Raw genomic sequence first — 229,794 nt, 5'->3', positions numbered from 1 at the left:
ACGGAATCCCTGTAGGATTTCTTCTTTGTGAATATAATTGTGAATTTTTATAATTACCACTCTAGGTTTAGCTCCATTTAGGTGTGGTTTCCCCAGCCTATGTGCTCTTTCAATACATAGTGGACCTCTGCTGTCCGAGATAGCAAATTCTTTAGAAATCCAATTTTCAAGCAGCGTGCCCAGATTTTTATCAGGAATTGTTTCAGGCAGACCCACCAGCCTAAGATTACATCGTCTGGCTCTGTTTTCTAGTTCATCCAACTTCTCCTCTTGGGCGGCCAGACGTTTTTTTAGGTTGGAAAGTTCTGGCTCATGTTGTTGCCAAGTGTCTTCGATTTCAGAGACTCTCCTTTCCACCTCCGCGGTTCTGCTATTGATTTCTCCCAATCGGTTGTCCAGTTTCTCCAGCTTCCCCTCTAGTGTGAGGAATCGGGGCTCTAGCGCTGTGCCCACCGCCGCTACTAGTTGTGAGAGCTGTCTGGCGGTAAACTCAGCCTCGCCTCGCGGCGACGCGGCCGCCATCTTGGATTCGCCGCTCATTACCAAGGTCTTTTCTTTTTCGTGCTTCCAAGCGGCATGGGTACAAGAAATGGGTCCATGCACCTTCCACCACACTTTAACGGGACGAAATTAGTATTTTTTGAGGTCAGTCAGTTTGTAGATCGCCGGGAGCGAGCGGGGTCCGCGGAGCAGCACCAAAACGTTGCTATCGCTCCAACTGCATCACGTGACCTCCTCTGAGTGTAATTTTTATGTTATTCTTTTTATGAGCAGGGGATCCTGGATATTGGATTTCGATATTGATGTAGGGAGTGGGAGAGAGAAAAAGAAGGGCTCTCAGGGATGGAGAAAGGAATGGTAGGAGAAGGAAGAGTGTTTAAAAGCTTATCGTTGAACAAAAATAATGTCAGCAGGTCAAAGGAATGAGAACATTATATGAGGGTTAGATGAAAAGTAATGCCCCCCACCTCTATAATTCAACAACACATGGCAGCACTGGCATAGTAATACAATAGAGGAAGAAAGCGACAAAATAGTAATTTCCACACCAAACTCTTTCTATAGCACAGCTTGAAAAACTTATAAATTGACTTTTCCTGGGGACAGTGCTAAAACAGAAATGGTATGATTTATGGGTGAGGAAAACCTTCAGCCCCTAATTCAGGAGAGGGAGAGGGAAAGAGGAAAAAGGTGTGGAGGTGCAGAAGTAGAAACAGTGAAAGATTCGGGATTGTTGGATGGAAGGATAGCTTTGGAAGTACAGATATGCAAGAAACTACTTTTGGAAAATAAAAAGGATTACAAAACACACACCCTTTTTGAAGTGGGAATATTTTAGGGACTATTGGAATAGTCTTTATATGGAGCTTCTGGGAAGTTGCTGGTGGTACAGAACATGACCACTAGAGTCCTTGCTGAGTGTGGGAAGAGAGAGAGAATGCTAGCTAGACTGGTGGTAGAAGCACTCCATTAGCTCCCTCTTAAGTGCTGGTGGTGGTGTTTCAGGCAGTCAGAGAAGATGGTTCAAATTATCTGTCAAATTAAGACGGTAGCAAATCAGTAATAGCTCAGAGGTCACCACAGGGAGAATTTTTGCAGGTTCCTGCTGGGGGGGGGGGGGGGGAGGAGTGAGCAAGAGCATTCTCCTTCTAAATTCCAATTTTATGGAATAGCTTGCCCTTGCCTGTGAGGGCATAGTGAGCCACCAGGCCCAGCTTTAGTCTGGCACTGGACAGCACGTGGCAGAAGGCTAAAATGTGTGCAGTGTGTTTTTTTCAAGGCCATGTGCACACTGCAAGGCTGTTCTGGATGGGCAACGATACATCAGAACATGGCTATAGAAATTATATGTAGTTGTAGTAATAGTAGTCTCCACTACTTTTTCTTTTTGTGTGGTGGCAGTAGTTAAGATAGAGGAAGGGAAAGAGAAGTGAGAGATGTTAGACCAAGAGGACAGGACAGGAACTTGCTGGAATATGATAGGAAGAGATGAGAAGCTGCAGTGAGGAGGATGAGAAGACTGAAGAGTCAGAGATGTTGGACAAGAGAGATGGAGGGGAAGGGTAGATACTAGAATTTTGGGGGCAGAGAGAAAAAAAGGGAGAGATGGTGGGCTAAGAGGATGACAGGAAGATGCTGCTCCATGGGGTGGAGGGACATAGAAGGCAAAGGAGGGAGATGCTGAACTGCAGGAAGACAAAGAGGGGAGGTGCTGGGGATAGTGGGAGAAGCCATGGGGGAGGGATAGCAAGATGGTTGTGAGGAAGATGACATGTACAGAAGGTGGAATTTGATAATGGGGAATGATTCTGGTGTGGGAGGTAATGGTGCTGGGGCCGCTAGATAACAGTGATCATAATATGATCGGATTTGATATTAGCTTTGGAGTAAGTATACATAGGAAATCAAATATGTTAGTGTTTAACTTTAAAAAAGGAGACTATGATAAAATGAGAATAGTGAAAAAAAAAAAAACTTAAAAGGAATGGCTGCGAGGGTCAAAAATTTACATCAGGCATGAATGCTGTTCAAAAACACCACCTTGGAAGCCCAGGCCAAATATATTCCACGTATTAAAAAAGGAGGATAGAAGACCAAACAATAGCCAGCATGGTTAAAAAGTGAGGTGAAGGAAGCTATTAGAGCTAAAAGAAAATCCTTCAGAAAATGGAAGAAGGAACTGACTGAAAATAATAAGAAACAGCATAAGGAATGTCAAGTCAAATGCAAAGCGCTGGTAGGAAGGCTAAGAGGGACTTCGAAAAAAAGATTGCGTTGGAGGCAAAAACACATAGTAATTTTTTTTTAGGTATATTAAAAGCAGGAAGCCAGCAAAAGAATTGGTTGGATCGCTAGATGACCGAGTAAAAGGGGCGATCAGGGAAGACAAAGCTGTAGTGGAGAGATTAAATGAATTCTTTGCTTCAGTCTTCACCGAAGAAGATTTGGGTGGGATACTGGTACCAGAAATGGTATTCGAAGTTGATGAGTTGGAGAAACTTAATGAATTCTCTGTAAACTTGGAAGATGTAATGAGTCAGTTCTACAAACTGAAGAGTAGCAAATCTCCTGGACCAGATGGTATTCATCCCAGAGAACTGATAGAACTGAAAAATGAACTTGCGGAGCTATTGTTAGTAATATGTAATTTATCCTTAAAATCGAACATGGTACCAGAAGATTGGAGGGTGGTCAATGTTAAAGCCGATGTTTAAAAAAGGTTCCAGAGGAGATTCGGGAAATTATAGACAGGTGAGTCTGACGTCAGTGCCGGGCAAAATGGTAGAGTATTATAAAGAACAAAATTACAGCACATATTCAAAAGCATGGATTAATGAGACAAAGTCAACATGGATATAGTAAGGGGAAATCTTGCCTCACCAATCTACTACATTTCTTTAAAGGGGTGAACAAACATGTCGATAAAGGTGAGCCAGTTGATATTGTGTATCTGGATTTTCAGAAGGCATTTGACAAAGTACCTCATGAAAGACTCCAGAGGAAATTGGAGAGTCATGGGATAGGAGGTACTGTTCTATTGTGGATTAAAAATTGGTTAAAAGATAGAAAACAGAGAGTAGGGTTAAACGGTCAGTATGCTCAATGGAGAAGGATAGTTAGTGGGGTTCCCTAGGGGTCTGTGCTGGGACCGCTGCTTTTTAACATATTTATAAATGACCTAGAGATGGTAGTAACTAGTGAGGTAATTAAATTTGCTGATGACACAAAGTTATTAAAAATCGTTAAATCGCGGGAGGATTGTGAAAAATTACAAGAGGACCTTACGAGACTGGGCATCTAAATGGCAGATGACGTTTACTGTGAGCAAGTGCAAAGTGATGCATGTGGGAAAGAGGAACCCAAATTATAGCTACGTCATGCAAGATTCCACGTTAGGAGTCACAGACCAAGAAAGGAATCTAGGTGTAGTCGTCGATGATACATTAAAACCTGCTCAGTGTGATGCCACGGCTAAGAAAGCAAATAGAATGTTAGGTATTATTAGGAAAGGAATGGAAAACAAAAATGAGGATGTTATAATGCCTTTGTATCGCCTTTGTATCGCTCCATGGTGCGACCACACCTTGAATATTGTGTTCAATTCTGATATAGTGGAATTAGAAAAGGTACAGAGAAGGACAACAAAAATGATAAAAGGGATGGGACGAGTTCCCTATGAGGAAAGGCTAAAGCGGCTAGGGTTCTTCAGCTTGGAGAAAAGGCAGCTGAGAGGAGATATAATAGAGGTCTATAAAATAATGAGTAGAGTTGAACATGTAGATGTGACGCATCTGTTTATGCTTTCCAAAAATACTAGGACTAGGGGGCATGCGATGAAACTACAATGTAGTAAATTTAAAACGAATCTGAGAAAATTTTTCTTCACTCAACGTGTAATTAAACTCTGGAATTCATTGTCAGAGAATGTGGTAAAGGCGGTTAGCTCAGCAGAGTTTTTAAAAGGTTTGGACAGCTTCCTAAAGGAAAAGTCCACAGACCTTTATTAAATGGACTTGGGGAAAAATCCACTATTTCTGGGATAAGCAGTATAGAATGTTTTGTACTTTTGGGGGGATCTTGCCAGGTAGTTGTGACCTAGTTTGGCCACTGTTGTTAACACAATGCTGGGCTTGATGGACCTTTGGTCTTTCCCAGTATGGCAATACTTATGACAGAAAGGAATAAGGGTCCAGCGAAGGAGTGAGACGGGGGGAATGGGATTGCTAGGGGAAATGGGCTAGACAGAAAGTGAGAAAAGAAATAAAGCTGATAGTTACCTTAAAACTAAAAAGGAGGAGGTTACGGACCGACATACTGAGCCTGACAATCCCACCACTACCACAAAAAAGGACAAAGGTCTGTCACGAAACACCTAGCCACTCGCCTAGGGCTAACCCTGCGGCCAGAGGGTCTAACCCCAGCACAGCTCAGGTCCGCATGCACCTGGGCATGTGCTCTACAACAGCACCCTTCTCCCACCTACTGGCTCCCAACTGCCTCTGGGCAAGTCTCCTGCTCTCAAGGTATTTCCCAGTGATTTCTAGGACACTGGGGCCATACTCCCAGTGGTCCCATAGTTTCTAGAAAGAACCCACAGACCCCAAACACAAACCACCAGGATTCTTAGTCAGTCCACACAAGCAGAGGCAATAAACTACAGAAAGTTTGTCATAAAAAATATTTAACTGTGAACTATAAAAAGATTGAAAAATAATAGTCAAATAACAGATAACTGAACAAGGATCAATTATAAAACTATCTAAACATTTTATCACTACCTGGATAGTACCAGGGAACTACAGGAAATATAACTGCTTACAGGGTCTCAGTAAAGGTCTCTATCTCTCTACTTCCAAACCGAGACTGGAGAAAAATCCACTATTTCCAGACTGAATGAGCTCCTGGGCCGATCAGAGCCCAGAACATTTTTTTTTAAGTAGCTGGCCACATCACTGTAGATTACTTTCTCTTTGTGTTAAACTAAAGGAGGAACAGTCATTTCTCTGTAACAGCTTTAAACATAAAACATGCACCACCTATAGAAACACACTTCAAGAATACAGTTTACAGGCTTACAACCCCAACCAACCAATAATAAATAAGGGAAAGGGAATGCAACAGGAAATAGTAATAAATGAAGTTCAAATCCAGCTAAGGGTCCAGTGCCTAAAGCAGCACCCAGAGCCTGCAAAAATATATAGAAATAAAGTAGAGATAGATTTATGATGACATTTTGAACATAAGAAAATACTTATCTTACAGACTTGATAATGAATAGCAAGTCTTATTCTGTTTCTTTAAAATTGTTAATTACATATCCTGGGATTTTAAAGTGCCAGAGGAAGCAATATGGAGTAATCTCGAGTTACAATTTTTTTTATTTGTGCCTTGAAACAGTCTCCTTAACTATATCAGGGATAGTACTAAATCTTCATGTAGAAATAGAAACAATATAGGAGCCTATGTGCCTTTATAAAATAGCCCCAGAACCAATAATGTGCAAATGCCCTTGAAGAAATGTACACCTACATATACCGACATTTTATAAAATATTCATTGTACTCTGCAACTCTCTCTGCTCCATCCACAATGCACAGCTATTGTCTACATGCAGATCACATAAAATGAAGACTCACTGAGTAAGCATCATGCCAATTTTATAAAAGTTATTTTCTGCCTGTAAAACTGGCTGTACATGCCAAAAGGGCTTTAAAATTATCCCCACAGTGCAATTCAAACATTCATCAAGTGGGATTACAAGCACCTTAAAACACATGCCACTCACAGCTGAAGGACAAAGCAACAGAAGTTACAATCTTCACAGAGAACACACAAGTCAATAAAAAAAAACAGCAGAAAACGACAATGGAAAATACACAATCAGTGTTGGTGCTGTAAAATCTTTTATTGAAATATGACATGACAACATCCTGTCTTTGCTAACATACAGTCATATGGGAAATAAAATAAAGTGGCGCCTTAAAGGAGAGAGCATGGCAATATCTGAAAAAAATATATTCAATGATAAGTGGAATCTATACACAGAAAATAAAATATAAAGAGATCACGCAGCAAACAAATAATGTGGTGTTAATGCGTAGACTAAACATGAGCCCTAGTACTCAAAATCTATGATTTATGTTAGTACAGAAATGTAATAATTACAGTAAATGGGAACTCTCCACATATTCTTTAGTGGCTAGATCAGCACTGTGAACTGCTCATAGATGTTAAATTTAACAGTGACAATCTTTTCCGTGGTCATCTTCACTGTTCTTTTATTGAAATTCACAGCTGAAGACCTCCTTTAAGAACCCCACCAAACATTTCACACACTTCCTCACATATTTTCTTCCTACTAAAGCTGTCACTGTGCTCCGATGGGCGCATAAACCATGACGTCGATAAATATAGGCAGAGATGATAACCACCATTAGCCCTTTCCCACACATCCCACACCTTCCCTTACTATAATCCCCTGCTCCAACTGTCCTACCCCAGCCCCAAGCTATAACCCTGAAGTGCTACACTTAACGTAGACAAAGTGAAAGGAGGGGGGATGGGGACACAGATTACTGAGTACCATTCCTTAATGCTATATCTGGTCTATGTGGATGGTTTTTTATTTTTACTAAACTACTAAATTTCTATTCCACTGCTAAAGATAACTTATGCTAGGAAAAGGTGCTATCAAACCACGGAGACATGAACTCCTATTTTTGCCAATTTACTACATCATATTTAAGTACTTTTTTTTTCATCTAAAAACTAATATTTAATCACATTTATACAGGATTTTATGGGTCATTTGTACTTACCATTTTCAAATGTCAAACAGTTAAAAACCAGAACATTGAAAAGCACCTTCTTGGTGCACTGCTGGAGGTGCTTATACTAGGTCTAATTCTAGTTCAATACTATAGGATTATACCACTTTTTGATTAATTTTAGGGGCAATAATTTGGCCATATTCTCTCCAACCAAACGGCCCATCTGCTTTGCTGCTGCGTAAGCCATGCAAGATCTACTTGTTCCAGTGCATTTTTCTTTTTTTTTTGGGGGGGGGGGGGGGGAGTGTGTGTGTGTGTAAAAGTGCCCTATACCTAGGATGATCACCAATGCTATATTCAGAAAAGCCACAACAAAGGCCATTCTTTCCTCTCAAGTCACAGCAGTGTGGGAAGGATGGTAGCATGCACTTCCAATTGAAGCTAAAGATGTTCCCTTCTCTAATACACTACCCTATAAAGGTTTGGATCACTCCAAAATCCATCCCTCTGCAATCCTCAGACAACTAAGATGATATCACCACACACACACTACAGTGATCACGTGTGCAAAAGGGTGCTTTTTATCTTTCCTGTATGGAAGCATGCACTGTAAATACAATAAGAAAATCCTCCCAAATTTTTTTTAAAATCACAGCTTAGTTTACTATTCAAGCCTTCACCGTTCCCCCATGGTGTCCAGCATTTCTCCCCTTATCTTCTTCTCCCAGGTTGGCTGACACTGAAACCAAAAGCATCATAATAGGTTGGTGCAGGGCTTTGCACATCTGTACATGCTCAAGGCCTGCCAGCTACCACCCCTTAGGTAAAGGGAGAAATGCTGGATATCATAGGGGAGGGAGGTAAGGATATATACTCAAGTATAAACCCTTACTTTATTCCTCTAAGAAAGAGTGGAGGAACTGTTATCTCAGTTTATATTCCGATGGGTTTATATTTAAGTATATATGGTTGTACAGCTCCTTATTCACATTACAAATTAGCCCTTGGGTTACCTCAGTACACAACTGTTTATTATCTTTGAACTCACATTCAGCCTAAAAAATTGATCAAAATGCATATAAGCCACAGGTGAGCAAGCTTTATTTTGTTTTAAATAAAGAGCCACATTAGAGGCTCCTGCCTGTACCAGGGACCCCCTTCAGAGTTCTCAGGAACACTCTCCCCTACTGAAGGAGAGAGATGGGTTCCAGCCTAGTCCTCTACTCTTCTGATGTCAGAGCAATTCCCTATTCTCAAGGGGCCTCCAACTGAGTAGTTGTTCACATGGATTTCACTGATCTACACCACCTTGCAGTGCCACCTTCGCACTAGCCCCTTGATTAGTTCCCCCCCCCCCCCCCTGTGAACAAGGAAAAATTCTTACCTGATAATTTTCTTTCCTTTAGTCCTATACCAGACCAATGTGTTGTGTCCATCAACCAGCAGATGTAGACAGAGAAAAATTAGTTCCAAGTGATTCGCCCCTAAGTGTTTTGTGCTGCCATAGGATCTTCAGCATTTTGATTAGCCGAGCTCATTCATACTGTCAGATATTTGTGGCAGAACCAATGCCAAACTCAGCCAACATCAATTCCAATCATGCAGGCATAACCTCTATTGAAATGCAGCAAGACCATAGAGTCAGGATATCCAAGCCAAAGAATACAAGAGAATCTTGAAAACAGAAACATCATTGATATCTTCAAGAAGGGCAACAAAGACATTGCCTATCACACAAGAATAAACAGGGGTTCTGTCTGGTACAGAATTAAAGGAAAGAAAATGATCAGGTAAGTCAATTTTCCTTCCTTCCTTTTCGTCCATACCAAACCAGTCCAGAACACTGGGATGTAGCAAAGCAGTGCCTAATGAGGGAGGGACTCAACATTTAAGCCAAAAAATATACTATACCAAAAACTAAAAAGGCTACTGTAGAGAAATGAAGGTGACCTTTAGCGGAAGTAACAGAGCTAAACTAGCCATCTGGAGACAGGATCTGAATGCACCAAGTTAAGATGAAAGGAGAAGAATCCAAGTCTGGAAGGGAATTATGACTCAAATTGAGCATGGAGAGGAGCTAAGGCACTCAGCCTGAAGAAAGAAGCCAAGGCACTCTGCTAGAGTCAAGGGAGTGGCAACATTCCACCTGAGCAGAAAACTGATACACCAAGCTACATAAGACGACTTAAGCATTCAGCCTGAGAAATATACTAATATATTCACACTGAGAAGTCAGCTGATCTACTGTATTGGAGAGGAGATCTGAATTATCCAGGGAGACAAGAACTAAGCTCGCCAGTAAGAAAGGGGAGGTGAGCCGCTCAACTCAAAAGGAGAGCTGGCTAACCTACTCAGCCTGAAGGTGGAACTGAGTCAATCAGGTTCAGAAGAAAGTGATTTAGGGTGTTAAGCTACTAAGCCTACTAAGACAGGTGAACTAGCTCATTTCACAGGTTGTGTGAGTCAGTCAGCATGAGAAGACCACCACACCATTCAGTCTGAGAAGACATGAAAGACAGGCAACTACCCAGGTAGAAGGCACAGGTAACAAAGTCATCTAGAAAAATACAGACACCACTAGTATCTGAAGACTGCTAAGCAGAATTATACCTATCAATATAGGTGAATTTTTTGTGTTTGTTTAAACTGGATAAAGAGCTGCCCATTCAAGAAAGGCACCCAGAGGATGGAGACATTCAGATAAAATAGCTGATAGCAGCAGTAATGAAAAGATAGCAGCCCAAATTATCACTGGCCAAAGCACTGCTAAAGATGCTGATGAAGTAGTAGTATTGAGAGGAGGAAGTGACGTCAGTGGAGCGAATGGCCACTTAAGTGTGGCGCTCCAACACGCCCGCGATAAAAAGGCTGTTTACCCCCACCTTACAGCACTGAAGTTGGGCAAAAATCGACTCGGAACGTTTGTGTAACAAGAGGAGTCGATCAGAAGCGATGCAGGCGATCGGCAGTACAATAAACCTGTCCCAATTCACGTATGAGAGCAACGCGAGAAGTGAGAAGCGCAGCTGCCCAGCACACAGGAGACTGATAAGGAGCTGTTTCCCTCCCAGGATCAGACGGATCGGGTAGGAGAGAATTTCCCAGAGCTGCGCGAATGGCTGCAGGAGATCCGCTCCGATCTGAAAGCGGTCCGCGCTGAACTCGCTACATTAGGAGCCAATTTACGAGGTGAAATTGCGGAAGTGGGCCATAGAGTGGACGAGGTGGAGAATCAGGTGGAAGATCAAACGGAAGCCATACAATCTTTGGATGTGAAGGTTTCAGATATCAGGCTTGGCCAACAGCAAATAAACGATAAACTGGAGGACTTGGAAAATAGGAGCAGGCGCTGCAACCTGCGCTTCTGGGGCCTACTGGAGACACCGGCCTACCAGGACGCTGAGTTAGTGGTGCTAAAACTAGTCAGTGAACTACTCTCGGCGGATAGAGCTCATCGAGCATTGGGTCCGGTGCGCAATAACCTGCCTAAGGACATTATCGCCTGCTTTGGAGAATATAAGATGAAGGAGAGGGTCCTGAAATCTGCTCGCCAACTAACTGACTTCAAATGGGATTCATACCACATGGAGGTATACCAAGACCTGGCAGCAGCAACACTAAAGAGAAGAGCGGAATTAAAGCCAGTGACAGCCAAGCTGCGCGAGATGGGAATACGCTAACGATGGAGGTATATTTGCACTGGTGTTTTATAAAGGCAAAATGCATCAGATACGATCGGTGGCAGAGGCTCGTGAGATCCTCCCGGAGGGTGAGTTAATGGCGACACCGGCTGCAGAAGAAAAGCGCGGGCCAGGGGGAGCGCAGGCCACCCATCCAAAATGGCAACGAGTTGGACACAAGAGACTGCAGCGCCAGCAATTGGCTGGCAGGCTGACCTGAGACCTATGGCAGTAGTGGCGTACAAGGCAGTAAGCAGTTTGACTGGCAAGAGGCCTAGAAACTTGTAAATGAGAAACACAAACTGAGGGGGAAAATGTTGGTTGATCTGTTGGTGAGAGCAAGGGGGATCATTGTTTGGAGCTGGAAATAAGAGGGTAAATATACCCCCCCCCCCCCCCCCGTGGAGTTGTTAAGGCATGGGGGCTGAGAGAAGTGTATAGTTGAATAGATAGGGGTGCGTTTGGAGGTCACTTCCTACCAGACTAGCACCTGCTGATTATGGTTAGAGTGCTCAAAATGTATAAGGGGGTGTGATAAGGGTTCAGGGAGGGAATGTGAATGTTCAAGATGCAATGGGGTGGCTTGGTAAGAGGACTATATGTAACCAGTTCTGATGGCTCTTAAATGTAATCAGCTGTTTAGAGAAATGATACGAATGCAGGCAGATGTAATATTTATCCAGGAGATGCACTTGAAGCGAGGACATGAACGGTTGGTGGGCCACAAGAGATATCGCACCATATACTATGCTTCAAATAGAGCTGACAAAAAAAATAAAGGTGTCCTTATAGCGCTCTCAAGTGCATGCCCGTGGATTATTCATGAAACGATACAGGATGCAGAAGGTAGATATCTGATGCTGGTGGCAACTTTGAATACAGTACAATATACGTTGATATGTGTATATGCGCCCAATGAAGGCTACTACTACTACTACTACTATTTAGCATTTCTATAGCGCTACAAGGCATACGCAGCGCTGCACAAACATAGAAGAAAGACAGTCCCTGCTCAAAGAGCTTACAATCTAATACACAAAAAAATAAAGTAAGCAAATCAAATCAATTATTGTGTACAGGAAGGAGGGTAGGTGGAGGCAGGTGGTTACAAGTCAAAAGCAATGTTAAAGAGGTGGGCTTTCAGTCTAGATTTAAAGGTGGCCAAGGAAGGGGCAAGACGTAGGGGCTCAGGAAGTTTATTCCAGGCGTAGGGTGCAGCGAGACAGAAGGCGCGAAGTCTGGAGTTGGCAGTAGTGGAGAAGGGAACAGATAAGAAGGATTTATCCATGGAGCAGAGTGCACGGGAAGGAGTGTAGGGAAGGACGAATGTGGAGAGATACTGGGGAGCAGCAGAGTGAGTACATTTATAGGTTAGTAGAAGAAGTTTGAACAGGATGCGAAAACGGATAGGGAGCCAGTGAAGCGACTTGAGGAGAGGGGTAGTATGAGTAAAGCGACCCTGGCGGAAGACGAGACGGGCAGCAGAGTTTTCAACCGACTGACGAGGGGAGAGGTGACTAAGTGGGAGGCCAGCAAGAAGCAGATTGCAGTAGTCTAAACGAGAGGTGACAAGGGTGTGGATGAGGGTTTTGGTAGAGTGCTCGGAAAGAAAGGGGCGGATTTTACGGATGTTGTAAAGGAAGAAAAGACAGGTCTTGGCAGTCTGCTGGATGTGAGCAGAGAAGGAGCGAGAAGAGTCAAAGATGACCCCAAGGTTTCGAGCCGAGGAGACAGGGAGAATGAGAGAGCCATCAACAGAAATAGAAAACGGGGGGAGTGGGGAGGTGGGTTTGGGGGGAAAAATGAGAAGTTAGGTTTTGGTCATGTTTAATTTCAGGTGGCGTTGAGACATCCAGATAGCAATGTCAGACAAGAACGCTGAAACTTTGGTTTGGATGCAAGGTGAGATATCAGGGGTAGAAAGGTAGATTTGGGAGTCATCAGCATAGAGATGGTAGGAAAAGCCATGGGATGAGATTAATGAACCAAGGGAAGAAGTGTAGATAGAAAAGAAGAGGGGACCAAGAACAGAACCCTGAGGTACGCCGACAGGCAGAGGGATAGAAGTAGAAGAGGATCCACCAGAGTGAACACTAAAGGTGCAGAGGGAGAGGTAGGAAGAGAACCAGGAAAGGACAGAGCCCTGGAATCCAAGTGAGGACAGGATATCAAGGAGTATGCTGTGATCGACAGTGTCAAAAGCAGCGGAAAGATCAAGAAGAATGAGGATGGAATAGAGACCTCTGGATTTAGCCAGTAATAGGTCATTGGAGACTTTAGTAAGAGCAGTTTCAGTTGAGTGGAGAGGGCGAAAACCAGATTGTAGTGGGTCAAGAATAGCATGTGAGGAGAGAAAATCAAGGCAGCGGCGGTGAACAGCACACTCAAGTAATTTGGAGAGAAAAGGGAGGAGGGAGATGGGTCAGTAATTAGAGGGACAAGTAGGGTCGAGTGAAGGCTTCTTAAGGAGAGATGTGACCACAGCATGTTTAAAGGCAGTAGGGACAGTTGCAGTGGAAAGTGAGAGGTTGAGAATGTGACAGATAAAAGGAATAAGAGCAGGTGAGATGGCATTAAGAAGGTGGGTGGGAATGGGATCAGAGGAACAGGTGGTACATTTTGAGGAAGAAAGGAGAAGTGTAGTTTCCACTATAGTAACTTCAGGAAAGGCCAACGGGAATTTATTAAAGGGCTAGAAAAGCTAATACAGAATAAAGCTAAAGGGCATCTCCTGATAGGTGGTGACTTCAATATTACTTTAGACCCGCAAATAGATAATTTGGGGGGGGGGGGGGGGGTTCAGCGGGCTATGCCCAGAAAGATAGACTAGCAATGCAAAGTTGGATGGCACGAGAAGGCTTAGTGGATATATGGAGAGAGCTGCATGGGTCCGAGAGAGACTATACTTACTATTCACCCAAGTATAAAACTTATTCGAGAATTGACTACTGGCTGGGAGATGGAGCTATACGGGGAAAAGTACTCTAGACTAGGATTGAGCTCTGTACTTGGGCCGATCACTGTATGGTTACACTGGAACTAGGGGGAGAGCGGAAAGGCCGCAGAAATTGGCGCATGAATGAAGCTGTATTGCTGAACCCCCAAAGTGCACGAGAGACTGAAAAATGCATAGAAGAATATATTAAAATTAATGATACGGGGGAGGTCCAGCCAATTAGTGTATGGGAGGGAATGAAAGCTGTGGTCAGGGGCCAGCTTATTGCTCTGCAGTCACATTTAAATAAGGAAAAAAAAAAGATAAGGAAGCTAAATTGAGAGGACAATTGTCAACGCTAGAAGGGGAGCATAAGGCGAACCCCATTGACAGTAAGAAAGAGGGAGATACAGCAGATAAGAGGGCAAGAGATAGCAATCCAGTTGCAATCAGTGCAACAAGAACACTTTGAATTTGGCAATGCCAGCAGACTCCTGGCCCATAAACTCAAAAAACGAGAGCAGCGTAATTTTACAGCCGCAGTCAAGAATGCGGGGGAGAGGGGACCTACTCACCAAAACTGAAAAGATACAGGAAGCCTTCTGGGAGTTTTATAGTCAACTATATACAGGGGAGCAGGCGGCGTCCCGGGAGGAAATGGAGAGCTACTTAGGGGGGGATGGAGCTTTCAAGGACGTCAGAAGATGAAAGGGAAAAAATTTCAGCCTCAATAACATTAGAAGAGATAATGGAAGCAATAGCTGATCTCCCTAATAACAAAGCCCCGGGACCAGATGGTTTTCCGGTGAGATTTTATAAGATGTTTGGGAAGTGGCTGGCCCCTCTGTTATTGAAGGTGATCTCCTCCTTTGATGCAGCAAGTGAGTTGCCGTATTCATGGAGACTAGCGGAAATAGTGTTAATAGTGAAGCCAGGAAAGGACCCACAGCAGTGTGGCTCTTATAGGCCTGTATCACTCTTACTGATTACAAGATCTTTACAAAAATTTTGGCGCACAGATTGAGAGGGGTGATGTCACGACTAATACACAATGACCAAACTGGTTTTATAGAGGGCCGTCAAGGATGCAACAATATTAGATGCCTGATGCATATGATCCAGCAGGTGGGAGATGAAGCGGACCCGGTGCTTCTGCTCTCAGTAGACGCAGAGGCCTTTGACTGGGTGGACTGGTCCTTCTTGTTTCTACTTTTGGAACGGGTGGGAATGGGGGATAGATTCTTAAAATGGATCCATTTGCTATACAATAAACCCCTGGCCACCCTCAAAAGTAATGGCTTGCAGTCCAGACCGGTGGGGCTATCTAGGGGCACGAGACAGGGCTGTGCTCTCTCCCATTTGCTATTTGCACTTACAATAGAGCCTTTAGCCAGAACCATCAGAGAACATGAGGGTATTAGAGGGGTGGTTAGGGGTAAACGAGAGCATAAGATCATGCTCTTTGCCGACAATATATTGCTGACTCTTTCCCGCCCAAACCAATCCTTGCAAAGAGTGAAGGAGGTGATCTTACAGTATGGGTGCATGTCAGGATTTAAAATTAACCTAGCAAAATCAGAAATCCTCAATTTGACAGTCCCCCCGACAGAGGTTAAGGAGATAAAGGAGAGGTATCCATCTGTATGGGCTCCAGACTCTATAAGATATTTGGGGGTACAGATTACTCCTAAAGTGGAGAAGCTGTTTCAAGCTAACTACCCAATAAGGTTAAAGAGCTTTTTATAGAATTAGGTGGGAGGGACTGACGGTATCATGGACAGGGAGAATGCAATAAAAATGGTATTACTGCCTAAATTGTATCTTTTTGCAGCTTTCCCGGTGCCAATTCCACGATCCTTTTTTCAGCACCTTCACTGGCGAGTATTTGCATATAGTTGGAGGAAGAGGCCACCGAGGGTCCGTAGGGGGGTTATGCACCAAGCACCAGTGATGGGAGGCATGGGGGTCCCGAATTTCTACCTGTACTACCAAACGGCCCAGCTAAAAGTATTGGCCGCCTGGACGCCGAGAGGCATCAAGAAATGGCTCCACTGGGAGAGGGCATGGATGGGAACCCGTTTTTTAGGGAATATATTGTGGAGACTGAAAGCAGTGATTCTGGCTAGAATACGGAGGCTACCGATAGGGATGAGCCATTTGCTTAACACTTGGCTTCGAATCAGACAAAAGGTTTTCCCCGAGTGACAATACTTTTTGCAAATGGCCACTGATGGAGCGCTGGGGTTCCCACTGGGAGAAGGGGAAAAATTTACCAGAATTGGGCCAATAAGGGGTTATATATGCTGGGCCAACTGTGGGATGATGGGGCGGTAAAGGGTTTTGAGATATTGAAGGAGGAGTATGATCTGGAAAACAGAGACCTTGTCTACTATCACTGTGTCAGAAATTACATACAGAGGAGGGCATGGGAAGAACTGGAATTGACAGAAACAGGTCTCAAGAGAGCAATGGGGGGGGGGGGGGGGGGAAGGGGTGTATTACAAGATTATATAAGGCTTTGTTGTGCCTGTCCTCCCCACAAGAGTACTATATAGATAGATGGGGAAAAGCACTACATAAAAACTACTCGTCAAATTGGTGGGCTAACACCTATACATGTTTTTACTGAAGTCCTTGATCGCCCAGCCATTGGTTGAAAACAGATATAACACCTATATTGGTGGTACTATACGCCAGAAAGGCACCACAAAATTTACCAAAGGGTCTCAATAGATTGTTGGAGTGGAAAACAAGGAGCATTTATGCATGTATGGTGGGGGTGCCCTAAGGTGCAAAAATATTGGGAACAGGTTGTGAATGTGGTTAATGCGTTAGAAAAGGGAGGCTACTCCAGACAGGTGGAATATTGCTTACTACATGGGCGACCTCAGGGGTGTAAGATACAGGAACACAAACTAGCGATTCAAATTTTTGCTGCGGCCAAAATGCTGCTGGCCCGAGCATGGAAACAATTGGAGATGCCCTCTATGCAAAGAGTGGGATATAAGGTGGAATATATCTATCAGATGACTAAACTGACAGCGGTGAGGAAGGGCCTGGTTCATGTGTTCCAGAAAATCTGGGAACCATACAAACAGAAGAGACTTACTATGGCTGCCACCAGGGAACAAGGGGAAGGGGGGTAATGAGAATGGGGTGGGGTGAATAGAGGAAATGGGGGAATGTTAATGTGAAATGGATATAGGGTAACTAACAGATGTAATGATATTGTGTTTGAAGGGGAATAGCTTACGTGTATTGAGATGTTTAACATTGTTATAAAAACTAATAAAGAGATTAAAAAAAAAAAAGTAGTAGCAGCATTGGTGATTTTGGCCTTCCACTGCCTCAGGTACAAACTTAGATTATGAGCCCTCCAGGGAAATACCCAGTGTACCTGAATGTAACTCACCTTGAGCTACTACTGAAAAGGTGTGAGCAAAATCCAAATAAATAAATAAAACTAGTCTGTCAGAACTGGCAAGTTGTGAGTTCATCAAGAGATGTTCCTGTCATGCTAATAGAGATCAATTATGAGTTGACTTGAGTAGCAGCACTGTAACATAGGAGTGTGAAAGATGGCAGGCACACTACTTGATCCATGACATTAAGCTATCCAACTTTAATGTCATGGATCAAACAAACCATTAACATTGGGGTAAGTGGAGAACCTTTCCCACTCAGTAATATAGTGGATCCCTTCAGCTAAGAAAGGCGCAACCTATATATCCATAACAGGATAAATTAGAAACAAGGACAGACTAGAGAACCCTTAAGCAGTGGTAAACGACATAGCTCAACAAGACAGCTGAACCTACCACCCAGGAAATAAGGTGTGTTCCAGTCTGAAATATAACCAACAGTTTATAAGCTATCCAAAACCATATGCTATGAAAGGCAGCTCACCACAGCAGGACGGAGGACGTACAGATTCCTTCATCTTGACAAAACAGTCAAACCTTTCAAAAGGAGACTGAACATTGCTACTGTGATGTCAACTATACTAGAACAATCACCGATACACAAAAGGGTATGCTCTGATAAATCTTCTAAGTGTCTTGGTCCTGTTAAGGACAGAGCCTGCATATCACTTTACATCAATGCTCCATCCAGCTCTAGGAGTTCCAAATATAGAATCACAGCACTGCTTCATGTAGTTGAGAAGTATACTATGCCATACTTTGTATTATTTGAATATTTTTACTGCTGTAATTGTCTATTGCTCATGTTTGATTTATTCTTACTGTATACCACCTTAAGTGAATTCCTTCAAAAAGGTGGTAAATAAATCCTAATAAGTGTAGCAGCACCAAAGAGCAAAATAATGCAGATGAGAACAAGTGGCCAGGACTCTTCTGAGTTCCAGTTGAATAGCATAACTGGGCAATACAACTGCCAGCATACTCATGAGTCAACTGCAACTGTGGTGAGTCAGCAGCCAGTGTAGCTGCCATCTGCTGTTGAGGACCACTGTGCAATACAGCTGACAGGGAACTCATGAGTCAACGAACTGTGTTATACCATCTGAGGATAACAGACATTGCAACTACAAGTGCATTCGACTAGAATTAACTATAATAATGCTAATAAAGTTGCTCTGGTTGGTTAAGAAAAAGTGTGGCATAGACCTGTTCTATCGGCTGAAGCCACTGAACAGATTGTCATTTTTCAAAGAACTTGTGTGAAGTTAGAACCTATGACCTCTGTTCCGTGCTCCAGTTCAAAGCTGAGTGCTCTAAACTTAGGCTGTAGCTTGGAAGATTGTACAGGAATGTAGAGCGGGCTGGTACTGGCCTCTGAGATATCCAGTTAACTACCACTGAAAAACTATGGTAAGACGGAATGCTGACAATGCTACTGCAGTGCTATGCAATGAGCTGCTGCAGCAGCTGCGTCAAACTCTGTAGTCAGAGGCATGCCATACAGTTCGCTGATGCAGCTGTGTAAGACAGGCAGTGAAGCCTTTGTGTAATACTGTTTATTGCTGCAGCAATTCTGTACAGGAAAAATCATATATTGTCAACTAAGGGGAAAAACCAATTAAGAGAACTGGCACTGTATTTGTGCAGTACTATTAGGTATGAGAACATATAGCTGGTTGCTATAGTAGTATATATAAGCATATCACTAAGGAAATATAGAATGATGTATCTGTGAAATGGATTGTTAGGAACATCTATAGGTGAAAGCAGAAGACTACAAGAGCAATGCAAACACTGTCCAGAATAGGAATACCTCTGAAACAATCCTATGTGACTGGGGAAAAAAAATCCTATTCAACACCATTACCACCAAGGTACTTGGAAAGAATTATAGTTGTATGACTCAGGTTTGAAAAAAAAAAAAAAAAGAGGAGAAGGGACAAAATTTGCTATACCACCTTAACTAGCGGATCTAGGCGGTTTACACTCTACTAGCATAGATGAGAGAGGACAATAGATCAGATATGCAAACGCAAAGCCTGCTTCCAGAAAAACAAAAATACTAATTGCCTTCAGTCTAGAGAAGTGTTTTAAAAACAACCTGAATAAAACCCTGAGATAACGGGCTGAAATTTGAGCCCAGAAGCAACAACCCTTGGGCGGTTGAAAACCTTCAGGCTAACTTCAGTTGGCAATATAATTAAGTAACAAGGCTTAAAGTTAAAAATAGAGCAGAGACATGTTGGCAAAAAAGAGCAGCTTAATTAGAGCAGAGATAAAAGTAGTGTGCCGGTTCCCTGCAACTGGACTCTCAGGCCAGTGCTCAAAACATGACGCTGGCACTAGAGGTGATTAGCGCTGGTGTGAGCGCAGAATGCTCAGAGGGCTCTAGTGTGGGAAACTATGTGCATGCTAAAGATTAGAGCAAATAGCATACAAAATGTAAACAGATGCTAATGAGATAATTTCTTATTCCCTCCCAATGCTCAAGGAACAGCATACAAAATGTAAACAGATGCTAATGAGATAATTTCTTATTCCCTCCCAATGCTCAAGGAACAGCATACAAAACAATGCCGCCCTTACCGCTGAAAACATAATGCCAGCTCAAGAGCAGGCATTAGGGTGTTTGAAGATATAGCCTCACTATTCTCTCTTTAAAATCTGCCAGTTTTTTTATTTCTTTTGGAAGTGGAAGAAAGTCTGTGCAAGCCTGTAAGGGCTGGTACTAAGAAATAAATGTGTGAGTCCAAGCAAACCAGAAAGTAAAAGCACACATTGGTGCCCGTTTCCTGCGCTTGAATAAAAGTCTTGCAAGAAAAAGAAAACCTTATATTTGAAAGGTACAGAAAACAGGTGCTAATGTGTGCTTTTACTTTCAGGTTTGCCTGGCACATGCACACAAGAGCTGAGTTTATCATGAAACTCTTCTGCACATGCCAAGCACGTCCCCCCTTGCTTTCACTTTTACAGTGCGCACATAATTTGAATACCACTTCCTTTAAGCATTAGCGAGGTAGTTTTCTGTACTGTTTTGGCAGTATGGGTTCTGCGCTGCTGGCTTTACCGCGGGAATTCTCAGCATCGGCCCGTCAGCGACTTACCAAACATCAGTCTATTAGCTCCATTCAGATAAAAACTAGGGTATAGTTTAAGTTAAGTGAACTTAAAGCTGGAAAAAAAAAGTCTGCAACCAGCCAAGAATAAGGTGGGGGGGAGGGAAAGCAGAGGCACTGAAAAGCACAAAAGGAGTAAATAGCTAAAAACAGGCCGAGGAAAAATGTGAATAAAAAGTTGTGACACCGCCAGCAGCTAAAGGAATCAAAAATGTCTCTTCAGCATTTAGGAATATTAAGTCCTCAGAAGGAGCTTATGAAAACAAATGAATTATGAGAGATGTGCAGAGCAGGACGTTTCCGCCCTCAGTGTGAATTCAAAATGAAGTACAAAAACAAGACAGAATGGCTGAGAAATTAAAAAATTAAAAGTAAAATACTTACCCAGTTAAGAATACAAAAATATTGTCTTACCAGAGTATAATATCCTTTCAGCTTGTAGCCTTGCCATTATTACTCCTTAGAATGGGAGGGGAGGGACCTGGAGCCATCAAGTGTCACCCAAGCTCCAGCCAAATCTTTAAAAAGAAGCAAACTATCCATGAGGACACCTTCTGCTCAACTGACACACAGATAGTACTAGGTCAGGAGCTGGCTCTACTGACATCCAGATAACTGTCAGGAGCTGGCTGAGAAGCACCAAGAGCTGCATAGTCCATCAACCATTTCCTTGGAGACGGAGAGAATACTGAATATCCTATGGCTGCACAATACCCTTTGGGGCGAATCACTTGGAATTACTTCTTCTCTCCTTCTACAACTGCTGGTCGATAGATACAACCTATTGGTCTGGATTGGTCTGATATGGACAAAGAGGAATGGAACTTACCTTTTTCTTTTTAACACACCATGGGACAGACTTTCCAGTTCATCACTATTCTATAAACAGATAGATGGCTGTGAATCCAGAAGTTGAGCTCATGATAACCAAATAAATATAACAGCAATGCCCAAGAAAAGTTATATGCAGAGCAGCAAGGAGGTGGCATGAAGAGACAGGGGGCAAGGATGTGTACAATGGCATGTGATTAGCCACCTGAGCAGCAATAGAGGAAACTGCACCAGGGCTCTCAGAACTACTGCTATCATGTCATGGGCTAGAAAAAAAGGCACCCATTGATAGATTATGACCTGTTGACCATAGTGTGTCCATCCCTGGTATGAGCCCACTGGGTTTCACACAAATCCTTCCCACTTCAGTACCATTTACTTATAGATTCTTATTCACATGTTTCAGCTTTTGCCTTTGGGCCACCGCAAAATACAACCCATTGCAATCATCAAGGAATTCTAAAGATGGTTGGAACACACATTCAGAAAAACAATGTTATGCAGTAGTCCCTAATTTTTCATCTCTACCCTCTCATTCTTGTATCATTTAATTGCAGCTCTTAATCACAAACTGGAGATACAAGGTAAGAAAAGTTCTGTCAGGTGACCTCCAAACATTTTTTAAAAATCTCTAATCCTTGAGCATTTCTAAATTATTATTCATACTGTTTAATATAGAAATGATTTGCACACAAAGCTCCATTGTTTGATTTATTACATGTGCACAGGAGAAATAACTACTGGTAAAATCTCAAAAGATATACAGATTTTTTTTACAAGGTGGTTAAAATTATTGGACTATCATGTAACACATCCAATGTAAGTAATGTTTGCCAATTACAAAATCATAATGAATGTTAATATCTTAATGGCATAAAAAGCCAACCAGCTGCAGGCAAAAGAGGAATTTTAGACCACAGTGCTTCTTCAGTGTATACAAAGACTGAGGTAACTGAGTAGTTACAGTTGAAAGGGGGCAGGAGACACTAACTTTAGATTTAAAGAAACCACAAAGAAAGACAATGACACAAAGCAAATCTAATTGTTTGCAGGTCCATCCCTCAGGAAAACCTACTGGAAAGTCTTAAATTACAACCTGACTTTGTGTACACTGAAAGAATGAACAAATGCAGGTGCCTGTCCAAAGAAACCAAGCCTTAAGGCAGGACAAACCAGATCATTGCTGCTGTTATGTCTGAAGTGAAACTGGTCACACAGCTACTATTGCTCTGCACCAAAGATGCTGTAAGATCCTAGAGATTAAAGGTACTAAGCATCTTCCTCCATACAGATGGGAGACACACCCCTTGGCACACCCAACCAAAAGGATTTTAGGGAAAACTGTTCATTGTTCAGAATATCTAGCATTCCCTGTTAGTCATCCAGGATTTTTAATGCTACATCTGTAATTTGAGAATAGTAGAGAGGGGGCACATGATATGCACTATTCTATTTGTACATATCAACTGAGGTGTATACAAAAGAAAGGAAAAAGGGTTAAAAAAAACAAAAAAAAAAACAGTGGTATAAATCTTACAGCATTTTGGTAGCAAAAAATACATGCTGAAATTACAAGAAGCAATATTGTACGACAAATTAATGCACCAGTTAATTGTAGTTTATTTTTAATAGTTTGTATTCTACATAAATTACTACTGAAGGCTAATGTTTAGAAAGCAAATGCAAATTTGTCAGTTGACGGTCAAAGAAAACCTGTTTACCATAACTGTTCAAAGTGGTATTTGTTTCAAGATCACAAATGCAGAAGGAAGGGGAAAAAAGGTTTGATGCATGCAACACCTTTCGAGTGAAAAATCCTCGATTCCCACAGTTCGAGTTAAACTACTGCACTTCACTCTGACTTAAACTGCATCAATTTATAACAAGACAAAATGCCAAGAATCAAAATGAAACAAAAGCAAGAAATTTAAAGAATTGAGAGCTGTTATCAAAAATAAATTACATTTTCTTCCGGGTTCACAAACATTGCTATGATGGCTGAGAGCCCAGTAGCCTCTCAATGGCTGCATTGATGTCTCCTCCAGTTGCTATTAAGGCTTGTAAATTTGCTTCACGATTCAAGAAACCCATGGCACTGAGCTGCTCCAGTTGCTGTTGAAATCTTACTTCTGGATTCTAAATAAGTGATAGTGGAAAAGAGAATGCTAATTTAAGTTTCCTTGTGTCACGTATGGGGAGGGAGGGGGAAATCTAAGCACTGCTGCTCTCTGACAGGTTGAAGGAAGTTCCTTGGCCCACATCAAAAATTTTTTTTTTGCCTCTAAACTACAAAAATACTTTTCTGCAAATGCCTTCCCAAAATTAGTCAATAACGTTTTCTAAGTTTATCCTAAGATCTATATCTGTTCAGCTGTCCAAATGAAGTCGAGGCCTGCCCAAAGGAAGAAAGTACATGGTGACCCCCTCCCCCCTTCAAAAATTTAATTTAGAATTTTTGTTTTCTCTAGAAGAAAGCAATGACAGGCATTTCTCCACGTAATACAGTAATACTTATCCCTAAGGCAGAACAAATATGGAAGTCATTTACCCTTATACACTCCCTGAAAGCATATATAATTTCATCTTACCTGTGGGTTTGCTGCAGCAAGTGCCTGCAACATCTGCTGAACAAACTGTTGGTGTCCAGGTTCAGAAATTCCTGAGAGCGTACTTGTGTTTTCACTAGGCACAGAGCTGGGTACAGTTGTCCCTGTTGAGCCTCCAGTGCTGCCTAACCCTCCAAAAACAGGACTAACCCTATGAGCCAAACACAGTAAGATAGGATTATACACTCACAACTGTTCTTACCCTTTGGGCTCTCAACTCCTCCATGGGTAGTAGGCAAGCACTTTAAAAACATTCTACAAAACACTGCCCTTGATAGTCTGCCTGGTAGTACTCTACAAATGGTTATAATAATGCTCCAGCCCCAAGGAGGACTGCAAAAGACTGATAATTCATTAAATGTGAAAATATCTGTAGCTCTGCAGAGATTGTGGCTTAACATAATTCTCTATAAAAGAGCAACATTCTCCTCAGCAAAGATGCTGACATTACCTGGGTGCAGTAACCCCCCCCCCCCCCCCTCTTTTCCCTGGGAAGGAAAGCTATATGCCTCTTATTTTGCAACACCATATTTCTATATTTCTGTTCTCTCTAAACACAATATATAGCAAGGGGTTGGAAATGAAAGCAGCTTTACAGCTAGGGATGTATTCGTTTTCTCTCTCTCGCTCATGTGGAAATGAATTTCTTTCAGGCTGCATACTCTTTCCTAATAGATGTGGACGCATGAACCCTCAAATGCACATTCTACCAGGAAAGAAAACACATTATGTGCACTCTCTCATCAGCTGATAGCATTCATTTCAAGCCACAGCACATCCCTAGGTACAGCCCATAACAAATCAGTGATATGACTTGTACGCTCGCTAGAAGGCATGAGGTAATCTGCGAATTCTGGTAGTTACAGTCTATATTAGCAAGAAAAGTACCCAGGTAACCTGCATGAAGCAGCTGTTACAGTCCTAAAGGGCAATAGTATTACTGTGAAAAGTTAGATGAGGGATATGAGAAACAGGGTGGGGACTGGGTTCCACAGGGGAATATTTATGTACATAGCCACTCAAGTAGACAAATAATGATGGACAGACTGAATAGGTCATTTTGGTCTTCATCTGCAGGTGAGTGCCTTGGTGGGGGGAGGGTGGGCACAGCAAAGTGAGTGTGCCAAGGGGAGGGTGGGAGTATGAGGACAACACTTTCCCCTACTTTGTTGAGAGAAGGTATTTAGATTAATCTCATGAGCCACTACTCAGAGAGACCAGCTCTATCTAGGGCCTCAGGCTGTGATCTGAGCCTTGGGGTGGGTGACTCCTCATCCTGCTACACCAATCCAGACTTTGACCATTTGCTGGAGGCAGAAAATACTGTTAGATAACTAAAATCAATCCTTATACTAGCAATTAAGTATCCAAAGTTGGTGTTCTCTGCCTCCATCTGCTCGTTGGGGAGCACAACCCACTAGTCTAGATTGATTTAACAGGAAGTGCAAATTAAATAACATAAGAGACCCAGAGTAAAGCACAGGACTTTCCTTGCAAGCACAGAACTAGATACGTTTAATATTAAACAGGTACAGTAAGTAAAACATGACATTTCAGTTAACCATTTAATATTTTCTGTTCTACCATGAGCAACAGGGATCAGCATGCTTCAAGCTGGCCTTTGGATAGCTTCCAGGTCTCCCTTTCCTAACACTATGGGAAAAGTTGTACTGTTCAGCCCAGGGAGCAAATGGACATGGGGGCAAGGAGATGATGATCAGATACATCATCATGGGCCCTGCTGGAGATCAGAGATTCATCATCATTTATATATTAAGATGGGAAAAATCCACTGCTTATTTCTAGGATAAGCAACATAAAATGTATTGTACTGTTTTGGGATCTTGCTAGGTACTTGTAACCTGGATTGGTCACTGTTGGTAACAGGATGCTGGGCTTGATGGACCTTCAGTCTGTACCAGAATGGCAACGCTGATGTTCTTACCATGTAAGCTGCAGTCATTTTAAATAGTTAACTAAATAGTATTGGTGATGCGAGAATCGGCTCAGGTGTATGTTGATTTATTTGTATCAATCTGCCCATTCCCAGATCATGTATTCAAAGTTGGATTCCCATGCAGGTGAGGGGGTGCGGCATCCAAGTGTGCCAGGGGACGTCCCCCAGTGCAGGTGACAGGTCAGTGTCCTTGGCTGGTTTCAGTATAGCGATAGGTTGTTTGTTTTGGGGTGGGATTCCACATCCTCTATTAACCACAGGGTCACTCAGTCCACGCCGGGAAACTGGCTGTGTTGTGTGCTGTTCAGTATGTGTCCTTTGAGGTGCTGCGGATGGGATGGTGGAAGGGTTCAGATGCCCTCCTTGCCAAGGTGGGCATCAGGTCGGCTTTCCACTTGTTCCCCTTTCATCCAGACTCATTCCCGCTTCTCTTGAAGGCATGTTTGAGGGACTATGTTATGTTGACACCGGTCTGCTGATAGGTCGCACCACTTCCTGCACTTACTTTCACTGTTTATTTCTTTTGTGCATTGCGTCACAGCGCATGGGACAGGCTTGGGCAGCATGGTGCATCTCCAGACAGTGTTCTCATTGTTGTCCATGCGTAGTGGGGGGGACTGTACACCTTGTTAGGTGTTTTTTTCGTTGAAGTGGCTGGATCTTTAGGAGCTCCGCTGGACGCTGAGGAGACAGATGGTCTTTTAGCGGTGATCCCCACAGCGAATTGATCTGGGTCATCGGATGGATGGTCACTAGTTTACCCGCAGGGGATGCGGGTCACTTGGAGTGAGTGACTGAAGGGGAAGTTGGCAGTGCAGAAACTCAGAGCATGTGGTTCAGTCTTTATAGGGATATCTGCATTTTGCTTATAGGGTCCTCCTCATGGGGAGGGCTTCTTCTGGCGACTGGGTGTGGCCATCTCGTGCATTGTAGGGCCACATCATTTATTCGACTCTTGGCAGGGATCCGAAGGGATTCGAGGGCTGGATGCACCCTTGAACGTCTTTCTTGGCTGGTTGGCCACATGGTGTGTAGATGTCAATATAGCCTTCGGGTTAATTTTGTATAAGGCTGGTGGATGTGGCTCTGGTGCTTACTGGCAGGGGGGTCCAGGATTTGGCTTTTTAGCCACAGGTTTGTTGGAAAGCATGGCTTTCCTGAGCTTTCCCCTTTTGGGTGGTTTGTATGTTCTATGCAGAAGTGGTGGGAAGCGGACATGCTATTCTGGTGTGGCAATACAGGGGTTGTGGAGGTGGTTCTTCGTTGGCTCTAGATTGAGTTTGTCTTTTCTGCCAGTTGTGGGGTCTTCCGAAGTGGTGGCGGCAGCGGGCTTTTCTATGTTCCGCAAGATGGTAGGTTAAGGGGACTCTGCCGTGGGCATTTTAGTTCTTGGACTATGTTTTGGGTGGGTGGGAGTACAGCCGGCTGTCCAGGTTGCTTGCCACCCATTACCTATGTGTTCTGTTTCCTTGCTTGATGCTTTGCTGGGTGCAGTTTATATGGCAGCTGGGGCTCCCTATTTCATGTGGCGCTCATGTGGGCTTTTGGTGCTTTAGGGGTGGGGTGAATTGGTTGCACAGTGTGTGTGTGCTTGTGGAGGTGAGGATTCTAGTTTGAGAATGTGTTGCTGCATGATGAATCGCAGTGGGGTGCTTACCATTGGATCCCTATTGGACTGGAGCAAACAGGATACAGTAGGGATCCTGAGGCGATTCGCTAGGGCACTCGCTATCCGGTATTGCTGGCGCCTTACTATTTGGGGACACTGCTGGTAGGGGGGCGCCTATGCCTGGTGCATTTGGATGGACTTATTGTACCTGGCTGACATTTCTCTGTATTGTGCACAAACTTTGCTGGCTTTATTTGTGGGAGCTTGTGTAGTAGTCGTGGAAAAGAGAGGAAATCTACATGGAGGGCTGATCTCTGCACCATTCCCCATATGCTGTCATGGTAAGGGTCTCAGTCTGACATTGGTTTGTATTGCTGGGCCATGGGAGGGTTTCAGGGGTATGGCATTAAGTGGTGTGCGTTGGTCCTATCGGGGAGTTCCTTTCAGTGTCTTTCTGATAGGACTTCCCTCTCCCGCCTCGTTGTGCCTGGTATCTAGGATTTAAACAGTTGGTGGGCATGTTTGTGCTAGAACTCCTTCCTGGTCCTGAGGGATGGAAATGGTCTTCTGCTGGGTGGATTCTGTTTATGCAGATGCTGATTGCCATTCCAACCCAATGTGGCTGATTCAGGCATGTCTTTGTAGATTGGGCCACCCATAGGGCGAGGTGTTGCACTGGAGGGATTCCCATTAGCCTGACTCACAGGGCAGTGCTTATTTTCTGGATGTGTGGGACAGGCTTGCGGTGGTGTCAGTGATTCTGCTTCTTTATATACTTTGTGTTCAAGGCCTCGCCATCTGGACGTTCTTTGTCCACCTGCGTGGGACTGATGTGGATGTCTGGCCTGGTGGAGGGATGCTTGTCTTAGTCGAATGACCTGCTTCAAGAGCCACTCTTGACAGTGTATCCATGGACACAGGTGGTCTGGTTGGTTTTATGCTCAGGCCCTGCTATATGGGATTAGGGATTGGCCTGGGGACTGGAGGGAATCATCGCCAGTTGGGTTGCCATGGAGGGGGTCTGGCGGTTATTGCCCTGTTAGGCAGTTCCCAGATGCATGAGACTCTGTGGCAGGATGTGGTTCTTATGTCTGATGTTGTATTGGCTTATTTTGGCTGTCTTCCAGGAAGCCACTGCACGTTGTGAGTGGGTGTGGGTTTTTAACAGGCTACAGCTTCCAGTGGTTTGGGGGGAGCCAGCAGAGCGAGTTTGCTGGCCCCTGAGGCAGTAACCCCAGCTACAGGGTCTTTGGCTCATAGGGGATGATCTGGATTTTAATTAAGGGGTCATGTACCCGTTTAAATTAGGCATGGAGGTCCACGCTGGCATCACAGGCCCTTGCTTGGCTGAGGTGAGGCTAATTTGAGACCACGAGTGGTTAGGGAGTGCAGATGTTAATTCTAGGGCATTGTTTATGAAGCTCGGGGTTAAGTGGTTTATGTCATGTGGTTTACATTTAAATTGTTGCCAATAAAGAAGCTGCGACCTATGTTAAACCAAACAAACGTATATAGTCTTGTCATTTAGATAATTGGGCAAAAGGAGAAAGAGGATTGTTGGGGGGAGGGGTTGCAAGGGAAGGAGGGATCCCCATCTCTGAAGTTTTAAATAGACTGAGACCCTGTCTGGAGGGCACCCATTAACTGAAGGATGGGGCCCTCCATATCAGCAATGTCAGTGGGTGTGTAATATTTGAAAGTGGTGAAGCCACAGGCGGGTGGAAAAAGCTAGGTATAAGAAAAACAGGTTCCTGATGGCTTGGCTTACCACTGGACAATTTAAAGGTAAGGCCAATGATTCCAGGAAGGGGAGGGAAGCTTGGCAAGGTTAAGGGAGCACGGCTCCAAGGTGCAGTTTTTCCTGCTTCTCGGAAGCAGCTTTCCCCACCCTTCCTCCCTGGAAACAAGAGGGACTATGGGCATGGGAACGGATGGTGGTGTGAGGCTTTTGTTGCAGCGGGCAGTAACCCGAGCTATGGAGTCTTAGGCTCATAGGAGATGAGCCAGAATTTAACTAAGGGGTCAGGTGACCTGGTTTAAATTAAGCATGGAGGTCCATGCTGGCATCATGGGGCCTTGCTTGGCTGAGGTGGAGCTAGGCTAATTTCAGACCACTTTGCTGAGAGGGTGAGTGGCTGGGGGGGGGGGGGGGGGGGGGGGGGGTGTGTGCAAATGTTGATTCTTGGCCATTGTTTATGTAGCTCAGAGTTAAGCTGTTTATATCATGTGGTTTATATTTAAATAGTTGCCAGTAAAGAAGCTGGGGCCTATGTTACACCATACAAACAGTCTCGTCATTTGAGTAATAATTGGGCAAAAAGGCGAAAGAGGATTGTTTGGGGGAGGGGGTTGCAAGGGAAGGAGGGATCCCCATCTCTGAAGTTATTTGATTGACTGCACTGTGTTATGAAAGCTCACAATCATCTTTTGGACACATCTTGCATAAAACTGTGTTTGGGACTGATGGCTGAACTTTGAGCCTATACAAGTTAGCTATTGTGCTGACTAAAAACTGATTTATCTGATGGTCTCTTGAAATTGTTTTTTCAGGTGAACATTCCATTTTGGAGACTCTTTCTAATATGTCTTCCTAGCAGTTTTAGCACTACATTTTGTGATGTTTTGCCCGATTCCTGTATGACAAACTGAATAACCACAGAGGTAACCATGTCAGTTTGTAAGAGCAAAAACAGATGCTGGAGGAACTTTTCAGACAAACTCATCTGAGGCCACAAGCTTTGAGAACAAGTGTACGTGTTTTTTTTTGTTTTTTTAGTAACTTACCAGCAGGATAACTTTCTCTACTCCCCAATGACAGGATGGGGCTCACCTCTCATGACTTATGGAAACACTCCCTCTTCCTCATCAGCATAAGACTAAAACCTGTATCTAAATACCAATCATTACATATTCTAAACGTACCAAAAGCCATTTAAATCCAAACTATTGCTTAAAGTGCTACTGGCATATCTGTTGCTTTAGATTATATGGTTCCCAGTATAATTTTATCAAAAGGTGGTCTAATGGCCTGAAACAGATACGGATCTACATGCAACCTTTTGAATTGTATATCATGTTTGAAGGTCAGATGATGCAGAATTGTCTTACCCTGGCATAAGTGTTGGCGCCTCAGTGGCCAATGTCTGCAAACCTTGCTGGATCTGTAACAAAGCTTGCATCGCTCTAGGGTTTGACATAGCAGACAATGTGTCAGGGTTCTGCATCTAAACACAGGAACATCATTAAGATAACTTCAGAATCTGCTATCAACAACCAGTACAAAGAACTGAAGTTAAAGGTTACAGGATTTAGTTTATACTTTCAAATAGCAGAGTTACAGCCACCCCAGACTTTGCCACAAACTTTTGCTGGGGAGCAAAAGGTCAAGGACCAACACCGCTAGACAGATGTACTCTAGAAGCAGCTCCATTTCATAACTTCTGCGAGAACATTATTTCCTTCTGTGGCAGGTCACATGCGCATCATGCAGACAATCTATGTTGCTGCTGGGGCAGAGAGGGTGAGTTCTAGAGGTATTTTGGACTCCTACGCTCAAAAGATGGCCACATTGTTAATCTCATTAAGCTGTTTCATGTGTTTCCTTACCAGATCAAATTGAAACGTGTACACATTGCTTAACATGTTCTGAGCTAGTTTTTCTGGAAACAGCAAATTTGTCTGCTTTTTTTTTTTCCTGAGAACACTGAATTTCTTGGCACTTTCAACATAAGAGTGGCATCAGCATAAAAGGACTAAGTTTACTGTCAGAATGTAATAATAATGTAAGAAAACAGATAAAAAGGGTGAGAAATTTAATGTAAAAGAATCAAAGGCACTATGGCACCATGAAGTAAAATGGGGCTGTGATATATAACAACTTGAAATTTACAGGCCAGTATCCAACATCCAGTTTCTAGGGGAACTCATAGAACAAACAGTCTGCGTTCAACTTAATGATTGGCTAGATCCATGTCGATCTGGATTCAGACCCGGTTTTGGAACAGAAATGGTCCTTGCATCCCTACTAGATCTTCACAGAAACCGAGACAAGGGATTCGCCTCGATGTTAGTACTGCTTGACTTCTTAGAAGCTTTTGACACTGTGGATCATGATATGCTAGCACGACTGAAACAGGTATCAATGGAACAACAGTACTTGCCTGGTTCAGATCCTATCTACCAGACAGGCAACAATCCATAATGTCTGGCAACAACTCATCACCACCATGGACACTGACCTGCGGGGTACCACAAGGAACGATACTGTCACCTATTCTGTTCAATATCTACCTCAAGCCACTAGCTGAGCTGATTCAGTCAATGAACACTCAGTTCTACATCCATGAAGATGATGTGCAGCTACTCATACCCATTCAACCTGACTTACCTACAGCCTTGAATAAACTGATTACCTAACATCAATTCAAGAATGGGCTAAACACAACAAACTTTGCCTGAACCCAAGTAAAACAGAGCTTCTCTGGGTCGCTAACACAAGTGGATACATACCTGACATCAAAATCCCTTTTGGGAAGTATGAACTCCCCCTCAAATCATGTCAGAAACCTTGGAATACAATTAGATTCAATACTTACTCTGATTCCCCAAATCCAAGCAACCTTCAAGAGCTGCTTCTACTATTTGCAAAAGCTACGCTGCCTCTCTCCTTGCATCAAGAAGGTAAATCTTATCCCAGTTGTGCATGCCATGACAACATCAAGACTGGATTACTGCAATGCACTATACAATGGTCTGACTACAAAGGGTCTGCACCAGCTCCAGTTGTTTCAGAATGCAGCAAGACTCATAGAAGGTTACAAGCGACTTGACCAAATCACACCATTTTTGCAAAAACTTCACTGGCTACCAGTACAATACAGGGCTAAATTTAAAACTATGTCTGATCTTTAAGGCTCTGAAAGGAAATGGCTGGCGCTCAGCACCTGAAAAATAGGATGATCCTCCACACACCGCCAAGGACACCAAGCTCCTCCCAAGAACTTTCACTAACCACACCCTCTCCAAAAGACATGACACAATGTCATACCTGCAAGTGAGCCTTCTCTGGAGTAGCCCCCACATTCTGGAATGCACTACCCGAAAGCCTCCGCTTAACACAAGATTATCTCTACTTCAGAAAGCAGGTGAAAGCTTAGCTCTTCAACCAGGCCTTTAATGGAAGAAGTAACTAACTTGTCAGTCTCACTCACACAAGGAGTGACTCGGGCTGCATATACTGCAGCAGGACACGTTTATCCACTCCTACCCTAGATGAGATAATATTTAACCATTTGTCTGACCTCATGTGCAACTTTCTTTAAATCAATCACCTTACTTTCTAACTCTTCCTACTTTCTTACCTACTTATATGTTACTTCTTTGCTTTATCCTTCACTATTATAATGCTCTATTACGTATTGTGTTGACATTGTAAGTAGTATACCATGCCATACTTTGTATTGTTTTTGAATATTTTTACTGCTGTAATTGCCCTTTGCTCGTGTGATCTATTCTTACTGTACACTGCCTTGAGTGAATTCCTTCAAAATGGCAGTAAATAAATCCTAATAAATAATAAATAAAATAATGGACAGTTAAAACATGCTGTAAATATAGAGAACAAGCAAAAAGGAAGGAGAAGCAAAAAGTAGTTATGACAATGACAGCTATCTGAGCACAGGGCCCTTATTCCTGGGGAAATTCTGTGCAAAAAAAAAAAAAAAAAAAAAATTCTGCATATTTGTAACTTTCTTCTGCAGAACTCGCCCACTACAAGAATTCCCTACCAGGCATGACATACCCCCACCAACACAGCTGTTTCCCTCCACAGGTTTCACGTTCTCCATATCTCTTCCTCTCCCTCTGGTAAGTTCAACCCCCAGCTTTCTCTGCACCTTCTCCGGTGCGTACAGCTCCTATTTTTATTTATAAAACTTATACCTTGCCTGTACACTAAGTGGCTTAACACTCACAAAGTTAAAGTAAGTACAATCATCAAACAAACAAAAAAAAAAAAAACTAAACAGCTGCCTGTAATACTCAAGCTATAAACCCATCACATTTTAAAAGCCTAAGTGAACAAATAAGTCTTTAGATCTTTGTTAAACTTCTTCAAAGAGGTACAGTACCTAACAAACCTGGAAGAGTATTCTACCATAATGGACTAGCAACAGAGAATGCGCATTTTGTTGCCTCTACATAATGAATGTGCCTCTAATCTGGAACTTTTGCTTTCTTACTATTATAAGTTCTCACTAACCTATCTGATGTTTGAAACTGTGCTACCTTGGAAATATAAGCAGCAGCACCACAAAACCCTTGAAACATAAGGTAAAATTATGTATCATACCTGATCATTTTCTTTCCATTAATCATAGCTGATCAATCCATAGACTGGTGGGTTGTGTCCATCTACCAGCAGGTGGAGATAGAGAGCAAAGCTTTTGCCTCCCTATATGTGTTCATGTGCTGCAGGAAACTCCTCAGTATGTCGATATCAAAGCTCCATCCGCAGGACTCAGCACTTAGAGAATTACACCCACAAAGGGACACTCTGCCCAGCTCACCACCGCCGAAACAGGGGAGGGGAATTAACCCAGCTCATCCCCACACAAGTGGGGGAGGGGAATCCGTCCAGCTCATCCCCGCGGAGCGGGGGAGGGACACCACCCCGCCGATGCGGGGGGATCTGGCTTATCCTGCAACCGCAACCGCGGGAGGAGCTGACTGACCCTAACACCGCCGAAGCGGGAGGGGTACAAAGCTGCCCTACAGCCGCACGAAGCGGGAGGGAGCGCCGGCAGAATTTATGTCTCAATCCAGCCCCGTAAAACGGAGGGGAGAGGAATGCTGCAGCTCACTGTAACACAAACGTGTCTCAACTCTTGAAGAATCCAATTGAAAAAACTTGAACACGAAGTCCTCCTGAACAGGAACTGAAGACTAAACTGGAACCTGAAATGCAACCAGAATATAAACAGTACAGATATCTGGGAGGGGCTATGGATTGATCAGCTATGATTAATGGAAAGAAAATTATCAGGTATGATACATAATTTTACCTTCCATATCATCATGCTGATCAATCCATAGACTGGTGGGATGTACCGAAGCAGTACTCACCCAGGGCGGGACATAGAAATCCCTGACCGCAACACTGAAGCTCCAAACCGGGCCTCCGCCCGAGCCGCCACAGTCAAGCGGTAATGCCTGGAGAAGGTATGGGCCGATGCCCAAGTTGCCACCTTGCATATCTCTTCCAAGGAGACGGACCCGGCCTCTGCCATCGAGGCCGCCTGAGCTCTAGTGGAGTGAGCCTTCAGCTGAATAGGCGGCACCTTCCCCGCGGCCCTATAAGCCGCTGCAATGGTTTCCTTGACCCATCTTGCCACTGTAGGCTTAGCAGCCTGCAGACCCTTACGAGGACCTGCAAACAGGACAAACAGATGATCCGATTTCCGGAAATCATTGGTCACTTCCAAGTATCTGATGATGACTCGTCTCACATCCAGATATCTGAGAGCATTCCTCTGGGTAGTCCTCCCTACGAAAGGAAGGGAGACAGAGCTGCTGATTCACATGGAAGCGAGAAACAATCTTGGGCAGGAAGGAAGGCACTGTGCGAATAGTCACTCCTGCCTCAGTGAACTGCAGAAAAGGCTCTCGACATGAGAGTGCCTGGAGCTCGGAAACTCTTCTGGCTGAAGTGATAGCCACCAAAAAGACTGCTTTCAACGTCAGGTCTTTCAGAGATGCCCTCGACAAGGGTTTCAAAAGGCGGCTTCTGCAAGGCTCTTAGCACCAGGTTGAGATTCCACGCAGGCACCACTGAGTGAAGAGGAGGGCGCAGGTGATTAACTCCCTTGAGAAAACGTACCACATCTGGCTGCGAAGCCAGGGAAGCACCCTTCAGGCGGCCCCTGAAGCAAGCCAGAGCCGCTACCTGGACTTTAAGGGAACTGATCGACAGGCCTTTCTCCAGACCTTCTTGCAGGAACGCCAGCACTGAAGAAATTGGAGCAGTGAAGGGAGAAAGTGAGCCTGCTTCACACCACGCTGCACAGGTACGCCAAACCCTGGCGTAAGCAGTAGAAGTAGAGCGCTTCCTCGCTCTCAGCATAGTGGCGATTACCTTGTCTGAGAAGCCCTTCTTCCTCAGACACTGCCGCTCAATAGCCAGGCCGTAAGACCAAAGGGGGAGGGATCCTCCATCACCACGAGACCCTGATGCAACAGGCCCTGCTCCACTGGCAGCCGCAGAGGGTCGTCCACTGATAGCCTTATCAAGTCCGCATAGCAAGGACGTCTGGGCCAGTCGGGACCCACCAGGATTATTCGGCCCGGATGCTTTGCCACCCGGTCTAGTACCCTGCCCAACATGGGCCAGGGCGGGAACACAGAGAAGCTCCTGCGTCGGCCACTGTTGGAGAAGAGCATCTACTCCCAGAGATCGAGGGTCCCATCCTCTGCTGAAAAAGCACGGCAATTGGCCAATGACGCCATCAGATCTAGGCTCGGCTGGCCCCAGCGCTTCGTGATGTCCAAGAACGCCTGAGCCGATAACTGCCACTCTCCGGGATCCAAGGTATGGCGACTGAGAAATTCCGCCTTGACATTCATGACTCCGGCAATGTGGGCCGCTGACAGCTGTTCCAGGTTCGCTTCCGCCCACTGGCATAGATTCATGGCTTCCTTGGCTAGAGGGGCGCTCTTGGTACCTCCCTGGCGGTTGACATAGGCCACAGCCGTGGCATTGTCCGACAGGACCCGTACTGGCTTCAACGCCAGTACCGGAATGAACTCCAAAAGCGCCAACCGAATGGCTCTGAGTTCCAGGAGGTTGATAGACCACTTTGCCTCTGCAGGAGACCAGAGCCCCTGCGCTGTCCTTCCCAAGCAGTGGGCTCCCCAGCCCGTCAAAGAGGCGTCCGTCGTGACGACAATCCACTCTGGGGTCACAAGAGGCATCCCTGCAGACAACTTGTCTGTCTTCAGCCACCAGCTCAGCGCCTTGCGCACTGCTGGGTCCAAGGGAAGGCGCACAGCATAATCCTCCGACACCGGAGTCCAGCGCTGCAGCAAAGAGTGTTGTAGTGGTCTCATATGAGCCCTGGCCCAGGGCACTACTTCCATCGTGGCCGTCATAGAGCCCAACAGCTGCACATAGTCCCAAGCCCGAAGCGGAGAGGCTACTAGGAACTGGTCCACCTGAGCCTGAAGTTTGACAATCCGATTGTCCGGCAGGAACACACTGCCCACTTGGGTGTTGAATCGAACTCCCAGATACTCCAGGGACTGAGTCGGGCGCAGCTGGCTTTTCTCCCAGTTGATGATCCACCCCAGGGAGCTCAAAAGAGCAATCACCCGGTCCACAGCTTTGCCGCACTCTGCATAAGAGGGGGCTCGGATCAACCAGTTGTCCAGATAAGGATGGACTTGTACTCCTTCCTTTTGCAGGAAGGTCGCGATGACCACCATTACTTTGGAGAAGGTCCGCGGAGCAGTAGCCAACCCGAACGGGAGGGCTCTGAACTGGAAGTGTCGGCCCAGGACTGCAAAAAGCAGAAAGCGTTGATGAGGAGGCCAGATGGGAATATGCAAGTACGCTTCCTTGATGTCCAAGGATGCCAGGAACTCCCCTACCTTCACTGCCGCTATAACAGAGTGGAGAGTCTCCATGCGAAAGTGCCGAACTTTCAAGGCCCGATTGACCCCTTTGAGGTCGAGGATAGGCCGTACAGAACCTCCTTTCTTTGGTACCACAAAGTAAATGGAGTAACGTCCCTTGCCAAGCTGATTTTCTGGCACCGGAACGACCGCACCCAGGCGGATCAGATTGTCCAAGGTCTGCTGCACTGCCACAGCTTTGACCGGAGACTTGCAGGGAGAGAGTACAAACCAGTCTCTTAAGGGTCGGCAGAACTCTAGCTTGTAGCCGTCTCTGATGACTTCCAGCACCCAAGCGTCTGAAGTTACCCTGGTCCACTCGCCCCAAAACGAGGACAGGCGTCCTCCAATCTGCACTGGGCCATGGACCAGGACCCTGTCATTGGGTACGAGACCCTGGGGGAGGACCGGAGGGCGCACCTCCGGGACGGCGGTCTCTGCGAAAGGAATGCTGCTTGGGGGAGAAGTTCCTCTTGAAGGAAGAGGGGGCAGAGGAGCCCGACTTGCCCGGGCGGTACCGATGGGCTTCTTGAAACCGTCCTATGGAGATACCGGGGCGAGCACTGGCCCGAGCCCTGACCTCTGGTAACCTCTTGCCCTTAGATGTGCCGAGATCGGTCACAATTTTGTCCAGCTCGACCCCAAAGAGCAGCTTGCCTTTAAAAGGCAACTTAGCCAGGCGGGACTTAGAGGCGTGGTCCGCAGAACAATGTTTCAGCCAAAGCCACCGCCGCGCAGAGACTGTCTGAGCCATACCTTTAGCCGAGGCTCTCAAGACATCATACAGTAAGTCTGCCAAATAAGCCAAGCCCGATTCCAGGGCCGGCCAATCAGCCCTCAAGGAAGGATTCGAGGGGGAAGCCCGCTGAACAATCGTCAGGCACGCCCTGGCCACATAGGAACCGCAAACTGAGGCCTGCAAACTTAAGGCAGCCGCCTCGAAGGACGACCTTAAGGCCGCCTCCAATCTTCTGTCTTGGGCGTCCTTTAGGGCCGTGCCACCTTCCACCGGCAATGCCGTTTTCTTAGTCACCGCAGTGATTAAAGAATCCACGGTAGGCCAAAGAAAGGCCTCCCGTTCACTTTCAGGCAAAGGATAGAGGCGGGACATAGTCCTAGCCACTTTGAGGCTCGCTTCCGGGACATCCCATTGAGCCGAAATTAAGGTGTGTATGGCATCATGCACGTGGAAGGTTCTAGGCGGGCGCTTCGTCCCCAGCATAATGGCGGAGCCAACAGGGGCTGAGGGAGAGACGTCCTCCGGAGAGGAAATCTTCAAAATGCTCATGGCCTGCACTAACAGGTTGGGCAAATCCTCTGAGCGAAAGATCCGCGCTGCAGAGGGGTCATCCGCTCCATCCGAGCGGGAATCAGTCTCCTCCAAGGAATCCCCAAAGGACCGTTGGGAGAACTCAGATACGCTGCCCTCATCTACATCAGAGGAAACAGAGTCCTCTAAGGCCTGGGAATCCACCCGAGGGCGTTTACTTCCGGGGGCCTCAACCCCTTTATCAGACAAGGGAAAAGGGGCAGCGTTTTGCGTAAGGAAAGCTTGATGCAGCAGCAAAATAAACTCGGGGGAGAAACCCCCCCAGACTGTGCACTTCAGCAGCCTGGGCCACAGCCCTAGACGCACCCTCAACCGGCGCTCGCAAGAGCGGGGGAGAAACATGCTGTGCATCCAAAATGGCGTCCGGCGCGACACTCCGCAAAGGAGCCGCGCGGGAAGAACGGCGCTTAACTTTAGCCGCTTTTTTGCCGTCGCCCAAATCAAGGGCGGCCATGGCATTAACTTCTCCAAGCTCAAGGGCGGCCCAAGAAGAAGCCATCCGAGCAGAGTGGCCGGCCAAGATGGCGGAGGCGAGCAGTGGGGGATGGGCGTTTATGGCGGGAAAAACCGCCGCACCGGAGGAAGACCCGGGACACTGACCGGCCTCCAAACTGACACCCAACAAGGGCGAATCAGACTTTAAGACCCCCGCATCCCCGCTAGAAGCGCACACGCAGTCCGGGGAGCGATTCTTCGCGCCCTCGCCCTCCGACGCCATAGGCCACGTGGAGAGAACCCCCTGCCCGCTATAAAAAGGTAAAAAAATTACCTGCTTCTCGCTCCGAGCTGTAACGACCTGGTGTCCCAGTGAGTAGCTGCAATAAACGTTTAAATAAACGTCGAAATAAACGCCCTTAAGGACGTTCAAAAATGTTTTTGGTTTTTTTTAACGGAGCCAGCGGGAGGGGGGAGAAAAGGAGGGACCTGGCGCCACCAGGTTTGCACTTGCTCAAGAAGAGCCCTCAACCCCAGGTACTCAACAAAACCTAAAAATTAGGCTTGGAGACCTAGCCAGAGCTGCTGCTGTGTGTGACCACCACCTGCTGAGATAGAGAACATACTGAGGAGTTTCCGGCAGCACATGACCACATATAGGGAGGCAAAAGCTTTGCTCTCTATCTCCACCTGCTGGTAGATGGACACAACCCACCAGTCTATGGATTGATCAGCATGATGATATGGAAGCAATACTTTAAATTGTATTCTGTATCTTACAGGTAACCAATGTAATACTTGTAACACTGGAGACGCAGGGTCAAATTTCTCAATGTGCCCAATCGTATGAGCTGCTGCATTTTGATGTGTTGCAAATGATACAAGTTTACTTTGCGAAATACCTAAATAAAAGCCATTGCAGAAGTCTAGACAAAACTAAAGACCTCAAAATAACCCTAAAATCATACAGGTGCAACAAGCAAAGACCTCAAAATAACCCTAAAATCATACAGGTGCAACAAGCAAAGACCTCAATTTTGCAACGATGCACAAATAGTAAAAACACATCTGTACAGTTTTCATTACTTGATTCTGAAAGGAAAACCTTGCTGCTACTACAACACAGACAACACTGATGGTACTTCCAATTGCCTAATAACCAATATTACCTCAGTTTTCATTAGATTATTAGTTTCACCCATGAACTCCTATCATACGACGAGCGAGTTCACCAGATGTCATCTAATGATACAGAGAAAAGAACTGCACATCATCAGCATACAACCTATCGCTGACTTTTAAATCTTCAAAGACTTCCCCTATTGCTGCCATATACATATTAAAAAATAAGGCTTGGTCACCTGTTCTCTACCCTCTAGCTGTTCTCTTCCTTTTCCAGTTCTCACCCCATCCCTCAGCATTCACTGCCCTCCTTGTTCTCTCTCCCTAATGCCTAACAAAACCCCAGGTTCTGCCTGTTCAAAGTCTCTCCCTCCTCCTTCAGGCACAAAACCCCCACCTTGCCTTTCTCTGCCCCAATCTCCACAGCCTCCCCCCACCAAAAAAAAAATCTACTTTTCCGTAGCTCTCTTTTCACACCCATATTTTCAGAGTTCTCCTCATGCTAACTTACCCTGAGGCCAATGTGTTCTATTTGCTCTATCCTGAAACCCTCTTCCCTTAGAACTCTCCTCATTGCCCTTGTTGTTATATCCAGGTTGGATTACTATAATTCAGTGGTTCTCAACTAGTGTTCTGCACTGGGAGCAGTGGGGGTTCCCCCCTTTTCCTTTTGTAAAAGGTTGCAGGGTCCCTTTCTTGCCCTCTTGCTGCAGATCCAGCCCCCCCTCCCCCAACAACTATAAGGAACTGTCTGAGCCAAACCTAGAGCCTTTCCTCTGCCACATTCTGCCCTCTAATGTAACATCCAGTTTACATGAGGGCATGATGCAGCAGAAGAAAGGCTCCAGGTCATCTCAGGCATTTTATTATGACTTCCACTACTGACGAAGAATAGAACAGGGGAGGGGGAGGGCTGGCATAGGACAAGGGCACGGTGTTGGACTCACTGGGGGCTAACAGAAAAAAAGAGGGAGAAGTGCTGGACCTGCAGGGATAAAGGTGAGGTACTGGACTACAGAGAAGAGGAGATGCCAGACCATGAAGGGAGGGAGTAAGCAGGAGGGAGCCTGGATTGTGGCGGATGAAGAGAAGTGAAAGAGGTGCTTGTTGTGGGGAGAAGTGAAAGAGGTGCTTGTTGTGGGAAGAAGGACAGATGCTGGACCCACAGAAAGTGCAGCTACACAAACCCTGATGCCATACTCCTTCCCAGGTTATGTAGTGGTAAAACCACATTTAGCAGGCTTCATGTCCAGTATGCAGCATTGGGGTTTTTGTAACTGCGTCACCTGGTGCCAGGCTAGGTTTCCGGCAGTCACTGCCCTGCTGAACATTGAAGCTACACTTGGGTTTTTTTTTTTTTTTTGGGGGGGGGGGGGGGGGGGGAGGGAAGGAGGAGATAGAGGGAGAGGGTACAGAGAGATGCTAGCCTACAAGGGTGTGAGAAAGGGGAGGGAGGAGGAATGCTTGACATGGTAGAACCATGTGGGAGTGACCATGGGGGTTCTGAAGGAGATTAGCGAGAGGATGTGAGTACAGAATGTAGAAGTAATAGGTGAAAGAAGGGAATAGGAGACTAAGGAAGGAGTGAGAGAGGAGAGCTAGTGGATGAGAGGAGAAGGAAAGTTGACACCTAAGTGAAATGAAGATGGAGGACTGAAGAGAGAGAGGATGAAATTTGAGTCAGCAGAGATGAAGTATATCAGAGGTAGATGAAGCGAGAGAACGAAGAAGGACAAATGGACAACCCCCATTGGAAAGAGAGCAGAAGACAGGAAAGCAGAAAGAACCTGATCCTGTTTACATTTAATTAATAAAAACTGCCATACTGTAGGGTCATGTATGCAGTGTAACATATATGCTAACATTGTCAGTCAGGTGCATCCTGACTGAAAAAAGGTTGAGAACCACTGCTACAACTCTTTATACCACAGCCTATAGACTATGCAGCTCAGAAGACGCCAACTTGTAGAAAACACAGCCATCAGACACTTCACCTTAAGAAAATTAGATTGAGTCTCCCTTCTTTTCCTCTCTGAGCACCGGTTTCCTATGACCTACAGGTGCCCCTTCAAGATCACCGTTCTTTATGCAGGTTCTCTAATCATAGAACACCCTATTCCCTATGCTCCTCAGAGGACATTCCGCTCATCACATCTCTCGACAATTCCTTCTCACCTCCAGGTCTGACTCGACTTCAGTAGACACTCTAATGTGGATTGCTCTGATCCTTTAGAATAAGCTTTTCCTATATAACAGAACTGAGTCCTCCACCGATAAATTCAGTCCCTTCTCAAAACTCTTTTCTCCTCCTAAACCTTCCCTCAGGCATGCTGATGGTCTATCGTTTTCTAGGCCCATCTAATCACACTACTGGCTGTAGTTATGATTCCAGTGTCTTTTCTCCACCTTGGTCCCATGCAAATGTAGTCAAAGACAGGGAAAACACAAAGACCACAATGGGATAAACAAGAAAAGGGAAGATTACAATATTTTACACTGTATACGGAAAAATGTCTTGTCCGATAATTTCTTTTCCTTTAGTCCTACCAGATTAGTCCAGTTAAATCGGTTAAGTTCCATCCACCAGCGGAAGGAGACAGAGAACAAAAATAGTTTCAAGTGACACCCCCCCCCCTTCAAGGGAGATCCAAGATGGCGACGGTTTAGGTAGCGTCAACGGACGCGCCTGAGACTCGGCCCAACCGAACGCTACTGAGAGCGCCTTACCTACCTTGCAGATGGGTAAGACTCGGGAGGTTCCCTCCGTCCCGAGGGGAGTGCCCCAGCTTCAGCAGACGCTGGACCGATTCACGGTGGTGCCCGGTCCCATGTCGGCGTCTACTCCTTCTGCTGGTGCCGACACTTCGGTGCAGAACAGCAGCGTAGACGGGGCTTCCCTCAGCCCCGTCGAGCGTACGGCGCCCCCACAACCCAGAAGGGAGAACTTCCCAGCAAGCCCTGCTGCCTTGGCCCACGAAGGAGATTGAGAGGAGCGGGGAGGGAGTTTGCGGGAGAGGAGAACTGGAGCTGGAAGCTTGGAAGAACCCGAGTTAACAGCTGCTCCTGTTGTCTCATCGAAGACTGAGTATCCTGGAACAAGCTTCTAAAGCCCCCCTACCGGCTTGTATTATGGGAGAGATAGAAAAACCTGCCGTAGTGACTTTGGAGTCACTTTGGGACTTGACTTCAAAGACCCAATCTGCACTACAAAATCTAATGCTGAGAAATATGGAGACAATAAAGGCCTTGTCAGAGACTGCGCTGATTCAGTTAAAATCTTGTGAAAGCCAAGCATCTGAAGTTAGAAAACTGAACTTATGGATCAAATTTTGATAAGACAAGAATTTTACCTTGAGGCGCTTGGAATACCTGGAGAACCAAAGAGATTGACATTGCGATTTATTAATTTTCCGAGGTCCCCACTGGTTCCTCCAACGCAGATGGTTAAAAAATATCTACTGGAAGTCCTAGGCATGCCTGAGAATTCATTGCCCCCCTTAACTACAGCTTATTATTTACAGACTGATGTTAGAACATCAGTGGATTTACAAGGGCAAGGTGCAATGAACCTCACCGCATTCCTGGAGTCATCTCTTGAGGTTGTAACACAGAAAACTACACTGTTAGCAACCTTTGCGTTGGAAATGGATAGAGATGCAGTCCTTAGACTCTCGCTAAGACACTTAGATTCGTTTTTTTTTTATTTATAACTTTTGAAAATAATACATTCATATAACTATAAATGCAAAGTTTAAGATTAAGTTATACAGAAATATAATATGAAAAGGAAATTAAGTCATAAACATATTGACCACCATAGTTGGGAAAACAAGATATCAGCAATAAAATTAGGAAATAAATTCAATCAATCAAGGTGGAGAGCGTTATCCACACAATAGAAGGCACTAACAGTATCTTTTCCTATGTAGTCATTCAGGGTTGAACCTTCCCCTCCTTCCTTAGCTTTTATGAATACAGCCATTTTTTGAGGGTCTAGAAAAACATAACTAACACTTTCAAGTGTAACCAAGCATCTACAGGGATACTTCAGGATATACAATCCGCCTAGGGCAATAACCCTTGGTTTTAAGATTAAAAACTCACGACGTCTTGTCTGGGTGTCGCTGTTGAGGTCTGGATAAATTTGAATTTTGTCCCCCATAAATTTGGCTTGCATATGCTTAAAATACAAACGAAAAATGTTATTTCTATCCAATTCGAAAGCAAAAGAAACTATAAGAGAGTCTTTGTGTCACAGTCTCTAAAGAATTCTCCAAAAAAGCGGATATATTTAAATCAGGTGGAGATTCTGGTAAAACAGATTTAACTCCAAAAATATACTGCGCCTTGACGACCGGTGGTAAAGCATCCTTAGGAATATTTAAGACTTCTTCCAAATATCTCTTAAACATGTCAACTGGAGGAATTAAAGGTATTTTAGGAAAATTAAGACTTGGTTGTCTAAGTATTCCACTTTTTTTAACCAGTATCTCCTTGTCCTTGAGCATTATGCTTGTTAAATTATGGAGAGATTTAATTTCAACGTTCATTGTCCCAATTTGTTCTTCATTTTTCTGAGCTTGGGAAGCGGTAAGAGTCTGGGAAGTTTTAAGAGAAATTATGTCCTCTTTCATAACGTCAGTTACCTGGAGTAGGTTGTTGTTCATGCCTTGGATGGCATCCCATAGGCTCTCGAGAGTGATCACTGCGGGTTTTACAGGTCCACGAATACCCCCCGGAGGCACCTCCCGATTCACTGGTGAAGAGAGGGTTTCCTACCCCTTCTTTCCAGGTAGTAGTCATAACTGGGGTTGCCGTTGTAGAAGGCCTCCGCTCACAGCCTGTCGGCTTGACTCTTCGGGCAGCTCAACAGGCTGGAGTCCCCCTGCAAGCAAACTGCTTCCGGGTCGTGGAGGAGCAATGACTAGAGGCGGGTTTAACGAAGCCCCCTCGATACTGCAGTCCGGCGATCCAACGTCGGAACTGGCCTTCGTGTGTGTTTGCGGCTCAAGTCTCTGTACTCCACAGCTCTCAAGCCACGCGCAGGGCCCAAGAGACAGGCAGAGCTCCAGAGTCTCAATGCGTGGATGAGACGATGGTGCAGGGAGGAGGGCTTTAGATTTGTTAGGAACTGGGCAACATTCTGGGGAAGGGGGAGCCTATTCCGAAAGGATGGGCTCCATCTTAACCAGAGTGGGACCAGGCTGCTGGCATCGGCGTTTAAGAAGGAGATAGAGCAGCTTTTAAACTAGAAATGGGGGGAAGGCCGACAGTCGCTCAAAAGAGCATGGTTCGGGATAAGGTATCTTTCAAAGATATCACCATAACAGGGAAGATAGAGTATCCTGATAGTGAGGTTGCAAAAGAGATTGTAGTAGATCGGGTATCCTTAAATAACAATAAAAATCAGACAAAAGATTGCCAATTAATACTGTCAAGTACTAAGCATGATGTACTTAGGAACAACAAACATAGTTTGAAATGTCTATATGCGAATGCCAGGAGCCTAAGAAATAAGATGGGGGAGTTAGAATATATTGCACTAAATGAAAAATTAGATATAATAGGCATCTCTGAGACCTGGTGGAAGGAGGATAACCAGTGGGACACTGTCATACCGGGGTACAAATTATATCGTAGTGATAGGGTGAATCGGATTGGTGGAGGGGTAGCATTGTATATTAACGAGAGCCTTGAATCAAATAGATTGAAAATTCTGCAGGAAACAAAACACTCCTTGGAATCACTGTGGATTGAAATTCCATGTGCAAAGGGGAAAAGGATAGTGATAGGAGTGTACTACCGTCCGCCTGGCCAGGACGAACAGACGGATGCGGAAATGTTAAAGGAAATCAGGGACGCAAACAAACTGGGCAACACAATAATAATGGGGGATTTCAATTACCCGCATATAGACTGGGTTAATGTAACATCTGTACACGCAAGGGACATAAGATTTCTTGATGAAATCAAGGACAGCTTCATGGAACAGCTAGTTCAGGAGCCGACAAGAGAAGGAAAAATACTAGACTTAGTCCTTAGTGCTGCTCATGATCTAGTGCAGGGGGTAACGGTACGAGGGCCGCTTGATAACAGTGATCATAATATGATCGGTTTTGATATTGGCATTGAAGGAAGTGAAACTAGGAAATCAAGTACGCTAGCGTTTAACTATAGAAAAGGTGATTACGACAAAATGAGAAAAATGGTGAAAAAAAAGACTGAAAGGAGCAGCTCGCAGAGTAAAAAACTTGCGTCAGGCGTGGATGCTGTTTAAAAACACCATCCTGGAGGTTCAGGACAAATATATTCCACGTATTAGAAAAAAGGGAAAAAAGACTAAACGTCAGCCGGCGTGGCTAAACAGTAAGATAAAGGAAGTCATTAGAGCCAAAAAACAATCCTTCAGAAAGTGGAGAAGAGAACCAACTGAAAGTAACAGGATAGATCATAAGGAATGCCAAGCCAAATGCAAAGCGGAGATAAGGAGGGCAAAAAAGGACTTTGAGAAGAAATTAGCGTTGGAAGCAAAAATACATAGTAAAAATTTTTTTAGATACATTAAAAGCAGGAAACCGGCCAAAGAGTCGGTTGGGCCGCTGGACGAAAATGGTGTTAAAGGGGCGATCAGGGAGGACAAAGCCGTAGCGGAGAAATTAAATGAATTCTTTGCTTCGGTCTTCACCGAGGAGGATTTGGGGGGGACACCGGTGCCGGAAAGAATATTTGAAGCGGGGGAGTCGGAGAAACTAAACGAATTCTCTGTAACCTTGGAGGATGTAATGGGTCAGTTCAGCAAGCTGAAGAGTAGTAAATCACCGGGACCTGATGGTATTCATCCCAGAGTATTAATAGAACTAAAAAATGAACTTGCGGAGCTACTGTTAGAAATATGCAATCTGTCCCTAAAATCGAGTGTAGTACCGGAAGACTGGAGGGTAGCCAATGTTACTCCGATTTTTAAGAAGGGTTCCAGAGGAGATCCGGGAAATTATAGACCGGTGAGTCTGACGTCGGTGCCGGGCAAGATGGTGGAGGCTATTATTAAGAATAAAATTGCAGAGCATATACAAAAACATGGACTGATGAGACAAAGTCAGCACGGATTTAGTGAAGGGAAGTCTTGCCTCACCAATCTAATGCATTTTTTTGAGGGGGTAAGCAAACATGGGGACAATGGGGAGCCGGTTGATATTGTATATCTGGATTTTCAGAAGGCATTTGACAAAGTGCCGCACGAAAGACTCCTGAAGAAATTGCAGAGACATGGAATCGGAGGTAGGGTATTATTATGGATTAAGAACTGGTTGAAAGATAGGAAGCAGAGAGTAGGATTGCATGGCCAGTATTCTCAGTGGAGGAGGGTAGTTAGTGGGGTCCCGCAGGGGTCTGTGCTGGGTCCGTTGCTTTTTAATGTATTTATAAATGACCTAGAGATGGGAATAACTAGTGAGGTAATTAAATTCGCCGATGACACAAAATTATTCAGGGTCGTCAAGTCGCAGGAGGAATGTGAACGATTACAGGAGGACCTTGCGAGACTGGGAGATTGGGCGTGCAAGTGGCAGATGAAGTTCAATGTTGACAAGTGCAAAGTGATGCATGTGGGTAAGAGGAACCCGAATTATAGCTACGTCTTGCAAGGTTCGGCGTTAGGAGTTACGGATCAAGAAAGGGATCTGGGTGTCGTCGTCGATGATACGCTGAAACCTTCTGCTCAGTGTGCTGCTGCGGCTAGGAAAGCGAATAGAATGTTGGGTGTTATTAGGAAGGGTATGGAGTCCAGGTGTGCGGATGTTATAATGCCGTTGTATCGCTCCATGGTGCGACCGCACCTGGAGTATTGTGTTCAGTACTGGTCTCCGTATCTCAAAAAAGATATAGTAGAATTGGAAAAGGTACAGCGAAGGGCGACGAAAATGATAGTGGGAATGGGACGACTTTCCTATGAAGAGAGGCTGAGAAGGCTAGGGCTTTTTAGCTTGGAGAAGAGACGGCTGAGTGGAGATATGATAGAAGTGTATAAAATAATGAGTGGAATGGATCGGGTGGATGTGAAGCGACTGTTCACGCTATCCAAAAATACTAGGACTAGAGGGCATGAGTTGAAGCTACAGTGTGGTAAATTTAAAACGAATCGGAGAAAATTTTTCTTCACCCAACGTGTAATTAGACTCTGGAATTCGTTGCCGGAGAACGTGGTACGGGCGGTTAGCTTGACGGAGTTTAAAAAGGGTTAGATAGATTCCTAAAGGACAAGTCCATAGACCGCTATTAAATGGACTTGGAAAAATTCCGCATTTTTAGGTATAACTTGTCTGGAATGTTTTTACGTTTGGGGAGCGTGCCAGGTGCCCTTGACCTGGATTGGCCACTGTCGGTGACAGGATGCTGGGCTAGATGGACCTTTGGTCTTTCCCAGTATGGCACTACTTATGTACTTATGTCAGCTGCCGGGGAGTAGAGCTTACAGGAGCTGAGGAGGTTTGCATCGCCGTCTTCCCCTTCCTCTTCCCCATGATGTCCGTCGGGTAAGGGTATCTCGACCTAGGGCTTAGCGAGAGTCAGGAGCTCAGAGACCAACATCCTCCTTGGACGCCATCTTGTTTTCGTCTTCCTCTAGATTCGTTATTTATGGGATCAAAAGTGAGAGTTTTCCCGGATTTGTCCAGGGAAACTCAAAAAAGACGCAAAATGTTTCTGTTGTTGCGCCCAAGAGCTTTGGCAATTGGGGCAAATTTCCTTTTGAGATTTCCCTGTATTTGTAGATTAATTTTGCAGTCTAAACAATATCAGTTTTTTGATCCAAAACAATTGGAAGATTTCCTTAAAAGCAGAGAAGAGGTCAATGTACAAGTCTAGTCACTTATGCAACGCTGTATAGTAGGCTTTGAGTAACTCACCTGGGAACGTAACTACCTATTTGATTTAAACTTTGTGAAATGTTTATTTAAGCAAAGGCATTTTCTAAATCTTTCTTGGATCATATCTATGATTATTGTGGTCGTTACTAAGGAATATCTATATAATGAATATTGTTTTTCTGCATTGTATGCTTTATTATTTCTTTCTTGTGTATTATCACTCATAAAAATTATGTTTGGTAAAAGCTTAAATAAAGAATTGAGCCAAGCTTTTGAAAAAAAAAAAAAAAAAAAAGTGACACACCCCTTAAGGATACCGTAGAGCCCTAGAATATTCAGTATTTTGACTAGCCAAGCAGTGGTGCTCATAATAAAGTTAAGATAACCCTTTCCATTCAGCCACGCCATATTCTGTCAATTTCCAGGATACAGATTTCCCTGGAAAACCAGGATTGCACTGAGTCAGCATAAGTAAGAAACAGCCTGAAGATAAAGTCCAAGCAATCTATGAAGAAGACGACGACGACGAAAGAAAACAAGTAGAGGGATTCTAGACTGGTCTGGTAGGACTAAAGTAAAGAAATTTATCAGGTAAGGCATGATTTTTCCTTCATGTCCATAACAGACAGTCCAGACAAATGGGGTGTGGCAAAGCAGTGCCCCAAAAAAAGGGTTGGACACAAAAAGCCTTCAGAGAAAGGCCAACACTAGACAAACTATGAAGCTGAAAGCAACTTGAAGACAAAATTAAAAGGTAAGGTCCTTTGAAAAAATACAGAATAGAACCAGATAAGACCATGCCAAAAGGAAGAAAAGTAAAAGTGGTCACCTCCCTCATATACAAGGTCAGCAGTCAATCAACCTAAGAACTATATACATTCTAGCTGTGAAGGAGCAGCCTGAAACAGAAAAAAAATGGGGGTGGAGTTGGATTCTAGACACTGAACAAATTCTACAGAACTGTCTGATTGAATCAGCTGTCACGTTGCGTATCCTGCTCAAGGCAGTAATGAGATGTGAATGTGTGGACAGAAGACCATATTACAGCTTTGTAGATCTCTTGTATGGAAGATGACCAGAAGTGGGCTACCAACATTGACATGACTGACATTATGAGCCTTGACATGGCACCTCTAGGGTCAGTCTAGCCTGGGCATAAGTAAAGGACTTGCAATCTGAATGCTAATCAGATGGGTAGCCATCAGTAAACATAAAATTTCTGATTAGGACAAAAGAAACAAAAAGCTGGGTGGACTATCCATGAGCTTTAGTCTGCTCTAGGTAGAAAGTTAAGGTTCGCTTATTATCTAAAGTATGCAGTACACTTTCACCAGGATGGGCATGTGGTTTCAGGAAAAATGTTGACAGAACGATTGACTGATTAAGATGGAATGTCAACACTACCTTAGGAAGAGACTTAGGGTGTGTGCGGAGAGCTACTCTATTGTGATGAAACTTAATGTAGGACCTAAAGCTCACCAACTCTGCGAGCTGAAGTGACTGCCACCAAACACACAACTTACTAGGTCAAATACTTCAGATGACAGGAATCAAAAGGCTCAAAAGGAGATTTCATCAGCTGGGTGAGAACGTTGAGATCCCATGACACGGTGGGAGGTTTGATTGGGGGGGGGGGGGGGGGGGGCTTTGACAACTAGAGGCTGTACAGTGATGGTCTTACCTCCTACACCTTGATAAGCACCGATTGCTCTGAGATGAACCCTTATAGAGCTTTTTTTTTTTTTAAACCAGACTCAAGAGAGGTGCAGGAAGTAATCAAGCAGTTTTGTGTAGGTCAAGTGAGAGGATCTAAACTCCAGACAGCAAACCTTAAAAGGGTAACACCTCTTTTTCTAGAAGCCAGCAAGATGCAAGACACACCCTCAAACTTAAGGACCTGAATTCTACGCTCTCAACATCCAAGCCATGAAGGATTGGAGTTTGGGATGCAAGAGGGTTCCTTTGTTCTGAATGATGTGGGTTGTCCTATCTCCATGGATCTTCGGAGGGTAACTCCAGATGAGGGAACCCGATCTGCCTCGGCCAATAAGGAGTGATTAGGATCATAATTCCCTGGTCTTGTCTGAGTTTCAGCAAGTCTTCTCTATGAGAGGTAGAGGATACGCATACAGAAGTTTCTCCCCACAATGTAGGAGAAAAGCATCCACCAAGGGAGTGCCCCAATCTTGGAAGATCTTGTGGGCTATGCCCATCTTAAGAGACCACTCGTGCTATTGCAAAACCCTGCTTAGTCTGTCCACCAGGTACATGGCTCAAAAGGACCATTCTGTGAAGGAAGGCCCAATAACTATATCCCCTCTGCCTCCCAACACAAGGAGTAAGATCCCACACCCCCCTCCCCTCCACACAACTTGTTCACAAAGAACAATGCAACCTGGTTGTCCATTAGAATAAATTGGTTTTGTAGCCATCTGAAGATCCCATACCGCCCATCAGGCTGAAGGACAGGGTAACATCAGAAGGGCAACCAGGCTGCAGCTAGCTAGCAGGAAGAGAGAGAGAGAGAGAGAGAGAGAGAGAGAGAGACAGCTCTGCCCATCAGGCTGAAGGACAGGGTAACATCAGAAGGCAACCAGGCTGCAGCTAGCATGATAGGGCCCAAAAGTAGCTGTGGCTCTTAGTATGGCACCATGGGCACGACGTAACAGGTACTGTGGTTGTAAGAAACAGGCCACTGCAAGATGCTCTGGCTGCCATTGCGTCCAAACATGAAATCAGGAGCCGAAGATGAGTAAAGTCCACCTTGTGCCCTTGAGAAATGGCAATAGTTGACAAACACAGCAGCTCATAAGAAAATTAGACTGTGAATGAAATGATTAAAAACATGACATTGCCGCTGAGCAAATCCAGGTAGTGTGTCGCCAAGAACAGTAGGGAGCTTCCACTGCTGACAGCCACCATCCACCCATGCAGATGAGCAATATAAGTTACCACAGCAACTCAGATAAGTGGACTAAGCACAGCCGCAACATCCTCACTGTTGTAGCAGTTGCAATGTGCAGGCTGATAAGGAAGAAACACCACGGCTTCAGTTGCCAGCACAGACAGATGTACTGGATTACTGCCACTGCGACCCATTCTCCACCGATACAGGAGTGAACTGCCAACCAGAATTAGAGAGAACAAGATAAGTTGCGAAGGGCAGAATACGGATGAAACAAAGATTGCCGGTACATTATTAGAGAGACCACAGGTCAAAATGGAAAACACTGACCCAGCTGCCTCCAAAGATGAGCTAAGCAAATGCCTAAAAACTGGTAACAAATCCGCATAAGAAAGGTGGTTGTGAGAGCTTTGAGAAACAGTGTAGAATGCATTGACAGAAAGGTGGCTGAGGCTAGGATGACCTGCTGCAGCTGGAAGAAAGCTGCTGCCACCGCTTAAGACCAGCTGCCACTGTAGTTATACCAGCTGGTAGAAGTCCCTGGAAAACTGTCAGGCTGTTGCTACAACTTGGCTGCTACAAATATACCTTAAGGTCATTGTGTTAAGTCGGACGGACATCTGTCATCACAGGCTGGAAGGGAAGGCTGCTGGTCCGGCTTGGTCCAAAACCACAGCTATACCAGAAGGCTGCAGTCAAGGCCATACTAGAAGGCTGCCACTGCTACAACAGGGATGTTGTAGCCGAGGCCATACCGGAAGGCTACCACTTCAGCCATCCCATAAAGCTGCTGCTGTAGCTAAACTAGACACCACAGCCATACCGTAAGGCTGGTACTCCTGGCGGAATAAACTGCAGTTGAATATATAAAGCAGCCTATACTTCAAGGCCAGAATTAGACGTAGCAGCAAAACCCTCAGACAGCCAATAACGAAAACAGTGGGGAGCTGTAGAGATAAATAAGAATTATAAGCTACTCCAGGAGTCACTACCAACAAGCTGAAGGCAACCATAGAATAAGGTACATCGCCAGAACCCACCTGCCTTTTAGGCAGGGAGCCAAGTTAACCCCCCCCCCCCCCCCCTTTTTTTTTTTTTTTTTTTAAATGGAAAACTACCCAGTTCAGGGAACTCCTGAACAGAAGGAAGGTTAGCTGCTCCCAAGTGGAACAAAATGGCTGCTGCTCCCACGTTTCTGGAGCAAAAGACGGGACAGCCCTAAGTTTCCAAGAGGAGAATTAAAAATGAAGCAGAAACTGTTCAGATCTGATGAAATGTTGTCAAGTAGTGCAAAATTCTCACAAGCAAACAACAGCTATCTAAACTGTAGAGCACTGAAAGTGGCTAGACTGGACTCTGTAACCTAAAAGGCAAATCGGGGAGTAAACAAGAATCTGTAGCAATCCCATTCGAAAGGGAAACAAGCACTTAGCAGGGCTAAGAAAAGCAAATGCATTCCCACTCTGAAAACAAAGAGAACATTAAGCACAATCCCTAGCCAGAGCCCACAAAACAGGAATGCAGGAAAGGCTAATACCCGACACAGCTGTTGTACTTCCCAAAGCTGTAAACTTCAGAGACACTCACCCACTGGAGCAGGAGCGTACTGTAAAACCAGGGGCTAGCTTCAAATCGGCAGAAAACCTCCCCAAATGTCATCACTTCTGGGAAGGTCCCTAAATGCCTCCATCAGCAGAGGATTGATGGCTTTTGAAATCAGCCCTTCGCTCTCACAACCATGCTTACTGCTGCCTCAGATGCACTGCAACCAACAAAAACCATTGGAGCTGCTAAGGTTACTGAGAGAAACCGGCAAAACAGTCCACCCCCTGACAGCTGACACTAACGAAAGAGGCAGAGCATGAAGACTTCAGCTGAAACCTGCTTAGCTGAAAGAAAAACAGTTATCCCACCAAAGGAATAGTGCAGGGAAAAGCTCCCATCATGTGAATGAAGAAGGGAGAGAGCTGCGTGAAGGATATGATGAGAAAATACACTCTTATGTGCAGGAAAATTCAAACAAGTAAGGCACATTACAAAAACAAGTAGGTTTAGAGCCTCCACATACTGCCACTACAAACATGCAAAGGAGAGGCAGAGGGAAGGGACACGACACCACCAGGTGTTGCCTAGCTCCAGCCAAACAGAAAAAAGGAGCTAAAATCCTCCAAAAAGAAACCCCTAATCAACTGAACTAGGTCAGGAGCTGTCTGAGAAGCACCCAGTAGGAGCTGCACGTTCCATCTACCATCTGCTAGGGGATAGAGACTATAAAGAACATTCCAGGGCTGCACGATACCCTTAAGGGGTAGATCACTTGAAACTAATTTGGTCTCCTTCCGCTGGCGGATGGACATAACCCATTTGTCTGGAATGGTATGGACATGAAGAAAGTTTTAAGCCCAGATGCATCAACCAAACGTAAAAATCTAAAACGTAAAAGTCCTTAACGAATTTGAAAAAAAACGAAGAATGCACCAAAAAAACAAATCGCACATGTTTGGTGCGGTATTGTAAAGTTCAATGCATTAAAGATTCGTTAAACTGGTGTAATCCCCGTCGGTAATCGGCCCCTAAAGCATGCGCAGAGCAGCCAAGCGTTATGCTGGCTGTTCTGCGCATGCCACAAACGTCAAAACAACAACAAAAAAACCAACACAAACACGTGGCTCCCTGCTTCCCCCTGCATTAAATAGAAAATCAAAACAAAAATCAAAAAAGGATCGTGAGGGGGCAAAGGCACTCGTCAGGAGCATCCTGTATGGACGGCCTTGCCCCCCCCCCCCCCGCATGAAAAATCAAAATTTTAGCAGCCCCGACCCCCCTCCCTTCCTCTCTCTTTCTCCTACCATCCTCCGCCCCGTGCCAAGCCCCCGAGGTCGTTGCCGCCGTTCCCCCCTCCGCCTTACCGGGCCCGCGCAGCGCCTCTCACCTCTGTGTGAAGGCGCTGCATGGGCAAGAACATCTGATCGCCGCCGAGTCTTCAGGACGCCTCTCCTTCCCTGACCTGGGCCCGCCCTCGTCTGACGTAAGTAACCGTTACTTACGTCAGACGAGGGCGGGCCCAGGTCAGGAAAGGAGAGATGTCCTGAAGACTCGGCGACGATCAGATGTTCTTCTTGCCTGTGCAGCGCCTTCACACAGAGGTGAGAGGTGCTGTGCGGGCCTGGGGGCGGAGGATGGCGGGATGCGGAGCTGCAGGAGAAAGAGTAGAGAGACAGGAAGGAAGGAAGGGAGGGGGGTCGGGGCTGCTAAAATTTTGATTTTTCATGCAGGGGAAGCGGGAAGCGGAGGATGGCGGGAGGCAGAGCTGTGGGAGAAAAAGGCAGAGAGGAAGGGAGGGGGGCCAGGGCTGCTGAAGTTTGGATTTTTATGCTGCAGCTGTCATGTCATCCCCGTTCACTCAAAACAAGCAAGCAAGCAAGCCTATGAAGTACTGCATCCACCTTGTCGTTCTTTATTGGTAGCATTTTTATTTAATCTCACATATTTTCAAACATGCCAGCTTGGATTTTTATGCTGCAGGGGGAAGCGGGGAGCAGCTCAGGCCTTAACGACAGCTCTGACCTCACGTTAAATTTATCGCGGTAAATGATTCGGTGCAATCGTCGATATGGTTAGTGAATCTTGAATTGTCCACATTACAATGGTAGTTACTCGTTTGCATTCTGTTTTCGTCAGCTGCTAGCATTGTCGGAAAATGGCCTTTAATGCATGCTACGGTTAAAAATTTCTTCGTTAAAGGGTCGTTAAAGTTTAGTGCATCTGGGCCTTAATAATTTGTTTTATTGGTGGTTTATCAAATAAACTTGAACCCATGGGTGTGCATACAGGGGAGTAAGAAGAGGCTTCAGAGTGAGCTGTGGGTTGTGTACTTTGAGTGGGGTGGGGGGGATTGGGAGTCTTGCTGGAGACAGGGAAGAAAAAAATCTGTGGTGTCCTCACCCTAGAGATGGGACAGAGAAAGTTAGAGATTAAACCTGCTTGGGACAGGACAGGATTTTAAGTCTAAGGAGGGTTTCAGGCAAATTGGAGAATGAGACTTCATGGTGGAAGGGGAGATATATGGTCAATCCTGGGCAGGGAGAAACCTGATAGGTATCAGGCCTGGGGCAGGAAGGAATTAGGCCTTTATGAGGGAGGAATTATAAATAAAAAATGCAAATAAGGATGAATGTTTAAAAAAATTGACAGAATTCTCCATGGAGTAGCACACACAAACTAAAGATTTTGGCCTTCAACAAAAATGCCTACAAAACTTATTTAAAATAGTAAAGTTAGTACTCACTTGCTGAAGAAAAATGGGGAGCTGTTGCCTCATTTGATCTTGGAGCTGAGGATTTCCAGCAAATAGTGGGTTATTTAGCATCATCTGTTGGTCAAAAATATTAGCACCCCGATTTAATACTATTCCTTTGTGACATGTACAGCTAATATTAAGCCCATGTTTTTATCAGCAGAATACAAATATAATTTGCCTACTACCTTCTATCTAGATGCCACAAACTAGTAAGTACGTCTCAATATACAAGCTTACCCCTCAATGCTCATGATTGTTTGCTAAGACAAATCAAGTCAAACATTCACAGTCTGATTTGATTAATTTTAATGTTGTTAAATTTTAATCTGATCAATAAATGCCAGCCTTTAGCCAACTGGGCAGTTCTTGTTTAGTAGATATTGGGACCTTCCAATATCAGGCATCACACCCCAACTAGCTGCTAGAATTTTGTTGGACTGCTGTTAAATATACTGGAGGTGGCTTATATACTAGTTTCAGCACCAAATTCTGGTGTCAGGAAAACACCAGGTACTTTAATTCAACTCCCAGCATCACCTCTGAATTTACATTCTCATTTGCAGAGGTCCACAAGTGCACAGGCATAAACAAGGAAATAACCTGCTACCCTAAACAGATCTCTCCAGAATAAGGCTGACATGCATGGTGGACAGCCCCTCCTACTGTATGGCCTGGACACAGGTCACTTTCATAACAGGCCTGTCACTGCCGATGCTGTAACTTGCTCTGTAGATAAAAATATTTCCAGTTCCAGTGCTCAGTTTGGCAGTAACAACTTTTAAAGGCGATGAGGTCAATATTCAACAATATGACCACCATTCAAATTCTAAAAACACTGGCCTTCCAAAACTATATATAGATTTTAAAAGTGGCAGTTTGAAAAACACACACAATTTTGGAAGGCCAGGTATGCAATTACTTCATCATAATAGTCAAAGATATTAGCACTCACATTAGAAAGTAGACCTGATATTTAGCTGTTGACACATGATTAATGGCTAAATTTCACTGCTAAAAAGATAACTTGTTCTGCCCCAAATCACAGCTCTCTTCTGAGCAGAAAAGTTTGACTGTTCTACATAAAAAAAAAAAAGCAAAAAATGTATGCATAAAATAGGAAATTTAAAGCAGCAGCACTTGTGGTTAGGTACTGCCATCAGCTGTATAAATGCTTTTGAATATTATCCTCTAAAGATTGCAACCTAGATTCCAAGCTTGTTTCTAACTATCGACCCATACCTAACCTGCCCTTCATTTCTAAAATGGCCGAAAAACTTGTATTTTCAGTTAAATCATTTTCTTGAGGATAACCTCCTTTTCCTCGGAGCAAACTTCATTTACCACTTACCCTCTGTCCTTCCACGTAACCAGTTTTTAACCCAGTCACTCGGTATGGGCACTAAAATAACTGACTAGGTTAAAAATTGGTTAAGTGGAACGGTGGCGTAGCTAGGTGGGGCGCAGGTGGAGCGGTCGCTCCCCTAAACAGCTGTTTAGAAACAAATGGCGCCTATGAGCCTCAACCCAATAAATATAATACTAGGGCCCAGCTAAGGAACAAGTTATTTTGAGTTAGTCTTCACTTGACCAAACTTGCTTTCCTTGTGCCATCACTATCCAGCAGGATAGGCAGTGTCTTGAAACGTGGAGGATAAAGGATTTTTTTTTTACATTTATATCACACATTATCCCAAGCAAAGTCGGATTCAGTGTGGCTTACATATAACACATGCTAGAGTGTCCCTATAACCAGCCCCTCCAAATGACACACTGATTACAATTTATAACAAACTAGTAAAAAAGGCCCATTTCTGAAACAAATGAAACGGGCGCTAGCAAGGTATTTGCTTTCTGCCACGAATGTGTTGTAAGTTTTTTCTTTTTTTATAGTTGTGCTGGTAATGAGTAATTGAAATTTTTGTTTTATGATTAAGGGGGGGGGGGGGGGGAATTGTGTGAGTGTGAGAGAGAGATACTGTCTCTCCATGGCAGAGTGTGTGTATGTTGTTGTGTGTTTTTTTTTTAGGAGGGGGGGAGTTTGCTTGTGTGTGTGAGTGAGAGATGTAGATTCCCCAGGGTAGAGCTTGTGTATGTATTTTGTGTGGGGGCAGGGGGAGTGTGTGCGTGTGAGAGACAGAGATCTAGATTCACTGTGGCAGTGTTTGTGTTTGTTTTTTTCTTGGGGGGGGGGGGGGTTGGGGGTGTTGTGTTTGTGTGTCTGAGTGAGTGGGAGAGATGTTGGTTTTCCGTTTTAGAGTTTGTGTATTCAGGGGGGTGGTAGGGGAGTGTGTGTGAGCGAGAGAGAGAGATACTGTTTCTCCATAGCACTGTTTTTGTATGATGTTTGGGGGAAGGGGGGGAGGGTTGAAGGAATTTGTGTCTGTGTGTGTGTGATACAGAAACATGCTGTTTTTCCTTTGGAGAGTTTTTATATGATGTGTGTGGGTGATGGTGGTAGGGGTGGGGGGTGTGTGGAGGTTGACAGATTTTGTGTATGATGCTTTGGGGAACGGGGGGGGGGGGGGTTGAAGGAATTTATGTCTGTGTGTGTCAGACAAACATGCTTTTTTTCCTTTGGAGAGTTTTTGTATGATGTGAGTGGATGGTGGTGGTAGAGGGTGGTGTGTGTGGAGGTTGACAGGGGTTGTTTGTTTTTTTTTTGTTTTTGGGGGGGGGGGGAAGAGTGTACCGGCATATGTGGGGCAGAGTCTGGGCACTCACCTTGAAAATCTTTGTCTGCTGGAAGAATTCTTTCCGTTTTTCTGCACCACACCGTTCTTCCCTCTTTCTGTTAGTAATGGTTGGCTATTGGCTCTCAGCTGGTGCTGTTTGCGAGCGGTGAGACACAGCGTCCGTAGTTGTTGCACAGGCGCGCTGGGTGTGTGCACGCGACTCGTTTTGCGTGAGATTCAGTGACAGCGAGAGGCTGGTTATTTGCTTCGCAGGTGCGGTTGGCGTGGTCACGCGAGTCGATTTTTTTTTTTAAGCGATTCTTTCATCCCGATTTATCTGCCCTCGACGTCATTACGTTTTTGATGCGAGGGCGGAGCTTACCGAGATGGAGCCTGATCTTCAGAAGCTTCAAACCCTTCACTGAAGCCACGGAGTCAGCTTCAGAACGTTGAGGGTGCTTTTTATTATATAGGATTACTACTCTTCCTATGAAGTTACTCGGTTATTATACTTCTGTGTACATCCGTATACTGCACAAATCGACATGTTTGAAAATATATGTGAGATTAAATACAAATGCTACCAATAATAAAGAGTGACAACGTGGATAAAGCAATTCATAAGTTTGCTTTCTTTCCTTTGAGAGTACGGCAATGACAGCTGCGCAGGGAAGGGGAAACAAACTGGCCTAATTGGTTTTAACATTTTGACATCACTTGGTCTCCTGCTTATTAAAACCTCCTTGGAGCTGCCAGAGGATGGACCGTGGGAGCAGGCCAGGGAGATATGTGGCCCTAAGGAGGATGGGGAGTGCTGAAAGAGACAGGGAAGAAGGTTAACATGGGGAGAGAGAAGGATATAGTAAATGCTGGACAAGGAGGGAGAAGGACACAGATCCAATGCTGGAAAGGGAGAGGGTAGGGACATTGGAACTCAAAAAGGCAATGCTAGAAAAAGAAGAAATGGGGACACAGGGCACTATGGAAAAGGGGAGAGATAGGGGCTCTACTGAAATGGAGGGGAATAGGGACACAAAGAGGGCACTACTGGAAAGGGGAGGAGGAGATAGGGACACAAAGCGTCTGTTCACACTTTCCAAAAATACTAGGACTAGGGGGCATGCGATGAAACTACAGTGTAGCAAATTTAAAACAAAATTGGAGAAAGTTTTTTTTCACCTAACACATAATTAAACTCTGGAATTCGTTGCCGGAGAACGTGGTGAAGGCGGTTAGCTTGGCAGAGTTTAAAAAGGGGTCAGATGGTTTCCTAAAGGACAAGTCCATAAACCACTACTAAATGGAGTTGGGAAAAATCCACAATTCCAGGAACAACATGTATAGAATGTTTGTACGTTTGGGAAGCTTGCCAGGTGCCCTTGGCCTGGATTGGCCGCTGTCATGGACAGGATGCTGGGCTCGATGGACCCTTGGTCTTTTCCCAGTGTGGCATTACTTATGTACTTACGCACTATTTTTTAATGGAATTTGATATATAATCTCTGTTGAGAAGCCAAACAAAACAGTTTATAATAAGGTTCAGACCAGTATCTATTACAAAATTTAATGTAAAACAGTTGAGCAATGCTCACAGTAATATATGATAGAAATAAAAATCAAACACACAGAAACATGATAAAACACAAAAATAGAGATAATAGCTATCCAAAGTAAAACATTATGATCCAGGAAAAGCAAAAGTAAAGAAGCAAGTCTTCAAACCTTTCTTATTTTATAAGTTTGATTCCAGGCAGAGATGTGATGGGAGAGTGTTTCACAACACTGGGACAAAATAAAAGAAAGTAGCGGCACAGGTAGCATCTAGTCATGCCCATGTGAGGAGCAGTGGAAAGATCAGAGATTCTGGTTTTCGGGTATTAGTATTTGCAGTGGACAGTTAGGCACAAGTACAATCACATATCAAGGCTGATCTAAATGAAAAGCTTTGTAGGCTAAATGAACACACTCTTAACATTAATTCCCCCCCCCCCCCCCCCCCCCAAAAAAAAAAAAAACTGAATAAGAAAATGAAACGTTTCTGGGTGCCTATCCCTAGTATATCACATTTGGGCTATTGCAATTCCCTTTACCAAGGCCCAACTTCAAGTAATTCAGAATACTTCTGTTAAACTCCTCTATGGCGCAAAAACGTATTTATTTATTTCAGTAAATTTAGACCCCACCTTTTGCCACAGTGAAGAGTGTTGCACAAAAACCTCCAACTGTACCAGATTTTCCCTTAATTGTAAATGCCTCCGCGCCCTCTCCTTTTTCCATCTAGCCCCATTTCACGAAATACCCTCTCACCACTGCTTTAAGGGCATCCCACAAAATACTATCCAAGACCATCCCATTGTCATTATCCTTAATATAATTTTGTATAACCATTTTTATATCATCACATACCATGAAGTTCCCAATTGTTCATTAAGCCTCCAAAAACTATTAGGACAAGAACATCCCTCCAAACAACTCCACCCACACGGCAGAGTGATCCAACACATGCATCAGTTCAATCATAGCATCCCGTACCTAGTCGCAGAGCCCCCAGTGACAAAAATCAAATCAATCCTAGTACAAGTCCCAGCTGAGTGACAGTAAAGCAAAGATACTTGTAGCACATATTCTCTGAGGACAGCAGGCTTCATACTCTCACAAGTGGGTAACACCAATCCACATCACCCGGTCCAGCCTTTGCCATAGTAAGAGTTTTGTGGAGCACAAGCAGTGCTCCACCTCGCATGCGCGAGTGCCTTCCCGCCTGTCGTGCAAACGCGGTCTCCTCAGTTTAATACTAAAGCAAAAAAATAACCAAGGAGACAACTCCAAGGAGAGGTGGGAGGGACTGTGAGAATACTTCTGACAATAACTGCTACAGGTAAGCATCTTCGCTTTCTCCGAGGACAAGCAGGCTTCTATCTTCTCACAAGTGAGGAACCCTAGCATCCAGGCTCACCGAATATAACAAACATTGGTCAATTGGGCCTCGCAATGGCGAAATTACACAGATTAACCTGAAAATATATACAATCTGAATGAGAGTGCAGCCCAGAACAGAATAAAATGGGCCTAAGAGGGTGGAGTTGGATTCTAGACCCCAAAAAGATTCTGAAACACTGACTGCCCAAACCGACTATTGCGCCTGGTACCCTGCTCAAGGCACTAGTGAGATGTGAATGTGTGGACTGAAGACCACGTCGCAGCCTTGCAAATTTCTTCAATGGAGGCGGACCTCAAGTGGGCTACCGGCATGGCCAAGGCTCCGACTGAGCCGAGACATAACCCTCCAAGGCCAGCCCAGCCTGGGCATAAGTGAAGGAAAAGCAATATGCCAGTCAAATTGAGATAAGTGCATCCCCCATCCTGTTGGGATCAAAAGAAACAAAAAGCTGGGCTGTCTGTGGGGGCTTCTCCGCTCCATATAGTAGGCCAATGCTCTCTTGCAATCCAAATTGTGCAAGCTGCTTTTACAAGGATGGGCATGAGATCGGGGAAAGAATGTTGGCAAGACAATTGACTGGTTCAGATGGAACTCAGACACCACCTTCAGTAGGAACTTGGGGTGCAGAGGACTACTCTGTTGTGATGAAACTTAGTATAAGGTGTGTCCATTACTATGGCCTGAAGCTCACTGACCCTACAAGCTGAAGTAACAGCCACCAAGAAAACAACCTTCCAGGTCAAGTACTTCAGATTGTAGGAATTCAGTGGCTCAAAAGGAGCTTTCATCAGCTGAGTGAGAACGATGTTGAGATCCCATGACACTGGTAGAAGGTTTGACAGGGGGCTTTGACAGAAGCAAACCTCTCATGAACTGAACAACTAGAGGTTGTCCAGAGATGGGCTTACCTGCTACAAGCTGAAAAGCACTAATTGCACTAAGGTGAACCCTTACAGAGTTGGTCTTCAGACGAGACTCAAGATAGACGTAGAAGATATTCAAGCAGGATCTGTGTATGGCAAGCAAGGACATCTAAGGCTTTGCTCTCACACCAGACAGCAAACCTCCTCCATTTAAAAAGAGTAACACCTCTTAGTGGAAGCTCTCCTGGAAGCCAGCAAGACTCAGGAGACACCCTCCAAAAGATCCAAGGAAGTGCATTCTAGGCTCTCAACATCCACGCTGTGAGAGCCAGAGATTGGAGGTTGGTATGCAGAACTGACCCCTCGTTCTATGCGCTAAGGGTCAGAAAACACTCCAATATTCATGGTTCTTCGGAGGATAACTCCAGAAGAGGGAACCATATCTGCTGTGGCCAGTACTGCACAATCAGAATTATGGTTCCATGGCCTGCTTCAGATTCAAAGTTTTTCCCACTACAGCTACTGGATAATACGTATACAGAAGACTTGTCCCCCAATTGAGGAGGAAGGCATCCGACGCTAGCCTGTTGTGGGCCTGAAGCCTGGAACAGAACAGTGATAAAAAGATCCACCAAGGGGTTGCCCCACGCTAAGATCTTGTGGGCTATACCCACATTGAGAGAACACTTTTGCGGTTGCATTATCCTGCTCAGTCTGTCAGCCAAGGTATTGTCTGCACTGCAAGATAAGTGGCTCAAAGGAACATGCCATGTTGGCAAGCCCAATGCCACATCCAGACGGCCTCCTGACACACAGGGCGTGATCTGGTGCCCCCCCTGCTTGTTGGTGTAATACATTGCAAACTGATTATCTGTCTGGATGAGAACAATTTGGTGAGATAGCTGATCTCTGAAAGCCTTTAGAGCATTCCAGATCGCAGGAAGCTCCAGGAGGTTGACCTGAAGATTCATTTCAGAGACAGACCAAGCACCTGGTGTGTGAAGCCCATCTACATAAACTTCCCATATCAGGAGAGAAAGTCAGCACTTTCTGTGGCTGAGGAACTTAGATTGGAAGTCCCAAAATCAAATTGGATTGTATTGTCCACCAGTGAAGACAGCGTACAAGCTCTGGAGACACTTGGATGACATCTTCTAGACTCCCCGTTGCTTGATACAACTGTCAGGTTCCATTGAGCTGATCCCATTTGAAGACGTGTCATAGGTGTAACGTACACTGTGAAAGACATATGGACAAACAATCTCAACAACTGCTGAGATAGGACCTGCTGAGAGGCATGAACCTTGGACGCCAGCGAGACAAGATTGTCTGCTATTGTATCCGGGAGGTAGACTTGAACCCTCTGGTGTTCATAGGAGCCCTGGTCGATACACAACCACTGGACAGGGTGGAGATGGGACTTGAGGTAGTTTAAAATGAACCCAGTAGCAAGAGCATCCAAATAATCATCTACATGGACTTCCGAGCACTGTCCTCTGAGTGCTCTTCAACAGCCAATCGTTGAGATACAAGAACATATGGACTCCCAGTCAGCGTAGCGATGCTGCAACTACCACTAGACATTTGGCGAAGACCCTGGGAGCTGAGGCAAGGCCAAAAGGCAAAACTCGATACTAAAAGTGATATGTTCCCAGCCGAAATCGGGATGCGAGTATATGCATCTTTTAAGTCCAGAGAACATAGCCAATCGTTTTCCTGAATCCTTGGGAGAAAGGTGCCCAGGGAAACCATCTTGGAACTTTTCTTGGACTAGAAATTTGTTCAGGGACCTTAGGTCTAGGATGGGACGCATCCCCCTGTCTTCTTCTGCACAAGGAAGTACCTAGAACAGAATCCTTGGTAGAATGGGTTTGACCACATGGGCCTTCAGAAGGGCATTACTCTGCAAGTACCTGCCTGTGCTGAGAGCTGAATGAATGAGCTCTCGGTGGGCAATTTAGAGGTCTTTAATACCAATTGAGGGCATATCAGAGACGGACTATTTTAAGAACCTACCGATCGGAGGTTATAAGAGGCCACGTTTGGTGAAAAGATTTTAGCCTCTCCCAACCGGCAAGTCATCTGGGACGGATGCTTTTACTGCAGCTATGCACTGCTGGAGCCAGTCAAAAGCTCATCCCTTGCTTTGCCTGGGGAGCAGCAGGAGCCTTAGGGGCATGCTGTTGATGTGAACAAGTGAGCTGGGGCTGAGCCTGAGAAGGCTGGTGAGCCGAAGGAGTGTACCTATAGCTAACAGTGGATGACTCTTCATGGGGCCCCATGCTCCGATGTACTTTGTCCGGCTTAATCGAAAAGGGATCTGTGGTATCTCCACCCTGATCATTTGGTTGTAACAAAAATCTACATATAGCTATGATTGTCTGTTCGCAGTCCTGATATTTGTCCACTTCCGGGATGCCCCAAAACCGAAGACTGCTTCTTCTGGACCTATGTTGCAAAATCTTTGATCAGGTCCAATAGCTCCCCTCTCACCTGTTGGATCCGAGTATCTGCTTTCTCAAGGACTACAAGTTACCTCTCAACTCAGTTTTCTCACAACATTATCCACCGGAGCACATCTCTGAAGCTCTGTCAGAGCCTTTTGCAGCTCTCCTCTCATTCCTTGCATTTTGGCTTTTAAAATCTTTAAACTAGCTCACCACTTTTTGTTTTATCATCTCTTCCTTCACACTCCCAGAAATACTTGCCTTACTATCCGTCAAGTATTTGAATTTCTCAAGGCCTTACCGAGTATGCATAGCTAATAGCTCTCCATCAATAATAGCTCCAATATACCAATGATGTGTCAGAAGAAGGGAAAAAAAATTGGCTTAATATGCACCGCTCCACCGGAGCTCTCGATTTATGCTGCCATGCTCTAGCAGCAATGTCACTTCACCTGTCATTGCAAAATTTTATTCCAGTCGACATTCAGAATGAGTTAACTAGCTGGGAATGGCCGCCTAATGGTTAACTTGCTTATCAGTGGCTATCCTGTTGCTGCAAATGTCAGGTTAGCACCAAAATGCAAGCCAGCTATGTCAGGGGCATTCTGGGGGTGGAGTCTTGTTAACTCCCGATTTTCAGAGCTAACCGGCATATAAGATTGTGAGCCCTCTAGCGACAGAAAAAAATACCTGCATATAACATGTACAGCGCTGAGTACATCTAGTAGTTCTACAGAAATGATTAGTAGTAGTAGTAGTAAATAAGACTGCATATATAGCTTTCCTACCTTTATGCGCAACGCACAATGTTAGCTCTGAATATAGAGTTAACTGAGCATACGCTAGCCAGCTTATAAAAAGGATATTCAATGTTGGTGACCGGATATGGCCTGGCATTGAATGTCCAGGCTCAACACCGGCAGCAGACATTAACAGTGCTGCCTGCCACCAGCTGAATATCGGGGGGGGGGGGGGGGGGGGGGGTGGAGGGGAGGGGAGGGGAGGGAATTGTTTCTGACTTTTGTGCAAAACCCTGTTAAGTCCACAAGAACTAGTCTCACAGGAAAAGAAATAATTAAAAAAATCTAATTTCTTAATATATTAATAATTTTGTATGTACAATATATTTGTATCTGCTAACTACTGCTATAAGAATTTAAGCAAATTCAATAAATCTGTAGTAATAGTTTTGCATAGTAATATGCGTTTGGGCCCATGTTTTATTAAGCATGCACGCGCTAGCCTAGCCGATCACTCAGCACTGCAACACAAAACAATCCTTTATGTTTTCAAGCACAGCGTTAAGCGAAATCATCAAATTATCCCGCCAAAATACTAGAAACTGAAAGAAAGGACAGCAACAGTAAACGAACTGTAAAAAAACAAACATGTGAAGGGAGAGGAATTTGCAGCGGTCTACTGGCCCTGACTGTGGTTGCAAACTCCGCCACAATAAGCAAGAAATCCTTTCAACAAAATTGGAAATCATACCGTCCAGATTCTCCGTGAAGAACAGTGACAAAATTAGATGTGAGGATGTGAAAAGGCTTCAACTTTGAAATGAAAATGGGAAACCAAGAAGCTACAGCTGTCTAAGGTGAGTGGACTTAACAGATTCTTGAACAAATGAATTGTGTTAAGTTCTACTTTTGTGATATGCAATAAACATGACAAGACTATGCAATTTTTAACATTTTATACAGTGTGATAAACCACTACAATTTCTAGAGCACACAATAAAGCTTAACCTACAAAGTCTCATATGTACTTGGCCAAATTCAAATAGTTATCCAATCTCCCTGGGCTGGTCAGGCCATTTTTTTTTTTTTAATAACCAAAAAAAAAAAAAAGTAGTAATCTTTTTATATCAAATTCTATGTAGCTATGTTCAGTGCTTTTTTTGTAGGAAAAAAGGTACCGTAATCATTATGGATAACCATAGGGGCAGGGGTCACTGATTCCACCCCTTCAGTAGCCACATGCCTGTTTGTACGCACCAAGGCTAGTAAAAGGGATCACTGAAAATATTACACCAGTATAGGAGAAGAAAAATAACTTGTCATTTTTCCATTATAAATAATTTCTGTAAGTTGATACAGCTCCATCCAGTATACCCAAAATGACAAACCAAATTAGCACACAAACCAGAAATTAGAACAGTTTTGCCAAATCTGAAACACAGTTTGTTATCAAAATCTCAGAGCCTAACAGATCCCCATTCAGACATTTAGCCTTGCAGTCACATATGCAGAACAGAGATATCCCCTCTTCAAAACACAGGCAAAAATTAACCTGAAAGCTAACTTTGCATGCAGCAAGCACAACAACAAGAAAATAGAAAGAAACATGGTTCCTCCTATACAATGCAAAATATGACAGATGTAAAAATTCTCAAATTGGACATATTCCAAACAACAAAAATAAAATTATTTTTTATACCTTTGTTTGGTGACTTTCTGATCATGTTAGTCCCAGTCTCTGATTCTGCAGTTCTCTTAACTCCGTTTTCCAGGGCTTCCTGTCCATTTCTTTACTTTCCTCCTTTCTTCTTCATTTCTTGCCCTACATCCATAAGTAAAAGCTGGGTCCTCCGCAAACTTGACTGAAAGAGGTATACAGTGGATCCAGCCTTTGCCTATTTTCTCCATCCATGTCCAGCAATTCCTCCTCTCTCCCCTGCCCTCCCCCCTTCCAGCCATCCCTAGCAATTATTCTCTCTCTCCCCTCCCTTCCAACTATCTCTAGCAATTATTCTCTCTCCCCTGCCCTCCCCCCTTCCTTCCTTCCATGTCCAGCAATTTTCCTCTCTCCCCTGCTCTCCTCTCCATCCATGTCCAGGTGAAGATGTGATTCCATGTGCACCAATGAATGAAGAGTTTAATTTTACTTCCAACACTTATAACACCAGGCTTCCCAAGGCAGATTACAACAGTTAAGATGAACCCATCAAGAAACAGGATATGCTCACTGTATTGGCTATCTGTATTGTATAGAACAGTGTAGAAAAATGAAAACAAAATACAGAGTTTATAACTGCGGTTTCTCTACCAGGTACAATAATAAACTGTTTTAGTGATATTCAGTTATTTCATGATATTTTTATCTACATATGGGAAGTTTTCAAATAAATTAAAAAGCTGTCCAATAAGTTAAAAAATAAAATAAAGAAATAATTAATCTTTTCTCTTCCACCTCTGAAGGCACTGCCTATCCAACTGGAACAGCTTTAAACTTTTTACAGATGGACCAGGCATAGGCAGTCCCTTATTTTAATCTTTTTTCCTATTGTTTTCAATAGCATTTGCTATTGTTTTGGGTGAAGCAGTGTGATAGGTTCACCCTGTCTCCCGTTTTTTCTAACTTCCTATCATTATCTGCCTCCTTTCTCTGTCTTTCTATGGCTGCTGGCTCTGCCCTGGGACAGGAAGGTGATGTTGGAGAGGGCAGAACCAGCGTGTATACAGTCTGCTGCACTGCAAGAGCGATGGATGCTGTTTTGCTGATGATCGTTTGGAGAAACAGCAGCAGTAGAAGGGAGGGAGATAAGGAAATGCTGCCTTTGCTGTGCGGCAGTCTGAAAAAAGGTGCGCGACTGCACAGCTTAGAGGGAACAGTCTTGTATATATCCCATGTGTATGTATTTTTCTTTTTGCCTTCCTCCCCTCATATTGTATCTTAGTATAATATGTGCTCATAAGTATACTATAACCTAGGCTTCCTTTTGTTTCCTGTCCAGCCCTCTATCTTATTTTATATTTTGTAAACCACTTAAATACATATTTTTCATAATCTGGTATATCAAATAAATTAAAACATAATAAACCTTAAAATTAGTTTTCTTTAACAACTGGGGCACAAAATATCCATTTCTTTTTACCTGTGCAGCAAGATCAGGGTTTTGGCTTAGGGACTGCATCATACTCCTCATGTAGGGTGCAGACAACATGTTCTGCATAAGTTGTGGGTTTTCCGTGATTTGCTGCAGTAAGCTCTGCATACCCGGAGTGTTAAACATGCCAGCTTTAAGCAAACAGAAAAACAACACGTTAGAGAAGGGGAGGTCAAAGCCTACAATTCTTAAGAATTCCTCTCTGGTTTGTCATTAAAATAGAAATCCAAAACGGAAAAAAGTGAAAGCGAGGCTCTTATACTACCACCTTTTCATTTCAGACACACTAATCTAGGAAGAGGTTCTACATCTGGCAAGTTGAACAAACTGGCAGGCTGTGGTAGGAGCAGAATGCTGAACACAGAACAGCACTGCTTTCTGCAACACAATTTTTGTATCCCTCAAACTGACAATTTAGATTACTTAAATTATTTTATTTTTTTTACTTCAAGCCATCAATAACTGGAAGTGAAGAGGGTGGAATTTATGTTACCTCAATCTTCAAAGACTAGCATTTAAAGTTACAGAAATACATTTATGCTCACTGGGGAAAACCTATTTTTTCTTTCATCTTCACAAATATAATCCTTGGGGTACAATTTTCAAAAGGGAAAGGGAAATGGGACTTGATATTCTGAGGTTTTTGCAACTACATTCAAAGCGGTTTACATATATTCAGGTACTTATTTTGTACCAGGGGCAATGGAGGGTTAAGTGACTTGCCCAGAGTCACAAGGAGATGCAGTGGGAATTGAACTCAGTTCCCCAGGATCAAAGTCTACTGCAGTAACCAATAGGCTACTCCTCCAGACTTACCTGGATAACTTCTAAAGTCAGATGGATTCCCCACTATCTTCATTTGTCTTCCCAAACTCAAAGGATACACCAGTGGTTCACAAACCTGGTCCTGGAGGCCCCCCAGCCAGTCAGGTTTTTCCGGATATTCACAATAAATATTCATGACAAATTTGCATGCACTGCCTTCACTGCATGCACATCTCTCTCATGCATATTCATTGTGGATATCTTGAAAACCTGACTGGCAGGGATGCCTCCAGGAATAGGTTTAGAAACACTGCCTAGGACTGGCAGAACCTTTCCACAAAGTTAGAATGCTACAGGACCAGAAGCAGTTAAAAAAAAAAAAGGCCTATCCTCTATCAGAGCTAGGCAGAAAAGGAAAGAGGGTATGATTTTGTTGTTGTTTTTGTCTTTTTGGGAGGGGGGACAGGGTTAGAAGACAGAGAAGTACACCACAATACAGATTCACAGGACAAACTAATTAAGCAATTAAATTCAAGAGCATAGATATATCAGGTAGCTAAGCCTATAGCCAAAAAGTTGAGAAATTTGTGGGGTTATGTAACAAATAATTTTCCAACCATTCACTTCTTGCACAAACCATCTGATATCTCTCTCACATTTGTCAATATAACCAGGTAGTGGCAGTATGTCTCCTAATATGGGCAGCAAAATGACAAACTTCCTAATTAAGAACAAAAAGGAGAGATTGCCCACAGGTGGTCAAGACTGCATGGATGGCATCTGGGATATAGCCTTAGCTACAGTAAGATAAGCAAGTACAACCAGTCAGACTGGGTGGTCCAAAGTGTTCATATCTATTGGCATCTAACATCCTGATTAAGATATGAAATCTGAGGCTCTCTGTAACAAGCCGAGAATGATAATGAACATACCGCCCACTCCAGGTCCCAGGTTCGGCATGGTGGGGTTTGGCTCTGTTGTAGTGCTGTTGCTAGTAGCAGTACTACTACTAGTGGTATTTCCATTACTGCTAGTAGTTGACGACGTCTGTGTACCAGGCTGAGGAGCCCATGGATTTGGTAAAGGGTCTCTATTTTCTGTACGTGATGGTTGGTTGCCCAAGTTTGATGTGTTATTCACCAAAGAAGCAAATGGATTACCTCCAAACTGTAAACAAGAGGAGAAAAAACAACCCCTGAACTCCATAAAAATGTTCTCTGCAGTTTTGTGCTAGTCTGTTCATTAAAGCAAATCATTTCAGGCCTCTTAGGATGAATCTCTTACCTGCTCCTGTGCTGCATTAAGCATGGGCTCTTGAATGTCAGTATACATCCTTCGCAGAGCATTGTAGCCACCAGGAATACTTTCAAGGTTGCTAAGGGCTCTGTCTTGGTTCCTCATCATTTCCTGCATCATGGCTGGGTTTCTGGCAAGTTCAAGAGTCTGAGAAAAATCACAAAAGCATCAGTGTTATCAAGTACATTTCCAAAATTCAGATATTGCATGGAAAGGTATCAGCATACAGTGTGCTTTCTCTTTAAGGGGAAAATTTATAATTGCAGATAATGTCTGAAAGTATTCTTTTATGCAAGCTGAAGTAAATTTTCAAACTGAGATGTGCATACTTTTGGTTGTGAAAGTTTCTCCTAAGGAATTTAAGTACTTACATTTACACCTGCTCTTTATCATATTTTTTGAGGGGTTACTTTATGCACATATGATCAGATTTTCAAAAGCATGTGTGTAAATACAAACTCCTCCAATCTTGACCCTGGGAGACCACCTATTCAGTTCACTACATGCAATTGTGTGGATAATCAGGCAAATATATAAAAACCTATTTCTGCAAAATATTGCTTTACCAGTGAAATCTTTTTGGAAAAGTACCCTTATATTGCTTAAAACAATCAGTAACTTGAATGTAAGTGAAACAGACTAGTGCTGAAACACATAAAGAGGCATAAAGCTATTACATATAACCAAGTACAGCACTCTTATCAGTTAGTTGTGTGACAAAGCACAAGAAGGCAGGAAACACCAAGATGATCAGGCTTTTCATTGACATGGGAAAAAATCATCAAGATCAGGCTTTGCATTGCCACATACTCAGTTGAACCTTTCAACTGTAACAGAAAAGGCCAAACTGGCCCAAATAGACACACAGTTTCAACAGACCCCAAAGTAAAGTTACTTACTTGTAACTAAGGCTCTCCACATATTGACAGGATAAAATCACATACTAGGGATGGACAGTTTACCAATAATAGTGCATGCTATTTGCACAGTGTGCGCTGTTCCCAATGGTTTGCACGTGTGTGTAATATCTGGAAAGACTGCATACTAAGTGCAAACAGTGTGTACTGTAACAAAAGTATGCACTATGTGTGCACAGTGCATGCTTAAAAGCATTCGCTTCCAAACACCCCCCCCCCCCCCCCAAAAAAAAAAACAAGATATTTTTGGGTGCCCATCTCTATCGCGTTCACATGTTGAGGATTTTCATGTGATGGGGCCAAACATGAAATGCTTTCTCGGGGTTTAGTAAAACTGGAAAAAAGGACTTCCCTGCATGTGCCACCTCGACAATCTCTTCAGCTTATTACAGAGCTTAGGAGTAAACTACCTGTAAAGTAGATGCTGTACATCTATTTAGTTTATCCTGTCTATATAGAACCCCCATTACATATGAGCAATTTTGCTTTCTCTACCAACAAGCAAGATGAATCACCCTCAGAAGTCGGGAAACCTCATAGCTGACAGGTTGCCCTATACATGCTGAAAATTAAACTTTGAAGCAATTTGAATGGATAATTTGGAGACACAATGAATTAAAATGGCCTTGTAGAATTGCAACTATTTCTTCAATTATCAGTGAGTGGAGATAAGCCATTGATAATGCCATGTCTACTACCTGTCTTTTCAGTGTTCTCATTTACTTTGCTACTGATCTGATAAAAGTTCTTTTCATTACAGAAACTTAGTTCTGTCCTATTCTCTTCCAATTAAATTTGCATGACCTAGAGGCATATTTTCAAAGCACTTTGGGAGGCTAAGTTCCATAGGTTTCTATGGAACTTTGGGAGGCTAAGTGCTTTGAAAATGAGCCCCTAGCTAGTGAATTGTTTCCCAGATACAAGGATGGAAATTATGTCTTACCTCAATTTTCTTTTCTTTAGTCACAGCAGACAAATACAGAGACTTGTGGGTTATGACCATCTACTACTACTTAATATTTCTAGAGCGCTACTAGGGTTACGCAGCGCTGTACAAATTAACAAAGAAGAACGATCCCTGCTCAAAGGAGCTTACAATCTAAAGGACGAAATGTCAAGTTGGGGTAGTCTAGATTTCCTGAGTAGAGGTGTAGTGGTTAGGTGCCAAAGGCGACATTGAAGAGGTGGGCTTTGAGCAATGATTTGAAAATGGGTAGGGAGGGGGCCTGGCGTATGGGCTCATGGCGTTTGTTCCAAGCATGGGGTGAAGCGAAGCAGAAAGGGCGGAGCCTGGAGTTGGCGGTGGTGGAGAAGGGTACTGAAAGGAGGGATTTGTCTTGAGAGCGGAGGTTACGGGTAGGGACGTAAAGGGAGATGAGGGTAGAGAGGTAAGGAAGGGCTGCAGATCGAGTGCATTTGTAGGTTAGTAGTAGAAGCTTGAACTGTATGTGGTGTCTGATCGGAAGCCAGTGAACTGACTTAAGGAGAGGGGTGATATGAGTATATCGGTTTAGGCGGAAGATAAGACGTGCAGCAGAGTTCTGAACGGACTGAAGGGGGGATAGATGGCTAAGTGGGAGGCCGGTGAGGAGCAGATTGCAATAGTCAAGGCAAGAGGTAATGAGAGAGTGGATGAGAGTTCGGGTGGTGTGTTCAGAGAGGAAGGGGCGAATTTTGCTAATGTTATAGAGGAAGAAGTGACAGGTCTTGGCTATCTGCTGGATATAAGCAGAGAAGGAGAGGGAGGAGTCGAAGATGACACCGAGGTTGCGGGCAGATGAGACAGGGACAATGAGGGTTGTTATCAACTGAAATAGAGAGTGAAGGGAGAGGAGAAGTGGGCTTGGGTGGGAAGACAATAAGTTCGGTCTTGGCCATGTTCAGTTTCAGGTGGTGGTTGGCCATCCAGGCAGCGATGTCGGATAAGCAGGCCGATACTTTGGCCTGGGTTTCCGCAGTGATGTCTGGTGTGGAGAGATAAAGCTGGGTGTAGTCAGCATAAAGATGATAGTGGAAACCATGAGATGAGATCAGGGAGCCCAGGGAGAGGTGACACATAGGACAGTATGCTTCTTGTCAGTCAGAATTAATAATAAGATATATTTCTCCGTCCTCAAAGCAATGAGGCATAACTTGTCAACTAGCAGAACTATGCACAGGCAACCACACCAAGAAACCTAAGCAGAGAAACAGACTGAACTGACAGCGTTGACCCTGTGAAAGGGTGGGACTCTGGATTCATCTGCTGTGACTTAAGGAAAGAAAGTTATCAAGTAAGACTTTTTCCCATTCTTGTCATGAGCAGCAAATTAATCCAGAGACTTGTGGGATGTAGCAAAGCAGTCCTTAAGTAGGGTGGGAACCAGACACAGCCACGAAAAGAACAGACAACCCAAAGAATGCCTTAGACCTAGCTGAAACCATCAACCAAAGCATGGAAAACATGCATCACAAGGACCACAAAGGGGACTGGAGAAGACACGCCCAGAGGATATATACCCAAGCAATAGGCACATGACTCCAGTGAGTTATCGACAGAACACACACACAAATGGAGAAATGTTTACAGAAATTAGGAAAGCTGGCAAACTGGGCAATATTACAATGAGTGAGTGATTTCAATTACCACACTTCCAAGGAATATGTAGAACACTAATCACACATCAAAAAACAACTCAATCCTACATGTATCATCTGTTTCAGAAGGAACACACAAATATTTAAAAGTGGAGAAAAAAAAAAAAAAAAGACCTCAGTGAACAAAAGCCTTCAAATTATAGGTGGCTCCCAATAATCAGTCTTTTAAAAAATACTCCAATTTATCTGGACAAAAACAGTCCTTGTATGGCACTTGCTCTTAAGTATGTTAATGTGGGATACCACTGAGTTTATGGATGTTCATACTGATAAACTATATCCTTTACATGTTTTATTTATTACATTTGTACCCCGCGCTTTCCCACACATGGCAGGCTCAATGCGGCTTACATAGTAATATAAATAATTACAAAGTCGTAAGAAGAATATACAGTTTGTGGTAAACGCAAAACTAATGGGGTTAACGGAAAGTAAGTTAAACATAGGAGGAATTGGGTTCAAAAGGAAAAGAGTGTTGGGAGGAAGGCATAGAAAGATGGAAAGGAATGGATATGGGGTAGCAGAAAGGATAATGGGGAACATGGTCAGAATATAACTATTGTCAATAATAATCCACTTGCTCCTCTTGCAATGTAATTTAAGTGCCCGTGTAGTTTATACTATGTGGGTCAAACCTCTAGAGAATTGAAAACACGCTTAATTGAGCATAGACACTGCATCCAATAAAGAAAAATAACAGACCTTTGGTAATGCATTTTTTGGAAAAGGATCATGTGTTTGCAGACATTAGATGTGTGGTGCTCAAACAATTGCATTTGTCAGAGCAGAGAGGTGATATTAGACACTTGCTTAGGCAGCATGAACAGAGTTGGATATTTGCTTTGCAATCTGTGGTCCCTAGAGGGCTGAATACTGCGCTGGAATGGAAAGCGTTTTTGTAATTTTTTGATGTGGTTACGTCAATACGTTGGAGCATGCTGATGGGGGACGCTGGTTTTTTAATCCGGGCATCCTCGCAGTTTCCTACCACCATTTTGTGAGTGCCTGTGTTGTATTTGTTATTAGTTGCAATCACTTTTTTCATTATCTTGGACTGTTTAAGTCTTTTTTTCCCCTGAAGCAGCTTGGATTGAAAAACAGATAACCCCTGTCAGGATTGAAGGGACATATTGGTGGATTGTACCAAGGTAAGTACTGTGGAATATATGTACATTTGCAACTGAGAATGATGAACTGTTTTCAAATCACATTCTGTATCAGTAAGAGCAATTGTCAAAAAAGGACTGTTTTTGTCCAAATAGATTAGTGGAGTTTTTTTTTTTTTTTTTTTAATGACTGATTATTGTGAGCCATCTACATTTTGAAGGCTTGCCTTACAGATAGGTGTGTCTCCTTTTGTTCACTGAGGCCTTTTTTCTCCACTTTTAAATATGTGGGTGTTCCTTCTGATACAGATGATACATGTAGAATTGAGTATTTTTTTAAATGTGATTTCAATTACCCCAATATTGACTGGATAAATGTTAGATCAGGGAGTGCTAGAGAGGTAATAGATGACTGCTTCTTGTAGCAACTGATCCAAGAACAGACAAGGAGGAGAGAGGTATTTTAGATCTAGTCCTTAGTGGAATGCAGGGCATGGTACAAGAGGTAACTGTGTTCGATCCACTGGGAAAATAGTGATTATAACATGATCAAATTTGAGCTATGAGAGAAGTCACTAAGGAAATCTACTGTAGCAGCATTTAATTTTAGAAAGGGCAACTACAACAAAATAAGAAAAAAAAAGTTAAAAAGAAGCTAAAAGGATCGGCCGCAAAGGGTAGGACTTTAAATCCAGCATCAACGTTACTTAAAAAATACCATTGTGGAAGCCTAGACCAGATGTATTCCATGTATTAAAGGTGGAAAGAAGAGCAAATGACGACCACATGGTTAAAAGGTGAAGTGAAAGAGGCTATTAGAGACAAAAGAACATCCTTCAAAGAATGGAAAAAAGATCCGAATGAAGAAAAGTAGAAGATAAGAACTGTCAAGCTAGATGCAAAGCACTGAAAAAAAGATGGTTAAAACAATATGAAGAGAAACTTGACACAAAGACAAAAACTCAGTAACAATTTTTTCAGGTACATCAGAAGCAGAAAACCTGTGAGGAAATCCATGCGACTGTTATATTATAACATGACTTCTTACTTACCATATACCTTAAGAGTTCAGGGCAGGTTATACAAAGAAAACCAGAAAAAAAAAAATCATTCTGGGAGTTACAATAAAACATTCAAGCATTATATTAAATAGCCATTAAATGTGACAAGACTCCAGATGCGGAAACAGAAATGTTTTCAAATTTTTTCTGAACAAGATCGAAAGACTAAGGGAAGTGAGTTCCATAATTAAGCCATCTGGTAATGGAGTGACGCAGAAAAGTGTCTCATTGACTTTAAAGCAGTTGCACTGGGAAACTCTAAAAAGGAATTGATTACATGCCCGAGATCTAAATCCAACATATACAGAGGAGCTGCTCCCGACAGGACCTTAAAGATCATTATACACACTTTGAAACAGATAAACTCTTGGATTAGGTAGCCAATGTAGTTTCAAATAATATTCCTTCAGAGTCATAGTGTTTTAAGCCATGGATTAACCTGCCATGTTCTGTATAACTTGCAGTTAGTCTAATAATTTCATGGAACAAATAAGAAGGCCAACTGTCTAGCACACTGTTTTTGAGAGAACTTTCTTACCAGAGATATTTCCTTGCATGTCACAGGTTCAAAAACACTCCAGTATTGCTCTATAAGGACACCCTTAACCAAATCCCCTTTAGTTTATAAAGTTTTAGAAAGAATTGCTGTATAACCAATTCCTCTTGTGAACTTCAGAAGAGAAGAATTTTACCAATGATTGGGCGTTGGGCTCTTCTGCAAGAGTAGCAGAACTTAGTTCTGGTGGAAATAGTAATTTATTAACGTTTTGGAAAAGCAGTATAGATGGCAGTGGAGTTTAAGATCTCCTTTGCTTGATAACTTGCAGATTTGGGATTAACTGGTACAGTTCATAACTGGTTTAGGGATTTTTCTGATACAGTTCATAACTGGTTTAGGGATTTTTCTGACTAATCGGCATTATTCCAGACCCCTAGATACCGGAATGCGGTCTACCTCAGGGCTCGCCCTTACTGCCCATCTTATTTAATACCATTAAGAGTACACTGAGTAAGATATCTCTGGTTCCAGGGGCTTACTTATTTTTCATATGCAGATGACATCTTTGTCTGGCTTCCAACACTAAGTACTCTTGAACATACTAGCCAGGCTACTGCTACATGCATTTCTTGAATGAGATCATGGGCAACTGCAAACATGTTAAAACTAAATGCTGACAAAACAAAGATCTTATGGTTCAGCAATACTCTGGATGGTGTTCCTGCATCAATCCCTGTTAAACCTTTACTGCTTTTCATGGGACATGCCATCTATCCCTGTAGATCCACTTCAATCCTTCCCTGTGATAACATCGTAGGTTTTGGGAATTATTTTCAATACTACCTTGTCCTTTGCATCCCAAATTAATAATGTAGTGAAGAGAATATTTTTCTAATTAAGATCAATACATTCCTACTTTTATACGAAATATTTTGCTTTGTTGGTACAGGTGTATGTACTGTCACAATTGGATTACTGCAATTCTGTTTATGTAGAGTTGCCTCAGAAGCAACTGCTTCCATTACAATTCCTACAAAGCACTGCTGCCAAATTGATTTTTAGACATCAAAAAATATGATAGACTAACACCACTGTTGATCGACCTGCATTGGTTGCCAGTCAGTGCCAGGTTATTTATAAGCTAATATCTCTGATCTTTAAGTCTCTTAATGGTTTGGGTTGTGTTCACTTATGATATGTCAAATCGTTCCACTTTCTCTCGGACACCCAGAATTAAGGATAGCAACCTTCTTATATATCCAACTGTTAGACATAACTTCAAAAACTTATCCATGAACTTTCCTACTCATACCTGGTTATAAACCACTGGAACTCTGCCATTAGATCTTAAGACAAAAAAATCACTTATGGTTTATTCCACAAAAATCTGAAAACATTTTTATTTCAGGAATATCTAGTAGTAAATGTATAGATGAATTGGTTATTTTATATTGATCTGTGCAAATTGTATTTATGATTATTAACCGTAAACTTGAGCAACATTATTGTACTCAGCTTCTGACCAATTTGAGGAATTTAAATGCAAGATTAGATTAGATATTTAAAATACATGAACATCGACTTGGGAACCTAAACATGCCAGGCTTGTCGAGAAGTCTTTGTAGTCCTGTCTGAAGAAACGCCAGGATGAGGCAAACGACAAAAGAAAATGCAGTCTATGCATAGCATGGCCAAGAGTCAACACAGTCCTGCATATTCTATACAGGTAGATAACTTCCTAGTTTGAAGCAATGTGGCAAAAGACCTCCTGTTAGTAATCAAAGTACCTAAAGAACAACCACTAAAGAGCGAATCCATAAGAGAATGGAATTGGATTCTCCATGACAACCAGACCCTAAAACTGAAGTTCCTTTGTTCAATTTGGAACTTTGCAGCTGTTGACAGAACTTGAAACGAGTTAGACAAAAGCAATAGAACTACTGGGCGGAGTGAAAGATTTGTGTGGATTACCTACCCTAGCTTCTGAAGAGGCAGGATATTCATAGGTGCATCCTTTGGAGACCAAGGCTGTAAAAACACAGCCATAACTTTGGATTTGCTCTTAGATCAAGAACAGCATGGCAAACCCAGGGGTTGGTATTTGTCATGAGATTTTGAAACATATGACCCCAAGATAAAGATATGAGTGGCAAGGCTGCAGGACCCATTCCACTGCATCAAGTGCATGTCTATGACAGTGGTTCTCAAAGCTGATTCTGTAGGTACCCCAGCCAGTCAGGTTTTCAGGATATCTACAATGAATATTCACAAGAGATTTGCATGAACTGCCTCCACTACATGCAAATCTATCTCATGAATAAGCATTGTGAATATCCTGAAAACCTGACTGGCTGGGGTACCTACAGAATCAGCTTTGGGAACCACTGGTCTAAGAAAAAGTATGCTTGAACATTTTACACTCTATTTATAGGCGCTGCTGACTGTGATAGAAGAGTATCTCAGTCAAAGCAGCAGAATGTGCACCTTCCTGGCCACTGCAGTATTGTTGTGTTTTCTTGCCTGTTGATAGAAGCAAATACAGTTGTTATGGCAGCAAACACCCTACTGGTCTTCCAAGAAGATGAGATCTAAAGCATAAAGAGCTAGATGAACTTAAGTTGTACTATCAATGTCTCTCATCCAAACACTAGTCCTGGCAGATACTGCTTAACTACACACGCACAGTTCAGAGGTATTCCCCTTAGTTTAAGACAATTGATGGGCCAGAATTACTCAGCCCAAGAACATGTTTCTTGTGCCAACTGAACTGAAGAACTAGCACCTCAACCAGATAGGTTTACCTTTGATGAAATGCCATCCAAATGGCACCCCTTGAACAGATTGGACTGAAAGCAACTATTCCATATAGACTCATGTTTGCAACAGCCATAGTAGATACTACCACCTGTGGGAATACGACAACTAGGGAAAGAACCTGCAGTTAGTCATATGCCCGAGGCTCCTCCTGGTGCAAAGAAACCAGATTTTGGTTGAATATGAATAACCTCTTCTACCAAAGATCATTTTTGGCTTGATAATGAACCTCATCCTCAAATACTCTAGAGAACTAACCCCCTGCTCAACTGAAGCTCAGTTCTCCATCTGATTCGGGAGCTGCCTCGGTAGTCAATCCAGAAGTTGCATGAGAGAGAACTACTGCTACTTGTAAATAATGGACCTATCTAGGCCCTTCCAAAAACAGGTCAAGAGTCCTGAAGCTGACAGCCAAACCTAAAAATCATACCCTCTGTGTGACCCAGAGGCTCATGAGATCTTGCTGACAGGCTTGCAGCAAGAGGACATGAAGCAATTTTCCATGGAAGGTGTTTACTGAAGAATGTGGTTAGGGGCTTTTTGCAGTTTACATGTCTGGAAACATAGATAAATGGTTGCTGGCGAAATGGAACCTGATGTAGCAAGTGGAACATGCTAATCAGTATGATGTTGCTTTAGACCTTTCTAATAATCTTGATCAGTGGTCGAAACTTAATGTTTAGCAACACTGTGAAGGCTAACAAGCTGTTTGAGCTATATGATGATAGAAAAGTATAAAACATGATAGTCAGCTGGACTTATTTGGAGAAGTACTACTACTACTTATTCTCAGAGAGCACAAGTGTGCAGCTCTTCTGTAATTCTCCCATGAGAAAAGCATTGTAGTCTGTTATTCTAGCTTGGTAAGTAAATAAAGAAATACTATTTTCTCATCATTGCGTAGCCTTCACTTCTCTGCCTAACTGTATGAGTGTGGGTTGGGAAGGGCAGAGAAATTAACATACTACTACTCATTTCTATAGCGCTCCTACACATACACAGCGCTGTACACATTATATGCAGGTACTCTCTCAGATTGTGAGCCTTCTAGAAACGTTTTTTTTTTATACCTTGGGCAATTGAGGACTAAGTGACTGCCCAAGTTTACAAGGAGCTGCAGTGGGAATCAAATCCAGATTGCCAGGATCAAAGCCTGCTGCACTAACCATTAGGCCACTCCTCCTCTCCAGCTACTACCGTGTTTCCCCGAAAATAAGACCTACCGGGGTTTTCCTGCAAATTTAAAATATAAGACATCCCCCCAAAAGTAAGACCTACCAAACTTTTTTTTTAAGCAGGGCCGCCGAGAGCCACCCGAGGTCACGCCCCCCCCCCCCCCCCCCCCCACCGTCGCTCCCGGAACTAACCTGAAGCTCCTTTCACCTTCGCAAGTTCGGATTGGAGCAGCAGCATGGCAGACCTCTCCTTCCTTCCGTGTCCCGCCCTCGCCTGACATAACATAATGTCAGGCGAGGGCGGGGCACGGAAGGAAGGAGAGGTCTGCCCTGCTGTTGCTTGCTGCTCCGAATCCGAACTTGCGAAGGTGAAAGGAGCTTCAGGTTAGTTCAGGGAGCAACGGGGGCGGGGCCAGGCGACCTCGGGTGGGGGTGGGGGGGACCGATGTTTCCAAGAAAATAAGACATCCCCCCGAAACTAAGACCTAGCGCGTTTTGGGGAGGAAAAATAAATATAAGACAGTGTCTTATTTTCAGGGAAACACGGTACAATACTAGGAATACCATAGTTACAACTGCCCAACAGTTTAGTTCAATGTGGCATAAGAAGCTAGTACAATACTAGGAATAACATTTAAGAACTTAATTTTCTGAAACCTCTGAAATAAGTAGGTCTTCAATTATTCAACCCCTTTCACTGAAGGAACAGGTATTTATATGTGCGAGAGGTTATATCTGGGGGAGATTGTAACAATTCTGTCAAATATGCAGGAGCCAAACCATATGAGATTCTAAAAACAAGTGCAAATATTTTGTACAAAAGGCAATTCTTTATATGTAACTAAAGTATCTAGTTCAGAAATGGATATTTTTTGGCTTTGAAGACCAACAGGGGAATTTTCAAAAGAGAAGGGCGTCCATCTTCCGACACAAATCGGGAGATGGGCATCTTTCTCTCAGGGTCGCCCAAATCGGCATAATCGAAAGCCGATTTTGGGCACCCTCTTCTGCTTTCTGTCGCAGGGACGACCAAAGTTCACGGGGGCGTGTCGGCACTGTACCGAAGGAGGGACTGGGGCGTGATTAAGAGATGGGTGTCCTCGGCCAATAATGGAAAAAAGAAGGGCGTCCCTGACGAGCATTTAGCCGACTTTACTTGGTCCATTTTATTTTCACGAGCAAGCCTCGAAAAGGTGCCTGAACTGACCAGATGACCACCACAGGGAATCGGGGATGACCTCCCCTTACTCCCCCAGTGGTCACCAGCCCCCTCCCACCCAAAAAAAAAAAATTTTTTTTTTTAAACATTTTTTGCCAGCCTCAAATGTCATACCCAGCTCCATCACAGCAGCATGCAGGTCCCTGGAGCAGTTTTTAGTGGGTGCAGTGCACTTCAGGCAGGCAGACCCAGGCCCATCCCCCCCTACCTGTTACACTTGTGGTGGTAAATGTGAGCCCTTCAAAACCCACCACAAACCCACTGTACCCACATGTAGGTGCCCTCCTTCATCCCTAAGGGCTATGGTAGTGGTGTACAGTTGTGGGGAGTGGGTTTTAGGGGGCTCAGCACACAAGGTAGGGAGCTATGTACCTGGGAGCAATTTATGAAGTCCACTGCAGTGCCCCCTAGGGTGCCCGGTTGGTGTCCTGGCACGTCAGGGGGATCAGTGTACTACGAATGCTGGCTCCTCCCACGACCAAATGACTTGGATTTGGTCGTTTTTGAGATGGGCATCCTCAGTTTCCATTATCGCCGAAAACTGGGGACGACCATCTCCAAGGTCAGCGATCTCAACATTTAGGTCGACCTAAAAAAAAAAAAAAAAAAAACAGAAAACCAACAACTTCTGTTAAGGATGGATAGGAGAAATTATCACACCCTATCTGCTGGGACATCATTTAAAGGGGATGTCTCCACTTCTAGTTCATTAATAAGGGAACATAATGGCTCAATAGAGGACCTTGACCTTAATATAGCTATTTTATTTTCAAATTATTTAGATACTTCCTCCATCGATGGTAAAATATCCTGTATTTTATTATTAGTTGTAAGATCTTTCAATTGGCTGTCATTATTCAGATTTTTAAACAATTTTTCAAATCCATTGGTTTGTGACCTATCTACAAAGAGTAAAAAGTCCATCCTAACCAGTGTCCTCCTTGCTCAGTTGTCCAGTTTGTAAGGATAGCAAGATCTATGCAGGGTCTTTATAGCATCATACATCATATCACAGTGAATGTCAGCAGATAAAGACCTCCACAGTCCATCCAGTCTGCCCAACGAAGTGGCCAGAGTTGAATCTGGCACTCTGCACAGGTTCCACTTCATGATTAAACACTGGTATACTGAATCTGTGTCTCCCTGCCAATTTTGGCGCACAGACCTTAGAAGCCTGCCTGGGCCAGTCCTACTTCCCAACTACAGACTTTGCCGAAGCCCACTCCAGCCTTGATCCTGATCTGTTTTTTTTTGCAATTTATAGGACCAAGGCCATAGAAGTTTGCCCAGCATTGGTCATACTTTTCAACCTCTAAAGCTGTCGTCAAAGCTCACTCCAGTTATGAGGTCATTTAAGTTTTGCTTTAATTGGATTCCACCCTTTTTCTATATAGTGATCCTATGTTTACCACATGCATTTTTGAATTCTGTCAGGTTTTGTCTTCACCACCTCTCACAGGATGGCATTTTCAGGCATCCATTACCTTTCGGAGAAAAAGTATTTGACATTGCTCCTAAGTCTCCCAGCTTCCTCTGAGGGAGAGTCGAGGAATTCACAATTCTTAAATATCCAACTAGGCTCTGTGACTTTTCACAACTTTGTCCCAAAGTACTGCTAGCTTCTTGGTGCTCAAATTTTGGTCTTCAGTTTTCTCTGTATTTCAAAGCAAACAGGAATCATTACATGTCTCACCAATAAAGTCTGAAGAGCCACAAAACTATCTTACCCAACACCCACCACACATACAAAATCTCTTTCCCAATTATAATACCATCTTTCCAAAAATTAAATACAGGTGAAGCCAATTGATAAACACAAGGGGGTGAACACTTTCTCAACAAAGCTATTCCAGCTATAGAATTTTTTTTTTCACTTCTAAAGATTTCTGGAACATATTTTTCACTTGGCTTTTAGAGTAGGTTGTATGGCTACAGACCACCACTGGCACTTCTCAAATTTTTATCCAATACTACCCCACTCTACCACCAGAAAATTCACATGACCCCACATAATAGAAATAAAACAGCAGGTCTCCATCCTGCTTCCCCTCCCTCATCCAAAGCATAAAGGTGGCAGCAGCAGTAGCAGCTGTCAAAACAGAGCCAACAGCCAGCACAAAGCATGTAAACTAGTGTTCACTCACAGACTCCTGCACTCTGCATGGGTTTCCAATCTAACAGAAAACTTGCTCAAGAGGCGTAGAGGCCTCACAGGCCACATAACGACTGCCCCTACTGGACATATGTAATAGCGAAGGTTCAGAGGGGAGGGGAGTGGTCCTGTTTCTGTGACTCCATTTGGGATCTCAAGCCACACTTTGGGAACTACTGCGCATACCGTTTTGTTTTGGTGTTTTTTTTAATAATCAAATTTTTACTGAAAGTCAAACAAGCAATAAGACAACAATAACTGAGATTTTACATTTCTACCAAATATTTATCATCCGAACACCCCACACCCACCTTTCCCCTTCCCATGGGAAAAAACCCAAGACTTCTAGCCTTAGTGGACTCTTATCCGAGCCCCAAAAGTATGTAAAAGAACCAGAGGGTCACATACATAGTCCTAAAATTAACAATTCAAAATTCAACTATGTGCCCTATGTGGAATCACTGTCCACAACGGTTCCCATATTTGTTGGAATTTCCACCAGTGAACAGGATGACTCCAGCTGGCCTTATAACATTCCATGACCATTACAGCATACAGCAAATTTAACCAATGGGTCCGATTAGGTGCAGTATCACTTAACCACTGTACCAGGATGGTTCTCCTTGCCACCAAAACCATGGAGTGCAATAGAGTACATTTGATCTTATTTGATTTAGGCATGACGGTATCATAGCAAAACATGAAGACAGAAGCTATGAGTGGAAGAGGGAGACTAAAAATCTGTTGAACTTTGAGACTTCACCCTAAAAGTGCTCCAATGCTGGGAATGACCAAAAACATATGGCCTAGATTCGCTTCATTTTAAGCGCTAAATACTTTGTGCCACCCCATGAAAAAAAAGTTTAGTAGTTTGTTCCTGTTCTTCTGCTTTTTTATTCCTAGACAGACTTTCAGGGGCCTGCACAGCCTACTTATACAGTAAAAGACCTCCCTGTCTTCCTGCCGTGCCACTGCCAGAAACAGAAGAACCACTAGTGTAGCAACAAAGGACCTAAGTAGCTCTGGTGCATAAGAGTGGTTCCTGACCAATTCAATTGTTTCACGCTTAAATTTTACTGCCTTCTCTTTGTTTTCCATAAAAGCAACAGGTGAGAAAAAAAGCTGTGCAATAACCAACTAATCTGCAACCACCAGTCGCTGCCCCAAATACACTCCCTTGACATATCAATGCCCAGGGTGGGCTCTGTGCCAGTCTAGAGGGGCTAAGGGAAAGCAAAATTAACAGGTGAGATCTAATTTCACCTTCCCCAGCATCCCTCTAGACTAGCACAGATGAAAGTACCAAAGCAGTAACAATGACCTGGGCCGACTAACCTCACTTCCTCAACTGCACCCGTTCAAGAGCCAGGCTGTAAAAAAGAACCGATCTGGGTCTTCAATGAACACTGGCCCTTGAACCAGAAGAGTGGTCAACAACAGAAAATGAAGTAGACCATCCACCATCAGATGACCAAGTCCCTGAACCAGGGGTGTCGAGGCCAATCCGGTGCCACCAGAACCATCTGTCCCGGATGACACTATCTGCTAAAGAACCCTGCCCATAAGAGGCCATGGAAGAAACATGTAAAGGAGCCCAACTGAAGACCACAGCTGGACCAGAGCATCCAGCCCCTCCACCTGACTGTCCCAGCATCTGCTGAAACAGTGAGGCACATAAGCACTGTCCAACATCACCATCAGATCCATCACCAGAGAGCCCCATTTGCGACCTATGAGCACAAACACCTAGGAATTGAGATTCCACTGCCCGGGATCCAGAAGATGCCTGATGAGAAAGTCAGCCTCCACACCGTCTACCCCTGCAACATGAGCAGCTGACAGAGCAACAAGATGGCCTTCTGCCCATGCAAAGAGAAGAGATGTTTCCTTCACCACTAGTTGACTTTACGTACCTCCCCAATTGAGGTACACCACTGGTCTCCACTGATGGACAAGACTGCTCCTCAGCAGTCCAAGGACCCTGAGCTACGTGCCCTGCACAGTGGGCTCCCTAACCAGACAGGCTGGCATATGTGGTGACCACCATCCACAAGGGGACCTCTAGGCTGAACCCTTGCGACAGATAAGAACGCACCAGTCACCAACGCAAATTGGCCCTTCCCAGGGTCTGAAGAGGTAACCAGATCTCTAAAGTCCTGAGACTGCAAGGACCACAGTGACAAAAGCGCTGCCTGCAAAGGATGCATGTGCACCCTGGCCCACTGAATAATTTTCAAGGACAACGACATGGACCCCAACACCTGAAGATACTCCTGACCCTGTGGAGCCTACGACTGAAGGAGGGAGAAAATCTGTCCCTGCAGCTTTAGAATGCGCTGCTCTGGCAGAAACACCTTATCCTGAGCAGTGTAGAAATCCCAGATACTCCAAGCTCTGTGATGGCTGTAAGTGACTCTTGGCCAAGCTGACTACCCAGCCCAGTTTCTCCAGCAACTGCATGACATGGGCCATCAAGCTGACACTGTCCTGAAAGGACATGGCCAGGATGAGCCAATCACAGAGGTAAGATGCACCAGAATGTAATCATTCCGCAAGGCCATCACAACCACCACCAACTTGGAAAATGTGCAGGATGCCATGGCTAGCCCAAAAGGAAGTGCACAAAACCAGGCAAAGTTTAGAGCACAGCACAGACATCACATGACCACAGGAACAGGAACAGGACCACCCCCCCCCCCCCCCCCCCCGACATCAAAATGGAGAAGTAGTACGAGCACCCTTCTGGGACCAAACCAGCCAGCTGCAGAGGTCCGGTGGCCTGCTTAAAAGGACAGCACCTGGACTTTCGCTAGTGGGAAAAACCAGAGTTCTCACTCTCTTTCACCCTTCCGAATACCAAGGCCTCTGTTTTAAGTGCTTTGATTTTGCCAAACACCAAGGGGAGAAGCTACAGACACACCCCTCACTCCAGACCATCCTGGTGGCCCTAGACAGCCAAGAACCATCAAGTCCACAGGTAAGGTAGTACACCTATCATGAGGGGGAAGGGGAGGAGGGATTGAGCCGCCCGAGTGTAACACCCCCAGGGTTTCAGAGACCCCCAAATGCCTAAACCCCATACCACCAGGAAGGAAAGAAGCAGCTTTTTTTTTTTTTTTTATGAATCACATGGAATGGATTTTATTCAAGTAATTTTCTTGCAACTGTTGCCCTCTGTGGTCTCTGCCTGCCCTGATCACAGAAAAAACAAAAACAATCACTGACCAATAGTTCTAAGAAAAAAATTGGGACTGTACAGACTTACCACTGCTATCTGCTGAGACTGAGAATGAGAAAATTAGGTTCTTACCTTGGTAATTTTCTTTCCTTTAGTCATAGCAGATGAATCCATTACGAGTGGGTTGAGTCCATCAACCAGCAGGGGGAGATAGAGAGCACTGAAAAACCATAGTGCCTCTTGGCCAGCTAGCTCCATCTGCCTCTTCAGTGTTTGAAGCTTCCAAAGCAGTGTTACACCGCAAAGCATAGTAACATGAACTTTCCTCACAGCGGATGAACGCCCCAAAACTGGCGCTATAAGTCAAAGGACGGAATGGACTCATCCTCCTGGAGGGCATGAACTCATCCTCCTGTAACTGAACAGAAATCCTGAAGACTGTTTTCCAACTTCTCCCAATGAGGGAACATACCTACAGGAACAACTGAATAAAAGTAACAAATCACATAATGAACCACTGAGGGAGGGCTCATGAATTCATCTGCTATGACTAAAGAAAAGAAAATTACCAAGGTAAGAACCTCATTTTCCCTTCCTTGTCATCAAGCAGATGAATCCATTACGAGTGGGATGTATCAAAGCAATCCCTAGATAGGGCGGGAACAAGTCACACCACGCGCCAGCACCTGTGCTCCAAAATGTACGTCTCTCCTGGCAGCCACATCCAGCCTGTAATATCGGGCAAACGAGAGCTTAGAAGCCCAAGTAGCTGCACTACATATCTCTTGAAGAGAGAGTGCTCTAGTTTCAGCCCGAAGAGGAAATCGCTCTTGTGGAATGTGCCTTAAAGGGTTCAGGCGGAGGCCGGCCAGATAGATATGCTGAAAAGATGGCTTCTTTGAGCCAACGGGCTATAGTGGCCTTAGACGCTGGAGACCCTCTGCGTGGACCTGACAAAAGAACAAAAAGATGGTCAGAGGTCCTGAAAGCATTTGACATGCGCAGATATTGCAACTGAGCCCTTCGCACATCCACAAGGTGCAACTGCCCATAGGCTTCTGGAAACTCCTCTTTAGAAAAGGAGGGCAGGAAAATAGGCTGGTTTAGGTGAAACGCTGAAACCACCTTAGGCATGAAGGAAGGCACCGTACATATCATTACTCCGGACTCTGAGAATTGCAGAAATGGGTCTCGATAGGACAGCGCCTGGAGCTCAGATACCCATCTCGCCGATGTCACGGCCACCAAAAAGACCGTCTTTAAGGTCACATCCTTCTCCGAAGCTCGCCTGAGTGGCTCGAAGGGCGAACACTGAAGGGCCTTTAAAACTAACCCCAGGCTCCAGGCCGGACACGGAGCCCGCACGGGAGGATGGAGCCGAAGCACCCCTCTAAGAAACCGTGTCACATCCGGGCAAGCAGCCAGAGAGAGGCCAGCGACCTTTCCTTGAAAACATGCTAAGGCTGCCACTTGAACACGCAGGGAATTATAGGCCAAGCCTTCCTGTAAACCATCCTGCAAAAAGTATCGGCGAGACAGAAGCCCGCATGGGTGTAATCACTTTAGAAGCACACCAAGCCTCAAATTGGCGCCAAATCCTGGCATAAGCCACGAAAGTGGAACGCTTGCGGGCCTGTAGGAGAATGGAAATGACTTTACTGGAATATCCCTTGTCTCTCAATTGTGCCCTCTCAATAGCCATGCTGTAAGCCCAAAGCAGCAGGCGTCCTCCATGGTCACCGGGCCCTGTGACAACAGGTTCAGTACCAGAGGTAACGGCAGGGGATCCTCTACCAGCATCCGCCGGAGGTCCGCATACCACGGCCTCCTGGGCCAATGAGAACCACCTCTCCTTGGTGGAGCTGAATCCGCAGGAATACTCGCCCTATCAAGGGCCACGGACGGAACACATACAGGAGGCCCTGAGGCCAGGGTTGAGCCAAGGCATCCAACCCTGCCGAGCGAGGATCTCTCCATCTGCTGTAAAAGCACGGGATTTTGGCATTTGTGCTTGACGCCATAAGATCCATTACGGGCTTTCCCCATTTGGCACATATTTGCAGGAATACTTCGTCTGCAAGTTCCCACTCCGCTGGGTCGATCTGATTTCTGCTCAGATAATCGGCTTGCACGTTGCTCTGACCTGCAATATGAGCTGCTGACAGAAACTGCAGATGAAGCTCAGCCCAGTGGCAAATCTGCGCGGCCTGCGCTGCTAGTGCTATGCACTGAGTGCCTCCTTGGCGATTTATGTAGGCCACTGCTGTTGTGTTGTCCGACAGAACTCTGACAGCCAATCCTTCCAGGGTCAACTGAAAGGCCAGAAGCGCCTGGAAAATCACTTTCAACTCCAAGCAATTAATGGACCACTTCGACTCCTCGGGTGTCCAAAGACCCTGGGCATGCCTTCCCCGGCAATGTGCACCCCAGCCATTCAGGCTGGCATCTGTTACCACCAGGCACCAATCGGGGAGCGCTAGCGGCATTCCTCGCCGTAGCATGCTGTCTGAAAGCCACCACTCCATACTGAGCCGGGCTGCAGGGAGCCACGTGAGTCTGCATTGATAATCCTGAGATATTGGAGACCATCGTTGAAGCAGGGAACACTGCAGAGGTCTCAGGTGCGCTCTCGCCCATGGCACCACTTCCAAAGTGGCCGTCATTGACCCCAACAGCTGGACTATGTCCCAAGCTCGCGGGCGAGGCATCCTCAGGAGCAGACGGACCTGGTTCTGAAGCTTGCACCGCCTTTGCTCGGGTAGGAAGACCATCCCCGAGGCTGCGTCGAACCGGACCCCCAAATATTCTAGAGATTGAGAGGGTGTCAGGTGACTTTTGGCTATATTGACGACCCAGCCCAGAGATTGCAGTAGTGAGACCACTCTGACTGTAACCTGATGACTCTCTTCTGCAGAGTCTGCTCTGATGAGCCAGTCGTCTAGGTACGGGTGAACCCGGATACCCTCTCGCCTGAGAAAAGCAGCTACTACCACCATTACCTTGGAAAAGGTTCAGGGAGCTGTGGCGAGATCAAAAGGCAAGGCCCGAAACTGGAAATGTTTTCCCATCACCGCAAAACGCAGAAACCTCTGGTGCGGGAGCCAAATTGGTATGTGCAAGTAAGCTTCTTTCAGGTCCAGACATGTGAGAAACTCTCCTGGCTGTACCGCCACTATGACACAGCGCAGGGTTTCCGTGTGAAAATGCCGCACGTTCAGAGACTTGCTGACTTGTTTTAAGTCTAGGATAGGCCGAAAAGACCCTCCTTTTCGCGGCACCACGAAGTAAATGGAGTAATGGCCAGAGCCACATTCGGTGGGAGGCAAGGGGTAAACTGGCCCAATGTGAATCAAGCCTTGCAAGGTCTCCTCTACCGCCGCCCGTTTGGCGGCAGAATCGCATAGGGACTCCACAAACACGTCTCTTATTGGGGCATTGAATTCTATTCTGTAGCCTTCTCTGATCAGGTCCAAGACCTACTGATCTGAGGTAATCTTGGCCCACTCCTCGAGAGAGAGGGAAAGTTGTCCTCCTATCACAGGAATTGAGGAGGGGGCCGGTGCACCATCATTGAGAGGGTCGCCCTTGAATTCCAGGTCTTGAGCCTGCTGCTGCAGAACGTTTGTCCGAGCGAAAGGAGTTCCTCTGCTGAAAACGGCACGCAAAGTGAACCCAGCAGAACGCCCCAGGCGGTACCTTCTAGCTTCATGGAAGCGAGGTCTGTAAGAGGAGGGAACCGCCTGACCTGTGGAAGAAGGATGCGGCCTATCCTCAGGTAAGCGTCCCCCAGGCCTTTCACAATTTTCTCCAACTCCTCACCAAACAGAAGGCCTTGAAAGGGCAACTTCACCAACCTTTGCTTAGAGGTCATGTCAGCTGCCCAATGCCGTAGGCACAGAAGACGGCGAGCCACCACCGCTACAGCCATCTGTTTAGCTGAAGTTCTGACCAGATCATAAAGGGCATCAGCCAAAAATGTCAAGGCTGACTCCATCCGCGGTGCCACCTCCACAAGGTGCTCCGCTCCATCTCCGGGCTGTTCTACTGCCTGTTGTAACCAAGCGAGGCAGGCTCGGGCAGCGTAGCAGCTGCATGCAGACGCCCATAAGGATAGGCCTGAAATTTCAAAGGACCGTTTCATAGCTGCCTCCAGGCAACGGTCCTGCATGTCCTTCAGGGCAACTCCTCCTTCCACTGGGAGGGTAGTTTTCTTTGTCACAGCCATGACTAGGGCACCCACTTTAGGCACTGCTAGGCGCGCAAAATGCTCCTCACCTCCTCATAATTGCCCCATAGCCCTGGCGACTTTCAAAGGCCCCTCGGGGTAAGCCCATTGAGCCGTGATAAGCTCTTGGATGGAGTCAAGCAAAGGAAAGGCTCGAGCAGGCTTCTTAGTACTTGCCATCCTCGGATTACCGTAGGAGGTCTCAGTACTCCCAGGGTCTTTTATAGAGAGGACCTGCAAGGCATCAGTAATAAGCGCTGGCAGCTCATCGCGGTGGAAAATCCTCACTGCGGAAGGATCATCTGGATCCGGTGGCAATCCTGCACCATCTTTCTGGCTCTCCAGACCACGAAGGCCTACCAGACCCCTCAGAGTCCTCACATCCTGACCACAGGGGGGGGGGGGGGGGGCGCCACTCTCTGAAGGGGAATCCACCCTTCTGCACTTGTCTTGCAACCATCTTTCAGGGGAAAACACGCTCGACGGTAATCCAAGGCCAGATTCCACTGAAAGGGAAAACAGAAAGCAGGGCCGCAGAGGACCCCTGCGGAAAGCTCTTTTTAACATGTATGCATTATATGCAGCAATAAAACAAGTTCAGGGGAAAATGGCTCACCCTGGCCTCCCTGTTCCAGTCCGGGGGAAACAGCTCTTTTATTAGCCTCTACATGAGGTGTCCCTCCAGGCTCAAACCCCTCCGCCTCAGCGGGGGTCACGCCATACTGTTCCAAAATGGCGCCCGCTGCCAGCTCCATGGAGCGGGAAAGAACATTGCTCGCCATGCTCGGGCCGGCTCTACCGTCTGAAAAGCACGCCTTACAGAGCCCTGCTGCAGATTTGCGCTTGCCACAAACGGAACAGCGCTTTACTTTCTCAGCAGCCATCGCTGAAAGCGGCAGAAATTCAAAATGGCGGATTCACGCCCAAATCATCCCGAATGCAGGCCCTCCCTGGAGGAGCTACAAAATGCTCTTACCTCACCAGACCGAGTCTCCGAGCTCCGGTCACGCTGCACAATCAGAAGAAAACCTCTTTTCTGGGATTGCAGCGCCAAAGCGCGATGCAACTTTTTTTTTTTTTTTAACGCTGTGAGGAAAGTTTGAGGCAACAACAAACAAGGCAAATTTCCAACTCCGGAGGATCAGTAGCGTGGGAAAGGCAGGGAAAGGGCGAACCTATGTGCCTGCATCCACTGCGTGGGCAAATACAGGGACAGGGCTAACCTATCTGCCTTTAAAGTGGGCACCATCAGCCACAACACCCCTGCTACAACTGGCAAAAGCACAGGAGCCACCCCAGACAGATTTTCTGAAGGAGCTTGAACAAGCTGCAACCACCCTGCTGGGGAGATAGAGAATACTGAAGAGGCAGATGGAGCTAGCTGGCCAAGAGGCATATGGTTTTTCAGTGCTATCTCACCCTGCTGGTTGATGGACACAACCCACTCGTAATGTATTCATCTGGTTCATGACAAGGAAAGACCAACTTTCAAGGGACTGCACAGCAGAGTTATACGGCTATTTAAGTTTTGTGTGTTCTCAGTCTCCATCTGCTGGTAAAGAATGCATAACCCATATGTGCCACTCTAGAGGGATGATGGGGAATCTGCATATATCACTGCACAGATGCTGACTTATTTACAAAGAAATTTATAATCTTCAACTATATGGTGCTTCCTAACAGTCATAGCAAACTTGTTACTAGAGGAAAGTTTGGGTTTGAAATATTATGGTAAACATAGAAACTCCTTTGATTTAGAACACTGCATTCCAAAAACACAGTGTTGGAATGCACTATGAACCAGCGATACAATTCAACCAAAATGCTTTATGAATGAAAAAACACACTTCCACTGAGGGGTTCCTAACTTGGTGCAGTCTACTCCCTCTGTATTTATGTCTATCATACAGGGTTTATAAGTATCTTGATAAAATAAGTTATGAATTGCAACAAAATATGTCAGACACTAGCTTTTAAAAATCTAATTCACAGCACAACTATAGACTATAATAATTTATGACTTCTGATTTGTGATCCAGATGTGACAGAGAGCCACAGCTACTGTACTGCAATGAGAACAAATTATCTTCACCTAAGCCCCATTCAGGACCAATATGCTCTGAAATTACCCAATTTTTAGGATTTACATTTGATACAGCATATCATTTGGGAAATTTGGAGAATGTAGAGCAAGCCACCAATTCTCAACAACAACTCTGAAGTCAATACTCAATGCCAGTACTCACCCATCATTAAACGTAATGTCAGTGCCAATCACTTAGCAAGCAGTACCTGGGAACAAAAGCTTGCAGAATCCAGCTGCTGGTATAGTTGATTAAGGCCACCTTCCCCATCCCAATAAACTAGCTTTCCAACGAATTTTTATCCATTATTATTTTTTTAAACAGTGATGCACTCATTGCAGTTAGCATTATCAAATCATTGCTCTTCCCTAATTAGAAATTCTTGCCTTCACTTCAACACAGCCAACAGCATTACCATTCTTGGCTTTCATTGATTTGTCTGCACAAATGCCATTTGCCCAAGTTTCACACAAGAGTTTCTGAACAGCACTGTTGATGCTTTTACTTCCTTTTATCATACTGTAAGCATTGTTTTCATTTTTAGTGTACAAGTTACCATATAAAGCTACTCAGTCTGATACAAACAGATCTGTACACATACTTGTCTCATTATATCTGGATTATTAAGCATGTGACTAATCTCTGGATTTCGCTGGATCAATTGCTGCATCTGTGGATTGGCCATGATTAGCTGCCTCATGAGATCTGGATTGGACAGCATGCTCTGAACAAAAGGGTTCTCCATGATCTGAACCATCATCTCAGGGTTGGACATTAACTGTCGTTGCATCTGGCTCTGCAGCTCGGAGAAGTTTGATGTGTTCATGCCCAGGCTGCTCAGACTTGCCAGTCCTCCAAGACCACCTTAAAATCACAAAACAAAATATTAATGGCTTCAGTATTTTGAATCCTCCTGAACTTTCCCAGTCAAGATATTTTTCAGTGGCTGACTATATATGCCTTTGAAAACAAAAGCACATTAATATTTGCAAAACAAAAGTTTGGCAACATTTGTAGGGCATTACACACTACTGAGGGTTGTCAGAAAGGAGAAAGCAAGCAAATACTTATGAGAGACAAAGAAGGAAATCAAGAAAAAAAAAAAAAAAAAAAGGGCACAAGGAGAGAAAAAGTGCAAACTTCATTTTGAAGGATGAATAAGAAAGCAAAGTTGCTTATGTGTCATCAAGCACACAAGTGGGAGATGTCATCCAACAGCTCTGAAACACACTGATCTCAGACAGTGTAAAGTTTTGAGCATTTGCGGTCCCTTGCGTGTAGCAGTCTCCACAATACCCTAAAACCCTCTGAGCCACAGATCAAGAAATATAGCTGTCAGGGAGGTGAAAGTGATTGTGCTCTTCAGTTTGGAAAAGAGACAGCTGAGGGGGGATATGATTGAGGGTTACAAAATTCTAAGTGGTGTAGAACAGATAAAAATGAATTGATTTTTCACATTTTCAAAAAAAAAAAGTACAAAGACCAGGGGACACACACACACAAAAAAAGTTATAGAAATATTTATAAAACAAATAGTGGAAAAAGCGAAGATACTTACCTGTAGCAGGTATTCTCAGAGGACAGCAGGCTTCATATTCTCACAAGTGGGTAAACGCCGATTTGCATCACCCGGTCTGGCATTTATGCCAAAGCAAAAAAAAAAAAAAGCAAAGCTTTCTGAAGTGCAAGCCGCATTCCACTGCACGTGCACGAGTGCCTTCCCACCCGCAGTGAGAATGTGGTTCCCTCAGTTTAATTTTAAAGCAAAAACACATACAAATAAAATAATGAAAGAAACTACTCCAAGGGGAGGTGGGCAGGATTGTGAGAATATGAAGCTGCTGTCCTTGGAGAATACCTGCTACAGGTAAATATCTTCGCTTTCTTCGAGGAAAGCAAGCTTGCATATTCTCACAAGTGGAGAATCCCTAGCATCCAGGCCCACCAAAAAAAAACCCAAAAAAACCCCATTGGTCAATTGGGCCTCACAACGGCAAAGACATTACACAGATTAACCTGAAACTATATACAATCTAAATGAGAGTACAGCCTGGAACACAATAAAACGGACCTAGGAGGGTGGAGTTTGATTTTAGACCCCAGATTCTGCAACACTGACTGCCCAAATAGACTGTCGCATCGGGTATCCTGTTCAAGGCAGTAGTGAGATGTGAATATGTGGACTGACGACCATGCCACAACCTTGCAAATTTCTTCAATGGAGGCTGACCTTAAGTGGGCTACCAATGCAGCCATGGCTCTGACATTATGAGCCTTGACATGAACCTCCAAGGCCAACCCAGCCTGGGCATAAGTGAAGGAAATGCAATCTGCCAGCCAAATTGAGATAAGTGCGACCCCCATCCTGTTGGGATCAAAAGAAACAAAGCTGGGCAGACTGTCTGTGGGGCCTTGTCCACTTCATGTAGTAGGCCAATGCTCTTGTAATCCAAGGTGTGTAAGCTGCTTTCACCAGGATGGGCATCAAGTCGTGGAAAGAATGTTGGCAAGACAATCGACTGGTTCAGATGGCAGGAACTTAGGGTGCATGCGGAGGACTAGTCTATTGTGATGAAACTTAGTATAAGGTGCATCCAATACACCTGAAGCTCACTGACCATACAAGCTAAAGTAACAGCCACCAAGAAAACGACCTTCCAAAGTACTTCAGATAGCAGGAATTACAGTGGCTCAAAAGGAGCTTTCATCAGCTGGGTTATAACGTTGAGATCCCATGACACTGGTGGAGGTTTAGCAGGGGGCTTTCACAAAAGCAAACCTGTCATGAAGCAAACTAGACGCTGTCCAGAGATGAGCTTACCTTCTACACGTTGATAAGCATTAATTGCACTAAGGTGAACTCTTACGGAGTTGGTCTTGAGACCAGACTCTGACAAGAAGGTACTCAAGCAGGATCTGTGTAGGACAAGTAAGAGGGCCCTGCTCTCACACCAGACAGCAAACCTCCTCCATTTAAAAGAATAACATCTCTTAGTGGAATCTTTCCTGGAAGCCAGCAAGACTCAGGAAACACCTTCCAAAAGACACAAGGAAGGGCATTCTAGGCTCTCAACATCCAAGCTCTGAGAGGCCAAGACTGAAGGATGGGATGCAGAAGCAACCCCTTGTTCTGTGTGATGAGGGTCGGAAAATACTCCAATCGCCAAGGATTTTCGAAGGATAACAACAGAAGAGGGAACCATATCTGCCACGGCAAGTACAGCAACAATCAGAATCATGGTTCCATGGTCTCGCTTGAGTATCAGCCAAGTCTTTCCTACTAGAGGTATCTAAGAATAAGCATATAGGAGACCTGTCCCCCAACTGGGAAGGAAGGCATCTGACGCTAGCCTGTCATGGGCCTGAAGGCTGGAACAGAACTGAGGGACCTTGTGGTTAATCTGAGCGGCAAAAAGATCCACCAAGGGGGTGCCCCACCCCCATAAGATCTTGTGGGCTAGGACCATGTAAAGAGACCGCTCGTGTGGTTGCATTATCTGGCTCAGTCTATCAGATAGTGAGTTTGCGCCCGCCAGATTAGTGGCTTGAAGGAACATGCCATGCTGCCGAGGCCAATGTCACATCCGGACAGCCTCCCGACACAGAGGGCGTGATCCAGTGCCCCCCCCCCCCCCCCCCCCCGCTTGTTGATGTAATACATTGCAATCTGATTGTCTGTTTGAACGAGAATAATTTGATGGGACAATTGATCTCTGAAAGCCTTGAGAGTGTTCCAGACCACTCGAAGCTCCAGGAGGTTGGCAAGCCTTTAAAAAAAAAAAATATATACTAAATAGCTTTATTTGCCTGAAAAGAGGAATAAACTTAACCAAGAACCCAACTGATAATTCTTTCCCCCCCCCCCCCCCAAGTTCCTGAGAGTTGCAGGGGAGCATGGGAAAGGAGCATCCAAATAGGGTGTACGGGATATGAGGGGCAGGTGGATGGGAACCCATGCCCCTCCAGCAGGGTCCCACAGGACTGAGCCACACGCCTCACCCAATGGCTGATAAGGAGTGCAACTGGGGACAGCAGAGCAAAGATCTGTGCTCAACCAGGTCAGATCCAGAGATTAGGTAACCTGGGAGCCAGGCCAGGCCCAGGAGCACCAGGCTGAACAACCTATCATCTACTAGAGATAAAGAAAAATAATGGAATTTTCCCAGAGCACCAGCAGGTTTATATTACAAGTTCACTGGAAAAGCCTAGCTTTTTCTCTACTTCCATCTGCAGGTAGGAAGGGATAATACCCACATGTTCAGAACAGTGCAGCCTCAGTCAAGGAAAGCCATTTAAATTGCCAGGAGAGGCTCCTGGCTGTTTAAATGGCTTGTCTGCAGCTATCCGGAGATATTCAGAAGCACTTAACCGGTTAGTGCCACTGAATATGCGCACTAAACAGCAGTCACCTAACTGGCTAGGTTTGGGGCAGGTCATGGATGGAGCACAAACTTAGCCAATTAGTGGCAATTTTCAGCCCACTAACCAACTACATAAAGTTAGGACAGCAAAAAGGCTGTTCTAACTTTATGCAGTGAATTTTACCGGGTACCAGTCTGAACATTGGCCAGTGTCCAGTTAACTTCTGGGTGATAGCAGAGACCTGAATATTCAATGCCAGGAGCTGTGCATGCCCTAGCACTGAACCTACGGAGTCAGGTGGACTATTTCTGTGGCTTTGTAAGCCACAGTAGCCACATCTAACTCTGATATATGTAACTAGGATGCAATACATTTACTCTCTCTAACCTTTTCACCAAACCAATTATTTCCAAAACAGAATATCTGCCAAATTAGTTTGCAGATCTTCTCTGAGCCCCCAAGCTTAGAGCTTGACTGCAATCAATGATGTTAAAATTCTTGAAGTATCAGACATTAAGCTGAACAAATTGCTTCATATCTGCTCTAGATATAATTCTGGTATGTCCAGTTTGACTATGAGCAGGGAGAAACAGGAATGATCTAGCAATTTCTGAAGTTATGCATATAAATACACCACTTATAGATGGCGAAAAGCAATTCTTGTAAGAATCACAGTTCCTTATAAAGACCTTCTTCCCAAAGTGGTCCAGGAGAATGGCATGCTTAAAGTATTTTATGTTTTTGTAGGCAGAAGTAAGTGAAGCTGTGTTTTGTCAAGACCAGAAGTGGGTTATACTATGTATTTAAGTTCTAACTTCTCAGAGAGCTCTTGAAAAGTCACAGATGTTTTCCACATATGCATTTCATGGCAAACTATAGACTGCACTGATTCAGCTGATTCTGGAGCTATTAAATCCAAGTACATCAGCTCTAGGTTTTGTCTCCTGTTGAAGTGCAAAAGAGACTTTCTATAACATTTGTTATGCAATCCTTGAGCAACAAAGATCTTCATTTCAAAAACAAATACTGCTGCTCTGCTAAGGGTAGAGAGTCTCGAAGATGACTCATTTGCTACTATTACCAAAACTGGAATTAAAGTTAATGATTTTTTGACCAAAAGGTGATGACAAAAAAATAGATGATATTACATCAACTGCGCACTTATTAAGTATAGGGGTGCCACAGGGGTCAGACTATTTAATAACATCTGTCTCCTTTGTGCTGCTTGTTGTGGTCTATGGATGTTTCATATAGTGTACGCTGATAATCAATCTCCCCCCCCCCCCCCAAATAGCTTCTGCCCCCGATGTGGCACAGAAGGTAGAAAGTCCGCGTTCAGAACACCAGCTCTCGAACGTCCTCCACACCCTCGCATACGCAACTGATGTAGAGCGTTTCTGAGCCTCCCTTACAATCTAATTAGGACAGACAAACAGGACAAACAAGAGATAAGGGAATATTAAAGTGAGGATGATAAAATAAGTGTTCTGAACAAGTGAATAAGGGTTAGGAATTAAAAGCAGCATCAAAAAGGTGGGCTTTTAGCTTAAGATTTGAAGACAGCCAGAGATGGAGCCTGACGTACCAGCTCAGGAAGTCTATTCCAGGCATATGGTGCAGCAAGATAAAAGGAACAGAGTCTGGAGTTAGCAGTGGAAGAGAAGGGTGCAGATAAGAGATTTACCCAGTGAACGGAGTTCCCAGGGAGGAATGTAGGGAGAGGTACTGAGGAGCTGCAGAGTGAATGCACTTATAGATCAATAAGAGGAGTCTGAACTGTATGTGGAAACGGATAGGAAGCCAGTGAAGTGACTTGAGGAGAGGGCTAATATGAGCATAACGACATTGGCGGAATATTAGTCATGCAGCAGAACTTTGAACAGATTGAAGAGGAGAGAGATGGCTAAGTGGGAGACCTGTGAGAAGCAAGTTGCAATAGTCTAAGCGAGAGGTGATAAAGAATGTGGATGAGGGTTCTGGTAGTGTGTTCAGAAAGGAAAGGGCAAATTTTGCTGATATTATAGAGAAAGAAACGACAGGTTGTAGCAGTCTGCTGAATATGTGCAGAGAAGGAGAGGGAAGAGTCGAAGAGCCCAAGGTTACGAGCTGATGAGACAGGAAGGATGAGAGTTATCCACAGAAATAGAGAATGGGGGGAGGAGGAGAGGTTGGTTTAGGGGGAAAGATAAGAAGCTCAGTCTTGGTCATGTTTAGTTTCAGATGGCGCTGAGACATCCAGGCAGCAATGTCAGACAGGCAGGCTGATATTTCGGCTGAGATTTCTAGAGTGAAGAGGTAGATCTGGGAGTCATCAGTGTAAAGATGATACTGAAAACCATGGGATGAGATCAGAGTACCAAGGGAAGAAGTATAGATGGAGAAAAGAAGAGGTCCCAGGACAGGTCCCTGAGGTACACCAACTGACAGTGGGATAGAAGTAGAGGAGGATCCACTAGAGTATACATTAAAGGTACGCTGGGAGAGATAAGAAGAAAACCAGGAAAGAACAGAGCCCTGAAATCCAAGTGAGAACAGCGTATCAAGGAGTTGTCTTGCATAGCTATGTATTGGCTCTGTGCACGTTCAGCGGATGGCAAGGCATGCGCGGTGGGAATACTGTCACAAACTCTTAAGAATATATTACACTGGATAGCGTTCCACATGGTGATGATGTCACCCACATGGTCCTCTGAGAATACCTGCTACAGGTAAATATCTTCACTATACTGAGAAGCTTAAAAGCTGTCCTAAATTCACACAGTTATGTGGGCCCCAGCACTGAATATTGGCTGGGACCTGCAGAACTATGTTTAAAGGCTCTATGGAGCCCTAGAAGCCCTCTCTATCTTCCCCTCCTGGGCCTATTCTTTATCCCTGGTGGTCCAGCGGGGTTAATGGGGCAGGAGCAAAACACACTTGCTCCTGACCTTGGCAGCTGCTTGAGAAAAATGGCTGCTGTGATCTCTCGCGGCAGCCTCTCATGGTACCATACCATGAGCTGCTGCGAAAGGTTGCAGCAGTCCTTTTCCTCAGGCAGCAGCAAGGGGCAGGAGAAAGTGGGCTTTGCTCCTGTTCCCACTGACCCTGCTGGACCACCAGGGATAAAGAAGTAGGCCCGGGGGTGGGGGGGGGGGGGGGGGGGGGGGGGGGGGAGAGCTGGTTTTGCATGGTGGCTGAATGAAAGGAGGGGGCTTTGCCAGGGGTCGGGAAGGAGCTTCTAGGGCTCCATAAAACCTTTAGTCATGTGGGTCCTGGCCAATATTCAGCCAGGACCCACATAACTGTCTTATGCAGGCCCCAGATAAATATTGGCCGGGAATGCATAAGCCCTGGTGGCCAGCATAGAACACATTTTAGTTCCGGATATTCAGTGCTGGGGCCCAAACATGGCCTGGCATTGAATATCTGGGGCTAATTTAGCCAGCCATAGTATAAAAAAAAAAAAGCCAATGAACATCCAGTTGAGCCATGAGGACGGGCAGACACTGATTAATGCTGCTCCCTGCCCATGGATTTTTGTCCAGCTTTGGACTGCTACTTACTGGGACCACCATTTTGGCATGTTTTTAGTAGGAACGTTTCTTCATCTCTATGGCTGCAGAGACCTTACACAAGGGTCAGGACAAGGGCCGCCATGCGAAGAATAAGATGGCACTGAATGCAAACCCGCCAAGCCCTTCGGTCAGTTTAAAGTGGACTGCAGAAATTTCTGAAGTGAAGGGAGCTGTTGAGGTCACAACTGTTAAGAAATTGCAACAGTTTTTTGATAAAAATCAATAATGCCAATGAGCTTATAGACAGTATAGGCCTGGAGGTGGATGAGGTGTAGTGGCGGACTCCTTGCACATCTTTTTTCTGCCTCGAAACTAGCTACCTGTTCCTCTGATCCTATTCCCACCCATCTACTTAACACTCTCTCTCCTACTGTCATCCCTTTTATCTGTCATATCCTCAATCTTTCACTGTCCACTGCGACTGTTCCTGATGCCTTCAAACATGCCGTAGTCACACCACTCCTTAAAAAACCTTCATTGGACCCTACCTGTCCTTCCCTTCCAACTATCGCCCCATCTCCCTCCTCCCTTTCATATCCAAGATACTTGAACATGCTGTTCACCGCTGTTGCCTTGACTTTCTTTCATCTCAAGCTATTCTTGATCCACTTCAATCTGGCTTTCCCTTCATTCAACTGAAACAGCGCTTGCTAAAGTCTCCAATGATCTGTTTCTGACCAGATCCAAAGGTCTCTATTCTATCCTCATCCTTCTCGATCTATCTGCTGCTTTTGACACTAGGACCATAGGAATTCGCAAAGGCGAGGTCAAACTGTTCATTGATCTGTAATTATATAAAAACTGTGCGAGCGCAGCCTGGAATAAAATAAAATGGGCCTAGGAGGGTGGAATTGGATTCTAGACCCCAAACAAATTCTGTAGGACTATCTGTCCAAACCGACTGTCGTGTCGGGTGTCTTGTTCAAAGCAACAGTGGGATATTTGTACACTGCTATAACCACAAACTTCTAAGCAGTTCACAATATTAATTAAGAAGCCAGGACAATCTCCAAGGAATTACATCATAAATATCAAATCAAGAACTCTAGTTATTTAGACAAAACAAACTTCTGGAAAAGGTAGGTTAAAAGGTAAGTTTTAAGATTTCTCCTAAATAAAGCAGAGTCATCAGATTGAGAAAAGCATATTGAGAATTCTTGCCAAAATTTAGGGGCTTGATATGCCAACAATAACTCACAAATTTTCAATCTCTTACAATCTTTAGCAGAAAAAACTAGGAGAATTATTAATTGTTCTCCAAGACCTGGACAAAGATGTGCTGAAAATTATCCAACATATAATTCATAACAGCTCCATCTAAAATTTTAAATAAAAAAAGCAAGCAAACAAAGCCCTGGCCTCTATCAGCAGCCAGTGTATTTACAAAGTACCTCAAGATCTGATCTTCTTAGAGAAAATTAGATGCATCACAGTGTTCTGTATTTTGTAACTCTTTCTTAGCTCGTGCTTCCCAAGAAAATCAAATTACAATAATCTAACTTTGACAATATCAATGATTGAACTGGGTGTCTAAATTATCATTTTCAAAAAAGGCATCTCAAGTCATCTCAACTTTCTCAGTAGGAAAAATGAGCCTTTGACTAAAACATTAATATGAGAATCAAAAGAAAGTACTATCCACATAAACCCCTAGAATTCTAATTACAGAAGAAAGAGTATATTTTGTTTGCTTAACCTGAATATAATCCAATAAAGCATCAGGGATGTGAACTGAAGACCACATTGCAGCAGGCTGATCTCAAGAGGGCTACCAACACCGCCCACGCTCTGAAATTATGTGCCTTGACATGACCCTCAAGTCAGACAAGCTTGGGCATAAGTGAAAGAAATGCAAACTGCCAGCCAATTGGAGATTGTGTGTTACCCGATTGCAACCCCCATCCAGTTGGGATCAAAAAGACACAAAATGCTGGGTGGATTGTATGTAGGGCCGAGTCTTGCTTAAGTAAAAGGCCAAATGCCTGCTTGCAGTCCAAGGTGTGCAGTTTGCTTTCGCTGAGATGGGCTTAAGGTTTGGGAAAGAACGTTGGACGAACGATAGACTGATTATGATGGAACTCAGACATTACCTTAGGCAGGAACGTAGGGTGTGTGTGAAGAACTACTCTGTTACAATGAAATGGGACTGTGACCCTGCGAGCTGAAATGACTGCCAACAAAAACAAAACCTTCCAGGCCCATTAATTCAGTGAACAGGAATAGAGTTGCTGAAAAGAAGCTTTTATCAGATGGGTGAGAACAATGATTAGGTCCCATGACACAGGTGGAGGCCTGACAGGGGGCTTTGTCAAAAGCAAGCAACTAGAGGCTGTCCAGAGATGGGCTTACCTTCCACACACACAGTGACTAAACACTAACTGCACCGAGGTGAACCCTTAAGAGCTGGTCAGACTCGGAGGTGCAAAGGTATTCACAAGCAGGTTCTGTGAAGGGCGAACCTCCTCCATTTGAAATAAAAACTTTAGTGGAATCTTTCCTGGAAGCCAGCAAGAATTTTGAGACACCCTCTGCTAGATTCAAGGAAGCAAATTCTAAGCTCTCAACATCCAAGCTGCAAGGGCCAGAGACTAGAGATTGGGATGTAGAAGACGTATCTTTTTCTGCATTATTAGTACAAAAGTATTGCCATAGAGAAAGACCAAAGGTCCATCAAGCCCAGCATCCTGTTTCCAACAGTGGCCAATCCAGGTCACAAATACCTAGCAAGATCCCAAAAAAGTACAAAACATTTTATACTGCTTATCCCAGAAATAGTGGATTTCCCCCAAGTCCATTTAATAATGGTCTATGGACTTTTCCTTCAGGAAGCCATCCAAACCTTTTTTAAACTCCGTTAAGCTAACCACCTTTACCACTTTCTCTGGCAACGAATTCCAGAGTTTAATTACACATTGAGTGAAGAACTATTTTCTCAGATTCGTTTTAAATTTACTACATTGTAGATTCATCGCATGCCCCCTAGTCCTAGTATTTTTGGAAAGCATAAACAGATGCTTCACATCTACCCATTCAACTCTACTCATTTTATAGACCTCTATCATATCTCCCCATCATCCCCCTCCCCAGTACCTGGAATAGAATCCCTTTTCCTTCTTTCCCTGGTGGAACGGGTTCAACTGCATGGAACTTTAGAAGGGTGGAGAGCTCCTCTACTAGTACCTCCTTGTGAGGAGAGCTGAAGTAAAATGCTCTCGGAGGGCAATTTAGTGGTCTTTGATGCCAACGCATAGTGTAACCGAGAAACAATTTGAAGAACCCACCAGTTGGAGGTTACAAGGGACCACCTTTCTTGGGGGGGGGGGGGGGGACTCAGCCTCCCCCCACCACCAGTAGGTTGTCCAGGATGGTTACTTGTATGGCAGCTACGATCCGTTGAGCCAATCAAAAACTCACCCCTTGTTTTCACTGGGCAGCCAGTTGGGCCTTAGGCACACGCTGTTGATATGAACAAGTGCACTGGGGCTGAGCAAAGAGGGGTGTAACTATGCCTCGGTAAGTAATAGGGACCCCTCTTCAACATGCCCAAAATTCTGAATAAAGAGGATGCAGAAGGCGCTCGCCTGGAGATTGTATTGATGGTATCTGTGGGGGGTTTTTTTTTTTTTTTTAATGAGATCCATGATCTCCTCAATCTTATCTACATAAAGATTTTCTCCATGGTATGTGATGTCTGCCAACTTCTGCTGGACCACTGGGTCCAAGTCAGAGACACACAGCCATGAGAGTCTGCTGATTGCTCTGCTTTGAGAAGAAATCCTGGACACATCAAAAGTATTGTAAGCGCCCCTGGCCAGTAATTTACAACACACCTCCTGCTGTTTGGCCAGCTGGCAAAGAGATTCAGCCTGCTCCAGTGGGACAGCGAGTCCACCAAATCAGCCATACTGGGCACCAAGTTCTGCAAGTACAGGCTCATGTAGAGCTAACACGACTGTATACGAGTATGGAAGCCTGATATATTTTCCGCCCAAAGGAATCCAGAGTTTGACCTTTTCTGCCTGGGGCATTGAAGCAAAGTCTCCGGAACTTCTGGCCCATTTGAGCACAGATTCCACCAGGAGGAAATGAGGCAGCTGTGGCTTATCAAATCAAGGTGAACTTTGGAAAAGATACATGGTGTCTATCTTTTGGGGAGATCAGGGACAGACAAGAGGGGATCTCCCAGCTCTTCACCTGAAAAAAAAAAAAAAAAAACCCAAAGATCTCGTGAAGTGGGATGGTTACAACCTCTTTAGGTGGAGTTGTAGTCCAGGACCTCAAACATCTCAGCCCTGGGCTAGTCCTCAGTCTCCAACTGAATTGAGATTGCAGCGACCATCTCCTTCACAAAAGCGGGAAAAGAGACTCTAGTGGAGACTTCCAGCCTCTCCTTTGGTGGGGAGGGGTTGACTGTATACCATAGGGCTCCTTGTCTGAGAAGTACCTTGAATCTTCATCAGACGCCCATGAGTGGTCTGTATTGGTGTCAGCAAAAAGCTCCTCATGGGAGGTCTGAGACCGAGCCTGCCTTGGATAGGAGGAACTAGGTCCTTTCCTGGAAGGGCATCAAGATGAAAGGCTTCATCCTTGACTCCGGTGAAGCGTCCTCCGTTGACATCGAGGGGTATCCGCATGGGCGGCGATACCGCACATGGCACCAGTGACCTCACTGTGGGCTGAGGGTCCTGCGAGATAGCAGGTAGAAGTATGGCTGGCACAAGCAGCCCTGTCAATGCCCTCTGCTGGACAGCCCTTGCCAATTGCTTCCGGAGCATGGCCCGAACCACTCAGAGGGCCGACATCAGGAAAGGCTGGGGCACTGCATCAGAGACAGCCTGCTGAACTGCCAGTGTCAACTAGGGTACCTGATGAATGGAGACCCCCATGCCAGCACCATCTTGATTGAGGGGGAAGTGCTCCTCTTGGTGCCAACACTTTTTGGGTACCAGATCTCTTGGTGCCCCAGTGCTCCCGGCACCACGTGTCAAGGAGGATTTGCTTGTGCTTCTTGAGTTTTATCTGGTGCCGACAAGGACGACGTTGAATCCTCACACTGCCTTGGTGCCTGGTCCAATGCTGATCAGTCCCAAGGGCCCTGCATAGTGGTCGCCCGAGGCAGGTGTGGGACATGAGTCTAAACAGCCATAAGGACCAATGCACCCAATGCAAGCGTAAACATTGATGGCTCGGACCGGGCTCCAAAAATTTTCTCCGTTTGAGTCTCTCTGGATTTCTATGTTCTTTGTTGCATTTGCAAACAAAGAATACAGTTGGTAGAATTATGGTCGGGCCCCAAACACTGGATACACCAGGAATGTGTGTCAGCCCCAGAGATGGTCTGATTGCATTGAGCACAGCACTTGAAGCCAATTGGAACCTTCAATGACATGGAAGGGAAAAGGGCTGTGGCCAAATCAAATGACACTTATGGTGATACTAAAGGGGCAAAATAACAAAAAATAAAGGGGAAAACTGGCTAATGCGCAGGGCTGAGAGGGCCTTGTGAACCAGAAAAAAATAAAAATAACTAAAATATGGGCAAAAGAAACTAAAAACTGTAAAGGGAAGGAAGGAAAAGTATCCTGAAGAGGGGGAAAAAAATAATTTAGGTAAAAAAAAAAAAAAAAAAACCTGTGAGGGAAGGCATAAGCGCTTTCAAAAAATAAAGCGCACACATGCTGTGAGGAGCTGCGACAAACATGTTCACTCCAGGAAGACACTTGCGTTTGAACGGTGGGAGCACCGTCACAAGATCTTAAAGATATACTATGCTAGATAGCGTTCCATGATAGGCACCGTGGATGACGTCACCCACATGTAAGAATCAAGTAGCCTGCTTGTCCCTCAGAGGAAAAAAAAAAAAAAAAAAAAAAGTTTTGAGTTGTCCTAAATTCACCCGCTTAACTATGTGGGTCCTGGCACTGAATACTGCCAATATTGCCAGCACCAACGGCCCCCTCCCCCCAAACTATCTTTGACCTTCCCACTTTTTCTTGGGCCCATCAGAGCCAATATTTAGCAGCACTGCCCAATTAAGTGCCACTGAATAAGAACATAAGAATAGCCATACTGGGTCAGACCAATGTTCCATCTAGCTCAGTATCCGTCTTCCCAGCAGTGGCCAATTCAGGTCACAAGTATCTGACAAAATCCCAAATAGCAAGATTCATGCTACTGATCCCAGGGACAAGTAGTGGCTTTTCCCCATGTCTCTCTCAATAGCAGACTATGGACTTTGTCTCCAGGAATGTGTCCAAACCTTTTTTAAACCCTGATACACTAACCACGATAAGTTCCAGAGCTTAACTATTCGTTGAGTAAAAAAATATTTCCTCCTGTTCATTTTAAAAGTAGCATCATGTAACTTCCTTGAGTATCCCGTAGTTTTTGAAAGAGTAAAAAATCTATTCACTTTTACCATGACACAGGTGGGACTAATACCAACAAGTAAGCAGCGTCAGGCGATTCAAGGGGGCAGGAGCCTCTCCTGCCCACTTAAATCACTTTTAACATTGGCCACTTTATATTTGAGGAATATCTACTTCCTTTTGAGCATTGTTGCTTTTCAAACTTACAGTACAAATATCAAAGATACAGGCACTCTAACAAGTGGTGGTAAAATACTACCAACAGTTTTGCTTCCCACATCCCCAAATCCTCCTAAACTGTGTCCTAATAAAGCTTAGGATAGTTTATACAGCAATATCTACTTGTTAAGTACCTCCATATGAGCAACCACCTGGTTTTGTGTTGTTTTAAGAACAGAGCACATAAAACCCAATATTCTGTTAATATGATTAACTGGCCATTTGTGCAACCATTCATTAAACATTGCTATAAACACTCAAGGGAATTAGATTTTTGTGTCCTGTAAAATTATCTCTTTCATTCTCAACACAGATTATAAAAGGCAGATTCCCTGTAGTATGTATTGTACCTGATTTCACTGTTCTACAACCCTCTCCTGGGGGCATACCTAGCCAGAATTACTACAATGGATATACCTTAGATTTGCATATTCTGGAAAACTGCTGCATGCAAAGCTCTTATGCATAGTGGTAATGCTGAAAACCCGAGCAAATACATGACATCAGAAGTGGTTGAGAAGAATTGCCTTATCTGACAGAAGGTCATGCGACAATGATTCAGCGATTTAGAATCTTACCTAAACCAAACAGGCTGCTGTTCGTTGATGCCGGTGTGGTAGTGCTACTGGATTGTGCTGATGTGCTGTCAGGACTGCCAGGGCTAGCTGACTGCGGAGCTGGAGGATTCTGGGATCTGTGTTACCAAAAACAAAATAGATTACAAGATAAGTAAAAACACATTTTAGAAAACGTCTGAACAAGGCATCGCAAAAGCATTTAAATTAAAACAAGGGTAATCTGCCCATATGGTGCTCCAATGAATACTATACTGTATATACTCGAATACAGGAGTGGAGGAGTAGCCTAGTGGTTAGTGCAGTGGACTTTGATCCTGGGGAACTGAGTTTGATTCCCACTGCAGCTCCTCCTTGTGACTCTGGGCAAGTCAACCCTCCATTGCCCCTGGTACAAAATAAGTACCTGAATATATGTAAACCGCTTTGAATGTAGTTCCAAAAACCTCAGAAAGGCGGTATATCAAGTCCCATTTTCCTTCCCTAAACAGAGATTTTTGATCCCCCAAAAAAGGGCCTCTCTGTTTATATTTGAATCTCTCCTCTCTGACCGCCACCCAACGATCGGCTTTTCTTCCTGTATCCCCCCTCTCCCTCCAATAACCAACACTTCATGTCGAATGAGAACCCCCATACTCCAACACCTGAGAGGGCAGGCACCAAGTGACTCTTGGGGCAATTCACAACCCAGTCCAAGGACTCCAGAATAGAAATCGCCTAACAGACTCCACCTCCGAACTGGCCTGAATCAGCCAGATGTCCAGGTACAGGTGAAAATGCCCTCCCTGGCATCTCAGGTGCGAAGCCACCACCACCATCATAACCTTGGAAAATGTGTGTGGTGCCATAGCCAGGCCAAAAGGCGGAGCTCAGAACTGAAAATGTTGTCCCTGCATACAGAAGTGCAAATATTTCCTGTAGAAATCCACAATGGGGATATGTAGATAGGCTTCTGCAAGATCCAGGGAAATTAAAAACTCCCCCAGCCAAACCAATGACAGACCATAAAAAGTATCAGGAACTGGATAGGCAAACTCCAAGGTGTATCCCCTCTCTATCACCTTCATTGATCCAAGGTGATGCGGGCCCACTCGACCTGGAACAGAGACAACCTGCCCCCCACCAGGACCACAGAGAGGCCTGGCACACCCTCATTAAACAGCCTGGGTAGCTGCCGGCAGCATCGGACTTGCGAGGACCACAAAAGGATCCCTGACTAAAGGGTCTGTTCTTACTCCCCCTCCCCACCTGTGGCAGGGAAGCATCTCACAAACTGAAAATAACCCGCCTCTTTGGAATGCTTAGGAGACATAGCACACTGCACACCCTTGTGACAGAGTAGGGAGTCTGAGAGGACATGCCTTCCCATATCTTATGCCAACTTCCAAGGTTCTCACTGAAGAGCAAGCACCCCTTATAGGGTAACTGGCTGAAGAACTTCTTGCAGGCCTCATCCACCTCCCAGTGGCGGAGCCATAGCCACTGGCACCCCCACTACTGAAGTGGCCACTGAACAGGAAGCAAGGTGGACCAAATCATAAAGAATGTCCACCAAGAAAGCAGCACAAGACTTCAAGCAAGCCACTCCTGGTAACTCTGGGAGCTGCTGCACACAACATAGCTCCTGCAGATAGCTACCTGGAGACTGGAGGCCCCTACTGGAAAAGCAAAGCAAAGTTGCTGCTGTTTCTTCTTATCACGGTACTCTGAGGTCAGAACCCCCAAGAACCAGGACCAAGGTCACCTTTGTGACTGCCACCATCGGGCGTCCACTGGGGAACGACCAATACTTTGCCACCTCCTCTGGAGCAAAGGTATAAAGGTGGTCCAACACTCTGGAGTCTCGAAGAGGGCCATTCGGAGCTTCCCACTCCACCATTATCATGCAGACGAGAACATGCTTGGGAAGACCAGCAAGCCCTTGCAGCAAGGGATCTCCTTCCATGTGATCTGCATTTGCAGTCCACACCAGGGCTAGAAAAGTGAGACAACAAAAGAGCAGGATAATGTGTGACTGTTCCTCATCCAGCTCCGGAGGCAGGGAGTCCGAAGGGGGTCTCTGAACCCCCAGATGTGCTCCTGAAGGAACTGGAGCTTCCAGAAACACACCTCCCACCCTGTGCCATTTGGCTCCCAGAATGGCCCCCCCTGTATGCCACAAAACGTTCCAAAAAGTGGGAGAGCGACCAAGGCTACCAGAAACTGGAAGATGTTCTTTAATTAAAAGTTTATTGAAAGTTAGAAGACTCGACACAACGTCGTGTTTCGGCCGTCAGGCCTGCATCAGGAGTCTATAAAAACATACATTTATATGTAAATAAAAAAAACAAACAATAGACACAATAGAGTTAAAACGTTATATGTATATATAAAAAAACTAAAAGATTTGAATGATAATTCTGAAAACAGAAAGTATAAGGAATGTGTAAAACACATGCGTATGTGAACTTATGGCAAAGGTATGTGTGAATGGGAAAATTAGGTTCTTACCTTGGTAATTTTCTTTCCTTTAGTCATAGCAGATGAAGCCATTACGTATGGGTTATGTCCATCAACCAGCAGGGGAGATAGAGAGCACTCAAACTTTCACAGTGCCCTCTTGGCCAGCTAGCTCCACTGCCTCTTCAGTATTTGAAGCTTCCAAAGCAGTATGGCAAACCGCAATGGGAATCACAAGAGCTTTCCTCACAGCGAACGATGGCCCATCACAAGGGCATGAACTCATAAAGGAGGGAATGCACATCCTCCTGGAGGGAATAAACTCATCCTCTTTATTGTATAAGTGGAGGGGAACACGCGCGCCTCCTGGAGGGAATCACACATCCTCCAACACACTGGAGGGAATGAACTCATCCTCCTATTTATAGAACTGGAGGGGAACACACACGCCTCCTGGAGGGAATGAACACATCCTCCTAAATTTAAACTGAACATGAATCCTGAAGATTGTTTTCCAACTTTCTCCCAAGGAAGGAACTTCAGGAAATTAGAACAGAACCTGAAAAACAGATACACAGCATACAGACAATCATACAGGGAGGGCTCATGGCTTCATCTGCTATGACTAAAGGAAAGAAAATTACCAAGGTAAGAACCTAATTTTCCCTTCCTTGTCATCAAGCAGATGAAGCCATTACGTATGGGATGTAACAAAGCAATCCCTAGATAGGGTGGGAACAAGCCACACCACGCGCTAGCACTTGTGCACCAAAACGCGCATCCCTCCTGGCAGCCACATCCAGCCTGTAATGTCAGGCAAAGGAGAGCTTAGAAGCCCATGTTGCTGCACTGCATATCTCTTGAAGAGAGAGTGCTCCAGTTTCAGCCCAAGAGGAAGAAATCGCTCTAGTAGAATGTGCCTTAAAGGCTACAGGCGGAACCCTGCCGGCCAGCAGATAAGCTGAAAAGATAGTTTCTTTGAGCCAGCGGGCAATAGTGGCTTTAGACGCTGGAGACCCTCTGCGAGAACCAGATAGCAAAACAAACAGATGATCAGAAGTCCTGAAAGAGTTAGTAACTCGCAGATACTGCAGCAGAGTCCTGCGCACATCCAAAAGGTGCAGCTGCCCAAAAGATTCTGGAAACTCTTCCTCTGAAAAAGAGGGCAAGAAAATAGGCTGGTTTAAGTGAAAGGCTGAAACCACCTTAGGCATAAAGGAAGGCACAGTCCGAACCGTGACTCCGGACTCTGAAAATTGCAGAAATGGGTCTCTACAGGACAGCGCCTGGAGCTCTGACACCCGTCTCGTCGAGGTAATGGCCACCAGAAAAACGGCCTTCAGTGTCAAGTCTTTCTCTGATGCTCGCCGAAGCGGCTCAAAAGGAGATGCCTGCAGGGTTTTCAAAACTAGCCCCAGGTTCCAAGCTGGACAGGGTGCTCGCACTGGAGGTCGGAGCCGAAGCACCCCTCTAAGAAACCGTGCCACATCTGGGTGAGCAGCCAAAGACACGCCTTCCACCTTACCACGAAGGGAGGCCAACGCTGCCACCTGCACCCGCAGGGAATTATAGGCCAAGCCTTTTTGTACACATAAGTACATAAGTACATAAGTAGTGCCATACTGGGAAAGACCAAAGGTCCATCTAGCCCAGCATCCTGTCACCGACAGTGGCCAATCCAGGTCAAGGGCACCTGGCACGCTCCCCAAACGTAAAAACATTCCAGACAAGTTATACCTAAAAATGAGGAATTTTTCTAGTCCATTTAATAGCGGTCTATGGACTTGTCCTTTAGGAATCTATCTAACCCCTTTTTAAACTCAATCAAGCTAACCGCCCGTACCACGTTCTCCGGCAATGAATTCCAGAGTCTAATTACACGTTGGGTGAAGAAAAATTTTCTCCGATTCGTTTTAAATTTACCACACTGTAGCTTCAACTCATGCCCTCTAGTCCTAGTATTTTTGGATAGCGTGAACAGTCGCTTCACATCCACCCGATCCATTCCACTCATTATTTTATACACTTCTATCATATCTCCCCTCAGCCGTCTCTTCTCCAAGCTGAAAAGCCCTAGCCTTCTCAGCCTCTCTTCATAGGAAAGTCGTCCCATCCCCACTATCATTTTCGTCGCCCTTCGCTGTACCTTTTCCAATTCTACTATATCTTTTTTGAGATACGGAGACCAGTACTGAACACAATACTCCAGGTGCGGTCGCACCATGGAGCGATACAACGGCATTATAACATCCGCACACCTGGACTCCATACCCTTCCTAATAACACCCAACATTCTATTCGCTTTCCTAGCCGCAGCAGCACACTGAGCAGAAGGTTTCAGCGTATCATCGACGACGACACCCAGATCCCTTTCTTGATCCGTAACTCCTAACGCGGAACCTTGCAAGACGTAGCTATAATTCGGGTTCCTCTTACCCACATGCATCACTTTGCACTTGTCAACATTGAACTTCATCTGCCACTTGCACGCCCATTCTCCCAGTCTCGCAAGGTCCTCCTGTAATCGTTCACATTCCTCCTGCGACTTGACGACCCTGAATAATTTTGTGTCATCGGCGAATTTAATTACCTCACTAGTTATTCCCATCTCTAGGTCATTTATAAATACATTAAAAAGCAACGGACCCAGCACAGACCCCTGCGGGACCCCACTAACTACCCTCCTCCACTGAGAATACTGGCCACGCAATCCTACTCTCTGCTTCCTATCTTTCAACCAGTTCTTAATCCATAATAATACCCTACCTCCGATTCCATGACTCTGCAATTTCTTCAGGAGTCTTTCGTGCGGCACTTTGTCAAACGCCTTCTGAAAATCCAGATATACAATATCAACCGGCTCCCCATTGTCCACATGTTTGCTTACCCCCTCAAAAAAATGCATTAGATTGGTGAGGCAAGACTTCCCTTCACTAAATCCGTGCTGACTTTGTCTCATCAGTCCATGTTTTTGTATATGCTCTGCAATTTTATTCTTAATAATAGCCTCCACCATCTTGCCCGGCACCGACGTCAGACTCACCGGTCTATAATTCCCCGGATCTCCTCTGGAACCTTTCTTAAAAATCGGAGTAACATTGGCTACCCTCCAGTCTTCCGGTATTACACTCGATTTTAGGGACAGATTGCATATTTCTAACAGTAGCTCCGCAAGTTCATTTTTTAGTTCTATTAATACTCTGGGATGAATACCATCAGGTCCCGGTGATTTACTACTCTTCAGCTTGCTGAACTGACCCATTACATCCTCCAAGGTTACAGAGAATTTGTTTAGTTTCTCCGACTCCCCCGCTTCAAATATTCTTTCCGGCACCGGTGTCCCCCCCAAATCCTCCTCGGTGAAGACCGAAGCAAAGAATTCATTTAATTTCTCCGCTACGGCTTTGTCCTCCTTGATCGCCCCTTTAACACCATTTTCGTCCAGCGGCCCAACCGACTCTTTGGCCGGTTTCCTGCTTTTAATGTATCTAAAAAAGTTTTTACTATGTATTTTTGCTTCCAACGCTAATTTCTTCTCAAAGTCCTTTTTTGCCCTCCTTATCTCCGCTTTGCATTTGGCTTGGCATTCCTTATGATCTATCCTGTTACTTTCAGTGGTTCTCTTCTCCACTTTCTGAAGGATTGTTTTTTGGCTCTAATGATTTCCTTTATCTTACTGTTTAGCCACGCCGGCTGACGTTTAGTCTTTTTTCCCTTTTTTCTAATACGTGGAATATATTTGTCCTGAACCTCCAGGATGGTGTTTTTAAACAGCATCCACGCCTGATGCAAGTTTTTTACTCTGCGAGCTGCTCCTTTCAGTCTTTTTTTCACCATTTTTCTCATTTTGTCGTAATCACCTTTTCTATAGTTAAACGCTAGCGTACTTGATTTCCTAGTTTCACTTCCTTCCTGCAAAAAGTCCAGAATCGGCGAGACAGGAGCCCGCATTGGAACAATGGCTCTGGAAGCACACCAAGACTCAAACAGGCACCAAATCCTGGCATAAGCCACGGAAGTGGACCGCTTGCGGGCTTGCAGGAGAGTGGAAATAACTTTATTGGAATAACCTTTATCCCTCAATTGCGCCCTCTCAAAAGCCATGCGGTAAGACCAAAGCGGCCGGCGTCCTCCATGGCTACCGGTCCCTGAGTCAACAGGTTCGGTACCAGAGGTAACGGCAGAGGAGCCTCCAGGAGCATCTGTCGGAGGTCTGCATACCAAGGTCTCCTTGGCCAATCCGGGGCGATGAGGACCACTTCTGGGTGCAGCCGAATCCGCAAGAGCAGGCGCCCTATCAAGGGCCATGGGGGAAACACAAAGTAGACCCGGAGGCCAGGGTTGAGCCAAGGCATCCAACCCCGCCGAGCAAGGATCTCTCCGTCTGCTGAAGAAGCACGGGACTTTGGTATTGGCACTTGTCGCCATTAGATCCATCACGGGCTTGCCCCATTTGGCACAGATCTGCAGGAATACTTCGTCTGCCAGATTCCATTCTGCTGGATCGATCTGATGCCTGCTCAGATAATCGGCCTGCACATTGCTCTGACCTGCAATATGAGCTGCCGACAGACACGGAAGATGCAGCTCGGCCCAGTGGCAAATCAGTTCGGCCTGCGCGGCTAGTGCTCTGCACCTTGTTCCGCCTTGTCGATTTATATAGGCCACCGTTGTCGTGTTGTCCGACATCACTCTGACAGCCAATCCTTCCAGGGTCACTTGAAAGGCCAGAAGCGCCTGAAACACCGCTTTCAACTCTAGGCGGTTGATGGACCACTCAGACTCCTCGGGTGTCCATAGACCCTGGGCATGCTTCCCCTTGCAGTGTGCGCCCCAGCCCTTCAGGCTGGCATCTGTTACCACTAGGCACCAAACTGGGAGCGTCAGCGGCATTCCTCGCCGCAGCATGCTGTCCGAGAGCCACCACTCCATGCTGAGACGGGCCGCAGGGAGCCAAGTTAAGTCTGCATTGGTAATTCTGAGAAATAGGAGACCATCTCCAGAGTAGGGAATACTGTAGAGGTCTCAGGTGCGCTCTCGCCCTGGGTACCACTTCCATCGTGGCTGTCATCGATCCCAGCAGCTGGACAATGTCCCAAGCTCGTGGGCGGGGCATCCTCAGGAGCAGACGGACCTGATTCTGAAGCTTGCACCGCCTTAGCTCGGAACACATAGCCCGAGACTGTGTCGAACCTGGCCCCCAAAAACTCTAGAAATTGTGAAGGGGACAGGTGACTTTGGCCATATTGACGACCCAGCCTAGAGATTGCAGTACTGAGACCACTCTGGCTGTAGCTTGTAAGCTCTCTGTTGCAGAGTCTGCTCTGATGAGCCAGTCGTCTAGGTACGGGTGAACCCTGATACCTTCTCGCCTGAGAAAAGCAGCTACTACCACCATTACCTTCGAAAAGGTTCGGGGAGCTGTGGCGAGGCCAAAAGGCAAGGCCCTGAACTGGAAATGTTTTCCCAACACCGCAAACCTCAGAAACTTCTGGTGCGGGGGCCAAATGGAATGTGCAAGTAAGCTTCTTTCAGGTCTAGAGACGTGAGAAACTCTCCTGGCTGAACCGCCGCAATGACGGAGCGCAGGGATTCCATGTGGAAATGCCGCACTCTCAGGGACTTGTTCACTTCTTTTAAGTCCAGAATAGGGCGAAAGGACCCACCTTTTCACGGCACCACAAAGTAGATGGAGTATCGGCCGCAGCCTTGCTCGGCGGGAGGCACCGGGGTCACGGCCCCTAACTGAATCAGACCTTGTAAAGTCTCCTCCACCGCCGCCCGTTTGACGGCAGAACCGCATTGGGACTCCACAAACACGTCTCTTACTGGGGCGTTGAATTCTATTCTGTATCCATCTCTGATCAGGTCCAGAACCCACTGATCTGAGGAAATCTTGGCCCACTCCTCGACAAAGAGGGAAAGCCGTCCTCCGATGACAGGCATCGAGGAGAGAGCCGGCGCACCATCATTGAGAGGGTCGCCCCTGAACTCCTGGTCTTGAGCCACTGGCTGCGGAACGCTTGCCCGAGCGAAAGGAGTTCCTCTGCTGACCACGGGCACGAGAAGTGAACCCAGCAGAACGCCCCGGGCGGTACCTTCTAGCTTCAGGGAAGCGAGGTCTGTACGAGGAGTGGACCGCCTGGCCCTTAGAGGAAGGCCTCTGCCTATCTTCAGGCAAGCGCTGGGGTTTTGGATCACCCAGGCCTTTCACAATTTTCTCTAACTCCTCACCAAATAGGAGAAGTCCTTGAAAAGGCAACTTCACCAACCTTTGCTTAGAGGCCATGTCCACTGCCCAGTGTCGTAGCCACAGACGACGGCGAGCCGCCACTGCTACTGCCATTTGTTTAGCCGAAGCTCTGACAAGGTCATAAAGGGCATCAGCCAGAAAGGACATGGCCACCTCCATCCGCGGAGCCACATCCAAGAAGGGCTCCGCTCCATCTCCGGGCTGAGCCACTGCCTGTTGCAGCCAAGCTAGGCAGGCTCTCACAGCATAACAGCTGCATGCAGACGCCCGAACAGTGAGACCTGCAATTTCAAAGGACCGTTTCAACGCTGTTTCCAGCCTACGGTCTTGAACATCCTTCAGGGCAACACCTCCTTCAACAGGGAGGGTAGTTCTCTTTGTCACCGCAGTGACTAGGGCATCCACTGTAGGCATTTGAAAATGAGCCATATGTCCCTCACGCAGAGGGTATAACTGCCCCATAGCCCTGGAAACTCTCAAAGGTCCCTCGGGGTCAGCCCACTGAGCCGAAACAAGCTCTAGGATGGAGTCATGCAAAGGGAAGGCCCGAGCAGCTTTCTTGGTACTAGCCATCCTGGGATTACCCGAGGAGGCCATGCCACTGTCAGGATCTTCAATCCAGAGGGCCTGCAGGGTATCTGAAATAAGCGCTGGCAGCTCATCACGGTGGAAAATCCTCACCGCGGAGGGATCATCCAGATCCTGTGGTAAATCCGCACCTGACTCTGGTTCCTCAGACCAAGAACGTCTGTCAGAGTTCTCCGAATCCTCACAACCCGACCACAGGGGGGGGGGGGAAGGTGCACCACAATCTGAAGGGGAATTAACCCTTCTACGCTTATCTTTAGGCCAAGCATCCGGGAAAAAAGCCTCACTGGGCAGTCCCAGGCCAGAATCCATCGGGGGGGCAATCAGAGGAGCCTCAGGTGACCCTTGAGGGAGGGCTCTTTTCATCATGTATGCTTTATGCAGCAAAAGCACAAAATCCGGGGAGAAAATCTCACCCTGGGCACCCAAATCCTGTCCGGTGCTAGCCACTCCTGAAATAACCTCATCTCGAGGTGCCCCACCCGGCTCAGGTCTCTCTGTGTCCACGGAGGCCGCGCCATGCGGTGTAAGCAAAATGGCGCCCGCTGCCAGCTCAGAGCAAGAAGAAACATCGCTCGCCATGCTCGGGCCGGCTCCTACGCCAATACAGCACGATTTACAGAGCCCTGCTGCTGATTTGCGCTTGCCACAAGTGGAACAGCGCTTTACATTGTCCGCAGCCATCGCCGAAAAACGGCGGTAAAATCCAAAATGGCGGTTTCGCCCCAAAATCGCCCAGATCGCGGGCCCACCCCGGAGGAGTTGGAAAACACTCTTACCTCAAAGGATCTAGTGTACAACTACGATCCTGCTGAAAATCAGGTCATAAACCTCTGTTCCAGCGTCTCTGCGTTTAAAAACGCGACTCAACTTTTTTTTTTTTTTAAGCTGTGAGGAAAGCAGAGGTATTGAAGACTTGAGGCTCGGATGAGTGGGAAAGGCAGGGAAAGGGCGAACCTATATGCCTGCATCCACTGTTGGTGGGTAAGGACAGGGAAAACAAGGCAATATGTCCACATCCACAGAGGTATGGGTAAGGCAGGGAAAGGGCTAACTTATGTGCCTTTAAAGTGAAGCTGCTATAGCCTCCAACACCCCGGTTAACAACTGGCAAGCCAGGAACCACCTCCTGGCAGATTTTTCTGGAGCTCGAACAAGCTGCAGCCACCCTGCTAAGGGAGATAGAGAATACTGAAGAGGCAGTGGAGCTAGCTGGCCAAGAGGGCACTGTGAAAGTTTGAGTGCTCTCTATCTCCCCTGCTGGTTGATGGACATAACCCATACTGTAAGGAGTATGGTAAGGAGTCTGGAAAAAGAAAGGGGATGGGGAGGAACCCCATCTACCAAAAAGGGAAAGAAGGCACGGTGGGGGTTCCGATCCTGCCCAAAAGGGACATAAGAGTAGAACACTACAAGTCCCAGAAAGCCATAGGAGAGCACCTGGTAAAGGGGAGAAATAGGGTGCACCTCCCAGAGGCTCCAAAAGGGGGCCAACCAAAAAGGGAGAAAGCTGAAGCCCTACCCTGGTGGAAAAGGTGGTGGTGGAAAAAAGGGGCGGAGAAAGAGCAACCCCAGAACCCGGTTAATGAGGGAAAAGGGAATCAGCTGGAGGAGGGGAGGGGAGAGGAGAAAATGGACTGGGCTCCAGAGGAGAGAGGAGGAGAGGAGCCAGAGGCAATGGAACAAGGAGAGCCAGAGGGGGTCCCTGAGGAACCGATGGAGCTGTTGGCTCTGACTCAGTCAGAGCAGGAGGTATAGGGGGCTGTCCGGGTCAAGCGGGAGGAGGTCAGGAGAAAAGGGCTGACCAAGAGGGTGGGACCCGGAGGCTTTGAGCCCGCGCAAAGCCTTGCTACTTTTTGAGACTGTGGTTGAAAAGCCAGGCTACCTTTAGGGCTGTGTTTGGAAAAGCCCTGCTGCAAGTGGAACTGTGTTTAAAGGCCTTGCTACTTTGGGAGACTGTGTTTGAAAGGCCGGGCTACATTTAGGGCTGTGTTTGGAAAAGCCCTGCTGCAAGTGGAACTGTGTTTAAAAGCCTTGCTACTTTGGGAGACTGTGTTTGAAAAGCCAGGCTACATTTAGGGCTGTGTTTGGGGAAAAGCCCTGCTGCAAGTGGAACTGTGTTTAAAAGCCTTGCTACTTTGGGAGACTGTGTTTGAAAAGCCAGGCTACATTTAGGGCTGTGTTTGGGGAAAAGCCCTGCTGCAAGTGGAACTGTGTTTAAAAGCCTTGCTACTTTGGGAGACTGTGTTTGAAAAGCCAGGCTACATTTAGGGCTGTGTTTGGGGAAAAGCCCTGCTGCAAGTGGAACTGTGTTTAAAAGCCTTGCTACTTTGGGAGACTGTGTTTGAAAAGCCAGGCTACATTTAGGGCTGTGTTTGGGGAAAAGCCCTGCTGCAAGTGGAACTGTGTTTAAAAGCCTTGCTACTTTGGGAGACTGTGTTTGAAAAGCCAGGCTACATTTAGGGCTGTGTTTGGGGAAAAGCCCTGCTGCAAGTGGAACTGTGTTTAAAAGCCTTGCTACTTTGGGAGACTGTGTTTGAAAAGCCAGGCTACATTTAGGGCTGTGTTTGGGGAAAGCCCTGCTGCAAGTGGAACTGTGTTTAAAAGCCTTGCTACTTTGGGAGACTGTGTTTGAAAAGCCAGGCTACATTTAGGGCTGTGTTTGGGGAAAAGCCCTGCTGCAAGTGGAACTGTGTTTAAAAGCCTTGCTACTTTGGGAGACTGTGTTTGAAAAGCCAGGCTACATTTAGGGCTGTGTTTGGGGAAAAGCCCTGCTGCAAGTGGAACTGTGTTTAAAAGCCTTGCTACTTTGGGAGACTGTGTTTGAAAAGCCAGGCTACATTTAGGGCTGTGTTTGGAAAAGCCCTGCTGCAAGTGGAACTGTGTTTAAAGGCCTTGCTACCTTGGGAGACTGTGTTTGAAAAGCCAGGCTACCTTTAGGGCTGTGTTTGGAAAAGCCCTGCTGCAAGTGGAACTGTGTTTAAAGGCCTTGCTACTTTGTAAGACTGTGTTTGAAAGGCCGGGCTACATTTAGGGCTGTGTTTGGAAAAGCCCTGCTGCAATTGAAACTGGGTGTAAAAGCCTGGCTGTAAATTGAAAGGGGCTGGAAACCGCCTGTCTCCCCAGAGAGCCGGGGTTTTGAGTGGAAAGACCCCTAAGGAATTGGGACAACTGAGAAACAGGGATCAGAGCTGAGTGCCAGCCGGATCCTTTCTACAATACGTAATGGCTTCATCTGCTTGATGACAAGGAAATATATGGTTTACTGGAAGGCAAAACACATTTCTATATGACTAAAAACAAATGATAAACATACATTTCTACAAGAATCCAATAAAAATATATGAATTAAAAATTAGACTACAATTTTAATCAAATAATAAAACAAGAAATTATATGATGCAAAAAAACAATGAACCATTTAAAATGCGATTTGCTGATGAACAAATTCTCACATTTCCCACTTGTATGCCACCAGGGCCTGCTTGACCATCTGAGCCAAAAACCACCGGGGGCCTCCCTGGCAGATGGGCCCAAGGGGGGTGGGGGTGGGGGGAACAGGTCCTGCTGCATCAAAAGAGATACAGACACCTGCAGTTCCCACCAGGGAGAAGCACAGCCCTAGCAAAAATCACCCCCCCCCCCCCCCAGGCCACTTCCAGTCAGAAACAGGTCATCACAATTTAGGCACACCGAACTGGCAGTTGTACTCAGGAGCCAGAGCTTGCAGGACCCGCAGCACCTGCCTGCCAGCATTTTCAACCTAATAACTAAATAAAACCCATTAGAAGACAACAAAGAAGGTTCCTTAAAACGCTACCTGGACTGGGTTTTGATGACGAGGTGAACAGTGAGTCCATCATGTATTCCATGCTGGCTCAGCGTATCTTGATCTTTCAAAATTTTGCCGGCAAATATGAGTACAAGTTGGTCAGTGTGAGATTTAAAGCGCTTGGAGATTTCTTCTTTAAACTAAAATAAGAGAGAAAAAGAACAAGTATTATGACTAAATTAATTTACTGGGTGGGGGAGGGAGCACACAATTCATTCTACATTTTTGGCAGAGCTTTCAATTTCCTGAAAAGCAACAGATTTAACGGGTCTATTCAGAAGAGATGCTGGGTTCCAAAAAAACTCACAGCTTTAAAAGACATTTCTCACAAGGAAGAACATACATGCATTAATTCCTCTGCTTCACCAACAGGTGAATTTTCGAAAGAGAAGGACGCCCATCTTGGCAAAATGGAAAGCCAATTTTGGGCATCCTCAACTGCTTTCCGTCACGGGGATGACCAAAATTCATGGGGGTGTGTCGGCACCATACCAAATGCAGGACTGGGGCGTGATTTAGAGATGGGCATCCTCGGCCAATAATGGAAAAAAGAAGGGCGTCCCTGCTGAAAATTTGGCAGACTTTACTTGGTCCATTTTTTTTTCACGACCAAGCCTAGAAAAGCTGCCCGAACTGACCAGATGACTACCAGAGGGAATCGGGGATAACCTCCCCTTACTCCACCAGTGGTCACCAACCCCCTCCCACCCAAACAAAAAAAAATTTAACACATTTTTTGCCAGCCTCTATGCCAGCCTCAAATGTCATACCCACCTCCATCATAGCAGTATGCAGGTCTCTGGAGGAGTTTTTAGTGGGTGCAGTGCACATCAGGCAGGTGGACCCAGGCCCACCCCCCCCCCCCACCTGTTACACTTGTGGTGGTAAATGTTGAGCCCTCCAAAATGTTGAGCCCTCCAAACCCCCCCCCAAAAAACAAACAAACCACTGTACCCACATGTAGGTGCCCCCTTTCACCCCTTAGGGCTATGGTAGTGGTGTATAGTTGGGGGGGGGGGGGGTTGGGGGGCTCAGCACCAAAGGTAAGGGAGCTATGCATCTGGGAGCAATTTGTAAAGTCCACTGCAGTGCCCCCTAGGGTGCCTGGTTGGTGTCCTGGCATGTCAGGGGGACCAGTGCACTATGAATGCTGGCTCCTCCCATGACCAAATAGCTTGGATTTGGCCATTTTTGAGATGGGCATCCTCAGTTTCCATTATCGCCGAAAACTGGGGCCAAACATCTCAAAAACGACCTGGGGACGACCATCTCTAAGGTCGACCTAAATTTCATGATTTGGGCGTCCCCGACCATATTATCGAAACAAAGGATGGCCGTCCATCTTGTTTTGATAATATGGATTGCCGCCCCCCCCCCCCCCCGTCCTGCGAGGACGCCCTCATGACAACTTGGGCACCCCGTTAGATTATGCCCCTCCAAATGAACAGGGAATTATTCACCCATACATTTACACCCATTTCTACCTGTGTATTAGAGCTCTCCAACCCAAAGCATTTACCCTTTCCCAAAGATAAAAAGATGCGTTAGAAGTTCCTTTTTCACACATCTGCACAGTTCATTAAGTAACTCACCTTGAGCTACTACTGAAAAGGTGTGAGCTAAATCCCAATAAATATAGTCTATGGGCACAATTTTGTTATTCTCCTGGCAAAAAGGCAAACCTACATGAAACAAACCATGCTAACTTACCATCACATGCTATAAAATGGAAGGAAGACAATGCCTTTGTTCTCTGAAAAGCCACTAGCTACATCTCTTTATGGCAAAAAGAAAAAAAATAGTCATGTCCATTAAATGTCTTTCCTTTAACCCCACTGCACCCATCCTGTATGATTGGGTTGTATCTCTTATTACCATGTACCAGCAGGAAGTACACAAACTGACTTTTCCCAGTGACATCACCAATATTCCTCTGCTAAAGTAGCAGAAGATCCCCAATACTACACCAGAGGGCTGAAAACCTTGACTGGCTGGGTTTGCCCTGAGGACCGGGTTGAAAAGCTCTGTACGACACCCATGTCCCATCAAACCATTGCAGCCATAATTAAATGTCATTAATTTATTTTTTGAATGACCACCACTAAAGAGGAGCAGAGACCTCAATGAGACCCTTGAGGTGAACTCTTGCAGGGGAGGGTTGCAGGATTATGCAATCAAGGCTAAAGGAAAATTAATTAACAGGATGCACTACACCATCCTGTAGAACTGGGATGTAACCAAGCAGAAACTCACTGGGTGGGGGAAGATTACGCCCCTTGAATGATGGCTCTGCCAAAATTTGACAGACTCTGGCCAGCACATCTAGTCTATAATGCTTCAGAAAGGAATGGAGTGGTGACCAGGTCACCATGCAGATCTCCCGATTCACATGAAAAGGAAATAAATACAAATAAAACCAAAAAAAAAAAGGACATATTTTTATTGGACTAACAATACATTTTTTGATTAGCTTTCGAAGGTAACCCCTCCCCCCTTCTTCAGATCAGAAATAAGCAAATGTTGATAAAAGTGAAACATCAAAGCATTCCAATTACAATTTTACAGGAAGAGGGTGGAATTGGTAAGGTGAGAAACAGGGAGCTGGGTGGATGAGAGACAGGGAGAGATGGTGGATAAAAGTGTGACAAAGCAGTAGAAGTTTATGGTTCAATGGATACAAGTAGTTGTATATCATCAGCATAAATGTAGAATTGTGTCCATTGACCAAAGCAGCTCAGCGAGAGGCTTGAGGTAGATATTAAATAGTAAATACTGTGCCACTGATACCTGTTTCTGCCAGTCTTGTAAGCATAATATTATCCACAGTGTCAAAGGCTATCGAGAAATCGAGCAACACTAGTATCGAGGCAGATCCCGTCACAGTTTCTGTGCAGATCAAGAAGGGGACACAAGAGCTGTCTCTGTTCCGTACCCAGGTCTGAAGCCAGATTGACATGGGTCTAGCCAATTCCTTTTAAAATTAGCCAGTTGTTGAGTGCAGACTGTCCGTTCTATAAGTTTTGCCAGGAAAAGAATGTTAAGAGATTAGTCAGTAGTTTGAGCTTCTCCTGGTCCTGTGTTCTTTTTTTCAATAGAGGGCACACCACAGCTTTTTTTTAGCATTGTTTGCAGCTGCCCTTCCATAACAGAGGAGTTCATTTTAATGGCCCCTTCAATGAGGCCTGTGCTTGCTCACTGTACAATCCTTGCTGGGCAGAGATCAAGAGGGCCGTCTGAAGGCCTTAGACCTTGCAGGATATTTTCTATAGTTTCCTCTGAGACCTGATTGAATGAGTCCCAAGTGGCTGTGCATGGTGGGGAAGAGGGGTGTGTTCTCTTTATTAGCTGGTAGGAGCTTTGATGGGACTGTCTGTAGGTCCTGATGGAGACCTTTAATTTTGTTGGCAAAGTAAGTGGCAAAGTCATTGCTGTTATTTGTGACTGGGAAGGCCGGTTCGGTTGTGGGATTTGCAGTAGGCTGTTTACTATTTTAAATAGCTGCTTGGTTGAATTTGCAGCTTGTTCTATGTGTTGAGAAAAATATTGTCTTTTGGCTGCAGTAATAGCCTGGCGGTACATTGCCATGTGTTTCTTACAGTTGAGCCTATCTTCATCTAGGTGAAATTTTTTCCATTTTCTTTCAAGTTGATGCCCTTGACTCTTAAGTAGCCTAGTGGTTAATGCAGCAGACTGATCCTGGGGAACTGGGTTTGATTCCCACTGCAGCAACTTGTGACTCTGGGCATGTCACTTAACCCTCCATTGCCCCATGAACAAATAAGTACCTGCATATACTATGTAAACTGCTTTGAACATAGTTCCCCAAAGATCCGTAGATCTGGGAAGAACAGGGAACATTTGTTTGTGGAGCAAAGGACCTTCTTTAGAGGGGCTGTTTTTTCCTAATGCCATTACTAAGCATGCACTCCAGATATCAACCTGTTCCCACACAGTCATCTTTTCATCTACATGGGGGTAGGACAAGGCCTGTAGGAAGTTTTCAGCAGTCAGATTTCTCATGTCTCAGATCTCTTTCCAAACTGATTAGGTCCATCTGTTTTATGAATTCCTTAATAGAAAATCTGATTAGGAAATGATCAGTCCATGATAGGGATGTTATCTCTATGCCACCAGCCTTGTGTTCCAAGATGTCGACCCCTTTGCAGAACACCAAGTCTGGCCCTTTTAATGGGTTGGAGACTGTTGATGTACCTGACAGCAGTTAACTTATCAGTCATCACTCAAGACTACTCTCCCCCAGAGCAGGAAGAGAATTCCACTAGAGCCAAGCAGACCGCTCAGATCTCCAGGTTGTTGATGAACCATGAGGCCTTCAGATGGACCTACACCCCAGCGCCACTGTACCCAAACAATGATCCCTCCCAACTAAGAACATTTGCATTTGTTGTCACTACCACCCAGTTGGGCAGGTCCAGCAGACCTGCCCCTCTCTAGGACAGCCCAGGCTCTCTAGAGTTCAGCAGACTTAAGACCGTGGCAGCTCCTAGAGGTTCCTTTTGGCTATTCTCATCTGCATTGTTTGCATGTATAAGTCTTGTCTGTTATGCAGTAGGACTCCTGAGGAAGGCTTTATAGCCAAAAAACACAGCCCGTGTTAGGTCTGCAGTCTGAAGTTTTAACCTCTGTTCCAGCTCTAAACTTTAGTGTCTTCTATAAAGGACTTCCTGCTGTCATCCTGGTCCATTTATGTGGTCATTCCCACTGGTTTTTGTCCTTCCAAAGACACAAAGTAATTTTACAGAAAACAAAAGGAAGAATGTTTTACTTATGTTTTATAATCAATCAAGCCCACATCAAAGGGAGATTATTTTACTTTTAAACGTGTTTGTCCCTTGTTTATTTTGTTTTGTGATAAAACAGAAAAATTAAGGCTGAGGAACCAAGATAGCACCATAGGCAAAAATGCTGGCACGGCTCATCTTACAGTGCCATTGGGAATTTTTCCCTGACATTATGGGGGGGAAAGATGGGCAAAAACTTCATGACTGCCTTGCTCCAGCCAACGCTGGAAGCATGTAGAGTTGCTCCTGAGAGATCTTTCTTCTTTGGCATCTCCAGGACTATCAGAGAGGGTTTCTCTGAGCCCTGAGGAATGTGTAACCCCACCTCAACCTCATAGCTTCTCCTTCCTGCCGCAGGCCATGCAAGTGAAGGTGCAGAAAACCTATTCAAAGCCACTGTCATCAAGGGAGACCCAGCAATGTTTTCCACCCCCTCCAACTTGGGAGCAGCTGGAAGAACCAGTAGGGGAGGAGATGGAGGTGCTTCAGCTGGAACTGGATCAGCTTTTTTTGGCTACAAGTACCCTTGCTGTGTTAAGGGATGCCAATGGGGCATTGGAACGGTGTTGTGTTTTTCTGCTAAGATATCTGAAGATTTGGGCAAAGTCGATGTTTTGTTTCAGGAGTACATGGTAATCCAAATTCAGCAAGCTTCTCGAGTTAATAATCTGGGAGACTAACTTTAAAGATTTTCAATCTGTGGTTAAAGTCCATACTAATGTACAAACTGGATTAGTTAAGTTTGAATATTTGAAGAATCATAGTAGAGTCTTGAATTTTCATTTATTCTTAAGTCTCCAGGCATAAGCCCAGTGGCTAAGTTACAGAAATATTTATTGGAGGTTTTGGAGTTTCCAAGTAATCTACCTCCTATAACTAAGGCCTATTATCTCTGTCATCAAGAGATAGAAATCTGGAAAACCAGACTCCAAGGACTATGTAAGTGACAGCTTTTTTTTTTTCTTTCAGAAAGAACTTTGCCACACTTGCTCTCGAGCATGATAGAACTTAATATTACGTTCATACTTCAGAAAAAGATGTTTTTCTATGTGTGTTTTTTTTTTTTTTTTTTTTTTAAGGTAAAGGTCTTCCCAGATTTAAGTAGAGAGACAAAGAAGAGGTGGAAGAACTTTTTGACCTTTAGGCCTTGAGTCTTGGCTCTTGGGGCAATATCGTCTTTAAAAGCATCTACATGGGAGTTGTAATTGTGGTTCAGTTAATGTCTTATTCTTTGAACCTAAACAATTATCTTGAGTTTTTGGTTTCTAGGGAAGGTTCGAACCTCTGTTTTGTCATCTGCCTCCACCGACTAGTTTGAACTCTTACATACTGCAGTACTTACATCTTTTTGATGTAATGATGCCTTTCCTTCTTTTTTGCTATTACCTTGGATCTCCAAGGTTGTGGACTATTTTTGACATAACTTTTCTCTATGTAATGGTTTTCTATTTTCCTTGCTCATATGTATTTTGTATTGAATATTTGAAATCTCAATCCTATATAATAATTCTCACCTCCAACATTCTGAGGCTGCCTGGAACCATGGATCATGTTGGAGTAGATAATAGTGATGTCACACAACCCACACCAGATTGGCCAGTAGAATGGAGAGGGGCGGAGCCACAATACAGGGAGCAGCAAATCAGCACAACACGGGGAATGCACAGCAGCAGGAACAGAAGCCTCACACAGTCACTCTCTCAAACATACACACTCAGAGGAAAACCTTGCTAGCGCCCGTTTCCTTTCAAACAGAAATGGGCCTTTTTTACTAGTAAATGAATAATTGTTTTTAAATGAAGGCAGATAAAACCCATATGGCCTATCCAGTCTTTCCATCCATACAATCTACTCTCCCCATCGCTCCCTTTGAGATCCTACGTACTTGTCCCAACTTTCTTGAATTCAGATAGCTTTCATCTCCACCACCTCCAAACAGGCAGCTGTTCCACAAATTCTCCACTCTTTCTGTGAAGTATTTCCTCAGGTTACTTCTGAGTCCATCCCCTTTCACCTTTATCCTATGCGCCCTCATTGCAGAGCTTCCTTTCAATTGATTCCTGTCATTAATGCCATGTATGTATTTAAAAGTCTATCATATCTCTCCTCTCTTGCCTTTCTTCCAAAATATACATGTTGAGATCTTTAAGTTTGTCCCCATATGCTTTATTACAAAGATCACTGACCATTTTAGTAACCACCCTCTGGACTGACTCGATCCTGTTTATATCTTCTTGAAGGTGCAATCTCCAAAATTGTACACAGTATTCTAAATAAGACCTCACCAGTCTTAATTATTACTTCCTTTTTCCCACTGGCCATTCCTCTCCCTATGCATCCAAGCACCCTTCTAGCATTTGTTGTTGCCTTTTCTACTATTTGGCCACCTTAAGATCATCAAGTATGATCACACCAAGTCCCGCTCTTTCGTGCAAAAAAAAAAAAGTTCTTCCCCTAAACTGTACTGGTCCCTCAAGATTTTGCAGCCCAAATGTATGAATGTGCATTTTTTTTAGCATTAAATTTTAGCTATCAAATTCTGGACCATTCAAGCTTCCCTAGGATCTTCCTCATGTTATCCACACCATCAGGGGTGTCTACTCTATTGCAGATTTTGGTATCATCCACAAAGAGGCAAACCTTACCAGAAAGCCCTTCAGCAATGTTGCTTACAAAAGTGTTAAAACCAAGAATCAAACCTTGATGTACACCACTGGTAACATCCTTTTCCTCAGAGTGAGCTCCATTTACCACTACCATCTCTCACCTTCAATTCAACTAGTTTCTAACTCAGTCACTCACTTTGGGGCCCGTACTGAAGGTGCTCAGTTTATTAGTTGCCTAAGTATTACTTTAAAAGATTACGTACGTAATGTATTACCAAAGTGTTATACATAGGACATCACAGGAAGACACTGAAGCATAGAGCTCCCACAACGAATTTTATAAACACAACTTGCCTTTGATATGTGCAACTTTCTTTAAATAAGTCATCTTACTTTAACTTTTCTTACTCTCTTGCCTATCTATATGTTACATTGTTTATACCCAACACTGTCAACTAAAATGTTCTATTACATATTGTGTTGACATTGCAAATAGTATACAATGCCATACTTTGTACTGTTTGAATATTGTTACTGCTGTCTATTGCTCATGTTTGATATCTTACTGTACACTACCTTGAGTGAATTCCTTCAAAAAGGCAATAACTAAATCCTAACATACATAATAGCGTTAAAGACACCAGTGACAGGACTTTTGCTAAGCTATGGCTTCAAAAATCCAGTGGAAAGATCCAGAGAAGCAATGTCTTGGGGAAACTAAGATGGTGGAACAGAACTCCTCTCCCAATCCAACCATCTGCTCCACTTGGATGGCAGAAATCGCAGCAGATGTGACGGCCACAGTTGAAGCAGCTTTAGATAAAATACAACATCTGTTCGACAAGCTACAAGCAGCACACATTGGCCTGGGTCTGGAATGGGACACCCACCAGCATCAAACTGACATGCTTGAAGAGAAGGTGCAGGCTGCAGACCAACTGCACAACAGATTCTCTCAACAACTCAAGACTTTAGAAGAGAAAGTTGATGAGCTTGAAAAAACAGATCCACCATTAATTTACAACTGGTTGATTTACAGGAGTCACTGGAAGACAGAACAAGGGATCTTGGAGATTTGCATGCCACAAAACTGTGAATATCTTGTGTCATTCTATATAGAGAGGTCCCAGAGACTAAGCCCAAAGCAGAAGAACTCACCCTTGAACTGTTCCACTGAGTGCATAATTTCATTCATAAAACAATTCTGCATCTGTGGGATGCTATGGAATAAAACATTATCCAAAAGGGAAATAATAAACCTTATTAACTGAAGGAAAAAGTAGTATCTCCCATCCCAAACCTTGTACCAAAAAGTTCTTCCATGTAACCACTGGAGTTTGTTCATACCTTCCCGGACTTTAAATTTTTTGATCCATCCACTGTTCTCAGGATTCCCATCAAATTTTACTGACCTTCCCCTTGCAACTCAAGTAACTATGTAGAAGTCCATTATTCGTTTCTCACTTAAGCCAGTTGTCCTATTTCATAAAACTGTAGCCCCTAAACCTTGGTACCAAGGTGATTTATAGCTAATGAATTGGGAACTATGCTGAGCCAAAAGGACATGGCACATGAAGACTTCGCTCCCCTACAGATCTCAAATTAACACCAGTTTCTCCATACCTACCATGCTCAAAATCTGTTTGCCATTAATACTACACTTCAGCTTCAGATAATGCCAAAACATTAATTCCAGGTATTCGCACATTTCTTCTCTTGGCTCTTGATGGTCTATCCCCACATCACAGTCTGCAACTCATTTCACTATTTTCTTTGACTGTAAAAAGAACAAAATGCTTTGGCCACACTTCCTCCCTCACCTCCTATGGTTAAGCCTCCCAATTCCCCAACTCATCCTTCTTGCTAGCAATTCAGTCTAACTGCTCTAACCCAAAGTTTACACCTAGCTTAGGAAAACTCTACCTGTCCACTGGATATTGTACCTTCTTCTTGGATTGGAAACCTCAGCACATACTTCTGCCTCTGCTTCTTAGTATGATCCACACTAGCATCTCAGCAGTGTTGTCCCTATTCACTGGAAAACTGCAGTTCACCCAGTCCTCAAGAAAAAAAAAAAAAAAAAAAAAACACCCCACAGACATCAACCTTGCAAATTTAGACATAAAAGCGTTATTAGAAAAAGGTCTAAAACTTGTTGAAAAGTTTGTTTTCTCTCAATTCACTCAACATGTTGAAACATCCATCACAATCTAGTTTGTCATGGCCATTCTACTGAAACTATTATCACCCCTCTTAAATTACATCCATACTGCTTTTGACCATGAAGATGCTATACTGCTCATCTCTCTGAAGCTGACCACCATGTTTGACTTGTTCAGTCATTTCCTGCTTCTTAAACATTTAGTCTCTTTGGACATCTCTGGCTCAGTCTTCTCCTGGTTCTCTTCTTTCCTTGCAAGTCTGCACTCCTATAACTTCAGAGCTCTGCTCTGTGACCTGTAGTGTCCCTGAAGGCTCAATACTATCCCCTCTTCTTTAACATCTTCCTCCCCCCCCCCCCCCCTTCCCCCAGCTAGCTTAATCCAGGCTACAGGAACTCGGTTCTATATGTATGCAGACAATATTCTCTTGGTTTCCATCCAAAATCCCTAGAGACCCGATTGCTCCACCCTGCAAATCTGTCTTGATTCTATTGACCTTTGATCACTTCTACTCATACGGTTCTTAACCCTTCCAAATCAGGTCAGGTGCCCTCTAGATAACTGGTCAAGAAACTCGCCCCCTTACGGCCCCCTCAATTCATAATATTCCACTTTGTTTAGTAGAGTCCTTTAAATACCTCTGGTTCTTTTCGATTCTCAGCTTTCATTTTCAACACAGATTGCTGCTGTTCTACGCTCCTGTTTCATGTCTCTGCGCACCATATGCTCTATTCTTCATTTCCTAGATACAGATGTTTGTGCAACACTTCTCCACGCTCTAGTCATATCTAGCTTGACTAGTGCAACATTTTCTACAACGGTCTTCCTGCCTTTCTTCTCAAAAAGCTTCAGACAGTGCAAAATGCCACCATTCATGTTCTTCAAGCGACGCCGCTTCGATCACATCTCACCCCTATTAAAGAACTACCATTGGCTCCCAGTTTCTTTTCGAATACAATATAAAGATTCTGACAACCCATAAAGTCCTTCATACTGGTATTCCCTCTTACCTATCAACTCTGATCATTCCATACAGACCCACACGCTCCCTACGCTCTTCCACTGGAAAATCATTTAGCTACCCCTCCCCTGTTTGAGACTTGAGTTCATTCATTTTCTTTTTCACCAGTCCCTTTATCTGGAATGCTCTTCCCTCCTGACCTCCAAGCTGAACTATTATATTCTCAATTTAAAGTTTCTCTTAAAACCCACCTTTTCTCCAAAGCTTTTGATGGTGTTTCATTGCTTGACTGGCGGACAGGCAGAGCAGCAGACATCCAGGCACTCTGCTCCCTTTATACCTTAAAATTTCCTTCTCTTCAGTTTTCCTATACATTATTGTAATTCTTTTCTATTATTTCAGCTAACTACTTTGATTCACGATTTGAAAGGTGGTATACCAAGTGCAAATAAACTGAACTATACTAGCTGCCAGTCTGTGCACAAGAACAAGAACAGCTACTTGCCCAACCCATCCAAACCTGCAGCCTGCCTGAGAGAAGCCTCAATGAAACTAGGCACCCCAAAACCACAGCACTCTCTGCAGCAATACTTGCTGAATACAGCCCAGTCCATGTTCCCACTTGTTTCGAGCTGCCAGATCACTACTTTCACTCAGCACTGCTGCTGGAAAGTTCTCACGTTACTGCTGGCCCTAGGAGCTACCAAGAGCACAGCCCCCTTGCAGCATTGCTGAATATGGCTCAACCTTCATACCATGGAAGAAGCCTTCCCCACAGACTGCTGAACGGCAGGCTGACGACAGTCTCCCCCTAATCACTAGGCTTGAAACAGCAATTCTGCTCAGCTTCCCTTTAAAGGCCACAGTTCTTCCTCCTATTCTCTTCTGAAGCCTCAACAGCAATGTCCTTCCAGGACTTTTTTCTGCTGCCAGATGATGGTTGCCTCTTCACCAATCCCCTGGGTGCCTTTTTCTTTTTGTGTTTTTCTCCCTAAAAACAGGATAAACTTCTTTCAGCATTAAAAGGGAGCAAGGCTGTGGTGCCATGGAGCAGACAGGAAGCTAAAACGCTCCGTTCATGAACTGTACTGGAATAGTCTGCAAATTTACCCGTTCTTTCTTTACTTCCAATAAGTATCATGGAGCTATAAAGCTGGTAGCTGTTCTTACCTCTTCACCCATTTGATTTTGGAGGTCTAATGGCAGCTAAGCCACTGTGTAAAGACAAAGATAAGGACTGCTCCCGCACCATTAACAGCAGCCTGTGACAAACCTATCACAGGACAGCAGCAGTGGAGTATACATTCAACAAAAAAAACTACAGCAGATTCTAGACAAGCTAGAATTGATAGAAAATAGAATACATGGCATTACAATGGAATTATAAACCATGCAGTAATGTGTGGTGGCAGTGGAGGATTTCTGCCATGTACCTGCGACCTGGTTTGGCCAAACAGGATACTGGGCTAGAGGGACCATTGGTCTGACCGAGAATGGCTACTCTTATGTTCTTATGATTCGGTGCAGCACAGAAAGCGCGGGTACCTGTATGAAGGAGAAGATACTGTAACTGGAAGAAAAAAAATAGATGAACTGGAGAATCACTCAAAGAGAAAACCTGCTTCCGGCGAGATTACCTGAATGTCTTTTGGATGCAGACTAACATGGCTTCCTAGAATATTGGCTGCAAACCTCACTGCAATTGCAGAAGAGCGGGCCAGTACACACTGAGCTTGCACATTATATGGGCACTAAGCAAGACAACAATGCTCACCTGAAGGTGGTGATTCTCAAATTAAACTATACTCAAAACAAGTCATACTGCAGGCTATAAGAAAAGAGAAGAATCTAGAATACTATGGGTGCAAAATTATTTGCTTCCTGGACTATTCAAATAAGGTGTCTAGTATGCAGAGAGCCTTCACGCCAATATGCACTTGGCTGATAAATTCAGATTCGCTTTACAACAATGTATCCAGCACAATTAATTATATATCAAGGCAAAAAATCTTTGATAAGTTTAATGAGGCTTGCTTGTGAACCGAATGGGAGGGGCAAACCCAGATAGCAGTAGTGCCCCTTAAGTTTCAATTATCATTGGCATAGTGCCATAAAAAGGGATTTGCAGCTGGAATCCTCTTATAAATCAATCTGGAGATCCTTACTGACTAATACAACTCGATGGAGAGGTTGGTTGTAAAGTCATGGTCATATAGATTGGTTTAATTGTTTGAAATATGGAACATTCCAGATATGGACATTTTCCTTGAACATGTCACCCTATATATTTTTTTAACTCTCTCTCTCAGAGCTATCGGATGGTATGGACTTTTTTAAGATAACTTTGGAAGAGATAATGACGTGTGTTGTTACAGCCCAGTAGTGACATAAGGGTCATTCCATGCCAAGTGGTCTAAATCTTCCCACCATCATGTCTCCAATTTTGTTCAAATTTTATCTGTTGCGCTAGTCTTCCCAAAATTTGAGGACTAACTGCAATAGCTGCACATCTGGGCCAAGTGGTCTAAATCTTCCCACCATCATGTCTCCAATTTTGTTCAAATTTTATCTGTTGCGCTAGTCTTCCCAAAATTTGAGGACTAACTGCAATAGCTGCACATCTAGACCCCCTTTTCTGAAAGGTTGTCAGTCCATGAGCGTGCAACATTTACCAAAATGCCATTTTTGGGGGTCTAATAAAATCCAAACACATAAGTGGCTAAAAAATTCAAATCCTGTACAGTTTTTGATGCTAATTCCGATGAAATACATTTTAACATTATGGATGCAAAATCCAGTCAAACAAGTTGACTCAAAGTGTGCATCAAAATTGGTCGCGACTCATCGGAACATATTTGGACCAATATTCAGACCGCAACAACTTCCATGCAAACAGATACGGACCTGAAATTTTGAAAAAGCATTATGCTTGTGCTGGACATAATACTGCCAGATTTGCAACTAACCAGCATCTATAACTGCCCTGCAGGATCTCTTCAAAGTTGGCACTGTCAGCGCAGATGGTAAAATGCACCAAAGTTCAAAGCCAATTATTAAAAAAGAAAGAGTCTGCCTGAATCAGCTTGTGAACAGTATCATCTGAAAGAGAAAATAGATGCTGGTTAGTTGCAAATCTGGCAGTATTATGTCCAGCACAAGCATAAAGTCCATATCTTTGTTTGCATGGAAGTTGTTGCGGTCTGAATATTGGTCCAAATATGTTCCGATGAGTCGCGACCAATTTTGATGCACACTTTGAGTCAACTTGTTTGACTGGATTTTGCATCCATAATGTTAAAATGTATTTCATCGGAATTAGCATCAAAAACTGTACAGGATTTGAATTTTTTAGCCACTTATGTGTTTGGATTTTATTAGACCCCCCAAAATGGCATTTTGGTAAATGTTGCGCGCTCATGGACTGACCTTTCAGAAAAGGGGGTCTAGATGTGCAACTATTGCAGTTAGAGACCTCAAATTTGGGGAAACTTTAACACCTGACTCGCGCAACAGATAACATTTGAACAAAATTGAGAACATGATGGTGGGAACTTTTTTAAATTTTAGACCACTTGGCATGGAATGACCCATAAAAGACATAAGCCAAAAGCTGTTTGCATCTCTCAAACTGGGACTAGTATAATAACCTTTAGCAGGCTTGATAACATTACGTACAGTCAACACAGTACCTTATGATATCTTCCAAAAATGCCATTGCTCATCTTAACTGAGCTTGCAGGATCATCTTCTTGTGATGCTATTCGACTCTCTTTGTAAATCTTCAACTAAGGCCATTGCCTATCCCAATACTTCTGCGAGAGACCTCTATAATCGCTCGCTGTATCTACTGATTTGTTTAACCCCATTCAACAATTCTTAACTCCACTACCTTGTAACTTCCCCCCCCCCCCCCCCCCCGATTGTTCCATGGGAGCCACATTGAACCTACCAATAGGTGGGAAAATGCAGGATACAAATGCAATAAGTCCTATATATTTGTTTCTACGATTGTTTTTAAATGGTTTTATACTATAGAAAAGTGGGTGGGGGAGGGAAGGTGTAAAGTAAAGAGGAGAAGAGAGACAAGAGGAAGTGGGAATGAGAGGGTTTGGAAAGGGGGAGAATCTATATACACATACATTTCTTTCTCACTAGACTTAGCAAGTAGGCAGAGCTAAAGGACTGGGGAGTGGGTAGGATTAAAGATGACTAATATTGTCTATTCAGACTGCATTCTTTGTGGGCTGCTTAGTAGATTTTGATAAGTTAACAAGGGTAAGATTTGATATACCTACTTTGAAACAAGGGTAAGATTTGATATACCTACTTTGGGCCGAAACACGGCCGTGTTGGGTCATTTTTTATGTGAATAAACATTTTCCTTGGTATCCTCACTCATTCTCCTCACTTTTTTGTCTTATATCTCAGTTCCGTGAGGGATTTCACCTCCTTTTTGTTTTTCCTTAGAATACATCATTACATGATACCGGGGGGGGGGGGGGGGGGGGGGAGATATGAGGGCAGGAAGTCAGGACACAATTCAGTGACATACTATTATATCAAATGCCAATAAACCAAAAAACCAGTACTCACAACAGGAGTAGGGTACTAATTTTGGGGTAATTAGAACAGGGTAGAAGTGGGAATGGAGGGGGAGGGGACTGTTAAGGGGAGAAATTGATAAGGATGATTGCAAGGTCTGTGCAGATGGTGCATTTTGACTTGTTATTCATGATTTGGCAAATCATAGAAGAGGTGTGGAAGCAAGTATGGCTGCAGAGTCAGGTGGGGGCTGGGACTGCTCTCCGTTTTGCTACATAGGTTCATATTCTAACAAGACCTGTTGACAATTGGAGTGACTTAGTTGTTGATGAAAATTGTCTCTTAGAATATGGGGGGGTATATCCTCACCAATTAAAAGCCAGAAAATACAAGCTCATTTCTCTTCAGTTGAACATTACAAATTAAAAAGATGGGGAGGGGGAAATTCTACCCTACACGGGGGGGGGGGGGGGGGGGGGGGGGGGGAACAGAGGCGAGGACGAGATACAGAACTGGGAAACTAGTGAAGGAATGGGGAAAGAAGTAAAAGTCCCCTCTTAATTCCTGCCAAGCACTGCCTCAAACAGCCAAGTCCCAGAGGATAAGGCCTGAGGCCCCAGAACCACTTCTGGTAACAGATTCTCTGGATCAGCGCCTCACCAAGCAAAAGGCTTGGGACTCCTGAGAACTCTCCCTGCATTTTCAAGTCCAGGGTCTGAGAGCTCTTTCGGGCAAGGACTTAGGCTATGGCCTGTGATCCCATGGTTGGGCTCTAGGGCAAGTCTCATCCCAATGCTTGGAATATACTCAGCCAATCAAGTTTTCAGGATATCCACAATTAATATGCTGAAGAGATTTGCATGCCCTGCCTCCTTGGTATGCAAATCTATTTCATACATATTCATTGTAGATATCCTGAAAAACTGACTGGCTGGGTGTGCCCCAAGGACTGCAGTGAGAAGCACTGCTCTAGGTCAGGCCCGATTAATAAAAGGAAAAAAAAATCCTGCTACACCAGACCATCTACAACACTTCCTGGAAGCAGAAAACTCGTGGCAGGTTTCAGGGTTGCACTGCACCTTATACTGGTGAGTTGCCAGTGTTATTTCCCTATACCACCTGCTGGAGGCAAAGAACTTGTCTAGATGGATCTAGCAGAACAAGGAACTAGATTAATGCTTACCAGATTCCTATAGAAAAAATAGGCATCCTTACACTGTACTATATAAAACTGAAATTTCATTAGGAAGGAATACATTTTCCCAAGTCCCAACTTTCTCCATTACCATTATGCTTGCATACTAAGGCAAGGAACTCACTGGGTGCAGGAAGATACAGATGGGAACACAATTGGTTAACAGTGGCATATGCACTGGCAGAATCTCTTGCCCTTTGACATGGAGTCAGGGTATGTCTTTCTCAAACTCTGACAGCAAATCTAATTTCAACGTTAAGAACCCAACAATCCTAAATAACACGCTACAGAGTTGCACAAAAGCATCAAATCAATTTAATCATACTTTTTGGATTACACCAAAGAGTAACAGGTTACTGATCAAAATGGATACATGATGCATATATAGAAAAACAGAGAAAAATAAAGGCAGTTTGACCATATGGCCTATCCAGTCTGCCCATCCATGCCATATACTATTCCTTCCTCCCCCTAGAGATCCTATATACTTGTCCCAAGCTTTCTTGAAATATAGATGTGGGAGATGTTATTCATAATGGTTGAAGTTGCTTGATAGACTTTCACATCTTAAATTCCTGTCTCACAAAATTACAAATGGCTACAACTGATGAATCCAGGACATTCACACAGAGATTGAAGAGAACTCCAGCTTTACCAATCTGTGTAAATATATGTCCAAAGGCCATGAGGCATCTCTATTTTACATCAAACTTTATAGCTGAAATAAGTTTACTGGAATCACCAGGCTGCACTGAATATGGGAAGGAGAGTTGGGTATTACCTTAAGACAACCCAATGGTCCTTCTGGAGGAAAACTATCCTGGCTTCCAGTCAACCACCACATCTCAATCGCTTTACTTTGTAGTACACAGGGTGCTATGGACACTGATGAAGTCCCATAGAGGAGTTAACAAAACAATGTCATGCAAGACCAATATTTTGGCAAAACTGTATACTGCAACACTTATTCTTCCTCTTTGGTATGTACAAACATACTAGCAACAATATGGCAGAAGATGCATATATACATGAAGTACCTTCTGCCTGACATATAAAAATGATTTTACAATCTTTATTAATTTCAGATAAGCTGAAAGAGGACAATTCAAGCTCTTATGTTCCAGGAAAAATAACTAGCTCATCTGGGGCACACTAGCCACAACATTCTGCAAAATCCAAAACCTGATCTCAATAACCCGACTTGTCTTAAATTGGTATATGCATCCTAAACTACAAAGGTACGTAACGCAGAGACAAGATGGAATTTAGGTCAACCTTGCCAAGGGTCACTTAAAACTAAACACAAGTTTGTGCATCTTTTTTTTTTACCACTGACTACCAGTTTATTGTATCTTATCCAACCTACAACTGGCAAAACAAACCAAAAAAAAAGGGCAGGAAACTGAGCATACTGTATAGGACTTTTGGTCCTAATCCACCATATGTTATCATAAACTGAAACCCAACTAGCTGCAAGTGAATCAGCAGAAGTTTGGTAAACCCTAGCTTAACTAACCTCTTATTTATTTGTTGCATTTGTATCCCACATTTTCCCACCTATTTGCAGGTTCCTCCTAGTTCTTCATAAGTGTACTGACAAAGAAACAGCACATTATTACAGATTCAAGAATTGAGTTTACTTTACCAAGACATTTTACCATAGTACTAACTTTCAGCATATGCCCCTGGATCTTCATTGCTTCAAGCATAACCATTTACCACTTTTAGATTAGCATTCACTTTCATTCTGCACCTTGTTTTTGTTTCCCCAAACACATGACTCACTCCAAGAATTTATAGAACATCCTTATGAACAAAAGCCAGAATATTTAGTGAAGTCACGGCATTTGTGTGTATATACATTAATTTAATGCCATATAAGCCACTGTGTACCCAAACTAGATTTATGAAATGGATCTTAAAGAGATTACGGGCAAACAATTCGCTTTTTCAGCTCATCTGTAAGAAAACCAAAATGAGGACAAAATGGACCTTTTGATAAGCTCTATGCAAACAAATATTTTGGGTCCCCACCTTATTTTTAAACCCCTTAATTCCCCTGGTATAGTCACATCACTTCCTCATTCCCATGCCCCCTGGAATAGCCACATCATCCCTACCTGATCCCCTTCATCAATCAGCAAGCACTTCTTACCTGTTGCTGCTGCCTTATCCTCAGCTGGATCTGTGTGGAACTAGTAGGTCTCACAAAACTACGGTGGCCCTTACTGACAGTAGAGGAAATCAGCAGGTAATAGGCATCACTGATTGGCTTAACGACTGGAGGTCAACACACGTTGGGGGGGGGGGGGGGTAATGGACAAGGGTTCTGCGGATAGACAGCAGCTCAAGCCCACCCCTGCAGGGCGGCAGCTGACCAACCGGGCCAAACAAAATATGATGCTACATCCATCGATAACTACCGATCACACGTTTAGTGCATGGGCACATGCCTAGTTTGCCTTAATCCTGCCCTGATAGGAATGGTAGAATTCGCCAGAAAACATGACAGCCGTCGCAACTAAAGTTTTCAGCACCACCCAGCAATTTCAAACGTGGCCTGATAAGGCTTGCGATGGGATTAAAAACCGTTAAAGGACTGAGAGCAGGTTATTTTTACGTCGCGAGATAACAGTATATAACTTTTGAAATTACGAAATACCATGTTCTATATCCGTTACAGAAACCTGAAATTGTAACCAGCCAAGGTGCAAGTTTAACAATTCCTGCGCAGCAACCCCAAAAGTACCTGGAAAGCCACCAAATTACTCAGGCGTGCCGCGGGATCCAACTTTTACCCGAACCTGTCAGGAGTTCTTCCCGGAAGCCTTGGACAACCCCCCCACAACGTACAGCAGCGTAATGGAGCGTGGAAGCCACCAGGGTCCCTAACTCGGCCTACACGTATGAAAACCAAGGCGGCAAAACAGCGCGTGTCTTCAGGCCGGGCCCGGCGCCTCTTCCTCGCTACCACTGAAACAGCTGTAAGTCGCCAGGAAGAAGGTCTCCGGTCAGCCATCATCCACCCAGACTGACCCCGGAGGACAGCCGGACGCGACCTTCCAAGTGAAAAGCGTCGACAGTGGCGGAGGGGAGAAGGAACAAGGTCCGGGGGGGCTGGGGGGAGGGATCTCTCACCCTTCGCTCTCACCTGCCGCACGGTGCTGTTCTCCGCCACCGCGAACTCCTCCTTCTCCTTAGGGGTCTTCACGGTGACTTTGATTATTCTAATGTCTGTATCCGGGCTGCCGTTACTGTTGTTGCTGCTGCTACCATCACCGCCGGGGGGTATCTCGGCGCTCTCGGCCATGGCGCTGGCTTAGGTGTCTGCACGCGCGTCTCTCCGGGACGCCTGCAGGCGCTGGGGATCCGGTCAGGCCACGGCGGGAGCGCGCACGCACTCACATGCCCAACCCCTTTTAGTATAAGCCAAGGAGGTTTAATGGCAGGAGTGCGCATCAAGCGGGTTGGGTGAACGCAGGAGACGGGGTGAACCCATCTAGGCCATTATATTGGCTGAAGCCAGTAGGCGGAGCTTGCCGGCGTTTTAGTTTACCCAAAACAATAGCAAAAGATTATTAGAAATAACGGACTACTGTCTATTGCGTGGTCCATCTGTAAAAAAAAAGTTTAACCTGTTCCGGTTGGATAGGCAGTGCCTTAAAAGGTGGCGGACAAAAGATGTGTTTCTGTTTTCACTTGTTTGACAGCATCCCATCCGTAGATATAAATATTATTAAATAAAAATTGAACATCACTGAAACAGCTTAGAAGATTATTGTAGCAAATAGAAACAGTTATAAACTCTGTCTTTTGTGCTCATTTTTCTGTACTGTTCTATACAATACAGGTGGCCAAATGAAAGGAGGATGTTCTGTTTCCTTATGGGTTCATCTTAACTGGTCGATAATAAAAGGAGATCATTGTGAACACCATCCACCCTGTGCATTAGGAATTGTGATATTGAATAGATAAGTATTTATTGCATCCAAAGGTTATATAATCCTTTCAAGAAAGCCTTAATCGTTTAACGTATTGGTGGAACATAATCACAAAGGTATGGTCACATTTTCAATAAGATAATACCAGGGCCCAGCTAAGGGCCTAGCAGTAAGGTCGCACATGGTAACTGGGTGGTAATGGTCCACGCGTGGAAAATGCCAATTACTGCCCGATTACCACCTGCGTGCCAGAAAATAAAAATATTTTCCGGCACACTTAGTGAACGCATGTCAAAAATTAAATTACCGCAAGGGCCATGCGGAAGCCGGGTGGTAATTCAAAATTGACGCATGCTGAGCATGTGTAGGCGCTTACGCGGCTTGTAAAAGGTCCCCCAAATAAATAAAAACATACATAAAATCACCTTTAGGTTTCGCCTTTGGGTGTACAAAGCAATACCATGTGCATGTAAGGTCTGGATAAACAAATTAAGATCGTAACAAAGTAGATGATGGCAGATAAAGACAGTGCATGCAGTCAAAGTTTTAGGCAAATACTCAAAACCTATAATATTTAGTAGCAATAATGAAACAGTGATGGATTATTCACATAGCAGGCAGCCAACAGATTTATTTTCCATTGAAAATGTATCTTTGTGTGGACTTGGCGGCTAATAGTGTGCTCTTTGCTATTTTGTAGTTTAGGAACTTTTGGGCCACCATGTTTCTAAATATAACTGACTGTGGCCAGAACATTTGCAAATATACCTCAAGAAGGGGGCCCTGTTGTAAGCGTGGACAAGGGAGAGTCCACTTTTCTGGGACAAGAGATATCTCTGTCCCTTCCGGATTCCAGTGTTCCGCCGTGTCCAGCAGCTTTGCGGTCTCTTCCGGTGAGTGGTTTGGGAGCGGAAGACACTGGACAGACCTCTCACAGTGTGGGGGGAAGGACTGAAGGTGTATAGCTGCTGAGTTTGAACAACTTGGAACTACTGATGACGTATTGTTTACTGCAGCGGTGACTCTGCAGGTCATTTGGCAAGCTCTAAGGAAGCTGGACGATACAGTTTTAAAAGTTTCTGGTGAAGTTTAAGGTTTAACCGTTTTTATTTAGGATCAAAATAACTATACGTCAAGCAACTGAACAAGTCCAAGCAATGACAGCAATTTGTGACATAAGAATAGGCAGACGAAAAAAATACAAAATAGATTAACATGCCTTACAAAATAGAAAAAAAAAGTTAAGATCCTGAGTTTATGAACACCCAGGCAGAGAACAAAACAGTTGGAGAATTTTAATAGAAGGCTGAACTTGCGAGTACTGCATTTCCCAAAAATTGTTGGTTTGAGTCCTGCTGAATCCTTTACAAAATTTATTATGTAAAATTTGAAGTTTCCTCTTAATGCTATACCTCTATTGAATAAGGTGTATTACCTACCAGTTTCCTCTAAAGTAACAGCAGCTCCGGGCTTAGGGGTCAAATGCAAGTAAATGAGCATAATTAAATCAAAGATCTTTCTGCAGTGTTGGAAGATTCGCTATCACATGTCCAGAATAGAGTAACTTAGTTGGTGTAATTTGTTTTTGAACCGGATTTGAATGATGTGTTACAAATGTTCTTTAAATATTAATAAAACTCTCTCTGTTGCTTAAGTTTCAGACGAACATCTCTTAATTCCAATAGTAAGAACGCATGTAGCTTGTTACGCCATTGCCAGTACGTAGGAGCCTCTTGTTTTACCCAGTTAATTAAGATGCATTTTTTACCTATTAGAAGCACTTTATATAGCAGCGCGTTATAATGGACAGCACCAGCCCCTCTCAGCGCCCCCACTCCCAACAGAACGTTTTCAGACCCCAGTGACATAGGGACCTTCATTATATGCCCCATAAAGTTACAAATTTTTGCCCAAAAAGCCTTTAAGCGACAGAGAGAGTTTTACTTAACCTGGCAATGCTACATACATGCCCTTGCACCATGAGCCCGTAGTGCCATTCTTAATCAATTGGGTGACCCCCTTCTGCATGTACGAGAGAAGCGCTTACCAAATGCAGGTGACGGTTGACTCCCTTTGTTGAGGAGATGGGATTCTTATGGTGGGGAAGGGGGGGAGGTTTAGGATTCGGGGGGTGAGGTTGGAGAGGGTTTGGGGAAAGAGGCTGGGGGGGGAATTATAAAAACGCTTGATGGCACGTAGTAACTGTATAAATGTATGTAAGATATCGCATTTATTGTCCTGTATATTATGGGTACTATGTATTGTGAAATGTTCCATCAATAAAATTGTTTGAAATATAAATATTAATAAATTACTTTTTATGTGCAAAAATTGTGGATATACCCAAAGGTTACAAAGATAACTCAGAGCAGAAGGAAAGAATTTCTGTCCATGTGAGCAGAGACCAAGAGTTTGGGTGCTACCTTCCCGTTGGCTTACCCATGCAAGTGCTTGGTTTGCTATTTGGGGAATAAGTGTACTTTTTTTGTTCCAGCACAATTGAGAGCTTTTTTGGATCTTAAGAAGATCTCCAGATGTTATAAGTTAACAAGTGATTTGACTGGATATAATATGTTGTAATGGGGAATTTAGGTTTTGTGCTACTGCCTTTTTTCCTTTGCTTGTTTAATTATTTCCTTTGCTCCTTTTTACTTCTGGACTGCTCTCCTCCTTTTGGAGTCTAAGAAAGACTGGGAGGTCCTTTAACTAAGGTGCACAGAAAAATGTCCTGCGCTGGTGTAGATTTTACAGTGCACCTGCAAAAAAGGCCTTTTTTTTGGCCGAAAATGGACGTGCAGCAAAATGAACATTGGCACGCGCCCATTTTGGGCCTGAGACCTAACTGCCACCCATTGACTTAGTAGTATGGTCTCACACGTTAACCAGGCAGTAATGTTGAGCGTGTGTACAATGCTGATTACTGCCTGGTTAGCACTGTGCGCCGGATAATTTTCTGGCACACAAAGCGGATGCGCATAAAAAAGGAAATTACTGCCCAGGCCACGCGGTAGCCAGGTGGTAGTTCAAAATTGATGCGCATAGGATGCACATACATGCCTATGCAACTTAGTAAAAGGGCCCCTGGGTTTCTTTATATTCTTTGTAGAATTTTCCTTTTGTTGTTATGGGTTACCTTCAAAACCTAATCAAAAAATGTATTTAGTTCAATAAAAAAAGTATCTTATTTTCTCTGTTTTGTTTTATTTCTATTTATTACCTTTAAAAGTGGACTAACACGGTGACCACATCACTTTACTGAAGATGAGCTCAATCGCCTACACCATATATATATATATATATATATATATATATATATATATACATACTTTTTCCTTATAATGTTCTGTCTCTCTTAGTATCTGAGGATCTGAAGGCGACGAAACAGTGTGACAAGGTGGTGGCCAAAGCCAGAAGGTTACTAGGCTGTATAGAGAGAGGTGTGACCAGCAGAAGAAAGGAGGTGTTGATGCCCCAGTGGCGTAGGAAGGGAGGGGCGGTCCGCCCTGGGTGCACGCACTCGACGCAGCTCCGAATGACGTGCACTCGGGGCGAATCGGCCCTCCCGCAGGTAAGAATGCGGTCCGGGGGGGTTCACTCCAGAGGGGGGTGCGCCGCAGAGAGGGGGGTCGCGCCGTGCTGCACCCGGGGGGGGGGGTGCACAGCGGTGACCCGCCCCGGGTGTCATTAGCCCTCGCTACGGCACTGTAATGCCCCTGTACAAATTGTTGGTGAGGCCCCACCTAAAGTATTGTGTTCAGTTTTGGAGGCCGTATCTTGCTAAGGATGTAAAAAGAATTGAAGCAGTGCAAAGAAAAGCTACAAAAATGGTATGGGATTTGCGTTACAAGACGTATGAGGAGAGACTTGCTGACCTGAACATGTGTACCCTGGAGGAAAGGAGAGACGGGTGATATGATACAGATGTTCAAATATTTGAAAGGTATTAATCAACAAACTAACCTGTTCCAGAGACGGGAAGGCGGTAGAACTAGAGGACATGAAATGAGGTTGAAGGGGGGCAAACTCAAGAAAAATGTCAGGAAGTATTTTTTCACAGAGAGAGTGGTGGATACTGGAATGCCCTCCCGCGGGAGGTGGTGGAGATGAAAACGGTAACGGAATTCAAAAATGCTGTATTTTTTCTTATGATTACATAAAGATACTTCTATATAAAAACAAAAAAATACAGGCATATAGCGCAGCACTGAAATCCACAGTACAGCACTGCAAATAACAAAGCAAGTCTGGAGCACTGACAAATACATTTTGAATACAGCCGTTCCCCCTTCACAGAACCCTCAAAAACTCCCACAACTCCCCATACATCTCCCCCATCCCTTCCTAATAGAATGCAAAACCAAGGAGGTTTAATAAAACAATATGAACCTCACAAGTTTGCTATTGTAGCAGTATTGTAGAAGTAGCCTAATGGTTAAAGCACCAGTCTTGACATCCAGAGGTGGCCAGTTCAAATCCTATTGCTGCTTGTGATTTTGGGCAAGTCACTTAACCCTTCATTGCCTCAGGTACAAAATTAGATTGTGAGCCCTCCTGGAACAGAGTACCTGAATGTAACCCACCTTGAGCTACTACTGAAAAAGGTATGAGCAAAAATCCAAATAGCAATGACTATTATTTTGTTCTGACCAACATCACGGCAAGCTCCACCACTGCCTTCAGCCCAGATATGATCATGCTGTCTCCTGACATTAAATCTCCTTGGCATAAACCAAGGAGGTTAGATCGAAAACAGGAGACAGTGCGAGGCACTAACAAAGGCTATATGTTGTGCAAATTTTTCTACACTGTTCTATACAATACAGTAATACATGGTAAAATTTCAGTGAGGAAATCCTGTTTACTGATGGGTTCATCTTAAATGTTGTAATCTGCTTTGGGAAGCCTGGTGTTATAAAGATTGGAAGTAAAATTAAACTCTCCTTTCATTGGGGCACATGGAATCAAATCTTCACCTCATCTTTCTATTACTATGTAAGCCGCATTGAGCCTGCATTGTGTGGGAAAGCGTGGGGTACAAATGTAATAATAATAATCTCTTGTAAATGGATTATTCTATTTAAGCATGTTTCAGGGACAAGTGATTTTCATAAGTCAAAATAATAAAAATAAATATTTTCTTTCATGCAGATCTCTCATTTGTTTAAACATAACTAATAATGTATATATTGTCCTTGTGATGACTTATACTGTGCCAAAACTGGAAATAGAGTGAGACAGAATAATAGAATTCAGTAACATCCAAAATGGGTTTTTTTTATCATCTTTATTCAAAGCACAACATGTTGGTTGATAAGCTTCATACAGAACAAGAAAAAAAAACATTAAACTGTCAAAATCGCACAATAAACACTTTTACTGAACTCATGCTGGAGTAATTTCCTTTCCACCAGATTTGTTCCTGTCATTCATAGAAACATGACGGCAGACAAAGGCCATGTGACCCATCCAGTCTGCCCATCCTCTGTAACCCCCAGTGGCGATCCTAGGTCGGCTGCCAACCGGGATGGATCGCCGCTACGCATCCCCCCCCCTGGATGCAGCAGCGTCCGTCCCCCCAGGGTGCAGCATGACCCCCCCCCCCCCCGGGGTGCATTCTTAGCTGCTGGGAGCAGCTGCACGGCTGTCAGCTCCACTGGCTCCCTCTGCCCCGGAACAGGAAGTAATCTGTTCCAGGGCAGAGGAAGTAGGGAACCAGCGGAGCCGACAGCAGCATGCACCCGGGACGGACCGCCTCCACCGCCCCGCCCTTAGTACGCCACTGGTAACCCCTAATTCTTACTGTTCCTAAGCGATCCCATATGCTTATCCCATGCCTTTTTAGATTCTGGAACAGTCCTCGACTCCACCACCTCCACTGGGAGGCCATTCCATGCCTCCACCACCCTTTCTGTGAAATAATACTTCCTTGGGTTACTCTTAAGCCTATTCCCTCTTATCTTTGTCATATGCCCCCTCATTCCAGAGCTCTCCTTCATTTGAAAAAGGCTCTCTTCCTGTACATAAATGCCCTTGAGATATTTAAACGTCTCTATCATGTCTCCTCTCTTCCAGCGTATACATGCTGAGGTTCATAAGCCTGTCCCTATTATTTTTGTATTCAAGACCGCTTACTAATTTTGTAGCCACCCTCTGGACCGACTCAGTCCTGTTTATATGTTTCCGTAGGTGCGGTCTCCAGAAGTGCACGCAGTACTCCAAATGAGGCTTCACCAGAGACTTATACAATGGCACTATCACCTCCTTTTTCCTGCTGATCATGCCTCTCTTTATGCACCCAAGCATCCTTCTGGCTTTGGCCATCGCTTTTTCTACCTGTTTGAAAGCTTTAAGGTTGTCTGACACAATCACTCCTAAGTCCCGCTCTTCCTTCGCATACTGAAGCACTACACCCCCTATAATGTACTGTTCCCTTGGATTTTTGCGACCCAAGTGCATGACCCTGCATTTTTTGGGATTAAACCTTAGTTGACAAATATCGGTCCATTCCTCTAGCTTCGCTAGGTCCTTCCTCATGTCATTCAAACCCTCCAGGGTGTCCACCCTGTTGCAGAGTTTAGTATCATCCGCAAAGAGACAAACCTTACCAGACAGCCCTTCCACAATATCGTTCACAAAAACGTTAAAAAGAGCCGGCCCCAGGACCGATCCCTGCGGTACTCCACTGACGACATCCTTTTCTTCAGAGAAAGCTCCATTTACCACCACCCTCTGTCTCCTACCATTCAACCAATTTTTTATCCAATCAGTTACTCTAGGTCCCACACCGAGAGTACTCAATTTATTTATCAGTCGCCTGTGCAGAACCGTGTCAAAGGCTTTGCTGAAATCCAAGTATACCATATCAAGCGTCCCTCCCACATCCAACTGTTCAGTCACCCAGTTGAAGAAGACAGTCAAATTCGTCTGACACGACCTGCTGCTAGTGAAGCCATGCTGCCTCGGGTCCCGCATTCCATGTAGTTCAAGAAATGTCACAATCCTTTTCTTTAGAAGCGTGTCCATTAGCTTACCACCGAGGTCAGACTGACAGGTCTGTAATTCCCTACCTCCTCCTTACTTCCACTCTTGTGCAAAGGAACCACATCCGCCCTTCTCCAGTCCACCGGGACCACTCCAGTTTCTAAGGAAGCACTGAAGAGGTCCGTCAGCGTAGCCGAGAGAACTTCTCCGAGTTCCTTAAGCACCCTCGGGTGTTTCCCATCAGGCCCCATCGCTCAGTCTACTTTTAGTTTGGCAAGCCCCTCACTAACACCTGTCCTCCGTAAACGGGTCTTGGTCTACCATACCTCCATCCCCTTTAGCCTTTGCTTTCTGCAGCCCTACCCCCGTTTTTTCATTCGTGAACACAGAGCTAAAATAATTGTTAAGCAGTTCAGCTTTATCCTTATCATCTTCCACATATTTCTCTCCCTCAGCTTTGAGCCTCACAAATTTTACTGCTGCTTTCCCTTAACCATCATTATTCCCAGGACGCATCTCTATACATTTTTATTTATTTATAGCATTTGTATCCCATATTTTCCCACCAATTTGCAGGCTCATTGTGGCTTACATTTGCCATAATGGCGGTTGCCATTTCCGGGTAATAGAATTACAAATGTTGTTGCGTTAAGGTGCATACATACATGGTGACATAGATATACATAGTAACAGAGTAACATAGTAGATGACGGCAGAAAAAGACCTGCATGGTCCATCCAGTCTGCCCAAGACAAACTCATATGTGTATACCTTACCTTGAATTTGTACCTGTCCTTTTCAGGGCACAGACCATATAAGTCTGCCCAGCAGTATTTCCCGCCTCCCAACCACCAGTCCCGCCTCCCATCACCAGCTCTGGTACAGACCGTATAAGTCTGCCCTCCCCTATCCTCGCCTCCCAACCACCACCCCCTCATCTCCCCACCTGCTCCGCCACCCAATTTCAGCTAAGCTTCTGAGGATCCATTCCTTCTGCACAGGATTCCTCTATGCATATCCCACGCATGTTTGAACTCCGTTACCGTTTTCATCTCCACCACCTCCCGCGGGAGGGCATTCCAAGCGTCCACCACCCTCTCCGTGAAAAAATACTTCCTGACATCTTTCCTGAGTCTGCCCCCCTTCAATCTCATTTCATGTCCTCTCGTTCTACCGCCTTCCCATCTCCGGAAAAGATGGAACATAACATACATGGAACAGTTCGTGGTATATATATATACCATGTGCATACATACATGGTAGAGAAGAATACATCATGGTATTGCATGAAGGTTCCTGAGTTAATCAACTGGTATCCAGGCCAAAGTATCAGCCTGCCTGTCTGACATTGCTGCCTGGGTGTCTCAGTGCCATCTGAATCTAAACATGACCAAGACTGAGCTTCTTATATTTTCCCCTAAACCAACCTCCCCCCCCCCCCCCCCCCATTCTCTATTTCTGTGGATAACACTCTCATCCTTCCTGTCTCATCAGCTCGTAACCTTGGGGTCATCTTCGACTCCTCCCTCTCCTTCTCTGCGCATATTCAGCAGACTGCTAAAACCTGTCGTTTCTTTCTCTATAATATCACCAAAATTCGCCCTTTCCTTTCTGAGCACACTACCAGAAACCTCATCCACACTCTTATCACCTCTCGCTTAGACTATTGCAACTTGCTTCTCACAGGTCTCCCACTTAGCCATCTCTTTCCTCTTCAATCTGTTCAAAATTCTGCTGCACGACTAATATTCCGCCAGTGTCGTTATGCTCATATTAGCCCTCTCCTCAAGTCACTTCACTGGCTTCCTATTCGTTTCCGCATACCGTTCAAACTCCTCTTATTGACCTATAAGTGCATTCACTCTGCAGCTCCTCAGTACCTCTCCACTCTCATCTCTCCCTACATTCCTCCCAGGGAACTCCGTTCACTGGGTAAATCTCTCTTATCCTCACCCTTCTCCTCCACTGTTAACTCCAGACTCCGTTCCTTTTATCTTGCTGCACCATATGCCTGGAATAGCCTTCCCGAGCCGGTACGTCAAGCTCCATCTCTGGCTGTCTTCAAATCTAAGCTAAAAGCCCACCTTTTTGATGCTGCTTTTAACTCCTAACCCTTATTCACTTGTTCAGAACCCTTATTTTATCATCCTCACTTTAATATTCCCTTATCTCTTGTTTGTCCTGTTTGTCTGTCCTAATTAGATTGTAAGCTCTGTCGAGCAGGGACTGTCTCTTCATGTTAAAGTGTACAGTGCTGCGTACGTCTAGTAGCGCTTTAGAAATGATTAGTAGTAGTAACATACAGTGTGTCATCGACTATGGAGAGACCATGTTCGATATAAGGATAGAAGTGATAGTGCTTGTTCACTAATAGCAAAGAGGTTAATCAGTCACGTGATAAGATTTCGGTTATTCAATATCTTTCTTATAAATAGTAGTAATAAACAATATTGAGTGCATTTTTTATAATATACCACTGCATTCCACAAAACAAAAGGAGCAAGTTCCCACAAACCATCTTTCTTTTTTGTTTTGAAAATCATCTTTATAGAACATAATAATACAAACCATATAGAGATGATTAATAACAGTTACTAACAATTTATGTATGCATATGGAACAATAGCTTAACCATCTTTCTCTTTTGATCTAGGCACTGGGGGGGGGGGGGGGCGGATTTGAAATGCTCCCAGGTTTCAACCTAATTCATGTTTGATGTGGGATATAAAACAAGTAAATAAATACATAGATAGAAATTGTAAATGTTCAGCATCTGATTTTCATAACATGATAACTGTTTTAGTGGTGCTTTACTAGGAGAAAAAAAAAATGTCTGCACGAATACAACGTGCTACAAAGTCCGTAAAACCAGCCCCTACAAATGACAAACTGATTACGATTAATAACAAATTACTACTCTACCTATGTTATTATACTTCCTCTGTGTACATCTGTATTCTGCACATGCTGGCATGTTTGAAAATATAAGTGAGATTAAATAATTAAAAAAGAAGCTACCAACAATAAAGAACAACAACGTGGATGCAGCAGCTCATAAGTTTGTTTGCTTTGTTTTGAGTGTACGCGGAATGATAGCTGGGAAACAGAGATTACACACTAAGTGGCTTCAAAAGCTTGACGTCATGCCTGCTCCTTAAAAACAGTAACTCCGTCTACTACGTCGATTTCCCTTTCGTCCACTCCTAGGGCATGCTGGGAAGTGGGCGCGCACGCACCACCCGGTAGCGTAATTGAATAGTGAGTTGAGTACTAGGGCGGGGAAAGAGCAAGATTTTTTTTTTTGTTTGTTTTATTTGCTTGGAAATAGTTTCTGATATATTTTGTTGTCTTCTTTTATGACAGTTGCTTGGGGATGGCTATGAACAAAAGTAACGACTGATTTCAGGTTTCTTTATTTTACCTTGTTTTCATTTAGTTTGGGAAGTTGGTCGTATGTTAGAGGCTAGGGAAAATACTAGAAGGGGCAACTGATTCGCTCTTGTTCCGGGTGACACGCTACGCAGGCGCAGTAGTGGCCTTAGGTTTTCAGAAGGTGATTGGATGTAAACTGGAGCCGGGATGACGTCAAGAAGTTGAATCTAATTGTTAGTCTGTTTTTCCTTCTTCGCGCAGCCGGCATCTCAGTACACTCAAAACGCAAACAGCTGCTGTATCCATGTTCTTTATTATTGGTAGCATGTATATATTTAATCTCCCCCAAATAACGGACTGCTTATGCATGGTCCATATGTAAAAAGTTTAAAACTGTTACAGTTGTATAAGCAGTGCCTTAAAAGGAGGAGGATAATTTTTTTTTTACTTATTTGACAGCTTTTTATTTATTTACTTGAAAGCTTCCCTTATCTAGATATAGAGCATTAAATAAAACTGAATATCACTAACAGCTTAAAAATGATTGTAGCTGGTAGAAACAGCAGTTATAAACTCTGTATTTTGTGGTAAAGTTTTTACACAATTCTATAGAATACAGTGAATTTAAGGGAAGATATCCTGTTTCCTGGTTTATCTTAACTGTTATAATCTGTCTTGGGACATGCCTAGTGTTATAAAAATGGAATATATTGTAATTAAATGTAAGTACAATTCTTTCATTCGGGTACATGGAATCACATCTGCACCTCATCGTTTTGTTTTGTTTTTTTGTAGAAGTTTACATTTTGGATACACAAATGGATTTTTCTGTTTTTCAGCATGTTTCAGGGGTTTATAAGTCAAAATAATAAAAATAAATATGTTGTTTCATGCAGCAAATGGGCTATAAGCCCCTAATATAGTTCATTGGTTTTCTTATGTTTTGTTCTTGTGATGACTTATACTGTGCCAAAATGGAAAACATTTTTCTCTTCTATCTGGTCGATAATAAAAGGAGCTTATTGTGAACACGATCCACCCTAAAAGGTGGTTTTGTGGATGTACATGAGGAATTATGATATTGGATAAATAAGTATATGTTTTTGTTCCTAGTCATGCAGCCAGAGGTTATATAGATTGTACATCTAAGTGCTTTGAAAATACAAAGTTACATAATAACCCATGGAACTTTTTAAATCTAGGGGGTCCCGTTTACAGAGCAGTGGTAAGCCCAGCGCAGGCTTACTGCTCACTATTCCAGGACTACTGCCAGCCCAACGCAGCCACCAGCGGTAGTTCAAGGTCGAGTGCACGCCATTTGGGGGGGGGGGGGACCCCGGATATGGTTAGTGCGGTGGTAGTGCAGCGGTAATTGGGCATCACCGGGTTACTGTGGAAGCCCTTACCACCACCTCAGTGGGTGGTGGTAAGGGCTCCCCGCAGTATGGCCACACAGTAAGAGTTTTCTTAGCACATGGCCATTTTGTTTTTGGGGCTTTTTACCTGCTGCGGTAACAGGGCCCTTGCATGCAGGAAGAACAGCCCCTGCTGCTACCGCAGGGCCCTTTCTTCCCTGCAGTTTGGTAAAAGGACCCCTAAGTGCTTTGAAAGTGAGCCCCATAATACTTTCAAGAAAGCCAGTTAATCATTTAACTTATTAGTGAAACATAACCACAAAGGCATGGTATGGTCATATTTCAATATGGTAATACTAGAGCCCAGCTGAGGAACAGGTTTGAGTTAGTCTGCACTGGACCAAACTTGCTTTCCTTGTGCCATCACCATCCATCTGGATATGCAGTTCTTATTTTTTTGTTTTTAATTTTTAAAATAATAATACAAGATTACTCTTGCACAAGCAAAACAGAAAAGAAACATTGTTCAAGAGGAAATCCAAACATACTATACAAAAACATTCTCAAATCTTTCAGACCACTAAAAGTGGAGGAGTGGACTTAAGATCAGGAGAAAAGAAAAAAAAGGAAATGTTTTTTTTTTAAAGATCTGAAATAACAGATCACAAAAGGCACCACACTGTGAAAAAGAGCCCCCCTTAAATTATCATAATGTCATATCAGAAAAATGCTCAGTCTTCTTCCGATTCAGAAAAGCTGTCAATTGCTCCAGGGTAGAGAGGATGTATTTTGTCCCTCCAAGTTTAACCACACATTTACATGGGTATGCTAACAAAATGTTGCACCCAAATCTTTAGTCTCTTTCCTGATTGCTAAAAACAACTTTCTTTTTTCTTGTGTAGTTTTTGTGACATTGAGATAAATCCAGATCTTTTTCTCATTAAATAACTCAGATGCATGATGAAAATACAATTTAAAAATTGCATTAAGATCTTGCTCAATTGGAGAAATATAGAAACATGATGGCAGATAAGAGCCCATCCAGTCTGCCCTTCCTCAGTAACCACTAACAACTCCTTTTCCTAAGGGATCCCACATCCCTGTCCCACACTTCCTTAAATTCTGACACAGTCTTCATCTTCACTACCTCCACCGTAAGGCCATTCCACGCATCTACCACCCTTTCTGTGAAGGAGTATTTTCTTAGATTCCTCCTAAGCCTCTCAACTTCTTCCTAAGCCCTCTCATTCCAGGGTTTTCCTTAACTTGAAAAAGGCTCACCTGTACATTGATACCACTGAGGTATTTATGTTTCAACAATTTTTATTGATGATCCAGCATGTTAAACACAGCCAACAAGCTCAATATACAACAAATTGATTATCAAACCTTACTTAAAACGAATAAGGTAATAAATTCCATCATTAAAGTTTTAACAATTTTCTCCCATCCCCACCCAGACCTTTTGCCCCCCCCCCCCCCCAGGTGTTTATGTTCATATCTGTTTATGTTTCAACACTTTTATTGAAGGCAACAACAAGATAACAAAGCCCAAATTAGTATATTAGCAACATGTCCCTCCATGTACTGAGTATAGCCAATACATGGGCCTTCTGAGCCTTCATTTAACCTTTAAATAACCCCCCCTCCCCTCAGTCCACCATCCCACATCCAATCCTATTATCTCTACTTCCCCCATCCCCTCTCTCCCATCCTACCCCCCTGTTGTATAGACTTCCACCCTGGGCGGCCCCTAAAGGCACCCAGGCTGATTTCACAAGAAGCATTCCTTCCCCTCCCTCTCTATCCCAAAGTTCCTTAGGATAAGGTATTACTTTCATCTTTCACATGGTGTTGATAAGGAGGCTATGCCCTCAAGGACTGCCACTGAGGTATTTAAATGTCTTTTTCATATTCCCTCTCTTCCAGCGGATACATGTTGAGGTTCATAAGCTTGTCCCCATATGTTTTATTACAGAGACCGTTTGCCAATTTTGTAGCCACCCTCTGGACCGACTCCATCCAGTTTATATCTTTCCGTAGGTGTGGTCTCCAGAATTGCACGCAGTACTATGGGGCCTTACCAGAGACTTATACAGAGGCACAATCGCCTCTTTTTTTCCCGCTGGTCATCCCTCTCCTTATGCACCCAAGCATCCTTCTGGCTTTGACTGTCACCTTTTTTACCTGTTTGGCCACCTTAAAGTCATTAGATGCAATCACCCCCAAGTCCCATTCTTCTTTTGTACACAGAAGCACTTCACCCCCAATATTATACCGTGTCCTTGGATTTTGTAACCCAAGTGCATGACCTTGCATTTCTTAGCATTACATTTTAGTTGCCAATTATCAGACCATTCTTCAAGTTTTGCCATATCTTTCCTCATGTCATCCACACCCTCCGGTATTATCCGCAAAGAGACAAACCTTACCAGACTCCTTCTGCAATATTACTCAAAAAGATGTTAAAAAGAGCTGGCCCAAGGACTGATCCCTGGAATACACCAGTGATATCATCCCTATCCTCAGAGCAAGTTCCATTTACCACTACCCTCTGCTTCCATTTAACCAGTTTCTAACCCAGTTTGTCACTTTAGGTCCTATACCAAGGACACTCAGTTTATTAATCAGTTGCCTGTGTGAAACCGTGTCAAAGACTTTGCTAAAATCCAAGTACACCATATTTAGCACCCCTCCCATTTCTAACTGTTTGGTCACCCATGCTGCCTCGGGTCCTGCAGGCCATTTGATTCAAGAAACCTCACGATCCTCTGCTTTAGAAGCATTTCCATTAATTTACTCACTAATGGAGTGAACCAGGCGGTAACTCAAAATTGATGCAGGTTGGGTGCACGTAGGTGCCTACACAGCTTAGTAAAAAGTTCCCCCAAATCAATAAAAACATAAATAAAATCACTGAGGTCAGACTGACAGGTCTGTAATTCCCAGCCTCCTCCTTATATCCGCTCTTGTGCAGAGGGACCACATCTGCCTTTCTCCAGTCTTCTGGGACCACACCAGACTCTAGGGATGCATTGAAGAGGGCAGAGACAGAGGGTAGTCTTGCTTTGAACCTGTGCATTTTTAAACCTGCTGATTCCGAGATCGGATTATTTACCTGTGTACTGCTTTTCTAACTGTTAAGCCTCTTGATAATTGAGGGACCGTTTTACAAAGGTGCAAAAGGGCTTACGTGCACTCAGTGCTTGCCAGATCAGCATTACTGCCCGGTTACCTCATACCCTTTGGGGTAATTCTGAATTTGGTGCGTGCTGAAAACATGCAGTAGAAAATGTTGTCTATTTTCTACTGTGTGGTGCTTACCCGGCATTAAACAGCAGTGGGCGTGCACTGCATGCCTAACTTTGGGTAGTATGTGAGACCTCATCGCTAAGTCAATGGGTGGCGGTAAAGTCTCAGGCTAAAAATGGAAACGCGTTGGTTATTTTGCTGCACGTCCATTTTCTGGCCCCTTTAAAAAAGCCCTTTTTTCCAGGATGTGGTAAAAACTGGCCTGGTGCACTCCCAAAAGATGCGCTCGCATTGCTGGCCACTTTTTGTCCCAACTTAGTAAAAGGGCCCCTAAGGGATTTTGAAAATGCTTCAGAAATTTGAATGTTGTGACTAGTAAAAATTCTGGAGAGATAAATGCTCTGGGGTGGAAGATGGAAGATTTGTCTAAAGCAGTAGAACAGGTCAAACATGATTTTCTTTTTACTAATTGTAAACCACTTTGAATCCTTTGGAATAATAGCGGTATAGAAAACTCCGATAGTATAGTATTTAGATGTCAGGTATTTGTCCATTTGTGGTAGGTACCCAAAGAATCTCTGTTTTGCTTGGGTTCAGGCAAAGTTTGTTGTTGTTTGCCCATTCCTGAGTTGCGGTTAGACAGGCAGTTTACTTAAGGCTGTGGGTAGATTTAGTTCAATGGGTATGAGTAGTTGCACGTCATCAGCATAGATATAGAATTTTTTTGTCCATTGACCGAAGCAGGTCAGCCAGAGGATGGAGGTAGATATTAAATAAAATGGGAGACAGTATGGATCCCTGTGGCACCACAAGTTTAGTGCCCAAGGTAATGATGTGCTGTTGCTGAACAGAACTGATTGTTGTCTGACAAATAGGATTTGAACCATGTAAATACTGTGCCACTGATACCTGTTTCTGCCAGCCTTAGAATGTTGAAGGCTGCTGAAGAATCCAGCAACAATAGTATCAAGTCCGATCCTCTGTCACGGATTCTGTGCAGATCATTAAGAAGGGACACAAGAACTGTCTCTGTTCCGTACCCAGGTCTGAAGCCAGATTTACGTGGGTCTAGTCAATTATTTTCAATTAGCCAGTCATTGAGTTTAATGAAGACTATTGTATAAGTTATGCCAAAAAAGGAATGTTAGAGACTGGTCGGTAGTTTTTGAGCTTGTCCTGCTCAAGGGAGCTCTTTTTTTGATAGGGGGCGCACCACAGCTTTTTTCAGTATTGTAGATCTTTCAGGATTTTGTTAAGAGTTTGCTCTGTGAACTGGTTGAATGAGTCCTAGATGGCTGTCCATGGTGGGGGAGAGGGAGTGTTCTCCTCATTAGCTGGTGGGAGCTTTGATTAGACTCTCTGTAGGTCCTAATGGAGACCTTTAATTTTGTTGGTAAAGTATGTGGCAAAATCGTTGCTGGTTAGTTGTGACTGGGAAGGCAGATTATTTTGTGGGGTTTGCAGTAGGCCATTTACCATTTTAAATAGTTGCTTGGTTGAATTTACAGTTTGTTCAATGTGTTGCGAGAAATATTGTTTTTGTGGCTGATGTTGAGGCCTGGCATGTGTTCTTATTGAAAATGACTTACTTCTTGACCTACCTTCCCCCTGGATAAGGGAACCAAGTTTGGGCCTCCTTCCATTTCTTATGATCATCAACCATAGTTTGCTTCACTGACCACGCACTGATATATGAAGGAGGAACTTGCTAGAACAATTCTGAAGAAACCTAGCTTAGACATCTCTACACCCTCCAGTTAATTTATATATTCTCATTATTATTTCCTTCTCATCCTGCTAGACTAGTCCAGACCAGTGGATTATGTCCCCTAACCAGCAGATAGAGGCAAAGAATCTGAACTTTCCAGTGACATCATCAATATAAGGAGTGGCACAACCTGGAACACCTCAATATTTCTCTGCCTGCATCAGATGGTGCAGATTAGACTGGTTCTGCTGTATTGTGTTGTATTCATGCAGAGATTTTTTTCTCCTGGTAAAGGGCCACTAAAACAGGCATCATGTTATGAGAATCAGGTGCTCAACATCCAGAGTTTCTATCTATTTATTTACTTATTTGAAGTTATGACATTTATAATCCACATTATACATGAATTAGGTTGAAACTTGGGAGCATTTAAAATCTTTTTTTTCCCTGTGCCTGGATCAAAAGAGAAAGATGCCTAGCATGCCCGTGTTGGGGGGGGGGAGGGGAGAGTGATGAATGTGTTGCCCCCCCCCCAAAAAAAAAAAATTGTATGGCTGTCTATGCCTGGAAAGAGAGCCTGTTAAAAAAAATTTCCAGCACACCACTGAGCCCAGCTAAGCAAGCCAGCCAGCAAGTAAGAAAGACCAGCCAGCTATTTATCATCATTTTTAAATCAATGATTTACTGTTTCTTCATGGGTTAAAAAGTTGAACTATATTATTACTATTCGTGTTTCATTATCACTATTAAATATTGTTATTTGTCTTTTAAGTTATAGGCAATTGCATAAAATCTTCCTTTCAGCTTTGAGCAGGGAGACATGGGAATAAAATTAAGACTGTGGAGATGGTGAGGGAATGGAGTTTACAAAGTCTGCTTGACTGCATGGATGGGGTGGGGATGGGAAAGATTTTTTGGTTGCAGGGAGGTAATGGTCCTGAAACAGGTGGGAAATCAGGAGCCGAAAGGCAAACTTTGGTTCCAAACAAGGCAACTTTATTGCTAGCAAGTGAACAGCACCGAGTAGTCTCGGGACACTGTGTGTCATAAATCATCTGACACTTACATTTATACTTCCCTACTGGGCCTGCGCATTTGGCCCCTTACACATCACAACTGGCATGCGCAGTAAACATTTGTAGTTCTTACAGTACAAAATTGTAGTCCCAGTACATACTCACGTCATAACACTGAAATGATACTGGCAAGAAAAATGAAACTTAGCAGCTTATTCTTCACACACACACAATGCTCCTTTCTAGCACAGGAGATAAGGTTCGGCTCAGGAATGCAGGGGGTGTCAGCACCCTCCAAGGTCGCGTTGCTACATGCAAGCTGGTCTTGTATAGGCCTTGCAAACTACTGTTACAAGCTATATGTCTAATAGTCCTGCATTCTGTCCTTACATTAGTAAACAGCAACCTTCTTTCGTTAGTAAACAGTAAAACTGGATAAGGCACAAATGTCCAGTGCAGTAATAAGGTGTGGCTAACCAGCCAAAAGCAGAGGTAGAGTGCATAAGTATACGTCCATCAGTAGGCACAAAAACATGAGGTTGTCCTGTTGTTCAGCAGTATTCGGGTAGTATTCGGCGTTCCACTCCTTCATTCCCCCCTTTTGATACTTGAACATCCATTCTGGTGGAGAGTATCACCTCCATGAACCCTGAAAAGGAAAGAAAGGACAAGGATAGTCAGCGAGGGAGGCAACAAGCGAGCCCTAAGCCCTTGCGCAGCCGTTGGTTGCTTCGCCGGGGTTGAGACGGAGGGTCCCTAGAGGAATCCCCCCCCCTTTGTAGCCGGTCTTTTGCTGGCACAAGGGTAATGGCCCATGAAGTGACTCAGGGGGTTCAAAGTGCACATCAGCCACAAGGTGCTTCATCGTAAGCTTCATCAGACTGGGGAATGGGGGAGTACATCTGGAGAGCCATGAGCTGGGCAGCAGCCCGGCGGTCAGCGATGCTCTCCATGGTGGAGCGGAGACACCTGAAAACAAAGGGAAGAGATAAAGGAATTAGTAAACAGGACAACAAAAACAGGCCACCCATGACAAGGAGGCCTTGCAGGCTCCCGGAGGTGGGCAACCAGCTGGTTAGGGAGGAAGTCCAGTCCCACGCGCTGTTCCAGGTCTGGACGGGGACGTGGGCTAGTTTGACCATTCGGTCGGTTATCTCTTTGATGACATGGCTCTGGTCATCAATCTGTAAGCAGCAATTACTGAGGTTAAACTTGCCACACACCCCGCCCTCCTGAGCTAGGAGGTAGTCAAGAGCCAAGCGATTTTGGTAAACTGCGGTAATGAGCTTAGTGTTTTGTCGGGCTAGGATATTAAGGGCAAAGGCCGAATCGTTAGTAAGAATTTCGAGCACGGCCTGTAGGCGAATAATGCGATTCAGCATATAGATAGGGGTTCGGTACCCGTATGTACCATCTTCAGCCCATGTGGCCGGTCCATAGTAATGAATGATGCGTTCTGGCGGCCACTCGTTGTCTTTCCAGTCTCCAATTTGGACTTTGGGCTTAGTGTTTAGAAAGGACCGTTTACGTCGGGCAGGGTTATCTAGCCCCTTTTCCACGTATAGGGGGATACCCAAAGTTTCGCCAACTCGCAGGGGCAGAAGGAAAAAGCTAGGTCGAACAGTGCCCAAGAGACAGGTACCGTACCAGCGGGCCGGGAGCTGTTCGTAGGCCCGGCGCCCGCAGATATAGTAGTAGCCCTCCGGGGCTACCCACTTGAGGGAGGCGTTTCCTCCGTATGTCCATGTCGTGTTCAAGGTGGGTTCTGTCCAAATAGGCTCCGGGGCGGGCAGGTCATCCGTTTGCCACCAGGTCGTCCGGCTTCCATTATACTGAAGGACCCCCGTGCAAGCAGAATCCCCCACTGGTACAGAATACCGCTTCGATGGCGCTCGACTAGCGCAGAGGGTACCTATGATATTTGTTCTTAGGGCCCATTCGTACGGCTTCGGCCGTTGGGGAAAGGTAATGTTAGTGGTGTTGAGTACATCCCATGTTTGCTGTCGGATCTCTCTCGCTTCCCAGGGCCATTGTTCACCCATTTCGGTGCCTCCACAGACGAAACAGTTGGCAATTCCCAGGGAGAGGGCAATGTTTTCGTCCAAGTTGAGGAACATATTCCGGGCTTCTGGGGAAATGGGGAATTTAGTCTCGGTCTGTTCAGCACGAGCGATCTCATCGAATACCTCTTGGTAGCCGACGACAGTAGTCTGGTAGTGCGTAGGAGGCTTTGTTTCGAGGCTCTGATATATGGTAATATATGTCAATGGATCCATTCCTCCTCCGTCAATGCCAAGGCCCCACGTCCCTCTCCATGGCATATCGTGTCCTCGAATGGGCCAGTCTAGGGACACATAGTTACCAGAACCTCGACGAAACTCGCCCAGGCCGGTGCATCCGGCATATCCTCCACCCGTATAAGCACATACTCGGTCCCAGCCCGAGGCTCGAGTGTCACCGGCACATGGGAGCCAAACCCACGGAGAGCAACATCGCACGTCTGGACTGAAGGGGCAGACATACTTGTGGTCGTTCACATATGCCTTACGCCAACTCTGGCTGCCACATTTGCGAGACCAAGGGTGTTTGTCCATGGCGACACAAACGTCGAAGGTTAGGGTTGCTACCGTTTGGATGCCACCGACAAGGATGCGAGTGGAATTTATGTAATACAGAATGCCATCTCCCTCGACTCCCGGAGGCCCGGCCACATACGCAGGGAGTCCTACACTGAGGGTGACATTGTAGTATCTTGGCTTGGTAGGGCTATGGCAGATAGTGAGATTGCCTTGGAGGCATCTGTGGAACTGTTGGAGGCCATTCGGGGTTATGAGGGCACAAGTCGGGAGAAGCCGGCAATCGCCTTCCGGGGGCTGCGTCTGGTGAATGAGGGTGGTAACCAGGTGATATCCTCCCTCTATACGATGGCGCACCAGGCGCAAACATTCAGTGCAGTTCAGGCTCAGGGTGGCAGGATAGCTCGGGACTGCGCACAGGAGAAGGAAGATGCTCAGCATTATAGATTTGGTGGGAGGTATCCGAGCTTTTGCAGCAAGAAGATAATGAGGCCCACAATGAAGGCTGCGATAAACAGGGAGCCAAAAACGCAGTGGGTCCAGAAGCTGAGTTCCTGTTGCTGGGCAGGCATGAATCTGGTGGTTCACGTCTTTCTTAAGGTCAGCCGTAATGGAGCGTCTGGATGGTGATGAGCAGTCCAACGCTTCGGGGTGCTGTTAGTGGGAGCGGCAGGTTTCAGTCGGGTCCAATGTATCCACACCGAGCTTCCTGCAATTTTAACAGCGGTTGGGGTCGTTAGGAGAACAAGGGAGGGCCCCTTCCATTTGGGCTTTAGACAGTCAGATTCATCCCACTCTTTTACCCAGACCTCATCTCCTACCCTGAACCGATGTGTGGGATTGGTGAGAACCAAGGGGGCTACTCTTTCAGTGTATTGCTGGATGTCTTGCACTACCTCGTGTAATGCTTTCATCTGTCTCACTAAGGAACTCTCGCCCTGTATCTGCAAGGAGTCGGGAAAAGAGGGTAGTGGTGGTGGCCTAGCATACATCATCTCGTAAGGAGTAAGGCCGGTAGCCTTGGGGGTACACCTAAGATGTAGCAAGGCCAGTGGAAGCAGATCGGGCCATTTGGCTTTGGCTTCTTGGCATAGCTTGGCTAGCTGGTTCTTCAGGGAACGGTTAGCTCTCTCCACTATTCCACTGCTTTGGGGTCTCCAGGCACAATGTAACTTCCAATCGAGGCCCAGTCTCGTACTGAGCTGTTGAGTTACTTCACTGGCAAAGGCAGGACCGTTGTCGGAGTTTATCTGCTTGGGGAGACCGTATCTGGGTAAGATTTGATGAAGCAGTAGGGAGGTGACTTCTTTAGCCATTTCTGTTCTAGTGGGCTGGGCTTCAATCCATCCGGTGTAGGTACACACGGCGACGAGGATAGCTTTGTAGCCCCGGGCCGGGGGCATGTGTGTAAAGTCAATCTGGCAGACTTGGAAAGGGCTAGTGCCTCGGAGAACATGTCCTGGCATAGGACCGGGCCCCGTTCGAGGGTTGTTCCGGGCACAAGTTGCGCATCGACTGGAAGCACTTTTGGTCCACAGGGACAGTTTGTTGATGTAGTAAGTTTTCTCGAGTAGGCGCCCCAGAGCGTCCCTGCCCAGGTGGGTGCGATCGTGAGCCTCCTTGGCCACCGTCCAGGCCAAGGCTTCGGGTATCCATATGCGCCCATCCTGTAGTACCCACCAGCCATTGCGTGACTCCAGGCCTTCTTGTCGGGCCCATTCCGTTTCTTGGGAGGTGTAGATGGGGATTTCTGTAGGGAGATGGACGACGAGTACAGGATCAGAAGAGTGAGTAGAGCAAGGGAGCAGACTTGCCCTTTTTGCGGCATCATCCGCTCGTTGGTTACCGCGGGCAATAGGGTCCGTCCGGCCGGTGTGGGCCCTACAATGCATTACAGCTACTTTCTTTGGCTTCCACACCGACTCGAGCAGTTGGCAAATCTGAGTGGCATTTGCAAGTCCTTTTCCCTCAGCTGTCAGAAATCCCCTTTCCTTGTACAAGGCTCCATGCACCTGGAGGGTGAGGAAGGCGTATTTGGAGTCAGTGTAAATGTTAACAACTTTTCCTTCAGCCCACAGGAGGGCTTTGGTGAGGGCGATCAGCTCCGCTTTCTGGGCTGACGTTCCGGGCGGCAGGGCCATAGCCTCGATCACGTGGTCCTCAGATACAACAGCATAGCCAGCTCTTCGACTTCCCTCTATTACTTGGCTACTTCCATCGGTGAACAGGGTGATGCCCCCTTGCCAGGGTTGGTCCTTGAGGTCAGGTCTGCTAGAATGCACTGTGGCCATTACCTCCTCACAGTCGTGTAATGGCGGTTCAGGGGCCGGGAGGAGGGTGGCAGGATTGAGGTTGGTCGTGTCCAGGATCCGCACCTCCGGATTTTCGCACAGGAGGGCTTGGTATTTAACCAATCGGGAGTTGGTCATCCATCTAGGTCCGTGGCTCTCGAGTAGGCCGCGGATGGTGTGGGGTGTGGTCACAAAAAGTGTTTGGCCAAACGTGAGTTTATTGGCCTCGTGTATCAGCAGACAGGCCGCCGCAATGCTTCGGAGACAGCCCGGCCATCCTCGTGCCACGTTGTCCATGCTCTTGGAGAGGTATGCTACAGGGCGTTGCCAGGTGCCGATCAGTTGGGTGAGGACTCCAAGTGCCAGTCCCTTCTTTTCGTCGACGAACAAGTGGAACGGCTTAGTCACATCTGGCAGTCCGAGCGCTGGTGGGGCCACAAGGGCCTCCTTGAGGTCCTGAAGGGCTTTCAGTTCGTTTTTCTCCCACCGGAGGTTTTGGCCCTCGAGTTCAGGTCCTTTTAGCTTGGCGTACAGATCATGGGTCAGAACAGCGAAGTTGATGATCCATATCCGGCAGTATCCAGTAGCTCCGAGGAGTGCTCGCAATTCCTTCTTACTCACAGGGGTGGGTTGATTGCGGATAGCTTGGGTTCGGGGGGTACCGAGCCTTCGGGTTCCTTCTCGGAGGCGAAACCCCAGATACTCGACTTCGATCTCGCATATCTGGGCCTTTTTGCGGCTGGCCCGGTACCCCTGGGCTTCCAGGGTTTTCAAGAGGTAAAGGGTAGCTTCTGCACAGTCCGTGTACGTTTCACGGGCCACCAACAGGTCATCCACGTACTGGACGACCGGCCCGTATTCGTCTTGGTACGTTTTCAGGTCCTGGGCAAGCTGGTCACCAAAGAGGGTGGGGGAGTTCTTGAACCCCTGAGGAAGCCGGGTCCATGTATATTGCTGCTTGGTTCCCGTCTGTAAGTCTTCCCACGTGAAGGCAAACAACTTCTGGCTGTCGGCAGCAAGGGGGATGGAGAAGAAGGCGTCCTTCAGATCAATGACACTATACCACTTGGTCTGGGATGGCACTTGGGCTAAAATGGAGTAGGGGTTTGGTACGAGAGCAACTATGTCGGCCACCTGGTTGTTGACTTTCCTCAAGTCCTGGACGGGTCTGTATTCGGATGTTCCTGGCTTCTTAACGGGCAACAATGGGGTATTCCACGCGGATCTGATCGGTTTAAGGACCCCTTGTTGGAGGAGTTTCTGTAGATGAATTTGCATACTATGCCGGGCTGCATAGGGGATGTGGTATTGTCCTTGGTTGACAACTTGAGCATTTGGTTTGAGTTCAATCCAGATGGGGATAGCGTTAACGGCCAGTCCTCCGGGGTTCACTTCTGCCCATACATCAGGCACTTCATCCATTATGGCTCGCCTCTGCTGGGCAAAAGGGGTATTCTGGTCGTAACGGCAGCTGCCAAGCCCTACGGTTGGGGGAGCGTGTAGTCTCCATTCTTCCCTTACCGGGCAGATAAGTGTCACTGGCCGATCTTCAAAGCGAGCTTCCACTTCACCCGTGGTCTTGAACTTCAAGGTGGCCTGGAGCTTACAGAGTAGGTCTCGACCAATCAAGGGGACAGGGCATCCAGGGATGTGTATGAACTGATGAGACACCATTGTCCCTCCGATCTGGACTTGGCGTTCCTTGAGGAGGGGGGCTGCAAGGGATTTCCCGGAGGCTCCCACAATTGGTATAGTTTCTTTCGTGGCTGGGGCTATGGCGGTGGTGATAACAGATCGTTGGGCCCCCGTGTCTAGTAAGGCCTTCATAGACTCTGTCCCCACCCGAATTTCCACCAGAGGGTCAGTGGGGACTCTGCCCTCCCGGTCTCTTCATGCGGTACTGTCTCGGGTAGCCTCCATAGCCATCTGCCATTCCCTCCGGTCATCCCGTCCTCTATCTCTTCGGCCCCTTCCCCGGCCTCGTCTGGGGGCCCCTGTACGGTCGCCCGTCTCCTCCTCTCTCTGCCGGTCCCATGGTTCATCTTCTCTCGGGCTGTCCCGTATCTCCTCTGGACAATCAGCCCACCAGTGTCCTTCTTGTCGACAATTTGCACACTGGTTACGTCCTATGGGGGACCGCGTTCCTCTTGTTCTTCTGCCCCTCCCCTTTGGTCTAGACCTCATCCGTTCTTCCAGCACCGTGGCCAACACATCTGCCTTCTCCCGCATCCGCCTAGTCGATTCCTTTCGGGCCTCCGTCTTCTCTTCCTGGTCGCGATATCCGAATACGCGATCCGCTATAGCTTTCAGTTGGCTGAGGCTCATCCCTTCGAACCCCTCCGTTCTCTGTAGCTTTCTTCGTATATCCGGTGCTGACTGGCTAACAAAACTCATAACTACGGTTGGGAGGTTCCTGGGGTCTTCGGGGTTTATCGGGCTGTGCCTTCTAAATGCCTCCATAAGCCGTTCCAGAAAATCCCCCGGACTCTCGTCCTTTTGTTGGACTACACTGTGAATTTTCCCCATATTGGTAACCTTCTGTTTCCCCTTCTTTAAGGCGGCCAGGTACGCCTGCTGGTATCGGCGGATAAGGGTTTGGCCTTCAGCGGTTCGGTAGTCCCACGCAGGAGCAGCGAGGGGTGCCTCCGTCTCTATTAGATTCTGTAAGTTGGCATGGGTGGGGTTCGCATCCCGGACAGCTTGCTCCATATTTTGTTGTAACAGGCGGCGTTCTTCAGTGGTCAGGATGTGGGCGCTCAACTGCCTAAGGTCTCCCCAAGTCGGATTATAACTGTATATAATGCCTTCCACCAGCTCCACCAACTGCTCGGGTTTCTGGTCGTAGGACGGCCCATGCAATTTCCAGTTATACAGGTCGGCACTTGAGAAGGGAACGTGGCTATAAACTGTTGATTCAATGGGCTGGCCCCCCCCCCTTCCGCCGGGTTAGGGGTATAGGTGGTAGATTGTCGAACTGGGAATAGGTTCGTGGCTCCCTCTTTCCTGCTCGAAGGGAGGGCATTGCGCGGACTCGATTGGGGGAACCGAGTAATGTTCTTCACAACCCGTTTACTCTTCCGTATGGTTGCGGGGCCCGGTGACTCAGGTGAGTCTGGACGGGACGTCTCTCCGGCCTCCGACTCTGACCCGGAAGCATCAGCGTTGTCCGGGCCCTCCTCCAGGCTCGCGATGTCGGGGTATATCGGGGCATACGGCGGTGGCGCGATGTCGTCTTCGTATGCTTCCGCCGTAGCAAGTATCGGGGCCTTCGGAGGCTTCTTTTTGGGCAAACCCTGAACTTTCCCTAGGGTTTCCTTTGGGGGTTTCATTCTAGAAAGTGTGTTGGTCGTACTGGGCGTAGCTCCTACCTTACCAATGGTAGCAGGGGGCGTGGTCTCAGTGGCTTCAGCGCTAGGGGCGGTAGGCCGTATGGGGGCGGGCCCTGCGGCCTTCTGAACGGCAGCGGTTGCCGAGCTTTGGAGAGCGAAGGCATGGGTCGGCAGGGCCTTAAGTTTAGTTTTCCGGCCCTTTCTCTGCTTTACCACCATGAGGGCGGCCTTTTCTACCTTCCGTTGGGCCCAAGCCGGCGGGTCCCGGACTACATCCAACCACGCTTCTATGTATGGGATGTCCTCGGGACAGCCTGGGTTTCCCTCAACTATAACAATATTCATGACCGCCGCCACTTTTTCATACTCGAATGACCCTCCCGGGGGCCATCTGGCAATCCCTAGCCCTGGCCACATAAATTGACATCTCTGTATCATCCCGGCCCTGCTACATTTATCTTGGTCGAACACTTCGCTAAAGTGTTCCGTCATTAAGTCTAACGGTGAAGACCCACCCCCGCCCATCCTAACCTGAGTGCCAAAGGACAGGTGACGGACAAAGGGGGAAGGGGCGGTGGAGGAGTAAGGGGTCTCGTTCCACCAGACACAAAAGGGTCAACACTCGGCCTGACCAGGACGCGGTCGCCCGGCCTGGAACTGCAAGCCCATTTACACACTTTCATACGCCACAAGAAACCCTCCCGTTCGCCGCTCGGTTTCGTCGCCGGAGCCTAGTGAGTTTCGGGACCTAGTCATATACCAATAGTCCGTATTAGTCACTGGCTAAAAGAGGGTGATCACGCCTCTTCTTCGGTCCTTACTGGGCCGGTCACTACGTAGAGTATACTCGCCTGTCCGCCGGGGTCGCAGGCTGCGCCGTCGTACGCTTCTTTCTGAAATAGAAAAGGTGCCTTGCCGGAACCACACAGCCCCCTCTACAGTCAGGCGGAGCTGATCGACCCTCCTCCGGGAGATGGACGCTGAAATCAGCGGTGGCCACTCACCACCTTCTCGGGTGGGGATCGACAACCTGACCCGACCGCAGTGGGGGAGGGGAAGAATATAATCCGATTCCCCTTTCTACTTCCGTCCCATCTGGGTCGCCAATGAAACAGGTGGGAAATCAGGAGCCGAAAGGCAAACTTTGGTTCCAAACAAGGCAACTTTATTGCTAGCAAGTGAACAGCACCGAGTAGTCTCGGGACACTGTGTGTCATAAATCATCTGACACTTACATTTATACTTCCCTACTGGGCCTGCGCATTTGGCCCCTTACACATCACAACTGGCATGCGCAGTAAACATTTGTAGTTCTTACAGTACAAAATTGTAGTCCCAGTACATACTCACGTCATAACACTGAAATGATACTGGCAAGAAAAATGAAACTTAGCAGCTTATTCTTCACACACACACAATGCTCCTTTCTAGCACAGGAGATAAGGTTCGGCTCAGGAATGCAGGGGGTGTCAGCACCCTCCAAGGTCGCGTTGCTACATGCAAGCTGGTCTTGTATAGGCCTTGCAAACTACTGTTACAAGCTATATGTCTAATAGTCCTGCATTCTGTCCTTACATTAGTAAACAGCAACCTTCTTTCGTTAGTAAACAGTAAAACTGGATAAGGCACAAATGTCCAGTGCAGTAATAAGGTGTGGCTAACCAGCCAAAAGCAGAGGTAGAGTGCATAAGTATACGTCCATCAGTAGGCACAAAAACATGAGGTTGTCCTGTTGTTCAGCAGTATTCGGGTAGTATTCGGCGTTCCACTCCTTCAGTCCCAGGTCACTCTCTAGGGAGAAGCAACATCTTATACTATACCTTGCCTCAGGCAGCAAGTGTCCTTGAGCTACTGATTAGCCTTAGACACTAAGGTCTTTGCCTCAGCAGACAGCTTCAGGCTTTAGTAGTTTATACATTGATTTATCTCTGTGGGTGAGTTCCCTGTTTTTGGTTTAAGAGAATTTTCCTACATATCAACATGTTTAATGTTGAAAAGAGTGTTTTTTAACATATTAAGCCTCACAGCATGTTAAAAAAGATTGAGCTTGTTTTTGAACTGATATTGCTTGTTTTGTTTTTTTAAATAAAACATGCTTGTTTCTCCACAACTACCTGGCAACACTGGGCTAGAGCACCCTACCATCTTCCTGTTGCACGGGCATGGCTCCAACAGTGAAACTCTTCGGCTGGTAGGGCTTGAGCACCTCCATCAGCCACGTATTGGCTGCCACAGTTTTGGAGGGGGCCTGAGCCCAAAGTGTGTGTTTGGGGGGCGGGAGAGAGACCCCCTGCTGGCTATACCACTGCCTATCACAACTTCCCTTTTCTTTCAGAAGCTCTCTCTCATCCCTCTCCTTTCCCAGTCCATACAGCTTCTCACTTTTCTGAAGCTTATCATGTCCTATCTCCCAGCACCTTTGCCTATTCTTTCTCTCCCAGATATATTCCATTTTCTCAGTTCCTTCCCCCCATCACAGCCTGTATCACCTCTCAGCTCTTCGCATGGTATATTCCTCTACCATTCATACATCTCCATTCCCTGCCTCTGTCCTCATTACCTATCCCTTCATCTTCGTACAACTCCTTTCTGCCTTACCCATCCCTACACAATATTTTTTCTCCCAGACAGTGGCAGGGAAATGTGCCCTAGGATGCTTCAACCCACTGGTCAGACACAACTAATCAATAGGTTATAGTGTACAGCTCCCTCCCCATCCCAGCCCATTGGTCAGATACAGCCAGCCAATAGGTTGCAGGGGGGAGTCAGGGCAACTGTTAGCAATGTTAGGATCCGGTGCAGCCCTGTTTGATGACCCCCCCCCCCCCCCCCCCCACCACCACATACTTGGGACTTCAGATTTCAAACGAGGTGTCAGGGATTTATGTGTTTATTTAAACCTGCTCTGCTGATATGACTGTGATTGCTGTTAGCTGGAGCCTGGCTAAGAAGGTGAGAGTGATTGTCTCCTGGGATCCTGGCTGGCTCATGCTTAGAAAAAGTTGGGGCTATTGCAAGGCCCACCAACATAATGCTTGTGAGGAGGTGAAGCCGAAAAGGCAATAAAAATGGTGCTATCCCTCAGAGAAGCATGAAACCAAAGGGTAGGGGGAGAGAGAGTGAGGAGATGTAAGGGTTGGCTAGCAATGTGGTGGGAGGAGTATAGAGTGTCAGTACTGAGTAGCATGATTACCGAGGGGGAGGGGCAGGGAGAGAAATGGAGATGTAAAGCGAAAAGAAGCTTTAACTTTTGGTCAGCTCAGCTGCCAGTTGCAAAGCCAACTCAGGTAAATACAGGGCCCCTAGGAGCACAGGGCCTGGTGTGACCGCCTGTGTCACCCTTGCCTATGGCCGGCCCTGGCAGAAGTAGTAGTCTAGGAGATAAAACAGTTCTTTCCTGCCTTGCTCTGTGGCACTGAGCTCGCAGATCTCAATCTACAGAAGGAATGAATATTAGGGGTGCTCAAGCACCCATAGAGCTGGCACCTAGGATCTGAGAGCAGAAGAGACTTGGCACAGATAGGGATTACCAAATTCCAGTACAAGGGGCCATACAAAACACTGTATTGGCATTCTGATCCAGCTCAGCACCATTCACACTACCCAGCAGATGCCCATGCTGCTCTCTGGCTGACTTTTCTATTGCAGGTCCCAGCAGCTTGGCTTTTTGCCTGAGCACTTCAGCCACACAAATCCAAAGAGAGCTTCCAGCTCAGCTCTAATTACCTTGAGCTAGTCTACTGCTGCCAGCAAAGTTTTAAAGGGATAGCTGAGCTGAAATCCTATAAACATGAACAATATGCTTTACACCATTATTACCATGTCTCATCACTGGATTCTGTTAGCAAATGGTTGTTGCTCAATAATATAGAAATTGACCTTTTCATACTGTCAATAAGATCTTTAGCTTTATTTTCCAGAGTAAAACCATTCTCAACCGTACTTCAGTCTGAAAGGATTCTCCAGATATTATTACCAAGCATTAACTCTTCAGGTATCTATTTTCTGTTTGATTTGCCAACAGAAATATTTTTTCCTAGGTTAATCATTCCTTTTCAATCTCATCTTACTAGATGTGGCAAAGAGCAGTGTGTTAACGATTACTGGCTGATATCATGCAACTGATATCATGCAAGTCCTTTCCGCCTCTCTCAATCACACAATGTTTTAACACTTCCACCCCCTTTTTTTTTTAAGGCCCAGCATGACCAAGCTGTTCTGTACTAGGCATAAAATATATAAACTAAAAAAAGCATTTTTATTTTGAAAAAGTTTTAATGGCATGCCACAAGCTTAAATTCTATGCATTCCCAGACCTGCCCAGCTTAGACTGGGGTGAGCAGCCCCTTTGCTCCTTACAGATTGCTTCTTTGAGTAAGCCTACAAATAAGCTTGTCTGTATTCTTGGCTGCCAGCCTGAAGTCAGGTTTTGTTTCATGCAGGAGCATAGCAATAGGTGGACCTGGAGGACCATGACTCCACCCACTTTAAAGTCAGGACCACCCAGTGACAGCAGCACAGGCCAATGACTACTACTACTACTTAACATTTCTAAAGTGCTACTAGGGTTACGCAGCGCTGTACAATTTAACATAGAGGGACAGTCCCTGCTCAAAGAGCTTACAATCTAAAAGACAAGTGAACGGTCAGTCCGATAGGGGCAGTCAAATTGGGGCCGTCTGGATTTACTGAACGGTAGGAGTTAGGTTCCGAACGCAGCATTGAAGAGGTGGGTTTTAAGCAAAGACTTGAAGATGGGCTTGGCGTATGGGCTCAGGAAGGTTGTTCCAAGCATAGGGTGAGGCGAGGCAGAATGAGCGGAGCCTGGAGTTGGCGGTGGTGGAGAAGGGTACTGAGAGGAGGGATTTGTCCTGTGAACGGAGGTTTCGGGCGGGAACGTAAGGGGAGATGAGGGTAGAAAGGTAGTGAGGGGCAGCAGACTGAGTGCATTTGTAGGTAAGAAGGAGAAGCTTGAATTGAATGTGGTATCTGATTGGAAGCCAGTGAAGTGACCTGAGGAGAGGGGTGAGTATATCGGTTCTGGCGGAATATAAGACGTGCAGCAGAGTTCTGAACAGATTGAAGGGGGGATAGATGGCTAAGTGGGAGGCCGGTGAGGAGTAAGTTGCAGTAGTCAAGGCGAGAGGTAATGAGAGCGTGGACGAGAGTTCGGGTGGTGTGTTCAGAGAGGAAAGGGCGAATTTTGCTGATGTTAAAGAGGAAGAAACGACAGGTCTTGGCTATCTGCTGGATATGCGCAGAGAAGGAGAGGGAGGAGTCAAAGATGACTCCGAGGTTGCGGGCAGATGAGACGGGGAGGATGAGGGTATTATCGACTGAGATAGAAAGTGGAGGAAGAGGAGAAGTGGGTTTTGGTGGAAAGACGATGAGCTCGGACTTGGACATGTTCAGTTTCAGGTGGTGGTTGGACATCCAGGCAGCAATGTCGTGTAAGCAGGCTGATACCTTTGCCTGGGTCGCCGCGGTGATGTCTGGTGTGGAGAGATACAGCTGGGTGTCATCAGATGATACTGGAAACCAATGAAAGGAGAACTGAAGGTGACATTAACATCTGCACTTCCTACTGTCTACCCATGCTAATCTTGGGCCTCACCAAAAATTTTACACCACTGATTTCATTGAGTAGTTAAGATTGTCATCAGCCTAGAGAATGACACGGGGACAAAGTTTGCCCCCATCCCAAGCCCATCGCTGTGGGCTCTGTCCTCATCTGCAGAAGCCTCAAACACAATTTTAAATTTAAATGTTTTTATTAAAAGTATAAAAAGGAACAATATTCTATGCAGCTGTTTATAAATCACAAATAGAAAACAATTAACAATGAGCAAATCTAACTCCCCCCCCCCCAACTCCAACAATAGCTGACTTCTACTACCCCAAGGAACTCCAATCCACCCTGTTAAAATGTCCAGGGATACAAAATACAACCTGATCTCTATGCCCTATGAAGCACTGTTATGACTTTTTAAGCTGTGGATGAATAATAATTCATCAACAATCTCGGGATTCAGTCTAGCTCTCCTGTCTTCCACAGTCTTTCCCACAATAGAAAGTATCCTCTTAGAAGACATGTTGGAAGCCTGAATGCACAGGATCCCATGTGCAAATTTTGCCAGTTGTGGCCAGCACTTTTGCTTGTTAAAAAAAACCCCACACACATCAAAACATTGTCAGTTGCATATTTCTTTTGGAGGGGGGCTCTTCCACAGATGTGGCACTTTCAGGGAATGTGGATTGTGGAGGATACTGAATTGTTGATGAACTCAAGTCTTCCATTTCAATCTGGTTTTGATACAAACTTCACAAAGATTCAGTTGGCTGCGTTTTTACATCATCTGGCAAGACAATTGGATTGTCTTTCAGACATGGGTGTAGAAGAGAACCAACACTGTATAGTAGATGAACAGGAAAATAGGTGTCAATTAAGTGTTGGAAATGGTCCTTGATGCCTGCAACAATGGATGAATCTGTTATGGTAATAGTAAGTTGCTTGAGCAACTGAGCACATGATGGAAGAACACTGCAATTGGTAAGAGGCTGATCAGCAGTCAAGATTCTTATTGCCACATCAGAGGCAGACAAGACACAAATGATGTAATTTTAACAGTGCTTCGTTTAAATCAAAAAGCAGCTTCTGAAGTTTTCATCATTGAATTTAGTTGCCAGTTGTCTAAGATGTGTTACGTTTTTACATATTGGTACTAGCATTTTATAGATGTCATACCTTTGTTCACAGAATAATACATGGTCTAGCTCAGAGCTATATGTCTGAACTAATCGACTTACCAATTAGAAACACAATTGAATCAGCCAGAACGTACTTAACTCTTCACTTCCCAAGTTGTAAAAGCCTGAAGTATAAATCAATATACGCATCAAGTTTCTCTTACATATGCACACAGCTCTGGAATTCTCTACCAAAATGCCTGAAATCTACGAATAATCATCTAGAATTCCGAAAAAAAAAATTAAAAACTCACCTGTTCAAGAGGGCATAACCCACAGTATCTGACATAAACACCTAATAATTAAATATGGCATTTTAATCACGAAATAGACAGTTTTCAACCCCAACGCATGATCACACCCTAACATTTTATCTGAATCACCCCAACCTCTTTACCGATACTTCTTTACTGTACTTGTCACTGTAATAGTACCCCATACTGTATTTGTTCACACCGGAGTCTGTAACCACCTCTCTAGAACTATGTAAGCCATTTTGAGCCTACTAATAAGTGGGAAAAGGTGGGATACAATAAATAAACCTAGTTGGAACAGCCTATTTAAAGCTAGTCTCAAGCTTTTAGAGAAAGACACAGGGACAAATTTGTCCCCATAGGCTCTGTCCCCACCCCCATATCATTCTCTAAATCAGCCTGCAGCTCTTGGGGGCCCTTGCTATAATTAGGCCTGCACAGGCTCCTTGGAAGGTGGAGGATGATGGCAGTGTCGGCTGCAATGCTGTAGGAGGGTCACATCATTTCCTTAGCTGTGATAATTCTAGGCAGTTGAGCTGAGGATCAGAGTATTGAAGAAGGGGAGACAGCATGTGGAAGAAATGGATTGAAAACGAAAGGCAAAGAGCCACACACAGGCAAGGTACTAGAGAAAGAAGGGTTTACTGCAGAGAAACACACAAAGGTGATTTCAAAAATGTTTATTCTATGCTACTTAAAATTGATTTGCTACAAACTATTCACATACTGCAATACAAGGTTTTATTCGTGTGATTGTACCATGCTTGATGCAGAATTTTCATGGCAGCTACATGCCAGCATTTGAGTACATGTGAAAGATGGACAAGGTATGTGGCCTGCGGTGTTTGCTCATAGTATTTGCCGTTTATTTGTAATAAGCTGTCTTACATTGCTATAATGTAATGTCCATGTTTCTATGGAAGTTGAAATACTGTTCTATGTAATGTACTATGTAAAAATCAATAGGGAAAGGGAAATGGGATTTGATATACTGCCTTTCTGTGGTATTTTGCAACTACATTCAAAGCGGTTTACATATATACAGGTACGTATTTTGTACCAGGGGCAATGGAGGGTTAAGTGACTTGCCCACAGTCACAAGGAGCTGCAGTGGGAATTGAACCCAGTTCCCCAGGATCAAAGTCCACTGCACTAACCACTAAGCTACTCCTCCACTTGCATTTGCATTTACATAATTATAATTTTTTATGAACAGTTCCCTGAGGTGTAACTGATATTTGTAGTAATTTCTGTGTTTAGATTTTTGGTATGGTTATTTTATTAACAATTTCAAATATAACTAGATTAGGGTTCAAGCTATTCATCATCCTTAAAATTACAAACAGGGAAGACTAACATTCTGGTAATCTAGGAACAAAAAGGGTAAACAATGCAGACTAGATTCCACTGACTACAATACAAGAGATTCTGCTATAACTGTGACTTCATACTTACCATTTTCCCCAATTTCATTACTAGCTTGTGAAAGCAAAATTGCAATGTACTCTCTGATAGCAGCAGGTTAGTGAGCCATATTTATTTATTTTTAAATGTATGATCTGGATTTTGCTCACAGTTTTTCAGTAGGAGCTCAAGGTGAGTTACATTTGTGTACACTAAGTATTTTTCTGTCACCAGAGGGCTCGCAATCTAATTTTGTACCTAAAGCAATGGAAAGTTAAGTAACTTGCGCTAGATCACAAGGAGCAGCAGTGAGATTTGAACCTACACCCCTGAATGTCAAGCCCAGTGTTCAAACAACTAGGCTACTCCTCCACCCCATATAAATGAGTCATATGACTATCTCAAGCCAGCTCAAAGAACATCTTCCAGAACTTTCTAGGAAAGATTTTATGTTTAAAAGTCATCTTGCATGCTGAGGAAAGCCATGAAAATGGCCTCAAAAGAATCCAGTGCAAACAATTAATTATTTAACAAACCTTTGGGCCCCCCCCCCTTATGGACCTACATCTCCCCTTGATGTGGAATGGGCGTTCCCACTGGGGACCCAACCTAGGCAGAAGATAAAGATCAAAAACCTATGCTTAAGTATTCTGTGTTTGAAAAATGGACAGACTGCTCATCAGATTACTACATAGTGAAGCTAACGATATTTAGAACAGTTTTAAATAACCCTGAATGGAGAGACAACTGGCTTCTAGATGGGTGCAAGCAATCATATGACTGGGATTCCCTAGTTAAGAACAGCCTTCAAATAAAAAACTGGAAGGCAAAACAAGATCAATCACCAACAGGTTTAAGTACAGAACTTTTTTTTTTTTTGTGGAGACCCTATGTCAATCATATTTTGTCTTTTTCTTTTAATAAATTTTATTAAATGAAAGTCAAACATACAAATATAATTGCAAATATTCAGCCGGATAATTTCCAACGTATACTTTTAACACTTTTAGATTAACTTTGTCCAACTGTGTATAGTTCCCCTACCCGCCTCCCCCCCCCTTCCCCCCTCCCTCCTAGTTGATTGACAAGGTAGGGTCCGGTTGTGCCAACCATATTTTGTCTTTCTAATGTACGTCATCATAACAGACAGATAACAAAAAAAAAACCCCCACTTAGACCCTAGGAAAGAAAGAGGAGGACTCTAATCTGCAAATAGGCCTTCTAGGATAAACCATCCAAACATAGCATCCTGACAGGAAACTGTATCTAGACAGTAACGAATGATGACGTGGACTAAATTAGTGAGTTGCACGGACAGAAATCTAATCCATCCCCGCAAGAATTTAATGGAACACTCTGGTGTGTACACTAAATCTCACCTCTGATTCACTGGTGCTGTGTGCTGAGAGGTCGACATATGCATATGCCAGTAGGTCAGAAGACCTCTGATGCCTGTGTCAGAGCTGAGGCTTGCGCATCAACCTGAGAGCAAAGTGGATTAATGGAAGACTTTCCACATCTGTACTGTTATGTTTAAATCATTTTTATTGATGAACAGCATTCAAGAATTACAGACTGTAGTATTGCACAACACAACAGACAACCGTCAATCATTTTACAACATCTTTACCCCCCCCCACCCTCCCCCCCCCTTTTTTCAGGACTCATCATCTCTTAACCAATCTTACTTCAATACACACTTCTCTACAATTATAGATTCAACAGATGGCTTCGTGCTCTAGGCGTGAGCGTCATCCAGAAGGGACCCCAGCACTGCTGAAAGTCCCTCCCTTCTTTCGATTCCAAATCATATAATCCAGCCCGTTCTAGGCGCATCAATAGTAACATGCGAGTCCGCCATTGTTGTAGCTTAGGCGCTTTATGCGAAATCCATTCTGCTAAAATAACTTGTTTGGAAATGATAGTCGCTCTAGCCACAAACTTCGTGAATCCCTTAGGACTGGGCTTCAATAGTCTAGGGTTTCCAAGCAACAGCCCAGCATCAAAGAACCATTTTGTATTCCACAATTTGGACACAACAGACAACATTAATTTCCAGAATTTCTCCACCACCACACATGTCCAAAACATATGGCCTAATGTTGCTCCAGTTTCTCCACATTTGGGGCATTCGCCCCAAGAAGACATTCCCATGTGAAACGCTCTTCTGGGAGCCACATAGATTCGCATTGCATACTTGTACTGAACTTCCCAATGGCTCGCTGCCGCACTGACACGTCTGATAGATAATATGTGTGATTTTAATTGCGCGGCTGAGATATTAGTATGAAGTTCACTGTTCCATTGTGCTGCTAATTTGATGAAGTCTGGCTCTTCTCTCGTGTCTCTAATGTGTCTATGATGATACGTGAGTGGGACCTCCTGCTGAGCTGTCAACGAAAATGCTGATGACAATTCCTCTTGCACATCCTCTGCCAACGATTCCCATCCCAAAGATGTAATGTAGTGCTTGAGCTGCATATAGTGAAATTTATCTGTGTCTGGAAGGTCAAACTCAGTTTGTAATTCCACAAATGATTTGATCTTACCTTCCCGGTCCAATGCATGCTGCAAATATATCATTCCCTTACGCCTCCACTTCTGAAATGCTGGATACAATATCCCAGGCGCAAACTGTGCATTCCCACAGATGGTCAGCAAAGGTGTTATTTTTGTCGAAAATTTATGAAGACGACATACCCAGGACCATGTCGCTCTTGCCACTGGCATTATCATTGAGTATTTCAAAATGTCTGGGATCTGTCCCCCTCTTGCATGTAAATAATTTGTAAAATGCAGCTCAGGTATCATCTGGAGTTCTAGTTTGGTATTAGAAAAATCCTCAGTCCCCCGAAACCAGTCATTGATATGGCGCATTCCACATGCCACTGTCAAGTATCTCACACTTAATAGGCCCAACCCACCATATTCCACTGGAGTTGTCAGAGTTGCCATTGAGAGTCTCGCCTTCTTACCCTGCCACAGGAATGAGTGCAAGAGTCTAATTAACTTCCTCTCATCCTTCCTTGTCAGGTATAATGGCGTCGTTTGGAACACGTACAACCATTTTGGTACAATGCACATGTTATATAAGGCAATTCGTCCCAGTAGCGCCACCGGTAGAGCCCTCCACATGTTTAATCTCTCAGCAGTCTCTTTCAACAATCGTTTGATATTTTCACTATACATGGTGTTTAGGTCTGCTGGGAGCCAAATTCCCAAGTATTTAATCGGTCCTTTAGTCCAGGTCAGCCGCCGGGGTCCCCTGTGCTGTTTCAGGTCTGACTCTATCACCGGGAGAATATAGGACTTGGTGTAGTTTAACTTAAACCCTGAGAATCCTCCAAATCTCTCCACCCTTTCTAGTACTCCCGTTAAGGAGGTATTAGGATCTGTTATGGTCAAGAGCAGGTCATCCGCGTATGCGAACACCTTCAGATGACAGTCTTCCACCCTTACCCCCTTCACCTCTTGTGCCCGCCTTAAATTCTCTAGTAGCGGCTCCACTGCCAACACGAATAATAGGGGTGATAGCGGGCAACCCTGTCTAGTGCCTTTTTGTATGGAAAACTCGCTTTCTCCGAGGACAAGCAGGCTGCTTGTTCTCACGACTGGGTGACGTCCGCGGCAGCCCCCACCAACCGGAAATAAGCTTCGCGGGACGGTCGACACGCAGGGCACGCCCACCGCGCATGCGCGGGCCGTCTTCCCGCCCGTGCGCGACCGCTCCCGCCAGTTACTTTTTTTCCGCGACTGAGAGAGTTGTGTTTTCCCCTCTCTCTCGTTTCAGCCGCCGGATTTTTTCGACCGCGTTTACGCGGATCGTCGCTTTTGGCCTGTTCGGCCTCTTCTTCTTTCTCTTTTATTAAAAAAAAAAAAAAAAAAAAAAAAAAAAAAAAAAAGAATTTTGCGCGTGTGGAGCACGCGCCCCTTCTTTTCCCTCGCTTTCTAGCGGGGCCGCCTCGTTGCGGCCTAGTGGCCGCTCGGTCGGTTTCAGTTTTCGTGGTGTGATTTTAGCCACCATTGCCGACTTTGACTTCGCCGACGCGATTTTTCCGTCGATGTCCTCGAAGGTCCCGAGTGGATTTAAAAAGTGTGGTCGCTGCGGCCGGCCGATCTCGCAGACCGACACCCACGCTTGGTGCCTCCAGTGCCTCGGGCCGGAGCACAATCTCAAGTCGTGCGTTTTGTGTCTCGGTCTCCGGAAACGGACTCAGGTTGCGAGGCAAGTTCTGCGGGACCGTCTTTTTGGAACTTGCGCCGGCCCCTCGACGTCGACCTCGACGGCATCGGTATCGAAGGCCGGTTCTTCGGTACCGGTATCGATGCCCGAGACATCGGCACCGATGGCAGCGACCCCAGGAGAACAGGTCCCGTCGGCCCGCCGGTCCGCCGGCGAGAGTGGGGTAGAGAGACCGCGTGGGCAGTCGGCCCCGGTCACTCCCTCAACTCGTGAGCCACGGGACCGAACCCTGTCGGACCCGGTACCCCGAGACCGAGGGGGATTCGACCTCCTCCTCCTCCATGCCCTCCGGCACCGGTGACGTGCACCGGAAAAAAGACAAGAAGCGCCGTCACCGGGAGCCCTCGGTGCACCCTGAAGAGGAGTCGACGCCGAAGCGTCATCGCAGAGAGGAGAGATCTCCGTCGGTGGTGGAGGTACCGACGCGTCGGGGTTTCCGGCACCTCGGTGCCGTCTCCTGGCCCCCAGCAGCTTCCGGCACCGACACCCTTACCGGCCCCACCGCCTTGCCCGGCAGCGGGCCTGGACGAGTGCCTCAGAGCCATCCTTCCGGGGATCCTGGAAGGGCTGATGCGCCAGGCTGTGCCGGCGCCGGGGGTGCTTGCGCCCTCGGCGCCGATGACTGTGGCGCCGGCGAGCTCTAGCCCGGCGCCGGGGCAGTCGACACCGCCGCCGCTTGCGGTGCCGGTCTCGACAGCCACGCAGGTGGAGTCCCCGTCGACGTCGATGGAGGGAGCTCCGTCCCCGCCGGCGCGGGAGTCCACCGCTCGACGACACCGAGACCTCGGTGCCTCGACGTCGAGCCGGGGCCCGGTACCGGACGCAGCTACATGAGCTAATGTCCGATACCGAGGATGAGGACTCGTGGGGGGAAGAGGAGGACCCGAGATATTTCTCCTCAGAGGAGTCTACGGGCCTTCCCTCGGACCCCACGCCGTCACCGGAGAGGAAGCTCTCACCTCCTGAGAGTCTCTCCTTTGCCTCCTTTGTGCGGGATATGTCTATAAGCATTCCCTTTCCCGTGGTCTCTGTGGAAGAGCCGAGGGCCGAGATGCTCGAGGTCCTCGACTATCCATCACCACCTAGAGAGTCCTCCACGGTACCGCTGCACAATGTCCTGAAGGAGACGCTGCTCCGGAACTGGGTGCGACCACTAACTAATCCCACCATTCCCAAGAAAGCAGAGTCCCAGTACAGGATCCACTCTGACCCAGAGCTCATGCGGCCCCAGTTGCCCCATGACTCAGCGGTCGTGGATTCTGCTCTCAAGAGGGCACGGAGTTCGAGGGATACCGCCTCGGCGCCCCCGGGGCGGGAGTCTCGCACTCTGGACTCATTTGGGAGGAAGGCCTACCAATCCTCCATGCTCGTGACCCGCATCCAATCTTACCTGCTCTATATGAGCATCCACATGCGGACCAATGTGCAACAGCTGGCGGACCTGGTCGATAAGCTCCCGCCGGAGCAGTCCAGGCCTTATCAGGAGGTGGTCAGGCAGCTGAAGGCGTGCAGAAAGTTCCTGTCCAGGGGGATTTTTGACACCTGTGACGTGGCATCTCGTGCTGCGGCCCAAGGTATAGTGATGCGCAGGCTCTCATGGCTGCGTGCCTCTGACCTGGACAACCGCACCCAGCAGAGACTGGCTGACGTCCCTTGCCGGGGGGATAACATTTTCGGTGAGAAGGTCGAGCAGATGGTGGACCAACTGCATCAGCGGGAAACCGCTCTCGACAAGCTCTCCCACCGGGCGCCTTCAGCACCCGCCCCCACGGGTGGGCGTTTTTTCCCGGGCACGGCAGGCTGCACCCTATTCTTTTGCAAAGCGTAGGTACAACCAGCCGGCCCGAAGGCCTCGCCAGGCACAGGGACAGCCCCAGCGCGCTCGTTCTCGTCAACAGCGTGCGCCTAAGCAGCCCCCTGCGCCTCCACAGCAAAAGCCGGGGACGGGCTTTTGACTGGATCCACGGGAACATAGCCGCCCTACAAGTGTCCGTACCGGACGATCTGCCGGTCGGAGGGAGGTTAAAATTTTTTCACCAAAGGTGGCCTCTCATAACCTCCGACCAGTGGGTTCTCCAAATAGTGCGGTGCGGATACGCCCTGAATTTGGCCTCCCTGCCTCCAAATTGTCCTTCGGGAGCTCAGTCTTTCAGCTCCCTTCACAAGCAGGTACTTGCAGAGGAACTCTCCGCCCTTCTCAGCGCCAATGCGGTCGAGCCCGTACCACCCGGGCAGGAAGGGCAGGGATTCTATTCCAGGTACTTCCTTGTGGAAAAGAAAACAGGGGGGATGCGTCCCATCCTAGACCTGAGAGGCCTGAACAAATTCCTGGTCAAAGAAAAGTTCAGGATGCTTTCCTTGGGCACCCTTCTGCCAATGATTCAGAAAAACGATTGGCTATGTTCCCTGGATTTAAAGGACGCATACACTCACATCCCGATACTGCCAGCTCACAGGCAGTATCTCAGATTCCGACTGGGCGCACGGCACTTTCAGTATTGTGTGCTGCCCTTTGGGCTCGCCTCTGCCCCACGAGTGTTTACCAAGTGCCTCGTGGTGGTAGCGGCCTATCTACGCAAGCTGGGAGTGCACGTGTTCCCATATCTCGACGATTGGCTGGTCAAGAACACCTCGGAGGCAGGAGCCCTCCGGTCCATGCAGTGCACTATCCAACTTCTGGAGCTGCTGGGGTTTGTGATAAATTACCCAAAGTCCCATCTCCAGCCAACTCAGTCTCTGGAATTCATAGGAGCGCTGCTGAATTCCCAGTCAGCTCAGGCCTACCTTCCCGAAGCGAGGGCCACCAATCTCTTGACCCTGGCTTCGCAGACCAGAGCGTCTCAGCAGATCACAGCTCGGCAGATGTTGAGACTTCTGGGTCATATGGCCTCCACAGTTCATGTGACTCCCATGGCTCGTCTTCACATGAGATCTGCTCAATGGACCCTAGCTTCCCAGTGGTTTCAAGCCACCGGGAATCTAGAAGATGTCATCCGCCTCTCCACCAGTTGCCGCACTTCACTGCTCTGGTGGACCATCCGGACCAATTTGACCCTGGGACGTCCATTCCAAATTCCGCAGCCCACGAAAGTGCTGACGACGGATGCATCTCGCCTGGGGTGGGGAGCCCATGTCGATGGGCTCCACACTCAGGGTCTGTGGTCCCTCCAGGAAAAGGATCTGCAGATCAACCTCCTGGAGCTCCGAGCGATCTGGAACGCACTGAAGGCTTTCAGAGATCGGCTGTCCTGTCAAATTATCCAAATTCGGACAGACAATCAGGTTGCAATGTATTACGTCAACAAGCAGGGGGGCACCGGATCTCGCCCCCTGTGCCAGGAGGCCGTCGGGATGTGGCGTTGGGCGTGTCGGTTCGGCATGCTCCTCCGAGCCACGTACCTGGCAGGCGTAAACAACAGTCTGGCCGACAGACTGAGCAGAGTCATGCAACCGCACGAGTGGTCGCTCCATGCCAGAGTGGTACGCAAGATCTTCCGAGCGTGGGGCACCCCCTCGGTGGACCTTTTCGCCTCTCAGACCAACCACAAGCTGCCTCTGTTCTGTTCCAGACTTCAGGCACACGGCAGGCTAGCGTCGGATGCCTTTCTCCTCCATTGGGGGACCGGCCTCCTGTATGCTTATCCTCCCATACCTTTGGTGGGGAAGACCTTACTGAAGCTCAAGCAAGACCGCGGCACCATGATTCTGATCGCGCCCTTTTGGCCCCGTCAGATCTGGTTCCCTCTTCTTCTGGAGTTGTCCTCCGAAGAACCGTGGAGATTGGAGTGTTTTCCGACTCTCATTTCGCAGAACGACGGAGCGTTGCTGCACCCCAACCTCCAGTCTCTGGCTCTCACGGCCTGGATGTTGAGGGCGTAGACTTCACTGCGTTGGGTCTGTCTGAGGGTGTCTCCCGGGTCTTGCTTGCCTCTAGGAAGGATTCCACTAAAAAGAGTTACTTTTTCAAGTGGAGGAGGTTTGTCGTGTGGTGTGAGAGCATGGCCCTAGAACCTCGTTCTTGCCCTGCACAGAACCTGCTTGAATACCTTCTGCACTTATCAGAGTCTGGCCTCAAGACCAACTCAGTAAGGAATCACCTTAGTGCGATTAGTGCTTACCATTATCGTGTGGAAGGAAAAGCCATCTCTGGAGAGCCTTTAGTCGTTCGATTCATGAGAGGCTTGCTTTTGTCAAAGCCCCCTATCAAGCCTCCTGTTGTGTCATGGGATCTCAACGTCGTCCTCACCCAGCTGATGAAACCTCCTTTTGAGCCACTGAATACCTGCCATCTGAAGTACTTGACCTGGAAGGTCATTTTCTTGGTGGCAGTTACTTCAGCTCGTAGGGTCAGTGAGCTTCAAGCCCTAGTAGCTCATGCTCCATATACCAAATTTCATCACAACAGAGTAGTGCTCCGCACCCACCCAAAGTTCCTGCCGAAGGTGGTGTCGGAGTTCCATCTTAACCAGTCAATTGTCTTGCCAACATTCTTCCCCAGGCCGCATACCCGCCCTGCTGAACGTCAGTTGCACACATTGGACTGCAAGAGAGCATTGGCCTTCTACTTGGAGCGGACACAGCCCCACAGACAGTCCGCCCAATTGTTTGTTTCTTTCGACCCTAACAGGCTAGGGGTCGCTGTCGGGAAACGCACCATCTCCAATTGGCTAGCAGATTGCATTTCCTTCACTTACGCCCAGGCTGGGCTGACTCTTGAGGGTCATGTCACGGCTCATAGTGTCAGAGCCATGGCAGCGTCGGTGGCCCACTTGAAGTCAGCCACTATTGAAGAGATCTGCAAGGCTGCGACGTGGTCATCTGTCCACACATTCACATCACATTACTGCCTCCAGCAGGATACCCGACGCGACAGTCGGTTCGGGCAGTCGGTGCTGCAGAATCTGTTTGGGGTGTAAATCCAACTCCACCCTCCAGGACCCGAATTTATTCTGGTCAGGCTGCACTCTCAGTTAGTTGTTCTTCGTAGGTCAATTTCTGTTGTACCCTCGCCGTTGCGAGGTTCAATTGACCTGGGTTCTTGTTTTGAGTGAGCCTGAGAGCTAGGGATACCCCAGTCGTGAGAACAAGCAGCCTGCTTGTCCTCGGAGAAAGGGTATGATACATACCTGTAGCAGTTGTTCTCCGAGGACAGCAGGCTGATTGTTCTCACCTTCCCTCCCTCCTCCCCTTTGGAGTTGTGTATTTCATATTTTTTGCTAGTCATTCAACTGGCGGGAGCGGTCGCGCACGGGCGGGAAGACGGCCGCGCATGCGCGGTGGGCGTGCCCTGCGTGTCGACCGTCCCGCGAAGCTTATTTCCGGTTGGTGGGGGCTGCCGCGGACGTCACCCAGTCGTGAGAACAATCAGCCTGCTGTCCTCGGAGAACAACTGCTACAGGTATGTATCATACCCTTTCTCGCCTTCCATTAACAATTACACTGGCTTTAGGGTCTTTGTACAATACATTCACTGCCCTTAAGAACCATCCAGCTATTCCCACCGCCTTCAATACCCGGAAGAGGTAATCCCAGTGTACTAAATCGAACGCCTTTTCTGCGTCCAGGCTTAACACCCACATTGGTATGTTTTTTAGTCTGCACGTCGCCATTGCAAGCATTAGCTTTCGAACGTTATGGACTGCTCTCCTTTTTTGTATGAATCCCACCTGTTCTGGTCCTATCAAATCTGGCAAGCACCGCGCCAATCGTTCTGCCAGTATTTTTGATAATATTTTTATCTCCACATTTAGTAGGGATATTGGCCTATATGATTCTGGTCTTTCTGGGGATTTGCCTGTTTTCGGAATTAATGTTATAAGAGCTGAGTTAGCATATAATGGTAATCTACCCTCTTCCACCACCTCCTCAAAATAACTAAGCAGGTTAACTAGGGCCCGGGGGGGTAACAACTTATAATATTCCCCGGAAAACCCATCCGGACCGGGGGCCGATCGCAATTTCAGTGTTTTCACTACCTGTTGCAATTCTCCCATTGTCACTGGCGCGTTTAACTGCTCTAAGTGCTTAGAGAGCATTTGTGGTAATTTCGTTTCTCGGAGGTATTCAGATAGTGCCTCCCCCGAGGGTTCCCCTTGATTTTTGTATAACGTGGCGAAATATGTAGTAAAAATTTGACCTATCTGGTGATGATCATTGATCAACCCACCATTTCCATCTCTAAGTGTGGGCACTGTTCTAGGCCCTCCCCCATTCTTTATTACTCTTGCAAGCAGGCGTCCCGCCCGGTTCCCATATCTATGTAATTTATATTTATAAAATAACGCCGATCTCATTTCTAGCTCATGTAGCAAGGTATTAAGAGCTATCTGCACTGCTTTTAAATTTTCTTGATTAACTTTCGTCGGCCTGCACGTGTATACATTTTGTGCTCTTTTTAATCTGGATTCTAGTAACAGTATCCCGGCCGCTCTACATTTATTACGTTTACTGCAAAATGCAATAATGTCCCCTCTTAGGACTGCTTTAGAGGCCGACCAGAATAAAATGGGTTGTTCCCGGGCATGCCCGTCATTGTTTTTGCTATACTCTGCCCATCTGTGGGTGAGATATTTTGAGAATTTTGGATCTGAAAATAAATATGCTGGGAATCTCCAACCTCTTCCTTTCCCTATGTCTCCCTGCAGTTCCAGATCTATCCACACCGGTGAATGGTCTGACACAGCCTCTGGGCCTATGTCGGTCGTTATTACTTGTGGAAACATTGCTCTATCAATTAGTATGTAATCCAACCTGGACTGTGTACCATGAGCCCTTGATCTGTGTGTAAATTCACGTTCTGTCGGGTGCAACGCTCTCCAGGTATCTATTAGATTTAGCTCTCTAGCAAATAGTGTCATTTCTCTAGCCCTTTTCCCTTGGTAGTGGGGTGAAAGATTGTTCGAACAGTCCAGTTTTGGATCATGCACCAGGTTGAAGTCTCCTACTACTACCAACTTTTGCTTGCCTTTAACGTTGCATTTACCCACTAGGGATTGAAAAAACTCTGGAGTGTAAACGTTAGGGCCATACAGTATTACCAGCACGATCTCTAACCCTGGCATCCATATCTTCACTATCATGTATCTTCCCTCATTCCCTATGGCTACTTGCGTCGCTTTATAAGCCAGCCCTTTACGGAAGAGGACTGCTATCCCTCCTTTCTTCCCTCTTGCTGGAACGGAATACACTTCTCCTACCCACTGTCTTTTCAGTTTATCATGCTCTATATCTGATAAATGTGTCTCTTGTAAGCACGCTATATCTGATTTATATCTCTTCAGGGCTGTCAGAATTTTTGCTCTTTTTATTGGGGAATTAACCCCCCCAACATTCCATGTTGTTATTCTAACAGGCATCTTCCTCTCAGTTCCTTTATTACCAAGTCTAATAATCTAGTCGTCTTCCCCCCTCCAAGCCTTGTTCCCATCTGCCTGGTGTATGTTAGCTTTGGTTGTGTATTTATTGGTATTTTCTCTTGTTCTTGACGTGTCCCCTTATTCAAATGACAATGCCCTTTGTATTTAGCTTCTCTAATTCCCCCCCCTCTCCCCTTCCCTCCCCCCCATCCCACCCTCATCTCTCTTTCCCCGACCCAATTGTACCCTTTCTCCATCCCCTGGCACCCCAGAAGATCAAGTGGTGAGACCTTGAGCACATGGGACCCCCGCCCTTTTTACTTGACTTGACCCTTATGAAATAAACAGCTTCAGTTATAACTACCCCGCTTGCAGCATTACCTTCTTTACTTTCTTTCGATCAGGCCCGCTTCCAACACTGCTGTTTTTGCTTCTGCCACTTCTTTAAACACTTGCCATTGTCCCTTTATTAAGACTCGTAAGGTAGCTGGAAATTGCAATGTGAACTTCACCTCTTTCTGGGCTAATTCTGAGCAAAGCGGGTGAAATTGTTTCCTCTGTAATTGTACCTCAGCTGAAAAATCTTGAAATATTAGCACGTTCTGCCCTTCGTGCGTTAGGGAATCTCTGCGTGTTCTAAAGCCTTGCATGATTTCCATTTTATGGCGGTAATTAAATATCTTGGCCATTACCACTCTCGGCCGCGTCTTGCCCTCGTGTTTGCGGCCTACTCGATGTGCTCTTTCTATTACCAGCGGGCCTGTGGCGTCTGAGATCGCCAGTTCCTTACTTAGCCAATTTTCAAGCCAGGGCGTTAAGTTCCGTTCCGGAATGTTTTCAGAGAGTCCTACCACCCGTATGTTGTTCCGGCGCGAACGGTTTTCAAGATCTTCTAACTTTTCATGGCAGCCTTTTAATTGTTGTGTTAGAGCCGCTATGTCCGGGCCGTAACCTCTCCCTTCGTCCTCCAGAGCCGACATGCGTGCCTCCAGATCTCCCACTCTCGTCCCTATGCCATCCATTCGCGTGGCTAAGCTTTCTAGTTTTTGTTCCAACGCTTCCCACTTTGGCTCCCATGCATTTGTCACCGCCTTGGTAAGTTGTGCAAGCTGTACCTCTGTGAACTCTCCAGGCGATTTGTCTGTTTCATCCGCCATTTTGGATTCCGAGTCATTCAATTTAAGTTTTTCTTTTTTCCCGGACCGCTGTGCCATAGTTCCGGCTGTTTTCCGCAAATATTTGTCCATAAACTAGGGCAGTCTTAGTCGATGGGTCTACGCCAAAGTTTTTGTTGATTTACTGCACTTTTGATTCGATTTCGGGCGGGGAGTCTCAGAGCTTCAGCAACACGTTGCTACTCAGCTCATGCCCTCACGTGGTCCCCCACATCTGTACTGTTAAAGCGAGGAGGAAGAGGAGGCGACACTCAAAGAACTTGGTACTTGGTAGGTGAGAGGCTGGCACAGGTGCAGCTTACGTTTCCACAGCAACTGCTTCTGTCCCCACAGGAACCCCACAGCCCCAGAGGAGATTCCTACAAACCCCTGTGGGATTCCCGCAAACCCTGTTCCCATGCAGATCTCAACCTTACTAATCCCTAAGGAGGTATAACTTAGTCCATCAACACACATTGCATGGGCCCTGAAGCATTGCTGTGCCTTTCTAATTTCAAACTGCCAAGGTATAATAAATGCAATCTGCAATCCAATTAGAGATTGAATTCTTTCTCATTGTGAGGCCAAGCTTGTTGGAGTCCAAAGAAACAAAAAGCAAGATAGATGTTCTAAAAGCTTTTGTCTGCTCGACATAGAAAGCAACAGCTTGCTTGTGCACAAGTGTATGGTGTGTAGATTCTCATTTATCCTTTAGCCAAATGTACATAACATAGTAACATAGTAAATGACAGCAGATAAAGACCTGTACGGTTCATCCAGTCTTCCCAATAAGATAATCTAATTTAAATTTTTCTAACGTTCGGAGAGCCCTTCTCATCGTTTCTACTCCCTCCAGGGTATCCACTCTATTGGTTATTTTCGTGTCATCCGCAAAAAAGCACACCTTTCCTTCCAATCCTTCAGCAATATCTCCCACAAATATATTAAACAGAATAGGCCCCAGCATCGACCCCTGAGGAACTCCACTGCTCACCTTCCTTTCCTCTGAGCGGATTCCATTTACCACCACCCTCTGCCACCTGTCGGTCAACCAGTTTCTTATCCAGTTCACCACTTCCGGTCCTAAATTCAACATTTTCAGCTTATTCATGAGTCTTCTGTGGGGGACCGTATCAAAGGCTTTGATGAAGTAGATTACGTCTAGCGCACGTCCTTCATCCAGTTGTTTGGTCACCCAGTCAAAGAAGTCAATAAAATTTGTTTGACAAGATTGGAAGGATATTTAGCCGAGATAGTAGTTTGACGGCACCTTTGGCAGGAATTTAGGCTTGAAAAGTCCTGTAATTATTTCTGGTTAGAACTACATTTATGAGCCATGATACTACAGGTGGTTTAAATTGAAGCAAGCCAGGTATACACAATTAAAGGCTTCACAGAATTAAAGTTCCCTTCTTTAAGGTGGTAATATGAACCTGCTATATTAAGAACTATGTCAAGAGTTGGTTTGAATCTAGACTCAAAGATATAAAGTTACAAGAGCAATTTTTTTGTGTGAAGCAAGAGAAAGGATCCAAGGATCTGACTCTCTCACCAGATGGCAATATCCTGCATTTGAAACCAAATGATGTTCTGGCAGCCTCTTTCCTAAGGGATCAGAAAGATTTGCATCGGGCCAAGAACCAGTGAACAGTGTTCATAAACTTCTCCCACCAGGTACAACTTAGATAAGTCCTCTTGAGCAGGGAATTAACTTGTGCACCTGCCTTGAGCTAGATTTGGAAAAGGAAAGTAATAAAATCTAAAATCCAAATACTGCCCTGTCTTTGCCAGTATAGCACTATGAAAATCATGGATCCTTTCAAGAAAGTTTTACCAAGATTTGGCAACTAGAGACACAAGAGAATATGCACCGAGCAGATACAGTAAGACACCACTACATGAAGAAAACATTTGTCTTCTGAGCTTTTGTGGTAGACAACGGGAATGGTCTTCTTCAGGACTGTGGCAAACAAATTCATTTTGGGGAGTCTCCACACAAGTGAATTTCTACATTCTAATCAATGAATAATTTCATATGCTCTAGATTACTATTCATTGTAAATTAACCTCTAAGTCTGCCAAATTATCATCTTTTTGTGCTAGGTAAACAACCATTAAAATTATCTCATGAAAGAGCAGTTTTTTTTTATCCCAATACCTTCCTGACACAAGTAATATCTTATTTCTTCATGTCTGTTCAGATGCATGTTTAAACTAACAATTTTTCTGGCAACCTAGTTTCTGAAAGTGTGCTTAAAAACACTCACTGTTGTTCTCATCACCCCAAAATTGATGTGAAATCTATTCTTTTGGAAGAATAATGGGGCATTTGTGTATCTCAGTGGTGTAGCCACAGGTGGGCTGGGACCCACCCACCTTGGACTCAGGCCCACCCAAAATTGTGACACTCTTGCTGTGGCTAGTGGGGATCCCCAAATCTTGCCAGCTGAAGACTTTCTGTCCTTGGCCAGTCCCCACTCTTCCAAATGTCAGCCAGCAGCACTTGCCTTGAACTGAGGCTGAGACTGGCCCTTCTGCACATGCTCAGTTTTCGCACATGCAAAAGCACTGAGCATGCATGGCCTGCCGGCAGCAGCATCAATCTGAAGCAAGTGCTGCTGTTTGGAAGAATGCTGGCTGCACGAGGAGGAGGAAATCTTCAGCTGGCAGGGTTTGGGGATCCCCACCAGCTCAGGTATTTCATATTTGGGGTTTGTGGGCAGGGAGGGGTGGAGAGAGAGGAGCAAATGGGGGGGGGGAATGAATTCCCTGCCCGCCCACCCATCTTAGGCTCAGGCCCCCAAAAACTGGCCATCTGGCTATGCTCCTGGTGTATCTCTCAGCCTAAGCTAGAAATGTATACAGAAAATACATTTTGATGGTAAGAAATATTGAAAGGGAATGCTACCAAAACAAGTCCCCCCCCCCCCCCCCCCCACTACTACATGGCCTGGGTGTATAAGTTTGGCCCACTAAGACTTTAATGTGAATTGGGCTTGCCTTATGTGGCGTGGTAACTGATGAGAACAGGATTTTGCACTGGGTCAGTGCTGGAATTTATGTATACGTATAGTTATTTTTTTGCTGAGCGAAATGTGCTTAAGCTATAGGACAGATTGTTGGAGGACTGTGACCTCATGGTGGTTGATGTGCTATAATAGTCAAGAGTGGTGCTTTTCAGCACCTTCTGTAATTGGAAAGTAAAGCTAGTGCCAGGCTTATCTCTGTGGTCTGTGTCTCAAAAATGGCAAAGACAGGTCAAGATGAAGTATATGTACTTGAAATCACATTAATACAATATGCTATGAGTGTGGGTATTATGTAACTGAATAGGGAAGGGGGGGGCATCTTTTTTTTTTGTTAATTTGTACCCCGCGCTTTCCCACTCATGGCAGGCTCAATGCGGCTTACATATACAGGTACTTATTTGTACCTGGGGCAATGGAGGGTTATGTGACTTGCCCAGAGTCACAAGAAGCAGCCTGTGCCTGAAGTGGGAATTGAACTCAGTTCCCTAGGACCAGAGTCCACCACCCTAACCACTAGACCACTCCTCCATCTTAAGGTTGAAATTAGTGAATAAAGTAATTAAACCAACAATATTGCTAACTACATGTATTGATAATGAATGTGAGAATCTGCAGCACTCTTTGGACTATTGGCATGCTGTTATGGTATTGTGTTAAAACATTACATCATATGTAACTGTTCATATGTGATTGACATGGTGGCGCATTCCATACCAGTGTTTAATAATTAAACAGTGTAACTACTACTACTCATCGTTTCTATAGCGCTACTAGACATACGCAGCGCTGTACACCTGAACATGAAGAGACAGTCCCTGCTCAACAGAGGTTACAATCTAATTAGGACAAACAAGAGATAAGGGAATATTAAAGTGAGGATGATGAAATAAGGGTTCTGAACAAGTGAATAAGGGTTAGGAGTTAAAAGCAGCATCAAAAAGGTGGGCTTTTAGCTTAGATTTGAAGATGGCCAGAGATGGAGCTTGACGTACCGGCTCAGGAAGTCTATTCCAGGCATATGGTGCAGCAAGATAAAAGGAACGGAGTCTGGAGTTAGCGGTGGAGAAGAAGGGTGCAGATAAGAGGGATTTACCCAGTGAACGGAGTTCCCAGGGTGGAATGTAGGGAGAGATGAGAGTGGAGAGGTCCTGAGGAGCTGCAGAGTGAATGCACTTATAGGTCAATAAGAGGAGTTTGAACTGTATGCTGAAATGGATAGGAAGCCAGTGAAGTGACTTGAGGAGAGGGCTAATATGAGCATAATGACACTGGCGGAATATTAGTCGTGCAGCAGAATTTTGAACAGATTGAAGAGGAGAAAGATGGCTAAGTGGGAGACCTGTGAGAAGCAAGTTGCAATAGTCTAAGCGAGAGGTGATAAGAGTGTGGTGAGGGTTCTGGTAGTGTGTTCAGAAAGGAAAGTGGTGGGTGTACAGAATGGTGGGTGTGACTCTACCTGCCTTGCTCAGCAAACTGGATGGGCTGTGCAAGTCTTTTTATCTACTAAAAGTTCAAATAAATCGGGGGTGGAAATAACAAATAGCTAGCGGTCTTTATCTGCCATTATTTAATATGAACCTTTAAAATAAACATGTTTGCACTTGGGAACTGTGTATTATCCACCCCTTATCCCACACTCTAAACTTGCTATGTAGACTACTGCTCAAATAAAGGGTTAGAAAAATGTGCATCACATAAGACACAATTAACCCTGATCAAAATTTAAAGAAACAGTATGTCAACTGTAGGTCATTAGCAAATGGAGTGATGTGGTAACATGAATGAGGGTGAGCCTGGAGCCCAAGTAAGACAGAACCACACAGCGGTTGCAGACAATGAAAAATAACATTTATTAAAGCTATAAGTCAGGGCCCTGTTCCATTCACAGGTAGAAGAAATAAAAACAACATAAAACTAGTCCGCAGTGCAACCAAGGTCTTACGTGGCCTGCTCCTGCATGGCTACTGTGCACCTTACTGTCTCTCAGCACACTTTACTTGGTCTGGTTTATCAAGTACTCAGGTCAAAATACAAAAGCTGCAAGGTTCCAAGTGAGGCTTTGCCTACCTGTCTGTAGCAGTGGCAATTCACACATAGATGGTGGAGGCTGGGGTGTCGCTGTTTCCTTCTGGGCCTCTTTAACCTGGCTTTTATACTTCTTAGTTTTTGCTTTTTTGGCTCTACCCCCTCTTGTGTCACTTCCCTCTTGGGTGGAACTATGGATCCTTAAGGTGGTTCTTACACTATGAGGGAGTATCGTTAAGGGGAAGGGCAGCATCCTATAGACTCCCTCACAAGTGCATAAAAATAAGTTAAATACATTATTTGCAGTTTATTCACATTTAATGTACTGCCTTTGCTAAATAGCAGTTCAAAGCAGCTTAAAACAGTGGTGTAGGCAAGGGTGGGCTTGGGTGGGCCTGGGCCCACCCAATTTGAGCTCAGGCCCACCAGTAGCAGCATACCTATGATGTGGCCGGCAGAGATTCCCAAGCTGAAAACTCCCAACAACTGTCCCTCCTGCATACCTTATAAATAGCAGATCTTCGCCTGCAGGAAGCAGCGACTGATACATACTGCTTACACCGGCCCCACAGCCTTCCCTCTGACGTATTTCCGCCTATGCGGAAACAGGAAGCTGCATCATTGGAAAGGATGTGGGGCCTACATGAGTAGTGTGTATTAGTTGCTCCTCACTGAAAATCTGAAATTTAAAAGGTGTGCAGGAGAGGAGGGATATTTGAGAGACCATTTGGCATGCAGGTGAGAGGAGAGACCAAAACACCTATGGGATGGGGTGGGGTTCTTCTGCCCACCCATCTTGGGCCCAGGCCCACCCAAAATTGGGTGTCTGGCTACGCCCCTGGCTTAAAATCTAAAAGTATAAATAAGAAAAGGAACTACAAAATATGACAGGAAAGTATAAGAAGTTCAGAGAGAAAGGAAGGGGCAAGATAGAGGAGACAACATACATTAGAAAAGCAAGGATAGAAGTACAGCAGTGCAGGATTGCCATTGGCTTAAAGAGGGGGTATATGTGTTCTGGAAAAGCCATATTTTCGGAGCAGTTTTAATTTTTGTAAAAGACGGTTCAGTTTAAATAGAGGAGGGAAATGAATTCCAAAGAAACGGGGCTACAAAATAAAATGCCCAATGCCTGGTGGACTCCAGATGGGGTTGTTTAGGACCTGGTAACACAAGGTGATGGTAAAGAACGGAGTAAATGGGCAGGAGAATATGGACTTGTAAGAGAAGATAGGTAAAGGGGAAGGCCTATCTTGAGTGACTTGAAAGCATGCATAAGGGTCTTAAATGTGATATGTTGTTCAATTGGGAGCCAGTGGTGATCCTGAAGCAAAGGACAGACATGGTTAAATCATCAAGCATGGCAGAGAAGTCTGATGGCAGTGTTTTGAAGAGACTGTAATTTTTTTCAAAAGGGAGCAGGGAGAGCTTAAGTAGCTTATGTTATACTAATCAGTAGATAAAGGATGAATGAGTGAAAAGTGTCATGGTAAAAGTACCATCTGACCATAGGCGCCCCCTATAAGAGGCTTGGGGAGGCTAAGCCTCCTCAGCCCAACCATAACCTTCCCCTTGCTGCTACCCCCCCTCCCCCCCCACCCGCGGGGCTGCCTGGCACTGCAGCCAAGCAGCTCTCGGAAGTTTCCTCGCTCCGATCCTTCCCGCCCTCAGCTGAGCTTCCCGATGACAGCCCTCCTCTCTCCATTCCCCCCCCCCGGCGCGTGTTTACCTGTTTTACTTTTAGTGGCAGCGAGTGGCGACGGCAGTGATGAAAAAGAAAGCACTGCGGGCTCCTCCAGCTTCTCCCTTCCCTTCCCTCACACGTTGTCCCGCCCTCGCGGAAACAGGTAATACGTCATTGCAGAAGGCGGGACACGTGTGAGGGAAGGGAAGGGAGAAGCTGGAGGAGCCCGCAGTGCTTTCTTTTTCATCACTGCCATCGCCACTCGCTGCCACTAAAAGTAAAACAGGTAAACGCGCGCCGGGGGAGGGGAACGGAGAGAGGAGGGCTGTCATCAGGAAGCTCAGCTGAGGGCGGGAAGGATCGGAGGAAACTTCAGAGAGCTCCTTGGCTGCAGTGCAAGCAGCCCTGCGTTTGGGGGGTGGGCAGCAGCAGATAATGACCTGGGTGATGGCGCACACAATTAATTTCTCTTTTTTGTTCTGGTTTTTTTTTCACACTTTGTGGGGTTCCTGCAAAGGTTTGGTCTGGATTTTATGCAACAAGGTCACTGCATGAAGGAACTGAGTGAAACGTGTTGAGAAAATTTTAGCTACTCAGTTACTCTCTCTTCCTTGGATTGCCTCCTCTGTGAATGGACGCGAGCATTTCACAATGTATCCCTGAACCCTGCTTTAGGTTCATACAGATAATGATTGAGCATAGACATTGTTCTTTGTAAAGGATTTGTTCTTTTTCCAGACCTTGTTGCAGTCTTAGCCTCTTAGCCATGTCCAAGTCAAATATTAAGTTCAGGATGTCCAAATATATATGTTTGAAAGCATTCCCATGTTCACGGAAGTCAAAGTAATTATTTAAAATTACAGAGGAAATACCGACTTTATTTCTACAGCAGTGGTTCTCAAGCAGGTCTTGGAATATGCCCTAGACAGAGGGTTTCATGATATCCACAAAACCTGCCTTACAAACCTTCATTTCTCTTGCATATATTTGCATATTTTGCAGGTAAACATACATGTTGACGGTATGCATTTTCCGTATGGGTGGTGTATTAGGGTCTGCCCAGTGTAATATTTATGTTACAGTAAGGTTCTGAGTGTGTTTTTGCACAAATTTGTGCATAGTAACATAACATACATAGTAGGTGACAGCAGAAAAAGACCTGTACGGTTCATCCAGTCTGCCCAACAAGATAAACTCATATGCGCTACTTTAAATGTATACCTGACCTTGATGTTTTGCAGTTGAGCGATTGTGGTTAGTATATGCTTTGAGCAACCACTTTATTCTTTGACATATGATACATATCTAATATCTACATTTAATAAAAGGTATTAATTGTGACTTATTTTTTACTTATTTTTTTTTCTGTGTTGTCAGACAATTATGGATATAAGCTCCGCCTCCCCAAACAGTTGGGCCACTGACCGCCTATGCATCTGACAGAACGCAGTTGGTGGAGGATGTAAAAACCAGATTTGTACTCATTTAAAATTTGGTCAGAGGAAGGAACGTAAAAATCAAGGATAACACCTAGATAATCTAAAAGATTCAACAGGCTTAATAACTGCCCCCAAAAGGTTCAGGGTAAGATTCAAACTGGAAAGATCACCTGTAAATCAACAGGCTAGCATTTTCTGTTCAATAAGCCAGTCTGAAATTTAATTTTAGCACGGTTGCAGGGGATAAGGGCTCAGTAGGAAAAAGTAAGAGTATGCCATTTATTTATTTATTTGCTGCACTTGTATCCCACATTTTCCCACCTATTTGCAAGCTCAATGTGGCTTACAAAATGTTACAACGACATTCACATTAATAGGATAAGAATTTCAGAATATAGATACAGATAAGGTGCATAAGAATATCATGGCAATTATATTAGCGGAATAATAATTTCAGAATTGTTGCAAATAAAGGTGCATAAGTATATCATGTAGGATTGGAAGTGGATAAATAGATAAAACATAATATAATGATAACGGACAAGATATAATATTCAGTAATGAGGATGTAAATAAAATAAACAAACTAGGCAGTAGGCATGCAGCATGCGTCCACTACCATTTACCGCTGGGTTATATTTTCTACCACGTGTTTTCGGCATGTGCCAAATTCAGAATTATTGCCCGGGGCACATGGTAGCTGGGTGGTAATGCTGATTTGGCGTGCGCTGGACACACGTAGGCCCTTATGTGCCTTTGTAAAAGGGCCCCTCAATGCAAGGAAGACCATTCAATTCCCATGGGCTTCTTCGCACTGCTTTGTAAAAGGAGCCTTTAGTTTGCTGTTTCCCTCATTTCATATACTTTGAGTATGGGTAGTAGTGATGGTTTTATATAAAATACATCTAGAAGCAACATTTTTCCAAATTTGAACACTGCAAAATACATCAAAAGGATAATTTTTGATTAAAAATGGATTTTGTACCTTGTTTAGATATTCTGTAACAATGGGAAAGTACAACAAATTGGGAAGATGCTCATTAATGAGATATCTCCAATCCTGTAACAAAGAAAGAGATTTCTATAGGAATCTTTCTTCATCACCACTCCTTTATGTTTTATGAGTTGCAAACAGTAGACGCCAGTTGCTAGAGAGTGTGAATTCTGAGCCCTAAGCACAGTTTTGGTGGTTCAACGTCTCTCATGAACTGTAAGCTCACTGACGTCAGAAAACAGACTCTAGATCCCTCGGTCTTGCTTCTGCTGCTGTGAAATCATGGCCTCTTGTGGCATGCAGGCATTCTTTTGCCATCGGTCAGTGTGAGGGGCTCTATCTCACTGATCTCTTGTTGAACTTCTTGCAGCTGCTGTTCTAAACGGTCCAGCTTGGTGAGATTCTCTTTTAGTAACTTATTGTTCGGGACCAACAATAATGCTTTCTCATAATAGCCACGTGCAAATATATAATTTCCCTTCATGTGCTCAATTCCACCCATATTCACCCATATTCATCCAGGCCTGGGCTTGATCAGGGTCAGATCCACAGCCAATTTATAGCTCTCAAAAGCCTGATCAAGATGGTTCTGTTCACTTAGCTGATTACCTTTACTAAAATAAAGTTCTGAAATTACTTTTGGATCCTTTGGTTTTAGTTGAAGAGCGTTATCTATAGCTTCCAGTGCCTGCTGCACCTGCCAAACTGAGGCTGCTTTCTCTGGATCTCCTGGGCTTTTTTTTTTTTAAGTCTTCAAGCTTATTATTATTATTCAAGCTGTAGATTGCTGACAAAAGTCGATAACATTCAAGACATCCCTTCTCCTCTGCTGCAATCTGATTGGCCATTTTTTCAGCTTCATTTGTTTCACCCATTATAGCTAAAACCTGGGACAGTGCTAGAAGAATCTTCTTGTTTGATGGCTGTAATGTGACAGATTATCTATAAATCTGTAAAGCTTCTTCATATTTCTCTGTATTGTAGTAAAGAGCTCCAAGTCGTGACAGAATCTCTGAGTTCCTTGTGACTTTCAATGCTCTTTTAAACCAAGTCTCAGCCTCTTTGTTCTGACCCAAAGAGCGATACAATCTCCCAAGATTAACCATGGCCACATCATGATTTCGATGGAGATTAATGGCTTTTAGGTAATGGGCTGTGGCTTTCTCAGGAACTCCAGTATCAATTAAGAACACACCATAGTTGTTATGTAAGTCATCTGCATAGAAATGACAAGAAATACCAGAAGATTAACAGTGGTGAGGGGATTTAAGATTAAAGAGAAGGGGGGACAAGATAGAACCCCGAGGAACTCCACAGGTGAGGGAATGAGAGGAAGATGTGAAAGAAGTATGTAGTGACCTTATAAGAACGGTCTGAAAGAAATGATGCAAACCATGCTAAGATATTACTGGCAAAACTGAGATGGGTGAGCAGAAGAGAGTTTTTAAATCAAAGGTAGCAGAAAGGTCTAGTGAGACAGCTAGAACAATATGATATTTATCTAGGTGAGAAAAGATCTCACTAAGAAGAGATGCAAGAACACTTTAGGTGCTAAAGTGTATTCTAAAACCAGATTGTTTAGGGTGAAGAGCAAAAGATTTTTCAACAAACGAGGATGTTTGAACAAAAACAATTTTCTCTACCATTTTAGATTAAAAAAAAAAAAGAAAGGCTGGGATCTGAGTATTTAACAAAAGATTTTTTCAAGATAGGACGCATTATAACAGATTTCCAAAATTTGGGACCTGTCTAGATGAGATACTAGTATTGACTAGACAGAATTTTAGGTAGAAGACCTAATTCGAGAACCTTCAACCAAGAAAATGTAAAAGGGTCAAGAGAGCATGATGTGATCTTCATGGCTGACATTATCTTAGTAAGGGAATGAAGGGTCTGTAGTTGAAACAGACCAAGATGAAATTCCTGAAACTTGGCCTGAGGTCTGAGTAGGGAAGGCAGAAAAAGTAGGGAAGTTTGTAATAGCAGGGGACATCTGTGGAATTGGAGTAGGTAAGGAGAAAGGAGAGACCGGAGAAAGAGTAGCTAGTAAGGAATTTAAGAGATCCAAGATTTTTTTATAAGGTTTTGGCAGAAGGTCCTGGGGAAGAGGTGGTGGCATGACTAGAAGTCAAGTTGTGAAACATGGAATACAGCTCTCTAGATGGATTAGGGGCCTTTTTTATTCGATTTGTAAAAAGACCTTTGGCGTTCCTAAAATGATAGTTGTAATCTCTAAGTTTCACTTTGTAATAAGCTAAGCTTGATTGGGATGTTGACTTTCTCCACTGCTGGTTAGCTTTCTGCAATTGTCACGTTACAAAGTGGAGACCACTATGGAACCAATGACTTGCTCAAGATCACAAGTAGTATCTGTAGGATTTGAATCCTGGCTTCCCCAGTTCTCAACTTCTCAGCCTGCTACTCTCCATGTTTACACTACCTCTGAGGCCAAATTAGGTGTTTTCTGCAGAAAAGGTAAGGCTGAAGAAACTGCGTCTGGATTAGTTAAGCTGCTTCCTCCTCTCACCTGAGTGCAGGCTCTTTGGCCTTACTCCTGGTTGCCAACATCAATTTGTAGGCATGAGAGAAAATAAATGCCCTTTTAAAAGTATGACTTAAAAAAATGATGATAAAATAAGAGCTTTTTGTTTTAATCCCCGACCATTTTATATATGCAGTTAACACTATGGTATCTGCTGAAATGTTCTGATTCCCTCCCTGATGTTAAAATTTACTTGGCCTTGACCTCATGCCTTATGGTGTAACCAAGTCATCTTAACTGTGTTACCGATTTAACTATGATTTACATTTATTTATTTTATTTACAGTGATACCTCAGTTTTTGTCGGTAATCCGGCCGAAAACAATCGGCGAAATCCGAAACCAACGAAAACCGAGGCAATAAGAAAGTACAGTACACCGGTATTTGTGAAAACGGATCATCGGGGAAAGACAAGTGAAAGATAAAGCTTGATGTTCAAAAGTGGCTTAAAATTATTTAACTTCGTTGCTATGTATATTGAACTGCTTACCAAATCATTCCCATTGTGTTGGGCAAATTAACACCTTTTCAAAGATTTTAGCTAGCGTCGTTCTGATGGGAGGGGCTCAGAGCTAGCGCCCTTTGCACATTTGTGCTTCCGTTATTGCTCTTCTTGGCTGCAGTGAAACTCTGGCAGCTGTACTGTGTGAGCGGTCGGGACCCTCAGTCTCACGTCCCTCTCCCACCGGGAACGATGGGGCTTCCTTTTTTTTTTTTTAGAAACCCTCCAGCTGGTTCTTCAGGTAGGTGCCTATTTCATTTTCCTTGGTCTGCTCTTGATAAACCTTTGATTGGAGGGGCAGGAGGTGGGCCGACAGAAAACGTGGGTGGGCATGAAATGCCCTCTCCATCTTCCAGACCCTGCCAGCTGAAGACGAAATCCGAGGCGACAAACAAAAACTGAGACAAATTTTTTGATGAAAAAAACGACAAAAACCGAAAATGACGAAATCCGAAGGCGACGAAAACTGAGGTTTTACTGTATTTGGATTTATTTACTGCTTTTCTTTTAAGGAATTCACTCAAGGCAGTGTACAGCAAGAATAGATCAAACATGAGCAACAGGCAATTACAGCAGTAAAAATATTCAAATAATGCAATAGTATACTACTTACAATGTCAACACAATACGTAATTGAACATTTAATTGACAGTGAAGGGTATAAGCAAAGATGGAACATATCGATATGTAAGAGAGTAAGAAGAGTTAGAAAGGTGACAAATTTAAAGAAAGTAGCACATGAGGGCTGAGATGGTTAAATTTATATCTGCATAAGATAGTTATATAGGAAATATTTAAGATTCAGTGCTCTTACACATGGCTTTTAGGGTTTACAATATGCTCCCTGCCATTGCCAGGCAGCATAGCTCACTGATTGCTATGAAGGCAATGACTGCTCCTAACAACATGAACAGTAGTTTGAGGATGCTAACAGGCAGAAAATAGAACAGCGTCACTAAATTTCATAGTATGTCAGATTCCAAGACTTTGGGGCCGTTTTGCTAAATTGCGTTGTGCTACTGTTTGCTTAATACAGGAAAAACGGCATAATGTAGGACGAGCTAAAACATTCTACATTAGTTTTGCCATATACAAGTGCTACGTGCACAGTATTTAAAAAAAAAAATGTTTTCTTGGGAGGGGGCATGTTGGGATAGAGAATGGACATGGAAGCACTATTAGCCCGATGCTCAAAGCTCTGGTGCTGTTCCGTACAGTGCCGGAAAATAGCACTGTAACAGAGTGGCAAAACAACTTCTTAATGCTCAACACTAATGGTATACATATATAGGCACACTGTTAGTGTTGAGCGTTAGGAAGTTAAGGGGGAGGATTGTGCCTGGAGCACGCGCACAAGAGCTGTGGGGTTAGCAAAGCTCTTGTGCTCATGCCCAGTTTGGGAGAATGGGTGCCATTTATCCTCAGGTGTTAGGGGTGGGGGAAGGAGAGGAAGTGCGCTGTCATTGGTGTCACAGCTGTGGCCGTGCCCCTGCATCCAGACTTACCTTTTTCCAGTGATCTGGCTCTGTGGCTTCTCTGGACTGCTTTATTCCTGCATTGATGCATCTGCTATCGAAGCCTCGCTTTGTTATTCCTGCTATTCAAGACTAATTCCAAGTTGTGACATCATCAGTAAAGTCCTTTATAAGCACCTTGGAATTATCATGCCCTTGCCTTTGCAACAGGTCTTTTAACCTTGTCTTTGTGTTCCCTGTTTAGATCAGTTTCTACTTGACTTTGTTCCTGCATGCTTTGATTCCAGCCTGGCTTTGTTCCTGTGAGTCTTACCCCTGAAGGTCTGTTCTGTGTTTCTATGAGTCTTGTACTTGAATGCTTTGTTTCTGTGTCTTGCTTTTGAACCTTGTTCCTGAAAGCCTGGCTCTAGAGCGACACCCTGCTCATGGTGTTTGTTACAGTTTGACTCTATCCTTAGCTCCTGCTTTCAGTCTAGCCCCGGCTTTTGACATTTGCTAAAGTTCTGTTCTTGTTTTCCGTTAAAGCCCAGCTCTGTTCCTGAATCCTACTTGCCAAGTCCATTCCTGAATCCGGTTGCAGCTGCCAAGCCAAGTCCGTTCCTGAATCCGGTTCCAGCCAAGCCTGTTCCTGAATCCTGTTTCAGCCAAGCCGCTTTACTGGCTGGTCCTGCATTCGTATTTGGAAAAACCTGAGGGGCTCCGGTGTCCCCATTTCTTGCTGGTTCCTGGAGCTTGGAGGCTTTACTGGGTGGAAGTGGATTGGTGCAGGCTCGCGGCTCTCATTACAACACTGCAGGGCAGGGGAAGGGTTCATCAGGTTCAAACGCTTCTCCTTCCTCTTTGGTGCTAATGGCCTCTAGCGCCTGCATTTACTTCTGATCATCAGAGCTCTAGAGTGCTAACATTACCAGTGTGCTAACTGGTTAGTATGTCCATAATGTCCTAATTAGGAGGTGGTAAGTGCTTTATTTTAAAATCCTTTTTTTTTTTAAATGGCTGTGCGCTAACATCAGTGCACTGCCAGTAAAAAAGATAATTGAAAAATGCTGAATTTATGGCTGGGCTAGACATGAACTTAGTGTGTGCCAAGTCCCACATTAGGACGTGCTAAGCCCATTAACTAGTGCAGTTTACTAAAAGGACTCTGTTGTATTAGTTAAGACTGCATCAATTATCAAACTTTGCAATATATGACAATGACCCCTTGTGACCTTGGGCAAGTCACTTCTCTCTCTCCTGCCTCAGGTACAAACAGAACCATGAAAAAAAACATAAGCTTAAAAAAAACAAAACAAAACCCAAAATGGTATGCAGAAGTGCAATCTGCCAAATGCAAAAGGAAATAGACTATTTAAAAAGATTATGTGCATTTTTAGAGGAGTAGCCTAATGGTTAGTGCAGTAACCTGAGAACCAGATGAATTGGGTTAATTTCCCAACGCAACTTCTGACCCTTGGCAAAGCCACCTAACCCTTCATTGCCCCAGGTACACAATAAGTTACCTGAATTGTAACCATCCCCTTTTCTCTAATCCATTGTTAATGAGTGAATGATTTTTAATTTGTTTGTTTTTTTTAAATAATTTACCTTATATATGAAAATAACCTTTGAAAATATAAGGTAGTTGTAAAAGAGCAATGGCAAAATAACTTGTAAACTTTGATTTAAATACTCAGGGGCAGATATTCCAAAGGGTTTATTAATTTAACAGAATCTGCTAGCAGAATAAGTCCTGATGAATCCAATAGTCAGCCACTGAATATTTCCTCAGACCACTGTAGCACTACCCGGGCAGTCAGTGGCTGGAGCTGAGGAACAGCTGGCACTTACCGGATAAAATTTGTTATTGCCATTATTCAGTTAATTATCAGTATAACTTAGGACACAAAATCCATCCTACAGATAGCAGCTTAATACTACTACTACAGGGATAGCCACAGTGCTGACCATAAACTCTAGATCAGGGGTGCCAAACCTCGGTCCTAGAGAGCCACAATACAGTCAGGTTTCCAGGATTTCCCCAATGAATATGCATGAGATTTGCTTGCACTGCCTCCATTGTATGCAAATAGATCTAATGAATATTCATTGTAGAAATCCTGAATACATGATTTGGCGAGGGCCAAGGTTGAACATCCTTGCTCTAGATATTCAGCAACAGCCACTATTCTGGATACTGCCACTGAATATCCAGAATTATTTTTTTAAACCTACAAACACTGACTGCCTTGGGCTCAATATTATACCCCTAAGATATTTGCACTTCGACTAGTTTGTTTACAATAAATCTATTTAATTACGCTGTCTTGGAAGGGTAGCCATGTACTTTTTTCCACTAGTTTTTGCTGACTTTTGTGGTGATATTGTAAAAAAAAAAAAAAAGTTTTACCATATGTTCTCAGATATTAGACATGCCCATTTGTAGTTTTTTGTTACTCGCCTAGATCTTGTTTCTGGGTATGGTACAGGATTATAAACCTTAAAGTACATTAATTGTTTTGTGGTGTTAGGTATTAGCTTTAGAATTCAAAGCTGAATTTGTAGTAATGAAGTTAATCAGTAATATCTGGAGAAAAAAAATCCTTCAATGTCTCCATTAGCATTACAAAATATGTGCTCAGCTTAAGACTATTTCTAGACTTTCTATACGATTATGTCATTATAGAAATTTATTGTAAAGGATCAGAATATTGTGTTCTTTTGATGGGAGATAAATTATATTAATATCATAAGCCCCACTCCCTGGGAGCCGAATCACACCGTAGGATTACTCTTTCTGCGTAGTCTGTGGCCATTACCTCAGGTGTGATTCCTTCCCCAGGTGAACAGATGCCTACCAGAAGGGAGATGAGATAGAAATAAGAAAGGGAATGGAAAGATGGGAATCAGATAAAATCTGCCAACTTTTCAATAGTCACTTTAAATAATACTCAATAACACTGTCATGTATTAAATATTTATTTTATATTTTCTTTTCTCTAGAAACCTAACTGGATCCAGTTTACAAACTAAAAATGATAACAACAAAGGAATACTTAAACAACAAAAGGAAACATATATCAGAGAAGTACCTTCTCTTTAATTTTCTTTAACTAAAATTTAGTATTGGCAATAAAATATCCAACCTAAGAGTTGATTCTTTGTGTCCATCTCTTGTTTTCCAGGACTAACAGCCACCTCAGGACTCAAGTCTCTAAGTATAGCTCTGTGTTTGAACTTCAACTATGCGCAGTTGTTAGTGCATTCCATAGCTGCGTACCTATGTAGGAGAAGCTGGATGCATGTGTCAGTTTATATTTTAATCCTTTGCAGCTGGGGAAGTGGAGATTCAAGTGTGTGCGAGATGATCTTTTAGATTTGACATATAGACCGGAGCATCTCCATGAATGATCTTGTGAATCAGGGTACAGATCTTGAATGTGATGCGTTCTTTGATTGGGAGCCAGTGCAGTTTTTCTCTGAGGGGAGCGGCACTTTCATATTTTGTTTTGCCAAATATGAGTCTGGCTGCAGTATTTTGGGCTGTCTGAAGTTTTTTGATGATTTGGTCTTTACAACCAGCGTACAGAGCATTGCAATAGTCTAAGTGACTTAACACCATTGACTGTACCAGGATACGAAATATATCTCTTGGGAAGAAAGGTTTAACTCTCTTTAAGTTTTCACATTGAATGGAACATTTTCTTTGTGGTGTTCTTCACGTGGCTTTCCAATGTAAGATTTCGGTCAATGGTAACTCCAAGAATTTTCAGGCTATCCGAGACGGAAAGGGTGAGGTTGGGTGTGGTTACAGAAGTGAATTTACTTGTGTTGAATTGTGATGAGAGGATGAGAGATTGTGCTTTTTCAGCATTTTTAGTTGGAATGCATCCGCCCATGAGTTCATGATTTGGAAACTGTGGTTATCGTTAGTGATTTCATTTAGATCATTTTTGAATGGGATGTAAATTGTGACATCATCTGCGTGTATGTGAGGGTTGAGGCCTTGGTTGGCTAACGATTTGGCCAGGGGTGTCATCATAAGGTTAAAGAGGGTAGGCAAAAGTGGTGATCCTTGGGGAACTCAGCAATCAGGTTTCCAAGGTGTTGATTATCAATAGAAATCAAACAAAATAAAACATGGAAAAGAAAATAAGATGATACCTTTTTTATTGGACATAACTTAATACATTTCTTGATTAGCTTTCAAAGGTTGCCCTTCTTCGTCAGATCGGAAATAAGCAAATGTGCTAGCTGACAGTGTATATAAGTGAAAACATTCAAGCATTACTATGACAGTCTGACAGGGTGGGAGGATGGGGGTGGGTCGGAGGTATGCATGGGGACATCAAAGCATATCATTGATATTCTAACAGGATGGGTGTGGATAGGTGAGGGGGTGGGGTGATCAACAGAGACATACAGCTTTATGGTTTATAATGGGCTAGGAACCCCAGGTCCTTGTTAAGTCCTTTCTGTTGGGTGTTAAAATATTCAATCATTCTGACTTCAAAGGTCTTACGTTCTTGTATGGTTTTAAAGTTACCTTTCAGTATTCTCACTGTGAAATCACTGGTACAGTGTCCTGGTTCTGTGAAGTGCTGTCCCACCGGGGTGGGGGCCCTACTGGCTGTATTGTTCATGTGATGTCTATGTAAATTGAATCTTGTCTTAAGCATCTGGCCTGTTTCTCCAATATAGCATCCTTCATTACATTTTTTACACTGAATGATATATACCACATTGGAAGATGAGCAAGTGAAAGATCCCTTTATGTTGAATATCTTTCCTTCGTGGGTAACTGTGGGGTCCTGTGAAATATTTTGGCATAGTTTGCAACTGGATAAATTACAGGGACGTGTGCCCTTCTGTTCCTTTTCAGTCTGTGATTGAAGTTTTAAGTTGGGTGGTTGTCGGAAGGCCAGTACTGGTGGGGATGGGAATATCTCTTTCGGTAATTCATCCTCCTGGAGTATAGGTTGTAGATCTCTTATGATTTTCCTCAGTTTTTCCAGCTCTGGATTGTATGTCACTACAAGGGGAATTCTGTCTGTGGATTTTTTTCCTTGTACTGTAGCAGATTCTCCCTGGGTATTTTGAGGGAGGAGGCAATATTCTTGGAGATTATTGTAGCCTGTTTGATGTAATCGAATTAGATATTACTTGGTAAGTCCTTGTGGTTAAGAAGCCTCTGAACCAGTTGAGAACATTTCCACCAATTCCGAAGTATTCTAAGATGTTTAATAATATTTTATTTTAATGTTTAATAATATTTTAATAATATTTTATGATTCACTTCTTTTTTTCTCTTTTCTTTTAAGCTGGAGCTCTCTTCCAATTCTATGTCTTCTTCTCTGTATCCTATTCCCTACCTTTAAAAATTAAAAAAGATAAAACCCTAAACTTTCTAGAATTAGACTTTTAAAATTGAATTTATCCCTTAAGAGTTCCCTAGCTGTCTAACAAAAGGAAAAGGATAATTATCATCTCTACTAGGAAAACCCTCCCCAAAAACATTTCCTCATACAACCACAATTTACAAATAGTTCTTTCTATTAAAAATAAACCCTCAAACAACCTAATATATTTTATACATAACTTTTTAAGCGCACACTGGCTCAAACCAGCAGTGCAAAGCAGGTTTTTGGTAATACACCTTCTCTTGTGTCAGTACAAGGCTTCACTTTTATTTTACACCTATGCTCAGTACCTTAACAATTTGTTCTACAGCAGGAACATTTTCAAGAGCAAGGTAAAACCCCAAATAATTCAATTTTCATTGGGAATTATTCAAAAAGCAGTGAAACCATTTTTTTTAAAACTTAAAACAGAACTGCTTAAGAATAGCATAACAGCTCTCTCCTCTCTGACAGGGCTAACCACTGTCAGCTTAGTTAGGGGCTCTTTTACTAAGCCATGTAGGTTCCTACGCGTGCCAATTTGGAACTACCGCCCGGCTACTACGTGGCCCAGGCAGTAATTTCATTTTCTTACACGCACTCACTACATGTGCTGGAAAATATATTTTATTTTCCAGCGCATGGTGCTAACTGGGCAGTAATTGGCATTGTACGCGTGCTGATGATTACTGCCCGGTTAATGCATGAGACCTTACTGCTAAGTGAATGGGTAGCAGTAAAGTCTCAGGCCCAAAATGGACACATACCAATTTTCAGTTTGCTGCACGTCCATTCTCGGCCAAAAAAAAAAAAAGAGGCCTTTTTTGCAGGTGCGCTGAAAAATGGACCTGAGCGCGAACAATACATGCATCTACACCAGCGCAGGCCACTTTTCAGTGCATTTTAATAAAACCCCTTACTGAGCTGAACGCACAAATTTTCTTTATATTAACCCTTCACAGCAAGCATAGCAGTGCTGGCACCAAGAGTATTTCAATATAAAGCTGTCAGCAATTTATCAGAACCAACATCTCCTGACTACTTAACAAGGGAAAATTTATATTTATTAATTTTCACAATTTTCCCTTCTATTACTTCTTAAGCTGTCAGTATTTTTTTTATCAAGCCTAACATCTTCTGACAGCTTGGGCAGAGGAAAATTATTTTATTTTTCCTAAGCCTTTCCTTGTATCACTTTTATACTTGAGTATAGCCCAAAGAAAGTTCTTAGTCCCAATAATTTCCCTCCTTTTACACATTCAAAAAACACTTCCCTGAAGCCATAAACCATGTGGGTCTTCTAATTTTGACTTAATCACTCACACACCAGTCACAGCGATCAAACCTCAATTTGAAATTACCAAATTAGCCAAGAACTCTTTTCTTGCTCAGCACCTTTCCACATAGCCACTTTCACAAATGCTTCCCCTCCCAACTGCCTTCTACAGCTGTTTAGAATCCTGCCCGGAACTCTGCCAGAACTCTGCATGCAGATCTGTCAAAGCACTGGGCATGTACTGCAAATTTTGTTTTCTAAACTCAGATACAAACTTTTCTTCCAAAAAAAACCCCGACAGTGCAAATAAATAAAACAACTGCCCCTTACCTTTATGAGAAGTCTCCTTCTACAATACATGTCCCAATCCCAATGCTTTTTTGCACCTTTTGCTGCACGGCTCTGCTCTTGAGCCGGAAGCCAGAGCTTCCCTTGTGAGCCAGCAGCCTCCTGGTGCCGTTTTCATGATGCCCACGCTCTTCAGCGTGAGTGCGGCCGACCGGTTTGGGCTGCAACAAAATCCATGCCCCATAATCTTCAGGGAGGCTTCCCAGAGCTCTCGCCATCAATGCCCTGACCACCACACCTGTCTCCCTCCTCCCGGCACCATCCAGACCACCAAAACAGCTTGGAACTGGTGTAGGCCCTTCTCCTGGCACTTCCGCGCATGTGCAGCTAATCCGACATCACCGCCCCCCCCCCGCGCAGTGACATCAGATGCTACTGCGGCCCAACCAGGGGTTTCACTGGACTTTCATCGCCTGCCACTGTATCCGGAAACCTCCTTCCCCCAGCTGTTTGTCTCCCAACTCCAACTCCTCCGCTGCGACTCCCTTGTAGCTTGGAACTCCCCTCGGCGCTGAGCCTTCCAGCCCCATGGTGCCCGCCTACCTCAGCGGCACCTGAGGCAACGTTCCAGCTCAGGCCCGGCTCACCACATCCCAGACCCAGCTCACCACATATTTTTATTTCTAAACATTTTGTTTAACCTAACAGGTTACATTACAAAGTTTACAAAAAAGGTAAAAGCATATGCAAATGGAAGAATAACCTTTATTGAATGATGAAAAACTACAAAGTATGTAATTTTTAACAAACATCATGCTTTGATTTCTATAGAAACATTAGAGCTCTACTTTTCACCTTTAAACTATTTTTAGCACCAACAAAAGTTAAGAATTTTATTTAAACTAGTATTATTTTAAACTGTAAGAAAATCTGCATAGATCAGCACCAATGCAGCATTAAGTATATACATTTTTGCAAAATGCTGAAGAACTAGAATTTTTTTTTTTTTTGCTTGTAGCAAAACAGTTGATCACCTGCCATGGTCTAATTCTGAGTTTCTTCTTCCTTTTTTACCTCCCTGTAGACAAATATAACAAGAAAACCATTATGAAACTTCTTTCCTCTGCTACCTTCCCGTATCTTGTTACTATTGTGTGTTATAAACAGAGAAATAATTACCATTTTCTTCTAGTAGTGCATACTACATCCTGTGATATATACATTTTCTGTTTCATCAGCTGACATCACAACAAAATCATGTGCATTTATTAATGGCTGAACATAAAAACCTTTAGAAAACGTAACCAAAGTTTGAAAAATTTCTCCACGACTTACAGTTAGCATGTGGAGGGGGTTCAACAATTTATTGTTTTGAGGGAGTCAGGCAGCAGTAACATGGCAAGTGGATTTCTTTCCTTCAAGCACACACTCCAAGCTCCAACCTTATGCAGAACTCTCCATACTTCTTCAACCCTGTCTCATCCAGGTGCAGACCTCTTCTTGTTTTGAGTTCTTCCTCCAGTACCCCCCCCCCCCCAATCCATTATTCTTCCCTGATATCTATCCTCCCAAAATATTCAAATGATGGAATTATAGACTCAAAACTTTATGTAACAAATATTATTCAAAAGTGCTATACTTGAAGAGATTAAATGAGTGAGGGTATTAATATATTAAGTGTTAAGACATGGTGTAATAAATATCACAAAAAATATTTAGAGGGTTTTTATGACCAATGATGGTGGTAACCGTACGAGGTTCTTTCATACTGTGAGGCTCTTCTATAGTCTCCATACAGGAGATGAGAGCCACTGCGGTCTTTTCCCTCTTGATAAAATGTCATATAATATGAAATATATTTATTTTTTTATTTATTGGGATTTATTAACCACCTTTATGAAGAGATTCACCCAAGGCAGTGTACAGCAGGTACAGTTTAACATAAAACTTACAATAGTAAAATAACCAAGAATAAACACAAATACAATAAATGAGGGTAAACCTGAAAAGAGTAAGTTGAAACCTAATAATAGAACTACTGTGAAACAGTATCAAAAATATACACATTTAACACACTGGAATTCAAATACCAGAAATATAATACAATGTTAGCATAATACTAATAATTTTTTAAACAATTCTATGGCTAACCATACTGAACACAAACGCTCCATACTGTTTTTAACTACAGCTGTAATCGTATAACAATACTGCAATTTTTCCTGTTAATTGTAAGCAACATTGAATCAAAACTTGTTTTTGGATAACTGTGGGATATAAGAATGAATAAATAAATACTGCATCATAAGCAGCACCTGGTGTTTTTTTTGTTACGTTTGTACCCCGTGCTTTCCCACTCATGGCAGGCTCAATGCGGCTTAAATATTATATACAGGTACTTATTTGTACCCGGGGCAATGGAGGGTTAACTGACTTGCCCAGAGTCACAAGGAGCTGCCTGTGCCGGAAGTGGGAATCAAACTCAGTTCCCCAGGACCAAAGTCCACCACCCTAACCACTAGGCCACTCCACCACACACCTAAGGAATGACACAAGTAGTTTTGTTAAAATATTGGGACTATGGGGTTTTGATCACAAATCCATTAGTTTACCTAGGCCATAACGATTAATCGTGAATATTTAATTTTATCATGGCTACTGAATGACCCCTCCACACTAGTACTACTGTCAGTATGGGGTGGTGGTTTTAATCTTTGGCCAAATGGCAAATATGCATATTATATAGCGAATATTCTCTTAAATTATAGCTCTTTTGAATAATATCTATCCTCCCAAGCCATGATCAGGGTTAAAATTCTGCTTTCCTCTGGGGCATTAATCAGGACAGTCCACTGCCTCTTCCTCGCGCACACCTATTGAAACCCCTACATTGGGGAACTAACCAAACTTTAACGCAAAGAGCACAAAAAATACCTACTGTGTACACATCCTTACACCCCCATCCAACCTTACAAGAAATAAACTGTCCCTCCCAAACCCAACAATCACGCTCCACATGCATACACACACATAAAAAAAGGAAGTTTATTTTCTTGTCTTTGCAATATGCATTACAATGTCAACAGTCAGTAACATTAGGCTATGATTGAAGTATCAGCATATCAGGCAAGTCCGCTTAGCAAGAGCAAAGCAAATCCCACCGTCATTTTAAGCGTTTTTCCAGTCACATGAGTTCCAACCAGCACCGTGTTCCATTGATGATCCGAGTCCAGGTGAACTCAGACTCGGCATTTCCGCTTGCAGTTGATATCCACAGCCCGTCAAGTTTTTTAAGAAGGCCTGAGCTACCTCGGGTATATCATAGAATTGAGGCCTGCCCTCTGTAAAAATCTTAAGTTGGGCAGGATATAACAAAGCAAACTGCATGTGTCGACGATGTAGTTCAGCACAAACAGGGGCATACGCCCGTCTCAAACCCGAGACCCGAGTAGAAAAGTCCTGAAAGCATAAAACCCTTTTGTTGTCATAGGAGAGGGGGCCCTTCGCTCTAATGGCTCTCAGAATTTCAGTTTTATGTACAAAGTTCAGGATCTTGAATATGACCACCCGTGGAGGGCCCAACCGATGTGCCCGCTCTATACGGAGCAGGCCCACTGCCGACTGCAACCGCAAGGTAGAAACCAGCGAAGACTACAAAAATTGCCTCAACTCCTCTTCTGCAATACTCTCAGGGAGGCTGACCAAGCGCAGATTTCCCCTCCAAGAGCGATTCTCAATGTCGTCTACCTTGTCTTCCAGTGAACGAATTCTGTCTTGTAATGTAGTGTTCAGGGTAGAGAGTTGCTGCACTCGGTCCTCTAAGTCAGAGACGCGCTGACAGTGTGTAGAAAATTCATCTTTTAAAAATTCCAGTTTCCCGTCCACAGTATCCAACTTGTTTGCCACCTCCTGTAAGCGTTTATCCAACGAGTCCACAATAGCCTTCTTCACTTCAAATACAACTTCAGCCACCCATGCAGGGCTTACAGAGGAGCTACTGGAGTCCTCTCCCGCCGACATCTTGGAATCGCTGGCTTGCGCTTTCTCTTTCTCCCCACGTTGTGTCTTGGTAGACACGACTGCAGCTAGGAATATGTCGCTTTCCACTACCTTGCGGGTTTCCTCAAGCCTGTGCCACAAAATTACTGGTTCAGGCACCGATATTAGGCTCATGGAGGGTGCGTTTTCGCGATCCGGGCCCGGGAGCTCTCCCACCTGTACCCGCTCTCCTAGCACGGCATCACGTCGGCAGCCTGTCTTCTTAACTGCAATTAAAAATATTCAGATTGTGACCATCAGCTCAGGAACAGTATATATACACTCCTTCCATTGCTAGACACTTTGTTTAAATCAGACGGGCTTTTGTGTGGTGACTCTACAGTATGTAGATAAATCCTGAAAAAGGACACTTAAAACCTATACAGAAAACTTACCACACTGTAACAACCCTATATAAATATTACACTGAGTCCTAGAGCACCAAATTTACCAAACCATAACAGCCCTAAACCATCTATGAAAAGACAGCACTGTAAATATTTCACTGGGCCCTAGAACATCAATATACCTGCTACTGGGAAACTGAAACTGGAAGAAGCTGGACTGTTACAGATTCCTACACAGACACTACATGCCTGTTGGAGGACATCAACAGATGCTCATCTGATACAGAATAGGGACCCTCAAAAAAAATAAAAATAAAAATAAAAAGCATGCAGACAAAAGCTGAAATGGAGACCACCCTCCTTCACACCCGGCCCAAAAAAGCCAGCCTTTATAAGCAGTACAATACTAGTAAAAGAGAAACAGAAATGTATTTTCTCCTGTTACTTTGCAAAATGAAAACAGAAAAGAAAATATACATTTCACAAAGTAGGCACATCTTTTTTACCTTTGTTGTCTGGGCTTTTTATTTCTACAATTAGGCTGGTCCCAGTTTCTTTTCCACTTTCCATGTGTCAGTCTTCTAAATTCTTTTCTGGGTTGGCCTCTCCATTTCTTCTCTCTCCTCGTCTTCTTCCTCTACATCTGTTTGGCACTGATCTTTCGTTTTATGTCCCCCCCCCCCCCCCCGCTTTTCTCTTCTCTGCATTTGTCCATCCATTTGATTTTACTCTCATTATCCCTTTGTCTCACCTGGTCCTTAGTCTCCTTTTCACTTTTCATCTACCTACTGCTTTTCCCATCTCCCTCCCATTGCCCCCTCTGTCTCTCTCTCCTTTTCCAGTCTCCTATCCCCCTCCTCAAATTTCACCCACATCCGTACTCTCCCATTCCCATCCTCTGTTCTCATTCTCCTAGCACTCATCTACCCTTCACTGCCTTTAATCCCCTTCACCAGCCCCATCTCTCCTTCCTTCCCTTGTCTCTAAGCCATTCTTCTATCTTTTACCATATACCCCATGTCCTACTGCCTCTTCCACCATCTTTTTAACCCCATTTCCACCCTCACACAATCCCTTCAGAGACCCATCCCCTTCCTCCATACCCCTCTCAAATACCCCCATCCCTTGTCATTGTCTCTTATCCTCTCCAGTCCTCCAGGTCATTCCCCCCAAACTTCATCCCTAATACACCCTCATTCAATCACCAAGTCATCTTCTGATCTGCCCCCCCCCCCTTTTACCCTCGTCCCATCCATCTTCTGAACTGTTCCCCTTTTCTCCTAGTCCCATCCATCTTCTGCTTTCCAATGTCTCCTGTCCATTTGACATTTCTTCTTCATGTCTACCATCATTCCCTCTGTTCTTATCTGTCATGTCCAGCACCTCCCCTCTATGTTCTTGTCCCTATTTCCCTCATGTTCAGTATCTGCCCTCTGTATCATCATCCCTACCCTGTCCAGTTTCTCCTGTCCCCCTCTCTTCCCTTTCTTCTGTACTCCTCCCCCCCAGCTGGCACTTCCACTCTCCCCCCCCATGGTACCGAATCTCTCTCTCTCCAACATATTTCCTACTCTCCTCCCAACCCATCTCATCTTTCTCTTTTCTCTGTCGTCAACCTCTCCCATCCCAGCATCTCTCCCTTTCTCCCCATGGGCTCAGCTTCTCTTCCCCTCTCTTCATCCAAGCTCTCTCTTTCATGTTCCCCCTTCTCCCTCCCTGTGGTCTAGTGACATCTTTCTTCCTACCTCCTATGCGATGTGGCATCTCTTTTACCTTCCCTCCCCTTCCAGCATTCCCCCACCTGTCCCCATATCTCCCCTTTCCAGCATTATCCCTTGTATCCCCATCTCCCTCCCTTTCCAATATTAGCCCGTGTCACCATTTTCCCTCCCTTTCAAGCATAATCCCTCTCCCCCGGTTTCCCATTTTCCCAGCACTGTTCCCCCCATGTCCCCACCTCCTTCCCTTTCCAGCATAACTCCCCATGTCTCTATCGTCCTCCTTTTCCAGCATTGTCTCCGTATCTCTATCTTCCATCCTTTTCCAGTAGTGTCCCTCTGTGTACCTATCTCCCCCTTTTCCAATACCTCCTTCAACTCCCCCATCCAGTACCTCCTTATTCCTTCAACCCACATCCCTGAGTCCAGCAGCAGCACTTCTGTTCTCCCTCTCCCCGACCATCAAACCTCTTTCGTTTAGCGGCCCCTGCAGTGTATAACATGTTGCTGACTGAGCTGGCGTCAGATCCTTCCCTCTGTGTATCCCACCCCTCTGACACAATTTCCTATTTCCACAAAAGCAGTGTTGCACTTGGAGAGGGTGGGGTGCCATTTGGGTGGGGAGGGTCAATACTGCAAATTAAAAAAACAAACAAACCCCAGACTGACAACAGCTGGCATCGGTGTAGGTGCTGTTTTCTTTAAAATCCATTCGGGGGAGCGACTGCTCCCCTTAAGCCCCCAAGCTATCCTCTGGGGTGGATAGGGAAGAAGAGAAGAGATGCTGGATGGAGGGAAACAAAAGTTTCTGAGGAGCAGGGGGTGGATAAGGAAGATGAGAGAAAAGATGCTGGATGGAAGGTGAGGAGAGAGAAAGGGAGATGCTGGATGGAGGAGAGGAAGGCAACAGAAGATGCTGAAGGGTAGGGGGTGGATAGAGAAGAGACACTACATGGAAAAGGGGACATGCTGGATTGAGCGGTAGAGGCAACACATGATGCTAGGGGTGGCTATGGAAGAGGACAGACTAGATAGAAGGGGCAAGAGGGGGAGATGCCTGGATGGAAGGGGGGATATGCTAGATGGAGGGGGTGGTGGGCAACGGAGGATGCCAAGGGGAGATGGCTAGGGAAGAAAAGAGAAGAGTTGCTGGATTGAAGGGGGAGGGGATAGAGAGGGGAGATGCTGGATGAAAGGGGAAAGGAGTGATATGCTGGATGAATAGGCAGCAGAATAGGGTGAGCCAGAGAGGACCATGGCCCCATCAATATTTTGCCCAGCACAGTATCAGCAATTGGAGAGCTTGGGGTAGGGCTGGAGATAGGTTTGTTTGGCCAAGGTTAGAGAAAGAGATGGAAAGCTGTAGAGGAAAACTATATGGTAAAAATGGAAAAAAATCAGGACAGCCAGAAAAATAAATGGAAGAAAACTGAAAGGAAAAGATCAGTGTGGGAGATGAATGCACTGGAGGAAGTGAAGATAGGAGGAAAAAGGAAAACGACAAATGGATAGGAGGGGTGAGCATGACCCTTACTGCCTGGGGGGGGGGGCAATATCACTGTCTGCCCCTGCCCCAGCAATAGTGTCCGCTCCAGTCCTCTCCTTCCAAGGGAGTTAGCTTACAGACAGCAGCAGCAGCAGCCTTAAGTGTGAGTTCAAAGGGCTGAGCTATAGCTCTTTCTCCTATTTCTCTTTGCTTGTTCCAGAAAAAGACATTTTTGCTGCAGCTGAACCCTGCGAGTTCACACTCTGTGCTTTCTGTAAGCTTGTTCCCTTACAGCTACAGACAGCACAATCTCCACAATGTCCAGAGAGCCAGTAGCTGGATTCTGATGTTGGGGCTTGGAGACGGGTGGCTTAGGTCCAGAAAACTGTGTTTTGGGTCACTGAAGGGAAGTCACCAAAAAAGTTACAATTTTTTTTGGGCAATGTCAGGATATCAAACCCTATTTTTACAACCCAAGGAAAGCACCTAATTGCCTCTAAAATAAATCCCTAAAATTTCAAACACATACTTAGGATTATAAACCCTAAATATAAAGTACAACCAAAGCTTAAATGCAACAAGTTTCAGCTGTCTCATACTTCCGTAGTAGTTGAATCACCAATGAAGGTGCAGAGAATCTTTTTTTTTTTTTAATACACCACCTGGCGAGGATCCCAGACTGTTGGACCATCTTGAAAAAAAGATTTCATCTGCAAGAACTGCAGCTTATCAGTTCTACATGGTTCAATATATGTACACCATCTTCTGAAGAGTGGAAGGGTTTTTATCTAGCTTCTCTCCTCAATCACAGACTGAATCGGCAGCTATTCTTTCCGAGGCACTTTAACAACCGGCTTCCAAAATGTGAGCTCGGGTTACTTAGGTTCCCTCTCGGCGTTGTTGTCCTTTTCCTCCCGTGGCTTGTGCTGTGCATCTTCTCTCCCCAGTCCCCACTGCCTGTCCCCCCCACAGTACCTCTCTGGCTCTGTGCATCTTCTCTTCCCAGTCTCCACTGCCTCCCCCCCCCCACAGTACCTCTCTGGCTCTGTGCTCTTTCTTTGCCCCCCCCCCCCCCACACCTTCTTTTTGCATGACTAAATTATTTTAAAGCAGTGCTGGCACACATCAACAGGAACAGGCTGCTTCAGCCAATCCCGGGGGCCCTTCCTTCAGCCCTTGGGGGCGGGACAGGCTGAAGGTAGGCATCTGGGATTGGCTGAAGCAGCCTGCTCTTGCCAAAGAGTGCCAGCACTGCTTTAAAAAATTAAACACGGCAGAACAAAAAGATGCAAGGAGGTGCAAGTAAGTTGATCTATCCACGCTGTCGTTCTTTATTGTTGATAGGCATTTTTATTTTATCTCACACTTAAACATTTTAAACATGCCGGCTTGTGCAGCCTAGGGATGTACACAGAGGAAAGTATTAGTTTCATTGGTTAGAGTACTAATTTGTCCCAAATTCTAAATCATTGTGTCATTAGAAGAAGCTGGTTATAGGGACTCCCTGTATTCATGCAGAGATGTTTTCACCTAGTAAAGGGCCACTAAAACAGACATCACGTTATGAGAATCAGGTACTTAACAATCAGACTTACTATTTGTAAGTACAATTTAAAAAAAAATTAGGTTGAAACCTAGGAGCCTTTAAATATCTTTTTTTCCTGTGCCTACATCAAAAGAAAAAGATAGCATGTGGGAACTTGCTGCTTTTGTTTTGTGAATTGCAGTGATATATTATAAAAATGCACTTGCCTTTTCTATTACTACTATTTCAAATACAGATATTGAATAATGAGGGAAGGGCTTCTCTCATGCACAAGTTCTGTCCAAAGTCAGTCTAAATGTGCCAACATTGTCCAGTTTGCACACTATTAGTCGCCAAGTTCATACAAAGTTAATTATGTTCAATGGAAAATAAATCTGTTGGCTCAGGCTGCTTGCTTTGTGAATATTCTATCACTGTTTTATTATTGCTACTAATACATATTAAGGGCATTTGCTTTAAACTTTTGTTTTAATTCATTTATCCAGTCCTTACATACATATGGTTGTGCTTTTTTAAGCACCCAAAGGTGAATCCTAAGGGTGGTTAAATAATTAGGTATAAACTATGTTTCTGACTTTACTTGTTTTGGACTGCTTTGGGTCCTCCTGATCTGTACATCTGCTGTCTGAAATGTTGGAAGATGGAAATGAGAAAATAATAATTAAGTTTTAGATGTATTATGTATATGTCAGTTTTTGAATGTGCGTCTGCCAGAACTGGGTTTAGATATGGCTGGAGCCCACAAGAAAAACCTCATTCATTGGCCATCAATCTCTAGAATAGCTGTGGTAAATCTCCAGCTTTGAGAAGGGCCACCCTTGGTATTTCCGAACTCCTTTACCTTTGCTGCCATGGATACCAAGTCCCACCAGCCAAATAAATGGATTGCCACTGCTCATTTCTGGCTCTGAGCAGAATGCCAGGACTTCTTATGCAAGTATGCATGAGAATTCCTGGCATGGGAGGAAGTGACATCATCACCCAAGATGGCAGCTTGAACTTAAGAGTTTTTCCAGCGATATTTTTTCATCCACCATTATCCCATGCAATAGGTGTAATTAGTTTTCAATTGTGCACAACCAGATAGATCTCACTTTACTGTGTCGTAAAACATCGGAATGTCGCTCTCTCAGTGAACAAATCTTAAGGATTTTGCTTATTCTCCACAACAGCAACAAACAGCAGGGGGTAACCAAGATGGCACCGGCTGGTGAAGTGGCGCCGCTCCTCCAGCTTTCGCAGTGCTTGAAAACCGAACAGGATTTGGTTGACAAACCAGCAGAAGAGGGGATTTCATATAAGGTTAAAACCATGAAGCTTGGAAGGTGTTGCTGGAAGGTAGCCTAGTGAAAGACCACATCTTGAGAGCCCTGGTAACAAGTAATTCATCAAGTAATGAATTCCAGCCAGGGGAAAGAGACTAAAAAGTCAATCATCTCTAATGTTTTTTTCTGAGGCTTAACTGGGACACTTAGCTAAGGAAAACTGCACAGAATCCAACTGGACTAAAATGGAATGGACATTTATATTAAACTGACAGTGAATCTCATTCAAAAATGCTAATGTGGAGGGAAGGACTTAATATTGACCCAATGTTTTGGGTAAGGAGAATGATATATCTGGAATTTAGAGTGCTGGTGTGGGCTCAGTGGCTACAATTGCTTTGTTAGGATAGAAGTTCTTAAGCATCATAAGAACATAATAGCCATACTGGGTCAGACCAATGGTCCATCTAGCCCAGTATCCTGCTTCCAACAGTGGCCAATCTAGGTCACAAGTATCTGGCAGAAACCCAAATAGAAGCAACACTCCATGATACCGATTCCAGGGCAAACAGTGGCTTCCCCATGTCTATTTCAATAGCAGACTATAGACCTTTCTTCCAGGAACTTGTCCAAACCTTTTAAAAACCCAGATATGCTAAATGCTGTTAGCGTATCCTCTGGCAATGAGTGCCAGAGCTTAGCTATTCTTTGAATGAAAAAAATATTTCTTCCTATTTATTTTAGAAGTATTTCCATGTAATTTAATTGAATGTCCACTGATCTCTGTACTTTTTGAAAGAGTGAAAAAAAAATCGATTCACTTTTACCAGTTCTATACCACTCAGGATTTTGTAGACCTCAATCATATTCCCCACTCAGCTGTCTCTTCTCCAAGCTGAAGAGCCCTAACCTATTTAGCCTTTCCGCAAACGAGAGGAGTTCCAATCCCTTTATCATTTTGGATGCTCTTCTTTGAACCTTTACTAACTCCGCTATATCTTTTTTGAGATATGGTGACCAGAATTGAACGCAATACTCAAGGTGAGGCTGCATCATGGTGTGATATAGAGGCATAATATTCTTGATCTTATTTACTATCCCATTCCTTTTGGCTGCCACTGCACACTAGGCAGAATATTTTAGTGTCTACAATGACACCTAGACCTTTTTCTCGGGTGCTGACTCCTAAGGTGGACCCTAGCATCAGGTAAGGTAAAATTATGTATAATCATACCTGATAATTTTCTTTCCATTAATCATAGCTGATCAATCCATAGACTGGTGGGTTGTGTCCATCTACCAGCAGGTGGAGATAGAGAGCAAACTTTTGCCTCCCTATATGTGGTCATGTGCTGCCGGAAACTCCTCAGTATGTCGATATCAAAGCTCCATCCGCAGGACTCAGCACTTAGAGAATTACACCCACGAAGGGACACTCTGCCCAGCTCACCACCGCCGAAACGGGGGAGGGGAATTAACCCAGCTCATCCCCACACAAGTGGGGGAGGGGAATCCGTCCAGCTCATCCCCGCGGAGCGGGGGAGGGACACCACCCCGCCGATGCGGGGGGATCTGGCTTATCCTGCAACCGCAACCGCGGGAGGAGCTGACTGACCCTAACACCGCCGAAGCGGGAGGGGTACAAAGCTGCCCTACAGCCGCACGAAGCGGGAGGGAGTGCCGGCAGAATTTATGTCTCAATCCAGCCCCGTAAAACGGAGGGGAGAGGAATGCAGCAGCTCACTGTAACACAAACTCGTCTCAACTCTTGAAGAATCCAAGTGAAAGAAGAACTTGAACACGAAGTCCTCCTGAAGTAACTGAAGGCTAAACTTGAACCTAAAATTCAACCAGAATATAAACAGTACAGATATCTGGGAGGGGCTATGGATTGATCAGCTATGATTAATGGAAAGAAAATTATCAGGTATGATTATACATAATTTTACCTTCCATATCATCAAGCTGATCAATCCATAGACTGGTGGGATGTACCGAAGCAGTACTCACCCAGGGCGGGACATAGAAATCCCTGACCTCAACACTGAAGCTCCAAACCGGGCCTCCGCCCGTGCAGCCACAGTCAAACGGTAATGCTTGGAGAATGTATGAGCCGAAGCCCACGTTGCCGCCTTGCATATCTCTTCCAAGGAGACGGATCCGGCCTCTGCCATCGAGGCCGCCTGAGCTCTCGTGGAGTGAGCCTCATAAGCCGCTGCAATGGCTTCCTTGACCCATCTTGCCACTGTAGGCTTAGCAGCCTGCAGACCCTTACGAGGACCTGCAAACAGGACAAACAGATGATCCGATTTCCGGAAATCATTGGTCACTTCCAAGTATCTGATGATGACTCGTCTCACATCCAGATATTCAAGAGCGGAGTACTCCTCTGGGTAGTCCTCCCTACGAAAGGAAGGGAGACAGAGCTGCTGATTCACATGGAAGCGAGAACCAATCTTGGGCAGGAAGGAAGGCACTGTGCGAATAGTCACTCCTGCCTCAGTGAACTGCAGAAAAGGCTCTCGACATGAGAGCGCCTGGAGCTCGGAAACTCTTCTGGCTGAAGTGATAGCCACCAAAAAGACTGCTTTCAACGTCAGGTCTTTCAGAGATGCCCTCGACAAGGGTTCCAAAGGCGGCTTCTGCAATGCTCTTAGCACCAGGTTGAGATTCCACGCAGGCACCACTGAGTGCAGAGGAGGGCGCAGGTGATTAACTCCCTTGAGAAAGCGCACCACATCTGGCTGCGAAGCCAGGGAAGCACCCTTCAGGCGGCCCCTGAAGCAAGCCAGAGCCGCTACCTGGACTTTAAGGGAACTGAGCGACAGGCCTTTCTCCAGACCTTCTTGCAGGAACGCCAACACTGAAGAAATTGGAGCAGTGAAGGGAGAAAGTGAGCCTGCTTCACACCATGCTGCAAAGATACGCCAAACCCTGGCGTAAGCAGTAGAAGTAGAGCGCTTCCTCGCTCTCAGCATAGTGGCGATGACCTTGTCTGAGAAGCCCTTCTTCCTCAGACGCTGCCGCTCAATAGCCAGGCCGTAAGACCAAAGGGAGAGGGATCCTCCATCACCACGGGACCCTGATGTAACAGGCCCTGCTCCACTGACAGCCGCAGAGGATCGTCGACTGAGAGCCTGAACAAGTCCGCATACCAGGGACGTCTGGGCCAATCCGGACCCACCAGGATTACCCTGCCGGGATGCTTTGCCACCCGGTCTAGCACCCTGCCCAACATGGGCCAGGGCGGGAACACATAGAGGAGCTCTTGTGTCGGCCACTGTTGGAGAAGAGCATCTACTCCCAGGGATCGAGGGTCCCGTCCTCTGCTGAAAAAGCGCGGCACTTGGCAATTGGCCGATGACGCCATCAGATCTAGGCTCGGCTGGCCCCAGCGCTTCGTGATGTCCAAGAACGCCTGAGCAGATAGTTGCCACTCTCCGGGCTCCAAGGTATGGCGACTGAGAAAGTCCGCCTTGACATTCATGACTCCGGCAATGTGGGCCGCTGAAAGCTGCTCCAGGTTCACCTCCTCCCACTGGCAAAGACTCATAGCCTCCTTGGCTAGAGGGGCGCTCTTGGTACCTCCCTGGCGGTTGATATAGGCCACAGCCGTGGCATTGTCCGACAGGACCCGTACAGGCTTCAACACCAGTACCGGGATGAACTCCAATAACACCAACCGAATGGCTCCGAGTTCCAGGAGGTTAATAGACCACTTGCCTCTGCAGGAGACTAGAGCCCCTGCGCTGTCCTTCCCAAGCAGTGGGCTCCCCAGCCCATCAAAGAGGCGTCTGTCGTGACGACAATCCACTCTGGGGTCACCAGAGGCAATCCTGCAGACAACTTGTCTGTCTGCGTCCACCAGCTCAGCGCCTTGCGCACTGCTGGGTCCACGGGAAGGCGCACAGCATAATCCTCCGACATCGGAGTCCAGCGCAGCAGCAGAGATAGCTGTAGTGGTCTCATATGAGCCCTGGCCCAGGGCACTACTTCCATCGTGGCCGTCATAGAGCCCAACAGCTGCACGTAGTCCCAAGCCCGAATAGGAGAGGCTACTAGGAACTAGTCCACCTGAGCCTGAAGCTTGACAATCCGATTGTCTGGCAGGAACACTCTGCCCACTTGGGTGTCGAATCGAACTCCCAGATACTCCAGGGACTGAGTCGGGCGCAGCTGGCTCTTCTTCCAGTTGATGATCCATCCCAGGGAGCTCAAAAGAGCAACTACCCGGTCCATAGCTTTGCCGCACTCTGCATAAGAGGGGGCTCGGATCAACCAGTCGTCCAGATAAGGATGGACTTGTACTCCTTCCTTTAGCAGGAAGGCCGCTATGACCCCCATTACTTTGGAAAAGGTCCGCGGAGCAGTAGCCAACCCGAAAGGGAGGGCTCTGAACTGGAAGTGTCGTCTCAGGACTGTAAAACGCAGAAAGCGTTGGAGAGGAGGCCAGATGGGAATATGCAGGTACGCTTCCTTGATGTCCAAGGAAGCCAAGAACTCTCCTGCCTTCACTGCCGCTATAACAGAGCGGAGAGTCTCCATGCGAAAGTGCCTCACTTTCCAGGCCCGATTGACCCCTTTGAGGTCGAGGATAGGCCGGACAGAACCTCCTTTCTTTGGAACCACAAAGTAAATGGAGTAACGTCCCTTGCCAATCTGATTTTTTGGCACCGGAACGACCGCACCCAGGCGGATCAGGTTGTCCAAGGTCTGCTGCACTACCACAGCTTGACCGGAGACTTGCAGGGAGAGAGTACAAACCCGTCTCTTAAGGGTTGGCAGAACTCTAGCTTGTAGCCGTCTCTGATGACTTCCAGCACCCACGCGTCTGAAGTTATAGTGGTCCACTCGCCCAGAAACGAGGACAGCCGTCCTCCAATCTGCACTGGGGCGTGGACCAAGGCCCCGTCATTGGGTACGAGACCCTGGGGGAGGACCGGAGGGAGCACCTCCGGGACGGCGGTCTCTGCGAAAGGAATGCTGCTTGGGGGAGAAATTCCTCTTGAAGGAAGAGGGGGCAGAGGAACCCGACTTGCCCGGGCGGTACCGACGGGCTTCCTGCAACCGTCCTCTGGAGGTACCGGGACGAGTACTAACCCGAGCCCTGACCTCTGGTAATTTCTTGCCCTTAGACGTGCCGAGATCGGTCACGATTTTGTCCAGCTCGACCCCAAAGAGCAGCTTGCCTTTAAAAGGCAATCTAGCCAGGCGGGATTTAGAGGCGTGGTCAGCAGACCAATGTTTCAGCCAAAGCCACCGCCGCGCAGAGACTGTCTGAGCCATGCCTTTAGCTGAGGCTCTCCAGACATCATACAGCAAGTCTGCCAAATAGGCTAAGCCCGATTCCAGGGCCGGCCAATCAGCCCTCAAGGAATGATCCGAGGGGGAAGCCCGCTGCACCATAGTCCGGCACGCCCTGGCCACATAGGAGCCGCAAACTGAGGCCTGCAAACTTAAAGCAGCTGCCTCAAAGGACGACCTTAAGGCCGCCTCCAATCTTCTGTCTTGGGCGTCCTTTAGGGCCGTGCCACCTTCCACCGGCAACGCCGTTTTCTTAGTCACCGCAGTGATTAAAGAATCCACGGTAGGCCACAGATAGGCCTCACGTTCACTCACAGCCAAAGGATAGAGGCGGGACATAGCCCTAGCCACTTTAAGGCTCGTTTCCGGGACATCCCATTGAGCCGCAATTAAGGTGTGCATGGCATCATGCACGTGGAAGGTTCTAGGCGGGCGCTTCGTCCCCAGCATAATGGCAGAGCCAACAGGGGCTGAGGGAGAGACGTCCTCCGGAGAGGAAATCTTCAAAGTGTCCATGGCCTGTAACAACAGGTTGGGCAAATCCTCTGGGCTAAAAAGCCGCGCTGCAGAGGGGTCATCCGCTCCATCCGAGCGGGGATCTATCTCCTCCAAGGAATCCGCAAAGGATCGTTGGGAGACCTCAGACACGCTGCCCTCATCTACATCGGGGGAGACAAAAGTCCTCCAAGGCCTGGAAATCAACCCGAGGGCGTTTACCTCTGGGAACCTCAACCTCTTTATCAGAAGAGGGAGCAGGGGCAGCGTTTTGCATGAGGAAAGCCTGATGCAGCAGCAAAACAAACTCGGGGGAGAAACCCCCCAGACTGTGCACTTCCGCAGCCTGGGCAACAGCCCTAGACGCACTCTCAACCGGCGCTCGCAATAGCGGGGGAGAGACATGCTGCGCATCCAAAATGGCGTCCGGCGCGAAACTCCGTGAAGGAGCCGCGCGGGAAGAACGGCGCTTAACTTTAGCCGCTTTTGTGCCGTCGCCCAAATTAAGGGCGTTCATGGCATTAATGTCTCCAACCTCAAGGGCGGCCCACGAAGAAGCCGTCCGAGCCGCGTGGCCGGCCAAGATGGCGGAGGCGAGGAGCGGGGGATGGGCGTTTATGGCGGGAAAAAACCGCCACGCCGGAGGAACGACCGGGACATTCATCGGTCACTAAACTATCACCCATCAAGGGCGAATCAGGTTGTAAAACCCCCGCATCCCCTCTAGAAGCGCTCCAGCGATCCGGGGAGCGACCCTTTGCGCCCTCGCCCTCCGACGCCATTGCCACGAGGAGAAGAATCGGGGAACCCCCTGCCCGCTATAAAAAGGTAAAATTACCTGCTTGCCGCTCCGAGCTGTAACGAACTGGTGTCCCAGTGAGTAGCTGCAATGAACGTTTAAAGAAACGTCGAATTAAACGCCTTTAAAGACGTTTAAAATTTTTTTTTTTTTTTTTTTTAAACGGAGCCAGCGGGAGGGGGGAGAAAAGGAGGGACCTGGCACCACCAGGTTTGCACTTGCTCAAAAGAGCCCTCAACCCCAGGCCTCAACAAAACCTAAAAATTAGGCTTGGAGGCCTAGCCAGAGCTGCTGCTGTGTGTGACCACCACCTGCTGAGATAGAGAACATACTGAGGAGTTTCCGGCAGCACATGACCACATATAGGGAGGCAAAAGTTTGCTCTCTATCTCCACCTGCTGGTAGATGGACACAACCCACCAGTCTATGGATTGATCAGCTTGATGATATGGAACTATGATTTGGATTATTCTTCCCAATGTGCATCACTTTGCATTTGTCCATATTAAACTTAATCTGCCATTTGATGCCCAGTCTTCCAAATTTCCTAAGGTCTTTGCGCAATTTTTCACAGTCCTTATGTGTTTTGACAACTCTGAATAGGTTTGTGTCATCTGCAAATTTAATCACCTCACTTGTCATTCTGGTTTCCATATCATTTCTAAATATGTTAAAAAGCACTGGTCCAGAGATCCTTTCAGCACTTCACTATTCACCCTCCTCTACTGAGAAAAATGGCAATTTAACCCTACCCTTTGTTTTCTGGCCAATAACCAATTCCTAATCCACAAAAGAACACTGAGAACACTGCCTTCTATCCCACAACTTTTTAATTTTCTCAGGAATGTCTCATGAGGAACTTGTCAAAAGCTTTCTGAAAATCTAAAGCTCTCCTTTATCCACATGTTTATTCACTCATTCAAAGAAATGAAGCAAATTGTTGAGGCAAGACTTCTCTTGGCTGAACCCATACTGACTGTCTCATTAAATCATGTTTATTTAGTCCAGGTGATTTATCACTCTTTAACTTGTCGATTTGGCTCAGTATGTCTTCCAGGGTTAATTGAGATTTCTGAAAACAACACAGAGAGGGTTCTAAGGCATAGAACACAGTCTAAAACCACAAAAAAAGTGCCAAGAACCTTCAATAATTGGGCTAAAGATCTTTATTTGCACAGCGTAGATCAGTCACACAAAGACCCGACATGGAATGTGTTTCGGCGTGAAGTGGCTGCCTCAGGGGTCTACATCAAAAATGATAGAAATACATGTTACATAGTCAATAAATAAACAAAATTTAAAAAATGAAGTTGATAAAATAATGAAATATAATAAAATTAAAAAAACTATATAAAAACGAATACACAGATGAAAAATACATAACAAAACTGACATTGAAACACACTTCATACAATATGTAGACAAATATATTAATATCCCAAACATATCGAAATAAATGATTGTAAATAACCAATAGTTGAAAACCATTAACATTTTTAAATACAATGTGTATGATTAAAATACATTAATATATATTTAAAGTAATGAGTTAGTTACATGTGTGGTGAAACAGAGAGATGAACCACAGAACTGAAATACAACAACCACATAACCATAGTGTACGAATAATGAATGTGAATTTAAAAGATGAAAAATAAGGCTCAACGTGAGTCTTTGAAAATTCTCAGATTAAGATTGCCCTCCAAGGGCACAGGAAAGAAATCCGTATGTTTAAATGAATGTGAAATAGATGCCCTAAGCACACATTAAAAAAGAATCAAATAAATATTAAAGATGTAAGAATTCAGCAACAACATGCAACATGTGATATCAAAACTAGGCTATATATAGAGTTAAAAACAAAAAAACATGTAGTCATTACTACAAATGAATCTTTATGCATTCTGTGATCCATAAATGATGTAAAAGACAAAATCAGATTGCGAGAAAATCCGAGTACAACAAAATCCAACAAAACATTACTTATGATTAAACCTGATGTGATCTTAGATCGCTCCAAAATAGAAAACACCATAACCACAACATACCTAATCCCTAAAATGTGCGGTAACACTACCCAGCACCATACTGAATGACAAACATTAACGCGAATGCAGACTACCATCGCTATAGCGTTAAAATAATATAATGCCTGTGTGAATGACTAAGACATACTATATTAAAAAATGTTTACAATTATAATAAGGCACACCGTTGATGCACTGGAAACTCAGCATTTTCCTCATTAAATTAAGTTGCTTAAAATACCATTCTTTGGGTGAAGATTTCATATAACAATGATAATCAAATTAACGTTCTGTAATAAGAAATTTTGTTACCGCCAAAATAAACTGAAGCCACATAAAATATTAGCCATTCTTAGTACTGTTAATAGAAACATCAAAGGAGAAGGTCAATACTTTAAACTCAGAAATAAATGAAAGGATTGATAAACTTAAGATTTAGGATATAGGTTTTGATACACATATGGCTTCTGTTCAATATAAAATAGGTAACTTTAGGAGGGAGATTAAACATAATAAGTATGAAAAAGTTAAATGTGATGATGATTACTACAAAAAGGGAAATATTTACCCCTGGGCAGTTCCAAAAACACAGATCAAAACGGTCGGAAGACTAGTTTCAGAAGTGAGTTGATATCTGAAACTATACACAAACAGAAGAGGAAGCTTTCAGAATTACTACTGAAAGGGCATGCAAAAGAATAAGAAATGACTC

At 45.0% G+C, this 229,794-nt stretch overlaps 2 protein-coding genes and 1 long non-coding RNA gene across 4 annotated transcripts in view; 1 reads left to right on the top strand and 2 right to left on the bottom strand.

The window, feature by feature from the left end:
- Positions 1-21,953: 21,953 nt before the first annotated feature.
- On the bottom strand, positions 21,954-141,915 carry UBQLN1 (ubiquilin 1). 2 transcript variants are annotated; one of them, XM_030193694.1, is made up of 11 exons: positions 141,599-141,915; positions 122,168-122,319; positions 109,071-109,186; positions 94,591-94,853; positions 70,911-71,069; positions 70,559-70,793; positions 68,850-68,992; positions 56,038-56,121; positions 30,536-30,651; positions 23,844-24,012; positions 21,954-23,391 (listed from the first exon to the last, which is right to left on the bottom strand). In XM_030193694.1, the coding sequence occupies exons 1-11, from the start codon at positions 141,755-141,757 to the stop codon at positions 23,245-23,247; spliced, it is 1,743 nt and encodes a 580-aa protein (XP_030049554.1). In that variant the 5' UTR covers positions 141,758-141,915; the 3' UTR covers positions 21,954-23,244. The 2 variants fall into 2 exon arrangements, with proteins under 2 accessions (XP_030049554.1, XP_030049555.1); XM_030193695.1 differs by lacking the exon at positions 56,038-56,121.
- LOC115463306 lies at positions 37,032-50,983 on the top strand. The gene is made up of 3 exons (XR_003941023.1): positions 37,032-37,042; positions 49,157-49,162; positions 50,896-50,983. It is a non-coding gene; the product is annotated as an uncharacterized LOC115463306 (long non-coding RNA).
- Positions 141,916-210,808: 68,893 nt separating the features above from the next.
- Positions 210,809-229,794, bottom strand: part of GKAP1 (G kinase anchoring protein 1) — a 282,106-nt gene continuing 263,120 nt past the window's right edge. The window contains exon 13 of the mRNA XM_030193693.1: positions 210,809-211,135. The gene's annotated coding sequence lies outside the window, so the exon portion shown is untranslated. The remainder of the gene's footprint in view (positions 211,136-229,794) is intronic.

Source organism: Microcaecilia unicolor, chromosome 2 (genome assembly GCF_901765095.1).
Source record: "Microcaecilia unicolor chromosome 2, aMicUni1.1, whole genome shotgun sequence".
In the NCBI taxonomy this organism is placed as follows: domain Eukaryota; kingdom Metazoa; phylum Chordata; class Amphibia; order Gymnophiona; family Siphonopidae; genus Microcaecilia; species Microcaecilia unicolor.
The sequence above is the reverse complement of the archived record's forward strand: the minus strand, read 5'-3'. Positions and strand labels throughout refer to the sequence as shown.

What these genes read in the sequence shown, in the direction of transcription:
- UBQLN1 (XM_030193694.1), bottom strand. Translation starts at nt 141,757, where the DNA reads ATGGCCGAGAGCGCCGAGATACCCCCCGGCGGTGATGGTAGCAGCAGC. An exon ending in ATCCAGATATAATGAGACAA is followed by an intron (nt 71,070 to 94,590) that starts GTATGTGTACAG and finishes GATTTTTCTCAG; the next exon opens with ACTCTTGAACTTGCCAGAAA. An exon ending in CCTGGGACCTGGAGTGGGCG is followed by an intron (nt 68,993 to 70,558) that starts GTATGTTCATTA and finishes GTTTGCTTAAAG; the next exon opens with CTGGCATGTTTAACACTCCG.